Genomic DNA, 288,358 nt, shown 5'->3' with positions numbered 1-288,358 from the left:
GGGCTCCATTTCTTATAAGAGGAAGTAAAGTATATATGCTATCGTGAAGTGATAACCTTCGCAATGGCAAGCGAAATACTTTCATTCGAATTGAACCCATTTCATTCGTAGCCTGTAGTGGGTGAGGATTGGGATGCCTTACTAGTCCAATATAGATAACAGTGAGGAACAATTTAGGAACCTTTAGACACTATCAATCCAAACCCAACATATAATAAGCATAGGAAACTAACCTTATGTAGAGCCTTGTCCATCTTCTTATAGGAAATACCTAAGAATAAAAGTTGCGTATAATACAAACAAAAAATCTCAAAACAAAAAAAAATATTAAAAAATCAAAAAAATGTTTTTTTCTTAAACCACATCCTAACACTAACTCAATTTTGTTTATTTTTCTTTTTCTTTTTGCATTAATCATATCATACAGTTGTGCATCAATATATTTGCTCTAAGACATATTTTTTCCAAAAAGTTTTCATGGATATCATAGAACTACAGATTTACTCATCCTCAATCAGTGTGCTATGTGAGTCATATAATGAAGTACATGTTTGGTCGAAAGAAGCTCAATAAAAGAACGGTGATTGTTTACCTACCGATTATGTGTCTGAATTACCCGAAATCACACAGAATGATTTAAAAGAGTTAGCTACTGTTTAGGGTCAGTTAAGTGAAGAAAGAAAAGAAAGCTTTTGCAAAAAGTATGGGCAGATTGCATTCCTCATTTCAGTTGTGATTGATGAATAGCTGGTCAAAGCAGCTATACAGTTTTGAAATCCATCCTATAGATGCTTCACTTTTAATCAGAATGATTTGATGCCAACTATCGAGGAGTATTCGATTTTGCTCGGGATAGAACTATAATGTCTAGATAAAGTATTTACCTGAAAGTCAAAATCAGATTATTGCAAAAAGTTAGCCAAGCTTATGGGGGTTAAAGTAGAAACCATTGATTCTTTCGCGAAGTCTAGAGGTGAACATCTCGGCATTCGTTGGAACTTTCTCTGAAACTTCATTCAAGAGCATTTAAATGATGATCTAGGTATGGCTATGTTTGCTCTAGCATTGTATGGCATGGTAATCTTTTCAAAGATTTTGGGTTACATTGAGATAACTGTGGTAGACTTTTTCGAGCAAATTAAAACCCAAGCAATTAATCTTGCTCCAGCAGTCCTAGCCGAAACTATCAGGTCATTGAATTTCTGTTGACGAAATGGAAAATGATGATTCATAGGATATGTATCTCTATTATATGTATGGGTTAAAAGTCATTTCAAGTGTGAAAAGAGTGCATTTTTGAAACCATATCTTCGAAATAAGGCACCAATCGAAGAGTTTTGCAAAAGTCAATGGCAAACATTAAAGACTAAAGAAGAATGGGTCATTTTCTTGTGAAGGCTTACTGGGGATGAAATCGAACGGATGACGCCTTGGATACCTCATGTGCCCTTGTTTTATCATAGAAGAAATGAGCCATGGATACCGTTATTAGGGCTTGGGGTGTTATAAGTTATGCTCCATTAATGGTGCTTAGGTAATTTAGTGCAAAGTAGTTTATTCCTGCTACTCATGGCCTAGTCTAAGTAGAATTCATTTATGGGAAACCAAATCCATCAAAAACCTCAGAGCAGTTGATCCAAGCATGAAAAAGAATATGAAGAATAAGGTTAGGCCCTCTCATCGATAAAGTCATTTCTGATTATCAAATTTAGAAAGTAAGGTGACCTAGAGACATAATACTCTCTCCTGATGATAGCTCATATCAATTGGTAAATCTTTCGGAAGAGGTGTAATTATAAAAAATTGAGCTTGTTAAGAAAGAATTAGAAGTTGAAAAAGAAGAAATAAAAAGAGAAAATTTGAGACTTCGCGAGAAAGTAGGGTAATTGAAATATGAAGCAGAGATACAAGGGAGCAGATTAGAAAAAGTCATAAAAGAATGGGATTTGGTTAATAGTGATTTGAAATATCTACACCAAAAAAATAAGAGGTTACGAGTTCAATTCAAAATTGGAAAAGTCACCAAGTCTTACCTTAGTCGACAATGTGAAATGGATGGGCTCCGAGAAGGAATGAACCAATGGAAGAGCAAAGCTCAAGAAAAGCAAGAGGTGACCACTAGAATTTCTCAAGAATGTCAGAATTTGAAGGGATTATACTCTACAACCTCAGCAAGATTGGTGGAATGCCAAAAAGAAAAGGAAAGGTTGAAAGTCATGCTCACAAAAGAGAGAAGAAAGCACTTAAAAATACTGAATGAAAAAAAATCACTTCACCAGGTGATCCAAAGGTTAGAGATACAACTACAAGATCACAAGAGCCATATTTCAGCAATAATAGATGCGTGGCATAGAAGGAAAAAAGATTGGATCTTCACATGTGATTTAAAAAGGGATGGTCACATGAGATTAAGGCAGAAAGCTTAGGGAGGTAACAGTACATAGAGCACTTGACTAATCAAGTTTGCAAGGTAGTAAAAAAAGCATGGAGGATGATTGAAAAGGTAAAAGCATTAAGAAAAGAAGTGAATCCCATAAGAGAATATGGATAGCGCCTAGTGAACTTTCTAGATGAGGCGAAAGACCATTATGAGCAAGTCAAATGCTTCCATGGATATAACTCTAGGATGATAAATCCTATGTAATAAAAGTTATATAGAATCAATAAAAATTTTTTATTTGAAATTCATCCAAAAGCAAATATCTTCCACTTGCATTCATGGATCATATACATCATTTTTCATAAAATAAGTAAAAAATAAAATTTTCAACACATAGCATTCTAATTTTTTCTTTCTTTTTTCTTTTCAAAATAAAAACTTTGTGGTAATAAAGATTCAAGAATAGCTCTCTCATAAAAAATTTTGACCCAACCTACTCGTCATTCATACAATACCAAGACTTAGACAAGAATTATGGAGCAAGAATAGGTCAGTCGATTTGAGAGAATAGAAAAAGTTCAAAAAGAACTAAGAGGGGATCTTAGTACAATAATGGATATGCTCAAGAAACTTGACAAGGGAAAAGTAGTGAAAGAAAATCCTAGCTTTCAAGAGTAATCGCCAAGTATAGTAGATCCTGTTTACCCTCTAGGCTACGACCAACCCAACCTTTTAAAGGAACTAGAGTACCAATTCTTACTCCCGATGGATATCCCAATCCTTATCTAGGAATGACATCCACACTTGCTCCAGGATAATTTTAAAATTTTGTTAATCCCGTTATGATAGAAAAACCACCTGAGCCGATCTTAATTCCTGATTTGGATGATCCCAAAGAAAGAGAAAAGCTAGGGATACAGACACTTAAAAAAGTAAAAGATACCAATGTCCGAGAAAAGATGAAGTTATTGGAAGAAAGGCTTAGGGTTATAGGGGGAATAAATTTTTATGGCTCCACAGATGCGACTGACCTTTGTTTAGTTCCAAATGTGGTCATTTCACCTAAATTCAAGGTCTTTGAATTTGAAAAATATGATGGCACAAAATACCTGATGAACCATATCACCATGTATTATCGAAAGATGACAGCCCATACTCGTGATGAAAAGTTGTTAATGCATATATTTCAAAATAGTCTTATGGGTTCTATAGCTAGATAGTATATTCAATTAGATAGAACTCGTGTTCATTCTTAGCAAGAGCTTACAAAGGTATTCTTTACACAATATCGACATGTCACAGATCTAGTTTTAGACCGTTTATCTCTACAAAGAATAGCAAAGAAAGCAACTAAAAACTTTAAGAAGTATGTACAAAGATGGAGAGATGTGGCTGTATAAGTTTAACTTCCTCTCATTGAGAAAAAAATAACTGTTTTATTTGTGAACGCCTTAAAAATACTGTACTATGAGAGATTGATAGGCAATACAATTAAAAACTTTACAGATATGGTGATATCAAGTGAGATCATTGAAAATGCCATAAAGAATTGTAAGCTTGATGCAGGAGAGACAAATGGAGCAAGAAAATATGGAGCTCTTAAAAAGAAAGAGAATGAAGCTCAAGCAATGAACTATATGGGGTAAGAATTCAAAGGTTTCACACCTTATCCTACATCAGTCTACCAAACCCATTATCCTTTTGTAAACCATGTTACATCCATCCTTCATTCATATCAACCATACCAGTCATTACCACAACCAATTTATTCACCCCGTTTTCAGCCATCCTTTTAGACACCCACCTACAATCGTCCTGTTAAACTCAGTCCTAATAGTGGTTTGAGAGCCCCGAGACATACCCAAGAAAAAATCATTTTCGATCCCATTCTTATGACATACACAGATTTATATCTTCGACTTGTTGAGAAACATCTATTTGCTCCTGCTATCGTTGAACCCTTGAAACTTTTGTTTTCTAAATGGTATGACCCTAATGTACATTGTGATTATCATTATGGGAATCCAGGTCATTCTACTAAAAATTGTACTGCTTTGAAGCGTAAAGTGCAAGGGTTAATCAATGAAAGAGTATTAAATTTTGATACCAACCAATAAGGGACTAAATGTCAATGGGAACCCTCTACTAAATCATACCAGACCATCAATAAATGCCTTAATTGATGGGCAAAAAAGCCATATGAAGAAAAAAATAAATGAAGTTAGGACTCTGATGGCTAAGGTATTTGAAGTATTGGTCAAAGATGACATGTTGAAGCCAATAGAACCTCAAAATTGCTCTAAAATAATTAACTCAATTGAAACATGTAATTATCACAGAGGTGTTTTAGGGCATTCAATCGAGAATTATCACCAATTCCGTCAAGAGGTGTAAAAATTGATGGATGAAGGTCGAATAGAGTTTTACTAAGAGAGAAAAGAGTTGGTGAAAGCTGAAGTGTCTACTATTAATTCAAAGAATAAGTTTGTGCATAGATTGATAACTATCTATTATGATAAGAAGCCAACATCGAAGCTAAAAAAGCCCATCTCTTGACCAGTGGTGACAATTAAAGTTTCTAGCCCTTTTTCATGTCAGAATGATAAAGTAGTACCTTAAAAGTATGATTATGATGTCGTAGTCAACCCAGATACTGTCAACATAACGGGTGTAGGAGGTATAGCTTGAAGTGGTAGGTGTTATACCCCAGAGGCTCTGAAAAAAGCTAGAAAAGAGAAAGTCAAGGTAAGAGAAAAAAATGAAAGTCAGAGTGATCTTGACGTAGCCCTAAAAAAAATGTCAAAAGTCAGTATCTGAGAGTGAAGCATGTGAATTTCTAAAGTTAATAAAACATAGCGAGTATAGAGTGGTAGAACAGCTTAACAAGATGCCAACTAGAATTTTGCTATTATCATTATCGCTCAGTTCATAGTCACACCTAATGCTTTGTTGAAGGTGCTAAATCAAGCATATATGTCTCACAATGCTTTTGTTGAATATGTGGAATAGCTTGTTGGTAATTTGACGATTTCAAACTATATATCTTTCAGTGATGAAGAGATTTCTCATTAAGGTAAAAGAAGTACCAAGGCTCTTCACATTACTGTGAAATGTAAAGGTCATATAATGGCTAAGGTTTTGATTAATAATGGCTCATCTATCAATGTTATACCTGTGACTACTCTGGCAAAACTCCCTGTTAATGGATCTTATATGAAACCTAGTCATATGATAGTAAGAACCTTTGATAGAACTAGAGGAGAAGTACTGAAAGATATAAATGTGCCATTACAGATTGGCCCATGCACTTTCAACGTGAAATTTCAAGTTATGGACATCTCTCTTTCATATAGTTGTTTATTGGGTAGGTCGTGGATCCATATGGTAGGTGCTGTTCGATCCTCATTACATTAAAAAATCAAATTCATTATTAAAGAAAAGCTAACATGTGTGGCAGGAGAAAAAGATTTATTGATAACTTAACCAATAAATACTCCTTATATAGAATCAACAGATGAAGCTCTGAAATGCTTTTATAGATCCTTCGAGATTACCAATGCAACGTATATAGCTGAAGGATCTAAATTGTATTTGCCACACTTATCTACGACAACTAAAATGGTAATCAAACAACTTACTAAGATGGGATAGTGACCTGAAGCTAGACTTGGGAAGAACCTATAAGGAATCATGAAGCCATCGACCATATATGAAAAGAGAGACAGATTTGGCTTGGGATAAAAGCCAACAAGAGAGGACAAAATAAGAATGGTAAATGAGAAAAGAGATAAGAGGATAGCTAATCTCAGGAGATATGAGCCAGAGTCAGAGTCTATGGTCATTTCATACCTTTATGATTCTTTTCACTCGGGAGGATATATTTATCCAAATTTACCGGAAGCCTTAAGTGCAAGATTCATGGAAAAATTTTTAAAGCTGGCCATTCAAATGATGGAGGATAGAGAAAAGAAGAGTCGAAGTGAAGAGCTGTTCGTGTACCATTGTCTTCCAAATTTTAAGCTGGATAAATGAAAAGTTATAGAGTTGCCTGTTGTCTTTAAAACTTTAAAAAAGTAATGTACTGTTAAACTTTAATTCCCTAATTACTTTTTACTAGTATTAGGAGATCTTTTATGATGTGTTTATGTTTGTCATTTTAATAAAAGATTTAGAAGATGCATCCACATTTCTTTTATTGTTTTCATCTTCATTTTACTTTCCATTATTTTTTTTCCATTATTTTCTTGCCATTCCATTTTTGTGTGCCAATATTCTCTTTATTTATCCTTTGCAGGGTCCCAAACAATGAACACAAAGATAATCATGGAATAATCTTGAATTTGATTTTGAAAACTTAATTCATGTTGATGAACTTGATAATGAGAAAGATTCAGATAACTACATACTGCCTCTTGATTTGTTAAAATTAATAGAACATGAAGATAAGCCAATTAAACCATATCAAAAAATTATCGAATTAATGAATTTGAGAGATGGTGAAAACATAAAAGAGGTTAAAGTTAGTATATCTCTTTTTTACCAGTTAAAAGACAGAAGCTAAAAGAGCTACCCTGAAAATATGTAGATGTGCTTATGTGGACTTACCAAGATATGTCAGGACTCAGCACTAATATTGTAGAGCACAAGTTACTTGGAAAACGAGGATGTAAGTCGATGCAGCAAAAGCTAAGGCGCATGAAACCAGAGATGCTACTAAAAATTAAAGAGAAAGTGAAAAATAATTCGATGCTAGATTTGTGAAAGTAGCAAAATATACTGAATAGGTAACCAATATAGTGCCAATTCCTAAGAATGATGGAAAAGTGAGAATGTGTGTCGATTATCGAGATTTGAATAGGGCAAGCCCTAAGGATAACTTTCCTCTACCTTACATCGATACTCTAATGGATAATACTGCTAGGCATTCCATATTTTCCTTTATGGATAGTTTCTCAAGATATAATCAGATCAAGATGGCTCGAGATGATATGGAGAAAACTATATTTGTGACCATGTGAGAGACATTCTGTTACAAAGTCGTGCCTTTTAGGTTAAAAAATACTGGTGCCACTTATCAAAGAGCAATGGTGACTCTCGACCATGACATGATGCATAAAGAAATAGAGGTATATATGGATGATATGATTGTGAAATCTCATGAAGGAGAAGATCATATAGTCAATCTCAAAAAGCTATTTGACAGGTTGATAAGATTTCAGCTAAAGTTGAATCTCGCTAAATGTACATTTGATGCCAAGTCAGGAAAACTATTAGGCTTTGAAGTCAGTGAAAGAGGAATCAAAGTGGACTCGGATAAGTTACAAGCCATCAAAAACTTATCTCTTCTTCATAACCCAAAAAAAGTGTGAGGTTTTCTAGGGAGACTGAACTATATTGCTCGTTTCATCTCTCAACTCACTTATAAGTGCGATTCTATTTTTAAGCTTCTCGAAAAACATGATCCAGGAGAATGGAATGACGAATGCCAAGAAGCTTTTGATAAGATCAAAGAATACTTGTCAAATCCACCTGTGTTGGTACCGTCAATCCTGAAAAAACCTTTGATCTTGTACTTAACAGAGATGAAAATTTAATGGGATGTGTGCTGGGGTAAAAAGATGAATCTGACAAGAAAAAATGAGCAATATACTACTTGAGTAAAAAATTCACTGATTACGAGTCTAAGTATTCACCATTAGAAAAGATGTGTTGTGCATTGGCTTGGACAGCTCGAAGTTTTTGATAATAAATGCTTTATCATACCACTTGGCTCATAGCAAAGCTGGATCATATTAAGTATATCTTCGAAAAGCCCTCATTGATAAGAAAAATAACGCGGTGGCAAGTTATGCTTTCAGAATATGATATCATTTATGTGACTCAAAAAGCTATAAAAAGAAGTACCGTAGTTGAGTTCCTTGTTGATTATGCTATCAAAAATTATGAACCAATGAACCTGGAGTTCTCTGATGAAGATGTGATGGCCATTGAAGAAAATGAACCTGTTGAAGAGTCTTAGAAGATGTATTTTGATGGAGCTACTAATGCTTTGGGTCATGGTATTGGGGTAATTTTAATATCTCCTGATGGGCACTATTATCCCATTACAGCCAGGTTAAATTTTAATTACATAAATAATGTGGCTGAGTATGAGGCCTATGTTATGGGCCTGCAAGCAGCAATTGAAAAGAAAATCAAAGTAGTAGATGTGTTTAAAGATTTAGCTCTAGTCATCTATCAGTTATGAGGAGAATGGAAGACCAAAGATTCTAAGTTGATACGGTACCATAAGTACATTTCTCAGTTGGTTAAACAATTCGAAGAAGTTTAATTTGAGCATTTGCCTAGAGAGAAAAACTAAATTGTTGATGCACTAGCTATTCTAGCTGCAATGATTAAAATAGATACAAATACTGAAATCTAACCCATCAAGCTAGATGTGAAGGATGAACCAGCACATTGTTCAGGTGTTGAAGAAGAAGTTAATAGGAAGCCATAGTATCATGATATCATACAATACATTAAAAGCTAGTAATACCCAGAACATGTAACAAAAAATGATAAGAGAACTATTAGAAGGTTGGTTATCAATTTTTTTCTTGATAGATACGTCCTTTATAAAAGGAGTCGAGATCAAGTATTCTTAAGGTGTGTGAGTGCAGCTGAAGCGAAGAGGATTATTGAAGAAATGCATGATGAAGTTTGTAGGGCACATGCAAATGGTCATATGATGGCTAGATAAATTATGAGGGCTGGATACTATTAGTTGACAATGGAGAGTGACTATATTGATTATGCTAGAAAATGCCATAAATGTTAGATTTATGCTGACAAGATTCACATTTCTCCAATAACGTTGCATGATTTGGCTCTTCTATGACCATTCTCTATGTGGGGTATAGATGTCATCGGTCTCATCACTCCAAAAACTTCAAATGGACATGATTCATTTTTGTGATGATTGATTACTTTACAAAATAGGTAGAAGCCATATCATAAGCTAGTATGATCCGATCTGTGGTATGCAAATTCATAAAAAAAGAGATAATATGCAATATGGGCTTCTAGAGACAATTATTTTTTATTATACCAAAAATTTGAACAACAAGATGATGAATGAAGTTTACAATCAGTTCAAAATTCATCACCATAATTCGACACCATATCATCCAAAGATGAATGGGATAATAGAAGCTGTAAATAAGAATATCAAAAAAATCCTAGAAAAAATGACTAATACTTATAAAGATTAGTATAAGAAGTTACCCTTTGCTTTGCATGCTTATAAAACATTAGTCCGAACATCTACTGGGCCACTTTGTTCTCTTTGGTATATGGAATAGAAGCTGTGCTACCGATTGAAGTATAAATTCCCTTGCTGAGAGTCCTGATGGAGGTAGAATTAGAAGAAGAAGAATGGGTTCAAAATCGTTACAAGTAGTTGAACTCATTAAAGAGAAAAAACTTACAACACTTTATTATGGTCAATTATATCAAAAGAGAATGATTAGAGCACATGTCAAGAAAATCCATCCCCGTTTCTTTAGGGAAGGAGATTTAATGCTGAAAAAGATCTTTCTAAATCAACATGATAATCGAAAAAATGGACACTAAATTAGAAAAGCCCGTATGTGGTGAAAAAGGTATTTTCTGATGGGGCATTAATTTTGGTAGAGATGAACGAAAATGATTTACCTATTCCGATAAACTCAGATGCTGTGAAGAAATATTTTGCTTGAAAGAAAAAAAATAAAAAGTAAAAAATGAAAAAATAATGACTCATCTAAATATGAAAACTTGAAAAAAAGTGGCTTCGATGCGAAGAAGAAGCATCATTCCACAATACAAGGGCACGTGTAGTTTGATGAACTCTGAAGGATCAAAGAAGTCATCTAATTTAGTTTTAGAAAAAGAATCTGAGAATATTTTGATCATGATTATCTTATGATCATCATTTGGGCACCTTTGTTTCAACTTAAATACTTTGCCATGCACTTGTGACCAATATGCTATCTTTCTTTTGGAAATAACACCTATCCATTCTTTTATTCTCATTTTTTATCCTCCACATGAATATGAGAAATGTGTGATTGCATTTTATTGGTCTTAGATTTAAAATGATAAAAAGTAAAACAAACATGAAAGATCTTAGCATCACTTTTTAAAAAAAGTTGACAAAGGCAAATGAAAAAGGATGGGAAAAGTAAGACAAGACATTGATGTTGCAGACTTTTGAAGAAGAAAAATATTATGAACAAATTGGTCATATAAGAATTCTGATAAAAGAAGCAAAAAATGAGAGATTTTGAGAACCTTTTTAATATAATGAATAATTTTGATTGCATTACATGCATTGCATTTGAAGCACTTAGTACATGCATCCATGAGCAGTTTTAATAAAGACAGAGACTTTTCATTTCCTGATCAAACAAAAGATTTTGAAAAAGAAAATTTTACTTGTTAAAAGAAAAGAACTCAGTTTTAGAAAAAAATGAGATTTTAAAGTTGTTGAGCATCTACTGAGAGAAGCTTTTTCATGAGATTTTAAAGTTATTGAGCCTCTACTAAGAAGAGCTTTTCCAAATAAAATTTTTAAAGTTGTTGAGCCTTTGTTGAGATGAGCCCTTTTCAATATGAATTTTAAAGTTGTTAAGCCTCTGTTGAGATGAGCTTTTTCAGATGAGATTTTTAAAATTGTTGAGCCTCTGCTGAGAATAACCCTTTTCAAGATGAGATTTTAAAGTTATTGAGCCTCTGTTGAGATGAGTTTTTTTAAGATTTTAAAGTTGTTAAGCCACTGTTGAGATGAGCTTTTTTAAATGAGATTTTTAAGGTTGTTGAACTTCTGCTAAGAGGAGCTTTTCCAAAAGAGATTTTAAAGTCGTTGAGCCTCTGCTGAGAGGAGTTTTTTTCAAGATGAGATTTTTAAAGTTGTTGAGCTTCTACTGAGAAGAGATTTTTTCAAGATGAGAATTTTTTTTTAAGTTGTTGAGCCTTTGCTGAGAGGAGCTTTTTCAGATGAGATTTTAAAGTTGATGAGCCTCTACTAAGATGAGCCATTTTTCAAATGAGATTTTAAAGTCGTTGAGCCTCTGCTGAGAGGTGCCCTTTTCAAGATGAGATTTTTAAAGTTATTGAGCCTTTGCTGAGAGGAGCTTTTTCAAGATGAAGATTTTTAAAGTTGTTAAGTCTCTGCTAAGAGGAGCCTTTTTCAAGATGATTTTCAAAGTTGTTGAACCTCTGCTGAGAGAAGCATTTCCAAAAGAGATTTTAAAGTTATCGAGCCTCAAGTGAGATGAGCATTTTTTATTTGATCCATTTGGATTTCGGATAAAATTATTGTCTTTGTCTTTATCTTATTACTGATTATCAGTAATGTACAAAGAAGGGCAGCTGTGGACATCAAATTTGTCCTAAATAATAATAATAATAATATTATTATTATTATTAAATACAAAATACGAAATACAAAAAAAAACCAAATAATACAAAATACCAAAAAATACAAAAAAAAAAGAAAAAAATGAAGGATGGCAGTGGTGCTTTCTCCGGCACCACTGCCACCATACCCTACCACCCATCCCTCACCATGCCCTACCCCTCACCCTTTTGATCACCTAACCCTATCACTGCTAGATGTTGCCAAAAAAAAATAAAAGAGGCATAGGGCTCGTGCTTACACCCCATGTCGAGCCCCGTGCCCTTCTTTTAAGCACACGCACGATCGAAGCTCTATAAATAGAGCTCCTAGCTAAACCAAAAAAGACATAGAGGAGGAGACTATGCAAAAAGAATGAAAAAAAAAACACTACAAAAGAAAAACAAAAAAAATACACAGTCCTCCCCATAGGGAGGAACCTAGCGTCGAGCTTCCTGCACAAAGAAGAAAAAAAGTCATTTTAAAAAAAAAGAGTCAGTTACAAAAAAAATATAGTTCACAAAAACTTTGAAAGCAGATCTAGGGAAGTGATGACTTTTTTTGGTGAAAATGAGGTCGGATCTGTGTTAAGGAGGTCGAAAGGAGTTTGTGAGTGTTTTTTAAAATTTTTCGACACTGTTGATGGTGGTCGAAGTTCGCCGTCGGTTAGGCTGCGACAGCCATCGTAATGGAAGGCCACTGGCCCCAGGTCGATAAAAAAAAAAGGCATATTTTTTGGAGAGGAAAAGAAAAATGACTGAAAAAATTAAACATTTTATATAAACGGTGAAAACCAAAATGACGTCGTATCAATAAACGCCCAAAACGACATTGTTTTAAGCACCCAGGATCCGTGCGTCAACCCGTGATCTGACCCGGGGTCCGCACACCCGACCCGCGACCCCCTTCTCCATCAGCCTCTGATCTATCTGACTGGACTAAAGTCGAACAGCTGAACCCAAATCGAACCAGTACCGAACCGTTGAACCAACCAGACCGAGTCGAATTGTCATATCGAACCACGCGTTAACCGGACCATTGACCGGTCTGGTTCAGGTAAAAAAATTTTTTTTATATATTATTTTATTAATATTTATGCATATTAAAATATTTATATTTGTTAGATTAAATGATGAAATATGTGGTTAAATTTTTTTATAATTTTGTTAATTTTCAAAATAAACTTTAAAAACAAAATAATATAAAAATAAATTTAATAATAATACTAAACGAATAAAAAATGTAGGAAAAGAAAATTTTTATCTGACGATGAGATTCAAAGGTATTTTGAGTAGTGATACTTACGAAATCTCTAGGTGAGAAGATTTTTTTAAAATACTACTAGTGTATTAGAGTATTTATAAAAAAAATTTCAATACAGTAAAAATTTTTGTTTAAAAGTAATAAATAAAAATTGATTAATAAATTAAAAATATAAGTAATAAAAATAGGAAGAAAAGAAATTTTATCCAATGATGGGATTCTAAAAGTATTCTGAGTAGAGATGCTTTTAAGAAATCCCTAAGTGAGAAATTTTTTTTGTAAAATATTACCAGTGTATTGAAATATTTATAGAAAATCTTCAATATAATTAAATTCCTTTTTCTTCAAAATTTTACTTAAAAATAAATATTAATAAAATAATTAATAAAATTTTTAACAAAGGAGAATAAAATGTGTGTACCAACATGGTAACATTTTGGATTGCATGCATGATATTTTTTACGAAAAGTAAATTTGAGCCTCCAAGGATGAGATTCTAAGGTATTCCATAAAGTGATGCCTAAGAAATCTCTAGGTGAGAAAAAATTCTTCTAATTTTACCAACGTACTAGAACATTTTGAGAATTATTTCAATAAAAAAAGTTCTAATTTATTTTTCTTGAATAAAATTTGAATAATAAATTTTTTAAAATAAAACCAAACAAACAAATTTCCAAAAAAAATCAAGAAAATTATTTTTCCAAACACCGAGAATGAGACTATTTTTTTTAATCAAAATCAAAGGATAACATATAGTTAAGTGGTACCGTTTTTAATCGGGCGTCGTGGGGGTGCTAATCCTTCCCCACACGTAACCAACTCCTGAACTCAGACTGTTTCACAGATCGTAAAATTATCTTTTTAATAAATTTTAATCAATTTTAAAACTTTATTAAAAGGATATGTTTTAATAGGTGGCCAATCGCACCTAGCTAAAAAAGATTGGTGATAACTTCGTTATTTTTTTATTTTGTTTCTAAATTCGTCGGACGGACACAAAACCGTTACGACATTTAGTTCATTTTTGTAATATATGGCAAACATATCAATGTTCTCCATGCCATCACAAAATGGAATTAAGAACATGTATGTATTGGTGCCTTTGAAACATTGAATTTAAATGTTCTTTTCTAATTTATAAACATGCCTAATTAGACATTGATGAGCATCTTTCAAAATGCTAGTAATTGATAAGTGCTTTAATATTTTTTAATGGCATGCCTTTTCATTTAATAAATATCCCATATGCGAAAAACAATAATGCTTTTTAGTAACTATTGATTAACTCTTTGATGACTTTTTATGATTTTCACTTTGTGATTGTTCACAATAAAATTTTATTTTGTAAAATCATTTCTAGTGTAATACACCCAACAAGCAAATTACATGTTACACTGCCCATGTTTCTAATAATAATCATTATTTAGTTTATTATCCACCAATTAATCCATGAAACATCATATTTTAATAATATTTTTTCACATATATCAATTTAATTTTAATAGGTTTTCATGAAAATTAAACATTAGTTAAAATTTAAACCAATAATAAATTTTAAACATATATATCAACATTTGATTTATAAACGATTAACAAAGATAAAATCATAAAAATAGTTTGACTTAACTTATTATCTCAATTTTTGTGCTATGATTTAATAATAAAACTAATCTTGTAGCCAAATCTTATTTTCTGCATATATTCTCTACTTGCATCTAATTTCTCAAGGTAAATTCATTTACCCGTTTTTGATTGTTTTTATAGAAACTATGGGACAATTTGCTTGTTTTATATATAACCAAGACATGACAATTAACCAATTGTCCATTCCATTACAACCTAATTTAATTCATTACTTGATAACAAGTGATAATTTTTTTGGTCGTAAATCAATTCATGTCTTTTTCTTTTATGTTTTCAAGCTATTTTCCATCATAGTCTTTATAAGCGTCGATTTGTCAAATAAATATAATATAATTCATTAAACCTAATTATGAAGTCAATTTCAGTATATGTATAAACTTATGCAATGTAATCAATATTTTGCATATTGTGGTTTGACTTTACATACTAATGAAATAAATTATTAATGTGTTTATCTTATTCAGTCAATCTTTTTATCAGTAATTATGCAAAAAATAAAATACATACCTCTAATGAAGATCTTTATGAGAATTAACATTTTGGTCTATAAAAACATTAATCCTTTAACACCTTGAACCTTCTCTAGTATTGATCTCCAAACCATGCCAATTTTTTTTCCTTGAATCTTCCTCTTGCGAAATATAAATTTCTCATAATTGTCTTTAAATTGTTAGAAAAAATAAATAAGAGAAGAGAAATAATAGAAAAGAATTTTGGCTTTGAGGCATGAAGAATACTCTTTTAAAGGCAATTATACCTTTAGGATACCATAAAAGCCTCAAACTCTCTAACAAAAGTAGTGAAAATGATTATACTAAAATATTTATTTATAATGAATGAACAGACATAAATTTTTATTCAAATGGTTATGACTTTCTAGATAATCATGACCTTTATGAACAATAATCTATTTATATTCAAATAGTTATGAATATTTGTTATATGATAATTGTTTCTATTCAAACATAATTATTTAAAATATGAATAAAATTAATATAAAAATTAATTTTATTCATCAATAATTAAATATTTCTATCTAATGTGGAACGTACCACATTTTAAACTACCAACATATACTACCAGTAAAAAATGCTCTTAGAACTCAAGGGATTCTAGAGGATGATATGTGCTGCGTTTGTGGAGAAACAGTTGAAACCACTTACCACATTTTTTTTGAATGTGTTTTCAGTTGTAAATTATGGGGAGGATTATGTAATTGGTTATTTGCATTGGTGGAAACCTAACCTATGTCCTCAAACTTTTGGTTATGTTTTTGATCAAGTAGAAGTAAAAGGACATGTTGGAGTTATGTTTGTATGCTTTACGGCTACTGTGGTTGAATTGGAATCGATGCCTCTATGATGCCACTTGCGGTTATATAAGAGAGTTAATTACCAAGGCTGAACGAATGGTGCATGAGTTGAACGTAATGCAGAAATCGGGCAAAAAGGACCATAGCACTAATACTAATGCAATGTTATGTTAATACCGTCTATGGACATTTTATTTAAAATAAATGTTGATGCAACATTTGATCTTATAAACAGAAAGGCAAGACTGGCGATAGTGGTATGGGACGAAGGGGAATGTTTCTAATAAGAACGGTAATGAGCAGGGAATTAAATAGTGGTATAATGGCGGAATAGCAATCGTTATTTCGCGGTAATGCTTTTGGTTGCGGCCGTTATCTCAGAAAAACGATCATGAATTTAAAACACACACAAAATAGTACATTGTAGTGCAAAAAAATGTCGTAATGGGTAATAAAAAAAATAACGGTCTATTATTGTCACTATCCCTATTTTTCATTCGTATTTTTTATTTTTAAAACAAAAAAATCAATTAAATCAACTCAGTTCACCCAAATTTAACCTTAATCAAAATAAAGTATTGAAGAACAAACAATTTGAAGGTAAGAGTAAGTTAAATTACCTTCTTTTTTTTGAAAATTTGTTAGTTTGCTGAAAATTGCAGTTGAAAATTTTTTTTTTAAAGACTGATCTGTAACTGGGAGGTTGAAAGGCTGTGGGCTGTGAGTTGAGTGTGTGTTGAAATTGGTGGGGAAGGAAGGAAACAGAAATTGTAGAGCTCAATTAAGAGAGGCTGAGAGAAGAATTTTATTAATTTACTGATTTTAGGGTTTGGGTCTTTGTGAGAAAAACAAGAAGAAAAGGAACAAATAAGAAAATGTAGAGGCTGGACTCAAGAAGAATGGAGGCTGGAGTATGTAGGTACTTGGCACTGAATTGAAAGCTAAGGTAGGAGGGTTTAGGAAGGGGTGGGTGAGTAGGAGAAAGCCAAAAGGAAATAAAGACTTCCAAAAAAAAAAAAAATTGGAGGGATGTGGCAGGTGAGTGAGTTTGATAAATTTATGGGCATTAATGCTACTTAGAGGGATGCTAGGGGGTGTGAATAGGTGAAAGGAAATAGAAATTTTAATAATTTTGTTATAATATTGAAAATGATCTTGGTACAAGCAAAAATTTAGTATAAATAAAATATGAATATATTGTTACAATATTAAAAAAATTATGAATAATTAAAAAAATAAAAACATAAAGTATCATAAATTACTTTAAAAACTTTTATGATTATTATTATAATTATTACTTGAATTGTGTAAAATTAAAAAAAATTCATGATAGTGATTATCACAATGATCTTCATTATTTTTGTAACTACGATAAACACAGCGCGATCTAAGATATGATTGCAACCGTAATTTAAATCTTTGATGACGAGCAACTCGAATGTACAAAGTCCTCTTCATGTTGAGATGAAAGCAGTCTTATTTAGAGTAGGAATGGCAAAAGAAAGGGCTTTTGAAAAAGCAATGGTAGAAACTAAGATGAGAGATAAATAAGGCTAGAGAATCACGTTGGGAAGGAACGGGTATAACATTAGATGTTTTGAGTGCAACAACACAATCTAGGGTTTGTTGTTTCACCTATGCTAATAGGTAAGCTAACAACTTAGCCCACAATATTGCTAGAATAAAACATAATGATGGCCATATTCTTATTTAGGAGTGTCTCCCAAACACTGTTTGTAATATCAATGATATTTTATCTTAATGAAGGTTCTATTTCGTAAAAAAAGTTAAATATAAAAATAATCTTTATACTATACATTTTTTGTTAGTTTGATACCTAAAAAAATAAAATTGTCAATTTGATACTTAAACATTCGTTTCGTCATTCATTTTGATATCTTGGACTAACGCTGTTAGTTAACTTGTTGACATAGCCTAAACATTTAATAAGAAGCTAACACTAGTAAAAAAAGTCCAATCAACGTCATATTATCAATTATTACGTTAACATTAAAAGAAAATTTAAAATAATTTAAAATAAAAGTATTTTGAAAAAATATAAAAAATAAAAAATAAATATTTTTAGAAATTATAAAAATTAAAAAAATTATGACAACTTAAAAAATTCAAAAAATTCTCAAAATTTTAATAAAAAATCCAAAAAAATAAAAAAATTGAAAAATTAAAAAAAGGAAGTTTTAATAAAAATAAAAATTTCTAAACTTAAAAAAAATGATCCATAAAAACTTAAAAAAATTGAAAATAAAAAATTTAATTTTTTTTTAAATTTGAAACTTAAAAAATCTAGTTTTTTAAAAATTGAAAATTTATAAAAATTCTTTAAAACTATTAAAAAATTCTAAAAAATTAAAAAAAAATTTGAAAAATCTGAAATATTCTAAAAAATTATAAAAAGTTAAAATATTTTTGAAAAATAAAAAATACCTACAATTTTTAGAAAAATAAAAAAATTCAAAAAATCTAAAAGATTCATAAAATATATAAAAAATTAAAATTGTAAGATTAAAAAATGAAAAATTTTCAAAATTTTTTTAAAAGATTTTTAATTTTTAATTTTTTCAAAAAATTTTAGTTTTTTGTTTTCAATTTTTTAAGTTTTAGTGAATTTTTTTTAATTTTAAGGAAATTATACTTTTATTCAATTTTTTAAATTATTGGGAATATTTTTAATTTTTCAAAATTTTGAAGATTTTTGGATTTCTTATTTTTAGTTTTTTTTTTATTTTCATAAAATTTTTGTGAATTTTTTGGGATTTGTCAAAATATTTTATATTTTTTTGAATTTTTTTCAAATTTGTAGAATTTTTTGGAATATTTTAAAATTTTTAAAATTTTGAAAAATTTTCTTCTAAAGGTTATGTAATAATGATGATGTGGTGATAATTGGACTTTTTAACACATGTCATAATTTTATTAGGTATTAATGTTATATCATTAATTTGATTAATAGCGTTAATCTGATGTGCCAAATTATATGATAAAATAAAAATTCATATACTTAATTGTAAATTTTATTTTTTAAAATACTAAATTAACAAAAAATGTACAATACATAGATATGTTTATATTTAATTCTAAAATTAATAGTTTATTTCACTCACATTGCGGGTATGCATAAACGTATTCCTAGGCCATGTCAAAACTATCTTTCCCTTTTAAAAGTTAAATCTAAGCCATCTTATTTATGTATTATTTTATTATATAATAAAATATTATTTAGTAATAACATTTAAATATGATTTTTTTATTTTTTTTGGAATTTATTAGATTTTTTATTAAAATTTTTAGGTTTTTCTTTTTAATTTTTTAAGTTTTCATAATATTTTTAAATTTTTAAAAATATTTTGGTTCTTTAATTTATTTTATAATTTCTTAAGTATTTTAGATTTTTTTTAATTTTTATAATTTTAAAAAAATTTTCTTTTAATATTGATGTGGCAATTAATAATGTGGTACTAATTTGATTTGTTTTTACATATATCAACATCTTATTAAATGTTCATGTCACGTCAACAAATTGATAGACGTTATTTGCTTCAAGTAAGAAAGTGAATGATGGAATGAAAGTTAAAATACTAAATTAAAAATTTTATTTCTTCTAAGTACCAAAATGAAGAAAGTATATAATATATGGATCATTTTTATATTAAACTCAAAAAAATTTAGTAGACAATAGCTTGTGCATTCTGTTGTTAAGGTATTAAATTTTTAATTTTAGTAATCAAATCAATCATTAACAATTTCAATTAAAAAAATAATAAAGTCAGTAAATCATTATTTTTAATTTATAATAAGTCAACATTTTAGATATACATGATGTATCTAAAAGAATAGGGATCTATTTGCACTAGTATAACCTTTATACTTTTTTTATCCTTTGATCAAAATTAAATTTATAATTTATTTAAATTAAAATAATATTTTTAAATTTAATAATTTTGATCCAAAGATCTAAAAAAAATATAAGAATTATAGTAATATAAGTGAATACCTCTTCTATCTAAAATATATTTTTTATATAAAAATTAATATATTACACATGTACTTGTTATCAACCAAAAATTACTTATTTAGAAAATCACATACATCGGTAAAATTTAATCATCAATTTAGACACACCATCGATTAATTTTTCTATGGTTTTGATTTGCATTTTTCGAGAGTTTGAAGGATTTAAAATTTAATGCCTGAGCAGTTTGGTTGAAGCTGCCATAATATGAACTGGGTTCGATACTATGGCGATTTGGAGGCTAGGGAAAGAAAAGAAGTGGTAGAAGACACGAAAGTTCATGACTCAACATCCTCTTGTGCATACTAGGGGCATGGTGATATAGTGGTTTCGCACACAACATGAGACAAGAGCAACTAAGAAATGCTGCAGGAAAATGGAAGGAAGAGAGAGGAGAAGAGCAGAAGGGAGTGATCATCCTGAAAGGTCAATCGCTTCCAAAACCGAGGATAAAGACATAAATTAAGGGGTACCCCCTGTACAAACTGACAATACACCCTAATCTTTGTATGAATGCATCATATCTACCTAAAATATCTTTCTTCTTCTGCCAGGGAAAAAAAAGGACGAAAACTCTTTATGCAAGTATGTTGCTCATGAAATTTCAAACTGTACCGTGTTTGTATTGTTAGAATTTTGTAGTAATTGGGCTGCTATTATGTGATGATTTTAATGTTTAATAAAATCAATTGATAAATTTAATATTAATATAAGATAAATTTGAAAATTTAAATTAGTTTAAAGAGATAAGTTAATTGTGGATTTTACACATCTTATTAAGTTAATGTAATTTAACGGTTGCATAAACTTTTGATCCGATAAGCATTTGAGAGAGAGACTTCTAAAGTTTTAATAAAATTGACTAAGGTTCTCTCATTCAAATCTAAGTAATGGTATTTATTTATTTAGAACTCTAAAAAGAAGAGCGAAAAGGAAAACTTAATTTTTTTCAAAAACTTGTTGCTTTTGCTTATATCTATATCTATTTAAATAAATATGTAAATTAATTGATTGATGTTCTAATTATTACACAATAAATATTTGGTTATGCTTTTTTTGGTATCATAATCTTTTTATGTGAAATTATGATCCAAAAATTATAATTTGAATTTTATTCGTCAATATATTGCTTGTTTGGGGCAAAATTTTGTGGTTATTGGAATCTTACTTTCCAATATTCTTTTTTAAAAATTGACTTAAGACTTTTATTATGCTGTTAGAGGATTAAAATCATCCATGAAACACTTCTTAATTCATCTTATAGAGAAAGAGATTAGAATTTAAATATTCAGCTTCAAATTTTAGTACAAATTCAATATTTGATTAAAATATTGATATTTTATATATTTTAGTTCAAATAGATACTTGAATATTAATTATTCATTAGTTTTAAGGTAGTGTGATGTACGAGTATGCAATTATATATATAAATCGAATAATGTTTGATTCCAAACAGTTGAAATTTACTTTGCTTAAAATCAATCTATTATATAAACCTTTTTCATACTTTTTTATGTGCAATATTTCAACATTCTTTATTTTTAAAATTATTTTATTTTTGATTTTGTTAATGCACATTTCATATTTTTATCAAAACTTAAAAATTTAAAAGTAGAAAACTAATTATGAAATTATGGAAACCACAAAATTATTGCCTTATGAAAGAAAATGAGGGATCAACTTATATAATATAAAATTTTTTTTAGTTTTACACATTTTTTTAATCATTGATTTTGATAGATCTAATGGATGAAATTAAACAATTTTTTCTTATATTTTCTTTTCTTTCTCATTTCTTAGATCTATTAAAATTAAAGGTAAAAATAATGTGTAAAACTAAAAAAATTTTATATCATATAAGTTGATCCGTCATGAAAAAATAAATAATTAAAAATCTTGTGCATGCTATATGGGCAATGATCTTTCATAGTTATGACTTATGATCTTTCAAAATTATTTCTATATTTTATGTGGTCAATGAATATTACAATTGTCTAAAGTCATGCTATTAAGAAAATATAATGCCTATTTCCAAAGACTTGAATTATTAATTTAATGCAATAAAATCAATAACTAAATCAAAAATATATAATCATATATTTCTTATTCTAAATTATGGAGAAAAATTAAGGGGATTTTTTGTTTTATATATTTTTAATTTCATATGAGGTGAATATAATTATATTATTGCATCAATTATTACCTTTTGAAATTAATTTTTATTTGACTTTACTGTATTTAATAATCATTTCAAAAAAATAAATCAATAAATAGTGGTTTTTTTTTAACGAAACATATGGTTAAGCATGATTTCACAATAATAATATCTTATCTAGTATTTAGAAGGATATTATAAAGAAAAAATAGAAATTGTCAATTTTCATAACCTTTTTCTTTATTAATAATAAAAAAGCATTCATGTAAATAAATTTTTCATTAAATTTCATATTTGAGAGTGAACCTCAATCATCATAATCTCAACATTTGAGTTTTATTAGAAAATTTAAGGTAAGGTTAGGATAATTAAGAAAAGAGAAGAAAATTAAATTAGACTAAAAGTCCTCAAATAAATGAGGATGGATCTACTTACACCAGTACAAGTGTTACACATTTTTTTATATTTGGATTAAAATTTAATTTATAACACTTACACTTTGCCATTTTGATCTAAGAGTAAAAAAGAGAGTGTAAAATTTATATTGATGTTAGTGGATCCTATCATAACAGTTTTAGGGATGCTAAATGAAAATTTTAAGAATTTCCAAACAGGGGAGTCATCGCTAATCTTTTTTTTAGCTAAGGATGATTAGCACCTAAAAAAATTATCTTCTTAATAAAAATTTAAAATTAATTAAAATTTATTAGAAAGATTATTTTTTGTTTGGTTTGCAAAAAATAAAATAAGATTTATGAGTGTAGTTACATATGGGAAAGGATTAACACCCCCACAATACACGTTTTACAAATGGTACCAATTAATCATATGTGATTCTTTTGTTTCGACAAAAACTGACCTTAATTTTAATATTTAAAATAATTCCTTAGTTTTTTTTTTTTTTTGTATTTTTGCAAAATCTTTTTTAAAGCCTCTTCTTTATAAATAAGATGAAAATCTTCAATTTCAGAATATTTTCTAAATTTTCCAATATCTAGGTAGAATTTCAAAAAAATTATTTCTCCATTTGGGATTCTTATAATAATCCTTAAAATCTAGTGTAATATTCTTTTATAAAGAATAATTATTGAGAAGCCCTCCAATATTTAAGTAAGATCTCAATAATTATTTTTACTTAGGAATATTCATTTTTATATCTAAAAAAATAAATTTTCAAAATCATCATTTATTACTTTATATTTTTTGGCAATAATAAAATGCAAGCAATGCAATATAATTTAAATAAATGATGCAAACGTAAATTAAAAGATGTAAATAACTAATTTAATTACATCTTATGAATCTTTAATTTCATTTGCTATTTCATTACTACTTAAAAAAAGATTTATTTATATTTTTTTTATGTTGGAAATTTTATTTTAGTTCTTGAGTATTTAGACAGAATTTAAGAAAATCAATTTTCCACTTAAAAATTTTTTATATCTAGATAAAAATGATTTGAATTCCCTCCAATATCTAAGTAGGGTCTCCAAATTTTTTTTTTTAAATATTATTCCATTCTTTTAGATGAATTTTGAAATTGCTACTTTGTTATTTCACATTTATTATTAATGCATGAAATGCATATGTGAGAACATAAATTAAATAATGCATGTAATTATATTTTTATTTATGATGGCAATGACATTTTTGGTGTTAAAAAATATTTATTATTGTTTTATTTTTAATTCCTCAATATCTAGGTGAAATTAAAACATTGATTTTTCACCTAAGATTCACATAATAATTTTTTAACAAGGATAATATTTCTTTACAAGAAAAACAATAATTTGAATTCTTTCCAATATCTAGGTAAGGATGTAATGATCATATTTTCACAAGGAAATATTATTGTATTATTTTTTTCTAAAACATTCTTTTAAAAATCATTTTAAAGCTAGAAAATGCCAACACTTCATTTTTTATTCAAGTCTCATTTCATTTTACTAACAACCTTAATCATTCTCAAGCAAATTAATTTTCAAGATTATATGTATACATGACTTTTATTTGTCATTATAATTATTATTTGTTTGCAAATCCTAAAGCAATATTAACAACATAAAATATATTAAGGATATAAATAAATAAATGACAAGGTGGAAAGGAAATATACCCTTAAATGTAGCCTTTGGGCTAAAACGCAAAACTTCCCAAGTGAAGATGGCACAAACTTGTTGGCCTTAGACCATGAGCAGGGGTTGAGTCGAGTTGATAGGCCTAAACAGGTCAAGGATCCTTTTTTTTTTTTTTTTCAAAACCTTAAACTACCCATTTCAACCCCTTTCCCCATCATTTGTTTAAATGCCTTCAAGGTTTGACTTTTCAAACCTTTTTTCTTTTTTTTTTCCTTTATCTTTCTTCTTTTTTTTTCTTCCCTTTTCTCCTTCTTCCTTTCATTCTCATTGTCGACGTTGAGACTCTACCTTTGTTTTCTTCCTTTTTTTTTCTCTTTTTTTTTCTTTCTTTCTCGAATGTCAAATCTTTCGCTCTTTTTTTTCTTCTTCCTTTATCTTTCTTTCTCTCTTATCGATTTAACAGCCCTAAAATTACACTAAATCAAACCCAAAATCGAAACTTCTAGCCTTTTTTTAGTGTATTTGTATTTCCTTGGTTTGGTTGTGTTATTTCATCATTGAAAAGAATGAGTTTTTGTCGTGTTTTTTATTTTTTAGTTTGGGATGAAAGAGCTAAATGGTTTTTTTTTTTTGTAAGATTTTCAGGTGCAAAAGTTTTTTTATAAAAAAAGGTGATAGTTTGAGGTTGGTATTTTGGTTGGGTTGTGTAATGGTAAAAGATTTGGTGCAGTGGGATTTTGCTAGTAGTGATGAATAAGGAAGTCTTTTGATGGATAAATGCTATTGTTTTTTTTTTTTTTTTTTGGGTTTTTAGTTCTTTTGGCTTTGGTGAAGAATGATGGATGCTTGGATTCTAATGGTGAAAAAAATGAGTGCTAGTATTTTGTTAGGTGTTGAAAGCTCTTGCTTGAAGGATGGCGGAATGTCTCTCTTGGCTTTTTTTTTTTTTTTGTGTCTTAAAAAGTCCCTTATGTCATGAATTCTTAGGATTTTATCAAGAGAACCCAGAAGCCTCTTCCATACTTATCTATGAATTGAATTTGGTATGAAACAAGTGATTGAGATTTTTAGCTCGGTATTACAATAATGGTCACTACATTTTTGGTTCATGGGCTTATAGGCATTCTTGTACTATGCCAGAAGTGAAAATGGGAGTGAAATTGTTAAGCTGAAAATGGGGTTGGCAAATTGGAGAGAAGAGAAAGTGAAATCTTTAGAGAGTAGGGAAAGAAATGAAAAAACTATTGCAGTAGCTGACTTTCTGATATTTCTTATTTTTATTTTCATTTTTTGCTTTCAAAAAAATATATTTAGGTTTGGGTTTAGAATTTAAATGTGACCTTTTGTTGGATTTTGGGCTACAAGGCCCATATGATATAATTGTGAATTGAACCTAAAATTTAATATGATTCAAGGTTAAATTTAGGCTTACAATTGGCCTTTGGGCTTAAAAAATTGAATTGGATTGGTTTTAGCTATGCAAAATAATTCCAAATATTTAATGCGAAGTTAAAATGAGCCCACACAAATTAAGACGTTCGAATCATTCGAAATTGATAGGTTCAAACCAAGATCAAAATTGAATACGATCAAATTGTCCCGAATAAAATTAGGTGTTTATAGTAGATTCACTTTTGCACATTACTAAAAATTAAAAATAGGGCAAAGATTAAGACAACAATTTTTTCTAGAGCAAAGAGTTGAAGATTTTTTTTCTTGTTTTTTCTTGAATTTTTTTGAATTTGAAATTTTTTTCTTTTTATTGAAATTTTTTGTTTATATATATTTTTTAATTTAAAATTTTTGAAATTTTTTCTTCTTTTTTTTCTTTTTGATAATTTTAATAACCAATGCGATAAACTTAAAAATCGATTTGAAAGCTACTTTCACCAAAGACTCCACAGCTTGACAGTTTTTCTAGAAAAATAGTATCTTTAAACAAAGGCTCAACAATTGTAAAAATCTCATTTTGAAAAAAAAAAAAAACTCCTTTAGGCAAAAGGTTAACAACTTTAAAATTCTCATTTTAAAAAAGACTCTTGTAAACAAAGGCTAGACAACTTTAAAAATCTTGTTTTGAAAAGCACTCATTTAAACAATGTCTTGAAAGCTCCTTTAAACAAATGTTTGACAACTTTAAAAATCTTATCTTGAAAAAAATGCTTCTTTCAATAAAAACTTGACAACTTTTAAATTCTCATCTTGAAAAGGCTTTTTTAAGCAAAGGTTAAAAATCTCATATTAGAAAAAGCTCATTTAAATAAAGGATCAACAACTTTAAAAATCTCATCTTGAGAAAAACTCTTTTTAAATAAAGGTTGAACAACTTTAAAAATCTAAAAAAAAAGTCTTTTACATATTAAGTTTGAAAATTCAAAGGCCTTTCTTAACCATAGCTTGACCTATCATATCCAGAATCTATTAGAAAACATTTTCTCCTTATTTTAGTGTGCTCAGTCTTTCATGACAAAGTTTGGCCATCCATTTCTTGTATTGCTACAATATGCATGAAATGATGTGATGAATGAAAAGAATACCATGTATGTCATGTAATCGTTCAAATCATACCATATATTCAAAATTATAGTAACTGAGTTTTCATAATCAACTTTGTTTTTCAAATTCTAGACACGATTCTAATCATTCTCATTCATTTGAATTCTCTTTTCAAAAACTTTATGTTCTTTTTTCTTTTTCAATTTTTTTCTCTCATTTTTTTTTAATTTCAAATAATTTCAAAATTAACTTACAAATCATGATTTCTACATACATTCATTTCCTTAAGAGATACTCTCTATCTGTTCAAAAACTTTGGATATTGGTATTTCCCCTTGTTATTCCTTTTCAATTATTTTCTTATTTTTTTCCTTTTTTCATTTATCTCTGCTTCATTTTCATTATCCTTAAATCTTTCCAAAGCATCATAAGGGTTTATTATAAACATTATTGATCATTATCTTAATTCCATGAAAAATGCAGTGAATTCATGACAAAAGATAAGTAAGAAAAGTTCGATCAAAAAGAAAAAAAGATATCTATTATTGCCAGGAAAAGAGTAAATTAAAATTTCTTTTAAAAAGCATCCAAAGAGGCATAAGTTTTTGGAGTACAAAGAAGGAAGGTAATTAAAAGATAAAAATTATGGAATCAATTATCAGTTCCCTAGATAATGAACATTTGGACAATTCAAATCAAATCTATTTGGATCCTTCCTAAAAAACTCATCCCTCAGCGACATTGATATTTCTAAGTTCATTGAACTAATCCTTGCCCCCATAATCTTAGATTGATATAAACTACCTTTCGATTTAAACCACTTTTAACACTAATCATTTTTTACATTTATGCCATCTTTTCAGGTTTTTAACTCCACTGTACCCTTCTTGCTTTCTTCTTATACTTACGCTGCTTTTTCAGGTTTTCAGCTCGAATGTCCCTCTTCTAACTTTGATAGCCCTTTTCGGGTTTTTAATATAGATCTTCTCTCTTTTTTTAAAATTTTTTACCTTTTTCTTTTGTTTTTTTTTTTTTTTTTTTTTTAGTTTCAAACATAATATTTTTTTTATAACATTTGAGTTCACTAGATTCGGTAGTTTATCTTCATCCATTTCTACCATAATCAATGTTTCACTTGAAAAGAATTTTTTCACCACACATTCACATCATCATCCATTATAAACTAGTAAGGCATCATAATCCTCACCCATTATATGCTACAAACGAAAAAGGATTCAATGCAAAGAAGAATATTTCGCTAGTCATCGTGGAGGTATTCACCATATGAAAAATAGGTACTTCACTCTCTTCTAGAAAAATAAGAGCTTAGGTATAGAGCTGATTCATGCAATGCATATGTGATCGTGTATGTAAAGGAACAAACAAACCTTTGATAGTTCATCACCAAAATACCTTTATCCTAAATTCCCTACAATTTATTAGATAAAAAGAATGCCATAATTAATACAAGTAAGGAGTAACATAAATAAATATAATTGTAAATAATATATATATTTTGCAAAATTTTCCTTTCTTGAATTTTTTTAAATAAAAAATAAATTAATATTAAATATAAATTAAATCCACTAAATCAAAACTTAGGATAACACATGATTCTTTTGGTTTGAATATAGAAAGAATTGCATTCTCAATGGAGTCTCCAAGCCATTATAATGATTTTTGGGACCTTTTAGACAAAAAATTTTAAAATATGGGAAGTTACCACTAAATTTTTTTTTACTATGTGTGATTGAGCACCTAAAAAAATAACTTATCTTCGTAAGAAAATTTTAAAATAAATTAAAATTGATTAAAAAGATAATTTTTCGTTGGTATTTGAAAAACAATGCAGGGTTCGAGAGTATGATTAAGTGTGAAAAAGGATTAGTATCCCCACATTGCTCGTTTCAAAAAAAAAAGCCTATTGATCATATATTATTCTTTTGCTTTGATAAAAAAAATGGCCTTAATTTTAATATTTAAAAAATTCCTTTATATATATTTTTTATTTTTGCAAAATCTTTTTTAAAACCTCTTATTTAGGAATAAAATGAAAATTTTTAATTTCAGAACATTTTCTAAATTTCTCAATATCTAAGTGAAATTTTGAAGAATATTTATTCAGTTGGGATTCTCATAATAATCATTAAAATCCGACATAATATTCTTTTATAAAGAATAATTATTCAGAATCCTTCTAATATTTAGGTAGGGTCTTAAGAATTATTTTTACTTAAAAATATTCATTTTTATTTCTAAAAAATAAAATTTCAAAATCATCATTTATTACTTTATATTTTTCAGCAATAATAAAATGTAAGCAATTTAGCATGATGCAAATATAAATTCAAAGATGTGAATGACCATTTTAGTTCCATCTATAAATCTTTAATTTCATTTCCTTTTTCCTTACTACTTTAAAAAAAAATAGTTATTTATTTTTTTTCAATGTTGGGAAATTTCTTTAATTCTCTAATATCTAAATGGAATTTAAGAAATCGATCCTCTGCTTAAGAAATTTTCACAATTAATTTTTTGTACAAAAAAAGAATGATATTCCTTACGAAAAAAGGTTTTGAATTCTTTCCAATATCTAGGTAGGGCCTCCAAAATAAAATTTTTGAAATTTTATTCTATTTTTTAGAGGAATTCTTAAAATTGCTACTTTGTTATTTCATATTTATTATTAATGCATGAAATGCCTATGCGACAACATAAATTAAATAATGCATGTAATTATTTTTTATTTATAATGGCAATGACATTTTAAGTGTTAAAAATATTTATTATTATTTTAATTTTAATTCTCTAATATATAAGTGGAATTAAAACATTGATTTTTCACTTGAGATTCACGTGATAATTTTTTAACAAAGATAATATTCTTTTGTAAGAAAAACAATTATTTGAATTTCCTATAATATTTAGGTAGGAACTTAAAGATCATACTTTCACAAGGAAATATTATTGTATTTTATTTCTAAAGCTATCTTTTAAAAATCATTTTAAAGCCACAAAATGCCTACACTTTATTTTTTTATTCAAGCTCATTTCATTTTAAGAACAACCTTAGTCATTTTTAAGCAAATTAAGTTTCAAGAATATATGTATACACTCATTTTATTTGTCATTGTAATTATTATTTTTTGCAAGTCCCAAAGCGACATTAACAAGCGTTAAATATATTACAGACATATATAAATAAATGAACAAGGTGGAAAGGAAATATACCCCAAATGTAACCTTTGGGCTAAAACCTAAAACTTCCTAAGTGAAGATGGCCTAAGCTTGTTGGCTTTGGACTAGGAGCTGGTATGGGCCGGATTGCTTCACGGATTGGGTCTAGCTGATGGGTCCAAACTAGTCAAAGATCTTTTCTTCTTTTTGTTTTTTTTTCCTCAAAATCCTAAACTACTCGTTTTTGGCGTCTTCTCTATCTTATTTTTAAAGCCTCCAAGGTTTGTCTTTTCAAACCTTCTCTTTTTTTTTCCTTTTTCTTCTTTCTTAATTCTTCTTCCCCCTTCTCATTCTTTTTCTCTTTTTCCTTCTAATTGAGATTTTAAAAGTGCATAGATTGTACAAGTAATATAGAATAAAATAGAGTATTGCTCCCACGAAGATTAAAATATATGGAAAAAAACCAAGTATTGAAATTATTCACTCTTAATTATATCCATAAGTTCAAAAATTAGAATATAAATAACTAAATAACTATTTAAATTAACTAATTAGATCACAATCTAACTAAGCAAGCAAAATTAACTAGTTAACAACTTAAATTAAACAAAATAGAATGTAAATTTATTTAGCAAACTAAAAAACATGTAAATTAAACTTGAACTAATGTGCAAGATCTTAAAACATGCAAAAACTATTACACCTAAACCAAACAACCTTAAACATGAAAAAACTATACTAAGCAGAATATGAATGAAACTTAGTTGATGCAACCAACTTAAATTTAATGAATTAAATTTCAAACCTAAAATTAAATGAAGAACAAAGCTCAAAGAGCATGAATTGCATGAATTAAAAAAAGTGAATTGAATTGAAAACAAAGACAAAAATTTAAGAAAGTTTGAATTAAATTGAAAACAAAATAGAACTTAAATTTAAAAGAAAACTAAAATTAAACTTTACATAACTTAAAATGACTTAAAGAAAGCTTGAAAACATGAAAAATAAAGAACAAGAAAACTTAAAAAAGCTAACTATTTTAGTTTAGGTTGTAACCATTAACATTACTTTAATTTTTTCCTAAACAAAGGATAGCTATTTATATAACCAAAAATACAAGAAACCCTAAACAGATAAGTAAAAATGGTGGCTAAATTTGATCAGATCTTTTTCTAGTTTAGCAAAATCTTCAAGAAAGTGTTCTTTAAGTTGAAATAAATCTTATTCCTTCTTGAAGACTTTTTGGAGTTTGCCTTCAAATAAGACTCTTGTGAAAAGAAAAAAAAATCAATTATGAATTTAAATATCTAGTGATTGATAGCCACATCTTTAGAAGTTTTTATATATCCATGCAAATCCTACCTTAAGTAGCTTCTACCTATTCATAGCTTGTCGACTGGAGGTGACTAGGTTAGGCACCTTTGAGGCCTTGGGTGGTTATAGTCTGTAGCATTTGCTTAAGAGCTTGTTTTTGCTTGGTTAGAGCCTGCTCCATGGTTGGACCAACCTGTTGTGGGGCAAGTTGATCTAAGTGCTGACTATTGTGTGTTTCTATTCCAATCAAAACAGTCATCTCTTTTTCCTTTAAAGCTCTTTTCCTAGATGGCATTGTCTTATGCTCAACTGATGAATATAAATCCTTTACCTAGCATGTCAAATGTTGGCACCGAGCTTTGACATAAGTGTATTACTAGAAAGACAAAAGAAAGAAGAGAATGATTAAATGCAAAAGTAGAGAGTGTTTCTTGCGTTTCACTTCGATGTGTAAGTCAAAGATCAAAATGAAAAAGGTTAAAATGAGAGAAAAGTAAAGCGATGAGACAAGATAGAACTTGGAATGATAATGTCTGGATGTCTATATTTATAATTGAGAGGTAAGAGACCAATAGGGGACAATAGTAATGTGGTTAAGCTGATATGGCATTGAACATATCAGGTCGACCTAACATGTTAAGTCAGCTCAAATATATGAAATGCCCTTAGTTGTTAAACGGATATGGCATTGAACATATCAGGTCGACCTAACATGTTAAGTAAGCTCAAATATATGAAATGCCCTTAGTTGTCTGTTGAAAGCCTCTAATGGGGGAAAAAGATCATCATGCCCTTCGGACTATTAAATGCCCTTAACACCTACCTTTAACTTGTAGCTGATCGGTTCATGACTCGTTTTGCTTCAACTTTTGACTCACTGATCAACCCAATTTTTAGTTTTTTTTAATGTATTTTATTTTTCTAATTTTATTTTATTTATTTCATTTTGTTTTTATCATGTTTTATTTTAATAATTTTTATTACTTATATGCATATTTAAATTCATAATGATTTAATTATTTGAAAACAAACAAAAAAAAAGGTTAAAATAAATTTGTAGATTTCTTATTTAGTTATTTTATTTTGTTTACTTGTATATTCATTTTTTTCCTCTACATTTTTTAATTATTTATTAATAAAATTATATAAATTAAAATATGATTTAATAAAATAAATTTATAAAATTAAAATATTATTTATATCATATAATTAAATTAATTTTAGGAAATAAGTGAAAATTTTTCCAGTGAAAGAATTAAAAGAAAATTACAAATGGTGATTTTCTTAAAATTTTTATGTGAGAAATTTTTTTAAAATTTTATGACAAGTGTTAGGAAATTTTTGAGAATATTTTGATAAAAAAGAGTTTTTATTTACTTTTTAAAATATTTAATAAATAAAGTTTATCATGTAAATTTATAAAACTTTCGAAGTAAATAAAATTCTTCCAATGATGAAATGAAAAAGAAATCATAAATGTTGATTTTTTTGAAATTTTTATGTGAGAAATTTTTTTCAAAATTTTAATAAAAGTGTAGAGAGGATTTTGGAAATATTCCAACAAAAATAATTTTTATTTACTTTTATCTAAAATATTCAATAATTAATTTATAGATTTTGAAAGTAAATGAAAATTATTTCAATTATGAAACTCTAAGAAGTCATAAACGGGTGACTTTCAAAAAGATTATGGAATACATCATTGTATAATTATCAAGGAAAACATTTTAATATAACGTCTTTTTTTCTTTGAGAGAATGTCTTTCTGTTTTATTTAGGTTCTAATTTTTTTTTTTTTTTTGTGTTTGTTTGATAGAAAATTTGTTAATCAATGAAAAATGACTTCTTGATTAATGAAAAATGAGGTTATTTTTCATAATTTTTGAAAATGAGTTGTTTATGAATAGAGCTACTTACTAAGCTTTTGAGTATAATTTTTTTCAAGTCAAACCAGGAATATGATTTTTTTAAGCTTGATTTTAATTTGATTCGATTCAAAATATTATTATATTAATACAAATATTTTATTTAATTTTAATTAAAATATTTTAAAATATAATATTAAAATTCTTTTAATATTTTTATTTTAAATATTTCTATAATTTTACTCAAGCAAACTTTGGTCGACATAATTGTTTAAACTTAAAATTAATTTGATTTGATATGAAATATTATTATACAAATAAAAATACTTTTATTTAAAATATTAATATTAAAAGTCTTCAAATATTTTATTTTAAATATTTAATATTCAATAATAAATAGTATTATATTATAATTTTATTAATAAATAATAAATATTAAAATAGTAAATAATATTTTATTATTTTAGCAATTAATATCACTGAAAATAATAATATTATTCTAATAATCTATATATTTTAACAATTTTTTAAATATTTTTTAATTTAAAATTATATTTTTATATTTTATTGACAAATAAATTTGTATTACTATTTTAATAGTATAAAATATTCTAACAATAAATATTACTATTTTTAATATTATTGTATTAAAGAAATAATATTTTAAGAATAATAATAACATTTTAAATATTTTAAAATAAGTAATATTAAATAGTTTTGTTTTAAGTATATAAATATTTTAATATTAACTATTACTATTGAAATATAATTATTTTTTATATTAATAATTTTAATAATAAATAATTTTTAATATTTTAATAACTATGCCAATATTGTTTAAATAAAAAAAATAATTTTGCATAAAACAACTAAATAACCGAAAACATTTTTTACTGATTCGTTCAAATAATAAAATTTTCTACTTTTCCTAAGTATTTTTCCAAAAATATTTTCTGAAGTTAATTTTCACGAAGTAAACGAATCCGTCATGTCACTAACGGAGTGAAAAAAAAATCGATAACCAAATTGGATAAGGGCAAATTAAAAGGAACCAAATCCAACTATGTTGCTCGAAGGCACGTGGTAATTCTACAATTGGTGTTGCTTCATACACTAGTAACTTGGACTTGTAACTAACTGGTTCTAAACCTGTGTTTGACTGGGCCTTCGACCCATTAATCACCTAGCTTTTGGTATAGTTATGTGTTTTATTTTTCTGATTTTATTTTCTTTATTCTATTTTGTTTTTATCATGTGTTATTTTATTTATTTATTTATTTTATTTATATGTATATTTAAATTCACAATAATTTAATTATTTGATAACAAACAAAAATTAAAAATAGGTTAAAAATAGATTTGTAGATTTTTATTTTATTTACTTGTTTATTCATTTTTCTTTTACATGTTTTAATTATTTATTAATAAAAATATATATTAAAATACAATTTAATAAAATAAATATATAAAGTTAAAACATTATTTATATCATATGATTTAATTAATTTTAGAAAATAAGTGAAAATTCTTCCATTAATAGAATTAAAAGAAAATTACAAGTGGTCATTTTCTTGAAACTTTTAGGTGAAGAATTTTTTCAAAATTTTACAAAAAGTGTTGGGGAAAATTTTGAAAATATTTCAATAAAAAAATTTTATTTGCTTTTAATTAAAATATTCAACAAATAATTCATTCATGTAAATTTTACAAGAGTTTGGAAGTAAATAAAATTCTTTCAATGATTAAATTAAAAGAAAATCACAAGTAGTGATTTTCTTGAAATTTCGATTAAGAATTTTCTCAAAATTTTACCAAGTGTTAAGGAGATTAACATGCCAACTTGTTGTTGCGAAGCTAAAATTTGTTATTATCACAATAGAATAAGTCATGTCAATGAATTCTAATAACAACTTTTATATACGATGTTATAGATTTTTATACACAAACATGTTCATAAATGTAATAAAAGTAACTTACATTGCTAAAAGTTTGGTCTTAAACTATTTTGTATTTGCACCATGAATTGGAGGGATGATTTTTTAAGAACAGTTCATTTTATTTCATTCTTTAACCTTTTTAAGAATAGTTCAAACATACACTAAGATATATTATTCTAATTTCTTAACTCAAAATGAAAACACAAGGAATAAATATTGGAAATGCATATTTAACCTACTGTATGTCATGGTAAATATGGAATTCTCCCTAACAAAACTACAATTCTGAACCAAATTCTAAACCAAGAATCATCAATTCATCACCTATCAATTCTATAGTATGTTAATGGTTCACGTAAAGTGCTATCGCCTAATGCCTCAATTTAAGAACTTAAAAAAAAATCAATAACAATATATAAAACATGCCCCTAAATTTTAATTTATGGAATAAAAGTCATTCCTCCAATTAATAAGAGATCAAATTATACTTATCATTAGTTCAAAAATCCATGCAAAATCAGAAAAAGTTCAAATGAATTATCTTAGTGTATGTTTGAACTGTTCTATATCTAACTAAGTTACAAATCCAAACAATCAAATAAATTCAAATGCATTATCTAAATTGCAGCCTAGATTTAGGAAATTTTGATGGCCGATTTAGTAAGAGATTTACCATCATTTTGGCATAGGTAGATTCAATATGACCCAACTCCTATTACACCAATTGCCTATTCATTAAGCAAGTTTCCCACAAATTGTAAAAGAAAGTAAAAAATGAAATTGCACAATCATGATGTGCTTGACATTTGGAGTTTATCATCTATGCTTACCAAAAGTGAAAGAAGGTATATTTGGTGGACATATAGATGAGGGAGCCATCCATCATATAAGCCTCCCTTATGAACTCATCTACACTAATGATTCTTCTAGCAACTGCTAAAGATAAAAAGGCTGCTAGTTCTACTGTTGTTTTTATGAGTACCCTTTAAACCAAATTAGCACTACCATTAGCTCAACATTACTATCCTAAAATTATTAAACCAACTTTGTTAGTTGTTACCATTTTTCACACAATAAGGCTTGCCAGATAATGGAACCAAATCACTGCAATTCATTTATTGTTTTAACATTAAAATCCATTACTGTGATCATACAATTAAATGTATGGACATACAGAAGTCCACATATGATTAAACAAGTACAGAATATAAGATCAAAGAATAAAGTTATCTTCAACTATGTAAAAAAGTAAACTTACAGAAGTGCTACCAATTGTAATACCATACTTGCTGATGGTATTAACATCAACATTGTTGTAACCAATAGCCATGTTACTAAAATATGTGCCTCCTGCTTGCTTAAAGTAACAAACAAAGTCTCCCCCTAGTCTTTAGTTAACTATAATACAAATCCTAAACCTCAAAAATTAAGAAACAAAAAAAGAAAAAGAAAAAAAGGAACCCATGCTTTTAAGTTTTAAGTAAAAACAAAATCACATGAATAGCAAAAAATCATACTTAGAAACAAAACCAAATAGAATTTTGGAATTTTCACCAAGCAACCAAAAATCTATTATTATTGTGATTATTTTGAAATTTTGCTGGGAGTCTAAAAGCTTGCAAAATAGAATTTCACCGAAAACTAAAATTCCATGCAACCAAAAGATAAAAAAAAGACTTAATTTTTTAACCCATTTTCAAATATAGCTTGCTTTTCTAAAGTTTTGGCTAGAAATATTTCAAGTAATCAATAATCAAGAAGAATGATCGAGAGGAAGAATTGGACAACTACAAAACCCAACAAATCCAAACAGTCAAGTAACCAAATAGCAATCCTAGCAAATCTAGAGAAAACATGAGGAGTCACAAACACAAAATTATCCAGCTAAAAGTACAATCAGTAATTACCCAAAAGCAAACAACACAATAAGAATCAAAGCAAGATAATCACAATAATATAGAAACACAATCATACTTAAAAGCATTCAATGCAAAATAAAGCAAAAAATAAAAATAAAAATCTGTTAGTGAGTTTTTGTTGAGAGTTTGGAGCTTAGTTTTTTTTTTTTTTTTTTTTTTGGGTTTTACTTCTGGGTTTATGCGATAGAGGTGAAAGAGAAAATCTTCTATTATTTTTGGTTTGTTTTAGCAACTGCAAATGGTAGAGATAATGGCAATGCACAAACACAAAAACATCAAAACACCAATAATTAATCAAACGACATGAAATCTGAAATTTCACCAAACAACAAAAAATAGTCTAACAAAATATGAGAAGAGGACAGCATTATCCAAACATGTCAGCTTATTGCATGACAATTGATTCCATTAAAATCTAAACTACATCATTTTTAAAACTATCAAATTATAGTGGCAATTATATGTTAATAGCTATTGCATGCTTGGTAACATCAATTGAAACTTTAATAGATCCAATTATTAAATGATGGAAGTATAATTAGCTTTACCTTAAAACACTTTGGTTACTAACTTCAGCATTTAAGCATTTTACTAAATCATAGTCTAATTATAATGTGATATCATTTTTTTTCTTTTCCTTTTAGACTTAAGCTTGAGGCTTTTGATATGCGATAACTATATTTTATTTTCCTAAAAAAATGAAGAGAAAATGCTTTTGAAAAGAAACAAAGAATAGAAGAAATAAAAGGTCATGGAAAATTTTTCATAAATAGGTGTATAAAAAATTTTAGAAGATAAAAGTAAATATAATAGAAAAAATATACCACTTGTTGGAGTTTTTTCCTGTACATTGGTAAATACTCTCACTACAAGAGAAAAATATCAAATGAATTCAGTTTTTACCTTATCATTGGTATAGAACAACAATATTTCCATGACTCTATAAACATGTGATACTCCATAAACATGTGATACTCCAATAGCCCTATTAACAATATGGTCTTACCAAGGGAAGCCACCGGAATTCATTAAGCTTGTTAATAAGTTGAGCTCCCCATTGCTTTTGTTCTACTTAAAAAATAATTGTTCAGAACTAAAAAAACTTAAAACTTAGAATTTTCTTTGAATTTCTACCTTTTCCTTTTACTCATTTTTTTCTTTAAAAATTACAAACATTGGAAACTAAAATAAGAAAAATTCATAATCCAAACAAAAAAAGAAAAAGAAAGTGCTACAAAAAATACTTTATTATTAGTTAAAAAATCCTAGAGTTTAGAAATTTAAACATACTTCAGTTCATGAATCACTAAACTAAACCAATAATAGATAACATCATAATTTTGGAAATATTTCAAAATGATTGTAATTGAAAGAAATTTAATATTTTTTCCTAATTTTCAATAAATATAATAGATCAATGAGGTTTAGGGTTTTAGTGAGTTGTGGAAGAATCATAAACTTACCAACGATGCATCCGACAACAACCCTGGTAGTAACGTGAGCCAAGTAGAGAAATAACATCAAAACTCCAACAATTACTTGAACAATATGCATGCATAGAAACATCAACAAAAAAGTGAAAAAAAAAACTAAAAAACTAAACATAAGAAGAAAAAAAAAGCTTACTTGAACAAATAAAACAAACAAAATAACAAAAAAAATCTTAATACCGTAAAAAAAATCGAGAAGAAGTGAAAATAGTAAAACAAAAAAAAACCTAGAAAAAGAGAAGAAACAAAAATAAAAGTTTAAAAACAACTTACATTGTTGAACTAAGAAGAAAAGAAAAAACCCACCTTGAGGAATAAAACAAAGAAACCTCTTTCACGTTAGGGTTAAGGTCCTTGTTCTCTTATTCATTGATGCTAAAAAATTTGAGATTTTCCTCTACCCCCATTATTTTTGCTATCTATCTTTCTTTCACTTTTTCTTTGATTTGGGTTCTTTTTTACAGAAAACAAAAGTTTTCTTTCTTAGTTTGGGGAAAATAAATGCAAAAACTTTTAGAGAAGATAAAATTACCCTTAATCTTTTTATTTTACATTGCTGAGCTATCCTCTTAACTAAAAATAGGGGACATCTTTTATATATTAGTAAGAATTGGGAAATATTCCAACAACAATTATTTTATTTACTTTTGTATAAAATATTTAATAATTAAATTATAAATTTTGGGATTAATAAAAATTATTTTAATGATGAATTCTAAGAAGTCATAAATGGGTTACATTCGAAAAAATTTCTAGGTGAAATTTTTTTCTAGAATGATAGATAATTTAAACAATATTTCAATATAAATAACTGACATTTATTTTCAAACAATGATAAAAATAAAAATAAAATAACAGTGAAAAGTTAAGAAATAATAAAATTAAAACCTTAAAATTAAGTAATTAGCAATTATATTAACTTTAAAGTTTTTTTTCATAAAAAGACAAAATAAATTTGATAATGAAATTTTAAGATATTACAAAATGATGATTTTTCAAAAAATTTTAATTTAAAAATAAAAATTCAAAAAAATAAATTAAATAATTTTACAATTTTTCCCTAAAACATTTAATAAATCTGACGACAAAATTCTTTCAAGAGAATAAGTGATTTTCTTGAACATTCTCGTGATGAAAAATTTTTCAAGTTGTACTAAAAGTGCCAAAAAAGACTTAAAATACTTTTGGATATTTAAATAAAAATTAAAGAAAAATAAAATGATAAAAGATATAAGATCATATTAATTAGAAATTTTAAAATAATATAAAATTAATTGGTATCATCGTTTAGATTAACATTTTTGAGGAGCTAATATTTTTCTCACACGTAACCATACTTTTAAATCTCATTATGAGATTTGCAATATAATCTATTCTTTTTCAAAGAGCCGTAATCAAGTTTAGGATTTCCTTTATGATAATAGGTTTAATTTGGTAGCCAATCATTTCTAATAAAAAAATATTAATAACAACTCTTCTTTACAATTAAGTTCATGAATTTACGTGCCAGGACACCAAATGTGAAAAATTTTCCAATACTAAGTAATCGTGAATTTTATTTTTTTCAATCCACCAAACTAACATGTTCAAAAAGTAAATCACCCACCAAAATTTTCACTACATCAACTTCCATAATAATATCATTTGCATTATTTTCAAAGTATATTTCAAAAATAATTTATTAATATCAATATTCTTTGTGCTGAACTATCTATGAGGGGTAAAAACCTGAAAACACAAGAAAGAAAGATTGATTAATGATAAAGGCATGGAGTGTTTTGGGCGTTTATGCTTTGACATTCAAGTTAAAGCTCGGTCAAGGAGGGGGAAAGAAAAAAGGCAAATACAAGTAAGGAAGCTAGTGTTCCTGTTAGTTTAGAAGTACTTAGAGGGTGATATTTATAACTATATGATGAGAAGCCTTGGGCCTAAATGGATCAAGTTCAATGTAGAGGGTTAAGGCAAGTGTCGTAGGCTTGAGCTGAGCTAACAGTTAAAGGTCCAATCAAGGAATGACAAGTCATCATTCGCATGTGCTAGTAGGTGGCTAACTGAGGTGGTTAAGCTGACGTGTAGCCTATATTTTTTGGTTTGCTAGACAAGTTAGCTTGATTGAAATGATCAAAATGCCCTCGCTTGATAGCTGACTTATGCTTTAGAGGAAAAAGTCCATCTCTCCCTTTAGACACTAAAATGCTCCTCACATTCTATCTCTCATCAAGTAGTTTGAGGTATTAGACTAGTAAGAATAATGGTTGGCTGATTTATTATCATTAAAATTGAGCTGAGAGTTAAGCATGAATTTCATTCGAAGCTTTCATCGTTTTATTTTGATAAGGTGATTTTATGATTATCCCAAGCTCAATTCATCGAGCTAGTCAAGATGCTATGCTGACATAGATGAAGTGGTGCCATTTTTTAGGTTTGAGATGGTGCCGCCAACATGGTCCTCATATGGTATGAATGACATGAAGCTTGTAGCATGCACACATTATATCTAACATGATGTTACACGTGTGGCTAATGTGACACTTGTGGACTTTCTATAATGGATCATAATAAGTTCGATGTAACATTACGTGTATGGTCAATGTGATACTTATGGATTTTATGCAGTGGGTTTTATGTAGAAAAATCAACATAACCCTTGCATAGATTCATTTAAATCTACATTTATTGAAAAGAAAAGAATTTTTATGGTTTTTTCAATTTAGGCTAAAAATTTAAGTAGTTATCTTTGATAATTATTATTGTGATGTGACTTAATCTATAGTATTCATATGATCTAAGTCTTGGCTATATAAGGGTTTTCTAAGGCTTAGTTTTTCACTACCCAAATTTTTTAACTTTCTAGCTAACCAGTTTTTATTGATCTCAAAGATTTTTTATCCTTTTTTATTCGATCTCTTTTCATTTGACCTTCTTTTCAAATCTACTTTGGTATGTCTCTCTCTTTATTATGTCTTTTTATTTTAACTTGTCTAACTTTAGGTAAAGATAAAGGGAGGTCAGTTGGACAAGAGAATTTTTTGTTAGATGACAAGGTTTCTTTTGTTATTATAGGAAAAAACTATTATCGAGCTACCTATTAGTTAAATTTGATGCTTATAGAGGGCCAAAAACAAATTAAAAACAACCCCTACATTAAGGGGAAAGGGTTTATCATAAGATGGATGAGCTTCTGGTAGTAACAAATTTTGACCTCTAAAATCCTCAAATCCTAATAGCCGTGGTCAATTCGACTCCTCTATTTGATCATTCTTTTTCTTCCCCAACTCCTCCACTAAACAATCTAAACCTTCATTTTGCTTAGTGTTTATATGGTTAAGCTTAAAGTTTTACTCTTGCTCATTTTTTGAGTTTGAGTAGTCTTTTAAGTCTATTTTATCTTCTTCCTCCTTCAATGTTATAAAGGTCCCAACCCTTACTTTGGATCAAGGGCCTGCTTATTTTTCAAAAATTGAGTAAACTAATAATGGGGCTTTTGAGGCTAAGTAGGATCAAAGTTTTTAGTAGGCTGAATAGTTTGGCCAAGTCAAATAGAAGAGTAAAGGTAAGAAAGAGGTAGATGCTACTGACAATGATAATGATGATGACCTCACCCCTTTTTACACTTTTAACTCATTAGGCATAACTCATAAGGACATGATGAAAAGTTTAAAGGGTTGAGCCAACCCTGAAAACTACCTTAATCTATGCTCTATTCATCTAGTCTCCATAATGAAATTCAAATTTAATTTTCTCAAAGAAAGGTACAATGTAGTGATAATGACCTCTTAAGAATAAATAATAACCCTACTAGAGTTTAACAAGATATGGGTGTACTAGGACTCTATTATGGTCAACCTCAGTTTTTTTTTTACATTATTTATTGTTGAATTTTTTTTAGCTTACAATTTAACTATCACTTAGCTTGCTTCAAATTCTTTAAGGTATATAGTATGATTCATTATTTTTTGTAAAGAATTGATTTTCTCCCTTTTGTCCCCTCTTTACAGAATTTTTGTTCTTAAAAAGCATTCTCATTTAAGAGTTGATTTTATGTGATAGCTTAACCTTCCAAGAAGATTTTTGCTAACTGCCCAAGCTCAATAAATACTTGAAAGGTTCTTTTCATTTGTATAAAAAAGGTCAAAGGGGTTTGGGAAATTAATAATGGCTCAAGCATTTTTTAAAAAGCCAAGATCAACCCTTTGACTATGGATAAGCTTGATGCTCAAGAAATAATAAACAACCTCCTTAATAAAGGAAGTTAGTAGTCGATACTTACAAGTTAACCTCTTTTAGTGTCATTAAAAAGGTTAAGTAATAGGGTAGGCATCTGCTAACTTTGGATAACTAACTTCATTTTTTATTGATTTTGTTCTAACTTTTAGTTTGGTTTTGTTTGTTTTGTGGATATGGTTGGCCAAAGTGTTGAGGCTTTAACATTTCTCATTTTGTACACCTCTAAAGTAAAAGAAGGTGTAAGGCCCTTGCTCATCTTGATGCTCTTTTTCAAGGATCAGAATAATTGACCCACACCATCTTCAGTAGGGCCAAGTTAATGGCAAGAGTTCAATCATAATCTAAAAGCTAAAATAAAAGTTCATAGCTCAAAACATAAAAAAAAAAGACCAAAGGTAGAGTCCTCATCTTCTGAGCTAATTGTTGAGCTCTAACCTTTCTCGGAGAGTGTATCCATCACAATAGAGTTTAACTTATTAAAAAATGCCTATGAGGACCTTGACATAGTAAGGAATATTACGTGGGTCACCATGTCTAAAAAAGGTTTGTCCATCTCTACGCTCAATTAATTTACAAACTAATATCTTGTCTTACTTTGTTCATTTCTAGGCTCAGGTTTCTTGTATACAATTTCTAATCAGTTTCCATCTTTTGTCTCCTAAAATATGAGGCAAGGCCTGCTACACTGTTGCTGAACTCTTACTTATTTTTCTAAGTTCGAGCAAGACATCAAAAACTATACTTGAAATCTCAACTCCCTCAATAAGGTGATAAGGAACCTCAAAGTCTCTAACATGAAATATAAAAAGACTAATGATGAGTTTGGCAAGAAGGTTAAAGCTAAAGGCTTAAGGATGTATCTATCCAAAAAGCTACACTAGAATCTTTACAACAATAGTTCGACCAAAGCTTGAACACAGTGCTAGCTAAGGTGTAGCAATTGAAAAACAAGCTCCACTCTACCAAAAAAGTTAAGTAGTAGGCCATGGAGAACTTTCTTGCATCCAACAATGTTTACAACAAGCAAATCAACTTTGCTTGGGACTTGGTGTTCAATTCTTTTGACTTAGCTTTGAAAAAAGTGAAGTTTTTTTATGCTGATCTTGACTTGTTAATGACCAGAATAAACAACCTTAGGTCCCAGCAGGTTGCAGCACCAGTCGAAAAGGTCTAGGATAAGGAAGAAATGGAAATAAAAGTTGTTATGAATGCTACTTTTAAAGTCGAGCAAGAAAGAAATAGTGGAGAGCCCGAGGTAGAAACCTAAGTTGGTGAGCCTGAAACACCAGTTTTTGAGTAGCAACCTGAGAAAAGGGTTTATGATAGTTTTTTCTTTTGCTTTTTTTTTTTTTCAGTTTTTTCTTTTACTTTTTTTTCTTTTTTTTAATCTTTTTTTCTAATCTATATATACCACAAATTCATTAATGAAAAATTTTTTTATATCTTTTAGTTTAATTTTTTTTTGTACTTTTAGCTTGGCTCATTATAACTTGTAACAAATAACTTTCCCTTGTCGTAGCTCAATTATTGTAAAAAAATAATGAAAGACCTAAAAAAACTTCAAAAATTAACCAAGTTTAAGATCGATCATAAAGAACATTACTGAATATGATGAAATACTTTGGACTTTAGCTTTAAAGAATTTGAAATACCTTGGACTTTAACTTTAAAGAATTTACCAAGTTTCAGCTCAGTATTCTAAATCAACTACCTTTTAGTTAAGCTTTAATAACTAATAGATGAGATAATCATTTTTATGTAACCAGCTCAGACGTTATGCTCATCATAATTAAATTCATAATTCATGTAAGTCTGAGATCAATTTTTGGTTTCATAATTCATCCAATTTTGTGCTCAAACTTTGAACATTTTAAACATTACACTGTTACCTCAAACTCTTAACAAATGAATTGGAAAAATATGTTGGAACCTTAAGCTTTCATTTAACTTGGGATTAAGTAATATAGGTAGACCTCATAATTACAAACTTCCTTGGTTTTAAAAGCCTTGATTGATAATAAAATTTTAAATTATCCATATTTCACGTCCTCGGGATGGGATTTTCATTCAAGTCCTATAGTTTACAAGTCCCAGCTTATACTATTTTTTTTCACTATATAGAGGCCCTCCTAAGTTAGGGCCAACTTCCTTCTTCAATCATTGACTCTAAAGGCTTCCACTTTTCTAAATAACAGGTTGCTTTTGTTTATATTCTTTTGTTAAACCTTTTTGTTGTAATAGTTAGAAACCTTATGCTAATATGCTATTATTCTAGTTAAAGCAATGTTTCTTTGCTTATTGGTTAAGTCTAAGTTAGCTTTAAGGCCTTTTTATTTTGAGCTTGACTCAGAGGCTAGAGAGGTTGATTTCAATTGGGACCATAGCCTCGGTTTCAAAAACTAGGTTGAAAGAGATTTTTCTTGTAAGGATTTTAATGGTCATCTTTAAAACCTATAATATTCAAAAAGCTCTTCAGCCCATTTGCCCTTAACTTCATCTAACCTCTTCTTAAAGGCTTCAAGTATAGTTTTGTTTGTTGCCTAGGCCTGACCATTGAACTGAGGATGAGTGACTAAGTTGAACCTTAGATTGATGCTGAGGTTCGAACACCACTCTTTAAACTTTAAGTTTTTAAACTGACTTCCATTGTTAGTCATAATGCATCTAAATAGAGTAAATCAATATAAATTTCCTCCAAACAAACTTCTTGAAGTAAGATTCAATTGTGGTAGCTAGTTTCTCGACATCCAACCACTTGATGAAATAATCAGTGGCCACTAGCATAAATTTCTTCTATCTAGTGGTCTGGGTAAATGGACTGAGCAAACTTCTGACATTTGTTGCATTATGTGAAAGGCCATGGGCATATTATGGGAATCAACTTAGTTAAGGAAAAATGTTGCACATACATAAACTTCTAACATTTGTTGCACTTTTTCACCAAGTCGATCATATCTTTTCTAATGGTAGGTTAGTAGTATCCTTGTTTCAAAAACTTATAAGCTAGTTACCAAGGCTTGAGGTGATTCTCACATATTCCTTCATAGATTTCCCTTAGCACATAGTTTACCTTCTTATCGTCCACACACCTTAGGTAAGACAAATTGAATGACCTTTTATACAACTTTTCATTGATGATGGTGTATTGAGTAGCTTTTCTTATTGGGACTTTAGCTTGAATTTTGTCCTCAAATAATTCTCCTATCATTAATAGGTTATGATCAGGGACATCCATGATTCTTTTTTTTCAATTTGGTTGACTTGTTTCTCATTAATGCTCTTTTTTAATAGCTTTTCGACCAAATCATGGGTGTAGACACCGATTTTGTCCGGGTTTACTATTTTATTTTTTTTTATAATAATAATAATATCTAACAAAACAAAACAAAACAGAAAAAAAACAAAACAAGTAAACAAACAAAAAAAAAGAGAAAGAAGTCAAGGAGTTGGTGCGATGCCGAGCTACCTCGACCAACTCCTTGACCAACTCCTTATCAGCAACCCAACCAGCCCCCCCCGACCAGCTTCTTGCCAGCCACCCTACAGCTACCAACTAACCACCCTACAGCCAGTAAAATCCCACTTAATTGAAACTATATAAAATCAACACATAAACGCAAAAGAAAAGAGGGAAGAAAAGAAAAAAAATAAATTTTTTTCAGGTGAGAGTTCTGAAACAAAAAAATTTTTCCAGCTTGAGAGTTCAGGAACGAAAATTTTTGATCTACCCACCCAAACACCCAAAATACCCAAACACAAAAACCAACCGAAAACAACCACAAACAGAACCGCCACAAAAAAACCAAAACAGAAACAAAAATAAAAAAAAATACACAGTCCTCGCCTACGGCGAGGAACCTCAGCGCCAAGCTTCCTACACGAAGAAGAGAAAGAAAGCTCAGCTTCAAAAAAAAAAAAAAAAAAAACGCAGAAAAAAAAATTTTTTTTTTGCCGAAACTTTGAAGACAGATCTAGGAATTTTGAGACTCCTTTTGGTGAAAAGGAGGTCAGATCTACGCTCAAGGGGTCGAGAAGAGCTTGTGGGAGAATTTTAGAATTTTTCGACCACCGGAGACGGCGGTCGGAGACCGGCGGCGACGACGGACGGCGGAGGCACCAACGGTTGACCGGCGATCTGCTGAAGAAGAAAAAAAAGTTTTTTTTTTTTGAAAAAATGAAAAACTGACCAAAAAAAAATTGAGCCTTTTATATAAACTGCCAAAATCAAAACGACGTCGTTTCATTAAAGGCCCAAAACGACGTTGTTTTAAGCCCAAAGATCTGCGCGTCAACCCGCGACCCGACCCGGGGTCCACGTGCCAGACCTTCGACCCGTTTCCTTCATCCGTTCTGCCTGGTCTGACTGGACCGGACCGAACCGTCAGACAAAACCGAACCGGTACTGAACCGCCGAACCAACCAGACCGAATCGAACCCCCGATCCAACCGCCGAATCGGTCAGACCGCCCGGACCAGCGTTGACCGGACCGTTGACCCGTCCGGTTCAGGTAAAAAAAATTTTTTTTTTAATTTTCTAATTTTTTTTTATTATTATTATTATTTGTTATTTTAAATATATTTTTATATTTATGCATGATAAATTTATAAATTTGTTAGAATAAATGTTTAATCATTTTAATAATAATAAAATTAAAAACAAATAATAATTAAAATATATTAAAATGCTTTAAAATAATAATAATAATTTTCCCTGCCTAGATGTTGGAGGGAATAAAAATATTTTTCTAAAACAATAATTCTGCCTAGATGTTAGGGAATTATTGTTAATAATAAATAAACATAAGAAATTTTTAATTAATTTTCAAAAATTATTAAAATCGAACTTGCTTCAAAAATCCGCCTAGATGTTGGGGATTTTTAGAGATGTTCGTATTTTCTTAAAAACGAAACCTTAAGCGCTATTTCTTAATCCTAGGTTTCTAAAACCCTTAAAAATCCAAAGTCCATTAAATCCAAAACCGCTCGAAATCCAAAATCCTTGAAGTCCAAAGTTTGAAAAATCCTAAGGACATGTGTGAAAATTCTATTGGAAGCAATTTGTTCCCGAATGCCGCCTAGATGATGGGGTATTTAGGAAATTTTACTTCATTAAGTCTTTTCACACGAGTTCATAATTCATATTAATAATAAGATTAATAAATAAAAAGTATAATAAAATTGGGATTTTAAATATAAACAGTCGCACCTAAGCTCTGCCTAGATGTTGGAGAGTCGGGGTGGTCTCATTATAGTTAAGAATCCAACTCTTAAATTGTATTTTATTAATAATAAGATTAATAAATAAAAAAGTATAATAAAATTGGGATCTTAAATATAAATAGTCGCACCTAAGCTCTGCCTAGATGTTGGAGAGTCGGGGTGGTCTCATTATATTTAAGAATCCAACTCTTAAATTGCATTTCATTTTACATGACATTCATTAGCATACATGCGTTATCGTATTATCATCAATAATTGTCTGCATTATTCTCTCTTTAATTTACTCATGGTACTCTGCCTAGATGTTGAAGAGTCACCAACAATTTTTTGTAAAGAGTGTTATTTCATTTTAAGGATTGTTGTGTTAAATCTTAAGCGAAAAGGGTTACTTTAAATTCTGCCTAGATGTTGGAGAATTTTAAGATAATTCTTTATCTTAAAGATTTTTTCAATATTCCTAAATAAAAATTTTAGCAAAAAAAAAATTTTTTTTAAATAAAGGAAATTAATGTTAAATTTCAAATTAAAACCATTTTTATCCGACATTGAAAATAGTGCATAGTTGAATGGTACCAATTTATGGACGTTGTGGGGGTGCTAATCCTTCCCCACGCGTAACCGACTCCCGGACCCAACCTGATTTTTCGTAGACCGAAATATATCTTTTTGATAAACTTTAAACAACCCATTTTTATAGTTTTATTAAAAAGATAAACTTTTGGGTGGCCAATCACACCCTAATAAAGATTGGTGGCGACTCTCTCTTTTTTTTTTTTCTTAATTTTAAAACAACTCATTTTTACGTCTGGCGGTCTCAAAATCGTTACGACAGCTTGGCGACTCCGCTGAGGAATTATTTGAGAGTCAGGCCAAAATTTTAATTATGCGCTATTGACAATGGTTGGATTTAATTGATTTTATTTGATATTTAATTTAATTTCTTTTATTTTAATTTTTTTTTCTAAAAACAGTCATGTTAATAAATGAAATAAATTATGTGCTAGTTATTACTTCATTTTGATTTTGGTTTTTAATTTATTCATGATTAATACATTACCTTGCACACACTTTGCATATTCACTTGCATACATGAGCTCTATACCCGGGCTCCGTCCTTTTAGGAGGAAGTGAAGTAGCTACGCTCTCGTGAGGTGATAACCTCCGCATTTGCTAGCGAAACACTTTCACTCAGATTGAACCCGTTCCGTTAGTAGCCTGTAATGGGTGAGGATCGGGGAGCCTTACTAGTCTATAATGGACGATGATGTGAGGAATAGTCTGGGAACCTTTAGACATGCAAATCTTAACCCAGCATATAATGAGCCGTAAAGTCCAACTTTAGGATAGAGCCATACTGTCCCTTTTGTGAAAAGATTACCTAAATTAGGACACTATGTATATTCTGTTATGCTTGTTCATTCATTTACTCAGTTTTATTTATTTGTTTTATTTACATTATTGATTTGTTTTATTGTCTTCAATTTTGTTGCATGCATCATATAGGTACCATTTTTAAAAGGGTATTGTTTTGGACCAATCTAAAAAAAAAATTTCAAAAAACCTAAAGGATGTCATCTGTGTGTAAGAGCTACTTAGAGGTCAAGAACCATTCAGAAGGTATTCAGAGGAAAGAAGGAGATTGCTTAGTAGATGGCACATATCGATGCTACTACAGTCAGTGCATGTGGATCTCAGTCAGAATAATATATTAGAATTGGAAGCCATTTGGAAACAGTGGAGAATAGAGAAAAAAGAATCTTTTTCCAAGAAATACGGAGATGTGGCACTGCTTATGTCTGTGAAGGTTGATGAACAGCTAATGAGAGCCGCAATACAGTTCTGGGATCCATCTTATCGATGCTTTGTATTCAACGAAGAAGACTTGGCTCCCACGATCGAAGAATATTCTTCTTTACTCCGGATAGAGTCTACCAATCAAGACAAGATCTATTGGAAAGAGCATAAAACCACTGGATATAGAAAAAAATTAGCCAAGATCATGCAAGTGGAGGTTGAAAAGATAGACAAGCACAAGAAAGAAAAAAATAGGGTTGACATCATTCCATCAGCTTTTCTGCTCAAGTACATAAGAAAGTATATTGATACCGATCAGGGGTCGGATGTGTTTGCTTTGGCCATCTATGGATTGATGATATTCCCTAAGGTTTTAGGACATATAGAAGCATCAGTGGTTGATTTCTTTGAGCAATTAGATAAAGGTATAAACCCTTCACCAACTATTTTGATAGAAACTATTAGATCACTTAATTTTTGTCAAAGAAAGGGTGAAGGACGATTTATGGGGTGTGCTCAATTACTATTTATCTGGCTTAGAAGCCATTTTTGGGGAAAAGAGAAGACATCATTTCAACCATTCTTCATGCATTTCAGTCCTATCAAGGAGTTTATGACTAAAGAATGGACAAAAGATTGGACAAAAGGTCAGTGGTTGGCATTCTTTTTAAAGCTCACTAGCGAAGATGTAACATGGAGGGCACCATGGATGCTTCCGATGGCTATCTTATATAGTTGTGGAGACGAGTCATGGGTACCTCTATTAGAAATATGGGGGGCAGTGAGTTACGCGCCCCTTATGGTTCAAAGACAATATGATTCACGACAATTCATCCCTATGACTCATAGGCTTGGTTCACTCGAGTTTGATTATGGAACACCCAGTTATATGAAAAGGGTTCGTGAAATCATCAAAGCATGGAAGCAGGTCAACCGAATGAGCCCAGCTAGACTCGCTGATAATGTTGCTGAAGGTTACCTTGCGTGGAGGATGAAAAGAGTTAACGAAATTAGGCCTCTACCAGCTGATGTTTCAGAGAAGTTATCGGCTCTTGTTTCAGTATCAGTATTGTCGACTCTTGAGATCGCTCAACGAGAGTTTGAGATTAAAAAAAAAAGGTTAAAGAAAGAAAAGGTGGCTATAATGGATCAGGTTAACCAATTAAGATATAATTTGATGATGAAAAATGATGCAGTACAGAAGTTGACTAAAGAACGAAAAGTATTGAAAGAGGATCTGCAAGATTTGCATCAAGAAAATAAGAAATTAAGGTTGGATAGTAGACCTTTGAAGGGATCCAAGAAGGATGTGGAAGAACTACGAGACATGGTGAAATATTGGAAGAACAGAGCTCGAGAGAACAAAGAAATGATCTTCACACTCACCAAAGAGCAACATGAATGGAAAGAAAAACTTTCAGGGGCCTCTGAAAAGGTAACAAGGCACCAAAGAGAAAGTGAAAAGCTAAAAGCTGAACTAATGAGGGAACAAAGCAAGAACTTCGATTTGCAAAGCAAGAAAAAAGCCTTAGAGCATGAATTAATGAGTTTGAAGCTTCAATTGACAAGCAATCAGAGGCACATAAATGAGATTTTGACTGAGTGGCAAGATAGAGAAGATTATTGAGCTCGCACTTATAATATGGAGGCAGATGCTCGAGAGATGTGGTGAGCAAAAAGTTTAGGAAGGCAGCAATACATTGAACACCTAACTGCTCAAATCTACAAGGCTGTTCAAAAAGTAGGCAACATGGTTGAAAAGGCGAAAGCACTGGAACGAGAGATTGTACCAACCCAAGGCCACAGTCAAAGATTATTGCATTTTTTTCATGAAGCTAGGGAGCAATATGCTCAAATCAAATGTTTTTATGGCTTTAATGCAAGAATGATTGGATGATGTGTAAAGACTCCCATGGTTAATGAAAGTTTCTTTTTGTTTCGATCGATCCAAGATAATACCCTAATTTGCATTTCATTCATTTCATGCATGCATTTTCATACTAACAATAATATCAACGATATTATATCATGCGATCTAATTCGTGGTTGATAAACTAAGGTTCAAGGATAGCAAAGCCAAGGAACCACAACTCGTCAATTTTGCATAGATATAATACTCGTTCCCAGACTCGAGCCATGGCAGAAGAGAATACAGCTAGGTTTGAAAGGGTCGAAAGGGTACAAGAGGAGATACAAGAAAGAGTGATGAAAATACAATAAAGAATTGAAGCACAAATGGCTGAATTAAGACAACTGTTGATTGGATCAATGAAAGGAAAATGAGTCGTTGGTGTATCTAGGACAGGAGATGAGGTTAATGTGGAAGAGCCATTATACCCTACTGGATTCAATCCACCTCAAGTTCAGATTCAAGTTCCTCGGGGTATACACATACAACCACCAAGTGCGCAGCCATACCCCTATGTCAATCATTCTGCAAATCAGCAGCCGACCCACTTGAATGCCAATTCGGGACCCATCCCAGTCGATCCCATCATGGTACCAAATCTTGACGACCCTGTTGAGCAAGAGAAGTCTCACAAAATGTCAGAACCTGTTATAAATTCAAAAATTCAAGACAAATATGACCAGCTTGAAGAGAGGCTTAAAGCGGTTAAAGGTAATGACACTTATGGGGTTATTGACGCCAACGAGCTTAGCCTAGTGCCTGACTTGGTTATCTCACCAAAATTTAAGACCCCAGATTTTGAGAAATACGATGAGACAAAGTGTCCATCTGCTCATATCACCATGTTTTGTAGAAAGATGACGGGCTATACCCATAATGACAAACTATTGATACACTATTTTCAGGATAGTTTAACTGGTTCAGCAGCTAAATGGTACGTGCAATTAGATCGAAATAAGATCAGTTCATGGAAAAACTTGGCCAAAGTTTTTCTTGCTCAGTATAAGCACGTCTTGGATACAGCCCCTGATAGACTGTCATTACAAAATATGAAAAAAAAGTTGACGAAAAACTTCAAAGAATACGCACATCGGTGGAGAGATGCAGCAGCCCAAGTACAACCACCACTGACTGAAAAAGAGATAACCGTGCTATTCGTCAATACACTGAAGGCCCTGTATTATGACAGATTGGTGGGAAATGCCACGAAAAACTTCTCTGACATGGTAGAAAATGCTATCAAAAGTGGTAAAATTGAAGGGTCTGAAAAGAAGATAGCTACATTAAGGAAGAAAAAGCAGGAGACACATGTTGTCACTCACACAAATCCCCCACACCATCCTTTTGTTTCATATAAACCACACCCTCATTACTACTCTACCATAAACCAAATCTCTCAACAACCATACCATTACCGAGCCCCCCAACAATCCTTACCCAGATCAAGTTTTAGCCATCAACCATCCAATTACACCCCAGCACCTCCAGCTCAACCATTTACTCGACCAACCTACCCAAACAGCAATCAAAGAAACTCACAGAATAATAACAATCGAGAAAGACCTCATTTTGACCCAATTCTCATGACATACATAGATTTGTATCCTCGACTTGTTGAAAAATATCTGCTTGCTCCTATTATTATTGAACCTTTGAAACCTCTGTTTCCCAAATGGTATGACCCTAATGTACATTGTGATTATCATTATAGGAATCCAGGTCATTCCACTGAGCATTGTATTGCTTTGAAGCATAAAGTGCAGGGGTTAATCAATGAAAGAGTATTAAATTTTGATACCAGCCAACAAGGGACTCCAAATGTCAATGGAAACCCTCTACCAAATCATACCAGACCATCAATAAATGCTTTGATTGATGGGCAAACAAGTTACGTGAAAAGAAGAATAGAAGAGGTCAAAACTCATATGGCTAAAGTGTTTGAAACCTTAGTCAAAGCTGACATGCTGAAGTCGATAGAACCTCAAAATTACTCTGAAGCGGTTAACTCAACTGAAAGCTGCCATTATCACAGAGGTGCTCTGGGGCATTCTATCGAAAATTGTCACCAATTCCATCAAGAGGTGCAAAAATTGATGGATGAAGGTCGAATAGAGTTTTACCAAGAGAGAGAAGAGTTGGTGAAAGTGTCTACCATTGATTCAAAGAATAAGTTTGAGTGTAGACCAGTAACTATCTATTATGATGAGAAGCCAACATCGAAGCTAGAAAAACCCGTCTCTTGACCAGTGGTGATAATTAAAGTTTCTAGCCTTTTTCCATATCAGAATGATAAAGCAGTACCTTGGAAGTATGATTATGATGTCATAGTCAACCCAGATACTGCCAACATAACGGGTGTAGGAGGCATAACTTGAAGTGAGAGGTGTTATACCCCAGAAGCTCTAGAAAAAGCTAGAAAAGAGAAAGCCAAGGTAGGAGAAGAAAATGAAAGTCAGAGTGGTCTTGACACAACCCTAGAAAAAGAATGGCAGAAGCCAGTATCTGAGAGTGAAGCAGGTGAATTTTTAAAGTTAATAAAACATAGCGAGTATAGCGTGGTAGAACAGCTTAACAAGATGCCAGCTAGAATTTTGCTATTGTCATTATTGCTCAATTCAGAGTCACACCGTAATGCTTTATTGAAAGTGTTAAATCAAGCATATGTGTCTCACAATGCTTCTGTTGAATATGTGGAACAGTTTGTTGGCAATCTGACGATTTCAAACTATATCTCTTTCAGTGATGAAGAGATTCCTCTTGAAGGTAGAGGAAGTACCAGGGCTCTTCACATTACTGTGAAATGTAAAAGTCATATAATGGTTAAGGTTTTGATTGATAATGGCTCATCCATCAATGTTATACCTGCGACTACTCTGGCAAAACTCCCTGTTGATGGATCTTATATGAAACCTAGTCATATGATAGTGAGAGCTTTTGATGGAACCAGAAGAGAAGTGTTGGGAGATATAGAAGTGCCATTGCAGATTGGCCCATGTACTTTCAACGTGAAATTTCAAGTCATGGACATCTCTCCTTCATATAGTTATTTATTGGGTAGATCGTGGATCCATATGGCAGGTGCTGTCCCATCCTCATTACATCAAAAAGTTAAATTTATTGTTGAAGGAAAGCTAACATGTGTGGCAGGAGAAGAAGATTTATTGGTAACTCAACCGATAAATACTCCTTATGTGGAATCGGCAGATGAAGCTTTAGAATGCTCTTATAGATCTTTCAAGATTGCCAATGCAACATATATAGCTGGAGGATCTAAATTATATTCACCACACTTATCTGTGACTACTAAAATGATAGTCAAACAGCTTACCAAGATGGGATGGCGACCTGAAGTCGAACTTGGGAAGAACCTGCAAGGAATTACGAAGCCATCGGCCATATATGAAAAGAGAGACAGGTTTAGCTTGGGATATAAGCCAACAAGAGGGGACAGAGTAAGAATGATGAATGAGAAAAGAGATAAGAGGATAGCTAATCTTAAGGGATATGAGTTGGAGTCAGAGCCGATAGTCATTCTATACCTTTATGATTCTTTTCACTCGGGAGGATACATTTATTCAGATTTACCGAGAGCCCCAAGTGCAGGATTCATGGAAAAATTTTTAGAGCTGGCCATTCAAATGGTGGATGATGGAGAAAAGAAGAGTCGAAGTGAAGAGCTATTCGTGTACCATTATCCTTCAAATTTTGAGTTGGATAATTGGAAAGTTACAGAGCTGCCTGTTGCCTTTAAAACTTTGGAAAAGTAATGTGAAACTTAAAATCTCTAATTACTTTCTACGAGTATTAGGAGATCTTTTATGGTGTGTTTATGTTTGTCATTTTAATAAAAGACTTAGAAGATGCATCCGTATTTTTTTTGTCATTTTTATCTTCATTTTACCTTTCATCCTTTTCTTTCCTACATTTTCTTGTCATTCCATTTTTGTGTGCCAATATTCTCTCCATATTACCCTTTGCAGGGTTTCAAACAATGAACATGAGGATAATCATGGCATTAATCTCGGATTTGATTTTGAAAACTTAATTCATGTTGATGAACTTCATAATGAGGAAGATTCAGATAGCTATACACTGCCTCTTGATTTGTTAAAATTAATAGAACATGAAGATAAGCCAATTGAACCCCATCAAGAAATTACTGAATCAGTAAATTTGAGAGATGGTGAGAATAAAAAAGAGGTCAAAGTTGGTACATCTCTTTTACCAGCTGAAAGACAGAAGCTAGAAGAGCTGCTCCGAGAATATGTAGATGTGTTCGCATGGCCTTACCAGGATATGCCAGGACTCAGCACTGATATTGTAGAGCACAAGTTACCTTTAAAACCAGGATGTAAGCCGATGCAGCAAAAGCTAAGGCGCATGAAACCAGAGATGCTGCTGAAAATTAAAGAGAAAGTGAAGAAACAATTCGATGCTGAATTTTTGGAAGTGGCAAAATATCCTGAATGGGTAGCCAACATAATGCCAGTTCCTAAGAAGGATGGAAAAGTGAGAATGTGTGTTGATTATCGAGATTTGAATAGAGCAAGCCCTAAGGATAACTTTTTTTTACCTCACATCGATACTCTAGTGGATAATACTGCTAGGCACTCCAAATTTTCCTTTATGGATGGTTTCTCAGGCTATAATCAGATCAAGATGACTCGAGATGATATGGAAAAAACTACATTTGTGACCATGTGGGGAACATTCTGTTACAAAGTCATGCCTTTTGGGTTAAAAAATGCTGGTGCTACTTATCAAAGAGCAATGGTGACTCTTTTCATGACATGATGCATAAAGAGATAGAAATATATGTAGATGATATGATTACAAAATCTCATGAAGGATAGGATCATATAGTCAGTCTCAAAAAGCTGTTCGATAGGTTGAGAAGATTTCAGTTGAAGTTGAATCCTGCCAAATGTACATTTGAAGCCAAATTAGGAAAACTATTGGGCTTTGTAGTCAGTGAAAAAAGAATTGAAGTTGATCCAGATAAGATACAAGCCATCCAAAACTTATCTCTTCCTCATACTTCAAAAGAAGTGTGAGGCTTCTTAGGGAGATTAAATTATATTGCTCGTTTCATCTCTCAACTCACTTATAAGTGTGATCCTATTTTCAAGCTTTTCAAAAAACATGATCCTGGAGAATGGAATGATGAATGCCAAGAAGCTTTTGATAAGATCAAAGAATACTTGTCAAATTCACCTGTGTTAGTGCCACCAATGCCAAGAAAACCTTTGATTTTGTACTTGATAGTGCATGAAAATTCAATGAGATGTGTGCTGGGACAAAGAGATGAAACCAATAAGAAAGAACGAGCAATTTACTACTTGAGCAAGAAGTTCACTGATTATGAGTCAAAGTATTCACCATTAGAGAAGATGTGTTGTGCATTAACCTGGACAGCTTGAAGGCTTAGACAATACATGCTTTATCACACTACTTGGCTCATAGCAAAGCTGGATCTTATTAAGTATATCTTCGAAAAGCCCTCATTGACAGGAAAAATAGCACGGTGGCAAGTTATGCTTTCAGAATATGATATCATTTACGTGACTCAAAAAGCTATTAAAAGGAGTGCAATAGCTGAATTCCTTGTTGATCGTGCAGTCGAAGATTATGAGCCAATGAAATTAGATTTTCCTGATGAGGATGTGATAGCCATTAAAAAAAATGAACCTGTTAAAAAATCATGGAGGATGTATTTTGATGAAGCTGCTAATGCTTTGGGCCATGGTATTAGGGTAATTTTGATATCTCCTGATGGACATTATTACCCCATCACAGTCAGATTAAATTTTAATTGCACAAACAATGTGGCTGAATATGAGGCCTGTGTTATAGGTTTACAAGCAGCAATTGAAAAGAAGATCAAAGTGTTAGATGTGTTTGGAGATTCAGCTTTAGTCACCTATCAGTTACGAGGTGAATGGGAAACAAGAGACTTTAAGTTGATTCGATACCATAAATACATCTCTGAGTTGGTCAAGCAATTTAAAGAAGTTCAATTTGAACATCTACCTAGAGAGGAAAACCAAATTGCTGATGCACTGGCTACTCTAGCTGCAATGATCAAAATAGATGCAAATACTGAAATTCAACCCATCAAACTGGATGTGAAAGATGTACCAGCACATTGCTCAAGTATTGAAAAAGAAATTGATGAAAGGTCATGGTATCATGATATCATGCAATACATTAAAAGCCAGCAGTACCCAGAACATGTAATAGAAAATGATAAGAGGACTATTAGAAGATTGGCTATGAATTTCTTCATTGACGGAGATATCTTTTACAAAAGAGGTCGAGATCAAGTGCTCTTAAGATGTGTAAATGCAGCTGAAGCAAAGAAGATTATTGAAGAAGTGCATGATGGAGTTTGTGGGGCACATGTAAATGGTCATATGATGGCTAGATAAATTATGAGGGCTGGCTATTATTGGTTGACAATGGAGAGTGACTGTATTGATTATACTAGGAGATGTCATAAATGTCAGATTTATGCTGACAAGATTCATGCTCCACCATCAATATTACATGTTTTAGCTCCTCCCTGGCCATTCTCAATGTGGGGCATGGATGTCATTGGTCCCATCACTCCAAAAGCTTCGAATGGGCATAGATTCATTTTTGTGATGATTGATTACTTCACCAAATGGGTAGAAGCTGCATCATATGCTAGCGTGACCCGATCTGTGGTATGTAAGTTCATGAAAAGAGAGATAATATACAGATATGGGCTTCCGAAGATAATTATTTCTGATAATGCCAAAAACTTGAACAACAAAATGATGAATGAAGTATGCACTCAGTTCAAGATCCGCCATCGTAATTCGGCACCATATCGTCCAAAAATGAATGGGGCAGTGGAGGCTGCGAATAAGAATATCAAGAGAATCCTGGAAAAAATGACTGAAACTTACAAAGATTGGCATGAGAAGTTGTTTTTTGCCTTGCATGCCTATAGAACATCAGTCAGAACGTCTACTGGAGCCACACCTTTCTCTTTGGTATATGGTATGGAAGTTGTGCTACCAGTCGAAGTGGAAATTCCCTCACTGAGAGTCCTGATGGAGGTGCAGTTAGAGGAAGCAGAATGGGTCCGAAATCGCTATGAGCAGTTAAACCTCATTGAAGAGAAAAGACTGTCAGCACTTTGTCATGGTCAATTATATCAAAAGAGGATGATGAGAGCACATGACAAGAAAACTCGTCCCCGTTGCTTTAGGGAAGGAGACTTAGTGCTAAAAAGATTCCTTCCAAATCAACATGATAATCGGGGGAAATGGACACCAAATTGGGAAGGCCCGTATGTGGTGAAAAAGGCTTTTTCTGACGGGGCATTGATTTTGGCAGAAATGAACGAAGGTGATTTGCCTACCCTAATAAATTCAGATGTTGTGAAGAAATATTTTACTTAAAAAAATAAAAAAAATGATGACTTATCTAAGTTGAAAACCTGAAAAGGCGACTTAGATGTGAAGCAAAAGCATCATCAAGAAAAAATCTCACAATGCAGGGACAAGTGTAGTTTGATGAACTCTGAATAATCAAGGAAGTCATCTGATTTAGTTTTAGAGAAAGAATCTGAGAATATTTTGTTCATGATTATCTTGTGATCATTCTTTTGACACCTTTATTTCAATTCAAACACTTTGACATACACTTGTTATCAGCCATAAGAAATACATTATCCTTCATTTGAAATAATGCCTATCCTTTCCTTTATCCTTATTTGATATTTTTTGTCCATCAGAGAAATGTGTGATTGCATTTTATTTGTCTTGAACTTAAAATGATGAAAAGAAAAACAAACATGAAAGATCTCAGCATTACTTTTAAAGTTGACAAAGGCAAATGAAAAAGGATGAGAAAAGCATGACAAGACATTGATGTTGCAGACTTTTGAAGAAAAAATATTGTGGTCAGATGTTGAAGACAGATTGGTCATATAAGAATTTGGATAAAAAAAGTTGAAAGCGAGAGATTTTGAGAACCTTTTTACTACAATGAACGATTTTGATTGCATTACATGCATTGCATCATGAGCACTCAGTACATGCATCCATGAGAAGTTGTAACAAAGATAGAAATTTTCCTTTTCTTAATGAAAAAAACAAGATTTTGGTAAAGACAATAATCAAACAAAAGAATTCAAAAGAGAGAAATTTACTTGTTCAAAGATGAAAACTCAAATTTGAAAACAAATGAGATTTTTAAAGTTGTTGAGCCTCTGTTGAGAGGAGCTTTTTCAAGAAAAGATTTTAAAGTCGTTGAGCCTCTGTTGAGAGGAGCTTTTTCAAGAGAGAATTTTAAAGTTGTGGAGCCTTTGTTGAGAGGAGCTTTTCCAAGATAAGAATTTTAAAGTTGTGGAGCCTCTGTTGAGAGGAGCTTTTCCGAAGAAAGAATTTTAAAGTTGTTGAGCCTTTGTTGAGAGGAGCTTTTTCAAGAAAGAATTTTTAAAGTTGTGGAGCCTCTGTTGAGAGGAACTTTTTCAAGAAAGAATTTTAAAGTTGTAGAGCCTCTGTTGAGAGGAGCTTTTTCAAAATGAAATTTTAAAGTTATGAAGCCTCTGTTGAGAGAAGCTTTTTCAGATGAGATTTTTAAAGTTGTGGAGCCTCTGTTGAGAGGAGCTTTTTCAAGAAAGAATTTTAAAGTTGTTGAGCCTCTGCTGAGAGGAGCCTTTCCAAAATGAAATTTTAAAGTTGTGGAGCCTCTGCTGAGAGCAGGGGAGCTTTTCCAAGATGAAAATTTTAAAGTTGTGGAGCCTCTGTTGAGAGGAGCTTTTCCGAAATGAGAATTTTAAAGTTGTAGAGCCTCTGTTGAGAGGAGCTTTTTCAAGAAAGAATTTTAAAGTTGTGGAGCCTCTGTTGAGAGGAGCTTTTCCAAAATGAAAATTTTAAAGTTGTGAAGCCTCTGTTGAGAGTAGCTTTTTCAAGAAAGAAATTTTGAAGTTGTTGAGCCTCTGCTGAGAGGAGCTTTTTCGAAATAAAATTTTAAAGTTGTGGAGCCTCTGCTGAGAGTAGGGGAGCTTTTCCAAGATGAGAATTTTAAAGTTGTGGAGCCTCTATTGAGAGGAGCTTTTTCAAGAAGAAATTTTAAAGTTGTGGAGCCTCTGCTGAGAGCAGGGGAGCTTTTCCAAGATGATAATTTTAAAGTTGTGGAGCCTCTGCTGAGAGCAGGGGAGCTTTTCCGAAATGAGAATTTTAAAGTTGTAGAGCCTTTGTTGAGAGGAGCTTTTTCAAGAAAGAATTTTAAAGTTATGGAGCCTCTGTTGAGAGGAGCTTTTTCAAGAAAGAAATTTTGAAGTTGTTGAGCCTCTGCTGAGAGGAGCTTTTCCGAAATAAAATTTTAAAGTTGTGGAACCTCTGTTGAGAGAAGCTTTTTCAAGAAAAAATTTTAAAGTTGTTGAGCCTCTGCTAAGAGGAGCCCTTTTCTGTAAAACTAAAAAAATAACACGATTTATTTTCGGACAAAATCGTTGTCTTTGTCTTTGCCCTATTCCTGATTCTCAGAAACGTGCAAAGAGAGGCAACTGTAGAGACACCGATTTTGTCCGGGTCTACTATTTTATTTTTTTTTATAATAATAATAATATTTAACAAAACAAAACAAAACAAAACAGAAAAAAACAAAACAGAAAAAAACAAAACAAGTAAACAAACAAAAAAAAAAGAAAGAAGTCAAGGAGTTGGTGCGATGCCGAGCTACCTCGACCAACTCCTTATCAGCAACCCAACCAGCCCCCCCGACCAGCTTCCTGCCAGCCACCCTACAGCTACCAACTAACCACCCTACAGCCAGCAAAATCCCACTTAATTGAAACTATATAAAATCAACACATAAACGCAAAAGAAAAGAGGGAAGAAAAGAAAAAAAAAAATTTTCAGGTGAGAGTTCTGAAACAAAAAAATTTTTCTAGCTTGAGAGTTCAGGAACGAAAATTTTTGATCTACCCACCCAAACACCCAAAATACCCAAACACAAAAACCAACCGAAAATACACACAAACAGAACCGTCACAAAAAAACCAAAACAGAAACAAAAATAAAAAAAAATACACAGTCCTCGCCTACGGCGAGGAACCTCAGCGCCAAGCTTCCTGCACGAAGAAGAGAAAGAAAGGTCAGCTTCAAAAAAAAAAAAAAAAAGAAAAAACGCAAAAAAAAAATTTTTTTTTGGCCGAAACGCACAGGGGGTCGAGAAGAGCTTGTGAGAGAATTTTAGAATTTTTCGACCACCGGAGACGACGGCCGGAGACCGGTGGCGACGACGGACGGCGGCGGCACCAACGGTTGACCGGCGATCTACTGAAGAAGAAAAAAAAAGTTTTTTTTTTGTTTTTTTTCTTTCTGGAAAAATGAAAAACTGACCAAAAAAAAATTGAGCATTTTATATAAACTGCCAAAATCAAAACGACGTCGTTTCATTAAAGGCCCAAAACGACGTCGTTTTAAGCCCGAAGATCCGCGCGTCAACCCGCGACCCGACCCGGGGTCTGCGCGCCAAACCCGCGACCCGTTTCCTTCATTCGCTCTGCCCGGTCTGACTGGACCGGACCGAATCGCCAGACAAAATCGAACCGGTACTGAACCGCCGAACCAACCAGACTGAATCGAACCGCCGATCCAACTGCCGAACCGGTCAGACCGCCCGGACCAGCGTTGACCGGTCCGGTTCAGGTTAAAAAAAAAATTTTTTTTTTAATTTTCTAATTTTTTATTATTATTATTTTTTGTTATTTTAAATATATTTTTATATTTATGCATGATAAATTTATAAATTTGTTAGAATAAATGTTTAATCGTTTTAATAATAATAAAATTAAAAACAAATAATAATTAAAATATATTAAAATGCTTTAAAATAATAATAATAATTTTTCCTGCCTAGATATTGGAGGGAATAAAAATATTTTTCTAAAACAATAATTCTGCCTAGATGTTGGAGAATTATTGTTAATAATAAATAAACATAAGAAATTTTTAATTAATTTTCAAAAATTATTAAAATCGAACTTGCTTCAAAAATTCGCCTAGATTTGGGGATTTTTAGAGATGTTCGTATTTTCTTAAAAACGAAACTTTAAGCGCTATTTCTTAATCCTAGGTTTCTAAAACCCTTAAAAATCCAAAGTCCATTAAATTCAAAACCGCTCGAAATCCAAAATCCTTGAAGTCCAAAGTCCGAAAAATCCTAAGGACACGTGTGAAAATTCTATTGGAAGCAATTTGTTCCAGAATGCCGCCTAGATGATGGGGTATTTAGGAAATTTTACTTCATTAAGTCTTTTCACACGAGTTCATAATTCATATTAATAATAAGATTAATAAATAAAAAGTATAATAAAATTGGGATTTTAAATATAAACAGTCGCACCTAAGCTCTGCCTAAATGTTGGAGAGTCGGGGTGGTCTCATTATATTTAAGAATCCAACTCTTAAATTATATTTTATTAATAATAAGATTAATAAATAAAAAAGTATAATAAAATTGGGATCTTAAATATAAACAGTCACACCTAAGCTCTGCCTAGATGTTGGAGAGTCGGAGTGGTCTCATTATATTTAAGAATCCAACTCTTAAATTGCATTTCATTTTACATGACATTCATTAGCATACATACGTTATCGTATTATCATTAATAATTGTCTGCATTATTCTCTCTTTAATTTACTCATGGTACTCTGCCTAGATGTTGGAGAGTCACCAACAATTTTCTATAAAGAGTGTTATTTCATTTTAAGGATTGTTGTGTTAAATCTTAAGCGAAAATGGTTACTTTAAATTTTGCCTAGATGTTGGAGAATTTTAAGATAATTCTTTAACTTAAAGATTTTTTCAATATTCCTAAATAAAAATTTTAGCAAAAAAAAATATTTTTTAAATAAAGGAAATTAATGTTAAATTTCAAATTAAAACCATTTTTATCCGACATTGAAAATAGCGCATAGTTGAATGGTACCAATTTATGGACATTGTGGGGGTGCTAATCCTTCCCCACGCGTAACCGACTCCCGGACCCAACCTGATTTTTCATAGACCGAAATATATCTTTTTGATAAACTTTAAACAACCCGTTTTTATAGTTTTATTAAAAAGATAAACTTTTGGGTGGCCAATCACACCCTAATAAAGATTGGTGGCGACTCCTTCTTTTTTTTTTTATTTTTCTCAATTTTAAAACAACTCGTTTTTACGTCTAGCGGTCTCAAAACCGTTACGACAATGGGCCAAGCTATCTATTGTGATTTTAAACACTAGCTTGGATAGCAAATCTACTAAAATAATTTATGACCTCAATAAATTGCTAAATATGTTAGTGTCTTGTCTAGATACTTCTTTATCTTTTTTTTTCTAGCCTTAAATTCTCTGTTCACTTGTCTAACCACTAATTGCAAGTCATCATACACAAGAAAGCCTTTCACATTCCAGTCGATAGCTAATCTCAAGCCTATAATTAGTACTTTATACTTCGTTTCATTATTCAAAGCCTTGAAACTGAACTTCAAAGCATATTGAAACTGCATGTTTCATGGGCTGATTAGAATTAGGCTAGCCCTACTTCTTTTATTAGTGGTTGACCTATCTATAAAAAGTTTTTAAGTTTCTTATTTCTTTTATCAATCGTGCTAGGCTATTCTTCTGACTCAGTTGAGGTACACTCAATAACAAAATTTGCTAGTATCTGTAACTTTAGGGTTGACCTGAGTAGTATGTGCAAATTATTTCACTGAGCTCTACTTCCATTTGATCAATCAACTAAATAGTTTGAGCTTTTACAAAACTTACCTAAGTAATTGATAAGTCAGGACATTTACTATATGGGACTAAAAATATAATCTAAACTTCTTGGCTAAGGTAACAACAATGTAGGCCATCTTCTCTATTTTTTAATAGTTAAAACTCTGCCTCAATTAATACTCTACTCACAAAGTATATTGGCCTCTGATTTTCTCTTTCTTTTCATATAGGTACCAATTGATAACTTGATTTATGGTTGCAATGTAGAGGTATAACACCTTATCGGGCCTTGGTTTTAACATTATAAAGGGAAAAATAAGAATTCATTTAGCTCTTCCAATGTTTGTTGGCATTAAAGGGGTCCACTTAAAGTCAGAGATATTTATGAATATCTTAAAAAATGATAAGCACCAATCTATTAACCTCGACATAAATTTGCTCAACATAGTAACTCTTCTTGTCATGCTTTGCATTTTTTTTTACTGAAGTCAGCAGTTTCATATCTAATATAGCCTAAAACTTTTCAGGGTTAGCCTTTATCCCCATCTGGTTGATTATATACCCAAAGAACCTAATCGATGTAACTCCAAAAACATATTTGCTCAAGTTGAGCCTCATTTCATATTTTTTAAATGTGTTTAAGGTCTTTTCTAGATCTTTCAGATGCTTTGCTAGTCTTTTGCTCTTCACAATCATGTCATCAACAAATACATTAACATTTTGATTGATCTGGTCCTTGAACATTTTGTTGACTACTCTTTATTAGGTTGTCCTCATATTTTCCAAGTTGAACGACATTATCTTCTAACAATATAAGCCCTTTTTGGTCATAAAAACTATTTTTTCCTCATTTTATTTCAGCATTTTAATTTAATTGTAACTTGAGTATGCATATATAAAGTTGAGTAGGTCGTGCTTGACATTGTCATTTACTAGTCGATCTATACTTGGTAGAAAAAAACTATCTTTTGGGTAGGCTTTATGAAGGTCAGTGAAATCAACACATATTTTTTATTTTCTACTATGCTTTTTCACAATGACAACGTTAGCTATCCATTTAGGATAGTATGTTGCCTTGATGAAGTCAGCCCTTAAAAGCTTGAAAACTTGTTCCTCGATAGCCTTTTGCCTTTTAGAGGCAAAACTTCTTTTTTTTTGCAAAAATGGTTTTATGTTCGAATCAATATGCAACCTATGGACAATCACCACAAGAGTAATCCCTGGCATATCTAATGGGATCCATTCAAACAGGTCAACATTATCTTTTAAGAACTATACTAGTTGTTCTTTGTAGTCAAGCTTAGACTATATTTATATACATTTATCTATATTATTTTTAAAAAATGGCACAAGTATGAGGTCTTCTATTAGTTTTGGTTTATTGATATCAATTTTAAGCTTTTAATCGATGATCTCTTTTTGCTCACTTAAGTTGAGACTGTTTTCTATAATAAGGACAAATCTCAATGTGAGTGTTAATGTGTATAATTCATTAATTCAAGTAGATTCATGCATTATTATGAAAATAATGAGCTGAATAGTTTACTGACTGTAGTCATTTATATTTATGAAATCGACTTAAAAGCTTAATTTAAAATGAAATAACATCTATATAGGTTTAAAAGCATGGTATTAAAAAATCTTTTAAAGGTATTTACAAATGGTAAGCTTAAAAATTTGATATTCTCTTTTAAAATAGCATTTTTTTTGTTTCTTTTTAGTTTGATCAATCTTATATGGCTTACCTTGGTTGTTTTTTTTTATCCTTTCAACATATTTGATCTTGACCTTTGTTTTTTCTATGGCTTAGAGTTCCTCAACTTTAGCTAAACTGTAAGTTCACTACCTAGTCCTACCTTTCATGGTTTTAACACAACATTGCCTTGCTATAGACTGGTCTCATTTAACCTCTCCAACCTCATTAGGAGTAGAAAATTTAGTCTTGAAGTGAGGAGCTAAGCTAATGATTTCCATAATAAATTGACTTGGTTGGTCCAAAATCATGTTGTATGCTAAAGGGACATATACCATTATAAACTTAATGATCGATATGACACTTTTTAACTTTGTGCCCAATGTGATTGACATTTTAATTGTACCTTTCACTAGCACCTATTCATTCTCAAAATTGATCAAAGTGGTAGTAAATGAATTCAGCATCTCTTCGATGATCTTTATCCTTAATATAATTAAATAATATAAGATGTTGATCGAACTCTTTATTGTCGAATATAATCCTCTTTACCACGTGGTTGTAGACCACGACTTGAATGAGAATGGCATCATTATGTGAAAACTGGATCCTTTCCAAGTCTTTCAAGTTGAAGGAGATCGACTTATCTTTTTAACTTTTTTGTTTCTTTGCTGAGGACCCGATGGCCATTATTGTCCTTTGATCAAACTTTTTCTTAGCTAATGTCAAGGTCCTACCAATGATCACATTAGTGATTCCCATGATAGACTAATTGTCTACATCATGTCTCTCTTTTTCCTTTTGATCGAGCCTACGATCATCATCACCTTGATTACCTTATCTTTTTTTCCTCTTAGTTTCCCCTAGCTGTTCTTTTTGGTTTTTTCTTCTAAAATCCCCTTTCCCCTACCCTTTTTTTTTTTAGTGTACAAACCTATTCAGTTGACCTCTTCTGATCAATTTTTTTATTTCACTCTTAAGATTGATACAATTTTTGATGTTATGGCCATAATTTCTATAGAAGGCATATAAATTTGTTGGATTTTTTTATTATTTTATCTTAGTGGCTTAGGTCATTTAAGCTCGAGGTCTCTTCCTATTTACATGAAAATTCTCTCTCGAAAGATATTTAGTGTAGTGTAAGTCATGGTATCGTCTGCTTGGGTTTCTTGCCTTAAGGTACCTTTCAGATTTTTTTTCTTTCTGAAGATTGTTGATTTTTTTTCCTCTCTGTGAGTCGAGAAAATGATGAGCCTCTCTCACCTCAATTATTTTTTGTTATAGCTTTAGCATTGTATTTTTCAATGATAAGTAGCACATCGGCCAAAGCCTTCAATGACTCCAGGGAAAAGGTGAACATGAAGTGTTATTCTTAGTCATTCAATACATTGGTCAAGGTAGCCATTACAGTTGCTTATTCTAGGTCTTTTACTTGAAAAGCCTCAGTGTTAAAATACATGATATATTTTTTTAGGGATTCATTTCTTTCATGGTAGATAGACATAAGCTCAATGTCATTTTCTTTATTTGTCAGTTGTTGATGAAATGGGATAAGAAGATGTGGCTATGCTATTTAAATGTAGTAATGGACATTAGCTCAAGGTTATTGTACCAGGATCGGGCTATCCCTTTGAGTGTTGTGGTAAGTCCTGTGCATATAAAGGGTTCATTGGCTCTTTGTATCATCATGTTAGTAAGATAAAATTCAAGTGATCGAAAGGATTAGATGTACCATCATAAGTTCTAAGGTCAACATTTTAAATCTTTTGGTTAGCAGTGTTTAGTCTATATCCTCAATAAAAAGGGAGGTTTCTAAAAACCTCAATAAAAAGGGAGGTTTCTAAAAACCTCAATGAAAAAGGAGGTTTCTAACTCATTGTCATAAGTGGATGCTTTATTCCTTAACTCATCTTCATTGCCTCCATCGGTGTTTCTAAATCCTTATTAAATAGTGGTTTTAAGGTGGCTTGCTTGGACTTATGAGTGGTAACCTATGTTAGGGTATTTGTAAGGTAATGGGCCATTGGTGTTTCATCCTCGTCAAATATTGATGAGGCAGCAATGTCGTTGTAGGTCGATAATTTTTATGTTGCTAAGTTATTTGGAGTTGTTGGGTTTGGTTCTTTAGAAGGTTATGGTAAAGTCAGTTTTTGTGTCAATTCTTTTAAAGGTTGTAGTTGTTAGATAAGTGCTTCAAACTATTCGATGGTTGGGATTATAGGTGCAGGTCGATTAGGGTTTGGGTGGTTGAATTAGATATCGATCCCGACTACAGTAGTATCTTTTGCCTCAATTGCTCTCTCCTTTGGTGCCATATTAGCTCGACTGAATCATAAAGCCTTACCTGGCCTGCCAAAATATTTGTGTCGAGCTATCTATGAGGGATAAGAACCTAAAAGCACAAAAAAATAGATCAATTAATGATACAGGATGAGAGTTTTACTAGTATATATTTTTTAACGCTCAAGTCATTTTTCGATCAAGAAATGGGAAGGAGAAAAAGGAAAAATATAAGGAAGCTAGTGCTTTCGTTAATTTAAGAATACTTGGAAGGTGATACTTATACCTATGTGATGGGGAACTCTAGGCCTAAGTGGCCTGAGAGGTTAAGGCTAACGTTATAAGCCTGAGTTAAGCTAGTAGTTGGCGGTCTAACCAGGGGATAACAAGTTAGCATTCGCATGTGTTGGTAGGTGGCCAAACTGACATAAAACTCAGACTTTCAGGTCGACCTGACACGTCAATTCAACCGAAATGATCAAATTGCCTCCACTTGACAATTAACTTATACTATGAAAGGAAATTTTCATTTTACTTTTTAGACATTAAAATGCCCCTAATAAATATTTCATAATCTTAGGGCTTTTCCACAAAATTTGACAATAAAACTAAATCTCAATTCTTGAGAGACAAATATATTAGTTAACTTAATTCATGGAATTTAATTAACTTAATTCATGTAAAAAATTAGAAATGAAATATATAAAACTACAAAAATAATTTAAAAAATGACATTATTACAATTTTGACCAATTATTATAAGTATTTTCATAATTATGGTAAAAAAGATATTATAGTAATTTTAACTAATTATGGTAGGAAAAATATCTATATAATAATGGTATGAAGGATAATATAATAATTTTGACCAATTATGATTAGAAAAGTATTTTTGTAATTAAGGTAGAAATGTATTATAATAATTCTAACCGATTATGAGAAGAGAGATATTTTTGTAATTATAATATAAGAGTATTATAGTAAATTTAGACTTGTGTCAATTCTTTATTAAATAAATAAAAAAACGTTATAGTAATTTCATGGAGATTATTTTAATATATAATTATTGATTATTTATATGCAACAAAGACAATGTAAATGAGAAAGGATTGTGTAAAGTACTTATATCACGTAAGCATATATTTCTCTTATTAAAATCATATAATTGAAAAAAATCAATCATTCATTATATATCATATGTGATAATTAAATAATAAATATTTATACCAATAAATAATTAATTTTTAAAAATAATATAATTATATGACATAATTTAAATAAAATATATATATTAAAAGGTGACCTAATTCAGTAAAATATTTTCTCCACCGTAAATATCTGTCATGTAATTAAAATTTTCAACTGTAAATAACTCTGACCGCTAAAACTTTGCCCAAAATGGGCAAGATTCAAGGCGGCAAATTCCAGAATAGACAAAACTGAAGGAGTAAATTCCTGGGGATGTATGAAACAAATAAAATCTACCAATGATCTTTCAAATTCCTCTACTCATTTCACATTGATATCATTTGTACAGATTGGATACAAAATCAACATATGTTCCAAAAGAATCGCTATCTTTGTCACCCCTAGACAAAATTTCTTCATTTGTCTGTTTGTTTTCAGAAAGAAATATAAACCAACAAAATAAAGCAGAATAGCAAATCAAATCAAAACCTAGCTAGCATTGGGTGTTCTTTTGATTCTTCTCTCGTTGATTGAATATTCCATCTCCTGATAACTTCTAACAATATCTGATTCCAAGTATCTATAGGACCCGGCAAACACCAATGTACACAATCGTTCTGTACGCGCTCATGAACCCCATTAGCAAATGGAAATGGATACATGTAAGGTCCTGGGTGACCATCCGGCCTCATTAATGATAATTTGGTCACATCCAATATCTCTAGCTTCAACCCGTCAAACTGCTTAGCATTTACCTTCGCGGCTTCCATTTCTTCAACCTCAATTGCTCTCATATCTGCATCCATGCCTTCAAGTATCTTTTCTTCCTCCTTGTAAGGTTTCGTCTTGGGACAAGCACCAGCTTTATCCCATTCGCCTTCAAAATGTGAAGGTGAAAATGTGGTCAGAAACACATCAATTCCATAACCATTAGCCCCTTTCCTTTCAATTATTGTCTTAAGGGCAGTCTTTATGGCCTTCCTCATCGCATCATAAAATCCTATCTCAGTGTGATTTAGTCCAGGGCAGTAATGGCAACCTAATACCGAACCACCCTCATAATAAACTGCTGGATGAAGAAACCAATGCCCTATTGAGAGTACAATCGTATCTATATGGTCCACGTCGGCTCCCCACCTCTCATCAACAGTATCCACATACAATTCATTTTGATCTGGACCAGTTTTTGATTTCTCAACACCTCTAACCAGAAATGGTGACCAAAAAACCGATACAGTAATGTTATGGGAAGTAAAATGCCATCTACGAAACTTGTTATCCTCACCATCTCTATAAACCAGGTTAGGATTGGAGGCAGTGGCTAGGATGCAAAGAAGTGATTCCAATTGGTTCCTAGCCATGGAATCACCAACAAAAGCTATATGCTTGTTACTAAGGAGGTGGAAGAAAGTGTTGGGATCAAACCTTGGGAGCTTGCATTGGCTTGGTTGCCATCTCCAATAAAGGTAACCCAAGTCAGGTCTCCCATGTGAGATGCAATTTTGACTGTCCTTGATTGTACCACAGGTTGTGCCATTGTACAAAGGCCCCATCTTGTCATGTACCCATTTGCCATTGGTGTAGTCACATCGAGTTTCATTAGCTATTTCCTCTTCTGCAAATAAGCAGAAAAAGAAAAGAGAAAAAAAAGGAAAAGAAAACTTGTTTAGCAATAACATCCGTAATCCAACACAGTGAAAAGACCAAGCTCAGAAAAAGTTAAAAGTTCTGGCAACTTTTCTTTTTTTACTCAACGTACCTTTGGAAGAAGAAGAACTGGTGAGGATGTAGCTGTTGTTGTGAGGAAGCTGATCTGGGGTAGACTGGGGGAAAGAAAAAGGGTGAAAGTACATGCGAAAGAGCGCTATGGGGAGGAGAGCATAAAAAGCATACGGTAAGAAATTCTTGGTGAGAGAATGAGAGTGATATTGGCCTTTGAGTGGATTTGTCATATTTGATTGTCTCAACTGATTAGTCTCCTTCTTTTTTCCTCTGTTTTCTGGGATCGTTTTGGCTTTGGCTCAGAATTCTAGCCTCACAGCACTCCGGAAGTCACAAAACGTGTTCTTGAAGCAGCGCCTAAAGAAAGAGAGAGAAGAGGAAGCTTATGACTTTGCTTTGCCGGGCGCTTCTGTCGAAGTGACATCCATAGAATCTTATTTATCCAAGAGTTGGCCAAACTAATCCAGCGGGAAATTGTTGTTTATCACTGTTGTCTTAACGCTCCACTCTCTCAATCTCTTTGTTTCTTCCCCATGCTCTTTGTTTCTTCCATTTCCAATTTTTTAATTTTATTTATTTACTGCTACAAGTTTTGGATTTTTCGTCTCGTGCACACATTAATGTGTGCCCTTTGCTTTTGTTTGTGTTATTATATATTATTGTCTTGGCCAGTCATAATTTACGGTGTCAAAAGCCAAAAACACCCTTCCGTAAAGGCGAAATTATTTGCTTTAAAAGGGTAAACATGTCTTTGGAAACTAGTAGTTTCTTTGCATCATATCACCAACCCGAATTGGTTAGTATAATTGATTATAGATAATGATTTCAAGACAGTAAATCGATCGATCCACACTTCGTTAATGGCAGGCAGTAATCAGCGTTCACAATGAGTCGAATCGGATAAATTTTTATTCATTCTAAATTTGATTTGATTTATATTTATAAAATTTAAATTTGATTCGATTTAAATATTTTTTTTATTTTTTATATTTAAATTCGATTTAATTTAATATTTTATAAGTAATATTTAATTAAATTTAAAATTAATAAAATATTATTTTTAAATATAAAATATTATTTTTTAAATATAAATATATAATTAAAAAATAATTTTTATATAATACCAATCAAATCAAATTAAATTTACTTAAAATTTAAATTTAATTCGATTTTAATTTTTTTTTAATATTATCTAACTCGGCTCGTCTTAAAATTTAATTTTAAAAAAATTAATTTTATAAAATTTGATCGAAGTAAAACAATCAAGTACAGTTGAGCTGGCAACTCTTATCAGTAATAAATCATAGAAAAAAAAATAATTGTAAAACCAATGCTTCATTAAAATCTGACGCCGATATGATATCGGGTTTCCACGTGTATAACGGTTTGCTTCAAGTCACGTATAAGCGGTAATTAGCCTTTGGATGGTGACACTGACGCCTTGTTACCAACGTGACAACTGTAGAGGCATCTAGAGAAAAAGCACACAGTGATGCCTTTTTTTGTTGTTTTCTTTCCCCATTATTTCTCCCTATATGACATCCCAACTAAAAGCCATCAATCTGAAGGGACCTGTTCATTGCCTCGTGCCAAAAGTGACTTGCCTCGCACCAAAAGGTTGAATTTCATAACAGGAGTATTATTTTAAAATAATTCTAATTAACACCTTATATTATTATTAGGTTAATAATAGAAGACTTTCCTGAAATTCGATGTTTGTTTGGGAATTAGTCAGTGAAGTTGACTGTAAGTTGTGCAAGCAAGTAATTGAGGTTGACCTTAAGAGCTATAGTACTGATCCATATAAACCAATGGAATTGGTGTTCAAATAAATGGAAGAAGGTTGATTTTTTATATTTTGACAATTTTTTTTTCAGGCAGAGCTAATCGAAGATTTTAAGTGAATATAAGCTAAACTAATTAATGTTTTATTGAGAACTTTTAAAACTTTTTAATAAAGATGTCAATGATATGAGATAAATAAAATATTTTTTATCCTCATCTTTTAATTTTTATATTACATTTATTTTCGTACTTATATCAAATATATATTTTAAATCTATCTTCATATTTATAAAAATTTAGTAAGTATGGATAATATTTATACCTATTGCTTTTTAAAAAAATAAAAATAAAAATAAAAATAAAAATAAAAATAAAAATTTATTATTTTTATTTTTATTTTATATATTTTGATAATTTTTTATAAATATATATTAAAATATGTTTTTTCAATAAATATATATTAATTTAATTAATATAAAATAATAATTTATATTATTTAATAAAAAATCTGTTTACAAAATATATATACATATATAAATATATATAGGATACAAGATGAATCCTAAATTGCTCGTTTCATCCCCATACCAATAAAAAAAATTAAAATTATACTTATTTACATTCTCGTACTTATAATATAATACTTATTTTCATTCTATTCAGATAAAAAATTAAATTTTTCATTAAATATGTGTAAAATTAACATCACTACTTTTTAAATCATAAGTTTAAGTATAGATGGCTGGTTCAGTAAAGTTTGGAGTTTGTATGGTGGGGGATAACTTCCATTAACGGTTTATGGTCGAGAAAAAATTTTGAAATTCAAAAACCTATATATTATATTTTTCATAATATTCAACCAAATGATTTTATTTGATTTAATTTAGTTTTCAGCACATAAAGGAAAAAATTGAAATTATTCAAACTAAGTTTAAATATATTTTTCATTAATTTTTATATTATTTTATTTTTTAAAAATTAAATTAATTATCTTTATTGTTTTAAAATGTAAGAACCATATCAGTTATTTGATTTGAGTCAATTCAATATTGCAAAAGTTAACCAGTTGAAATTTTTTTTCCATATTTGGAAAATCAAAATACTAACTATTTTTACTTTCCCCAAAAATAGAGTCAATCGTAATCACGTTTTATGAGGCATTTGGTTCATGAAATCGTAAATTCTAGGGAAAAGTGTGATCCATAAGAAAATATGATATTCAGAGTTTTCTTTCATTTTTTGGACATCCCATTTTCAAATTCACTCGTTTGATTGGAGGGAATTTACATATATTAAATTTTAAATAATTACTATAATCTCCTTAGAATAATAACTATAATCTCTGATTTTTATGAGGAAATTATTGAAGGTGTTTTTGACAAAAAAATACTTTGAGTAATCTTTTTCAACTTTTTAAAATAGATTATTCAAGGTGATTTTGACTAAAAATGCTTTGAATAACCCCTCTCATTTTTATGAGGGATTATTCAATGCGTTTTTGACAAAAAAATGCTTTAAATAATCCTCTTTCATTTTTATGAATGAATTATTCAAAGCGATTTTGGTCAAAATTGCCTTGAATAATCCTCAAAAATTTTATAGAAGGGACTATTTAAAGTGTTTTTGGCCAAAAACACCTTCAATATTCCCTAACGCCTTGAATAATCCCCTTCCATTTTTATGAAGGGATTATTCAAGGCAATTTTGGCTAAAATCATCTTGAATAATCCTTAAAAAATTTATAGAGGAGATCATTCAATGTATTTTGGACTAAAAACACCTTCAATATTCCATTTTTATTTTTATAAGGGGATTATTAAATGTGTTTTTTGTCAAAATTATCTTGAATAATTCTCTCCAATTTTTTAGAAGGAATTATTGAAGGTGTTTTGGCTAGAAAACACCTTAATATTCTTTTACAAAAAATTGAATGGGTTATTCATTGTGTTTCTAGCAAAAAATATTTTGAATAATCTTAAAAAAAAAAGATTATTGAAGGCCAAAAAAGCCTTGAATAATCCCCTCTTATTTTTTTACTATAGGGGATTATTCAATCCTCCGTATATTTTTTTTTAGGATTATTCAAGGCGTTTTTGCTTAGAAAATGCCTTGAAGAATCCAAAAAAAAAAAAAAACCTGGAGATTATTCAAGATATTTTTCAACAAAAATGTCTTTAATAATCTAAAAAAAATTATACAACGGTGGGATTATTCAAGGTGTTTTGGGCAAAAACGCCTTGAATAATCATCCAAAAAAATTAGAGTGGATTATTCATGGTGTTTTGCATTTTTCGCCAAGAACGCCTTAAATAATCTCCTAGTAAAAAAATTGAAAAGATTATTGAAGGTATTTTTAGCCAAAAACGTCTTGAATAATCTCTTCTAAATTTTTTATGGGATTATTCAAGGCGTTTTTACCTAGCAAATACCTTGAATAATCCCTTATAATAAATTTAATAGGATTACTTCATGCAATTTTTTTTTTTTTTTTGTAAAACACCTTGAGTGATCATTTTAAAAAAATAGTTCTCTTTTCTTGAACTTTGGAAAGCCAAATAACTAATGCAATGAATGATAAACCCAAAGCTACATTACAACCAACCCCTAAACCATCAACCCATTTAGTTAGCATTTTGGTTTCTTCATTTCTCTCGTCATTGTCGACCATTAATAATTCAGCACCGTCGTACCTTTTTTTATTGGTATGTGTGTATTTCATCTGTGTTTTGTATTATTTATATTCTTCAATATAGGTATGTTTTTTATTCATTCCTTATTGTGTGTATATATATATAATTTTTTTTTGTTTTTTATTCATTCCACCATCAATTTAGTTGCACAACCTCCCTTCATTACATGTATAGTGTTTCTTTATAGTTTGGTTTCAATATTTTGGTTTACTGAATAGTATTGTGAAAAATTTATGTATATTTTTTACTCATCATTTGTTTTGCATGAAAATCTTATTTAAGATGGGATTTATAGTATGGCTTGTACCCGTAAAATATTATTGCTTTAAGGTTGTTTTACATATATTGGTTTAGTAACTATAGTATGATATTGGTTGTATTTTATTACTATATAAAATTTAGAGAGATAGATTGGTGAATTTCATATAATTATGACTAAAATTATAGATATTATGGAATCAGAATAACATATGTCTCTTGTTACTGAACATGAAGAAGGTATACCTGCTGTGAAAAAAATAAAGCAAGGGGATGAAATAAACAGATTCTAACAACTAACATAAAAATTCTTGTTGACTTTAATCAAAGTGGGCAGCCTGTGTCTGATGGAGCTACCAAGTTGGCTAGTCACATTGGGGTAATCATCTGTAGTAGCATTTCTTTTACGTACCATAATTGGTGATGAATTTCTGATGATCTAAAGGATCGTAGATGGGAGTCTGTTATGGTATGTTTATTCAACTATTTCATAAAATTTGTTAAATGATTATTTAATTAAAATTCAATGTGTTCATACTAATTGTTTTAAATTTATTAGAAACAATTTGATGTCTCAAATGAGTATAAAAAACTTATGTTGCAATTGACTAAAAAAGCATTCAGAGACTTTAAAAGCATATTGACAACCTAATATATTTTACCATTCACTAATAATAGTGATATCTTGGTTGATCCTCCTCCATCATATACAAATGTTATCAGTTATCAAGTTAGACCCATTTTGTTCGATATTAGCTATCCAAAGAATTCTCGATATGCATACCCATTATGTTAATTATTTATAAGATTTTATGTAATATGTTCAATATCTTAATATGTGATTTACCTTATTTCTTTCATTTTTAGAAAATCAAAGAATAACAAAAGAACATTCAAGCCAAACAAGTATATCACCATCAAACATCGAGAAAAGGTTATGTAAATGTTAAATATGATCTTATAAGTATTCACACACTTGTTTTATACTCATAAATGAAGATCTATGAACATTCATTTAATAGATTTCGATTCTTATATATCAACACTTTTATTAGGAATCATCTAGCTCTGGCACCAAAGTTTTTAGATGGAATGTGTGAAAACAATGACATATGCAAAAGGATGGATCATTTGCAGATGAAGTAACCGAAGAAATGGCTAAAAAATTATATGTATAACTGCTCATTTTATCACATATGATTAGTTTTAAGCTTCTATGCATGACTATATGCTCGTATAACTTGTTGTTATACCCTATCTTATTATTGTCTTTCAGGATGATTTTGCTATTAAATTTAAATCCGATGAACTCCTAACCAATTATGACGAAGATCCTTTATCTTTAGCATCATGAGTGAAAGAAAGACATGATCAAGTGCGTGAAGTTGGTAGATTTGTGTTGCCATTAAAGTTCTTCAATAATTAACCTAAAACCCCTCTAATGCTGAATGCACAATATAAAGCAATCATTTAGCAACAACAATAAAGACTTGATAACCAAAAGCAATGCCTGAATGATCAATAGCAACGTCTCACAGCGTTGAAGGTGATGCTGGCAGCAATGCAACCTAACATGCTTTGAAGGCAGTTAGATAGCAACATCCAGCAAAGATAAGCTCTGGTTTCAAGTCAGCTAGCAAATTTCTCCTCTGGTATCAACCATAGAGTATGATTTTATTTATTCACTTACTATTTATTTGTATTTTATATTTATTGATTTGATTTTAATACTTATATTTTATTATATCTTGTAGCAGGATGTTGGGACTCATAGGATGACCCTTACTAAGGCTGCCATTAATGCGTTATTTAATTATGCACTTGATCAGTTATCCGAAGAAAACCTTATTACCAATAAGTCTAAGGATGGGTTATTTAATTATCCATCCGTTTCTTAATTAGAGGGCCTGAGATTGAGGCATTTTGTACCTTGAATAAAATATCAGCTACTGATATTGTTGCCTATATAAGGTTAGCATACAAATTTAAATATGCAAAGTCAATATCTATTAATTGATATTATGGGGTATTGCTAATTAGTAATGTTGATTGTTATCGTGCAGCTTCTTATATAAAGATATCAATATGAGACAAATGACTTATAGATTTAGATTCGTTGACTCGAATTTGATTAGTGAGCAAAGTGGCACTGTCATTATTCATGGTCATCATATGGGTTAATGCATGCAAAAATGGGTCGATTATTTTTTGGTGTCATATAATGCTGCGTAAGTTATATTCATATAATTCAATATACCAACCTTACTAGAATCTGAGATGATGCCTAATTTAAGTATATCATTCTTATTATTTTATAATCATCATTAGTAACTTATTGTGATTGATACCAATTCCTTTACACCATACTTATTTAACTTTGGTTAACTAAAGGTAAAGCCTAACCCCGATACTCATAATTTTATAAAGAGGTATTACATATTATTATATTGTGTTTCTTCATAATTACTTTTATTTTTGTATTAACAATTTTTTTTCTATTCAATTTAAGGGAATGTCTGTAGTTAATAAGAAAGCAATGATAAAATGGGAATCATTATCGATACATGTGAAATTTATTTTTTTATGCTGAGTTTATTTAGATAAATGTTTCCTAAACCCACTTTATTTTTTAGGTACCTCGTTAACTAGGATATACTAAATGTGGATATTATGTCATTCATTTTATGATGGAGATAATTTTATATGATTTTATGATCACATCATTCAAGATTAGTATTAATTCCATACAATACTAATAACTTCCAATAAAAAAAAGTTAAATTATATTATCGTTTATTAACATTTACTTTTGATTTTTTTTTAAAGTGAAATATTAAAGGAAGCTTCATGAAAGGCGAACTTGATGAAGTTTGTAAAGAGTTGTTTGATTATGCATTATCATTCGCTACACCTTAAGGTTGGAGAATGTTGGTTAGGTGTAAATATATGCATTACATTATTTATAATGTTTTTAACATGTCATGTTGAATGGATAATTTTTAATTTTTCATTAGGGTATTGGTTTTAATATTATTGGTATTTATTTGTTTTATACCATTTGGCAGCTTATATGAATACACATATTTTGAGTATGATTATTTGAAAAAAGTATTTTTATATGGCAACATTATCGTTATAAATTCGGATGTGTGGCATAATATTAAAGTATTGCAATATTCATAATTTAAATTCTAAAATATAATTCACAGTTTCATAAATGTATTTGATTCACATAAGTACAAATCTGATATAAATAAACCCAACGAAGCAGTGATTTGCATATTTACTACCTTTCATTTCCTACCTTAATTAAATAAAAAAGGTTTCCAAAATTATACAACGAATCTATAAACAACATGTAGTGCGATCTATATGTGTCCAAGAAGAGGAAAGTCAAATGATGGGTGATATGCATTACATTCGTTTAATTGTTTCCTAATGTAATTACTTCTAAATACAACCGACTTCATTAAAAAAAAAAAACTTAACTTTGTGATTTTCTTTCATCATATACTCACTAGCGGCAAGTATTTCATCAGGCGTGAATTTGTTGAGTTACATTATTTCATTGAAAAGTGACTTTCTTCTATCTGTATGGTCCACTTCTATCTTAAACTAAAATGTCCTCTATAACATTCACAGCCTAATCATATGAAGTATCAATATTGCCAATCTGATGCACTAACCTAACAATTGCTCTATCATCACTCATAGCACGTTTTTTACCTAGTAATGTCATCTTAGCGTTACTCGAAGCAACAGATACAATGTTGTCTTCATCGTCTCCTCTCTCCTTATTTCTTTCGACATTGATATCAAAATTAAGAGAGAAATAAGCATCCTTATTAACATTTAATGATTCAACTGCATCAACTGATATTTTAGCTTGTTGATCAGTTGCTCTATTAAATCTGAATATCACTTTAAAATCATCAAAAAATGAAAAAAAGTTTGTTCTTTAACCCTCTAACATATGGGTGTGATTGGCAAAGTCCAAACAAAGACGAATCTAATAAAAGCCATTGAAAAAAAAACATAAAAAAGATAAGTAAGCCATAATATCATCTACAAAAACTTATTCAAACCCACTCATCAAATACTTCTTTCTTAGTTATGATATATTTTTCTTGATCATTCCACCCAAATCCACTAGAATTTTTCATATCACAAATTGCATGATATTATCTCTTAAGCAACTTAACTCTGGATTCAACGTAAGGGGTGGCTTTAAGCTATGAAATAAGAATGACTTGCTCTAGCATTTGTTTAATATAACCTAGATATCTGATACAAAATGTCCCATTATAGACTTTCCATCTAGGATCGTCAACCAAAGAATGTAGGCATTGAACCAAATGCGAATCCTTATCTCTAGTCCATGAATGGTTACCAAAGCCAAAACTATCCAATCGTCTTCTGGATGTGCATCGAATGGGTTGCAATGGATTGTCACGTAAGGAAGACATTTCAATTCCTAATCACATGGTTAGACATTTTGAAACAATATCAATATAGTGAATAAAAAATAATCAAGGGAATGAAATAAATGAATACACATGGAAATAAAGCAATGAGTTCTCCAAATTGTAATGCTCATTGGACAATATCAATCATATGGTACATAAAATAAAAACCATTTAGGTAGACAAATAGTAAAATACAAAACATATCTATAATGTTATTATCCCTCTGATTGCAACCAATAAGTGAACATATTATTAGTCAGATTATCTCTAAACAAAGTCTAATAATTAGATGGCTCAACATGTGTAATCAAATGTTGATGATCATATTCATCTGGTTAAGAAATACTTCTTTCGGTAACATCTCTTTCAATAGGATCAAAAACCATCTCAGACCTAATAAAATTATAGAGAAAGCAATAAGCAAAAATAATTCTACACTGTATCTTAATTGAATAAAATGATTTCTCCTTTAAAATTGCCTATCTAGCTTTCAATATACTAAAACATCTCTCGATACAATTTCTTACTCGAGAGTATTTTATGTTGAAGTATTCCTGTGAGATCGTCAGTTGGAGTCCTGCCCTTCAATCACTAAAATAAAATCGTTGACCTCCATAAAGTACCAAGAATCCTTTCTTATTTGTATATCTGGTGTCACATAAATAGTAATTACCTATTAGAATGATCAATAACATTACAAATATGAAAATAAGCAACGTCATTATTAACATTACACGAATATAATACAAATAATACCTTGTGAGATCTTCAACCCATTCCTACGTGTAATGGCATCCCTTAACACTCTGCCATCTATTGCAGAACTTTTTCATCCCGGTAAAACATATATGAATTACATATATGGGGTGCAAATACCAAAAACATTGGAAGCAATTTCATTTTTCTTTGTCCTATATCTAGGCCGGTTAACTGCATTAACATTGACTTTAATGTATATCCCATCCGAAGCTCCCCAACAACCTTTGAACTATTTTCATCTATTATTTATTGAATTTTCAACTGCATCATAAGCAATATAACCAATTGCATCTTTTTTAGTGAAAAACCAGCCATAACTGTTTAAAAGAAAAAACTTCATTAAACTTGAAAACATAATGGAAAGCAAATCTTGGCATATGGTGATGGAATCCGCCTACATCATCAAATAATATATAAATCACAAACAAAACATAAAAAAGATTGGAATGAGCTAAAATAATTTAACCACAAAACATATAATATATATCAAAAACGCCTTTAATCCAAAGCTAAACAATATCTAAATAAGGAAAAATAAGTTTATTGGAAGGCAACATGGATTACACACTATCAATTAGAGAGTATGGACACTATTTTGTGTAAAAATCAATGATGAACTGAATAGGAAAAATATTAAATGATTGATGAGAAGTTGAAATTTTTTCAAAGAGAAAAGTAAATGCTATGAGTTAAGGTCTATTGAAATATAAATTTCAATTATATTTGTAATTGAAACATGAAGAAAACATGTTCGATAGTTATATTCTCTTTTACTTCATGATTAGACATTAGAATGTTCATATTGTCAGAACACGGTCATTAAGAGGGAAAACAAAATTTTAATATGAGAATATTGAAGGCGGTTGTAGGAAGAAACACCTCAATTGATAACCAATGAAGGGATTTTTCCAGTACAAATGCCTTAATCATTTATTTATAGGCTTATATAAAGAAAGATCATGTCATAACACTCTAATCTATGAAACATTAAAAAGAGTAGTTTTTAAATAATGATCATTTAAGGCATTTTCTTGGCACAAATGCCTTGAATAATCTTCAATAAAAAATTAAAGGGGAGTATTAAAGGTATTTGGCCAAAAACACCTTCAATACTCCCCTAATAAAAATTGAAGGGGATTATTGAAGGTGTTTTTAGTTAGAAACGCTTTGAATAACCCAATTTAATTTTATGAGTAGATTATTCAAGGCATTTTCTAAGAAAAAATACCTTGAATAATTTTCAATACAAAATTAGAGGGGATTATTAAAAGCGTTTGTTGCAAAAAATGCATTGAATAACCACCTCAAAAAAATTGAAGAGGATTATTGGAGGCATTTTTTGCTAAAAATGTCTTTAATAACCCCATTAAATTTTATGAGGGGATTATTCAAGGCGTTTTATAGGCAAAATTACTTTGAATAATTTTTAAATTTCAAAAATTTTTTTTGGGATTATTTAAGGCGTTTTTGTCCAAAAACATTTTAAATAATCATCTCATATTTTTTGTAAAGGGATTATTGAAGGCATTTTTGGTCAGAAATGCCTTGAATAACCTCTATTAAATTTTTTGTTTTAAGGATTATTCAAGATATTTCTTGGCAAAAATGCCTCAAATAATCTTTAAAAAAATGGCAAGGGATTATTGAAGATGTTTTTAGCCCAAAATGCCTTAAATAATCCCCTACAAAAAATTTAATGAAGGTTATTCAAAGCATTTCTGGCTAAAAACGTTTTCAATAATCCCCTTACAAAAAATTTTTAGGCATTATTCAATGTATTTTTGGCCAAAAACACATTGAATAACCCCATTTAATTTTTTTGTAAAGGATTATTGAAAGTGTTTTTCATGCCAAATGTCATATATAAACTAAATTTTTTACTAGCATAAACTTACAACTGACTTACATTCATTTTTAGATATATTTTTCAAAATGGTAACGGTTATTTTATAATTTTTATGTTAGGTCAAATATGAAAATAACGTTATTTTCTCTCTCAAAATCCTAAAATATCATAAGGAGATAGGAGTTTTCGATTCCAAGACTTTGGGTAATATTGAGAATATATCAGATTTCTCCATAATCAGATTTTCCTGATCTAAATGTTGGAATTAAAAACCCAACAATAAGATTTCGAAAAAAAATGTATGGATTTCATTGAACCAAACACCAGTGTATCATTGGCACCTTAAAGAATCAATAACAGTCCTCATTGACTTAAGGCCTAACTCAAACATCAATTAAGCTTGGGATATTGTTTTTTTTTTTTTTTCATTTTTTGTGGTGTTAATTGTTTAAAATTTGTGGCTGATGATAAAAAGACGAGGAAGCAGAATGAATATTATGTAATCAAATCTTGCCTGGACTTTGAGAGGATAACTATTTAAGCAATTTTATTGCCGGTGATCGTTAAACGTATATGACAAAGAGATTGGCTTTGAAATCAATGTTCCTTTATTGGCTTCATATAAGGACAAATAATATTTCTGATTTTGTAATTCATGTATATCTAACAAACACGTTTTTCTTTTCTTTCGTCTACTTTTTCTATCGTTCAAGCTATTAATAGGCCAAAGACTAGGCATGCTTCAGCCACCGACACAAAATGAATACAAAGAAAGACAGGCATGAATTGGAGGGTGCATGAATGACGCATATGCATGGTCACGCCCCTGGAAGAGTGGTGGTGACTAGCTAAGCTCTCCGAATAGAAAATGATATATGAAGGGACCAATGGGTTCCCAATAGAAAAGTTGCCCCACTTCCATTGTTCTGAGCTCTCTCTTATCATAAAGTAAAAGGACCATTCTTTTATGTTATGCCACATCTCCCACCGTCAAAACTCACAAGAGACATCCTTGCTTCCAAGTTGAAAACTCCATTCAAAGCACCAAATCCCTAACGTTATACGTTTTTAAGATAGCTTTCTCCACAAGTACTAAACAAAGTTGAAATGAGAGGGACAGTCCCACAAGTTGAGAGACGGCATATCAGTAGTAAATGATCCCCTCAAGCATTTCTGGATCTGAATCTTTTTTCTTCCTTTTTAAAAAGGTGTTTCTTAACAATTATCTAGGAGTTTTTCCTTAATTATAGCTGAATTAGTCCAATGTTGTGGAACAAAATGAGTGCGGATTCACTAATTACAAAAGGTTAGAATAATATATAAAAAAAATATAGATCATCCCCATAATTGTAGAATTGCAAATTAAGTTTGTGTTAATCCCATTAGTTAGGAATCGAAATAGTGAAACATAGAACATGTGTGTGTGTGTATATATATATATATATATATATACACACACACACATATCTTTGTCCTAGATAGTAGTGTAGAAGCAAAAGAGCAAGAGTTGAACAAGAGTTGTTTAATTCTCAGAACATGACAAAATTGTTTGCGTCCGGAATGGATTTTATTAGGTACCTGAAAAAGAAAGAGAATACGTCAGGAGAGGTCGGAGCTTGATCCGATGCTTGCTCTTTGAAGCTTATTCTGTATCATTACTCACCCTTATTTTTATTTTTTGCTCTCACTTCCTCCGAACATAGATTTGAGTGTTGAAAAACAAACACCAAACCAACTTTGACATCTCCATACTTGTTCTCTTTCTCGTGCGGGTGTCTGCCCTCGGATCTATTCTCGACGGAAACAAAAAATAAGTAGTACAATGTATTATCCCTCTTGCTCTCCTAATCTTATGAATCTATTACTTTTACAAAGAAAAATTAGAGCATGATAGGGAAATTTTTTTGGATCCTTTACAACCACATATCCAATCATATGCATATACGTATTTGCAAGAATGCAAGGGAATCATTTTCGATCCTGATCCTATTTTGAAAGGTCAGTTGTGCCACCTTAATTTCCAATAAACCAAAAGGTAACAGCACAAAGAAGAGCTTATATATTTAGGAATTTATTACCAATAACCTTGATTTAAATATAAATTTGATTTACACGACATTTTATACCCTTGCATTAGACTAAATTTTTTTATGATATTGAAATAATAAAGATCTGTTTAAAGTTTATAATTTTACTAAATTCATAGGTTTAATTATAAAAATTTTAAAATTAGCACTCTCAAATCTCAAAAATTTAAGTAGTATACATATAAACTCTCAAAATTGAAATTTTTGAACTTTTATTTTGTAAATGTTTTATGCTCATAATTATCATATCAATGATGAAAGAGCATATTTTAAAGTCATGGTACTTATAATAGTTAATAATTATATGTATAAAACTATTAAAAATAAATAAATATAAAAATTATATATGATTATTTGTTGGATTTGAGGGTTAATATGGAAGAAGATAAATGAGAAGCAACAAAAGAGACAAAAAGATAGAGGCGTTGGGCTTTGATCCAAAATGGGTTGATAAATGTAAACAGCTCCAACTACAAGAATTCCGGCCCATCTGCCATTGTTGTCTTTCGACGGCCTCTCCAACATACTTGCTATAATTACTAAAGGAGACTTAGAAATCAGGACCCAGAAGGAACATTCGGCTGTTAAAGGTCAATCACGTTTAAAAATTGTTTTTATTGCGTCAACGATGAGGATCCACTTAATGTCAAGAAATGATTTATAGACCCTTCTAGTCTTCAAGCAAGGGACGATTCTGCTATTAGGTAATTGATTTTTATCCTTAAGTTCTTCAGAACCCCAATATACTAGGATTTTGTCTTATTGAATTTCAGTGAGGTGATTGTTTTTCTTCTTTGGTTTTTGCTGGCAAGCAGAGGCCGATTCTGAGAGGTTTGGAGTTGGAGTTACCAGTGAGGCACAGAGTTTTTTTATGCTTTGTCTAAAACGTATGTTCGTTTCTTCTTCTCCTTCTTCTTCTTATTCTTCTTCTCCTTCTTCTTCATTTATGTCTAGTTTTTGAGTTTAAGAGCAAATTTGCCTCCTTTGGGGAAAATTTTTAAGGGATTATGCAGATAGGAAATTGACTCTATATTTTTTGAGGAATTAATCTTACATTTTTATGAACCTCTTGGAGGCATAATTTTGGCTACTTGTTAGGCATAAAGGTTAGAATGGGTTGGGAGACTGAAAAATGGATGAACTTGCGGGACAGTAGTAGAAAGAGAATAATTCTCGAGTGAGATAAAAGCAAGGAGGAAGGCTTTTTAATGCAGGATGGTAGTAATGAGATGCTTTGTTGTGTCTAAATCCATTTTGCTTGCTATGTGATGATCTGTTATAGCTATTCGCTTTCAGAAATGGTAAATGTTATCCTTAGGAAAAGTATGGTGTTAAAGTACCTCGACGAAGTAAGATGAATGCTAATAGGTTATGATGTAGTGACTTCACAATTAATATGTTGTAACTAAGGGAAGGGAGTTTTTGCATTTGACGTCAAAATGAATGAAGGAAACAATAATAGCTAAATAATGCTTTGTATTTTTAGTAATTTGTCGAATGATATTAACATGCCCCTATTTGATGAATAACTAAGATGGTGCTAAAATCATTATAAATGTCTAGTGCATCTTAGCTAATTCAGAATGGTTGGAAGGAAGGGATAAGGGAGAAATAGAGGCGGAAGGACCCTTGCGCAGTTGAAGAATAAGGATGTTTCAGGATGCATGAATATTTTTTTGAGATATTTCCATAATCATAATGCATGAAATTGACTAACCCGAAGCGTTGATAGTTGTCAACCTTTGAAAATTACAAAACCATTGGAATTTGTATTCCAAATCAGCTAGGATTGTGTAAGTTTATGCTTTTGTTCATTTTTCCCAAAAATGGGTCCAATGGCCTGGGTTCATTGGTATTTTCTTTGTTTCCTTTTTCTCGTGACATATCAGGATGATCTGGGAAGTGTAGTTATCTGTTTTTTAGCCCCTTGTAGTGGGGTTATCTGCTTTTTTGCCCCAACGTGCCGATTACTAGATGCTATAAAGAAAATATATTACAATATAAAAAAGCGATAAGTGAAGAAGGAAAAGAAGATGTTCTGCTACCTTCAGATCTTCTATTTGTAAGGTAGGAAAAAAAAAGGTTAATTCCATCTCTAATTGAGTGTTCACAACTTCTTATTCATTTGTTAAAGATAAGAGAGAATCTTTGTGGACTTTTATCTTCATATCTTCTTACGAGCTGCTTTTTCAGAGGTGGCATTTTAGTTGTTTCATCACTACTTGTGTCATAGCTTGACAGATGTGAAAATTCTTTCTTATCCTTTTTGGATATTGTCCAAATTTATTGCTTTATCATTTTCCAGGTTGAAAGAAATGGGAGAGGTAGTAAGTGTCTTATTCCATTGTTTCCATACTTCTTGATAATGAATAAGGAGGTTTTCTAGATAATCAAGATCTTTCATTCTAGAGAGTTTCTCTAGAAGTTCAATAGCTTGAGGGTCTAATTATCTTGCTTGGACTGTATTATAAAAAATTTGTATAAATATTTTCTTCGTACAAATTATATTGGTGGGTGCTTCGGCTAAGACATTTTTTGGCTATTTCTAATAGATCAATTCCAGCAGTGAATTGGCATAAACAAAAATGCTGAAAATTTTCCAAAACAAAATTTAGTTTTTCAATATTTTCATTTGTGGGTTCTAGTCTTAGTCTTTCTAGAAGTTTGGTTATCTCCTAGATTTGATAAGGTTAATAAAATCTTTCTCATTCAAAAATTTCAATTAAATTGGTGATGGTTATATATACATGTAAAAATTCTCATTTTTTACTAAATCAAATATTTTGGAATTGATAAAAGTTGGAAATTCTTCTAATAAATTAAAAGGAAGATTTTGTACAACTATTGCGCTTACAAAACTCATTTCGATATTTATTCTATCAAAAAGCTCATGATTAAGTCTAAACTTTAATTTAGGTATTCATTTTGAAAGTCCTTCATTATGGAGATAGGCTTGTGAAGAGTATTCTTCTAATTTTTCTTTCAAGATCAATTCACTTTCCAAATGAATAATATTGAAAATGTTTGAAAAAATGTCTTGTGGTAAGACCTTTTTAGCCTTTTCGAATAAGAAAATTTTTTGTAATTTAATAAAAAGTGAATGAACTATTTGTTTATTAAAATATTCACAAATTTCAAAAAAGTTGTTTATCTCCTCAATGTCAAATTCATCTTGCTCATTAGAATAAGACTTTAAAACAAGATTTTGAAATTTCTTTTTATCATTGACTTGTTGAGCCATTGATTCAAAAAGTTGAGTCAAATTTTTTTAAAGCTGGGCTTTCACCAAGAAGATGGGATTTCCATACATCATTCATTGATCTGATTGTATAATCCTTCTAGTAATCCTAGATTATAAAAATCATTTACCAAATCTAATTGTTGTGACTGTTATAGTTTCAACAGTTATTTTGTTGTTTTAATGATTTTTGAATAAGAGATTATAGAAAAGTTATTTGGATCCTTAAAATCCTTCTTCGATATTGTCCAAATTTATTGCTTCCTTATCTTTCGGGCTGAAAAAGGAGACTTCCAAGCCATGAAGGATGTATAGAACATCTTCAAATAAAAATGGAAAAAGTAAACACTCCTAAAGAAAGGGTAGAATACTTAAATATGGTAGAAGAATTCTATCATACACATATAGATCTTTTTACAAAATTTAATTACCATTATATGTTAAATTATGAAACTAATGATAAAAGTAGTAGTGATAAAGCAAGTAGTATAGATGAAAATAGTGATGTCAAAAAAGATGACAAGATTTTAGCTACAAATCCTGTAAATAAAACATCTAAATCTTCTAAAGAAGAAGAAATAGATACAAAATTTATGAAAGCAGATCAAACAAATAAAGGAAAAAGAAAATTAGGAGAAGTTTCTAACGATCAACATAGATTTCCAAATATAGGACGAAATAATACAAACAGAAAAAGTAGAAACCTCTGTTTCTCTTAGCATAGAACCAGTGCCCCAAAGTACAGTTGTTGAAACTTTAAACAAAAGAAATGTAGCTCAAGAAGGTAATTGTTTAGATCTATCAAAAGTAATAATATTAAACTATAGGAAAACCATAGAGGATTGGGCATAGTTTATGATTATTGTAGTAAACAACTATAAAGATACTTGATCAAAAGAAAGATTTTTCAATTATGTTTGCGGTACATTTTAAGCAGGTATACTTCAATTCCTTGGAAAATGGGAAAACTCTTCTCAAGGAAAAGCCCAAAAAGAAATACTTTTAAAATCAAATTGCTATGATACTTGATTTATTAAAAAATCATACAAATCTTTTACAAAAATGAGTTTTGTAAAAGAATGGATCTAGCATATCACAACAGTAAAGCTAGTTATGTGTTAACAAAGTTAAAACTTTGTGATTTTAGACAATTAGAAGAATGTTCTAAAAAAATACATTCATGAATACCAGAAATTGGATGAAAATCATTCACAATTTTCAAATGAACGATTTTTTCATAAATTACTATCACTATGGGATGAACTCTGTGATCAATAGTGTCTTGCATATTTGGAAAAGCATAATGTGTCAGTAGAAAACAAATAGTATATTGTTTCTATAGGTAATAGAGTCTATTTTACCTCTAAGCAAATAACAGAACATTATTTAAAGATTAAAGTTGCTAAACAGGTTAAAAGTAAACTAAATAATAGGTAGTGTACGAAGATTTTAGAAAATGAGTGAGAATTTGGCTATAAATGACAAGGCACACAAACCAAGAAAAATTTTAGAAATAGAAAAACAAAATGTTATAAGCTTATCAAATGGAGGCCTAAAAAGCATACATTTGATAAGAAAAAGAAATTTATTAAAAGAAAAACTTCTAATAAACAAAAAACAAATGCAAATGTTTTATTTATGATGAAGTCAAATAGCACCTAATTGTTTCAATAAAGGGAAAAGTGTTAAAAGGATGATAAAACCCTTGAAGATATAGAATTAGAAGTTTGTTTTGAAGAAGATATTGCATAAGAAGAAGTTATCTATGAGTTAGTATCTGAAATAGATTCTGACTCTGATGAAAAATATATTTTCATGCTAAATAATAGTAGTGAAGATATTGAAATACATGAAGTATTTGCTCAATAACAGCAAATGACTAAGCTTAGTGATGTATTTGATGATTAGATGGAAAGATTACAAACCATAAAAAAAGATGAAACTTATAAAATTTTGAAATTTACACCTTAGGTTAAAAGATATATTGAAAGATTTAATGGTAGTACTATTGCAAAAAATACAAAGAAAGGATTAGTGGAATTCCACTATTCACTAAGAAAAAAATTACAAGAGTAAAGTAATAACATCCTGCGGTTAGATTTATTCATTTTGGTTACTATGATCACCATAAAAGCATTATTTAGAGCAAGTGATTATATCCCAATCATAATTGTTTTATCAAATAAATGTTTTAACAATCTTATTAAAGCACTAATAAGAGGAATTTAATCTAATTTAGTCACATGAGTTGTTTGGTTTAAAGTAAAATTAAATTATTTTATATAAATAAATCATCCATTAATAGAAGAATGTTTTTATTTAAAAATAATGACAAAAACTTAGACTTGAAAGATATTATAAATGATTTGGATATTAGTTAGGTAGCTATCAATGAATATACTAATCATTCACACACTTTTATAAAAGAAGTTTATAGCAAAATTATAGAAAATTTTGAACTAGGATTTTTTGCACTAGAAATTAAACATAGATTAATGAATTTAAGAGATTTATCTGTCCCAACATAATGGTTATTAGAAGGGGTAACAAAAAAAAAGTTGTAGATCTTTTAAACCGATAGAAATTATGCATATGATAATAATTTATACTTTAAAAATGTTGCATCAAGCAGTAGTATTAATAAAAATTTATTATTACCAGTTATTTCTTTGATCTCAAACTCTTTTGTAACAGAAGAAGATGAGACAAATAGTTTGTGTGAACAATCAATTCAACAATCATAGTTACAACCAATGGGTGTGAAAATATAGCAATGCCAATATTTCTTGCTTAGCCTTGTATGACTTTTATTTCATCCAGAAACACTAGAAGAGAAGATATAAGAATAGCAATAATAAGGCAAATAAAAATACTTTGTTTCCTTTTCATGCATTGAGACATTAGTTGGAAACAATTTTATCTATAAACATTTGCCTTTTATTTAGGATCTGAAAATATAGTTGTCACCTTAGATCATCAACATATAGAATTACCCTTGTTAAAAACATATAAACACATGTGATATTGGTTTTAGACCAAAAATAAATAATATGGTATGTAGACACCCTAATTTGTTCGGGCCTAGGCTCAAGCCCATTGGGCTTGATTCAACAAGGGCCTAAGCCCATTGGATTTAGTTCAGCCCTGGCCCAATTTTAGTTTTTAGTTTTTAATTTTTAATTTAATTTTTTAATTTTATTATTTTCGTCATTTTTTTTTATTTTTGTTTTATTTTTATTTTGGTGTTTTGATCTGAAAATTAAACTTTAACTCTTGTTTCTTTCTGGAATAGTTTTTGGTAGAGTTGGACTGAGATTCAAGGATTGAATTCCAGTAAAAAAAAAAGAGTAAGAATTGATCAGAAATTATTTTTGATTAATGCCTATAAATAGAAGCTCAAACAAAAACATAAATTGAACCAGAGAGGAATCAGAGAAAAACTTAGAGAGGGATCTGAGAGAAAATACACAGAGAGGAAACAGAAGCTAAAAAAAGTTTTAGTGCGTTAGAAATAGCTTTAGGAATTTGTGGAAATTTTTTTAGAATTTTTGAAATTTTTTTTCTGAAAAATTTTTGAAAATTTTTGAAAATTCGGTGAAATTTTTCGATGAGATTCAAGTTTTCCTGTAAGATTTTCGGTCAACTTTGAACTTTTCGACAAGTTGCCCAATTTTCATTTTAACTTTTCATAAATCGACCAACTTTTCGGTGAGAAACTCAGATTTCGACAAGAATTTTTAGAATCCGGTTAAAGCTTAATCAATGTTCTTAGGATCGAGTACAGAGAAGGAAGAGAAAAAAAAGAGAAGAGAGAGAATGAGAAAGGCGCATATGTTGAAAAACTAAGCTATTTGCCTTTTATACCTACGTAAAACGACGTTGTTTGGGCCTTAAACAGACACTAGAATCTGCGTGTTTTCATTCGGGCTACCCAACCCATTGCGCTAACCCGTTTCAACCCGCTCCAAGAACCTTGCTATTAAGCCGAGCCGAGCTGAGCCGATTTTCAGTCAAGCCACGTTTTAAGCCGTGGTTTCTGTCTTAAGTCGAGTCAATCTTAACCGTAAGTCGAGCCATTTCCATTTATTTATTTATTTATTTTAAATTATTTTTTTAATTTATGTGTTTATTTATTTTAGGAGTATTTTTTACATGATTTAATTTAATAAAATAATAAAAATAATTTTTGGGATAAATATTAATTATTCAATGATGAAATTTATAAAAATTTCAAATGGTAAATTTTTATAAAATTTTTAGGTGAAAAATTTTGTCTAAATTTGTCTCAAATGGTGGAATAATATAGATAAAATTTCAATAACAAATAATTAATATTTATTTTCAAACCAAAAAAATTAAAAACATAAAAATATAAAAATTTCGGAATTAAATATAAATTACCCAAGGATGAGATTTTTAGAAATTTCAAATGATAAATTCTTAAGAAATTTTTAGGTGAGAAATTTGCTCTAAATTTGACCTAAATGGTGAAATGATTTAGATAAAATTTCAATACAAGTAATTGTATTCTTTTTCAAATAAAAATTTGGATTGAAAATATTTGATAATTATCTAAGGATGAGATTCTTAGAAATTTCAAATGGTAAATTTTTAAAAAAATCTCTAGGTGAAAATTTTTCTTTAAATTTGACCCAAATTATAGAATAATTTAGATGAAATTTTAATAAAAATAATTGTCATATTATTTTCTTTCTAAGGAAAAATGAGAAAAAGGAAATTTCTAAATAAATCAAAATGATGAAAATTTAAAAAATTCAAAGGAGAAAATATTTTTAATTTGATCCAAATTGTGGAATAATTAGATTCGTTTTCAACAAATAAAAATGATAATAATAAAAATGATAAATAAAATTTTTTCTGATGATAGAGCCTTTTCAAGAAATCAAATGGGATTCTTGAATACTCTTGAGGCGAGAAAGTATTTTTTAAAGAGTTCTACCAGATTGATGGAGAATCTTATAAATTGTTTTCAATATTTAACATAAAATTTGAAACCATTACACTCTAAACCTTAGGATAAATGTGAAAAAATATGGTACCATCCTTTGGATGAACATGTAGGGGTGTTATAATCTTTTTCACATATAACTGAACTCTCGAACCCTGTTTTGGTTAGTAGACCTGAACTTATTTTTTTAGGGACCTTTAATCAAGCTCAGGAGTTCCTTAAAAAAGATAGATTCTTCAGGTGACCAATTACACATAGTAAAAAAGATTGGTGGAGACTCAATTCATTTGTTAAATCTAGCTATAGATTTTCGGATCTATATATTATGACAGTTTGAAGACTCCACTGAAAATTGCTAGAGAGTCAAGCTATAATTTTTGAAGTTATCTTATCTTTTGAACTAATGGTTTTAAGTTATTTGTTTACTAATGTTTTTTCTCTTGTTTTTGTCTGATTTATAGGGACGATAACTATATGTTCCTTCTCACACACTATCACATGCATTTGCATTACATGAGTTCTATATTCGGACCCTATCTTTTTTAGGAAGGAGTAAAGTACTTACATTCTCGTGAGATGATAATTTTCGTAATGGTTAGCGAAATACTTTCACTCAATTTGAATCTTTTTCGGTGGTAGCCTGTGATTGGTAATGATTGGATTGTTTTACTAGTTTGTGATGCACAATGATGTAAGGAACAATTTGAAAACTTTTAGTGGTTAAAACCACCTAACTTTGCATATAGTTTACCTTTAAAAAGTTAACCTTAAGATAGAGCATTTCCTACCTATCAATAAATATAACCTAAAATTAGGACACAAGAAGGAACAATTTGTTATCTAACCGTTTTTGTTTGTTTTTGTGCATCACAACACGCATCCTCATGTTTTAAGCATTATCATGTTGCATCATTCTATGCATCATTTCTATCCTCATGTTTTAAGCATTATTATATCATATCATTTTATGCATCATTTTCATAATAATGTCTAACATCATCATTTGCATATAGGAAATATTTGTCACATATCAGTTATTGATAAATCAGATCTTTCATTTACATCCATGAAAAGTCAAATGCAACCAAAATCTACATTAGTCCTTCATGAGTCTGTCCAGCAACTGAAATCAAGTTAGATAAAAGGTAAAAAAAAAACAAAAAAATTGCTTGTCTGAGGCTTTTATTTCATCATTACCCGAGAAAATTCATCTCGAGTTACAAAAAATGATCTAGCTGACTTAAGTAGTGTTTGGGGATGCATGAGTAGGATAAGGCAGGACGCATTTGAGAACAGATATGGAGATATAGTTTCACTGCTTCAGGTGAAAGTGGACAATAATTTGATTAGGGCTATCATCCAATTTTGGGATCTTTCTTATAGATGTTTTATCTTCAATGAAGCAGACATGGTGTCCACAATCGAAGAGTATATAGTCCTACTTCGCTTTGATCTAGCAAAACCAGATAAGATTGACTGGTCCAACAAGGTGGGCTATCGTAAAAAACTAGTGCAAATACTTAAACTTAGTTTGCCTCAAGTCGAGTCATGTGTCAAGATAAAGAGAGAAAGTAAGGCTATTACATGGAATTTTCTACTAGATTTCATCTAAGGGCACATAGATGATGAGCAGAGATTAGCGGTTATGACTATAGCTTTATATGGATTGGTGATCTTCTCGAAAGTCATTGGATATGTTGATGTTGCAGTGGTGGATTTTGTTGATCAGTTAGCATTCAGGTCAATGTAACACCAACTATTTTTGTAGAAACCATTCGTTTTCTAAACTTTTATCGTAGAAATGGTAAAGGTCAATTTAATAGATGCCTACATTTGTTTTATGTGTGGATGAAGAGTCATATGGAATGCAAAAAAAGTCAATTTCGTAAACCATACCTTTATTCTAGTATTCCTATCAAGGAGTTCTATTATAGCACATACCATCAAGCAAAGTCAAAAGAAAAGTGGGTTTCTTATTTTTGAGCCTTTGATAGTCCAAGGATAGTTTGGAAAGCACCTTGGATGCGTTATGATACAGTATTATACAGTTGTGAAAATTAACCATGGGTGTTCTTATTGGGTTTATGGGGTGTTTTATTTATGCCCTAACTTTAGTGAGAAGACAATCCAGATGTGAGCAATTTATTCTGAAAACTTATGGACTTAACCAGTGGGAGTTCTCATTCACTGATATAGGGGCATATAGAATGGTTGAAAAGATCAAGAAGGCATGGAAGCAAACCACTAGGGTTAACCAAGGGAGGTTTACTTATGACGTCACTCCAAAATATAGTGTGTGGCATGCAAGGAGGGGAAAGGACATTATGCTTCCTAGTGAACAAATAAGACATTTCCCAAAATCCATTATTTAGGATCCTTTGCTTAAAATGGAAACAGATAAGAGAAAACTCCAATCCAAGAAAGATGAGTTGGAATAAAAAAATAAGCCATTGAAATTAGAAATAGAAGAAAGTTTATGACTTTAAGAGTTGAAAATCCAGAGCTTGACAGAGTAAAAAGATCAGTAGAGAGCCTTATTTAATGATCTAGATATGACACATTCATCAGTCACACTTGAACTTGCTCGATTTTTGAAAAAAAATGAATTGCTAAAAGTAAGGGTGAAAGAAGAACAAAAGTCCACTGCTAGAGCACATAGACATAGCCAGATGTTACAAGAGATAGTGGATCGATACACAGCACAAGTAAAAGCCTTGTCTGATGAGTGTAGGAGATAAACTCAATAGAGTGGGCTATGGAAGGACATGTGCACAGAAAAATAAGTGCATCTAAAGTATTTGTTTGATCAGTTATGCGTTGTCGCAGATAAAGCATCAGAAATGAAAGAAAAAATGAAAGATTTGAAGGCTGTGGTGCAGCTAGTGGGAGTCCATGAACAACAACTGTTTGATTTCCTATATGAAGCACAAAATCATTATCAGCAAGCTATGAAGTTTATAAGGAGGCATTAGAAATAAAGGATGATGTTTAAGACTTTAGAATATTGCTTTGACTTTATTAGGATGTAATTTTAAAATTTTATAAAGTTTCAAACGGAGATTTCTTTTATCGATATTGGTGATGTGGTAAATATTAGTATAATTAATGCATACATTTGCATATCATGCATAGTTTCTAATAATCTTATAATTGTGGTACTCAATGTTCAAAAGATAGCTTCATCCAGCAGAAACTCTACCCATCGATATAACATCAAAGCTAAAGTCAAACAAATGGAGCAAAAAAACTCTCACCAATTTGAAAAATTAGAAAAAGCTCAAAAAAAGATTGAGAATGAGTTGGCTAAGATTCTGGATGCTCTTAACAAGTTGAATAAGGGAAAAAAGGTAAAAGAAAACACAAGCCAACAAGGCCCTTCATCATAAGAAGTTACTGATCCCTTATATCCATTTGGTTTTGATCCACCTCAAGTTCAGTCCACACAAGAGGTTCCACCATAACAATTCATATACCCTACATATCTTGGAATGCCATCAGCCTCTAATCCAAGGTATTTTCATAGCTATGTGAATCCTGTCTTTACTGAAAAGGCAGTAGAACCAATTTAAGTCCCTGATTTGAATGAACTGAAAGAAAAAGATAAGGAAAAGATAAAAGTGAAAGCTCAAGAAGACTCTAAAATCAGTATACTAGAATAAAGACTATAGGCTGTGGAAGAAATTGGTTTTTATGGCTCAATTGATGCTGCTGGGCTTTGCTTAGTACCTAATGTAGTCATTCCTCATAAGTTCAAAATACCAGAATTTAAAAAATATGATGGTATAAAGTGCCTAAAGACTCATATCGTCATATACTATCAGAAGAGGGCAACCCATGCTCATAATGAAAATTATTAATGCATATTTTTCAAGATAACCTTACAGGGTCAGCTGCTAGATGGTATGTCCAGCTGGATAGAACCCGCATCTATTTCTAGAGTGATGACTCATGACTTCATCAGTCAATATCATCATATTATGGATTTGACTCCTAATCGTTTATCTTTACAGAATCTGAAGAAAAAGGTAAACGAGTCATTTAAAGAATATGCTCAAAAGGAGGGATGTAGCTTTTCAAGTGCAACCTCCTCTAATTGAAAAGAAAACTACAGTGCTATTCATCAGCATTCTAAAATCTTTCTATTATGAAAAGATGATAGGGAAGGCGACCAAGAATTTTATCGACAGTGATTTCAAAAAAAATTATTAAGAGTGCCATCAAGCATGGCAAGCTAGAATGAGGGGAGGCATTAAGTAAAAGAGCTCTAAAGAAAAAAGAGACTAAAGCTCAGGCTGTGAGTTTTTATAGGAAACAATTCAGGAGTTATCAATCCTATCCATCTCAAGGTTATTTTTCATACTATTTTACTGTGAATAATGCATCATCTTACCCAAACCAGCTAGCTCCATAATCATCTTATTCATCCATATACCAGTCAATTTTTAGCCATCATGATATTACATATAGCCTTAACATTCAAACTCCTGCAAGACCCCAAATTCGTCTTACTAACCCAGTAAGTGGTTCACGAGAGCAACGGATTATCCGTGAAAAATTCGTATTTGATCTAATCCCCATGACTTATACGGAGTTATACCGAGAGCTTTATAATAGCCACTTGATTAACCTCAGCATGTGGAGCCATTTAAGCCACCTTATCTCAAGTGGTATGATTCTACAGCCTAATATCACTACCACTATGAAATTGTTACCATTTTACTAAAAATTACACTGCTTTAAAGCATAAAGTGCAATAGTTAATCAATGATAGAATGATAAGTTTTGATCAAGAAAAAGTAACAACACTTAATGTTAGTGGCAATCCACTGTCAAATCACAATGTCAATGCTCTGAGTGAAAATCAAAAATACATTAATCAGAAAAAGGCTTGAAAAGCTACAATAAATTGAGGGGCAAGATGTCAATAAAGATCCTTCACCTGATCGCATAAGGGCACAATTTTAAAGAATGAAGATAAGGCTGGTTGAAAGTTTTTTTATCATCTTAGGATTTCTTTTAGAGTAATGTTAGGTTTCTTTTAGGCAATAGGATTTCATTTGTTATCATTTCAATAAAAGGCAATTTAGTGAATTTCATTACATTTTTTTCACTCAACCATTGTTTCATGTTTTGTCACATTTCATAACTTTTCATTCTCGTTCTCAAATTTCAGATGATAAATATTTAGAGAATGATAACAATAATTTTGGGATTTAATTTTGAGAACTCATTCACACTAATATGAAAAGATGGTTTGAGAAAAAAAAAAGTAAAATGTTGCTAGAGATGAAATAGATATATTTTAAAGATGTACAATCTTTTATACAGATCCATGAGCTTGTTTTTATTCAATAAATGATGTTTGAAGAAAGTATTCATATTTGAGATGAAAAATGATCACATTTCTTTTATCATTTGAAAAATCATTTATTGCTACCCCTTTGAGCTTATTTAAAAAAAAAAATTTGACCAAGGATCATCCTCCACATTGGAGGTATTTTTGAAAAAAGAAAAAAAAAGACAAAAGATAATAAAAGGTCTCAAAAAGAGAAAGCAAAGCAAAATGAAGGAAAGAGAGAAGAAAAATATCACAAGCAAATTGGGGCAAAGTAATGAGAATCTTTTGTGTAGGGAATGGGATGGAAAAGAAAAGTAGTAAAATGATGTAAAGTGGGGTAAAATGTCAAGTTGCATCAAATGATGATCCTTTGGTTTTAAACCCTTTAAACATATATATTGAGTCTATTTTATCCATTTTTTTCATGATCCTATACTATGGCCTACATTACAACCTTAAAAAGTTCATTTGAACGAAGTGTGAATACTCGAATTGAATATTCATATGTTAGGCAAAAGTATGCTCGTGATGGAATCATATTATTGCCCTAAAGATTAATATGTGAGAGATATCAACAATGGATGAAAGATGAGAAAAAAAAGAAAAAAAAGGAAAATGGATGAAAAAAATGAAAAAAGTGAAAAAAAAAGAAAAAAAAGAAAAAAAATTAAAAAAAATATCAAAGGAGAAAAAAAAAGACTCAAATTGAAAATTCGAAAGGACAATTTGGATAGACCAAATCTCTGAGTTAAAAGTTGGATGAATAGTTCAAATATATAAAAGATCAAGGCATCTAAAGATCCTCTAAAGTTGGGGCAAAGTTTGATGAACTCAAAATGATTTTGACAATCAATGGAATGAGTTTTTGAAAAAGAATCTTGAATTAATGTTTAAAATTATCTGAATATTCATTTGTCCCAATGATATACAGTCAACTTGTTTCTTTTCCCATTTACTTTTACACTAAGACTCATTTTTCATTGATTGTTTTTCTCCCAATGCATTATCTGCTCTTTTGTTTTCACATCCTTAAAGTGAATCGAGAAAATGTTTGATTGCATCGGGTTTATCAAGAATTGAAATGATAATGAATGAATATGTGTTTAAAGGAGTCTTGCATTCTTTTGAAAAGAAATCCAAAATGATAAAGAAAAATGAAGAGATCGTAGAAACCTAAGAAGGATGATTTAAGATAACACGAGGTGTGATCAAATGATGAAAATAGTGTTAGGTTGGTCAACAAATGAAGAGAGTGCAAAAACTTAAAAAGGTGCTATGATCAAGTGATGAATACAAGAATGAATTTATCAACATGACTTGCGAGTTATGATTGAATGATGAAAATAATCAGTGGATAAAGTTTGATGTGGAATGGTTAATGCTGAGACACTTATGAGTAATGACTCAGTGATGGTGGAGAAAACTTGTTCTGAAATTTGTTAGTGCTGAGAAGTTCATGAATAGTGGTCAAGTGATGATCAATTGATGAAACTTGTTTCAAACTATTGAGAAACTGAACAAGAAAAAAATACGAAATGGGAAAGTTTTGAGAGCCATATTACCATAATTATTTAGGATTTCATGACATTATTGACATTCGCATTACATGTATCATATTGGCATGGTTGTTTGAATAATACATGCACATAATTTAATAAATTAAACTTTTTTTAGACATGCATGGCGCTATGAGAATATAGGTTGTTGCATTTGCATCATTAAGAAGGGATTTGTATCTTTGGTCATGACATTCATTCATGCAAATTTTAAGTCACTTGAAAAATAAATTATGAATATTTTGATGAGAATTTTTGAGAACTCAAATGAAAATCTTTGAGTTTCAAAATGAGAATCTTTGAGGAGTGAAACCCTAAAGTTCGTCGAATGTGAATTTTCGAACAAATGAAAAGTTTTGAACTTTTGGATGTGAATCTCTAAAATTCAAATGAAAAGCTTTAGATTTTTGAATATGAATCCCAAGTTTGCCCAAATGAGAACCTTTGAAAAGCTTTGAACTTTTGGATGTGAATCTCCAAAATTCAAATGAGGTTCTTTAAATGTTGGATGCGAGTCTTGCAAGTTGCAAATGTAAATTTTGAAATCTCGCAAATTTGAATGAAACTGAAATTTTGAGATCAAATTTCAATAAATTCTTATGAAGTTGAAAAGTTCATGCGAATCTAAACCTCTGAATGTTGAACTCAAATTGTGAATCTTTGAGTTTCTATTACAAAATTTCTTCAGTTACGATCTATAACTCTTTTGGACATGATTGTCAAGAAGCAATTTATTTTCTCAAAGTTTGTTGCCTTTATTTAGATGAGCCATTTTTTTTTTCAAAGTTCGTTACCTCTATTCAGATGAGCCATTTATTTTTTCAAAGATCGTGGCCTTTATTTAGAGGAGCCATTTATTTTTTCAAAGTTCGTTGTCTTTATTCAGAAGAGCCATTTATTTTCTCAAAGTTCGTTGCCTCTGTTCAAAGTAGTCATTTATTTTCTGAAAGTTTGTTGCCCCTATTCAGAGGAGCCATTTATTTTTGAAGTATGTTGCTTCTATTTGATGAGTTCTGTTAAAAAAAAAAAAGAAAAAAAAAGCATAAAGTTGTTTGGATGACCATGAGCAGGGTATCTACGTCTTTGCACAATTTTTGTTTCATAAAAAATATGCAAAGAGGGGTAGCTGTAGACACCTTAATTTGTTTGGGCCCATGGCGGGGCCCCATTAGGCCCATTGGGCCTGATTCAACAGGAGCCTAAGCCCATTGGTTTAGTTCAACTCTGGCCCAATTTTAGTTTTTAATTTTTAATTTAATTTTTTAATTTTATTATTTTCATCATTTTTATTTTTTATTTGTGTTTTATTTTTATTTTGGTGTCTTGATCTAAAAATTAAGCTTTAATTCTTGTTTCTTTCTGGAATAGTTTTTAGTAAAGTTGTCATTGAATCCTAGTAAAAATAAAGAGTAAGAATTGATCAGAAATTGTTTCTGATCAATACCTATAAATAGAGGATCAAACAGAAACATAAAGGAAAATCAGAGAGGAATCAAAGAAAAACTCAGAGAGGGATCAGAGAGAAAATACACAGAGAGGAAACAGAAGCTAAAAAAGGTTTTGATGCGTTAGAAACAGCTTTAGGAATTTGTGAAAAATTTTTTAGAATCCGACGAAATTTTTCGATGAGATTTAAGTTTTCTAGCGAGATTTTCGGTCAACTTCGAACTTTTCGACAAGTTACCCAGTTTTCGGTATAACTTTTCAGAAATCGATCAACTTTTCGGTGAGAAATCCAGATTCTGGTAAGAATTTTCAGAAAATAGTTAAAGCTCAACCGGTGTTCTTGGGATCGAGTAGAGAGAAGGAAGAGAAAAAAAAAAGAAGAGAAAAAAGGAAAAAGGTGCATCCGCTAAAAAGCTAAGCTATTTGCCTTTTATATGTGCACAAAACGATGTCGTTTTGGCCCTAAATAGAGCCCAGGATCCGCGTGTTTTCATTTGGGCTACCCGATTCGTTGCACTGACCTGCTTCAAGAATCCTGCTGTTAAGCCAAGCCGATTTCCAGTTGAGCCAATCTTAGCCTTGGTTACTATCTTAAGCCGAGCCAATCTTAGCCGTAACCCTAGCTATTTTCATTTATTTATTTATTTATTTTAAATTATATTTTTAATTTATGTGTTTTTTTTTTATTTTAGGAGTATTTTTTACATGATTTAATTTAATAAAATAATAAAAAAAATTTGGGGATAAATATTAATTATCCAATGATAAAATTTATAAAAATTTTAAATGGTAAATTTTAATAAAATTCATAGGTGAAAATTTGTCTAAATTTATCTCAATTTGTGAAATAATATAGATAAAATTTCAATAACAAATAATTAATATTTATTTTCAAGCCAAAAAAATTAAAAACATAAAAAGCATAAATATATAAAACTTTTCGAAATTAAATACAAATTACCCAATGATGGATTCTTAAAAATTTTAAATGGTAAATTTTTAAGAAATCTCTAGGTGAAAAATTTTCTCTAAATTTGACCTAAATGGTGGAATGATTTAGATGAAATTTAATACAAGTAATTGTATTCTTTTCCAAATAAACATTTGGATTGAAAATATTTGATAATTATCTAAGGATGAGATTCTTAGAAATTTCAAATGGTAAATTTTTAAAAAAATCTTTTGGTGAGAAATTTCTCTAAATGACCTAAATTGTGGAATAATTTAGATGAGATTTCAATAAAAATAATTGTCATATTTTTTCTTTCTAAGGAAAAAAAAGAAAAAAAGAATTTTTAAATAAACCCAAATGGTGAAAATTTTAGAAATTCAAAAGAGAAAATATTTCTAATTTGGCCTAAATGGTGGAATAATTAGATTCATTTTCAACAAATAAAAATGATAATAATAAAAATGATAAATAAATCTTTTTTCGACGACGGAGCCTCTTCAAGAAATCAAATGGGATTCTTGAATACTCTTAAGGGGAGGAAGTATTTTTTAAAGAGTTTTACCAGATTTATGGAGAATCTTAAAAGTTGTTTTCAATATTTAACATAAAATTTGAAACCATTAGACTCTAAACCTTAGGATAAATTTGAAATAATATGGTACCATCCTTTGGATGGGCATGTGGGGGTGCTATAACCTTTTTCACATGTAACCGAACTCTCAAACTCTGTTCTAGTTAGTAGACCTGAACCTATTCTTTTGGGGACCCTTAGTCAAGCTTAGGAGTTCCTTAAAATGATAGATTCTTCAGGTGGTCAATCATACCTAGTAAAAATGATTGGTGACGACTCCATTCATTTGTTAAATCTAGCTATAGATTTTCGGATCTATTTATTATGACATGGTATAAAAGTCATTAATGAAAAACACTGGTTATACCAAATATCAAATGAAAATTTTAGTGATGAAGCACTAAAATTATGGTCTAGAAAACCTAGATATCGTAGTTAACAAATTACAGATCTTACAAAAATTATTAAAGTAAAACACATGATCTATGCTAAACAAGATATAGATGAATTTGATGTGAAAATTAAAGAATTATTAGATAAATGATTAATAGAAGAAACTACTAGTCCTCATTCTAGTCCAACATTTTTGCTAAGAAACCATGTAGAACAAAAAAGAAAAGAAAAAAAGGAAAAGCTTGTATGGTAATAAACTATAAAAGATTAAATCAAAATTTAGTCTTTGATGGTTATTTTATACCAAGAAATGATGTACTTATTAATTTAGTAAAACGTATTAATATTATAGCAAATTCGATTGTAAATCAGGTTTTTGGCAAATCATACTTGTAGATGCATCAAAACCTTTGATTGCATTAGCTCCAAAAGGACACTATAAGTGGAATATTATGCCATTTGGATTATGTAATGTTTCACAAATATTTAAAAGATGGATGAACTCTATTTTTGAAAAATATAAAGATTTTTGTGTTGTGTATATTAATGATATTTTAATTTTTTCTTAATCATTAAATGAGCACAAGAAACACCTAAATTTAATCGCCCAAGAATTTATAAAAAATGGTATTATTTTAAGTCTTAAAAAGATAGAGCTTGAAAAAACGAAAATCAAATTCTTAAGATTAAACCTATCTTCTAAAGGAATCAAATTACAAGATGATATTATAGTAAAATAAAGGAATTCCTTAAAAAGCTAGAAGATAAAAGGCAACTTCAATGCTTTTTACGAATTCTTAGCTATGATTGGCAATTTATAAAGAATCTTTCTAAAAAAGAAAGGGTTTTATTAAAAAAAGCTTAAAAAAGATATTCCATTTGAATGGACAGAAAAAAGATTCTGCTATTATTAAAGAAACAGAAGAAAAAACTAAAAGAAGTTCCTAAGGTTTATCTTCCTAAACCAGGAAACCAATTAATACTAGAAATTGTTGCCTCTAAAGAGCATTGAGAGATGTGTTTTAAAAATCAAAGCACATAAAAATGAATTAATATGTGGATATAATTAAGGAAAATGTAAACAAAATGAAATAAATTATATTACGTTTGAAAATGAATTACTTGCTATAAAAAACGGGGTAAGTAGATTTCATATTTATTTAATGTCTGAACAATTTATTATTAGAACTAAGAATTAGATTGTAAAAAAAAATTTAAAAATAAAAGGCTTAAACTAATCCAAAAAGGATTAGAAAGTACAATTTTTTATGCCAATATAATTTCTCTATTGAATATATAAAATGTGCTAATAATGTTATTGTTGACATTCTTAGCAGACCACACGGGAGATCGAGGTAAAAACCTCTTGAACAAGTGGGACATTGGGTTACAAATAAGCAACCTAAACAAGGATTTTCATTTCTTTCCATACAAATCTTAGAAATCCTAATCAAGGAATAAGGGTTCAAACTCCAATACCAACAGTTCAATATCCTAATCCAGGATATTATTTTTATCCCTCTATTCCACCACAAGCAGTGATAGAACCATATTAATTTTCTCAATGGTCTTAGGATCCAAAGAAATTTTCTACAATCTCTTATTCAGAGATTATTAAAAGAACAGAATCATTGTTGAAACCATGATAATCACAACAATCAGATTTGGTAAAAGATTTTTATAATTCAAGATTATCAGAAGTATTACTCTTCGAAAGTGAGATGAGCAAGAGTAGTTCATTCACTTTTAATTAAATTATAAAAAAAAAAATTTATTTGAAAATGCTAAAAAGGTCTTACCACCAGAAAATTTTTTCAAATATTTTCAATACTATTCATTTGAAAAGTGAATTGATTTTCAAAGAAAATTTAGAATAATACTTTTCACAAATCTATCTCCATGATATAGGGTTTTCAAAAGGAGTAAAGTTTAGACTTAATTATGAACCTTTTGATATAATCAATATTGAAATGGGTTTTGTAGGAGATAAATTTAAAAATCTTTTTCTTAATTTATTAAAAAAAATTTTGGCTTTTATCAAATTCAAAATATTTGATTTAGTATAAAATGATAATTTTTACATGTATATTCATATAACCATTACCAGTTTAATTGGAATTTTTTAACGAAAAAGATTTTATCAAACCTTATCAGATCAGGATGTAACCAAATTTTTGGGAGGACCAAACCTGCTACTAGCAAATGAAAAAGTTAAAGAACTAAAAATTTGCTTAGAAAATTTTTCAGCATTTGAATTTAGACTGTTGGAATAGGTTTATTAGAAATAGCCAAAGATGTTTTAGCTGGAGCACCAACCAGTATAATTCATATCGACGAAAAAAGAATATCTGTATGAAATTTTTATAATATAGTCCAAGCATGCTTGACAATTAGACCCTCAAGCTATTGAACTTTTAGAGAAATTTAAGATCTTGATTATCCAAAAAGACCTCCTTATTCAATATCAAGAAGAATGGGAATAATGGAATAAGAAATCTACCACCTCTCCTGTTTCTTTCAACCTGAAGATAAAGAAGTAATAAATTTGGACAATATCCAAGAAATATAGGAAGTTTCATAGCTATCAAGCCATGACGTAAGCAATGATGAAACAACTAAAAGACCATCTCTAAAAATACAGCTCTTAAGAATATAAAAAAAAAGACCATAAAATTTCTCTCTTATTTTCAACAAATGGATCAGAAGTTGCAGACACCCAACTAGAGATAGAGTTAAACTTTCTTTTCTTGCCTTATAAATAGAAGATCAGAAGGTAGTGGAAATCATCTTCTTTTCCTTCTTCACTCATTACTCTGCAACTTTTACTTGGTATTAGAGCATCCAGTAGTTAAGATTCATTATCGATCTTTGCTTATGCACCAAATAAGGACTAATTTTTGTCTCTATGGGCTTCCTTGAAGTTTGTCTATTTATTGCTCTGGATAATTATGTTGAAACCTACAAACTTTACATTAAGACCACACATATAATCAGGCTTCCTGTGCACTGGGACTAGACTGTCATTGTTTTATTAAATGAGGTGCGTGTGAGCAGTCCATATCTCCCCGAGTCTGTGATGGAGGAACTCCTCCAGCCAATGAACGGGTGAAGAAAGTGGTAAGACACTCAAAGGGATCTGGCATATCTTTTTGTAGGTAAAATGATTAGCATATCATTTATTTATGTTAATTTTCTTTTTCAGTTGGATTTTGAAAGGAAGAATGCAAATTCGTGCTATAGTCCATGATGATCTCACATTTGTGTTGTCCAAAGGTTGGAAAAACCAAAAAGGTGCTATGATTGGTATATCGTGGTAGTTATCTGACCTCACATTTTCTTAGTTTATTGAAAGAATTTAAACAAATCGTGATACTGAATTGTTAATTCTAATATCATGCTACCTCTACCTTTTAGTTGGAATTACTAAATCTGAAGTCTATAACCTTAATTTGTGCCTCATTAGCATTTTCCAATAAGGCAGCCACATATTGAAATATGACAAAGGATAAGCTGTGGAAAATTTGCCACACGCTGCTATTGTTTTACTGTTAAGAATATTCGCCCTTGAAATGGTTAATTTCACATTGTTCAAGCTTTCCGCGTTGTTGCTAATTTCAACTCCATACTGATTGATCATTTTGTCTCTTTTTCTCCCCTTACACTTTGAGAATGTTTTGGGTGGAGGTCTCCAAAAATATAATTGATTACTGTGTATGAGATCAGGAGGAATAATATATGAATGAATGCTATAGGAAGGAATATGATGGAATTGGTATGGCGAAAGGAGATAAAAGTGAATGGTATAAGGAATGAGAATCAAATGTTGCTGATGGGGTATCGCTTATAATTAGTGGTAGTATTCTGCAAATTTCTTATGGCATGCAGAGTTCTCCATGTTATGCCCAAGAGTTCATGGTTTTTCGTCTTCTGGTTACAAATTCATTTGCTATGAATACTTAGTAATGAATAAGAAGCACCTCTTTCTTCTGGTAATCTTGACTGCTGCTAATACATATTTTGTATTGGAGGAGCATACACTGACGCATCTTGGTTACCTGCATACCAGCAAGGTCTAACCATTAAAAAAATAATGATAATATTTTCAGCAAGTTACATCCTCGAACCCAAAGGCCACGCCTTTCCCCAAGAATTTCTCTGCTTAAAGGAAAGCTAATCGTATGGGCATCTTTGGCCCAATGGACCATCTCTCAACCAACAGCTAGACCTTCCGGAACCCTACAGATTCTTGCGTTTTAACAACTCACAGTATTTTCCCCCAACAGCTGTGTTATTGGATTAGGCGTATTAATGGTCAATATTTGATGTTTTAGTATTCCACTTGCCTCATCTTCTCACCAACATTATTTGCATATATATATAGCCATATTCTGGTAAGAACAAAACGTATAGTAATTGCAATCAAAGCTTAAAAACTAGGAGTTCAAATTCTAAGATGCCTAGCACCCGTCTTTACCAGTAGGACGGGTCTTTTCTGACAGGCTATTAATAACACAAGTGGGAGATGAGTGACAGAAAATTGTACCCCGCAATTCCCGGAACTGCTCATCAGGCCATCGACTGTGGATGACCACATGTTTTGGCTTAAATTTAAGCGTGAAAAGTGTTTCTCTTATAATAAAAAAATTAACTAGCCAGACGATTGCTGGATGAGCAGCTCTAGGAATTTAATTTTTTTTTTTTTAATTTTTCATTATAAGAGCAATATTTTTTTTCGTTTTTTTAAAAATTATAATTGTTCACTTAGATCAGTCAATTGCTTCAAGAGAGTAGTCAGCCGCTACTTTATATTTTCTGTTTTAAGAAAATTACAAGAAAAAGGGTGGTCGATTCCACCTTTGACTTTTGGATCAGAGGAATAAAGCAGTCGACTTTCTATCATTCCAAAAAGTATTCATGGTCAGGGCAGTCAACTTCCCTCTATAGCAGGGGATTGCCTTGAACCTTTTAATTATTCAGAAGACTCTTTATGTAATAGCAATCGACTTCCCGACTAGTATTACTATTCAATTGTGGCAACCGATCCTCCAACTTAAGCAATTGACTGCTTCTTTGTACATTTGAGTATCAAGATTTTGCTTAGTTACTGTATAAATAAAGTAGTTGACTACTTCATGATGGACTGCCCTCCTTCGCAGCCTAAAGCAGTTTAACTTCTTATGATATGGTAATCACCTGTTTTCTTGGACAGTCTTCTAACCTAAATTTTTTTTGTGTCTTTTAGACAATGAAATTCTTTCCTTAAGCTATTACTAAACTTAATATAATTCCTCTTATAATTAAATTTTTGCTTAATGAAAATATTTATAAGACATTACGTGATCCAAGATCTAATGAATTGAGCCTACATTTCTAACAGAAAATTAGAAAATAAAAACAAATATAAATTGCGTTAAGTTGAAAAGAAAATAAGTTGAAAATCCATCTTTATCCATAGAACATAAGCCCCTAATTCACGGCTGTGATAATGAAACTCTAGTCAAAATTATTGTCTGGGAAAATTCCATCTTTTCTAATAAAAACAAAATCCTCATTCAATTTCGAAATCGTTCATTGCATGCCAATATTAAAATGGCTAAGCTGCAATCGTACTTGGTTCTCTTCTTGTTGGCTTTTTCTTTATTGTCTTTCTCCCTACTACTTTATATACCAATGCTGAAAATATACAAAGAAATTAATAGTTGTTCGGACCTTTTCCATTTCAGCAAACTGAAAGTTTTTGAAATAATGGGATTTTACTTTAATCTATAAACACAAATATTTTATATTGCCTGGAACCAAGACAAATTGCTCATAGTCATAGGCAAGAATATGATTATAAACAAGTCATTATTTGGTGGCAAAAATCATGCTAAAACAATCTCATATGAACTATTACATATTAATGAAAAAGTTTCGAGTTAAAATTTCCTTTTCCAAGTTGTTAAGAAAGCAAATGTCTTTGCGAGGTAGGACCAGATTTATCTAGTTCCGGCCAACCATTATCTAAATTTGATGATACCTGTAAATGGTAATGTTCCATATTTAAGGCATTAAAATTGTTCTAACACTCTTTTGATGAGCTGGGTGACATGTTGTAACAAGTTTGATCAACATAAGCACCTTGGCCTAAATACTTTTAAAAATGTTAGTAGAAACTTTTTACTGTATTATAATTAGTGTTGAACTCGAAATTTAACTTAATTGATTCATATAGTCATCCGTAAAATGTGGTATTCGAATTTAAATCTTAGTATCTGCAATTTCTATTAGAGATTTTCAAAATAAAATATGAGAAATAATCTCACATTAGAAAAAAATAAAGATAGATAATTAAATCTATTCAAAACAGACAAATAATTTATTCAAAATAAACAATTTAAACTATTTAAAAACAGAGAGTTTTTATCTATTCAAAATAAACAGTCATGTTTGTAGAAAAAGACACTTATTTGTCTTTCTTTTTCTTCGAACTCTAGATTTTTTTTATAAAAATTTTACTGCAGAAAACATTTATAGAAGTTTAAGAATCTTGTGATAAAAGCGATGATTGCTTAGTAGACTAATTTTATCAATGCAAAACGTAGCAGTCACTAGGTTTCGTTGTATCCTCAAGATTTATTGCCTACAACTCTTTTACACATCTACTAAGTAAATAATATGATGGGGGCAAATAAAACCTTAAGGAAAATGGCACCGTTACACATTTTAGAGCTTTTTTTCAAAATTTTAGATTTATTAGAAGCAATAATTCTAGTGTTTTAGCGCTTGCTTTAACAATCTTAAGATTTTATTTGGTTCAACAATGGCTACTAAATCAACACTCAGAGAATTTGCTTCTAATTTTGTCAAATTGGATCATTTTGATGGTAACAATTTTGAGATGGCAGAAGAAAATGCAATTTCTACTTTCAACCTTAAAGGTTGTATATGTTTTGACTACTATCAGACCAAAAGAAAATAAAACAAAAGAATCTATTGCTATAACAAGAGAAAGGCATAAATAGAATAATGCAGATTACATGTATAAATGCCATATTCTGAACGATCTGTCTGACAACCTATTTGATACATACCAAAACGAGGCTACTACAAAGGAGTTATGGGATAAATTGGAGACCAGGTATATAATCGATGATGCAACAAGTAAAAAATTTTTTGTTAGTCATTCAATAATTATCGTATGATTAATGGACATTCTATGATTGAATAACTGCATGAAATTAAAAGAATGCTTAATCAATTTAAACAGTATAATATGAGTATGGATGAAACAATTATTGTATTATTTATAATAGATAAACTTCCTCTATCATGAAAGGACTTTAAAAGAAGTTTAAAACATAAAAAAGAGGAAATCACTCTTGAGGCTTTGGCTAATCATTTTGAATTGAAGAGGACTACCAAAAGTAAGAACAGAATTTTGGTTTTGGAGATGCCAAAATTCATGTTTTGGAGAAAAGATAAACTACAAGCTTGACAAAAAGAAGTTCAAGTACAAACAAATTGCTAATAGGCCTAAATTCAAAAAAAATAAAAGAAAGACTCATGTTACCATTGTGGTAAGCTAAGACATTTTAAGAAAGAATGTTGGTTGCTACAAGAGAAAAATTATTCCATAAAAGTGGTATTTCTAAAAAATTTGTTGCCATGATTTATGAAATCAACATACTTGAAAATAATAAATCTTGGTGGGTTGACTCTAAGGCAACAAAACATGTGTGCAAGGATAAAAGCATGTTCACAACACTCAAACTAGGTGAATATGAAAATGTCCTTTACATGAGAAATTCTTCTATAGCAATAATCAAAGGCAAAAGGACTATTGACCTTGAATTTAGTTTTGGAAAAACTCTAATTTTAAATTATATTTATTATGTACTAGAAGTTAAGAAAAATATAGTGTCTGGAAGCTTGCTGAACAAGTTTGGTTTTAAATTTGTATTTGAGATAGATAAATTTATTTTGTTTAAGGAAAGAATTTTTGTTGAGAAAGGGTATATGTATAAAGGGATTTTCAAACTCAATATTATTAATAAAAATAAGAATATTGTTTCTACTTACATGGTTGAATCTTTATATTTATAACATTATAGATTAGGTCATTTAAATTATAAAAAATTACATGATATGAGTAAGTTTCTATTAATTCTTGATTTTAATCAAAATATTAATAAATGTAATACGTGCATGTTAACTAAGATAATCAAAAAAAAATTTCCTAAGGTTAAAAGAAATACAAAGTTACTTGAGTTAATTCACAATGATATTTATGATATGTATAGCACTCTTACATTATCTAAAAAAAAATATTTTGTTATATTTATAGAAGATTATACTAAATATTGTTATGTTATCTGTTATATTCTAAAAATAAAGTACTTGATAAGTTTAAAATATATAAATCTAAAGTTAAATTTCTGTGTGAATCTTTTATCAAGTGTTTGAGATTGGATAAAAATGAAGAATATTATAGTTCAAGTTACTTTGAATCCACCGAAATAATCTACCAAGTTACTACTTCTTATACATCATAATATAATAGTGTAGTTGAAAGGAAAAACAGGGTTTTAACGAAAATAATAAATGCAAAATTATCATATTCTGGTCTTAGATAAGGATTTTTAAGTGAAGCTTTATTAATAGCTTGTTATATACTAAATAGAACTCCTAACAAAGAAACAAAAATAACCTCATATGAGCAATGGAAGAAAAAAAATAAATCTTAATTATTTAAAGGTTTGAAGATGTAAAGCTCTAGTTAAAATTTTAGAACCCAAAAGGAAAAAGTTGGGTGAAAGAGGAATAGAATGCATATTTATAGGATATGCACAAAATAGTATAAGTTCATGGTTATTGAACCAAATAATTCAATTTTAGTTAACACTGTTATTGAATCAAGAGATGCAATTTTTTATGAAAATACATTTAAATCTATTTAGAGACAACTACAAGCAATTCATCCTACAAGTGGAAAAGAAATTTCAAATCCATTAAAACAAACTGAAATTAGTAATGAATCTTTTCAAGAAATAAGGACAAAGCAAAAAGATTAGAAAGGTAAAAGATTTTAGACCAAATTCTTTATGTTTCTTGTGGAATGGACTGATGAAAGCATAAACAATAAAATTTCTTATTGTTTTAATGCAAAGTATGATCCTGTTACATATGAAAAGGCAATAAAGTCTTAAGATTCTAGTTTTTGAAAAAAAAATAGTAAATGATGAAATGGACTCAATAATAAGAAATAACACTTGGATTTTAGTTGACCTTTTCACCATGTTCTAATCCAATAGGCTATAAATGGATTTTCAAAAAGAAAATAAAAGTGGATGGTCCCATAGATAAATTTAAAGCAAGGTAGGTAGCCAAGGGCTTTACACAAAAGCAAGGGAAGACTACTTTGATATTTAAGCTCCAATAGCTAGAATTGCTACAATTAGGCTTTTAATTTCACTTGCCTTAATTTATAATTTTATATATATCAAATAGATGTAAAGACAATATTTTTAAATGGTAAATTAAAAAAAGAAGTATACATAGAACAATCGGAAGGATTTATTTTTCCAAGTCAAAAGTATAAGGTTTGTAAGCTTGTATGGACTTAAGAAGCACCAAAACAATGGTACCAAAAGTTTGATAAAATCGTTCTTGCTAACAAATTTAAAATTAATGAGTCAAATAAGTACATATATAGCAAATTTGAAAATAGCAAAGGAGTCATAATTTACTTATATGTGGATGATATGCTCATATTTAGCACTGATTCAGAATAAGCTAAGGAAACAAAGAATTTTTATCGAATAACTTTTCAATGAAACATATGCATATAGCAAATGTTATTCTTGGAATTAGAATAATCTAAAATGATAGTGGCATAACTTTGTTACACTATATTGAAAAAGTACTTAAAAAGTTTGATCTTTTCGATTATATTTCAATATCTACACCCATGGATTCTTAACTGAAATTAGTATATAATACTGGTAAAACAATTGATCAATTGCAATAAGCAAGAGTAATTGGTTGTCTAACATATATAATGACTTGTACAAGGTCAGACATAACATTTGCTGTTAAAAAGTTGAGTAAGTACATAAGTAATCCAAGTAACTTGCATTGACAAGCAGTTAAAAAGGTGCTTCAATATTTAAAGAAAACAATCAATTATGGATTGTGTTATAGTGGATATCCTTTAGTTATAAAAAGATATTATGATGCTAGTTGGATTACTTATATGAAAGATCATGCTTTTACAAGCAAGTAGATCTTTGTTCTTTGAGGGGGTGCCATTTCTTGAGGTTCCAAGAAACAAACATGCATAACGAATTCTATTACGGCAGTCGAGTTTATTACATTAGCCGTAATAGCTAAAGAAACTGAATGATTAAGAAATTTATTACATAAAGTATATTTATAACCTAAACCAATTTCTTCAATTTTCATCCGATATGATAGTACAGCAACTCTAGCAAGGGCATATAGCCAAGTATATAATAAAAAGTCTAGATATATTGGATTAAGATATAGCTATGTTTGATAATTAATTTCAAATGAAGTGATCATTATAAATTATGTGAGGTCAAGTGAAAACTTGACAAATCCTTTAACAAAAAGCCTTGCTAGAGACTTGGTAAAAAAGACCTTAATAATGATGGGGCTCAAGCTCATGAAATAAAGTCACCAATGATGGAAACTTAACTCAACCTTGATATAATGTCAAGTCTTGAATTTAATGAGACAAAGTACATCATTTGTAAGAGACTGCTAGCACATAATAATATTTAAAGCTATCCCAAGTAAAGTGTTAGGTACCTGTAATGGTAAAGGAAGGATGAGTAATTTACTCTTAATAGACCCATAACATAATTATGTTAGAGTGTTATAGTTATGAAACACTCTTGATGGGAGCTACCTATGTGAATGTGAAATGTGGCCATTTTTAAAAGCTTAAAGCTTGGCTCTAATAGTACTTATGAAAAGAGGATGCAGACACATAGCCATAAATGTGTCACAAAATACCAAGCATTCATTAAGTGTTGAAATCATTGTGTGAGACAAGTTTGGTAACCAAATGGAATAGTAGGTTCAAAGCATATTCTAACATGTGATTTCGGTTAACTTTAATTTGTTTTCACTAAGTGAAGGTTCAAATTGGAAGATATCTTCATTTATGCAATTGATTTTCAAGATCATCATAAATCTAGAATATTTCGAAAATGGAAGGGGATTCTTAGAAATTTTCAAAATAAAATAATGAAAATAATCTCACATTGGAAAAGAAAAAAATAAAGATAAATAGTTAAGTTTATTTAAAATAGATAGATAAGTCTCTTAAAAATAAATAGTTTCAATTGTTCAAAAACAGATAGTTTTTGTCTATTCAAAATAGACAGTCATATTTGTAAGAAAGAATATTTATCTATTTATAAAAAGTTTCTTTGGTTTTTGAAAACACATAGAAACAATTCTTAGAACTCTCCCTCTTTATTCAAACTTCAGATTTCTTTTATAAAAGTTTTACTTCAGAAAACTTTATAAAAGTTCAATGATCTTGTAATACGTCGATAATTGCTAAGTGGATTGATTTTATCAATACAAAACGTAATCAGTTACTGAACTTTATTGTATCATCAAGATTTATTGCCTACAACATTTTACACACCAACTAAATAAATAATACAATAGGGGTAAATAAAACCTTAATAAAAGTGGCAACATTACATGTCTTAGAGCTTTTTCTCAAAATTTCAAATTTATCGAAAGTAGTAATTCTAATTTTTTAATGTTTGCTCTAACCACTTCTTCTTATATTCCTAGACTTAGTCTCTTTTGTATAAAAAAAATATAATTTAGTGTTGTATAAAAAAAATAAGTGCATGTATTTGTAACTAAAAAATAATAGTGAAATGTGAGAAGTGAAACAGATGGTCAAAGATGGATGTCCAAAGGGAGAAAAAAAGGTTGAGAAAGTCTATATTTACTAGAATTGACAGCAAATGAAACCATTCCCTTTAAGAAATAGATAGATTAGCTCATAATAATTTTTTTGTGTCTTGAAAGAATGGGGCAAACCTCATTGTTTGATTTGATACAATTCAGAACCACAAGGCGACAAGCAGACCACCATTTATAGTGGTGTCAATTTCTGATTTCTCTTCACTGTGGATATGTCGTTGCCTAACCAATCAATAATTCATATTAAAAGTGTCTATTACCTCTAATTTCACATGCGTGCAAAGGAACAATTGCAATCATCAGTCATGGAAAAGAGGGAAAATGTGGAGATCTCCTTTTCAATATCATGCATGAATTTTGACTGTAAACGTCAATCCTGTAAATCTTAAAAAGGTTAGGAGACACAAAATGACGTTGCTGGTGATGTTTAAAGTTATTATCAAGACAATAGCAGACATGGTACATTTAAGTGACTACCAAAAGCAAAAAATGGAATAAGAAACCTTAAAACTTTCATTGTATTGAACCACATATATAATATCAGAATTATTGAATTAGTGTCAATGTTGTTGTGTTCCACTTTCTGAAAGCAGTTATAATTCCTGCTTATGTCAAGACAGAACCAGCAGTGCTCCTAGTAGATTCTGGCTACAACCCTAGAGTACTGTGGTAAAAAAATAAAGGGTGAGGAATAAGCGAAGTACTCCGGCTAAGTTTTATTATTCAATTGTATGCTTGATAATTGGAGTAGTCGTCTCCCCTTATTGAATCTTTGTAGCCCTAGTTTAGCTTTCGTGTGTATATACATATACATATATATATATATATATATATATAGGTGCCAGGTTTGTCCGACTCAGGCCAGGGTTGAACGTTATTTTTTAGACTGGGGTCCAAGGCAAGTCAACCAAATAATATTATTATATTAATAAATAATGTATTTTAATTAATTTTAAAATTTTAAAATGTACTTTTATATAATAAAACTAACTTAAATGCCTGGATATTGGTTTTCTAATATTGGTCAAGCCAGCTAGTCTAATATCCGAGCATGCCCGTCGACACCTAGACATGGATGAATGGAAAATCACACTAGAAGTGTATATCAAAAGTATAAAACATTGGATTTGTCTCAAATCTATTGTAAAACTTGTACGTTATGGGTGCCATATATTGGATTTTTTTCATGCATTACTTTTTAGCTTTAGACTTTATCAATTGGGTATGTGTTGTTTTATTGTTCTATAATTTTTTGAATAACAAATAGTAATATATTTTAATTAGAAAATCATGACAAGATTAATTAATAATGTTATCAGTACTAAGTTTTAGTAATTAATTTTAAAGTCAATCACATTTTTCATGAAAATTTTTATTCAAAAGGATATAACACAAAAAGATATTTTAATATATTATTTCCTTTCCTTTTGATTAGTTAACTCAAAAAAGAAAATATAATAATCCCTTCATTTCTTTTAATTTATTTTTGCACTTTTACCTACTCAAACAATGAATGTCGATCTCAGAACTATAAGATAAAAGATTTAATTTATTAATTTTATAACTATTCAAACAATGAATGATGCATCTTCCCTTTTTCTTTTCTTTAAAATCCTTTTTCTGTTTCTTTAAAAATGTAATTCAAACATAACATTAGTTATGATGGTGCAGTGAAAAAAAGGCTAACTAAGGATGCAATGCAGTGCCCGCCCATCCAAACACAATTTTAATCAAAGTGATTTTGATATCATGCATATTAAATTGATTAAGTTCTTGAATTTGTGCTGTAATTATATGATTAATTTATTTCTGCGGACCATTCATATGGAAGACACCTCGTAGAATGGTTCTGGGTTTGACCGTACTCTTTATGGTAAATCTAGTTTCAGGACATGTTTTTCAAGAGGTTGAAATGAAATACTTTATACAGTAGGTGAACTCCCTCCATCTTTAATGAGTTAAATTCATATTCTTCTTTCATGTTGTTTTCTCCACTATTATTGTCGTTTAGATCTTGAACACTTGTACAATACAGACATTCTTGAAACAGGACTACTCTTTAAATTGATAGCTATTGCTTTGTAATTTAGGGCCAGAAGAAGAAAGCAACTTTAAAAAATAATGTCCTTCGTAACAGGAAAAAAAAAAAAAAGAACAATAACCCCACTAACCAGACCTCTTGGCCTGAATTGTTTGGTGGGAAAGCTTTTAATTAGAAATTAGAATGTTTACGGGCCAAGGTACAGAAATTTGCTGCCCCCACATTGTAGAGTCTGAACTCAATCCACACCACCATTTTTTCTAAAAAAATATAACGCTCTCCTCTAACAATAACAACACAGGAAATCCTGCCAGCATTTCTATATTGAAGGGTTAGCCTCTCCTCAAAGCCATATAACAAGTAAAGGAGGCTTTCAGTTTTTAAATTAGGGGGGGGGGGGGGGTGTGTGGGGCACTCCCCTGCAAGAATCCATTTCATCATTTAATATGTGAACCAGAGATCTCCAACACCTCACATGGCATAACATTATGTTTACACAAACATGTGAATATCTATATAATGGAAATGCAAAATTTTATATTTCAAACTTTGGGATTCAAATAGTTTAAGATGAACCAGATTTATAGTAGTCAAAGATCTCAGGCAGATTATTGCCTCTTTCCTATGTAAACACCAGTGCTTTGCTCTAAATCCAACAACAAAACAACTATTATAAACTACATGATAGGAAGAAAAGAAACACTTGGGCATTGGGTTCATTTTTATTTATGTTTAGCATTTGACAATTTAATGATCTCGGTCTTCGATTGCTCAGAATTTGCCTCCAAATTTCCAATGTTAAATGGGTTCATTTTTTTTTCTCCTTTGTTTAGTGTAAGTAAAATGATGGAGTGATAAAAGAAATATGTAAAGAAGTTCAACATTGTCCAAATGAGACATGTGAGCAGTGCCGGCAGCCCCCTTATATGATAAATTGTTAAATGTTAACAGTATATTAAATTTGTTTTGTTCTACCTGTTAGGATTAATATAATATTTTTAGAAGGAGATAATAAAACAAGTACAAAAAAATTAAATATGCGAAACTTATAATATTTCATTCTCAAACGAGATATGTTTATTTAAGAATCACTATAAATTTTTTTTATTATAAAAAAAATTACAAATGTGATAATAAACTTTTAAACAAAAAATCCTCTAGATATAAGCATAATGAGGAAGATCAAATTAAAACCCAAATATTTTTAATTAATATCATTACAAATAAAATTTTATTCATAGGATTTCTCTCTGCATCTGAAAGAGAGTTTATCACCCCTTCTAACGCCAACATTAATTGTACCATGAGAGATGATTCGTGTATTTACTCTCCATTAAAAATAATCAATATTAATATAATAATTAGATTCCACACAATTTGGCACTACCGTAGACGAGAAAAAGAAATATATATATATATATATTTTTTTTGGTAAGTATGGCCCCAGCATGTTCTTTACATATTTTATTGCAAATGATTTGTTTGTCCTTCACTTTCCACATCCTACATCCACCATGGAAAGAACCCCAAACCCTCTCTCGAGTTTGCTAGTGTTTTGCTCGTATTTTACACTAGCATCTCAAGAGAAATCTTGATGATATGTCACTTTGGGTTTACTTTAATCACATTGAACTTTGGACCTTAACAAAACGTTGTGCTTAATGTTTCAATATTCCTTACCAATAAAAGTGGGATGCTTTTTTTTTCCCAGTCGTTTCTCTGAGTGATAATAATATTTTGAAAACAGAGGATTGCTTAAACAGAGCACATAATGTCCATGACTCTTTGTGCAACATTAATCAGTGTGCCAATTTTTAATTTATTTTTAAATGCATTTACGGAAAAAAAAAAAAAAAAAAACCTTTGAAAAAGAATTGATGACGAAGATTTTAGAACTGGATAAGAATGAAAATTACTGCACGAAGACTCAAAGTTTTCCTTTTCTTTTGGTAGAAATTTATGGCAAAGAAAAAAAAAAGCATTGGAGTTGAGGGGATTTGGTTGAAAGCCTAAAGGACAAAGGGGGGCATGGCTTTTGTTATAATGCGGATAGGTTGGTGGGGTGTCATTGTCCAGACAAAGAATCTCACTTACACGAATGCATACCTTTGCTTGGGCTATTACATTTTTAGACACAAAGATTATAGAACCCTATCTGCCCCCGATCCAAGTTCAACCCTTGACGCCGTCGATACGGCCGAGCCATGCCAGTCCAAGTTCCCAACTCCTGACATTTCTCCACGTGGAGGTCGTGCCGCCTTCCGAGGCCTTGTGCCGGTGCCCATTGGGCATGCCTTTAAGCGGTCAAGGGATATTGTAACATATGCTATTATAATTGGCCTAATAACTATCCTTATTTATATTAACAATGTGCAATATTACATTTTTTTTTTAGCTTGCCGTTTTGAATTTCAATTTTATTTGAAATAACCTAATGTAGAATAAGTTAGTTGGGAAATGAGGGACGGCCCGCTTGAGTAAGACGTGGTGGGGAGGGAGCTGTATAGAAAGAGACTGCTGCTTACATATGTTTCAATCTTCTTGCTCTAAATCTTTCGGCAAAGAGAGAGAGAGAAGAGATGGGGAATTGTCAAGCAATAGATGCTGCAGCGTTGGTGATACAACATCCATGTGGGAGGATAGAGAGGTTATATTGGCCGATTCCGGCAAGTGAAGTGATGAGAATGAATCCAGGTCATTACGTTTCTCTTATCGTTCCACTGCCTGTGTCCGAGGAATTAGAGAATCAAGATGAAAAGACCATACGTTTCACCCGTGTTAAGCTTCTCCGGCCTAGCGATACTCTTGCCCTTGGCCATGCTTATCGGCTTATCACTTCTCAAGGTACCATATTAATTGTTCATCTACAGTTCTTCACTCTTAACTTTCTTTTCTTAGAAGGTTATGAGATATTTCACTGATCATTGCTTCATATTCTTTTTGATTATGTTCATTAAGAAACTAATAGTTATGCATTTCCTGGGGCTGCAGAGGTCATGAAGGTTTTGAGGGCAAAGAAATATGCAAAAATGAAAAGTCAGCAGCTGGAATCAAATGAAAAGCATGGACAAGAGAACCAAAGTTCAGGACGTGAGTCAGGGGGAAAGTCTGACATGGAGCAGACCTACCAAGTATGTCTCACTTCGCCCTTATGGCTTTATCAATATTAATAGTATTTTTATAAGATTTTATTTCACAAGAAAGTCCAAGTTCTCTGTATGGAGACCTGGTTGCTATGAGCAACTTGATGAACATGTTTTCTAAACCTTGTAGGAATAGCACGAAACTCAAGTAATTAGAGAGACAGAAGTACAATAACGACATATGTTGGAAGTTTTATTCCAAATAGCACCATTTTATATCCAAACAGTAAATGCAGAGAATAATTGGGTGGCTCATCTTTCATATATGTTCTTCCCAGCTAAGCAACATGTTAGTAGGGTCCTCAGACACTCATTCCCGTTTGCAGTTGAGTAGAAGTAGAACACTTGAACAAATATCAATAGAAATAATTTTCATGTTCTATTTAAATCTTTCATTCTTATTCATTTAAGTACTTAGCCGCTTATTTTCTAAAATTTCCAGCTGATAAGGCGTGAAAGACAACGCTCAAGAACAACACCTGTGAAGGCCGCTGCAATGAGGTCAAAAACATGGCGGCCCTCGTTACAGAGCATCTCTGAGGGTGGAAACTAATAGTGTTTGTTTTCAGATTTGATTTGTAAGGATCAGATTGGGTTTTCGGAATGGCAATCAACTGCCTCTTTTATTTAGCAATGTTCTTCATGATGTGAACCACCAAAACATTGAAAACAGAAATTCACCAAATGAATGACGATGGTAACCAAGACTTCTAATTGCAATCACAGCTCCCAACTTGAAATCTGTTTCAAGAAATAAAACATATGTATAGCTTCTGAGTTCAGAAGAGGACTGGATCCTACATTGTATATATTGCAAGAACTATTCTGATATGAAATTAGGTCTTTCACTCACTGTTTTATACAAATTATAAACTTGATCAGTTATTACAGTAGAACAATGATAATAATAAAAAAAAATGTTATGAATTATGTTGAGTAAATCACTTGGGTGAGTTTGAGCTCCAAGCCTCCCAATCATGATCAACATAGTTTTGGGCCCATAACAAGGATGCCCGTGCAGCGACAGGTGCTCCAACTAATTTCTTCTCCTTTAGAGCAACAAACATATCGGTGAAAGGCTCCACCAACAATGTCCCGGGTCCTCCATCCACACTCATCGTGCAAGAAATTGTTAAATACCTGTTTTCAACTTTGGAAAATAGTAAGCTTCACAAAATTTTAAATATTCATATCAAAACCTGAATCTTCTATAGGTACAGACTAATATTCATATCAAAATTTTAAATATTCATATCAAAACCTTAATCTTCTATAGTTACAGACTGATACAGGTAGAAATAGTAACCTTCAACACTAAGCATCATATAGGTAGAGCCTATTTAAGAGAAATCCTAACATTGGGCCGAACATTCACAGAAAGCAGAACGTGACAGTAGCTGTCACGAGAAGTGTGATTGCTAATTAGTTATTGTCCTGCCAGATATTTCTTTCCGGGTCAATTATTGAACAGCTTCCAAATCAAGCAAAAACCAGGCCTCCAAAAATGATGAATAAATGTTTGATTTAGGAGAAATTACTCTTGATAAAGGCCATAAACAATCAAAAGTAGGCAATCAAAGATTAAGGAAGTTGTCTGGATTGAAAGATTGATAAAGGGATCTGAACCAGCATTCTCAAACTGTTCTATGATCCTAAGATTATTGGGATTAACATCCAAGGGTTAATAGTGATCATGATCACCATGCTCCTTTTTCTCTTTAAATTCCAACATTCACATTTGAATGGAATAATCCCTTTGAACCCAAGGACAAGGAAGCCAAAAGAAATCAAGCTATTGTGAGAGATAATAGTGATATTTGCATTTTGGTTACAAAGCTTGTTGTATCTTTCCCAGTTTCCACAGTAAAGAACAACATGAACTAATAATGCCCAGATTACAAGAAAGGAAGTGTTTCAAACTTTCCCAGCAAGAAATCAATGATATGATTTTATCAAAACAGCGTGCTTCATATGCATTTCTACAACTTCCACATCGCAGAAAATCCTATCAATCTTCCAAACAACTCCCCCACCCCTAAGCGCCCCCAGCCCCAACCCTCTTCCTAACTAAAATAAGCCAGAAATGACCCAGTTCTGAAAATATGGTCAACTCTAGGACCACATGTTGCATCAACGCACTTATCAACAGAAGAATAACATCTCTCAAGCATGATGAAGCCACTTGCAATATCAAGCATGCTAAAGCCACTTGCACTTATGCTCTACTGGTATCCGTTGTGATAGAATTCAGGAGAAATTAACATTAAGGTGTCCTATTGGTTTAATATATTAATATAAAATGTTAGCCATGAATCTTGTCTGGAGATACTTTGTATTTTAAATATGCTAGTGAACAAGAGTATTGTCACCAACATAAAAGCATGTAGTCCTATTTCAGTCCAAGATTTTAAGATCAACTTGGGGTTTGTTGAAATGTGCTAAGAATGAATTCTGACATCTGAAACCATCTGCATTATGCATTACTATTAATCATCATAGTTGATATGTCCAAGATTTTTAGGTTTTCTTGAAATCAGAGATGTCCAGTTGTGATCATAATTCAACAAGACAGTAGTTATCAAATGAAAATGACCCAATTCTGGGTCATAATTGTCAGTAAAGCTGCATTATCCTCAAATAACCCTGTTCCGAGTCATAATCAGAAAAATAAAACTAAAAGTATGATAATATAATGCTTCTCCAAATGTTCAAGAACTTTCTTATGGCTAACCTTTTCTAGCATAAAAAAATAATAATAAAAGTTTTCAATTTACATCATTCTTGTCAAGCAGTTGCATGCCTTTCTTATTATTTGATATAAGGCACTTTTCGAACAACCTTTCTATGATTCTTTTCTGATAAGAGCCTTCGTGAGCATGTTAAAGTTTCGGGATACTTGTAAGAATTACAGTTCATAACACTGCACACTGATACTAATCAATGGTATTGGTACCTACACTCCATCTATAGTTTTGCAGTATAAGAATGTGAAAGAAACAGGATGAGACAAAGAATATTCAAGAAAATAATAAAGCTTCTAAGAAAAATTAAGTTGGAGTATACGTTTTTGACCTTGAGATGAAACCAGGTTGAAAACAAAAAAATCTGATTCCTTCTACTCTCAGAAACAAGGAATTTTTTCTAGTGATCCAAGTCCTTCACTACACCCATTGAAAGTTGAATAGCCAGTAAGTCATCCTTTGATGATACAAGAGCACAGATTAAAAAATTAACGAAGCCCATAGTGATTGATTGCAGATTCAGATTTTACATGTAAAGAAGTTCATCAAGAATTTTCAATTACTTTAAATAAGTTTCGTCTTTCAATTTGTGAAGCTAAATTACTTCAAGGAAATCATGTTGTCAGTGTCACATTCTTTCAAGTATGTTAAGCTCAATGTTAATGGATGTATACTGATCCATTAGCAATAAAAGAATAGAAGTTTGTCATTTAACAACAAATAACAGGTCCTCCAAACACCAAAGAATAAAAACTATAGAAACAAAAGCCATTCCTAATTTATACACAATTAATCAAAGGAAATCCAATAATACCCCATCAATCAACAGCAATAAATGAAATATGAAACTAGCCATTAAAAAAGCGGTAAAAAAATTAAAAGAAAAAGAGAAGAATCCTTCCCTCATCGAGATCATCAACAAACGAGTCTTTGTCTTTAGATAGCTTGTTGAAAAGTCACGTCTAAACTTCTGGGAACAGACACCCATAAAAAAAAATCAAAGAAAATAAGCCATTGGAATTTCAAATTCATAGCAAATATGTTCTTTTTATACGTATAAAAGTGCACTGTATGTACTTACGGCTTCTGCGAAGTCAGAGATAGGTTAAGGGTGAACGTATTTATGGGGCTCTGAGAGGGTTCAGGAAGGGTTTTACGGAGATGAGTTTTGGACAGACTACAAACTGCAAAGGATTGAAAAGAGAGAGAGCAAGGGATGGGTGAGGTGGAAAGCGTAAGGCAAGGCAGGATAAAAAGTGTGGGGAACGTTGGGGTTTTGGCGGGCCACTAACACTTAAAGAGTGCCTGATTTGAGACCCACGATGAAATTGAGGACGGATGATGGATTTAGTGAGTTGGACTTTAAAATTGTTTGGGGTTGGACTGAACAATTGTCAGTTTGGCCATTTGGGCCTTATAGTGCAATATTGATTAGAAACATGAAGAGGGACTCAAGTTCAAATAAAATTTTAATAGTGGGTTCTACTTTCTCTCAGATAATTAGCTAGTTTGATTTTTGTTTCTCCTTTCAATACGTTAAATATAAACTACAAAAGGAGTGTCCAGTGTGGGTGAATTGAACTTTTCGTAAATTTTAGGTTGATTTTGAAAATCAAGCATCATTTTCAAAAGGACTTATATATGGCCTTTAACAAATTTCAAACACAAAACTGGATAGCAATTTTAGGCCTATTTCTCTTTTCTTGATTAAAGCAAACGGAAAACTTTAGGCCTGCTTTGTTGTATAAAAAAAAATCAAGTTACAACCCTTTTGTACCCTGTCGTAGCCTCAGCCCATTAGGCAGTTGTTCTTGGTTCTTTTCAGTTTGGGTGCCAAAGTTTGAAGAGAAAAGTAGAAAGGTCGCTTGATGTGCTTGTATAGAATCCCAACAAGAGCCCATCTTGAAATTGACACCCAACCTAAATGTTGGCTGTCCTGTTTGAAGCTACACACTTTTTTTAGGTATTGAACAACCTCTTAAATACACCAAAGGAGGAAAATTAAATGATTGTTTATAAATCTCTCTCACATATATAATTCCTCGTCAAGGGGACAGCTGATTAACATAAGTCAATGTAAAACCCAATAGAAGAAAAGAACCTTTAAACAATTTTCAAAAGTTAGTTGAAAAGGGTGCCTAGTAAATGAAAATGTAACTTAATTTATACAAAGTAATGTGAAATGTTGTTGCTTTGATAATTTTTTTTTTTTTTTAAATCTTATAAATGAGGGAACTTTTTCTAATTGGTTTTGGCTTCCAAAGCCGCCATTTTTTTTCCTTACCCAAAAATCAGTTGAAAAAGTTTGGTTGCTATACCCAATCTACTATTTGTGCTCCACAAACAACACATTTCCATTCAAAGCCCATGTTATGATCAACTAAAAATACCTTACTTTTCTTGACAGTAATGGATCAAGAGGTATCCGAAGACGAATATTTACACCTGGTCTTCAATGCTCCACCTTAATTATCAGAAGCTCTATTGCATATGATCCCAAACTAGGAATTTCTTACTGCTCCATGCCCCTTCTTTTTCCCTTGTCGTGAAGTTGGAAAATATTTTCTGTGGGATTTTAAGTTGGAATGCACTAAATAATTGGGATATTTTACACCTTTTGCTTTCTCCTTTTACGATATTCTGATTTACACCTGCCATTACATAGATCAGATGAGACTAGTCAGACCAAAAGGATCCGCATAAACGTTAAATCATGAGTGTGTGTGTGTATATATATATATATATATATATGAAATATAACGTGAACTACGTGAAATATGTTCTCCAAGTCATCCATCCTTTAGTAGAAATTAAGATGAAATTAACCTAACCATCAGACTGCTAGCTAGCTAAGAAATAAGAAATATTGTATGATTAAAGAAAGATTTCGGTTTGAAATACTAAACCAATAATCCATGCATGCACCCCAACATCAGTCTAATCTAAATGTTTTATTTGTACTTTCAAAAACTCTTTTTAACTTTTCAATTACCATCATTTTATATAGCCATTCAGGTACAAGCTTTCGGCTAAACAGCTGTTGCTTTTTGCAATATTATCCCAGCTGTTTTTCTTTTCTTTTCTTTCCCTGCTGACCAAAACTGCGTCCTTTTTCTTTTCCTGATCTTCCATCTGGTTAATGCATTGAACTCTAAGGCTAAGCATAGATTGATCTGATGCCTGTCTCTTTCTGCTTTCACCTAATTTTTTTGTTTGTCTTGAGCTAAACCGCGTTTAATTATATATGAACAATATGTACATACATATATATATATATATATATATATATATAGCGTGATCTGATTAGGAGGGCAAGGACTGAGGAGATTCTTGAATGTTGATGATTAAATAGAAGACTCTTTTGTCTCCACTCTTCCAAATGGAGGTCCAGGCACTATGACAAAGGCAAAATAAAGAACAGCACGACTTCAGTACCTACGCTCCCTCGAGAGTAGCCACAACCATCCTTCCCCTTTCAGCTTTCTTTTATGGCATCCAAAGAGAGTAGATTGTGAGTTGGAAAGCCAAAAACGGGCCTCTCTATACTAAAAGAACAATCTTTTATTGCTTTACTCTATAGTCTACAATGACATGCCGCCCACGCCCCTCCCAAAAATATATATACACACAAATATTTATTTCAAATGATTCATATCCGACAGTATTAATCTATGGCGAACTAAATCATTGCAGAATTCATTATATAGATGAGTCATGGTATCAAGTACTGAAGCAAACTGCAAAATGGATAATATGCGGTGATCCATGTTATTAAAATTAAAGAGACAAAACATGGATTTCCTCAGTCTCAGGTGTATTGAGGGGGGTGTATGTATGAGCAGGATATCATACGTACACTTCCTTTTCTTTTCTTTAGCTCAGCAACTGTTAGCTTCGATGCTGACTTTTTTTTTAACTTCTGTCTTGTATTCAGCATTAAATCAAAAACCATATCTGAGAAATTCAGCATATCATTCTAGCTTTTGAACTCTTTAGCATATGGGCCAATATGAACTTTTACAGGGAACCCCACGAGCTTGTTTTTACAACGAAAAATCCATCTTTCAAAAGCTGAACTTTAGGGGTCCTCCAATTTTGTCATTGCCATGATCTAAAGTCGAAATTGCTCAAGCAAAATAAAAGGAGTTGGTAAAGAGCTAGATTCTGCACTCTACACACCCCCTAAACCTCCCCTCTCACTTTTCATTGCGAGGTGAAAAGAAATTTCGGCTTTTGGGCTTATACTTAGGATTCCTCACTTTAAAGATCATTTTTAGAGAAAAGGAGTGTGTGGCATGTGTATTTTTTTAGTGCAAAGATAAGGAACAAGTGCATGAGTTGGGGACCTTTGCCCCTTTTGGCCTCGGAATAAAACTTACATGAATTCAAGGTTTTTTTATGTGAAGTTTGTAAAATTTTTTTAAAATAAATTATTTAATAAGAATTTTAATAAAAAAATTTAAATCGATATATTAATAGAGTTCAATGTAAAAATTAATAATATGTAAAAAAAATTATTTAAAAAATTATTTAAAATTCAAATTTAATTAATAGTTATTCAATAATAAAAAATTCTATCAACATTTTACTAATAATATCTATCTAAAATATATATCAAGATTTATTAAATCTTTTTTAAATTTTACACACTTTAATTTATATAACAAAACCTTTTAATCTATCAATTTTAGTTTTTTATTTTAATTTTTATTTTATCATTTCTAACAAAAAACTTCACAAATTTCACTTAAAATATTTTAGCTAAATTTTTTCTCTTACAACTCAAAATAAAAAATCTCATGCAATTGATTGATATTAATAAAATAAAGACTAAAGGGGATAAAAAAAGTCTTGAATTATAATTAAAAAATCATTTTAAACTCTTTTTTTATTACAATTAATCAACCTCTCTAATACTTATTTGTATTCAATTAAACACTTACTTGGATGAAAAACTTAACATAATTAATTTTTTGTTAACTAACATAAAATTTTATGTGATATCAAAAAATTAGATGAAAGTATGTCACGTAACACAATTAATATATATAGATATATATATATATATATATATGAAAATTAAATAAAATAATATTTTTTTCTTTTATATTTTTCTTCACTTCTTTTTCTAAAACTTTTTTAATGATTTAATTGATTATAATTTGAAAATCAGTTGATTTAATTTTATCACATAATTATATTTCATTCAATTAAGAATTCGATTGAATCAAAATAAAAAATTTAAAATTTAATTGATGATAATAAAATATAAAAAATTTAAATAATTATTAAATTTATATTGAAAACTCTTTTTTTTTTTTTTACCCTCGTGCCTAAAATAAAGCAGACGTTGGCAGTTTGCTGACCTCCCCCGGGAGACGTTCCTGATTCCCATTGGTGAAGGGCCTTGTTAAACAGGTATCTTAGCCGTTATCTAGTATTACCGCTTTCTGCAACTGCTGATTTGGTACAAATGCTATTATAGATGAATTATGATGGAAAAAAAAACCCAAACTCTCATATGGCATCATTTGGTGTTGATGATGATGGGTTGCGGGAATGAGTAATGGTGGGAACCGGTTGCTGACAAAATCCAAATCCTCTCTCCTTCCGTTCGTTAAAGGCCGCCCCTTTGTATACGCAACACCAAAATGTCATGTCCTTATCAAAGCTCCAACTTGATGGTTACATTTATACGCTCCACCCATCATGATGTTGTTAGATAAAACAATAGTAAACTATTTATATATGTACGTACACAATTTTCCTTGATACTGAATAAAGGTATATTGTAATATGGCCATTGATATTTAAGCCCAAAGAAATCTTTTACAAACTTCTTCTTTAGGTCAGATGTTTAAATTTTATTTGAATTTAATTTTTTTCTTAAGCAATTATAAAACTGCATTCTTTTTTATTTTTAAAGTACATTTCATAAAAATCAAATATTGATTGACAAAAACATATTTTTTTATCAATTGGATTAATCATTGTTGGTTTTTTTTATAGAGCGTTTGATTCATGAAATCTTAGATTTCAAGAAAAAGTATAATTTTTGAAAAAGTATGATATTCAAGATTTTCTTTTATTTTAAGACATCTTGTATTCAGATTCACTCATTTGATTGAAAAAATTAACATATATTAATTTTTGAATAATTATTATAATTTTTTTAATATATATGATGGTAATTTTTTTATTAGTTTTTATTAATAATAAATACTCAATTGATAAATGATGCCTTTGATAGCAAAAGAAGACAAATATTTTATTTAATTGCTATTTTTATTTATAAAATATCATAAATAAAAAAATACTGAGGACTATTTAAGACATTTTTAGTTGAAAAATACCTTAAATAATTCATTTTATTTTTTTAAAGAGATTATTTAAAGAATTTTTTGTCTAAAAAAGTCTTAAATAAATGTCATTTAAAAAATATCAGGGAATTATTTGAAAATCTCTAATTTTTTTAAAAGAGATTATTTAAGGCATTTTAACCAAAAAAGCCATAAATAATACTCTTCAATTTTTTGAAAGATATTATTTAAGGCGTTCTTAGTCAAAAAAACCTTAAATAATCTCTAATATTTATTTAAAGAAAATTATTTAAGACATTTTTGTTAAAAAAAAAAAACTTAAATAATGCCCTTCACTTTTTAGACCGTATTATTTAAGGTATTTTTTTACTAAAAATGCCTTAAATAATTCATTTCATTATTTATAAGATTTAAGAGATAAAATATAAAAAAGTTGAAATAGCTTAATTGGTTAAAGTATATAGTTATTAATCATAAGGTTGTAAATTCGACTTTTTTTTTTAATGCTTTAATGTATTTTTAAGAGGATTATTTAATAAGTTTTTGATCAAAAATACCTTTCAATTTTTTGGACCATATTATTTAAGGCATTTTTCATACTAAATCTACAATTGATTTACAATCACTTTTAGACATATTTTTAAAAATAATAACGAATATTTTATAATTTTTTATTCATATCAAATTTGAAAAATAACGTAATTTTCTTCCCCAAAATCTTAGATATCACAAGGAGAGGTGAATTTTTTATTTCAAAACTTTGAGTATTATTAAGAATCTATCATTTTTTTTTTTCAGAATTAGATTACCTTGAATCAAACATTGAAATCAAATATCTAACAATAAAATTTCGAAAAAAAATGCATGAATTCTCTCAAGGCAAATGTCCCTTTAAAGACAATAATAATAAGAGATGTAATTTCGGTTTGTTATAAATTAAATTTTATAATCAAAATCCATATTATTTTTGAATACTTGGCATAAAACTATTAGAATGTAAAGTATTTCCCTTGAATTCAATTGGTATTTTGAATAAATATAGATGATTGAATCCTATATAAATACATTATTGCTACAAGCTATACACTAAATACGATGTAATTGTTCTTAAAACTTAATTTCTTTGCATAGCATCAGCTATCTTATAATGTGTATATAAGTTGTTAATTACATAACATCAGCTATCTTATAATGTGTATATAAGTTGTTAATTACATATCTAGGATGCATTATATTATCACTATTTACATTACATTGCACCAAGTTGCTTTAAATATCTCATGTGAGGACACGTGCTTTATGAGACTTTTTTTTTTCCCTTTAATTACTACTACTACTGTCTTTTGAAAAGTTGGAAACGTGGTTAACTTTTTAGCTAGTAATTACGTCATTGCATTCCAACACCTTGGGCTATTCTCTGCCCCTGTTAATTAAATTCTAAAGCTGTAGATTAATATCCAAACCTTATTATTTTTAATTTCTTTTTTTTATTTTTTTTGGTGACAGAACCTCCACGGGGTGGGCTGTTGTGGATTAATTATAGTTATCAGTTGTTGATCACTGAATCAGACCTGCAATTTAGTTCTAATGTGAAGATATGTGGGTGGGGTGGGTTGATATACTCCAAATCTTCATGGCTTCCTCCTAGCCGTACTAATAGGAAATTCCACATGTGATTAACTGATTGGAGAGTCCCTCCCCTACAGAGGGTTTTATAAAAGGATTCAAGATATAATTAAATATTACCCAAGTGGGTTCTGACACGTTTGATAATGGGATCCACGCACTGTTGGAACAAATAAAAAAACAACGTTTACTAAATGGCCTATGAGGGTAGCTAGTAATTAATTAGAACAATTAAACAAAGACTTGATTATCAATTGTCAAATTAATTAAAAATAACCCTGAATTTATATCAATAATAATCCTTGTGGTCCTGACATCCCTTGATGATCAATGGCGAAGAATGTAGAAGTTCCAAGTTATAAGAACAAACCCAATAGAGTTGGATAAAATTGTACTGATGAAGAATTGTCAACTTGCATCGGATTTCCTTTCACCCTGGTCCATGGAGGAAACTGGCATATGAAACATTTTGAGGTGGAGATGTGATGGAGCATGGTTAACAGCTGAGATACCACATGTTGCAGGTGGAGGTGATAAGATTTGCAATTTGCAGGACCATTGGTGGAGTTAACCTAAGATGCAAGGTACCTTTTACGCGCCATTTTTAAAAGGGCCATTCTGTAATATTACCACATGCAATGCAACGCAAATATAAACTCATAATATATATACCATATGTCGGGGATCTAGGGCAAAATGACAATTTCTTTGCTGGACCAACTTTTTCTATTTGTAATGTTACAATAAAACTTCTATATATGCAATTTTAGATGAAAAAGAGCTTGCTTTTTCATTCCTTGTCTTTTTCCCACAATGTACATCTCACTCAACCCCTACTTTCATGAATTGGTCTGTTAATTTTATCATCCGATGTAAAGAAGCTAATTCTAACCGTATATATATGTGGTTGGCATGGGATAATTTAGAGTTTAGATATCACTGTTGATATGAAGACTCAAGGAAATTAGATGAGAAAAACTTGAAAATCGGCTATTTAAATTGATTGACACTGGTCAGTTGAGAGTTGAGGGACATGAATCAGAGATCAGCTGTGTGATATTTAGATATGGAAGAGATGATTCAGATGAATCATAACCAACCAGCCATGCATGCGGAGGTCACGAGTGGCAATTGCTAAGCGGTCGTGTTCGTGAACGAAGCGTCTTTATTGCCTGCGGGACCCAGTCCTAGTCCCTTCACTGAGCGATGCCTCCGGTAATTCATTAAAATTTCTTCAGAATCAGTAGAGATTAATAAAACAAATGGCAAAGCTACAAATTATGTATTGTCAATCACGTGCAGTGCACAGAGAAAAAAAAAGAAAAAGAAAGAAGATCCGATATGAAATGAAAGAAAATAGCAATAGTTATATAACGAAATAATCCGATTATTTATTTATTCACGAATCAAACACAACACGCTTGAAAGGCCCCAAAGACCTTCGTATATGTTTAGGCCAAACTCTGGCCATGAGAGAGGTTTTCTTTCTCCTCTGAGGAAATAAAAAATGAAAAAATAAAGAGCCGAAAAAAAAGTATGCACACGTGTCACCATCACACGCATGAACACCATTGTATAGGTTAGGCCAAAGGCCAAGGCCAATAGAAGAGGAGGCATTTCCCGCCAAAAAAGCACACATACACACGTGCGTGCCACACATGCCGAATGCGTGCGCACACAAACGACTCAAAAAAAAATACTGAAGTTTAAAAAAATAATGGAGCCATATTTATTTTTCCTTTTTCATCTTTGTATTTGTGCGTAGCCAAATATTGAATAGAGAAAAGCAAGCAGATGTTGAAGCAATGACAGTGGCCTGGATAGATGCGAAGCTTGACTTTAATCCATCTTCTCAATGAACGCAGCTCAAACCTCACCGTTCCATCCTCAAATCCGCCAACCTATCTCAGGATTTTCTGTCCTTTCCCTCCTAAGGCTCTAAACTCTGTGCCTAGGAGACCCGCCACCTCCTTCCCCTCTCCATTCATTCAATAATCAATGCAGGCATTGAAATTCAACTCCCTCCCCCCCGCCACTTCTTCCACACCTCATCACTCCCACTATATTAGACATAAACATGGCCTTTTTCCCCTAACTTTCTCACACAAAAATATTTATAACAACTCCCCACTCCCTTGGGAATCTGCAAAGCCATTAATGAATGGCATTGCCCACCATCGAAAAAACTAATAAATCTCCAAACTCACCAAATTCTTTCATACATACATTTATATACTAGATAATCTACATCACTCAGGTCAATTTACTCTCAAAGCCCTCCCCCTCCCCAAAAAAAAAAAAAAAAAATTTGAGGTTTCTAGACAACTTGGGCCACCATTTTTCCTTTCTTTTTTTTTTCTTTATTATTTCCCTGCTTCCCTTACTCGGAGTTTCCTTTGTCATCATCTACCCACAAGCAGTTATTTAGTTTTCTTCTTTTATAAGAAGGTGATGAGGAAGATGAGGATGACGACTCACTGGACCTCATTCTAGCCCGGATTGTAACTCGAAGCTGTGGTAAGATCTTTGGTAGTTTCCTCCTGGCATTGTCAAGCAAAAGTTCTTGCATTAACCGGTAGCAACTAAGGATTTTCTCCTGCAAAAATGAATATTTTTCCAAGTTGGCATACTAGCTAGTTTCTTGTTAAACTGAGAATTACATTTACACATTAAATGAGCTTACTTTGCTTAGTCCATCACACCATGACTCAGCATGCTCAGGATTAACAAGAGACAAGTGTGGAATTTCATTGGCTGCACAAAGTATCGCTGAAGCAGCAATGCTTGAAGGCCAATACTCTAGGAAGCTGGCCTCTGTTCACATTAGCAAACAAGTTCTTATTTGAACTGATTATTATAAGCTTTTTTCTTAACATATGAATATGTATGTGTATGCTTACTTATACAAATGCTGTTTATATATGCATGTATTTGTATGATAAACCGACAGAAAGAGAATAAAATTCATTTGCATCTATAATAGTAATAATACCTTTGATATTGGATAAAATGATATCCGTTGCCCTTGAAATCAGAAAACCGAAAAATGTTCCCGTTGGATCGAGCTTGCATGCAAAGAAACCAATGAAACTGAATGGTGTTACTGATCGCAGCCTCCAATCTAAAACTGTGAGCACAAGCAGTTCCATTCTGCGAATTGTTTTTGGTTCAAAAATATATTTGGCACCCTCTACCTGCACATATATATATGTAACATTATGTCGAAATTAAACTATTGCTCTTTGAAAAAAATTACTGGTCCTTCTTCCATCCGTAAATAATATTTGATTGATTTGAATTCAAAATTTAATTCAATTAATTTATATAATTATTTTTAAAAAATAATATTTAATAGTAATAGATTTAAGATTTAAATTTTTTTATCACATGCTATGATCTCCTTCATAAAAATTAAAACTATTTGATTTGATTTTTTACTCAAACTTTTTTATCATTGAAAATTAATATTTAATTAAACTAATTTTTTTTTATAAAAGTATATTTAAATATTTAAAAGTATTTTTTAATATTTTAATTAATAAACGAAATCAAAATTAAAAGTTTGATCACAAAAATTTTACAGGACAGAGACGGTACTTGGTAATAATTAGAAGCCAGGAAATATACCTGAAGATCTAAAAGAGATGGAACAAGAGGTTCCTCCATCTTGGCTGCTAACGACAAGCAAGCAACGGATAAAAGTTGCAATGGCCACCCACTAGTTTGCTGAATAGTAAAAAAAAAAAAAAGACAAAAAAAATCGCGTTGTTAATCACCATCCATTAATAATAAAACAGCAATGAATGTCTCGCATAGCAACTTTTTGTGAGAAATTCTATGCACATTTACTTACCTCATTAAAGAAAAAGTACCACCTACCATTCAAAGGTAGAAGAATGATACAAGCAGTAAAACTTTAACCAAAAGTACATATATCATAGTAAAGAAGCGCTTAATAAATACACTTGAATTAAAGTCTCGTACTGTAATTAATGCAAAGGCAAGCCGAAGCCACTATTTTGGTTAAAAAAATAGCTTAACATTTTTTTATTTATTGCTACTGTTACTGATTTACTGTTGTCGAGTACTCAAGTCCTTTTCAAGGTTTCTTCGTGGTTGAAAAGTCAAACAAAATTACACCGAATAGTCAATTCTAATCACTCAAATTCCGCCAACATAATCTTAAATTATCATCCAGTTAATAATTCTTCACTAGTAAGTTTTACTAAACTTAACAGAGACGGAAGCTCACCGGCAACCGGCGGGAATACAAAAACCGATCCATGTAGTTAACGGAAAGATACGCCGTCAAAGGCTGGAAATTATAGTATGCTTGTACCTGCAAACAAACAAAAAGGGAATATTAGGAAAAAAAAAAAGTAAAATGGCAAAAGTTGAATTAACAGCCGCCAATCGATAATTCGTTTCCGTCCATCGAACGGCTGTTATTAGATCTCTTTACTTTTTGATTTTCAAAACGTAACTTACCAAGCGCGTTCCAGCAAAACCGTGAGATATCGTAATATCAAAGAACAGAGATTGTGAGGTACAGTATAGTCAGTTACAGTTTACCTTGAGAATCCATGCAACGGATTCTTCTCGAGCCGACGCGTCAAGAGACTGAGACTGAAACCGAGCCAGGTAATCGAATCCGGGGACGAAGTTCCTTTCATCTTCAATGAAGCCAGCGATGGAGGATTCCTCGATGCAAGACGCCGAAGAGTCCAGCTCTGACGAACACGCCGGCGATTCACCGGAGAATACTTCGTCGGAATCCTCACCGCAGAGTAAGTCAGTGAAGCGATCAGAGCACGATACCGACATATCGATAGTGGTTTTGATGATACTAACGATGACGATGACGGCTATCTAAGCCGTTGATTCTTCCTCATTCTATGCCCATATCCTCCGTTGATCTAGTAATCTCGATGAAACAAAGCAAGGGAAATGTTTTAAAAATGGGTGCGCGTGTGCGAGTGCGAGTGCGTGTGCGTGGGATAGGGAGGAGGAGGAGGAGGAGGAGGAGGAGAAGAAGGAGAAGGAGAGAAAGAGGAATGGTTCTTGGCACTGGAGTTTTGCTTGTGGTATTTGATAGTAGTTCTATTCTATCGGTAAGTTTGGGATATAAATATCTGAGGAGGTTTTTTTTTTGTTTTATGAATTTTGCGTTCCTTTTGGGGATGGCTGGGTTGGGTAAGGTGCAGTCGAACCAAGTGGAATAGATATAACTAGAGGTTTATTCAAAAATTTTTGTTTTAAATTTGATTAGAATTTCATTGTATTTTAATTTTTAAATTAAATTTAAATTTAAAATGAAATGAAATTATTTTATTTTATTTTGTTTATTCAATAAAAAATAAAATTGATTTTATCTTCGATTTCAATTTTGATTATAATTTGAATTTGAATTAATATATAAAAATAAAATAATATATTTTTAATTAAAATAATATAAATATACATTAAAAATATAAAAATTTAATTAAATTTGTAAATTATTTAGATCAAATATTAAAATACTTGAAATTTAACTGACTAGTGAATTGCATAAATTTAAATTTGATTTAATAATAATTAAATTAAATTAAATTTGAATAATTTTTTATATATCATTTATATCTTTAGATCGAAATAAGATTTTACCGGGAAACGAGGGCTTACATTTTGGATCGTACTGAAGAAATGTTATGTTAGAATTTTTACGGAACGGGGAGTAATTAGTACTACTAGGACTTAGCACCATGGAGTTTGGAGTATTAAAAGACTGAAAAGCCAAAGATTACTTCTACTACCATTTAAGTATTAAGCATTACGATAATAGGTTTCGAAGGATATTAGGTAGGAGGTCGAGAAACGGTCGGCTTGGGTGCGGGTGCTGCAGCTGCCGCTTGGGACAGCCTGGTTGGACTTTTGTAGGGGTAATTTAAATCTGCAGCCGAGATGCAGTTTTGCACTTTATTATGACCTATTTGGGCAACCCCGTTCCGTTTTAGGCACGTTTCCTTTTTTATTTTTATTTTTATTTTTTTTCTGTTTTGTCCTCCACGAATTCGAGTTATGGAACTATATAGCAAAACGGGATGGTAATGGCAGCACTCAATCTGAAAACTTGAAGATATGATTGTAAATTTACGAAAATGCGTGATCGTTTTCAGCATTTGTAATGACTCATATACAAATTTCATTATTATTCACTTATAACTTACAAAGCAAAATATGATACATTTGATTCAATTAATGAATTAGAGGTGCCCGTATTTTATTTAAAATTAAGTTTGAATTTTTTTTTATATAGAATAATATATATGTGTGCTGACACCCAAAATCTAATATATATATATATAGTAACATACATAAATAAGTTTGTCACGTAAACATTTACGTGAATAACTCTCTTAAATGATATATAAGATAGTTTTTTAAAATAATAAGATAATTTTTTTAATTATAAATTATATAATGTTAAATTTATTCAAATATCAAAATTATTTAAATTATAATTAAAAATCAAATCAATTTAGAGATATATATATTCTAAAATAAAAAATATGAAATATGAAATTTATTTTTTTAGTAAACAATTTTAATTGTTTACCAAATAATCTTATTTAAAAAATTATTTAATTATCAAAATCTTTCAAATATGTTTAAAAATTACAAAGATTAAGTTTATCAAAATCTTTCAATAATATTTTTTTATCTTGATTTAAAAAATTATCTTTTTAAAAAATTTATGTAAAATATTAAAAATTTAAGTAATTTTACGTAAAATTTTGAAAATTCAAAAAATTTTCATATTAAATCTTTAAATAATAAGATTATCAAAATAATTATATCTATTTGAACTCTAATTATTATATTTATATCTTAAATAAATGCAAAAAATTGAATATTATCTTTATCACTTATTATATTTATTTTAAATTTTAAAAATTATCTATTTAATCATAATTGACACTAAAGAATTCTTTTATAAATTTAAGACTACAAATGTAATGTGTTATACATTAATTTTTTTTTTATTTTTTCAGTAATTTTTTAAGGTATATTTTATTACTATTGCAATTTTTTTATTTATAAATTTTTTCTAAGATATATTTTATTGTTATTACAGTTTCATTCTTATGAAAAATAATTTTTTTTTTCAAGATTACTAAAGTGAAATGTGTTAATTTTTTATTATTTAATTTATCATTTAATAATATATTTTTTATTTTTTAAAAAAATACATAATTTATTTTTATTTGACATAATTTTACAAGTGTATAATTATTATTGTAAACAAAAATATCCAAAGAAAAGATATAATTTTTTTATGCTATTTTCAGAAAATTTATTTTTTTAATGATAAGTCAAAATATATAATTTTTTTTTTTATCTTATGAGTTTTAAAGATTTAAATATAATTTTAAATTATGAGTTTTAAAGATTTAAATATGGTTTTAAAAATAAATTAATTTGTATATATATATATTTATACTACATAAATAAAATTATTTCGTGTATTGCGCGGGTTATAATTTAGTAATTAATAAATTAAACCAAATGATTTAACCCATAGATAAATAATTAAGTACAATCCAAATATGGAGTTAATAATCAATTAATTAGTGATTTAATTATGAGCAGAAAGGCTTAGCATCTTTGAAATATCATTAGCCCAATGGAATTAACTAAATTAACTGGGTTAAATCGGGTTAATGGTCAAAATATTACAATACCTAATATTTTGATAGACAAATAATTTTGGGGTAGCTGATGAAAGGGGTCCATAGACTAAAACAAAACAAATTTAAAGAGCCTAAGTCCGATTAGATCTCAATGGCAAAGAACTATACTTGAGAAAATTAAGCATAACAAGAAATTACCAACAGTCACAAACCTTTTGCCAAGAGGATTTAGCAATGGATAAAGTAAGGATTAAATTAAGGGATTAAAGAGAATTCAACATAATTAAATACTTAATGATCTGAAATACTAATTGCTAAGTGAAACTAGTGATGGAGAAAATTCAGCACATAATAAAGATATTCTAGCATTCATTTGGACAGTTACTCGTTTTCAAGAAGGTAAATGATTCAAAAGCAATTAAAGTTAAAATTCAACTAATAGATACATGGAGTGAAGACCAGCGGATGGAGTAATTTTCACCCATAAAAATATAACATGAAGGCAAGTAAGAAACATGTTTTAGAAACCACAAACACACTGCAACTTCAATTATCTTACAGCTCTATTGCATTTTATCTTTATCTTTCAATCCAATTAATTTAATTCGAATTTAAATTGATCAAAACTTGATCTAATCTAAATTGATTTGAATTCAACTTCAATTCAATTCAATTTCTTGATTTATCACATTTGGTAAACTCTATAATTTACTGATTTGGATAATCTTCTAATTTCCACAATTTGTTTTGACAAGGAAAATACATAAGAACAGTGGCCATCTCTTTCCCCGAGAATTTGTTGGTTTCCCCTTTCCTAATGCCTTTTAGTTTTTATTAATCATATATGATATTATATTACAACATATATAAAAATTTTGATAAGATTTATTTACGTGAATGTTTAGATGGACAATTTATATTTTTAACACGTAAGATATTTTTAAATAATTTTATTAAATCAATTATTTAATTTTAAAAAATTTTAAAATTTTGAAATTTACATTTATCAAAATCTTTTCAAATATATAAAGTTTATCTTAATTTAAATATAATAAAATATATCTTCTCATATTTCACTCTTATCCAATTCAAATAGCTTTTAAAAGTTAAATTCCTAAATCTTATAAATCATAAAAAAAATTATACACCATCTAAATTAATATTTATATAAATTTAAATAAATAAAATTTGTGGTTGAAATATTTACCAATTTTTGTCCTTATTTTTTTATAATTTAAAATAAAAAAGAAAATATTTTATCTCAATTCAAAATTACACACATATTTAAATTTAAAATTATACTAACTTCTTTTATTTTAATTTAAAATTAAACTTGGATAAATTAAATTTTTAAAATTTTAGATTTTTTTAAATTAAATAATTATTAAATATATATTTATGATTTTTTCTCACAATCAATTTTTTTTTCTTTTCGTCATAAAAGTTTGACAAAATAAAGTTTCAAACTTAAATATGAAAAAGTTTTTCATGATATATCACTTGTGTAAATATTAGTTTTTATACTAAAATAATATATATTTTTAAAAAATTTATGTAATTGTGAATAAAAGATTAATTTTCTCATTGATGTTTGTATATAATTTTACTTTCATAATCTAAAACTTTTATAATACTTATTTAGATTCTTTAATAATAATTTATATATCGACAAATTTTTTTAATTTTAAACTATAAATTATAAATGATTATGATTATTTTTATTTATCTATATATAATATAAAAATTAATATAAATTAAAAATTTAAATTATAAAAAAATATAATAAAAAAACTCCGTGCATGGCACGGGTAAAAAAAAAACTAGTAGATATATAAATCATTTTAATCTTGTTAGGTCTTTATATCAGTCCCTCCAAGCGTTAAAGTGATTAAATTAAAGTCTTGGATCAAACATAGGTGTCCACTCACTGCTAGCTTTTGTCCGGCCCGTGGGTAGCCCACTCCCACCCCCATAATTGACAGTAAAAGTTTACAGTTTACTATAATTTTGGGCATTTGATTAATAGGGCGATAGGCATTCACGGAATGATGGGAATGTGAAAATATGCTACAATTTGCAATGCCAATGAAAATTATGTTGAAATCTTTTTGTATGCTATCATTATTACTGAATCCTGTTAAAAGGTGTTTTGGTGGCCCCATGTGCAATGTGCAAAATGAAAACCACCTACTCACCCCAACCCCCTTCCCCCCCCCACCAATGAAGATTTGCTTGAAACAAAAATTCATTCATATATCATCACTGCCATATGATGTTTCGAAAGAGGCGAATGGATAAATTAGTGACATCTGCATTGGGAAAACAATTAAAAAAAAAAATGGTCCTAAGGCATCGCTTTCTTTTCTTCCCTTTCCTTCCATAAAATGTCCAAAACGCATTTATTTACTTTGAAAATGCTTGCCGCCCACCTGGACACCCCATGCCCTTCGGTTTCAATGGGAGACTTAAATCTCCCACCCACGCATTTCAATAACTATTGCTGTTCATAAAAGTTTAGAGAATTAAAGTAACCCTAAAAAAGAAGGGCAGATAAATGACATCATTTATTACATTTTGATGATATCATGATTCTTCCAATTATTTCATTTCCAAACAACCTTGTATGCCATTTGACTACTTTGTTTATCATATTTGAGCACACCGGGCAAGTGTTCATGGGTTGGATGCAGATAGTTTAGAAGGTAATGTATCTTACATTAAACAAAAATATTATTAAACAAAAATATTATTTGTGTATGATTTAAAAGAGATTATTTATATTATTTAAATAATGAAATTAAGTATTAAAGTGAGCTAAATTATTTAGACTTGTTAAGAATTTTTTTAATGAGTTAAACAATTTTTAAAGGAAAAAAATTAGGTGTTTGGATTTGTTTAGTAAATATATTTATTTTTTAATTTTTTACTTATTAAAATTTTAAAATAAAATAATTTAATATTATTTTTATTATAAATAATCTTGTTTGAACAGATAAATGTAACTATATAGATTTTCATAATTTTTTGAATAAAAATTTATGGCTCTTCATATATAAATTGTCATAACTTTTGAAAAGAATGTGACTATTCGTTTATTATAAATAAATTTTCTTATATAACTAATTTTTCTGATTTTGATTTGGAGAGTTTTAAGGTTTTATTATATACTGTATGCATAATTACCTTTAAGATAATGTTTTTCACGTCTTCAAGCCATATATATTTTTATTATTATTTTTATTTTCTCAAAATTTTCTAACACTAGATCCGTTTAACATTTCTAAAAATTTGTTGAAGATTATATTGTTTATTTGATAAAATTTTATAAATTTGTATAATTTAAATTTATTATTAAAATGTCTTAAATATTATTATATGAATATTTAAAATCAAAATAAAACTTAAAAATTATTTAAGAATAAAATATTAGCTAAAGCCTAAAAGGTCAATATCTCTAAACTTAATTCAAAAATCATTTAAGTTCTTAATATTTTATCATAATCAATTGAACTCTTAATCTTCTTTTTCAACTCAATTAAACCCTTAATTAGATGAATTTAAATTATGCGATAAAATTAAATCAATTAATTTTTGAACTATAGTCAATTGAACCTTTAGAAGGATTTTAGATAGAGAGAAAGGGAAAGAAAAAGAAAAAAAGAGAAAAAAAGTTTTTTTATTTAATTTTTACTTATATTAATTGCATCATGTGACAAAAATTTATCTATTTTATTGATATTACATAGTATTTTATCTTAGTTAGTAAAAAAATTAACAAGTTTAATTTTTTTATTCGAATAAAAACTTACTTGGATATAAATAAGTATTTAAAAAATTAATTAATTATAATAAAAAATAAGAATTTAGATAATTTTTTAGTTATAGTTTAAAAATTTTTTATGCCCTTTAACTTAAAATAATTTCACGAAGAGCTCGAAAATTTTTACCTAAAGCGTAGTAAACGAACCGTTTGGCTCGTTAAGATTAGACTTGTTCACGGTGATGAGCTCAGCTAGAGGACAAGGTTTTTAAAGTCCAAATAACATTTAATTAATAAAAAAATATTTTCTTTAATCTAAAAATATTTTAAAATTTTAAAAAATTTAACATATATTTTAAAAATTTTATAACCTATTAAATCCCACAGTCAAGTTCAACCTTGAGTAAGAATTTTAAAAAATCAGTTGATTCTTATTTAATTTGATCCATAAGCAAATCTAGTTGGGTTATTTCATTGGCTATTTTGTTTATCATGGAAAGACGATTGAAACTTGGTTTTCACGTGAGGTTTTTAATTCTAACTTTATTGGTTAATTTGAACATTTTATTCACATTAATTTCGACTACATTTGTCATTCAAGATTCAGAGATGATTTTGAATTTGATAAGTGTATGTTCCCTCCAACAAAAGAAAAAGTTTATTTACCAATCAAGTTATTTATAATCGGCAAAATTGATAACAACCACTTCAAATAAAGTTTAACGTATTAAATAAAAGTTTAAAAGTAATATCTATTTACTATCTTTATGCGCAAATTAATAAAATAAAAGTGTAAATAAAAAACAAATGTAGGTACTCTATCTTTTATTTTGTCACAATTACTATTTTCACTCTATTCATGGGCTAATTTTCAGTCCTGAGAAAAAATGTCAAATTAATTTGTTACCATAGTATGAGTTAATATTGATCAATTTTATCATTATATTTTAATTTTATTAAATATTATCAATATACTCTTAATTTTATTGATTTTTAGATAAAAGGATATTGATAACATGTGGTTGAAAATTATTCATCTAAAAAGCTAAAAATGCTTAAGCAAGGATGTAAATATAATTCCGGTATTTGAATTAGGGCATCTTTTTTTCCGAACAAGAAAGAAAATTCAACAGCATAAATGATAGGGAACCAATTGTCCTGAAGCTGCTTTTTAAAATTAGTGCAATCAAACTTTAGGTGTGAAAACAAACGAGTCACATCGCGATGTTTGAAAACGTATCATCGGATTCTACCTAATCTATATAGATGCAGGTCCAGCCATCTCCAACCCCGAGACTAAGCAGTATTAATTAAAAAAAATAATAATATATTTAGTATAATCTCTGCTCTTTACCACGAGATTTAAATAGAAAATTGTAATAAAATAAGATGATAATTGATATAAAATCCTAAAAACGTAAGATTATAGTTACATATAAAGTATAAAGTTTGAATACTAGGGTAAATAATGTAAACTGAAAGACAAATGCTTAATTAAGAAATAATGACAGACATTGAGCAAGAAATATACCCCAAGAATGAAAATCATTCCTCACATTTAAAGCAGAAAAGTGTGATAAAAAAAATCACTACCAAAATAATTATTATTATCAACAAAATTTTTCGTTAATAGTAAGTAAGTCGGTAATATTATTTCGTCAATAAAATTGAATTTTTATCAGTAATTATTGATAAAATTTTTTATTGGTAATAATTTCATCAATAATTTTATCAAAAATCCATCAATAATTAATTAATAATCGATCACTAAATGAAACTTTTTATCAGTAAATCTATCGATACTAATAAAAATTCATTGGTAAAATTATAATTTCATTATCATTTAATTTCATCTATAATTATTTAAGAAATCTATAAATTAAAATTAAAACATGTGTAATTATTTTAAAAGCTTATTATTTTTATTATTATTAATTAAAATATCAAATCCATATAGTAACTTATAAAACAATCCAAATTATAACATTAACATTCTTAAATCCCTAACATCTACAAAATATAGTACTAAAAAAATCCATAACATCTAAAAATCCATCATACAAAGTCTTTAAAAACATGTCACTATTCTACTACCTCTCATGATCCATAATTTGTGTTATCGTCATTAGTTTTAGAAAATTGTATTGGCCAAAATTATTTAAACCCCATCAACTGCATTATCTGATCCATAAGAGACCTAAGCTCAGCCTTTAACTTAGTTTTCAACTTATCAATTTGTTCTTGTATCTAAGGCTAAGGAAGCTGAAGAGGCACATATGATGGACCATAAATGGAATGAGATTACTGTTGCAGTAGTGGATTGACATGATTAAAATAGGTCCTTAGATCTATTTGCAGATCCAAAGCCACATACATGAGTATACGTAGCTTCAATCTCTCCAATAGCTTTAGTTTATAGTTACGGATTGAAATATAGACAATTGGAAAAGTCTTCACCATAGTTCTATGATATGTAGCAACATAATTTTCATTCAAAAATTTTAAAACAATTATCATTCCATTTTACTTGTATAGTTCAATAAAATAAGATAATTTCAAACAATTCACAAGTGAATATTTGATTATTAAATAAGCAAGAGTTTCACATTTGACAAAGTCATTGCATTTTAATACACATAAAACATTATGTAGTTCAATTTTGAATTTCTTGCAATGTTTAAGTTTTCAATTATTATAAAGATAGTTTATTAATAATTACAAAACAAGACTAGAATCATAAAGCAAAATACACAATGGTTTTTACCTTTCATAGTGCGTACAAACACCATTTAGTTTAATACTAAATTTTCTACAATTAGCCATGGATTACAATTACTATCCTATCTACTTTGTCAACAATCATAATATACAACCAAAATCACAAAGCAATATATACAATAATTTTCACCTTCAACAATATTAATCTCATCTCAATACGTACAATATACTATCTAGTTCAATATTGAATTTCCTATAATGTTTAGGTTTTAATTTCTACACTATCTACTTCATCAACAATCATAATGTGCAACTAGAATCACAAAGCAAAATATGTAATAGTTTTCACCTTTCACAAAGTGATTGCATCTCAATAAGTACAAAAGACTATACAGTTCAATACTAAATTTCCTATAATGTTTAGACATTTAATTACTACAATATCTACTTCATCAACAATTATAAGACACAACCAAAATCACAAAGCAAGATTGACAACAGTTTTCACCTTTCACAAAATCATTACATCTCAATAAGCACAAAATACTATTTAGTTCAATACTGAATTTCCTACAATGTTTAGGCTTGCGATTACTTCACCATCTACTTCATCAACATCACAATACACAGTCAGAATCTTAAAATAAAATACGTAATAATTTTAACATTTCACAACATTGATCTTATCTTAATACACACAAAACATTATCCAATTCAATATTGAATTTCTTACAATGACTATGCTTTAATTACTACACTATTTATTTCATCAAGAATCATAATACACAACTAGAATCACAATACAAAATACACAATAGTTTTCTTACAACAACGACACTTTCAATTACTATACTATCTACTTCATCAAGAATCACAATACTCAATCAAAATCATAATGCAAAATCCGTAATAGTTTTCATCTTTCACAAATGTAATCTCATTTCAATATAAACTAAAAAGATAGTTCATCAACAATCACAATACATAATAAGAATTACAAAGCAAGTTACGTAATAGTTTTCACTTTTCATAGCTTTTGCATGTCAAACACATAAAATATTATCTATTTCAATAAAGTAAGATAGCAATTTGAAAGTATTCACAAAGTTATTGGAAAGTCACATATACTGACAATTTTGGACTTATCAATGAAATCATCACGTCCTCTTGAACATTTGTGAGTATGATTAAAAAATTATGTAAAGGTGGGTTCTCGTTGCAACTCAAATGACTGCATTCTTTAGAGACATTCAATCAAATATGTAACAATGCAATTATATAAAATTGATATTTGATACTAAAAATAACTCGTGAAAAAACATCATACTATTATTGTTCTATGAACAGGAGATACAATTGAGCCATTAGTTTACTTTTAATACTTCTTTCTTTTTGTGTTTGATGATTTTATTTTGCTTTGACAAAGATATTTTACCATTTCAGAGTGCTTCATACATTTTCAATAAGAGCATCCTAAATAAGAGCTATGATCCATCTTCGCTCTATCCTTCTGTGGTGTATGTATGATATTATCAATTTCACGCTTTTTCATTGTCAATTTCCTCTTGTCGGACAACAAGTCTTTCAATAGATTTTTGAAAATATTGTTTCATACCTATTCAATAAAACTATCATTTGACTTAGCACACTGATATTTTTTCTAACATAATAAATATGAATACAATAAGTCGTTGACAAGAATTTAAAATTTTCATTCAAATAAAATAAAAATATATATAAAAAATAAATATCTAATTACTATATTAAATTTATCAAACATCATAGACTTCACTGGCGCAGAACTTTACCTTATGTCAGCCAAGAACCAGAATAATTTGCTTGAATTATTTTTGAAATTGTTAAGCTAACTGATAATTGCTTAAAATGACTATCAACATCCATTTGTTAGTAAGATTAGTTAAACTGCACGAATTCTTTAAAAAGCAAATAACAATAAGAAAAAAAAAGTAATAGTAAAAAGTTTGTCATACCACCTTTCTCAAAGTGGAGTAATCCACAATCACTTGTCTGGATTTGTAAGAGTCAATAAGCCTTTGTTTGCCCCTTAGTCTTTTGCCTTATTATTGTACCTTCATCTTTTCTAAGTGGTGGTTCATTAGCGAATGATGGATTTATGTCATACTTCATGGGTGGATCATCGATCATTGGTGTGAAAGATAACTTGTATCATAGATCATGCTGTATCATCTTAAAGATGATCCATATGATGGATTATGTTATATTGATGCTTTTGATGACTTGATAAGTGAATTAACTCTCATCGATCTTATTGTAGAACTACCTTGATTAATAGAGTTCTATGCATGACATCCCATCATATCTATTATATAAAACAAAAAATTTCATAAATATTTTAAAAGCAGATAAAAAACAAACATATAATATTACTTTAGTATTACAAGATTAGTTTAAATGAGCAAAATATAATAAAAATAAGCATATAAAAAATTATAATTAAAATAGGCCAAATTAAGTATTATATTTAATGTTACATATATTGACCACATTAAATAAACATTATATATAGCATCAAAAGTCATACTTAATATATCAATCATTACTAGAATAAGTAAACAATGTGTTTCGTCATCATAATCATAATTATCATCATCATCTTTTTCTTTTTTTTTATCATCATCATCATCATCATCATTGTCGTCGTCTTGTTCTTTTACTTGAATCACTTGTTCATAATCTATCTCTTCATAATCACTAACAACAAAAATTGTAAGATTATCAAGTTCTTTTGAGATAGTAACATTTCATGAAATAGAAATTTCAACTTCTTGGTACACATTTTCATTTAAATAAGTTGTTTGTTCATCTCTATCAATATTACTTAGCTGATATATACTCCTAACCTTTGTTTAGAAAACTACCCACCAATCATTTCAGTCTCTTTTTCTAGAAAGATAGCTTATATAGGAAACTTGATATATTTATGAAGTTAAGACAAATGGTTCACTGCTAGTAAGTATTGAATTGTGTTTAATTTCAATAAAGTTATGATGGGATTTACCTTTACCCCTTTTTTCGCATCAAACTAATGACATTTAAAAAGTACAACATTATTTTTTACTCCAAAATATTATAACTTAATGATATCTTCAAAAATACCATAAAGGTCATGCTTATAATCATTGTAACAACTTTCTTTCACACATACCCCATATTCACCGTCTTTCAAGTTTAGCCATAGTTAGCCATATGAAACTTAAAACCGTTTACAAAGTAACCTTTGAAATACCTAACCATGCATTCGAGGCCATAAGCTATCTTAACTAGACAACAATCAATTTTGCCATTTTGCTCTTTAACCTATCTAATCGTAAAACATTATAATTGGTCATTGTTTTTAATTATATGAAAATATGATTTCTATTCATATATGCTATTATGCTTTAAACTTACAAATTATCTTTACTATTACAAAAATCTTGCATCACATGCTTTTGTCAAATTCTGCTTCACTTATATTCACAATTGTTCTTCTTATTGAGTTATCAAATATCCTATAATTGTAAATTACGAATTAAAAAAAATTATTGACTAACTAGAAACAATACATTAAAGAGTTAACATAGTACTTACTTAATGTATGGATTTATCTTTTCATAATTTAATAAAACATATAAGTGTGCCTTCGTATGCTTGTTCGCTGATAGTCATCGAGACTTATCTTATGACCTCAATGCTCGGCTAGGATAAGTGAAAACTAAAAAACATCCTTTATATTTCACGACTCTCCCATCATTATTATATGAAACTTGATTCAATTTTGTTGACACATTTGGATCAAAATATAATGACCAAAAAGTGGATATCTCTTCGATAACATATGCCTTATATATAAATACTTCAACAAATGCTCGATTGGTGTATTTTTTTCTTAAGATGATGAAGAAACCTAATCATCATCATAGCATAACATAAATGTTATTGAAGAAAAATTAAATTAATCTATGTTAATGTCTAACAACTGAAATATTTTACCCCTCAAATAGATATATCCATCAATATTGAATAAGTCCACCAATTTTTGCCTTGTTAAGTAATTAAATTGACAAATGCTCCATAGAATCACATAAACCTAGAGGAAAAACCTTTTCTAATTTGCATATTGTTTCTGTGATATTTTTTTCCACCACTTTCATATGATCTACATGTACTTCAATAGAACACATATCATTAAAAAAATAAGATAGTATAGTAATTGCATCCCAAAATTGAGTTAGGAATCAAATCACGAAAGGTAATTGGGAGTAGTCGTTCTATGAAAATATGACAATCATGACTTTTCATTCTATAAAACTTGCAATTAGCTATGTTTACGCATAGAGCTATGTTAGATGCAAAACCATCAGGAAGTTTTAATTGTTTAACCCATGCACAAACATATCTTCTCTGCTCTTCACTTAAAGCATAAAAAACATTAGGCATGGAAACTTTTCCATTCCTTTTAATCAATTCTAACTTACGTCACTTGCAATATACCTTAAGATTTAGTCTAGCTTTTATGCTGTCTTTGGTTTTACCCTTAACATCCATCATTGTATTAAAGACATTGTCAAAGACATGTTTAATATGCATTACATCAAGATTGTACCAAATAAGATTGATATACCAATAGAGCAACTCTCAAAATATACTTTTCTTTGTCAATTATGACTTTCCCCAAAATCAACTACCTTCTAATTATTATATTTTATGCCAAATGTGATATCAAGAGCTATCTAATCAAGGTAAAATTTTTTTACTTGATAATGAAACAATAAGAGAGTCATGCTCAACTCTTTTTTGAAATTTATCTCTTAGCCTTCTAAAAAGATGATCAAGAGGTAAAAATTATCGATGATAATAAAAAAAGCAAGGCTTTTTACCATGAGCTAATCGAAAAGACTTTCCTTATCCCATGCAATAAGAACATAATAAGATTTCATGACTGCTTTGTAGGCACCAATTTTTTTTTTTTATTATTTTGTTTATTATTATTATTATTCTTTAAAACAAAAGAAAAAAAGTAAAAAACAAAAGAAGTCTTTGATTTCAACTTTAACAGCCAAAATCAAGCTGTCAGAGTGGTCCAAATTTCTTCCTAACACTACCTGACATGACAGCATGATATCCGATGACCAAAAGTCACTGGATAGACACCTAAATTTTTCACAAAAATATCTAAGGAGATCTGGGATTTGAAATCCTAGAAGTTTTATAAATAGAGCTAAGTTATGCAAGAGAGAAAAAAAAGAGAAAAATCTTGGGGTTTTACAAAAAGAAGCAATCACAGTCCTCTTTGAGAAATCAGCAATAAACAAAAAATTTTTTTTCAAAAGTAAATTTTAAATCTATAAGGTTTGAGATTTTTTTTGAAAAATTTGAGGTTTGGAAAAGTATTCAAAAAATAAAAAGGAACAATTTAGGATTTTTTTGGAAATTTTTCAAAATTTTTTTAGGTCACCGAAAACTGAAAAAGTTTGATTTTTCAATGACCGTTGAATTTTTTGACACCGAAATTTGGAAAAGTTTAAATATTTTAGTGATCATTGAATTTTTTTACCACCAAAATCTAGGATCTTTGAATTTTTTGGCATTGTTGAAGATTTCGACCACCGGTGCACGACGACAACCGATCGAAAACTGGGTTTTACGACAGCTGGCGAGAGGGGTTGAATTTTTAAAGAGAGAGGGGAAAGAAAAGATAAGAAAAAAAAATAGAAACAGGCCTTTTATAGGCCCTTCAAAACGACGTCATTTTGGATGTCCAGATCGAACCTGACCCGCGCAGGATCCGCGTGCCAACCCGCGCATCAACCTGACCCGTTTCGTAGGTTTTTCTTTTTCTTTTTATTTTTCGTTTTGATTTTTGATTTTTATTTTTTTATGTTGATTGTTATGTTATTTTTTTATGATGTTATTATTATTATTGTTATTTTATATTATTATTGGTAATAATTTTTTTTAATAAAATAAATAAGTAGAATAAAAAATGAAACTAAAATAAAACAAAGATATAAAAATATAATATGCAAAAAAATTTAAGAATAATGACTATTTAACGAAAATAAAATTTTATTACAAGCAAAAATATTATTTAAATTTCACCAAAGTGTTGGGATAATTTTAAAAAATAATTTTTGCTAAGAAATAATAAATTATAAAAAATAATAAATAAAAATAAAAACAAATTGTTTAAATGAATCTTTTAAATGTAATTTTAAAAGATAGTTAAAAGAGTTTAGTTTTCTTTAATTATTACAAGTAAAAATAATTTTTTTTGGATTTCACTATAGAGTTGGGATAATCCAAAATTATTTTTACTAAAATAAAGATTGATTTAGACAATGTAAAATAATAATAAAAATGAAAAATGAAAAATAATGATAATTGATATTTTGAATATTTAAAAAATATATATATATAAAAAATTGAAAGAGTTCGATTTTCTTTAATACAAGCAAAATATAAATATTTAGATTTTTTCGGTGAGTCGGGATATTCTAAATTTTTTTATAACAAAAATAATTAATTAAAAATAAAAAGTCTTTTTAAATAATCATAATAAAAATTAATTAAAAATTCCTTTAATTATAAAAAAATGATTTTATTTAGGGTCTTGTCAAAAAATTGAGATAATCCTAAAACTTGCTCAAAATTTTTAGGATTTCACCGAATAGTCGGGATAATGGTAAAATTTGTTTAATAAATTTTGAGAACTCATCAAAAAGTCAGGATATTCCTAATTTTTTTAAAACAAATAAATAAAATATCTTATGACGAGATTTCGAGAATTTTATGAATGGTCAATTTTCTCGAAATATTTTCTAAATAATGATTCTCTATAAATTTCGCCAAAGTGTTGGAGAATTTATAGAATATAAAAAAATAATAATAATACTAATTTTACAAAAAATATATTTTTAAATAAATTTCAGGAAATTAAATTTAAATAAAAAAGATCGTATTATCAAAATTAAAAGATTACACATGTTTAATTGGTACCGTTCTTCGAATGGGCAACGTGAGGGTACTAATACCTTCCTCACTCATAACCATACTCCTGGACCTAACCTAATTTCGCAGACCTAAACTTCTTTTAGTAATTCTTAATTAATTTTAAGATTTTTACTAAAAGATGATATTTTGGATAGCCAATCACACCCTATAAAAGATTGGTAGCGACTTTGAAAAATTTTCACCAAGTCTAGCAATTGAGTACCCCAGACGAAAAATCGTTATAACAGCTTGGTGACTCCACTGGGGACATGTGAGAATCAAGCAAAAAATTAAACGTGCGTATCCAAATTTTGATTTTATAGTCTTTTTGATATTTAATTTTAATTTTTTATCTCCGAATATTAAAATTGTTTTTTTTTTTTTTGGTTTCATTTGGTTATTATTTTATATTATTGCTAATTATATTGTTAATTTTATTTGTTACATTCCCTCACACACGTACGCATTTGCATTCATACATGAGCTTTATTTTCGAGCTCTCAAATATATCCCTTTTTAAGAGGGAGTAGAGTACCTACGCTTTCATGAGGTTATAACACCTCCGCTTGGGCTAGCGACATACTTTCACTCAAGTTGAACCCTTTCTGTCGGTAGCCCATTATAGGTAAGGATTGGGGGCCTTACTAGTCCAGAGTGGACGACAGTGAAGATCAATTTGGAAACCTTTTTAGCCTATGTTAATTACCAAACCACACATATAGTGAAACTTAGGAAACCAACCTTAGATAGGCCTATACCATTTTTGTAGATTATACCCTGAATTAAGACACATGAGGGAATATTTATTTTAATATGATCACTAACCCTATTTTGTTTTGTTTTCCTTTTGTTTCATGATTATGCATCATCATAAACACTTGCATATGATATGTGCTTATCAATATGCCAATATCAGTAAAAAGATTTTTAGTCTTACTTTGAAAGCACCATCATGATGTTCTTAGCTTCAAAACCCACCGTGTGTGAAGAGACCAATGTAGTGATAACTTTATCATTAGAAGCCCAAAGTAGAATAAGAGATTGTTTGAAATAATCTGAACAAGAAATTTTGCTCGAAAAAGTCAAATTGAGACTTCAACAAAATGACATCTCTGAGTTGGTTGAGATCTGGCGCTGTGTAATAACTTCTAGGAAGATGGCTTTCGAGAAAAAATATGGTCATATTACTTCACTGCTTGAGGTGCTTACGAAAAATCAGTTGATAAAAGCTTTAATTTAGTTTTGGGATCCTGTATACGATGTTTCGTATTCAACGAAATAAATATGACCCCGATGATCGAAGAGTATACTACATTATTATGGTTGCATCTTCCCAATCCAAATAAAATCTAGTGGCGAGGTAAAAAACTTGGATCTTGAAAAAAACTTACTTGTATGATGGAGGTCTCTACTCAGAATGTGAACTTATATATCCAAACAAAAAGCAAAAGTGACTGCATCCCATGGGAAATCTTACGTGATTACATCATTAAACACTTAGAGGATGAACGAGACATGAGAATGATATCTTTGGCAATTTATGGCTTGATCATCTTTTTGAAGGTCCTAGGGCACATTGAAGTATTAATGATTGACTTTCTCAAGCAGGTGGACAATAAAATCAATCATGTTCTTTCTATTCTGGCAAAGACTTTTAGATCATTGAATCATTACCGAAAAAGATGAGGATGCTTCATAAGGTGTGTACAGTTACTCTACATTTGGGCAAAAAGTCATCTTCAACATTCTATGGGTAAATTTTATCCTACTTATACTAATAAAAGTAGGCCAATTGAAGAATGTTGCAATGTTGAGTGGCCAGAATCAAAGACCAAAGAAGAATGGGTATTGATTTTACAAGATCTCACTAGTGCTTAGGTTATATGAAGAGCTCCATGGATACCGCGATAAGCCATGTTATATAGGTGTGGTGACAAGCCGTGGGTTCCACTCTTAGGACCATGTGGAGGTATAAGCCATGCTCTAGCATTGGTTCATCGACAATTAAGATCAGAACAATTTATCCCAATGACTCATGGTCTTCAAGAATTAGAATTCTCTTTTGAAGAATCAAGATTTTTAGGAAAGATAAAAAAGATTATCAGAGAGTGAAAGTAAACTCGGAGAGTAGATCATGATTGATCTACAGACAAAGCCACATTTGAATATCTTATATGGAGAAGTCAACGAGTCATAAGCAAAGTTGGTCCTAAAAAAAAAAGACCATGCCACCAAAAAGACACCCATTGTGAAAAGATTCCTGAGGATATGAAGATTATGAAGCATAAATTTGAAGAAAAAAATATGGGAGCTTGAAAAGAAAAGGCTTTAGTATGAGATTAATAAGTGGAAAGACAAGACTGATAAGAGTGAAGTAAAATCTTAAAGGCTTGAAAGAGAACAAGAAAATATTTTTAAAAGCTGGCATAAGTCCATCACTACAATAACTACAGAGCTTGAAAAATTCAGAAAAAATACAGAACAACTTTGATCCAATTTATTATCTAAGAAAAAAGAGCTTAGTCAATCTGTGGAAGAAAAAAAGGGCCTACAAGGTCTCGTAGATGACTTGAAACAACAAATGCATTATCGATGTGAAGCCATTCAAGTTTTGAAAGATGAACGAGATCGATTTGAACATAGAGCATAGTATTGGAAGCAAGAATATCAGTTGAAAGAATTTTAAGCCACTTACCTAGTAGAACAGATAAGAGAAGTCAGCTTTAAAGCAAGAGACGTGGCCCAAAAGGCTAAACAAGTAAAAGAAGAGGTTTACCTAGGATAGCATAGCCAACGCTTAACCAATCTTCTAGAGAATGCTTATGAGTAGTACAAGCATGTAAGGCATTTCTTTTGAAAATTTTAGTATTGTAATGAAAAAGTATTTAGTAAGGATATGTGAAGTTATGATATGGTGGTTCAAGTTTAAACTTAAAATCTTTTACAAATATTGGATATATAATAAGCACATCCTTTGCATTCATGCATTCATGCATCATATGTGTGTTTCATTTTAAAATAAAAAAAAATACATCATGACTAAAAGAAAAAACCTCAAAATAACAAATCTCAAAAAGTTTCTTTTAACTCAATCAGGTGCAAAGATAGTTAGGCCATCAAGAAAACATAGATCAGACCACTCGTCATCGTTACAACACTCACTCACAAGTTAGAATCATGACAAGCGAGCAAGCATCTAGAATAGAAAGGATAGAAAAAGCTCAATTTGATATGTAAGAGTAAATGATTAAGTCTCAACAAGAGTTGATAAAACAAATGACTAGGACTCAAGAAGAGACTAAAAAAAAATGGTTATAATTATGGACATGATGAGAAAAATGACCAAAAGAGAAGGGGTAGCTGAAGAAGTAACTACTGAAAAAGAGACTTAAGCCCAAGAAAATACCAGTGATAGGGAAGATCTATTGTATCCATCGAGGTTTACTCCACCCTATGCTCAAGCCTCTCATCAAATGAATCCATAAATGACATAGCCTGAAAGGTAGCCATATGTTCAGTTTAATTTACCTCCCTTCATGATTCAACCACGTAGTCAAGGACATGTTAGTTTAAATATTAGATATAAATATTTTTGATACAATTAATGCCAGTGAACTCAGTCTGGTTCCAGATTTGGTAATCCCACCAAAGTTCAAAGTATCAAAATTTTAAAAATATGATGGAACCAAATGCCCTCAGGCACATATCACTATGTTTTGTCAGAAAATGATTAGGCATACAAATAATGACAAGTTACTTATCCATTATTTTCAAAATAGTCTTACTGTATTAGTTTTTAGATGGTATATTCACTTAGACAGGAGTCGTATTCAGTCATGAAAAGATCTGGCCAAAGAATTTATTACTTGATATAAGTATGTCACAAACATGGCTCCTCCAGATAGACTGTCATTGCAAAATATGGAAAAAAAAGCAATGAAAATTTTAAAAAATATACCCAAAAATGGCGAGATGTGGCCACTTAGGTTCAACCTTCTTTTATTGAGAAAGAAACAACCATTTTGTTCATCAATACCCTTCGAGCATCGTACTATGATAGGCTCATCGGTCATGCCATGAAAAATTTTACTGATATGATGATTATGAGAGAGATAATAGAAAATACCATTAAAAATAAAAAGATTGATGGAGGTGATGTTTTTGGATCAAAGAAAGGAGGACCATCCAAGAAAAAAGAAGTGGAAGTGCAAGCTGTCACCACTAAAAAACCAAAATCAAGACCTTTTATCCCATACCACTCATATCCTGTATACCAACCTTCTTACCCAACCATTTCTAACCTTTCCCAAAACTCATACCATTACTAACCAGTGCAAACCTAGACACCTATTTTTCAAGCCAATGTTTATCCCCAAGCACCTTCACCATGAGCTTCCCCTCAATCAAATACCATAAACTTTAATCGAAATGAACCTTAAAATAATCAAAACCAACAACGATTTGATCCAATTCCTATGACATACACAAAATTATTCTCTTAGTTATTCTAAAAACACTTGGTGGCTCTATAACCCAAAAAGCCTTTGAAACTTCCATATCCAAAGTGGTATGATCCCGAAGCTTCCTGTGACTATCATTATGGAATTTAGGGCCATTCTCTGAAAAATTGTATAGCTTTCAAATGTAGGGTCCAAAGCTTGATTGATAACAAAATTTTAAATTTCACAACTAAGGCCAGACCAAGTGTGGAGGCCAATCCGTTACGTAATCATGGTAGAGGATCAATAAATGCTTTAAATAGTAAGATAACTCAAAGTATTAAAAGAGATTAGAACCCCTATGAATGAAATATTTGTTGCCCTTGTGAAAGCAAATATGATTCATCCAATAACTGAAAATTTAGATAATAAAAATTTCACATATAATTCATATCACACTTGCGAATTCTATATGGGGATAGTTGGTTATTCACTTCAAGATTGTAAAGCATTTTGACAAGAGTTACAGAGAATGATGGATTCTTTCTTGATTGAATTTTATAAAAAATGTGAAGAAAGTTTAGTGAATGTTACAACGGGAGACTCGTCCAAAAGAAGGCCTTACCGAATGAATTTTGAGCCTGTTACCATATTCTATGAAGATAAATCGAGTGTTGAGGTTAATAAGCCAGTTCATATGAATTTTGAGCCTATCATGATATTTTATGATGAAAAATTGAGTGCTAAAATTGGTGAACCAATTTGTATAACTCTGCCAAAGGTGACAATTGAGGTCCCTAGCCTATTTTCGTACAAATTGAATAAGGCAGTCCCTTGGAAATATGATTGTAATATTATATCATAAGGTTTGGATGATGGATCTCTTCAATATAGCTCATGTGATGTAAGCATAGCAAACATAACTGGTGTAGCAAGCATAACTCAAAGTGGGCAGTGTTATACTCTAGAAGCACTTGAGAGAGCACGAAAAAAAAAGTAAAGAAAAGGGAAACGAGCTTAGAAAAAGAAAATAAATCACCCAACGATTAAGAGACTCACCTAGCCCCAGTCTTAGATAAAAAATGTAAAAATTTGGTTACAAAAAATAGGCTTGTGAGTTTTTTAAGCTTATTAGGCACAGTGAATATAGTGTGGTGGAGCACTTAAATCACTTATCAGCTCAGATTTCTATACTCTCATTATTGTTAAATTCTGAGCCTCATAGAAATGCTTTACTCAAAATACTTAACGAGGCTTATGTAACTCACAATATATCTGTGGAGAAACTTAATCGCATAGTGGGAAATGTCATAGTAGAAAATTATATATCATTTAGTGATAATGAAATTTTACCTAGTGGTAGAGGTGATGCTAAAGCCTTACATATCTATACAAGATATAAAGATCATACAATGACAAAGGTGCTCATTGATAATGGATATTCTTTGAATGTCATGCCTATGACTATACTATCTGGATTACCAGTTGACATGTTTTAAATGAAAATGAGTCATACGATAGTAAAGGCTTTTGATGAGACTCATCGTGAAGTGATAGGCGATATCGAGCTACGAATCCAAATTGGACCATGTACTTTTGATATAGTCTTTCAAGTCATAGATATCGCTATTTCGTATAGCTGTTTTTTGGAAAGACCATGGATTTACATGGCAGGAGCTGTTTCTTCCACTTTACATCAGAAGGTAAAATTCATAATTGATAAAAATGTGGTCATTGTTGCTGGTGAAAAAGACTTGTTGGTGACTAAACCCTTTATCGTGTTATATGTTGAAGCAACTAAGAAAGCTCTAGAATGTTTTTTCAGATCTTTTGAATTTGTTAATGCAACGTATATGAGTGAAGGATAAAAAATGCTTATTCCATGTCTATCCAAAGCTTCCAAGATGGCACTTAACGAAATGATAAGGAAAGGACAACAAGTGTGGGCTAACTTACAAGGATGCAACAACCATGGATGGTATTTAAAAAAGATTATCAATTTGGGTTGGGGTACAAGCCAACTCAAAAAAGAAGAATGAAGTTCATAGAGGAAAAAAGAAAAAAAAAAGGTTAGCTCATTTTTTAGGCAAGAAATAGAGACTGAAAGTTTATCTTTTCCTTCCCTTTATGAAACTTTCATCTCAACTAGCTATATCTATCCAGATATAGCAAGCAACATAAAAAAAAAGTTCACACCATCATTGGAAGATATCTTCACTGAATTTTTGGTACAAATGGTGGGTGAAGAAAAGAAGAACGAAGATCTAGGCTATCCATGGGTTTATCTTACTCCTCCTACTGCAGAATTAAAAAATTGGCATGTTGAGGAGTTACCTATTGTTTTTAAATTTTCTCCAAAGTAATGTGTTGAACCTAATCTAAATGCTTTTGTTAAAAGCATTAAATGTATTATGTGTGTTTGTTTTTTCATTTTTAATTGAATAAATGACAAGTGTAGCACATTTGTCCATTTCTTTTGCCTATTTCATTTCAATTCCTTGCATTACTATACATCATTCTACATTTCATCCATTTCACTTATTTTCAGGTATCTGAATAATGAATATGAAGATCATCATGATAATATTTCAAGATTTGATTTTAAAAATTCTATTTATATTGGTGAACTCGATGATGAAGAGAATGTGAAAAACCATGCTATATCCTCAGAATTATTGAGATTAGTGGAATGAGAAGAGAAGCAAATCATGCTTCATCAAAAAATCACTGAAGTTGTTAATTTGGGGGATGAAAAAACTAAAAAAGAGGTTAAGATTGGTACTTCAATGTCGTCACCGATAAAGCAGGAGTTGATAAAGTTATTACATGAATATATAGATGTATTTGCTTGGTCATATCAAGATATGTCGGGGTTGGACACTAAACTTGTAATGCATAAGCTACCGTTGAAGGTTGAGTGCAAACCAATTAAACAGAAGCTGAGAAGGATGAAACTTGAAATGTTGTTGAAAATAAAAGAAAAAGTGAAAAAGCAATTTGATGTGGGATTCTTAGAAGTGGTCAAATATCCTGAATGGGTGGTGAATATAGTCTCAGTACCCAAGAAAGATGGCAAAGTGAGAATGTGTGTCGATTATCGAGATCTGAATAGAGCAAGTCCAAAAGATAATTTTTCATTGCCTCACATTGACACTTTAGTAGACAATACCACTAGACACTCTCTATTTTCATTCATGGATGGATTTTCAGGCTATAATCAAATTAAGATGGCATAAAAAGATATGGAAAAGACTATTTTTATGACAGTATGAGGAATATTTTGCTATAAAATCATGCCATTCGGTTTAAAAAATGCTGGAGCAATATATCAAAGAGCCATGGTAACTCTATTTCATGATATGATGCACAAAGAAATAAAAGTGTATGTGGATGGCATGATTGCCAAATCTCATGAAAAATAAAATTATGTAACTAATCTCAGAAAGCTATTTGAAAGATTAAGAAAGTTTCAGCTCAAGCTCAATCCAACTAAATGCACTTTTGGTGTAACTTCAAGAAAATTACTAGGATTTATTATCAGTAAAAGAGGAATAGAGGTGGATTCAAATAAGATATGTGACATCCAAGAGCTATCACTTCCGCGCACATAAAAAGAAGTAAGGGGATTTTTAGGGAGATTAAATTATATTACTCGTTTCATTTCCTAACTTACAGCCAAATGTGATCCTATATTTAAGATTCTTCAAAAATATGGGTAAGGAGAATGGGTTGAAGATTGTCAAATGGTGTTTGAAAAAGTTAAAGAATACTTATCAAACTCATCAGTATTAATGCTGCATGTCCCTGGAAGACCTTTTATCCTATATTTAACGGTACATAAAAATCAATGAAATGTGTTTTGGGACAACATGATGAAATATGAGAGAATGAACAAGCCATTATTACCTGAGCAAAAAGTTTATTGATTATGAGTCAAAGTATTCACTGTTGGAAAAGATGTGTTGTGCATTAGCTTGGACAGCTTGTCGGCTCAAACAATACATGTTGTATTATACTACTTGGCTCATTACAAAATTAGACCTAATTAAGTACATCTTTGAAATGCCTTTATTGTCGGGAAGAATAGCAAGATGACGAGTGTCATTTTTTGAATATGACATTGTATATGTTTCCCAAAAGGCAATCAAAGGAAGTGCTATTGCTGAATTTCTTACAAAACGCGTTCATGAAGATTATATGCCTGTGACATTTGATTTTTCAAATGAAGACTTAATGTCTGTACTGCACATAGATAAAGAAAAGTATAATGAAGATATATGGAAGATGTATTTTGATGGTGCATCAAATGCTTTGGGGCATGTTTGGGGCACGGTATTGGAATAGTTTTGATATCTCTAGAAGGGGATTATTACCTAATCACTGCGAAACTAAATTTTGATTACACCAATAATGTGGCAGAATATGAAGCATGTGTTATGGGTCTTCAAGCTACTCTTGAAAAAAAAACCCATGCTTTAAAAGTTTATGGAGACTTTGCCTTAGTCATATACCAATTGTGAGGAGAATGGGAAACCAAAGACTCAAAATTGATTTTATACCAAAAGTACATATCAAAATTGATCAAAGAATTTGAGAATATTTGGTTTCATCATTTACCTCAAGAAGAGAATCAGATGGCTGATGCATTGGCTACATTGGTAACAATGTTCAAATTAAATGAAAATGCTAAAATCCAACCCATCAAATTGAACTTGCGAGAGAAACTAGCTCATTGTTCAAATGTTGAGGAAGAAGTTGATAGAAAATCATGGTATTTTGACATATTACAATATGTTAAATATCAACAGTACCCATAGCATATATCAAAAAATGATAAGAGAACGTTGAAAAAGTTGGCAATGGGTTTCTTTCTAGATGGAGAAATTTTATATAAGAGAAGTTGAGACTAAACACTATTAAGATGTGTGAATGCTGCTGAAGCCAAAAAGTTACGAGAAGAAAAAATATTAAGTTTTCATTTGTAGAACTCATGCAAATGGTCACATAATGACTAAGCAAATAATGAGAATAGGATACTATTGGTTGACAATGAAAAAAGATTACATTGACTATGCTAGAAAATGCCATAAATGTCAAATTTATACAGACAAAAGTCAAGTTCCTCCAACGTTCTTGCATGTTATGTCAACACCTTGGCCTTTCTCTATATGAGGAATAGATGTGATAAGGCCCATTACAGCAAAAGCCTCAAATGGACATCGATTCATTTTAGTGGTAATTGACTACTTCACAAAGTGGGTAGAGGCAATTTCATACGCCAATGTGACAAGAATGGCAGTTTGCAAGTTCATCAAGAAAGAGATCATATGTCAATATGGCTTTCCAAAAAGGATCATTTTGGATAATGCTCTTAATTTGAATAATAAAATGATGATTAAAGTTTATGTTGAATTTAAAATCAAATATAAAAAATCAATGTTTTATCATCCAAAGATGAATGGAGCAGTTAAAGCGGTCAATAAGAACATAAAGAGAATTATTGAAAAGATGACAGATGTGTATAAAGATTGGCATGAAAAGTTACTATTTGTATTACATGCTTATCGAACTTTAATTCGCACATCTACATGAGCTACACCATTTTCATTGATATATGGGATGGAGGTAGTGTTACGTATTGAAGTTAAAATTCATTTCTTGTGCGTTCTCATAGAAGTTGGGTTAGAAGAAGCTGAGTGGGTTCGCTCTCGATATGACCAATCGAATCTCATTAAAAAAGAGAGATTAGCTGTACTTTGCCATGACCAACTGTATAAAAAAAATGATACAAGCTTATGACAAGAAAATTCACCCATAATAATTTCGAGAGAGAGAAATAGTATTGAAGAAGATTTTTTCTAACCAACATGATCTTCGAGAAAAATGGACTCCTAATTAGGAAGGCCCATATGTGGTGAAAAAAGCTTTTTCTGGTGGGGCACTGATCTTGGCAAGAATAGATGGAGATGATCTATCAAATCCAATCAATATCGATGTAGTAAAAAAGTATTATGCTTTAAAAAACAAAAAAAAGCAAAATGAGTTGAAAATCTGAAATGATAGCTTAGATAAAAAAAAAAGGATAATGAATGGAGTGGCTCAATTCTCAATATATACTAGAGATCTCATTGGTTTTGGGCTAGTTTGGTTTGCTGTATTTTTGAAAAAGTCAAGGGCACCAATCATGAGTCTTCAGAAAAGAATCCATGATGAATTAGTTCATCATGATCTAAATATTTGTTATATGATTACTTGTTGTCCTTGTTTTATCCTTTTTTATAATGTATGAAATATTTCTCCCTTTTACCAAAATAAAATACCATTTTGTTTATCCTTCTTTTTGTCCCTCTCATTAAAAAAAGAAAAATGTGCAATGTGTTATAATTGTTTGAAATTCAAAAGATGATGAAGGAATAACAATGACCATAAAACACATATACATTATTTTGAAAGAGATTTAAAATGATGAGCAAAATAGCAGGGAACAAAGGTTAATGAGAAAAGTGGCCTATAGGTCATAAAGTGATTGACATGGAATATGAGATATGAAGAGAAATCTTTTTCATCAGAACTTAATCAACTGCGAGAATGCATAGGATTCAAGAGAAGAAGAAAGGAAACAAACCTTGAGAAATTTTGAGGATTAAAGGAAAGTAACAAAAAAAAAAAGATGATCTTTTTATTTGCATAATAAATGCATTTGCATCATGATCATCATTTATTGCATGGCATTGCAAAATCATGAAAATGTCATTCACACATTCACATAACACCACAGATGCATGGGTCTAGGACAATCCAAGACCAACAAAAGAAAAAATCAAAAGCAAGAAAAATATGAACCCTCTATTTAGAAAAATCTTTCAAATACCATTGCCTCTTAGATTTTTGAATTTAAAGTTAATTGCCTTTTATCAGAGGAGCTTTTTTAACATTTAAAGTTTGTTGCCTCTGATAAAAGGAGCCTTTTAAATTTAAAGTTTATTACCTGTGATCAGATGAGCTTTTTAATTTCAAAAGCCTCTGGTCAGAGGACTCTATCAAAATTAGGCATGATTTGTAAGACCAAATGGCATAATCTATAAGTCCTCTTAGATCTTTAATTTAAAGTTTATTGCCTTTGGTTAAAGGAGCTATTTAAATTTTATAGCCTCAGGTCAAAGGAGCTTTTCAACATTTAAAGTTTGTTGCCTTTGGTTAAAGGAGCTTTTTGGATTTAAAGTTCGTTGCCTCTGGTTAGAGGAGCCTTTTGAATTTAAAGTTTATTGCCTTTGGTTAAAAGAGCTATTTGGATTTAAAGTTTGTTGCCTCTAGTGAAAGGAACTTTTTAAATTTAAAGTTTTATAGCCTCTGTTTAGAGGAGCCTTTCAAATTTTCTCTAAAAAAAAAACTTTATGTTCAATGTTTCATTTTTTGTATGTGTTTACCTAAACAACATTGGTGTCTTTTTGTCTTTGCTTTATTTTTTATTCTCAGAAATAAGCAAAGAAGGGCAGCTGTAGGCACCGATTTTCTTTTCTTTTTATTATTATTTTGTTTATTATTATTATTATTATTATTATTATTATTATTATTATTATTATTATTATTCTTTAAAACAAAAGAAAAAGTAAAAAAAAAAAAGTCTTTGATTTCAACTCTGGCATCCAAAATCAAGCTGCTATGGTGGTCCAAATTTCTTCCTGACACTACCTAACATGGCAACATGATATCTAGTGACCAAAAGTCATTGGATAGACACCCAAATTTTTCACAAGAAAATCTAAAGAGATCTAGGATTTGAAATCTCAGAAGTTTTATAAATAGAGCTAAGTTATGTGAAAGAGAAAAAAAAAGGGGAAAAATCTTGGGATTCTACAAAAAGAAGAAATCACAGTCTTCTTTGAAGAACCAGCAGTAAACAAAAAATTTTTTTTCGAAAGTAAAATTTTAGATCTATGAGGTTTGAGATTTTTTTTGAAAAATCTGGGTTTGGGGAAGTACTCAGAAAACAAAAAGGAACAATTTAGGATTGTTTTGGAAATTTTTCAAATTTTTTTTGGGTCATCGGAAACTGAAAAAGTTTGAATTTTTTGGCGATTTCGGCACCAAAATCTGAAAAAAGTTTAAATTTTTCGGTGACTGTTGAATTTTTCGATCATCGAAATCTGGGATCTTTGAATTTTTTGGCACTGTTGAAGATTCCAACTACCGTACAAGGCGACAATCGATCAGAAATTGGGTTTTATGGCGACCGACGAGAGGGGTTAAATTTCTAAAACGAAGTTTTGGGTTAGAGAGATAGAAGGAAAAGAAAAAATAAGAAAAAAAAAAAGAAACAGGCCTTTTATAGGCCCTTCAAAACGACATTGTTTTGGATGTCCGGACTGAACCTGACCCGCATAGGATTCACGCGTCGACCCGCGCGCCAACTTGACTCGTTTCGCAGGTTTTTTTCTTTTTATTTTTCTTTTTGATTTTTAATTTTTATGTTGATTTTTATGTTATTTTTTTATTTTTTTATGATGTTATTATTATTATTATTATTGTTATTTTATATTTTTACTAGTAATAATTTTTTTAAAATAAATAAGTAGAATAAAAGATGAAACTAAAATAAAATAAAGATCTAAAAATATAATATGCAAAAAAATTTAATAATAATGACTATTTAATGAAAATAAAATTTTATTACAAGCAAAAATATTATTTAAATTTCACCAAAGTATTGGGATAATTTAAAAAATAATTTTTGCTAAGAAATAATAAATTATAAAAAATAATAAATAAAATAAATATAAATTGTTTAAATGAATCTTTTAAATGTAATTTTTAAAGATAGCTAAAAGAGTTTAGTTTTCTTCAATTATTACAAGTAAAAATATTTTTTTTTGAATTTCACTATAAAGTTGGGATAATCCAAAATTATTTTTACTAAAATAAAGATTAATTTAGACAATGTAAAACAATAATAAAAATGAAAAATGAAAAAATAATAATAATTGATATTTTGAATATTTAAAAAAAATATAAAAAATTGAAAGAGTTCGATTTTCTTTAATACAAGTAAAATATAAATATTTAGATTTCTCTGGTGAGTCAGGATAATCTAAATTTTTTTATAATAAAAATAATTAATAAATAATAAAATTTTTTTTAAATAATCATAATAAAAATTAATTAATAAATTCCTTTAATTATAAAAAAATGATTTTATTTAGGATCTTGTCCAAAAATTGAGATAACCCTAAAACTTGCTCAAAATTTTTAGGATTTCATCGAAGAGTTGAGATAATCATAAAATTTGTTTAATAAATTTTGGGAACTCACCAAAGAGTTGGGATATTCTTAATTTTTTTAAAACAAATAAATAAAATATCTTATGACGAGATTTCGAGAATTTTGTGAATGGTTAATTTTCTCAAAATATTTTTTAAATAGCGATTCTCTAAAAATTTCGTCAAAGCGTTGGAGAATTTATAGAATATAAAAAAAATAATAATACTAATTTTACAAAAAATATATTTTTAAATAAATTTTAGGAAATTAAATTTAAATAAAAAAAAGATCGTATTATCAAAATTAAAGGATTACACATGTTTAATTGGTATCATTCTTTGAATGGGTGATTTGAGGGTGCTAATACCTTCCTTACTCGTAACTGTACTCCCGGACCTAACCTGATTTTGCAGACCTAAATTTCTTTTAACAATTCTTAATTAATTTTAAGATTTTTACTAAAATATGATATTTTTGGTGGCGAATCACACCTTATAAAAGATTGGTGGCGACTCTGAAAAATTTTCACCAAGTCTAGAAATCGAGTCTCCCGGACAAAAAATCGTTATGACATGCTCCATTCAAACAACATATCATATGCTATAAAATTATTAACTATCTATAAAAGAGTCGTCATCAAATGAAAATTTCGTTTTTTTATAAGTATCATAAGTCACAACATCATTCAACCATAATAGTTTTAATTTATCTATTAAAAGTCTTAAAAATAACATTAATATTTTGACCAAGACTATTCTTTCTTAGAATGACCATATTGGGTACAAGGACACCTAATCTTCCCATTACTTACAAAGTATTATTGAGAATAAGTATATCAAATAAATTCCTTTACACCATTATAAAAGTTTTGCCTAATGTATTAATTTACCTCTAAATGAAAATACATCTAAGAGTGACTTTGTTCATCTTTTCAACCCTAATTGCATCATCTTAAAGGTTTAAAAAATATAACTCTTAGTGTATTAAACTAAAAAATAAGCAATTAAAGTCCTAAAAAGTAATTATTGGTTTTAACATACGTATGCACTCTTGAATGTTTAAAGGTGTGTACATGAGCAAAGGCTCAAAAGTCATAGAGTTTGAATTGATAGTTTTTTATATAGCACTCAAAACCTTATCAATTTAAGATTTTTCTCAATAATTTCTCCAACACAAGTTTTTTTTTTTTATATATAGCCATGAAAATGAAATTTCAACATAGATTCAGTCCAACAATACAAAATTTCAACACAAAATTTTTAACATAAATACATATGCAATAATATATTATTTACAATTAAATATTAAGATTTTATTTTTCAACACAAATACATAATTTTCCAATACAATCACATAAATGTCTATTTCTAGTTCAAATAAATAAATAAAAAATCTATTTCTAACCAAACAACAACATTTCAATATAGATTTAGTCTAATAATATAAAATTTCAATGCATATTCACATTTTCTAAGTTTGTACTTGTGCAAGGAAGTAAGAATAGCACGACCCACAAAGAGAATAAGGTAAAACGCGAGAGAAATAGGGGCGGAATGGGAGGCTAGCGATGATTTCATGGATCGGTGAGGATATCAAGGACAACACGAATGATGACGAGGAGAATGAGGCTGAGAGGAAAGTGGAAATGAGAGAAAAAAACTAGGGATTTGCAGAATTGGGGAAAAAAAGAAAAGGGGAAGGGGATTTTTACTTTTAAAGCTTTTAGCAATAGATTACCCACTAAAATTCTATCGGTAATTCAAAAATTTTTTAGTTTCAACGACTAATTATCGACGAAATCTGTCAATAATTCATAATTTTTTAACTTTTAGTGACGAATTACTGACGAAATCTGTTGATAATTCAAAATTTTTATTTTCACTGAATAATTAGTGATGAAATTCATTGGTAATACAAAATTTTTTTCCATTCAATTTAATTTTAATCCCAATTATTTTTATTTTTTTGATAAAAATTTTTTTACTAACGAAAAAATCCGTCAGTATTTTTGTCGATAAACGTTTTATCAACGAAAATTTTCTGTCGGTAAATTCCATGCCAATTTCTCAATTTTTTGTGCCAAAATTACTTACAGAATACCAACAAAAAAAAACTTGTTGGTAAAATCTATCGATATTCTATCAATAAAAAAGTTTTAATTTCTTTTTTATAATCCATTGATAATTATTGATAAAATTTTTCTATCAATAAAAATCGTTCAACATTAAAATGATTTGTAGTGGTGCGTATTATTAGCTACATACAATCTTCTTAAAAATTCAATCTCTTAGTTAACATGAATAACTCTTGAGCGAATCTATAATAACGCCTTACATGTTAAAATTTTAGAGTGAAGTTTTTATAGCAAGACATACTTATCTTACCAAAATTTACCATATATTCCCTTAAAATATATATTATACTTAAAATATTCTTTGTCATTATAATTATAATCAAGAATTTCTATGTTTAACCTTGACTTTAAAACTTTAATTGCAATTGATGCATCACTATTTCCAAACTTTCGCTTACATTTTGTAATATTTTATCCTAAACTTTACCAATGTCATTTCCAATTTCATGCCTTCTCAAGTCAACATTAACAAAACATTTAAAATTGTTATAATAATTAATTAAAAACAATTAGCTAAAGTATAATAATTTCTAATATAAGTAATGAGCATATTTAATTCTTTATTAATGGGCATATTTATTATTAAAAATCCGACTATATATATAAGTTGTTTTTGTTACTGCATGAAATAAAATGAACAATTAATTAAAAGCTTAATATTTTATACATAATTAATGAGCATATTTATTATTCAAAATCTAGTTATATATATGTATATATATATATATATATTGATTGATTTAACTATAGAAAAAAATTACAAATACAATATCCCTAATTAGGGGTATAATTGATTGAGTTCGAGTTGATATAGTATTAAGTTCGAGTTCGACTCTAAATTCGAGATTCAAAGCTCGTTTCGAGCTCGATTGTGTTTTATTTTTTTAGTTTGAACTTGAGTCAAGACAGAAATTAAACTAGTTGAACTCACTCAATTGGCTCGATTAATATGAAAAAATAAGTTTGTTTTTTATATTTAATAAAAGTTCGATTATTTATATTCAAACTCAAGTTTAAGATATTTTATTAATTAAAATATATTAAAATATAAAAATTTGATTAGATTTGAGAGTTACTCGAGCTGGATATAAAAATACTTAAAATTTGATTCGATTGATAAATCGAGCTATTCGAGTTCGAGCTCGACTTGATAATAATTGAGTCGAATTCAAGTTTTATTTGATTCGAATTCAAATAATTTGTGAGTATTAATGTATTATTTATACCCTTATTTCAATGTATGTAAAATTATGTATGCTTTATAAATGGATTAAAGTTGGGTGGAACTTGCCAACTTTTAATGAACATGATATAACTAATTGATGAACGCCTAAAAAAGTTATGTATAATTTATGATATGATATAAAGTGGGCCGCCCTTCCCCTCATCACTCGTTTAGGAATGATTTAACATCTTCAACTGCCAAAAAAAAGTTGCACACACTGTTATCTTGCATTTTCTGGTGATCACCAAGTGGTTAAAATCAACATTTTCGTTTTAATAATTTAATTATAACTATTTGAATATTTAAACGAAATTCAAAATCTTATTGAAATATTATTAATTTTCTGATAATTAATTTGTTGTGATTATTAGTACTATTTAACCTTATCTGCTGACCCAGCTCTTTATTTTTTTTCGAAAAAATATTCATATCAAACAAATATATGACAGATATAAATAAAGAGATTTAAACTTTCAATTATTTGAAATTTTTTAAAAAAAATTGAAGAGATATATATCCATGTAAAACATGTACCAGAAATTTGAGAGAGTGACGTGATCACCTTCAAATTCGAGTATCATGTATATGCGTTTTAACTTTTACCCTTTGTTTATCTTTGGCTCTTTTGCCAAAAGCTGGATACCAGTCTCTGAAGAAGTGATTAGGTTTCCTAGATCCTCCAAAACTGGCCACACAAAAACTAGCAATAATTGGGAATAGCTTTGTCCCTTTGCGCATACCTTAATTATTTGAACATCGAAAAATGCAACACGGTTGCACCTCCCCGACCAACAGAAATTAACCAATTAATTCAAACTTATAGTTATCTTATCACAAATGTCAATATGGAAAATTAATGTCCCCTCGCCGCTCAGCTAGGCAGACACTTTGCATAAATCACGACCTTCTTTTCATAATTATTTTCATTATATGTTTCTGCATATGGTTCAATAAAAGTATATATGCAACTATATATACAGTTTTCTCATATATATTTCAATTTTATGTCGTTTTATGTGTTCCATATATAATATGCTCATTGCTCAGGTTACTCCGATTGATCTGGTGAATATGTATGGCGCGTGTACGTTCATTTTTTTAGTTTTTTGTATATATTTGAAGGAACAAACCTTCAAATGATATGCATGTTTTACAAAAATATGCTAAATGAAGATATTTCCTGGTAAATGAAATTTCGGAACAGCATAGATATATGCTATATTAATTATGATCATGAAGCACTCAGAATAAAAAATGTCAACTCCGCTCCTGATTGTTGTCTGCAAAAGAGATTGAATGTTATTTATTAATACACTCTCTTGAGAAGCAATTCTTTTTTGCTTATGCAATAGTATTACCGTTTTTTTTCCTTCATGAATATTGCAAAAGTTATCTGCAGCAATAGCATATGGGGAGAGAGTGGTGACTATCACAAACACACAGAACCATTGAATAGGTAGTTGCTATTTGCTAAATGTTTTCCTTTAATTCCTCCTACCTACTTTGAACCATATATGCATCATACGCTGTTGACTCCTTCACACCCAACATATAGTGGAAGCATGGTGTGTTATTGCTCTTTTTTTCCACGTTATAGAGACAATGGCTCCTAGTCCTAGACCAGAGCTGGCATAATTTATGTCTGTCAATAGCCAGTTATATGAAAATAAAAAAAAATGAAAAGAAGGCTCAAGAAAATCCAAAACCCACATAAAGATGAAAGAAACGTTATTAATCTACTTTTTGTTTTGAAAAAAGTTTTTATAGAAATCCAAATCCTCCTCATAATAATGCTGTTGAATATTTATTTCATAAAAACAATTAATTATTAAGACGGAATAAGGCCTGTGAAATCAGCAGATTGATTTTAAGGACTGATTAACGAATAGCAAACAAAGATCAGAATCCAACGAAGGAAATGGCCTTGGATGCTCATAGTTGTTGCTAATTAATAAAGAGAATTTTATATCTGTCACAAAGATTGTTGTCTGTGTAATGTGTGAGATGGTCAATCTCAAACTATTTGTCTGATTAAAGAGACTCTTTCCATCAGCATGTGGTGAAGTGCCCCACAACTAATCCTTCCTTCTGCTAATTGCAATCAAGCAACATTTTCACATTATATGTGTATATGTATACTTTTATTTATAAAATGGCACTAATTAAAGTAATTAAATTATATATTATTCCTTATTTTGAAATATAGCTCACCAGATTACTTCCCAAAAAAAAAAAAAAAATACCAGATTAGCAATTAATTATTATCCCTATGGCTGCTCCGATGATATCTGCATTAATCTAGCTTTTTTTGATAAGACAATATGAAGGGTCCTTTTTTCCATTTGGTAACTATATCTTTTTCTTATTTTCACATCATACGTATATGTCTAGCTGCAATATCTTTCATTAATTTTTTCCATGCCTCGTTCATAATTAATCTTTTAATATATATATATATATATATGTATGTGTATGTGTTTTATGCACGTTCATACGGTTATAAAGGTATTCATAATTACAGATACGATCTGAATTTGAAAATGAAAAATATGTTGACTTGGGAAACATGGATATGTATGATATGATCGGAATATTACGTGCTTAGCATGCAAAATTAGCATGCTGCCCATCCTGGGGATGAAAAATGGGGATGTGTTTGGGGCAGTTGATTAGTGTTCTTTCTTTATTCTCCTGTTTCTGGACAGGATCACAGGAACCATACTTAAATTTGTCTCATTGCATATATAGTATATATAATCATCGAAATTAATTAAAAACTACAAAGTGGGAAACATCACTTTCAGTCCTGTCGTGTATTATTTTCCCTTGTCTATTTCAATTTCAGCCTTGCAGATTTCCCTCTTGCAACAAAATAAAGACTAGAGAGGTGGCTTTACGTTTTCTTCCTTTCCCCTTTAGCTTGACAGAAGAGAAACTAATGAACCCCTGATGGTGATATAAGATCATAGATAAGTGTAGTTTTGTGCCTTTGGATTCTGGTATCAGTTCCTATCTAAGACTATTTTTTGCACTCTCAATCATAAGCAGATATCTATATGTATGTATGTATATATATATACATACATACATATATATATATATATATATTTGTGACCCATAAACTACCTTTTGCACTTTGGTCGGTCCAATTGGATAATTTCAAGTCTAACCCTATTGAACAACGGTTTTGAATTTCTGGTAGGTATATGCTTTCTGTGTTATTTACCAAACAAATTTCAAAGTGCCAATAATGATGAATTTTATGAAATATGTATCTATCAGCATATGATGTTGCTATACACTGACTGGGTAAAGGTTATTTTTAGTACCAAAAATCTAATATCAAATCCTCCTTAGGTTCTTCTCCTAACTTGCTATAAAGTTTGGTAGCTTTCATTGCTTTAATTAAACTAATGTGATTTCTAAAACTCAATAATAATGGATCTATCTCCCTTTTAAAGTGGCTAATTAACAAATTGTTGGTTTAATCGGTTAAAGTTGTTCTTCTCGACGAAGAGATTTTGAGTTCGAATCCTATCGGTGATCATTTGTTGAAGTTATCTTGAATGCACGACCTGCATTTATCTATTTTAAGCTGTCAGAGGTACGATACATCTTGTCTTGACTTGAAGGACAGAACAGTCTATCTATTTTAAATTTTTTTAATGTAACCAAAAAAAGAAAAAAAAGTGGCTAGCTATGACTTATAGAATAATTATATTGATCTTCAATATAATCTCCTTCGAATTTATCACACTTTTCCAATTAGGTCAGTTGGCAAGATGTGCATATTTTAAAGTATGGGCACAAAACGAATAATCATTGTCGTCTAATTCAGTTGTTTTTTTTAATATAAATGGTTGACATAATATACAAATTATTCACCTTAGCTATTCACCGTACCCAATTATTGGGGAGTATGTGACCATGTGAGTACGTACATACTTTGATTTTTGTACTAAGTTATTTGAAAAGCATTTTTTATTTTTTTGGCTTCAACCTTCAAAGTACAGATTCATTACTCGTTTTTTTTTGTCCTCTTCAATCTGTCACCATTGCCTTTTTCCCCCAGGAGCCTTGTTTTGTCAACATTATTGACATATATATAAATGTATATATATATATATATCTATATAAATATATAAATACATACATAAGAGTGTGAGTGTGGATGGGATGACCTTCTACCTAAACAGAAATTTTAGCAAAAAGTGGGACGACTACTAAGTTTGTGCTTATGTTCACGCAACTGACAAATCGGCTTGTCCATGACTACAACTTTTTCTTTGCATTTAATAGTATTTAATCTTGTGTTGAAGAACATTTGATTCATAATTAAATGGCATGCTTAGCCAATTTATCTGATATTGTAACCCAACTTCATAAACTGAAATCCCAACCACCTCGTAGGATAAGGGAATTAAATTTTGATGAGTTGTAGAATTCCAGTTGTTGTAATTTATGTTAAAATTGACTAACCATATATCGGCGTTTTCGTTTGAATGCAAATATATAAAACCTGTCAACAACCAGATGGAGGCCAACTAGCCTCACAGTCGCAGAATACTGCAGAAGTTTCAAACCTCTGTTATTGACTATTGAAAGAGCTGTGTGTCAATCAAACTGAAAGAAAAAAAAAAAAGATTCTAGGTCCTGATGGAAACCTCTACTTACCAAATGCCAACATCCATGGAACTATGCCTCCTTAATCCTCATCCTATCTCATCCCACACAAATTCTAGATCAAGAATGGTGTGGACAAACTAGAACTGGTTAACTGCTGGGGTCTACGCACAGCCTAGCATTTCTGGTTCTGTCTACTCAAAAACAATTATTTTTTCTATAACTTTATTTTTTTCCTTTCACCAATTGTCCATACTCCAATTCATTTGCATCTGCCACTTCATTTCTGACATGGATTTTTTACATCAAATCAACAAGAAGGGCAAGATATGGGGCATATCAAGTAGGAATGGACTACAGGATGTGTCCCCTAGTAGCAGAAATAAGATCTCTATCCAGCAGCTTCAACTCTCAACAATTAAGTAAGAGTATGGTTATTTTTCGGCAAAATTAGAAAGATCAAAGATACAATAGATTAGCATGACATTAAGGTTCTCCATTAAATGAACTGTACTGTAGAAAATGGGCCATGGGCAGAGACATAAGTCGGCTAGCCTGCCCTGAACTTGGGTTTTGGAAAGAGGATGTGGACACGCTCCCCCATGTGCTCCTCGTATCCATTCCAATGGCGTCGGTTTCTACAACATTTCATCATTTATTTTCTCCTACTACTACGACTACTCTTCTGACATAATTTTTTTTTTGGGTTGGGACCAGCGTAGTTAGTGCCTAGTTGAAGTGCCGTCTCATAAAAAATTTCAATCATCCACTTTTCTTGACAAGTTATGAATTATGACAGGGTTGCGAAAAAAACCTATCGAAATTAGAGACGGTGAAAAGTTTAAATAAGATATTAAATTTGAAAAAACAGACCATTAAATTTCAAAGTTAGAATTTCTCGTTGAATCTTCGTCCACTCCAAACACTTTGAGTCATTTCTGAGCTGTCAAAATCAAGCATTAATAACCAGGTTGAAACTTCAAAGTGGGTATTTGGAGAAGCCCAATGTAATTTTCATTGACTAGTGAAGGGAATATACCTCATTACCACCTACTTAGGTCGATGAGTAAATGGGCTTCACCATCAAGGCCCGACACAGATTGGTCGAATAATGAACTTGCATTGTAGATTGGTCAATGCTACCCGGGGGGCTGTTGAGTGAAGCAAATGTGTTTGGTTGCTTTTGTTCACAAAAAGTATATTAATGAATAAATATAAATTATATACAAACAAAATATAAATAAATAAAGATATATAAATAACAAAATGTATTCATATACATGAGCATTAATTAATAAATAAATTATTAGGACAAAAAAATGAATTGAGGTTATTAAAAATGATTGAATAAAAGGAACCAACAAAATACAATGCAGGATTAGTTATCAACCAAATTTATTTATTTATCTATTAATTATTAACCTATAAAAGTGTGAACTCTAAAAATAATAATAGTAATCGACTTAAATACTCCTAAAATTTAAAAATAAAATTTATAAGAAATTAAATTATTTAAAATTTTAAAATATTAATTTTAAGAGGATTAAAAGTGATTGACTAAAATATTTTTAATAAATATTTTAATAAATTTTTATTTAAATAAATTTTTTTATTAGTAGATTTTTTTTATATAATTAGATTAAAAGTGCTAAAAGTGATTGACTAATTCCTTAATAAAATTTTAATTTCAAAAATAATAAAAGTAATTGAATAAAATACCATTAATAATTTTTTATAAATTTTAATTTAAATGACTTTATTTTTATTATTAAACTTTTTTTATATGTAAAATAATGTTTCACATACAATGAAAACACAAATAAAATGATATCAAAACTTAATGTGTATAGGAATAAAACAATTATAGAAAATTTGTTTATTTAATTGTTGAAAAAAAAATTGCATATGCAGTTATGTTGATAAATAAATTCATTAAAAATAATCATAATTAAGTCATTTAAGTATTTTTTTTTATTTTTTGTCTTTCAATTTTTTGTTTTAATATATTAATTATATATGTATGATAATGATTTTATTATTTATATGTTTTATGAGTTCATTATTTGATAATTGATAACATAATTAATCTTTTTATTCTCTTGAACTACTTTTTTAATGTGTTATTCTTATATTTTAGTATGACCTTTATAATTAATTTTTCTTTTGTATTTTTTTTCTTTGAAATTTTATAATTATTATTCCTATGAATAAAAATTAATATCAAATCAAATGCAAATCAGTTGCACCATTTTTACCAACAGATAGTACTGTGTGATTCATTAAATACTTGAATTAGACTTTTCATCTGTAAAATTAGATAATTTAAAAGATGGTAGGGCTACCAATAGCTCAGGGTTGGATCGTCAAATTGTCATAAGAATTGTTTACCTTGATTGAAACAATATTTAATTTAATTTTTTTCTCAACTTTTATCATAATATACTTATATATGATTAATTTATATCTCAAAATTATTTAATCTTTCTCAATAATATTAAATTGCTCGCTTTTTTTGTCATTCAAGTGGTTGAACAACTTAATGTGAATTATTTTAAATAAAAAAATCAAGTGAAGTAAAATTAATTATTTTTGGTGAATTTTTAAGATGTGACAAAATTCATTGGGACTATCTTTTAAATGTGTTTATGTTAAAATTATATTCATTCAAGAAAATTTATGTTGTTAATACTAAAAATCATTATAAATTATATAAGTATTACATAACAAGTTCGTTATTCTTAAAATTGAAAATTTCTTAATAAAACATGATAAGTACCAAGATTAGGAATTTATTTTATTTTATTTTATTTTTTAAAATTATGTATTTTAGTATTTTTATATAACAAAAATTTGTATAATAAAATTTTTAAATAAAAATTTTTAATGTTGCTATATTAGGTAATATTTGTTCAAAAGAATTGAAATTCATCAAATTAATTATCACTGTTACATTTAATATAAATTATAATTTAACTAAACTTAAAAGTGATTTAAAGGCATTTATTAGCACAATTCATTTGATAAATTTTTATTTAATTATGGATTTAATATTTCAATCATTTTGAATTTTGACTTTTTATAATTTTGAGTTCAATTTTAGACTTAAGATCAGTTACCAATTAGGTTGAGTCAAGTTTTATCATCTATTTTTATTTATAGTGTACTCAATTATTTACTTATACAACTGAGTAAATTTTACTCAATAATGTTATGCATATTTCTCTTCATTTAAAAAACTGAATTCAAGCCATCCTAATTCCAAATAAAAAAAGTAAACTTAACTACTTCAACTATAAAGACAATAAAATTAATTAAATTGTTCTATAATTTCATTTTAGAGATACTTTTAAAATTAATTAACTAATTCAACTATAAAGACAATAAAAATAAGACATTGAAGATGAGGAAAAAAAGCTTAAAAAAAGTTTTAAATTGTTATGAAAGATGAATAAGAAATATTAGATTTTGATTGAGTTACTATTTCAATTAAGATTTTGGTTAGGATTAATGATTTTGGGATTTAAATAACTACTAAGTTGTCTTTTAAAATCAATTGAAATTGAGTCAAGTTAGTTCATATGTATAATTATGTGTATTATGTTATTTTAATTAAATTAAAATTTAAAATGAGTAAAAATTTTATTTGAGTAAAAATTTTATTTATACTCAATTTAAGTTTTGAATTGTTTCAAGTTTGAGTTGATTAATCTATGTTATTTTAGTTATATTTTTTTGACACTAGTAATAAATTTCAAAATAAAATGAGAACACAATACAATAAAAATTTAAGTGCAAAAATGATGGAGATACTAATAATAATTATAGAAGAAAATCTTTATGTCCAAGTCTTAGATAGATTAAAGGATAAATCTTCTTTTGAAAATTTTAAAATTCGTATTGTAGAAATGTTAATTTAGATCAACGAATTTATAATCATTTATTTATTAATCAAGTTATTGTTATATGGGTTGAAGGAAACAATTCAAATATTTTATTTGAAAAAGATATCATTGTTCATATTCATTAAAGAAGATAGCATAGAGCTAAACATTATTTAAGTTGTTATGACTTCTTATAATATTTTATGTTTTTTCCAAATAGAGAAGTTGGTTGGTATCAAAATATAAAAGAAAAAAGTAATTTTGAATGATGATAATAACAATAAAACAATAATTAAAAATATACCATCCTTTTGTTTAGTAGAAGAAAATTTTTAAGGAGAATACTGAAGGTAATTATTATGAATTTAATATTTTTTTAAATTGTGGTTTGTTTAATTTTTATAAATTTTATGTAATAAATTTGTTTTCATTACCTTTATCACATATATAACAAAATTTTTATCCAAAATTATATACTTAAAGATAGAATCATAAGACATAGAATCATAAGACAAAGTTACTACTTATTTTGGTGACAAAACACTTCAAAATTGTCAATTTTTTTATGCAATTATACTTTTCAAACAAATATGAAAATATATACACTAATAATTCAATCAAATCATTAATAAAACTTATTTTAATACGTCCTATTTTACTATGAACTAAAAAATTTGAAAAATATCTTTAAAATGTTAACTTAATATATTTTCTATATTTATTTAATTTAGTTTGAATACTTGCATTACTATAAAAAGTTATTATTTTAACTTATTATTACCTGTTAAACTACTAATAGTAAATTAAGAGCATTTACTCATATTTTTCAAGTCATTTACACTTGAACTCTTTCTTCTTTCTTTTTTTACCTTACGAATTATATCATTTAGTATATATTGTGATTACTTTTTTTTTAGATATAAATAGATAAATGATAATATAGTAGTGTATAATTAATAATTTAGTAATTAATCATTAAAAACTTAAATGTAATTATTATAACTTAGTAGTAATCATCGATAACCTAGTAGTAAATTAGTAATAACGAATGATAATTTGGGAGTAAAAGTTGATAACTTTTTAGTAAATTAGTAATAATACAGTAATAAATGCATAATACTCTAATGATAAATAAATTATAATATAATTATAAATACATAATAGTATAGTATTAAATCAAAGATAACTTAACAAAAAAATAAATGATAATTTAGTAGTTGACTATTAATAACTTAGTAATAAATTAATGATAGTTTAATAATAAATTAGTAATAATTTATTAGTAAATTAGTTTCAATTTAGTAGTAATTAATTGATAGTAGCAAATAATAAATAATTTAGTAGTAAATTAATTATAAATTAATAGTAAATAATTGATAATTTAATAGTTATTTATTGAAAACTTAAAAATAAATCTATAAACTTAATAATAATTTATCGATAACATAATAGTTAATCAATGATAACTTAATAGTAAATCATGCATAATTTAATATAAATCAGTAATAACTTAGTAGTGAATCATAAATAATTTAGTGATAGATAAGTAAAAATTAAATAGTAAATTAATGATCTCATAATGATAAATATATAAAAATAGAATAGTAAATCATTGATAATTTAATAGTAAATTGCTAGTAATAATAAAAGTGATAGACAAAAAGAACTTGTTTTGATGTTTTGAGAAATATTTTTACTTTTTTGACAATAATAAAAAACCCTGTCAAAAACCAATTAGTTTAGCCTATGCTAAAAAAGATTTAAAAACAATCAAATTAATTAGGCAAACTTAAAATTTATGTTTTTGTACGGGCAAAACAGGAGACGAAAATTCATGGTAATTAAAGCAAAATGCTGATAACATGTAAAAGAGTAATTAAATATGTGCATTTATTCTTAAATTGTATATCAAAGCACACAATATCTATCATTGAATTGATTTGGAAAAAATCAATGGAGCGAAAGAGATATAAAAAAATATATCATGACTTTCTTTTAAGAAAAAAAAAAAAACAAAGAAATACAAAAAAAAGAGGACATTTATACATTAATCATCAAATAAATACATCATGAAAAAGCTAAAGATGTACTATGATTCTAAAAGTTTGTACCTTGTTGCATAGTATTTTTTATTAAAGAGCTAAACAAGTAAATTCTAATTCACTTCTCAATTGAGATTGTATTTTATCAAAGCCAATCACTGAGTTGATTCCCAATAAGATAGGAATTTTGACTAGTATATATAGATGAGCACTCATATCATCATGCACCTGAAACAAAAGAAATGAATAAGACATAAAACAAGAATAGCACAAAGTAATAAAATTTGCTTTTGCAATCAAACTAGAATTTAAGCAAATTGTGAATAAAGGACATCATAACTCAAACACGAATAATGTTTCAAAATTTTTTCCTTCACTAATCTAAACATCAATAGAATAGCATATGAGTGAACAAGAAAAGCAAAATAGTTCAAAAGTAAAGATTCATTGAAATAGTTTCAAAGCTTGTAATAAATGGCATAGTTTAGCTAAAAGTTAGAGACTAAACCTTTGGAAAGAAAATTAATTAATTAAAACATCAATCAAAAATTGAGAAATTAACAATGATCGTAATCTAACCTATGTGATTAACGATCCCATGAATTAGGTTAAACTGGGTAATAACAAATCTAATCATTTGTTGATTTAAAGATGCACTATTAAAAATCATTGTTCCTCTAATGGTGTGAATATTGCAATAAAATAGAGGTTGAGTTAAGCTCTTAATGATTTCTATATCTTTTGTTATTGGTGTATGAAGGATAATTTTATAATATAATGAACAATATCATATATCAAAATAATGCATAAGACGTACTGGATTTACGAAAACATTTTTGTGAAAGTGTCACAAAAGCGATGTTGACTTGATTCACAGGTCAACAACAAGATCAAGCATTTAGAAATAGTCCACTATTCATAGTGTAAGTCCTTAAACATCGAGGCATGAGATTTCTTAAAGAGTTTTCTTCTTTATGCTTATTTCTCTATTTTTTTCTTTTGTTTTCTATATAGCTCATCACATAGTCTTACATGAATAAGACGTATGTCATTCTTGATTTGGATGAACATATTCATGCTTTTTGTTTCTCATTATGGTTGAACAACATGTCTCATTGAAAGAAGAAAAGACCATGACATATTTATGTCTTAAGAACATTTTTTTCATGTTCTTCTCATATGGTCAGTTGCCATTTTTTATGAAGGAGAAAAGGGCTTGCGATTAATACATGGTTTGAATTCAAAACATTTGTTAACTATCATGGCGGTTTCTTAGTTTAAACTAAGTAAAAGAATAACTACCTTGTTGGCAGTTTATGTTGGTTAGGTTCCACCGCTTATGGGCGAACCTTTCCAACATCTCCCACTTGCACATAATGGATGGCAAACTCTCATGATCAAGAGAACATTTTTTCAACTCTTTGCAATGGGTTCATATAAAGAAATAAGCTATGTGACTAGTATACTTTGAAAGCTTAGTTGCTATACAATTGTTAGGTGTAAATAGCAACTCATAAATTACATCTAGTCACTTATATAACTATTAGGTATGTATGGTAACTCTCAAGTACAAGTAAGGATAAAGTACCCTAGATTCATTCAATCACATTTCAAGTTCTTCGTGATCTTTCTTTTATCATATTGAATGATAAACTTATGTAGTCATAATTATGTTTAGCATCTTAAATACAATTCTTCGACCTGTGAATACAACCAAATGTGACACTAGATTAATCTTTCCTTTTTCTAGAATCTTTTTATTTCAATTTAATTGCTATCTAGACAATCCAAGATAACTAACATTGAATTAGAATTTTAAAAAACTGTTAAAAATCTTTAAAAGTACCAAATATAAGATCTTTTAATCTCAAAGGTCTTATACAATAAGAAGCAAAGATTTATTCTTCCGTTATCTTTATTGGTCAAACAATGAACGTGTGATATGCAATACATGCTATAGTATTATTCTCATTTTTTTGAGAGCATTTGTCTTTCAGCATTTATATATCAATACCGTATAGGTAATAGTTTAGATGTTTTTAGTATCTAACTTAAGCCTATAACTTTACTTGATTTTACATATTTAGTAAGACTTCCACATGGCATTTAAGATAGATAAAATGAATTATGAGATTATTCACTTTCAGTTATAAAACTCAATATCAACTGACGTCATTTTGATCCCTTATCAAGGTGATTTTATTTTAAACTTGGGCTTTCGATCTATAGCTTAAAACTAATTTCATCTCTATAATGCCAAACCATTAAGGTGATTGCTTATGTGAAAAGGCTAATAATTTGTTCGACATAGCTTTCAAATCATATTGTTTATGTACAGATACATATACATATACATGTGTGCATGCTTCATAAAATAAAGTACTAGACTTTAATGGCATGGATTGCATTTAATATAAGTAAACTCAAATGAAAAAAATCATAGATTGTTCACATGAAACATCTTAATCAATACATCCTTATCTATGCAACTCTAGAGGTTTTATGTAGTTATAAAACATATTTCTAGGCATAGGCTTAGTTAATGGATCTGCAATTATCTTATGCATAGAAACATACTTGTTGACTTTCTTTTATGCAACCATGTCTCTCACAAAATTATATTTGGTATCTTCGTGTTTGGTCTATAGGATCTGTTTATGAATGCGATTGCTACTTAACCATTACAATTTACTAACATTGAATTAGACTCATCTTTCTCAATTCTTAAACAATTAAAAAATCTCATCAGCTAAACAATATTTTGCACTACTGTTGAAAATACGACAAGTTTAGCTTTTATTATGGATAGTGCTATTCAAGTTTTTTTCTTACTGATCCAAAAATAGTCCAATATTCAATAAGAAAACATAGCCAAAGGTAGATTTTTCTTTCATATAAATCTTCTCTTCAATTGGCATCCATATGCCTAATTAAATGTAGACCACTTTTTTAATTACATAATAAATAATCCATAATGCCTTATGACATCTTAATATCCTTTTCATGGCTTTCTAATGGGATTGATTTGGATTTGATTGATATCTACTTACCATACTTATGGCATAGTAGATGTTCGACCTTGAGTATATCATAACATACATAAGATTTCCAATAACACTAGAGTAAAGAACTTTTTTCATTTATTCATTTACCTTGTGGAGTCCTAAGACACATTATTTGACTTAAACCTTCACCTTTTGCCATAGGAGTATCAATTGGCTTGCAATCTTGCATACTAAATCATTCAAAAATTTTTTTAATAAATTACTCTTGTGAAAAAGAACTATTGGCAGATCAGAGATTGGTCGTGTCCATCAACTTCATGTACTCAAATGTCATGGGTGCTTGTGTGTGCTAAATGCACTATAAGGCTAGGATATGCATATTCTTAATATTAATTACTTTTGAGAGAGATGGTAATGCCTAAGGTCCTAAAAGTGGCATCAAAGCCAAGGTCATAGGTTCGAGTCCTAGTGATGTTGCTGGGGAGAGATTGTTGGTTGATCGAAGGTTGGCTGCGACCATTTACTCAATGTGCTTAAATGTCATGGGCATTTGTGTATGCTGAATGCACTATAAGGTTAGAGCATACATCTTTCTAATAACAATTGCTTTTAGGAGAGTTAGTAGTGCCTAAAGTCTTAAAAGAATTGTTAGTCTTGAATTGATAAAAGTTTTTGAATTGACAAAACAAAAATTTACCTAATTGAATTAAATTTATTTATCTCAATTTGAACATTTTTCTAGCCTTTTTATTTCGCCAAAAATTATTTTTGAACCAAAACAAAACATGTTCTGGAAACAAAATGAACTTTAAATATTTTAGGATAGATGGGATTGATCCCTTTAGGGGGGGATCGATCCCTTCAGATGACCCGATCGATCCCTTGGCTAAAGGGATCAATCCATTTTTCTTCCAATAGCCTATGTTATGCAAATTTTTTAAGAATCAATCGATCCCTTCCTTGTAAGGATCGAGTGGCTAGGTTTTCTAAGTGAACCGATCTATCCCCCTTTTAAAAGGATTGATCCATTTTTATCCAAAAGTAAAATAAGTTTCAAAGTTTACAGAAGAGATTAATCCCTCTACAAAAGGGATCAATCACCTAGGATAAGAGATCAATCAGGTCCCTTACTTGATCGATCGGGTAGTCTAATAATGCATAAAATTGGCCTTGATTTTAATTAACCCAAGTGATCCCCTGGTCACAAAAAGCCCCAACGACTATTATTTTGTCTAAAATTTTGTAGGTTCCAAGCATTAAATGCAAGCAAAGGCTATCTTCCACTCTTAACATATAAATGAAGGTTTCCCATTGCATTTGAAATGTAATAAAATGCTAAGAAAACTTATTACTTCTATCTACCATATTCTCCAAGCATTAAAGAACATTTTAGTAAGAGAAAAGTAAAAAAAATTCATATTGTATTTGTTTTCCTCTTAACATTCTTGCTAATCTTAATTTGTACTTAAAATTAGTAAACACCTACCTTTAGAGAGGTTCTTTGAGTCTGTAAAACCCTTACAAGCTTGTGTTATGAGATTATGCACTTAAGGGAGAGGATAACCCTTAAGAGATTATGTTGTTGATTGTATAGAGCTTTGAAGGGCTAGGTTGTAACATTCAACACATAGTAGATTGAGTTTTTTGGCAAGTGAGGCTAAGAGAAAAGATGTAAGTGCCTAAAAGAAAGGCTGAACATCTATAAATTTCGGTGTTTGATTTTTCATCTCTATCTCTTGCTTTTAAGATTATTAGTATACTTATATTTATTATGTTTATTTGCTTAGAAAAAATTATTTATGAAATTTATGTTTATTGGATATTAAATTTTAAAAAATTTATTATCAACCAATTTAACCCCTTCTTAGTTTATTTCAAGTCTTTAAGTAAACAATTGGTATTAGAGCTATTACTCTTTTTTTATAGGTCTAATAACTTAAAAGTGATCCTGAAGATGGCTAAAAAAAGTGTTATGATTAATGTAGAGCAACCATCCTTAAGCTACAACAAATATGATGGGCAACAAAAAATGTATCTTTTGGTAAATGAAACGATTACTACATCTCTTGGAGGTGAAGGCCATTTCATTGTAAGACCTCCTAAATTTGTTGGTGACAATTACTTATATTGAAAAACTAGGATGAGATTGTTTATTCAAGCCTATGACTATGAAGTTTGGAGAGCTATTGTAAATGATCCTCAAATTTTAATAAAAATGGTGGATGAAAAAGAGGTGGTCAAGTAAAAAAGTGAATGGGATGCTAATGATATTAAGATGGCTCAACTTAATGCCAAAGGGCCTAATGAGTACAATAGAGTTTCTTTGTCTGAATATGCAAAAAAAAATTGAGACAAGTTGGCCATCACTCATGAAGGTACTAATTAAGTGAAAGAGACTAAAATTGGCATGCTTGCTAATGATTATAAGCTATTCAAGATGAAATGAAAAAAAACCATTAGTGAAATATTAAACTGTTTCACTGACATCATTAATGGTTTGAAAGCTCTTAGGAAGACTTACTCAAATGTGAAGATGGTGAAGAAAATCCTAAATAGTCTACCAAAGAGTTGGAAAGCTAAAATAATAGCCATTAAAGAATCCAAATATCTTTACACACTTTCTTTGCATGAACTCATGGGTTCTCTCCGTACGTATGAGATAAAGCTAAAAAAAGGACAAAAACCAATCAAAAAAGGTGGAATTGCTTTCAAATCAACCTTTCAAAAAGATGAAGAAAAGTTTGAACAAGATAAGGTTGATAAAGATAAGAAATGGCCATGTTTACAAAAAAGTTCAAGAAATTCATGAAGATGAATAATTTCTTAAATAGAAAAAGACCATAAAGAAAAATGATCAAAGAAGAATTAAGTAGAAAGAAAATGATCAAATTATTTTCTATGAATGCAACAAACTGGGTCATATTAAATTTGATTATCCTTTGTAAAAGAAGCAAAATACAATAAAGCCAAAGAAAAAGGTAATGGTTGAACATAGAGTGATAGTGACTTCTTCGATAATGAATCAAATGGTGAAAAAATAGCTAACTTATGTCTCATTAATCTTGATGAGCCCAAGGTAACTCTAATCCAAATGATTTAAGTTCATACACATTTGATGAGTTGCAAGATACTTTTAACGAATTAACTATAAAATTTAAAAGCATGAACATAAAGTATAGCAAAATGATTTCTAAGTTGAAAGTAGAAAATGAGCTCTTGATTAAAGCAAAAAATGACTTAAAAAAGGAAATTGAGCTTTTAAAATTAAATATTGATGATTTGACTAAAAAAAGTCAGAATTTGCATAACTCATTTTCTAAATTTTATATGGAACCTCAAAAATTCAATGACATGCTTGAAATACAAAAAGCATTTTGATAAATATGGATTAGGCTATAATGGTGGTGACAAAGAGACTCATTTAAAAAATTTTCTTGTTAAGCCAAATAATTCATCTAGCACATATACATATTGTCATAAATTGGGTTATTTTATACAATATTATTCCTTAAAAAAAGTCACTTATAGTGGTAAACTCATTAGGAGTGTGTGGATTCCAAAAGGAGTTAGCACATCTCAAGATGAGATTACTAAGATATAGATTCTAAAAGGTACAAAAATTGTGAATACTAACACTCAAGGACCCAAGAAAGTTTGGGTACCCAAAAAAAATGTTGATTATGTTCTTGTAGGTGGATGGGCATTGCTACCAGATAAATTTAAGCAAGAACAATCCATGGTACCTTGATAGTGGATGCTCAAAGCACATGACCTGAGATAAGGCTCAATTGATGGACTTAAAGGCTAAAAGTGGAGGAGATGTTACATTTGAAGACAATTTTATGGGCTAAATTGAAGGGATTGGCTTCATTAGTAACAATTCATCTACTACTATTGAAAATATTTTACTTGTTAAAAAACTTAAGCATAATCTACTTAGCATTAGTCAATTGTGTGATAAAGGACTTAAGGTTGTATTTGAATCCTTGTGTTGTTAAGTGATTAATATCAAGGCTAACAAATTAGTTTTTATTGCACATCATCAAGGAAATGTTTATATAGTGCATTTGGATGATCTATCTTCTAAAAATGTTTATTTTATGGCTCAAAAGAAAAATAAAAGATGGATTTGGCATAGAAGACTTAGACATGTAAGTATGCATGTAATTTTAAAACTTTCTAAAAATGATTTGGTTGTTGGTTTACCAAAATTGAAATATAAAAATGATAAGGTTTGTGTTGCATGAGTTTAAGAAAAATATAAAAAAATCTCTTTCAAATCTGAGAATTGTATTTCAACTACTAGACCTCTTCAACTACTTTATATTGATCTTTTTGGTCCTACTAGAACAATGAGCATTGGTGGAAAATAATATGGGTTTGTTATTGTTGATGATTTTACTAGATATACATGAGTCCTCTTTTTGCATTCAAAGAATGAAGCTTTGGAAAAATTCATCACTTTTAGCAAACAAATACAAAATGAAAAAGGTTATTCAATTTCTAGTATTAGAAGTGATCATGGAAAAGAATTTGAAAACCTTGGCTTTAATGTGTTTTGTAGTGAAAATGGTATTAGTTATAATTTTTTTACTCTTAGAACTCCTAAACAAAATAGGGTAATAGAAAGGAGAAATAGAACTTTAGAAGAAATGGCTAGAACTATACTTTTGTGAAAATAATTTACCTAGATATTTTTGGGTGAAAGCCATAATTACCTCTTGTTATATTATAAATAGAGCTATGATTAGGCCAATCTTGAAGAAAACTCTCTATGATCTTTTTAAAGGAAAAAGGCCTAACATAAATTATTTTTATCTTTTTGGCTGCAAATTTTTTGTTTTGAACAATGGAAAAGATAATCTTAGAAAATTTGATGCAAAAAGTGATGAAGGCAATTTTCTAGGATACTTCTTGAATTCAAAAGCTTATAGAGTTTTTAATAAAAGAACATTAGTTGTTGAAGAGTCTATACATGTTATATTTGATGAATCTAATCCACCTTCGAGAAAGGTGTCTCTTGATGATGATGATGTAGGTATACTTCAAAAGAATATCAATGATGCATCACATGACATTGAGAAGAACATTCAAAAGGAGGATGATGAGTGTAGACACCCATTTGTGTCAGGGCCTAATTGGATCGATTTCTTTTGTATTTTTTATTATAGTATATATTATAATATAGTATTATGATATACTATTATTAATATCACTATTATTATTATATTATTATCATCATCATCATCATCATCATCATCATTATTATTATTATTTATATTTATATTTATATTTTCATCTTTTTTTTCTTTTTCATTTTCTTTATTTTTTTCTTTGCTTTTTTGTTCCAATTTGCACATGAACAGGAAAAAGGGAATCAGGATCAGAATCCCTTAGTCAAAGTTAATATAGAATCGTATCAATGTGATTGACTGAAATTTTGGACCAAAAATCACGTTGGACATAATGCAATCTCAGGATTCAAGCATGGGATTGATTTTTTCTATTTCCTAAAACTGGTCCTAGGACTGCCTATAAATTGAATTGGCTCTACAGAGGATGGACACATAGAAAAAAATTCTTAAAAAAAGATTTGGAAAATTTTTGGGTAGTAGGGATATTTTGGAAATTTGATTTTGGGTTCAATCTAGAGTTCCTAGGTTTGATTTTAGGTTTTTGGGATTGGAATTAGGGTTCTAGGTAGTTCTAGGAGCAATTTAGGCAAATTTGGGAGAAATTTGGAAAAATTTGAAGAAATTTGGGTTTTTCTAGGTTTTTGGAATGAACATGAATTTTTCGATGAATTTTTTAGTGATCGGTTGAATTTTTTAGCCAGTTTTTCAAAAATCGATGGGTTTTCTAGTTTTCGATTGAATTTTTTGATGACTTTTCTAAAAATCGATATTATTCCCAGTACTCGATTAAAGTTTTCGATGGATTTCTTAGAGCGTTTTCAGAGAGAAGAGAGAGAGTTTTTAGCTTAGAGAGAAAAGAGACAGAAGGCTTTTACGGCTTGAAACGTGAAATGTGGCTTATATAGTAGCCCAAAACGACAGCATTTTGGAACCCCTGACTAACGGGTGACCCGATGAGGATCCACATGTTTATCTTGGTACCGACTCGACCCAATCATAGGTTTTTATTTTATTTTATTTTTACTCATTTTATTTTTTTTGGTTTTATTTTTTTAAGAATTTTATTTCTAACATTTTATTTTTGAAAGTAAATGAATTTTTCCTTTTTTTAAAAAAAAATATTTTCAAATAAAATTTCAAAAAAATATAAAAAATCCTTTCAATAAAAATAAAAAATTTTTTTTTCAAATCTTTACAAAATAAATTCCTGAATTTTACCAAACTATTGAATAATTTTCATGGGTTTAATTTTTAAAATGGAATCACCAACCTATTAGGAAGTTTTATAAATCAGTTGTTCAAAAATATAATAATAAAAAATAAAAATAATTTTTATCCTTTAAACTATTGGAGGAATTTTTTTAGTCTTACTAAACTATTGGGAGACTTTATTAATTTTTTTGAATAAAGTATGTTAATAAATCCGATGACGAAGCCTCTTCAGAATGGAACACTAGTCTCTATGAATACCCTTGAGGTGAGTAAATTACTTTAAATTGTTACCAAACTATTGGGATAATTTTAAGAGTAATTTTTAATATTAAATTAATTCAGTAAATTATAAATATGATTGAGGCTTGGATGATCTGAATCAAATTGGTACCATTATTTGGAAAGGCGTTGTGGAAGTGCTATAACCTTCCCTAAGTGTAACTGACTCTCAAACTTAACATTTGGTTTTGTGGATCAGAATATGTATTAGGTGGCCAATCACACTTAAACAAAAAAGATTGGTGGTGACTTCTCTAATCTATGTCTAGTGGTAGGTCCACGGATCTATATATTATGACAGTTTGGAGACTCCGCTAGGGAGAATGAGAGTCAAGCCAATAAATGATTTCTTATTATCCAAGTCTCGTTTAATAAATTAGAAATTATTTTATTCCCTTTCATTGCTTATATTTACTTTATTATTTATTATTCATTATGTATGCTTGCTTAATTGTTCATTTTTCTGTCTTTTTATTCATTACTTATATTTGTTTAATTATCTATTTATTGTATATATACCTGTCACTCGTTTGCATATACATAACATAAGCCCTCCACCTAAGTCTACCTTTAGGAGGGAGTGAAGTATCTACGCCCTCGTAAGATTTCATGTCTCTGTATGGGCTTGCAAAACACTCTCACTCAAATTGACCCTTTTCATTTGTAGCCTATGATGGACTAGGATTGGGGTGTCTTACTAGTCTATGATGGACTATGATATAATGAACAATTTGGGAACTTTATAGAATTAACCCAAACCTCATATAGTCAACCTTAAGAGCCCAACCATAGATAGAGCCTTATCCTCCCACCCTTTGTAGTTAATCCAAAATTCAAAGTTATATTGTTATCTTACTTACTATATGGTGTTTATTCTATGTTTTATTAAAGTGACTAACTAATTTCTTTGTCTTCTTTTATTTCTTTTCCCTTTTGTGCATATTCCTAAACATGCTTACAAATTGTATAGTGCTTTTACCCCAAAAGTTATTTCAACAAAAGTTCTCATAGACTCTACGGAATGTCAAGTTTTCACCTTATCTACACTATTTAAATGTGACTTTCCCATAGATGTGAAGATAGAATTAGAGAAGAAGCAGCTAAAAGAAAAAGATTGTTTGCCACCTAGTTATATCTCTACACTACTAAAGCAAGTTCGCTTGCTCTTTAAATAGAATGACTTGAAAAACCTAGCAGATATATGGAATAGCATGACTCCTTTAAGGTAAGAAGCTTTTTGTCAGAAGTTTAGGCATATTACATATCTCTTGTCAATAGATGTTGATAACTTACTTATTAAGGTATTGATATAGTTCTAGGATCCTGCTTATCGCTGCTTCATCTTTAATAAGGTTGATTTGGTGCCAACTATAGAGGAGTACTTGACTTTAGTAGGCATGCATCTATTATATCTAGACAGAATATATGTGAAGAAGCACAAATTAAGGAATCGCAAGAAATTGGGCCAAATTCTAAGAGTGGGAAGAGAGATCATAGTTCATATATTCAAGAAAAATGAGTGCATAAAGATATTCCATGAGAGATTCTTTGAGATTTCATTGTCAAGCATCCAGATGATGATCAGGGGATGAATGTATTTGCTCTAACTGTATATGGGTTGGTCATTTTTCCTAAGGTTTTAGGCTACATTGAGATAGAAATGGTTGATCTTTTTGAACAAATTGTAAAATGGTGTAATCCTTCTCCGTTATCTTGGTAGAAACTATTAGATCTCTAAGCTTTTGTATACAAAGTAACAAGGCAAGATTCATGGTTTGCATACCATTACTATATCTATGGATGAAAAGTGATTTTGAATGCAAAAAAAGTGCCTTCTCCAAGCTTTATTTCTATAACGAAACCCAATTAGGGAGTTCTGTCATAGCATTTGGCTAAAAGTAAAGACTTAAAAGGAGTGAAAAAATTTATTGTAAGAACTCACGACCAATCAAGTAAAATGATTAGCTCTGTGGATGAACAAGGAACCAATGTTATATCCATGTGGAGATAAGATAGGGGTTCCACTTTTAGGATTATGAGGGTCAATAAGTTATGCACCATTGATGGTAAAGAAACAGCATGATGTTGAACAGTTTACTCTAGGACATATAAGCTCAGCCAATTTGATTGTTTATATAAGGAGCCTGGAGCTTTACAAAAATTGATAGTATGATCAAGGCCAGCAAAAAACCCAAGAAGGTAAGTCTTGGACCATTTACTAATAAGGCCACTTAGAAGTATCTGATTTGGAGAACCAAAAGGGGTCAAGAGGTGGCACTTATACCTAAAGACCATTGCCAATCAGTGGACCATGGGATAAATGATGTGCTTCTAGAATGAGAATCCTTAAGGAAAGAAATGAAGTAGAAAAAGAGTAACTAAAACAAGAAATTCTGAAGCTCTAGGGAGAAAAGGACCCGTGGCAGAATAAAGTAGAAAAACTAGAAATCTAAGTTCACAGGATTTATAAGGAATATAGTATGGCCTAAAAAGTTGTCAGAGAACGGGATGATGCCCTTAAAGAATTGAAGGAGCTACGATAAGAGCACAAAAGGTTATGTATACAAGTGCAGGCCAAAGAAATAAACAACATGAATTTGGGTCGTGAGAATGAAGAGTTGAAAAAAGAATGCTTACAAATAGAAAATGATTTTGAAAAAGTTTAGCAAGAAATTGAAATGCTTTCATACTCATTTTAACCCTGACACTAAAGTTGAATGAATAAAAAGATCGTGTCAGATCCTTCAAAGAGAAGCACAGGGAATTATCCTATCAGGTGTGGTGAAGCAAAAGAGAAGGGTTGGGAAAACAAAGATACATAGAGCATTTCACAGCTCAGCTAGGCAAAGTAATGATCAAGGCAGGCGAGATGGTAAAAAAGGCTAAGGTATTGAGAGCTTCGATTACACCAACAAAGGAGCATGGGCAGAGATTGTTAAATTTCATTAAGGAGGCTAAAAACCAATATGAGCAAGTTAAGCATTTTTATAGAAGGCTAGTATTAGATTTGATGTAAAACAGACTCCTGCGAAATAAATGAAAGTTCACTTTTATTGAATTTTTAAGGGGTAAATATTTTATTTTATTTTCATTTCTTTTCTATGCATTTCATCACATTTATTCATTCATTATCATAGCATTATCATTGATTCTTAATTTTGGTACTAAGGTGTAAAGATAGCTACACACTCATATAATACCTAGGCTAAAGCCAAAAAGATGGAGCAAGACAATACAAATCGTCTTGAAAAGATTAAAAAGGCTTAGGAGGTACTTGAAGGAAAGTTAAGCAAAATTTTGAAAGCCTTGAAAAAGGTAAACGAGGAAAGGTAATAGAAGAAGACACCTCTCTCGAAACTACTAAATCAACATATCCTCCAGGTTTCGATTCATAACAAACTCAAACTGCCCTAATCTTCCAACCTTAACAGACAACTTTTCTAAAATACAATTACCTAATAATGACTTATACACTCGGTCATGAGAACGTCCAAAGTTATGACAATTCTATTTACACTGAAAAAGTAGCTAAACCTATTCAACTCCCAACTATGGATGAGGCAAATGAGAAAGAAAAGCTATAGGTAGTTGTGTCCTTAGAAAATTCTAAAACTAATCAGGCCATGAATAGGCTCGAAGAAAGATTGAGGGCTATAGAAAGAATTTATTTTTATAGATCCATGGATGCAGTGGGGTTTTACCTGGTACCCGATGTGGTGATGTCGCCTAAATTCAAAGTACCAAAATTTAAAAAGTATGACGGCACTAAGTGCCGTATCATACATATCACAATGTATTATCGTAAGATGGCAACACATGCTAGTAATAAAATGCTGTTCATGCATGTCTTTCAATATAGTTTAACTAGATCCACAACAAGGTGGTATGTTCAGTTAGATGGGATCTATATAAAGATATGGAAAGATTTGACCTGATCTTTTATCAATCAGTACTGCCACATCATTAACATGGCCCCTAACCATCTTTTTTTACAAGGAATGAAAAAGAAAGCATTTGAATCCTTCAAGCAATATGCCCAGAGATTGCGAGATGTAGCTACTTAGGTATAACCTTCTTTGACATAAAAAGAAACTACAATGCTATTTGTAAGCACTTTAAAGTTACTATACTATAAAAGAATGATAGGAAATGTGACCAAGAGCTTTGTTGATATGGTGATTTTAGGAGAGATCATCGAAAATACCATAAAAAATGATAAGCTTAAAAGAGGAGAGCCTTCTTAAAAAGTAAATAAAAAGAAAGAAAATGAAGTTCAAGTTGGGAATCTTGAAGGGCAATAATTTAAAAACTACTCTCGACCAACCTATCCTATATACCATCACACAGTAAGTCATGCCTTTACCTATCAGCCGGTTACATGACCTTCTTATCCATCTTTACCACGATCAAGCAAATGGTGCTTAAGAACCACGAACCAATGAGAGACCTACATTCGACCCTATCTCATAAGTTACACCAAATTGTACCAAAAATTTTACAAGAACCATTTAATTGCTCTCGTCCCTACTAAGTAGCTTAAACCTTCTTACCTTAAGTGGTATGATTCCAATGCCCATTGTGATTACCATTTTGGAATAGTGGGACACTACTGAGAATTGCATGCCTTTCAAGTATAGGGTGCAAAATCCAATCAAAGAGAGGTTGATAAGCTTCGATACTAGCAAAAATTCAATACCTAATGTCAGCAAGAATCCCTTATCCAGCCATACAGTTAATGCTTTAGACAAAAGCAAGAAGCATGTGAAAAGAAAGGTAAAAGAGCTTAAGATATCATTAACCAGCTACATGAAGCCCTATATAAAGTTGAGATGATACAACTAGTAACTTTATGCACCTATGTGGGAAGATACATCCCAAATCAAGGATGTAAGTATCACAATAGAGCTTCAAGATACTTAATTGACATTTGCAAGCAATTCCATGATAAAGTGTAAAAGCTAATGGACTCTTACCAGATAGAGTTATATGAGGAGCTAAGAGCCTTAGAAGATATCGATGTGGCTATGATAGATAGGTGAGTGCCAAAACCTATCACCATACGTTGTAAGAAGAAGCCACAATCAGTTGAAAATAAGTTTATTCCTAAACCAGTAGCTTTTAAAGTCCCACGCTTATTTTTCTACAAAGATGAAAAATGGTGCCTTGGAGATATGAGTGTGAAGTAATCATTCAGGGGCAATAAAAGGGTATGCCAAAAGCTGAAACTACTAATATAACGGGTGTAAGAGGCATAACTAGAAGTGGAAGATGTTATACTTTAAAAGCTTTAGAGAAAACAAGAAAAGAAAAAGACAAATAGATTGAACCAAAGATTCTAGAGAAAGATGCCTTGAAGTTTATGCTTGAAAATAAGGCTTGTGAGTTTTTAAAGCTAGTTAAGCATAACGAATATTCTATGGTGGAGCAACTATATAAGATGCTAGCTAGAATTTTTCGACCATCACTTCTCTTGAACTTTAAACCATATCACAATGCCTTACTAAAGGTATTAAATCAAGCTTATGTAGCCCATAACGTATTTGTGAAGTATGTGAATCACTTGACGGGGAAGCTAGTGGTGCCACATCACATTTCTTTTAGCGATGATGAGATTCTACTTAAAAGTAGAAGGAGCATCAAGGCATTGCACATCACCGTTAAATGTAAAGGCTATAGACACCTAATTTGATCTAGGCTCAGATCAATTGGGCCTAGTCTAAATGGGACAAATTAGCCCAATTTTATTTTTATTTTCATTTTTATTTTCTATTTTTTGGGTTATTTATTTTGAATTTTATTTTAATTATTATTTTTAATATAATTTTTGTTCTAAAAGATAATAAAAAAAATAAAGAAAAGGAAAATTTGTTGTGAATTGTGGTTGGTAGGATTGGACTAAGACTCAAGGATTGATAATCCTGAATCCCAGTCAAAGAAAAAATCAACATTGATCAAAAACTATTTTGACCAATGCCTATAAATATGGGCTAGGACATAGAATGGGAACACAACACGAAACAGAGAAAAAATAAAAGCAAAAGGTGTTTAAAGAGCATAGGCAAATTTTAAAACTTTCAGGATTTTTTCAAAATTTTTTAGCAAATTGTTTTTTGGGAAATTTCTAGAATTTCCTGATTTTGGCGAACTTTTTCGGTGTAACTTGAATTTTATGCCATGTTTTTCCAAATTTCGACGTGTTTTTTTAGTTTTTGATGAAAATTCAACCGAATTCTGAGATTGTTAGAGAGAAATGGAGGGAAATAGAGAATGAGAGAGAAAAAAAAGGAAATCTGAAGGGAAAAGATCTAATTTCAGCCTTAAATACCAACATAAAATGATGTCATTTTGGAAGTTAATAAATTCCTAGGATCCGCACATTTCTACTTGGACCAACTCGACCCTAACACCAACCCGCTTAACTGACCTATGCTCTATCTAACCCTTTAGTCGAGCCGAGTCGAGTTGTGTCCCCTGAGTAGCACCTACAAGCCGTTTTTGTGTCTCAAGCTGAGTCGATTCCAACCAAAAGTCGAGCCGTTCTTTATTTTTTTTATTTATTTATTTTATGTGTTTATTATTTTTTAAATATTTTTACATGATTTAATTTAATAAAAAATAAATTTTGGGAATAAATATTAATTATCAAATGATGAAATTTATAGAAATTTCAAATTGTAAATTTCTATAAAATTTATAGGTGAGAGATTTTGTTTAAATTTGGTCCAAATTGTGGAATAATTTAGATGAAATTTCAATAATAATAATTAATATTTATTTTCCAACAAAAAAATAAATATAAAATAATAAAAATAATAAAAAATATAAAACATAAAAATATAAAAATTTTTGGAATTAAATACAAATTACCCAAGGATGAGATTCTTAGAAATTTCAAATGATAAATTTTTTATGAAATCTCTAGGTGAGAAATTTTCTCTAAATTTAGCCCAAATGGTGGAATAATTTAGATAAAATTTCAATAAAAGTAATTGTATCCTTTTCCAAATAAGATTTTGGTTAAAAATATGTGATAATTATCCAAAGATGAGATTCTTAAAAATTTCAAATGGTAAATTCCTAAGAAATCTCTAGGTAAGAATTTTTTTCTAAATTTGGCCCAAATTGTGGAATAATTTAGATGAAATTTTAATAAAAATAATTATCATATTATTTTCTTTCCAAGAAAAAAAAGGAATTCTAAATAGGCCCAATGGTGAAAAATTTTAAAATTCTAAAAGAGAAAATATTTCTAATTTGGCCCAAACGGTGGAATAGTTAAATATATTTTTGACAAAAAAAAATTAATTAATATTTTTCTGACGATGGAGCCTTTTCAAGATATCAAATGGGATTCTTGAATACTCTTGAAGTGATGAAATATTTTTTTAAGAGTTCTACCAGATTGATAGAGAATCTTAAAGATTATTTTCAATATTTAATAGAAAAATTTGAAACCATTAGAACTAAGACTCTAGGATGAATTTAAAGTAAATTGGTACCATCTATCGGATGGGCATGTAGGGGTGTTGTATCCTTCTCCACATGTAACTGAACTCCTGAACCTTATTCTGGTTAGTAGACCTGAACCTATTATGTTAGGAACCCTTAGTCAAGCTTAGGAATCCCTTAAGAGGATAGATTCTTTAGGTGGCCAATCACACATAGTAAAAAAGATTAGTGGCGACTCAATTTGTTAAATCTAGCTATAGATTTTCTGATCTATATGTTATGACAGTTTAGCAACTCCCCTAGGGATAGCCATAGAGAGTCAAGCCATAATTTTTTAATTTATTTTATCCTTTGGTCTAATGGTTTTAATGATTTGTGTTATCTGTTTACTAACATTTTTTTGTTTTATCTTGTCTTTTATTTTTGGGGTAAGAAACCTATATGTTCCTTCACACATTATCACATGCATTTGCATTCAATGAGCTCCATACCTAGGCTCTATCCCTCTTATGAGGGAGTAAATTTCCTACGCTCTCGTGATATGATAATCTCCGTAATGGCTAGCGAAATACTCCTACTCAAATTGAATCCTTTCTGTTGGTAGCCTATAATGGGTGAGAATTGGACTGCCTTACTAGTCTATGATGGACGATAATGTAAAGAACAATTTAGGAACCTTTTAGTGGTCAAAATCTCCTAATCCTGCATATAGTTCACCTTTAAGAGGCCAACATAAGATAGAACCCTTCCTACCTATCAATAGATATCATCCAATATTGGGACATAAGAAGGAACAACTTGTATATTATTTATCTAACTATTTTGTGTATCACAACATTATCATATCATTTTATGCATCATTTTCATCCTCATGTTTTAACATTTCCATATCATTTCATTCAATGCATCATTTTCATGATCATGTTTTAACATTATCATTTGCATCATTCTCATATAAGAAATATTTTACCATATATCAGTTATTGATAAATCAGATCTCCTACTTATATCCATGGAAAGCCAAATGCAATCAAAGTCTACATCAGTCCATTATGAGTCTATTCATCAACTAAAAATCAAGTCGGAGGAAGATCAAAGAAAATAAAGAAATTGCTTGCTTGAAGATTTTGTCTGATCATTACCTGAGAGAGTTCATCTTAAGCTATAGTAAAATGATATAGCTGACTTAAGCAGTGTCTAGGGATGCATGAGTCGAACAAGGTAGGAGGCATTTGAGAATAAATATGGAGACATAGCTTCACTGCTTTAAGTGAATGTGGATAATAATCTGATTAGAGCCATCATTTAGTTTTGGGATCCTTCTTATATATGTTTCATCTTCAATGAAGCAGATATGATGCCCACAATTAAAGAGTATATAGTCCTACTTCATTTTGATTTGTCAAACTTAGATAAGATCTATTGGTCAAATAAGATGGGTTATTGTAAAGAGCTAGTGCAAATGCTTGGACTTAGCTTACCTCAAGTTAATGCATGTATCAAGACAAAAGGTGAAAGTAAGACTCTCCCTTGGAGTTTTTTATGAGATTTCATCTAGGGGTATATGGATGATGATCAGGGGTTAATGGTTATGGCTATAGCTCTATATGGGTTGGTGATCTTCCCAAAAGTCATCAGGTATGTTGATGTCGTAATGATAGATTTCATAGATCAGTTAGCATACCAATTCAATGCAGCACCGACCATTTTAACAGAAACAATTCATTCTTTAAATTTTTGTCATCGAAATGGTCAAGGTTGATTTAGTAGATACTTGCAATTGCTTTTATGTATGGATGAAGAGTCACATTGAATGCAAAAAAAGTCAGTTTCGTAAACCATACCTTCGTTTCAGCATCCCAATCAAGGAGTTTTGTTGCAGCAAATGGCTTTAAGCAAAGTCAAAAGAAGAATGGGTTTCCTACTTTTGAGCCCTCGATAATCAAGGGATAGTTTAGAGAGCACCTTGGATACATCATGATATAGTGTTATACAGTTGTAAAAATCAGCTATAGGTGTTCTTATTAGGCCTATGGGGTACTGTTACTTATGCCTCAACTTTGGTGAGAAAACAATCCGGATGTGAACAATTCATTCTAAAAAGTTATGGACTTAACTAGTGGGAATTCTCTTTCACTGATAAAGGGGTGTATGAAATGGTTGAAAAGATAAAAAAGGCATGGAAACAAACCATCGAGGTTAACCAAGGAAGGTTTACTTATAACATCAACCCGAAATATAGTGTGTGGCATGCTAGGTGGGGTAAGGACATTGTGCTTCCAAGTGAACAAATAGGTCACTCCCCAATGCCCATTCTTCAAGATCCTTTGCTTAAAATGAAAATGGCTAAGAGAAAGCTCAAAACTGAGAAAGACGAGTTAGAACAAGAAAATAAGTGATTAAAGTTAAAAATGAAAGAGAGTTCAAGGTTTCAAGAGCTATATTTAATGATCTAGACATTACACATTCATTAGTCACACTTGAGCTTAAATGACTTCTAAAAAAAAATGAATTGTTAAAAGCAAGGGTGGAAGAAGAACAAAAGGCCATTGCTAGGGTATATAAACATAGCTAGATGCTACAAGAGATAGTGGATCGACACACAACATAAATGAAGCCTTGTCTGATGAATACAGGAGATAAGCTCAACAGAGTGAGCTATGGAAAGACATGTGCACAGAAAAACAAAGGCGTTTAAGGCATTTGTTCGATTAGCTATGCATTGCTATAGATAAAGTATCAAAAATGAAAGAAAAAGTAAAAGATTGAAAGGCTGTGGTGCAACTAGTAGGAGCTCGTGGGCAACAATTGCTTGATTTCCTAGACAAGGCACAAAATCATTACCAGCAAGCTAGGAAATTTATAAGGAGGCATTAGAAGAAAATGATGATGTTTAGGACTTTAGAATATTGCTTTGACTTTATTAGGATGTAATTTTGAAATTTTATTAAATAAAGTTTCAAATAAAGATTTTTTGTATCAATAATGGTGATGTGGCAAATATTAGTACATTTCATGCATGCATTAGTATATCCAAACATAGAGCACATAATTTCTAATAATAATATAATTATAGTACTCAAGGTTCAAGGATAGCTTCATCCAGCAGAAACCCTACTCATCGATACAACACAAGAGCCAAAGCTAGACAAATGGAACAAGAAAACTCTCATCGACTTGAAAAGATAGAGAAGGCATAGGAAAAGCTTGAAAATGAGTTGAGTAAGATTCTAAATGCTCTCAACAAGTTAAACAAGGGAAATGGGATAAAAGAGAACATAAGCCAATAGGGCCCTTCATCATAAGAAGTGACTGACCCCCTATATCCATCTGATTTTGGTCCACCTCAAGCCCAGTCTACACAAAAGGTTCCACCACAACAATTCACATATCCTATGTATCTTAGAATGCCATCAGCTTTAAACCCAAGACATTACTATAGCTATGTGAATTTTATCTTTATTGAAAAAAATAAAAAAAGCAGTAGTTCTTGATCTAGATGAACTTAAAGAAAAAGAGAAAGAAAAGGCAAAAGTGGTTGAATCTCAGAAGACTCAAAGATTAGTATGCTAGAACAAAGGTTATGGGCTGTGAAAGGAATTGGTTTTTATGATTCTGTCGATGTTGCTGGGCTTTGCTTAGTCCCGGATGTGGTTATTCCTCAAGAGTTCAAAGTATCAGAATTTGAAAAGTATGATGATACAAAATGCCTAAAAACCCATATTACCATGTATTGTCAAAAAATGGCTTCCCATGCTAATAATGAAAAGCAATTTGATGCATGTATTTCAAGATAACCTTATTGGCTCTATTGTTAGGTGGTATATCCAGTTAGACAGAACCCACATCCATTCTTAGAGTGATATGGCCCATGACTTCATTAGTCAATACTGGCATATCATAGATTTGGCTCTTGATCATTTATCTTTTCAAAACATGTAAAAAATGGCTAATGAGTCCTTTAAAGAATACACTCAGAGGTGGAGAGATGTAGTTTTTCAAGTGCAACCTCTTTTAACAGAAAAAGAAACTATGGTATTATTTGTTAGCACTCTAAAATCTCTTTATTATGAAAAGATGATAGGGAATACAACAAAAAATTTCATCGATATGGTGATATTTGATGAAATAATTGAGAGTGCCATTAAGAATGACAAGTTAGAGGGAGAGGAAGCATCCACTAAAAGAGCCTCAAAGAAGAAGAAGACTGAAGTTCAAGCTGTGAGCTTTGATAGATAATAGTTCAGGGGTTATCAACCTTACACATCACAAGGTTACTTTTCATATCATTCCATTATGAATAATGCCTTTCCTTACTAGTACTAGTCAAACCTGTAGCCACCCTACCTCCAAACCTATCAATCCTCTTTCAAACCTTAGACTGCCATATATAGTCTTAATGCTCCACTTTTTTTGAGACCTCAAACTCTTCCTGTTAGCCCAACAAGTGGTTTACGAGAGTAACAAACTACTTATGAAAAACTCGTATTCGATCTAATCCCTATGATTTATACAAAGTTATCGAGAGCTCTACAATAATCACTTAATTGCTCCAAATTGGGAAGAGCCATATAAGCCACCTTACCCTAAATGGTATATCCTACAGCCCATTGTGACTATCACTATAGGATTGCTGGCTATTTCACTAAAAATTGCACTACTTTGAAACATAAGGTGCAACGATTAATCAAAGATGAAATAATCAATTTTGATATAGGAGGGGTAACTGCTTTAAACATTAGTGGCAATCCATTACCTAACCATAGTGTAAATGCTCTTAATGAGGAAGGAGATTGTCAATTGAAGAAGAAACAAAAATTAAGACACCTCTTAGCCAACTATTTGATGCTTTATGAAAGGCTGATATGATATAGCCAGTGAGTTCATATACTTACCATGAGGCATATATAGTAGGTGAAATCTATAAGTATCATAGTAAGGTATCTAGCCACTCTATCAAAACCTATGACTAATTTCACCAAAAGGTACAAAAGCTCATGGATTCTTTTTAGATTGAATTTTATGAAAAAATGGATGATTCAAAAAATATTGAAGTGTCTATGACCGACCAGCCACCCAAACTATTTTCAAGGCCATTAACGATTTACTGTGGGGATAATCCAAGGTCGACCATAGACAAGCATATTTCCAGGCCTGTAACCTTTAAAGTCTTTACTCCATTCCCTTATAAGAGCAATAGGGCTATATCTTAGAAATATGGTTATGATACAATAGTCCAAGGGCAAGATGTCTCTAAGTCTGATACTGTTAATATAATTGGTGTGAGAGGCATCACTCGAAGCGAAAGATGCTACATTCTTAAAATGCTAGCAAGGGTTAAAAAAGAAAAAGCCAAAGAAGGTGAAGAAAGAAATAACTTAGAAGTGGTACCTGAAAAGGATTGCCCAAAGCCAATGTTAGAAAAAGAGGCTTGTGAATTCTTAAAACTGATAAAACACAGTGAATACTTAGTGGTGGAACAGTTAAATTAGATGCCAACATGAATCTTATTATTATCACTACTATTGAATTCAGAATCATACCAGAATGCCTTACTAAAAGTGTTGAACCAAGCATATGTGACACATAATGTGTGTGTTGAGTATGTGAACCATTTAGCTGGAAACTTAGTCATGCCAAATTACATTTCATTTAGTGATATTGAGATTCCTCTATAAGAAAGAGAAAACACTAAGGCTTTACATATCACTGTTAAGTGCAAGAGTCATATTATAGCTAAGGTCTTCATCGATAATGGTTCTGTTATTAATGTCATGCCTATGTCAACTTTGGCAAGGCTACCTATTGATTACTCATATATGTAGGATAACCAAATGGTTGTCTGAACATTCGATGGGACCAAGCAATAAGTTTTGAGAGATATAAAGATGCCTTTGCAAATTAGGTCATACACTTTCAATATAAAATTTGAAGTAATAGATATCTCCTCATCTTATAGCTATTTGTTGGAAAGGTCATAGATTCACATGGCTGGGGCTATCCTTTCTACCATGTACCAAAAGATCAAGTTCAATGTAGAGGGTCAGTTGGTAGTAGTGTTTGAGGAAGAAGACATGCTAATAACCCAACCGTTGAATGCTTCATATATGGAAGCTGTTGAAAAAGTAATGGAATATTCTTATCGATTTTTTAAATTGGTTAACTCTGTGGGCGAGAGACTTAAAACCCCACAGTGTTTAAAAATAGTGATATGTCAGGTCACCAATAAAGGCTGGTATCTTGGAATAGGATTGGGTAAAAACTTACAAAGGATAAGGAAGCCTTCGATGATGATGGATAATAGAGAGAGACTGGGTCTTGGTTATGAAACATAAGATTGGAAAATTAGGGGAAGACAAACCAACAAGACAACAATGATTATCCCACACTTATATGAGATCTGCAAACTTAGAGGATTCATGTACTCAGATACGGAGAAAGATTTAGAACAAAGCATGGAAAAGATATTTGCCGAGTTGTCCATCCATGCGATCGAAAATGAAAATGGGTATGAGAATGAAACATAGGTTCGTCCTTGATGACCAAATTATGAGCTAAATAATTGGAGCATTATCGAAATGCCTACTATCTTTGATATCGATTCTATGTAATTGAACATCCTAATAGCTTATGCCCAAGAACTTGGGGTGGTTTTTCTTGTTTAGGCTATTTATCTATTATTATTTTAATAAAAATTAGGAAAGATGCATTTTTATTCATTTCTTTTAGTATTTTTTTTAATTTTTTTCATACATTTCGCCAACATATCCCATTTCATTTAATTTCAAGTCCTTAAATGAACAAAAAAATAATCGTGATAACGATCAAGGGATTAATTTTGAAAAATCAATTAACACTGATGCACTTGATAATGAAGATGATTTCAAAAAATATGTTATTCCTCCTGACCTAATGAGATTGATTGAACAAAAAAGTAAACCAATTGAGCCTCATTAAGAGACAACTGAATTGGTGAATTTAGGAGATAAGAAAAATAAATAAGGTTAAAATTGTCAAGTCTCGCTTGTCAACGATAGGCAATGACTGAAAAATCCACTTCGAGAATTTGTAGGTATGTTTACTTGGTCTTATCAGGATATGTCAGGGCTCAGTACAGAAATAGTAGAGTATGGACTGCCTTTGAAGCTAAACTGTAAACCAGTCTAACAGAAATTGAGGTGAATGAAACCTGAAATATTACTAAAGATCAAAGAATAGGTGAAAAAATAGTTTGATGTAGGTTTCTAACATGTGGCCACGTATCCAAAATGGGTAGCCAACATTGTACCTGTTCTTAAGAAGGATGGAAATGTGAGAATGTGTGTAGATTATCACGAATTGAATAAGGCTAGCCCAAAGGATAATTTTTCTTTGCCTCATATTAACATGATGGTGGATAATATGGCCAAACATTCGATGTTTTCCTTTATGGATGGGTTCTCAGGATATAACCAAATAAAAATGGTCAAAGATGACATGGAAAAGACTATTTTTGTGACTATGTAGAGAACATTTTGCCATAATGTCATGCCTTTGGTCTAAAGAATGTTGAGGTAACATACCAAAGAGTCGTGGTAATGCTCTTTCATGACATGATACACAAAGAGATTGAGGTGTATATAGATGATATGATTACAAAATTTTAAGAAGATGAAGATCATGTCACCAACCTTAGAAGGCTATTTGAAATGTTGAAAAAATTTCAACTCAAAGTAAACCCAACTAAGTGCACTTTTAGGGCAAGGTCAGGGCAATTGCTAGGCTTTTTGGTCTATGAAAAAGGGATTAAAATTGATCTAGATAAAATACGGATAATTTAAAATTTATCACCTCCTAGCACACCAAAAGAAGTTTGAAGTTTTTTTAGAAGATTGAACTATATTTTTCAGTTCATATCTTAACTTACCTACAATTGTGGTCCCATATTTAAGCTTCTTCGCAAGAACAACCCTGGAGAATGGAATGAGGAATGCCAAATGGCTTTTGATAAAATTAAGCAATACTTGTCCAATCCTTCAGTGTTAGTGTCACTTATTCCAAGAAGACCTTTAATTTTATACCTGATAGTGTGCGAGAACTTAATGGGATGTGTGCTTGAGCAACAATATGAGTCTAGCTAAAAAGAAAAAGTTATTTACTATCTGAGTAAAAAATTCATAGAACACGAATCCAAGTATTCCTTTTTGGAAAAAATGTGTTGTGTATTAGCTTGGACTGCCAAAAGAGTTAGACAATATATGTTCTATCATACCACTTGGCTTATAGCAAAACTAGATCCAATTAAATACATCTTTGAGAAGCCCTCTCTGTTTGAAAGAATTGCTAGGTAGTAAGTAATGCTCTTGAAATATCATATCATATATGTGAGCGAGAAGGTAATAAAAGAAAGTGTTATAGTCGAGTTTTTCGTAGATTATGCTACTAAAAATTATGAGTCGATGAGGTTAAAATTTTTTTATGAAGATTTGGAGACTATTTCCAACTAAAAAAAGAAAGACATGAAGAAAACCATTGGAAAATGTATTTTAATGAAGCTACCAATGCCTTGGGACATGGAATTGGGGCAATCTTGTTTTCTTCAGAAGAATAATATTACCTTATAATAGTGAGATTGAATTTTAGTTGCACAAATAACATCGCTAAATATGAGGCATGTGTCATGGGTTTGCAAGCTGCTATAGATAAAAATGTTAAAGTGTTAAAAGTGTTTGGAGACTCAGTTCTAGTCATATATCAGTTGAAAGGAGAGTGAGAGACGAGAGATTCAAAACTCATTCTATATCATAAGTATATCCTAGAGTTAATCAAGCAGTTTGAAGATATTCACTTTGGTCATTTACTTCGAGATGAGAATCTGATTGCTGATGGCTTGGCTACTTTAATAGCAATGTTCAAATTAATTATAGCGCTGACATTTAACCCATCAAGCTAGATGTTAAGGATGTGCCGGCTCATTGTTCTAATGTAAAAAAGGAAAAAGATGAGAAACCTTGATATTATGATATCTTATAGTACATTAAGAATCAACAATACCCTATCTAGGTAACTGAGAATGATAAAAGGGTCATCCGTAGACTAGCTATGAGTTTCTTCTTAGATGGAGATGTTCTCTACAAAAAAATCATGATCAAGTATTGTTGAGATGTGTAAATAAGGCCAAGGCTAAGAAAATTATTGAAGAGGTGCATGATGGAATATGTGAGGCACATGCTAATAGACATATAATGACAAGACAAATCATGAGAGCATGGAACTATTGGTTGATAATGGAAAGTGATTGCATTTACTATGCTAAAAAATGTCACAAGTGCCAGATCTATGCTATAAGATTTATGCTCCACCATTTGCTTTACATGTTTTGGCACCACCTTAGCCAATCTCTATGTGGGGCATGGATGTCGTTGGTTCTATTACCCTAAAAGTTTCTAATGGGCATAGGTTTATTTTTGTGATGATAGATTACTTCACGAAATGGGTGGAAGCAGCATCATTGGAAAGTGTGACATGATCTATAGTCTGTAAGTTCATAAAAAGAGAGATCATTTGTAAATATGGTCTTCTAGAGAGAATTATTTTAGACAATGCCAAGAATATGAATAGTAAGATGATACAAGAAATATATGCTTAATATAAGATTAAGCATTATAATTCAACACCATATCGTCCAAAAATGAATGGGCCAGTTGAGGCAGTAAACAAAAATATAAAAAAATTCTTGAGAAGATGACTAAGACCTATAAAGATTGGCATGAGAAGTTACCTTTTGCACTGATGCATATCAAACGTCGGTGCGTACCTCTACTGGGGTAACCTCATTTTCTTTGGTTTATAGGATGAAAGTTGTACTGCTAATGGAAGTGAAGATCCCATCCTTGAGGGTTCTAAAAGAAGTTGAACTAGAAGAGGCTGAATGGATTTGAAAGCATTATGAATAGTTAAATCTCATCGAAGAAAAAAGATTGACAGCATTGTGCCATGGTCAGCTATATCAAAGAAGAATGACGAGGGCTAATGATAAAAAAGTTTGACCTTATTCTTTTCGAAAAGAAAAGTTGGTCTTAAAAAAAATTCTCTCAAGTCAGCATGATAATAGAGAAAAATGGACTCTGAATTAGGAAGGGCCATATGTCGTGAAACAAGCCTTTTTAGGTGAAGCATTAATATTAATTAAGATGGATGGAGATGATTTACCTCATTTTATAAATTTTAATGCTGTGAAGAAGTACTATGCTTGAAAAAAGAGAAAAAAATGAAAAAAAGAAAAAAAATGAAAAAAAATGAAAAATGAAAAAAAAAAAAAGACTCAAGGCGAAAACCCCAAAAAGGTAGTTTAAGTCAATAGGAAGTTTATCAAAATTAAAAACCTGAAAAGGTAGCTTAGATAAGGAAAATATAACATCAAATCTGGAAATTCATTGGCAAAAAGGCTAGTATGTTATGAAGAGCTCTAAGTTGTTAAGTGCATCAGGTGGTTGAGTTTTTCGAAAGGACTTTAAGATATGTTATCATTATTGTTTGATTGTTTATTTTTGGGCATTGTCCCTCCATAGCTATTTTTGTAATTCTTTCTTTTTCCACTGGCCAAGTTTGCTATCATTTTTGCTAATAAAAGATATTCCACTTCATTATTTGTGTTTTTCTTTTGTTGATTAGTTTGGAGCCATTCCTACTCTTTTCTCTTTAATACCTTATAATGAAAGAAATGTGTGAATGCATTTTTACTTTTTGAGATTGAAATAATGATTGATAAATGAATAATAGTATGAAAGATTTTTACATTCATTAGAAAGGTTAAGAGTGATAAAGGCAAATTTGAAATGTTTAGCTCTTGATAAGGACACTGAATTTGGAAAGAGATTTTTTGAAAAAGAGAAAAAGAGAATTAAATGAGAGAAATGATTGAAAGTTACATTGATTTGGCCCTAGCATTTCAAAATTGAAGGTTTGAGGCCTAAGGAAAGAGCTTGAGAAATTTGAGTACCACAATTAATTAAAATTTCATGACATAGACATCTGCATTACATGCATTACATCTGCATTGTTGAGAATATGACATTGTGAGGATCTAGGTTGTTGCATTTGCATCATTAAGATAGCATTTACATCATTGATCAAGACATTCATTACATGCTAAATTTTAAGTTTTAAAGTCATCTGAGAAAGAAATTCTAAATCTGTGGATGAAGGCTTTAAAGGTAAAATTGTGAATCCTTATAGGAGGATTTTTGAGTTCTTAAATGAGAATCTTTAAGAAATCCTTCAATAAGTATCTTGGAGTTTTTAGATGAAAATCTTTAAGTTTCAAATGGAAATATTTGAGATGAGCAACCATGAAATTTATTGGATGTGAATATTTGAATTCGAATGAGAAGATTCAAACTTTTGGATGTGAATCTCCAAAATTCGAATAGAAAAAGGCTTAAACTATTTGGATGTGAACCCCGAATTTGTCAAGGGTGAATCTTTAAACTCAAATGAGAAGTTTTAAATTTTTGGATGCAAATCTCCAAAATTTGAATGATAGTCTTGCAAATGCAAATCTTGAGATCTAGCAAAACTGAAATTTTGAGAATTAAATTTCAGTGAATTTTGGCGAAGCTGAAAGGTTTTTACGAATCTAAACCTTTAAATTTCAAACTCAAATTGTGAATGTTTGAGTTTTCATCAAACACGATCTATGACTCCTTTGGACATGATTGTTAAGAAGCTTTTTATTTTTTAAAGTCATGATGCCTCTGTTTAGAGGAGTAATTTATTTTCCAAAATTGTGTTGCCTTTGTTTAGAGGAGCAATTTTTTTTCTAAAGTCATGTTGCCTCTGTTTAGAAGAGCAATTTATTTTTTCAAAGTTGTGGTGTCTTTGTTTAGAGGAGCAATATATTTATCCAAAGTTGTGTTGCCTCTGTTTAGAGGAGCAATTTATTTTTCCAAAGTTATGGTGCCTCAGTTTAGAGGAGCAATTTATTTTTCCAAAGTTCTAGTGCCTCTATATAGATGAGCAATTTATTTTTCAAAGTCATGGTGCCTCTGTTTAGAGAAGCAATTTATTTTTCAAAGTTGTGTTGCCTCTATTTAGAGGAGCAATTTACTTTTTCAAAGTTGTGGTGCCTCTATTTAGAAGAGTAATTTTTTTTTAAAAGTTGTGATACCTCTGTTTGGAAGAGCAATTTTTTTTTCCAAGTTGTGGTGCCTCTGTTTAGAGGAGCATATGTTTTTCTCAAAGTCATTGAGCCTCTATTTAGAGGGGCTTAATTTACTCTTTTTAACAAAACAAAAAAAAAGCTCGAATATGTTGGGATGGTCACGTGCAAGGTGTCTACGTCTTTGTATAATTCCTATTGCGTAAAAAATGTGCAAAAAGGGACAGTTGTAGACACTCAATTTGGTTTATGTCCGGATCAATTAGACCTAGTCCAAATAGGGCAAATTGGCCCAGTTTTATTTTAATTTCTATTTTTTTGGGTTATTTGTTCTGAATTTTATTTTAATTATTATTTTTAATATAATTTTTGTTCTAAAAGATAATGAAAAAAAACAAAAAAAGAAGAGGAAAATTTGCTATGAATTATGGTTGGTAGGATTGAACTGGGACTCAAGGATTGATAATTTTGAGTCTTAATCAAAGAAAGAATCAACATTGATAAAAAACTGTTCTGATCAATGCTTATAATATATGGGCCAGGACATAGAATGGGAACGCAACACAAAAGAAAAAGAAAATAGAAGCAAAAGGTGTTTAGAAGAGCATAGGCAAATTTTAGAAATTTTAGGATTTTTTTTCAGAATTTGAGGCAAAATTTTTTCTGGAAAATTTCTAGAATTTCTAGATTCCGACGAATTTTTTCTACGAAACTTGAATTTTTCAACTTTTTTTTCTAGATTCTGACGTATTTTTCCAGTTTTTAATGAAAATTCAACTGGATTCTAGGATTGTTAGAAAGAGAGGGAGAGAAAATAAGGAAGAGAGAGAAAGGGGAAGGGAAATATGAAGGGAAAAGATCGGATTTCAACCTTATATACTAGCATAAAAGAATGTTGCTTTGCGCGTTAATAAATCCCCAGGATCCACGTGTTTCTGCTTGGGCCAACTCAACCTGAGCACCAACCCACTGGATCGACCCGCGCTGGATCCAACATTTCTGTCGAGTTGAGCCAAGCCGCGTCCCCGAGTCATGCCTGTAGCCGTTTTTGTGTCTCATGCCGAGCTGATTCCAGCTGCAAACAAAATTGTTCTTTGGTTTTTTTTTTTTTTTATTTTATGTGTTTATTATTTTTTTAGTATTTTTACATGATTTAATTTAATAAAAAATAAATTTTGGGAATAAATATTAATTGTCCAATGATAACATTTATAGAAATTTCAAATGGTAAATTTCTATAAAATTTTAGATGAGATTTTATCTAAATTTGGCTCAAATGGTAGAATAATTTAGATGAAATTTTAATAATAATAATTAATATTTAATTTTCAACAAAAAAATAAATATAAAAAAATAAAAATAATAAAAAATATAAAACATAAAAATATAAAAAATTTTGGAATTAAATACAAATTACCCAAGAATCAGATTCTTTGAAATTTTAAATGGTAAATTTTTTAAGAAATCTCTAGGTGAAAATTTTTCTTTAAATTTGGCCCAAATTGTGGAATAATTTAGATAAAATTTTAATAAAAGTAATTTGTATCCTTTTTCAAATACAATTTTGGTTGAAAATATGTAATAATTATCCAAAGATGAGATTTTTAGAAATTTCAAATGGTAAATTCCTAAAAAATCTCTAGGTGAGAAATTTTCTCTAAATTTGACGCAAATGGTGGAATAATTTAGATGAAATTTGAATAAAAATAATTGTCAAATTATTTTTTTTCTAAGAAAAAAAAAGAATTTCTAAATAGGCCCAAATGGTGGAAAATTTAAAAATTCAAAAAGAGAAAATATTTCTAATTTGGTCTAAATGATGGAATAATTGGATATATTTTTAACAAAAAAGAAGAAAAATTAATTAACCTTTTTTTTTACGATAGAGCCTCTTCAAGATATCAAATGAGATTCTTGAATACTCTTAAAGTGAGAAAATATTTTTTTAAGAGTTCTACCAGATTGATGAAGAATCTTAAAAATTATTTTCGATATTTAACATAAATATTTAAAACCATTATAACCAAGACCCTAGGATAAATTTAAATAAAATGGTACAATCCATCGGAGGCACATGTGGGGGTGCTATAACTTTCCTTACATGTAACTAAACTCCTGAATCCTGTTTTGATTAGTATACCTGAACCTATTCTTTTAGGGACGCTTAGTCAAGCTTAGGAGTTCCTTAAGAGGATAGATTCCTTTGGTGGCCAATCCCTCTTAGTAAAAAAGATTGGTGATGACTCTATTTGTTAAATCTAACTATAGATTTTTGGATCTATATGTTATGATGAAGGTCATATAGTAGCTAAAGTTCTTGTTGATAATAGGTCAGCTATTAATGTTATGCCTGTGTCCACTTTGGCCAAGTTGCCTTTTAATATATCCCATATTCAAGACAGTCAGATGGTGGTCTGTGCGTTTAATGAGACTAGACGAGAAGTCTTAGGGGATGTTGAGCTGCACATAGAAATTGGGTTGTGTGTCTTTAACATAAAATTTTAGGTTATGGATGTCTCACCATCATATAGTTGCTTATTGGGAAGGCTATGGATCCATAAGGCGGGTGCCGTCCCCTCCTCACTACATCAAAAGATCAAATTCAATGTAGAAGGCCAGTTGGTGATTATGGCTGTAGAAAAAGATCTATTGGTGACCCAACCCATAATGCCCTATATGTAGAAGTAACAGAGGAATCATTAGAATGTTCTTATCGATTTTTTGAACCTGTTAATGCAATAGGTGAAGGATTCAAGTTCAATTAGATTATAATCAATCAGATAATTAACAAGGGTTGAAGTATTGGTTTTGACCTGGGTAAAGCCTTCAAGGGATAAGAGAGCTTTCTAAGTTTGAAAATTACAGTTGCAGATCAGGATTGGGTTATGGGACTGAAAAAATGTAAAATAATCGTAGAAAGGTAAAAAATAGACTGATGATCTTGTCCCATTTAAATGAAACTTTCATTCCTAGAGGATACATCACCTGAGAGTTAGAGAAGACACAAAGAAGAACTAAAATGGGAGGAAGCTTTTGCCAAGTTATCCATTCATATGGTGGATAATAAAAGTCAAAATAAGGAAGTTTTGGTTTAACCCTGCCCACTTAAATATGAATTATAGAATTTGAGGGTCATCTAGATGCCTGTTGTTTCTAATTTTTCTTCAAAGTAATCATGTCTCCTAATTGCTTATGCCTAAAAGCATTGGGATGAACTCTTATGTTTGGGCTTTTTATTTTTCATTATTTTTATAAAAGTAGAAGCATGCATTTTGTTCATTTCTTCCATTCCATTTATTATCCAATCAAAGTTTCTTGCCAATATTTCCTATTCTATTAACTTTCAAGTCCCCAAATGAATATGGAGGTAATCATGACAATGGTATGGGGTTTAATTTTTAAAATTCAATTAATATCAGTGAACTTGATATTGAATAGGACTCTGAGGAATACAATTTGTCTCTAGACTTAATGAGGCTAATTGAGTAGGAAGATAAGTCCATTGAGTTTTATCAAAAAGTTGTTGAATTGATCAATTTGGGTGATGTTGAAAACAAAAAGAAAGTCAAGATCGATACTTCATTCTTAGCAGTTGACCGATAGGAGTTAACAGATTTGCTCCAGGAGTTTATGATGTGTTTGCTTGATCCTACCAAGATATGCCTAGGATGAGCACTGAAATAGTAGAGCATAGGTTACCTTTGAAGCTGAAATGCAAGCTAGTGTAACAAAAGTTGAAAAGAATGAAACCAGAGATGTTGTTGAAAATCAAAGAGGAAGTAAAAAAATAATTTGATACAAGCTTTCTACAAGTGGCCAAATATCCTAAATGGGTAGCTAATATAGTACTTGTCTCTAAGAAGGATGGAAATGTACAAATGTATATAGATTATCGATATTTGAATAGAGCTAGTTTGAAGGATAACTTTTCTTTACCTTACATAGATACACTAGTGGACAATACGGCCCGACATGTAGTGTTCTCTTTTATGGATGGATTCTCTAGTTATAATCAGATAAAGATGGCCTAAGATGATATGAAAAGACCATATTTATCATTATATGGGAAACTTCTTGCTACAAGGTCATGCGCTTTGGGCTGAAGAATGTCAGGGCAACATATCAAAAAGCTATGGTAAAATTCTTCCATAATATGATGCATAAAGAGATTACAGTATATGTGGATGACATGATTACCAAATCCTGAAAAAGAAATGATTGTACAGTTAATCTCAAAAACTTATTTGAAGGCTTGAAGAAGTTTCAGCTTAAATTGAATCTGACTAAATGTACATTCAGAGCCAGCTCAGAGAAGCTACTGGGATTTATAGTTAGTAAAAAAGAAATAGAAGTTGATTTAAACAAAAGTCAAGCTATTTAGAATTTATCTCCTCCAAACACATAAAATAAGGTTTAAGGTTTCTTAAGCATATTGAATTATATTTCCTAGTTCATTTTTCAACTCATTTTTAAATGTAACCCCATTTTCAAACTCCTTTAAAAGAATAATCTCAGTAAATGGAATGAAGATTGTCAAAAAGCTTTTGATAAAGTTAAATAGTATTTATCAAATCCTTTAATATTAGCACCACTTGTTCTAAGAAAACCATTGATTTTATACATAGTGGTACATGAGATATCATTGAGATGTGTATTGGGTCAAAAAGATGAATTCGATAAAAAAGATGAATTCGATAAGATAGAGTTATTTATTACCTAAGTAAGAAATTCACAGAGTACGAGTTTAAGTATTCATCACTACAGAAAATGTATTATGTTTTGACTTGGATAGCTAAGAGACTTAAGCAGTACATGCTTTACCATATAACTTGGCTCATAGCTAAACTGGATCCCATCAAATACATTTATGAAAAGCCATAACTATCAGGAAGAATCGCAAGATGACAATTGATACTTTCGGAATATGACGTAGTATATGTGAGCCAAAAAGCAATCAAAGAAAGTGTCAATGTTGAATTCTTGATAGATAGGGCCACTGGTGATTATGAACCTATGAAACTGGATTTTTCAGATGAAGAATTAATGGCTATCTCGAGGATAGAAGAAGATAATGGAAAGAAAGAGGTATGGAGAATGTATCTCGATGGGATTGCCAATGCCATGAGGCATAGGATTAGGGCATTTTTAATATCTCAATGGAACGTTATTATCCTGTTATAGTAAGATTAAACTTCAATTGCACTAATAATATAGCTGAATATAAGGTTTGTGTTATGGGACTGCATGCTGCTTTGGACAAGAAAATTAAAGCGTTAAAAGTGTTTAGAGATTCAACTTTAGTCACTTATCAATTGAAAAGTGAATAGGAAATAAGGGATTCAAAACTCATCCCTTATCAAAAATACATCTTAGAGCTATACAAACAATTCAAGAAAATTCAGTTTGAACACTTACCTCGTGAAAAAAATTAGATTGCAGATGTTTTGGCTATATTGCCTGCAATGATACAGATCAGTGATACTGCTAAAATTTAGCTTATCAAACTAGATATTGAGGACATGCTGGTACATTAAGCCAACTTAAAAAAAAAAGAGGATGGCCACCCCTGGTATCATGATATTATGTGATATCTAAAAAATCAGTAGTACTCAGATAAACAATAAAAGGTGATAAGAGAGTCTTAAGAAGATTGGCTATAGGATTCTTTTTAGATGGAGAAATTTTGTACAAAAGAGGCAAAAATCAAGTATTATTATGTTATGTAGGTGCTTTTGAGGCCAAAAAGATTATTGAAAAGTTCATAATGACGTATGTGGAACACATGCAATTGGGCATATGACGACAAGACAAGTTATGCGAGCTAGATATTACTGGTTGACAATGGAAAAAGATTGCATCGATTATTTTAAAAAAGGTCATAAATACTAGATTTATGTTGATAAGATCCATGCTTCACCTAGTGCTTTACATGTTATAGCACCATCTTAGCCATTTTTTATGTGGGGAATGGATGTCATTAGTTCTATTACCCCAAAGGCCTCAAATGGGAATAGATTCATTTTTATGATGATTGATTACTTCACTAAATGGGTCGAAGCCACCTTTTTCACAATTGTGACTAGATTAATGGTCTGTAAATTCATCAAAAGAGAAATAATATATAGATATGGACTCCCAAAAAGAATCATCTCAGAGAATGCAAAAAATTTGAATAGTAAGATGATGCAAGAAGTATGTATTCAGTTCAAGATCAAACACCACAATTCAGCTCCATATCACCTAAAACTCAATGGGGTAGTGGAAGCTATAAATAAAAACATCAAAAGAATTCTAGAAAAGATGACTAAAATATACAAAGGCTAGCATGAGAAATTACCTTTTGCCCTACATGCGTATCCAACCTCCATACGCACTTTTACTAGGGCAACTTTTTTTTTCTTAGTTTATGGGATGGAAGCTATATTGCCAATAGAAGTAGAGATCCCATCCCTAAAAGTCCTAAAGGAGATGGGATTAGAAAAAGTTGAATGGGTCTAAGAGCGTTATGAACAATTAAACTTCATTAAAGAAAAAAGATTACGACACTCTGTCATGACCAATTATACCAAAAGAGAATGATGATAGCTCATGACAAAAAGGTTAGGCCTCGTCAATTCCAAGAAATAGAGTTAGTATTGAAAAAAATTCTTCCAAGTCAACATGATGATAGGAGAAAATGGACTCTAAATTGGGAAGGACCATATTTGGTAAAAAGAGCTTTTTCGAGAGAAGCCTTAATTTTATCAAAAATGGATGGAGATGAACTTCCTAATCCTATAAATTCTGATGCCATGAAAAAGTACTTTGCTTGATCCAAAAAAAAAGTTCAAGTTGAAAACTCGAAAGGGTGAGACTATATGTGGTAAAAAAAGTTTTTTTGAGAGGAGCTTTAATCTTATCAGAAATGGATGAAGATGAACTTCTTAATCCTTTTAATTCTGATGCCATGAAGAAGTGCTTTGCTTGATCCAAAAAAAAAGTTCAAGTTGAAAACCCGAAAGGTCGGCTTGAACCCCAAAAAATAATAATAATAATAAAAAAGTTCAAGTTAAAAACTCGAAAGAGCGACTTAAACCCAAAAAGAAAAGTTCAAGTTGAAAACCCGAAAAGGTGGCTTGGGCCCCAAAGGAAAAGTTCATGTTCAAAAAGGCATTTTGAATTAAATGAAAACAAATTTAGATGAATAGAATAAGGCATCAACTGAAAGGCATACCAAAGATAGTAAATTTCAAATAGCTCTGAAGTGTCGGTGCATCATATTTTAGTTGAGTTTTTAAAGAAACTCAAGATTTATTGTCATAATTATCTGATCATTTATCTTAGGACATTGCTACCCAAAATAATCGTCCCTGTATACTCTCTTTTTGTCTCTGTACCATCATTTGTAATTTATTGCTTATCCAAATAAATACATTGCCAATATATTTGTCTCTTTTCTTTATACCTTGCCATGAATAGAAGAAGTGCATAACTTCCATCTCACATTTTGAAATTAGGATAATGATTAATAATTGAACAAAGTCATAAGAAGTTATGTGTTACTTTGAAGGATTAAAATAGACAAGGATAAAAGATGAATTTTTTCAAATAAGAGAAAAGTAGCTTCCATAGTTTTTTTAGGGATAGAGATAAATATTCAGGGTAATGAAAGATGGTTTCATCCCAGTCATTTATCTTCGACTTTGATTCAGTCCTAGTCATTTCATTTCTTGACTCATGGTTTTGTTTCGATCACTCGATCTTAGCTTAGTCTAAATCATTTTTTAGATAACACATTATTTTTTATTTGACTTGAACAGAGGGGGTGTTTAGGTCTTTGCAACATTCTTATCTAATAGATATGTACAAAGAGGGACAGCTATAGACACCTATTTATGTCCGAGAATAATTGGATCGATTTTTTTAAATTTTTTATTATAGTATATATTATAATATAGTATTATGATATACTATTATTAATATCACTATTATTATTATATTATTATCATCATTATTTTTTATTATTTTTATTATTTTTATTATTTTTTTCCTTTTCTTTTTCTTTCTTTTCTTCTTTCTTTTTTTGTTCCAATCCGTAGGTGAACAGGAAAAAGGGAATCAGGATCAAAATCCCTTGGTCAAAGTTAATATAGAATCGTATCAATGTGATTGACTGAAATTTTAGACCAAAAGTCACGCTGGACAGAATGCAATCCCAAGATTTAAGCCTAAGATTAATTATGTCCATTTCCTAAAACTGGTCCTACAATCGCCTATAAATTGAATCGATTCTACAAAGGATAAACACACAGAAAAAAATTCTTAGAGAAAGATCTAGAAAATTTTAGGTAATAAAAATATTTTAAAATTTTAATTTTGGGATTTGGGTTCAATCTAGAGTTCCTAGGTTTGATTTTAGGTTTTTGGGATTGGAATTAGGGTTCTAGGTAGTTCTGGAGCAATTCGGGCAAATTTGAGAGAAATCTAGAAAAATTTGAAGAAATTTGGGTTTTTTTTTTGGTTTTTGGAATAAACGTGAGTTTTTTTATGAATTTTTTGGTGATTGGTTGAATTTTTTGACCATTTTTTGATCAATTTTTGAATGAATTTTTAGGTGACTTTTCCAGAAACCGTTGGAATTCTCGATTCTTAGTTAAAGTTTTTGATGGGTTTCTTGGAGCATTTCTAGAGAGAAAAGAGAGAGTTTCTAGCTTAGGAAAAGAAGAGACAAAAGGCTTTTGAGGCTTGAAATGTGGAAGGTGGCTTATATAGCAGCCTAGAACAATAGCATTTTGGAAGCCCTGACCCACGAGTGACCTAACGAGGATCCGCGTGTTGATCTTGGTATTGACCTGACCCGATCGTAGGTTTGTCTTTTTTCATTTTATTTTTATTTTTTGATTTGATTTGATTTTTACTCATTTTATTTTTTTTCTAGTTTTGTTTTTTTAGGAATTTTATTTCTACCATTTTATTTTTGAAAGTAAATGAATTTTTTTTTTAAAAAAAATCTTTTCAATAAAAATAAAAAAAATCTTTTTCAAATCCTTACAAAATAAATTCATGAATTTTACCAAACTATTAGAAAATTTTTATGGGTTTAATTTTTAAAATGGAATCCACCAAACTATTAGGAAGTTTCGTAAATCTGTTGTTCAAAAAAATAATAATAATAAATAAAAAATAATTTTTTTTGCTAAGGCACTCCACATCTCTTTTAGCAATATTATGCAGCCTTAACTCATGTATGATATTATTCTCCATACTATTTAGCAACATAATGTGTAGTCGAGTTGTATCTATCTAGGCCTCATAAGCCTTTGGTTTCTTCTATGTTCGAACGTATTCTTATACTTAAATTCAATTAAGACAATGTTTAGAATTTTAAGAACCTGTTACTTTTCTAACACACACTAGATTTTCATACTCCAGATTTTATAATTATCCTTATTTAATAACCATATACTTAAATACAAAAACCATATTTAAAGGATAATATTGAAAGACTCATGTATTAATTAATGCCAAGCATCTTACATCTATTTTGCCGCAATGTTGCAAATAAAACAATAATAATAGTTCATATAAAAATGAAACCAAAAGGTCACTATGTTCGTAATCAAATTCCATTTTTAATGTGTTTGATTATCACTAATTTATTTCATTCTATAAAATCAACCATTCTAAGATAGAACAAATCAATTATCTTAGAACTCCCACTAACCATAAAGTTACCTTCAATCAATGGCATACATTGATTGAAATTCACATAGACAAGTCTAATATGACATGTACATATTGAACACATTAACAAATTTCATCATTAAACATACATAATGTTTATTAAACTATGTTTTCAATTAGGACGTATCACATGTCTAGTGACTAGGATGGAATCCATAAATTCCTATGACAGTTTCACATTCTTATTAGCCATCCATGGAGATTCAAGAATTTTGTGTGTGCCATTATTGAGACTTGGGTCAATAAAGAAGGTTGCATTCTTCATTGTCCTTTTTTGATAAAATCACAAAATTCTTTGTCAAAGTTGCAACATTAGGAGATTTCCTCTCATTAGACATCTAAATAACTTTGAAAAAATTCTTTTGTCTAAGTGTAAAAAGCATATCTATTCAACATCATGTATATGTTTAGATCTTTCTTACATGCATGTTGCCTAACAAGATCAACTCTTTAATCTTGTCATTAACCTTTGATGATATGACATACAATATCATCATCATTTGGATCCATTCAGTGTTATGCTAAATTAGTTAGTAGCCTTATGACTCTAAGCAATTGCGCCTAAGTTTTTATAATAATAAGAGTTTTCACAATCATTGTCATGATTTTCTGTAACATAGATATAAGAAATTTACGAAAGCATTTTTATGGAAATGTTGCGAAAGCGATACTGACTTGATTCACTGGTTAAGAACAAAATCACAAATTTAAAAATTGTCCAATATCCATAGTGTAAGTACTTAAACACTGAAGCATGAGATTCCTTAAAGAGTTTCTTTCTCTATGTCGATCTCTCTATTTTTTTCTCTTATTCTTTATGTAACTCATCACATAATCCCATATGAATGAAAATTATCTCATTCTTGAATTGGATGAACATATTCATCATTTCTATTTCTCATCATGGCCAAACAACATGTCTTATTGAAAAAAAAAAAGACCATGACATATTCATGTCTCAAGTACATCTTTTTTTTATGGTTTTCTCATATGGCCAATTGTCATTTTTTTTATGATGGAGAGAAGTGCTTGCGATTGATACATGGTTTGAATTGAAACCATTTGTTAACTATCATGGCAATTTTTGGTTCAAACTAAGTAAAAGGGATAACTGCCTTCTTAGTAGTTTACATTGGTTGGGTTCCACCACTTATAGCCGAGCTTTTCCAACAATGTATAAAATTTCAACATACATGTAATCAACTATATATGAATTTGGAATGGGGCTACTTCTATGAGATTTGTGGCAAAATTTCTAGAGCACTCATGAATAACTAGGTATATACATACATGGCCTATTACTGCAAAATCGTGTTGAACAACAGAAATTGAGGGATTATATTGTGATTGGTGAAAAATTTTGGTTCATAGATGTTTTATACTTCACCAATAATTCCTTGAAAGAATTTTTTTCTTTCTTTCTTTCTAGGTATGGTTTAATCATAGTCCAAAAGGCACCAGTTTTGATGTATTACACTCTCAAAGATAACCAACGCAAATTATTTTTGAAACTTGATAAGGGCATTTTAGTGTGTAGACACCTATTTTGTTTAAAAAATCAAGTATTGTGTCAAAATAAATCCAAAACGATTCTTAGTTCCACTCAGATCCAGTGAATATTTTAATTGAATTTATTTGGTTATTTTGTTCTGGATCATTTTAAATAGTTATTATTATTATTATTATTATTGTTGTTGTTGTTGTTGTTGTTGTTGTTGTTGTTATTATTATTATTATTTTGTCTTTTCTTCATATTCTTTGTTCTTCTACCATTTCGTTGTTTTTTTTCCTTCTTTCTCCTAAAGTCCTCAGTGCATTAAATGCACTAAATTCTAGCCCCTTTTGCCTGACTTTGGAGCAAAAATTTCAAAACCCCAGCCTTGTTGTCTAACTTTGCACCAGTGATAACCCTCAAAAGTCCACTATAATCTTAAAAAATTTAGGATTCTGATATCAAAATTAGCTCTATAAATAGAACCAATTCATAAAGACAAAAGACATAAATGGTATTTTTTGGGATTAGGGGAAACTTTGTAAAGATAAAACAATTGCACACATAAGCAACATAAAAACTGAAAAATTTTCCTAGTATCCGTAACCCCATTCAGGGAACCAATAGTTCCCAAAAAAAAAAATTCAAACTGAAACTTAAAACCTTGATCTAAGAGATTTGGGATTTTTTTTTTAGGAAAACTATTTGAAGAATTGTGTTTTGGGGCTTGAGAGGAGTATTCTAGGATTTTTTGAAAATTTTTGGAAATTTTGTTAAGATGGTCGAAAGATGGAATTTTTGAATTTCTTGACAATCATTTGATTTTTCTGGCCATCAGAATCTAAGAAACCCACCAAATTTTGCAAAAATTTTGAATGTATTGACATGGATTAAAGATTCCAGCCATGGCATGGTAGTGACCAGCTGAAATCTAGGTTGTCATGACTGCCAGTGAAAGGGGATTTAGCTCTGAATGAAGAAAGAGACAAAAAAGAAAAAAAAAAGGAAAAGGGCCTTAAATAAGCCAGCTAGAATGATGTCATTTTAGATGTTTAACCTATGCATGGACTGTAGGTGACTTGACCTATTTGGTGAGTTTTCCCTTTTTTTTTTTCTTTTTATCTTATGTTTTGATTTTAATTTTATTTATTTTTTGTTGATTTTTTATGATATTATTGTTATTGTTATTTTTATTATTATTCACCCTTTTAGAAACGAGTAAAAAAGAAAAATATAATTAAAATAAAATATCGATTTAGTAAAATTAAAAATGTGAATAAAGCTTTAAAATATAATTATTAAGGAACATTGAAACTTTGTTACAAGCAAAATATAGCTAAACTTTCACCAAAGTGTTGGGATAGTTTAAGAAATAATTTTTGTTAAAAATAAAAAATGCTACAAATAATAAAAAATAAAAAATGATGAATTGTTTAAGTAAATTTTTTAAATGTAATCTTTAAAGAAAACTGAAAAAGTTTGATTTTCTTTAAGTATTGCAAGTAAAGATATTTTTTGAATTTCACCAAAAAGTTAGGATAATTTAGAAAATGCTTTTTACCAAATAAAGATTTATTTGAATAATAAGAAAAAATAATAGAAAGTAATAATAAAAAAATAAAAATAACTAACAATAAAAATTAATTAAGTATTTAGTTAAATCTCTTGAGTAAGAAATTTAAGAAAAATTACAGGAGTCTTATTTTTCTTAATTATTACTAAAAGAAATGATTTTTTAAAATTTCCCCAAAAAGTCTGGATAATCCTAAAATCAATTTGAGAAATGATTTTTGGATTTTGCCATAGAGTCGGGATAATCTTAAAATCAACTTTAATAGATAAATAAAATATCCTATGATGAAATTTTGAAAATTTTGTGAATGGTCAATTTTTTTGAATAATGTTTTTTTTATAAATTCCACCAAAGCGTTGGAGAATATATAGAAGGTGAAAATAATAATAATAATAATAATAATAGTAATAATAATAATAATAATAATAATTTCGTAATAGAAAATATTTTTCATAAATAAATTTTAAGAAAATAATTTTAAATATAAAGAAGATCATATCATCAAAATTAAAAAATAACACATGCTTAGTTGTTACCATTGTTTGAATGGTCAATGTGGGGATGCTAATACCTTTTTCGCTCATAACTATACTCTCAAATCTGATCCTGATTTTTATAGACCAAAATGTCTTTTAGTAAATCTTAATTAATTTTAAGATTTTTATTAAAAGATGATCTTTTGAATGGCTAAGCGCACCCGTATAAACAAGATTGGTCGTGACTTCAAAAATTTTCATTAACTCTAATGATCGAGTCCCCTGAATGAAAAATCGTTATGATATAATGCTGAAAAGGTAAAATAGATTTTTTCCTCATTAGCATAAATTAGTTGACAAGTAGAGGTATTCTAGACATTTTGGCTAAGCTGACATGTCAAGCTGACCAAAATTCTCAGGGTTTATATCAACTCACCATCTCAGTAACCTACAAGCCAGTGTCCTAGGATACTGACTTGTCGTGCCTTGAATAGATAGTCAATTGCTAGCTCAAGTTGGGTCTACGAGGTTAGCCTTAATCTTCTTAGGTAATCTCGAATAGTCTAGCCCTTAGACTCTTCATCACACAAGTATAAATAACCTTATCTAGGTATCTCTAATCCATCTTGAATTCTAAAAGTCTTAAGCCTTTATTTCATTCCTTTTCTCCTTCCCACTCTTAGACTAATCTCTGACTTAAGTGTTAGAGTATAAATGCTAGAAATGCCTTCAGCCTTTGTCATTAATGCTCACTTTCTTTCTCTTTTACTTTTTTAGGGTTTTATCCTCATTGTACAGCTCACCACAAACATTTGGCACATAGGGTAAGGTCTTTATTTAGTCAAGCTAAAAATGCTTAGAAGAAAATGAGTCATAGAGGAAAGAGAAACTGCTATTAGGATAAAAACCCATGTTAGCCAACCTAACCCATATCGACTAGCCATAGCAATCCCCAACATGGAGCAATTTGAAGCCTTTACCAACCAACTTTAATCCATTAAGAAAATGATACAAAATTTGATCCCACCACAAATCTCAAAGGCACTTGACCCTATAACTCCCAAAAACTCACCTACCTAAAAGCTATCGACCTATAATGACATAGCAATCTCATTGGCATCAAACAAGGATGAAACACTAGTAATTCAATATCCCACACACACTTTACATAAGCCATTACCTAAAAGTCCAAACAAGCTACCTCAAAACCATAATCGAACAAAACTTTAGAAGCTCTGATAGAGGCTATAGAGAAAGAACTGAATAACAAACCCTCCATCTTTGATGATAAGTTGAGGTTTTTAGAAACCTCCTCTTTCATTGAGGAAATTGATCGAGCAATACTTTTTAAGGGGTTTAAGATGCCAGCCTTAGAGATTTATGATGGTTCATTTGACCTTTTTGATCATTTTGAGCTTTATCGAACTAATATGATGATGTAGAAAGCTAATGAGCCCTTTCTATGCAAAGGGTTCACCACAACATTAAAGGGGGTAGCTCAATCTTGGTATAATAGTTTAGAGCCAAGGTCGATCACCACATTTAAACAACTTAGCCTTTTTTTCTTGTCCAAAATCATCAGCAACTGAAGAATAAAGAAAATGATACTTAGCTTGATGTAGATCTATCAAGGTAGAAGTGAATCCTTGAAAGAGTACGTCACACGTTTTAATGATAAACTCTTCAGGTCCAAGCTTTGGAATAGGATGCTACAGTGGCCACCCTGACAAGTGGGCTAAATAACTGAGAATATCATTTAAAGTGCACCCTTTCCCTATAGTCATTGAAGATTTTAGTCAATGTCTTATTCATTATTAAGAAATACATCAAGCTAAAGTTACAATGAAAAACAACTAAGATAAGAGAGGCTAATCCCCTTCTCTTTGCTCACAAAAAAAAGGAAAAAAATCTACAATCCCCTAAAAAAGATGGGTACTTTAGTGCTCCAATAAAAATATATGCTTTTCATAGAGATTACAACAACAATACTAAAGCTTGTGTTGACCTAATGAATGAGATAGACAATTTGATTAGAAAATGTCAGCTAGGTAGATTTGTGGATCGAGAAAGGCATGGATAAGGGAAAAGATTTCAAAAAAAAATAGTAGGGAAAAAAGCCAAGAAAGAATCAAAAAAAAAGAGAAAGAGAAGGGAGTCAAAGTGGTGGTAACTAGAGGGTCGAATAGGAAAAAAAAGGAAATAATGTGGACAATAGGCCTATTGTAGTGATAATTAATGTAATCATTAGGGGGACTTCAAAGTTGGTTAAGAAGAAGTTTGATCAATGGACAGTTATGGCCATTAGGTCTTTAACAAAAAAAGAGAAAGATAAGCTGATCTCATTTACCTTTGAGGATCTAAAAAGGATCTAGTTCTTACATGATGATGTCAGTGTCATTCAGGTTGTGGTCTACAACCATATGGTGAGGAGGATCTTTTCTGAAAATAAGAACTCAACCAATGCCCTATATTATCAATCAAAGACCCAAAATTTATGTTAGCCAATCAAAAACAATAGAAAACATTATACTTGTGCTATTTTTTGAAAATAATATCGATAAATCATGCAAATAAGATTTAAGTTGAGCCATAAAAAATAATTTGGGCAGCTACTAAAGAATAACGCTAACCTATTTCTATGAAACCCATTAGATGCTAAGGATTGGTCCTACGGTAATGGTCTACATGTTACACACTGATTTGAATATTAAACCAGTTTTGCAAAAAAAAAAAAAGTTTTACCTTTGAAAGGCAAAAAGCTATTGAAGAAATGGTAGGTAAGTAATTGAAAGCTAGTTTCATCAGGGAAGCATACTACCTTGAATAGATTGCTAACGTCATCATGGTGAAAAAGCATAATGGAAAATAGAGAATGTGCACTGGCTTCACCTAGCTCAACAATGCTTGCCCAAAAAATAGTTTTCCTTTACCCATCATAGATTGATTTGTAGATGATAGTGTCAAGCATGATTGGCTTTGTTTTATGGATACATATTCAGGCTATAATCAGATCAAAATATTGAATGAGGATGAGAAACAATTGATATTTGTGATCAAAAAGAGCTTTGTTACTTGGATGAGAAACGGTTAATAAGCACAGCGAATTCACCTGTACATGTTACTTGGATCGACCTTAAAGTGACAAGTGCTAACTGACTTAGTTGCTGAATGCACTTCGGTTGAGATAGAAGAACAGCCTAGCATGGCTGACAATTTGAAAAAAAAAAGACTAGGAAACTTTTTATAGATGAATCTACCACAAATCAAAGAAATAAAGCTAACCTAATTCTAATCAACCTAGAAAACATGCAATTCTAATATGCTTTAGAGTTTGGGTTTTAGGCTTCAAATAACAAAGCATAATATGAAACATTAATTGATGGCTTAAGAGTAGAGCTAACTTGAATGCAAAAAGTATTTTAGTATACAATGACTTGTGGCTTGTGGTCAGGCAAGTTAATAGAGAATTTGGGGCCTGTGAAAAAGGGATAAAGTATCTAGATAAAGTACTAACATATCTGGCAATGTTTTTAAAAGTCGAGATGAGAAAGATACCAAGGTCAGAGAATACTTTGGCTTATTTATTATCTAAGCTAGCATATGAAATTATGATAGACAGCTTAACATATGTCTTGATAGAGGAGTTAATGAAGAAAAACATCAATAAGAAACAAGTCAGCTAGATTGAGGAAAAAGAGTTTTGAATGTCTTCAATAAGAGCTTATTTGATGACTAGAGAATACTTTGGCTTATTTATTATCTAAGCTAGCATATGAAATTATGATAGAGAGCTTAACATATGTCTTGATAGAGGAGTTAATGAAGAAAAACATCAATAAGAAACAAGTCAGCTAGATTGAGGAAAAAGAGTTTTGAATGTCTTCAATAAGAGCTTATTTGATGACTAGAAAACTGTCCAAAGATGAAATTCAAGCCAAGGTCCTAATGAGAAAAGCTCCTCAGTATACCATAATTAATGGGAAATTATACAAAAAATCCTTTAATTTACCTTATCTAAGATGTGGGGATGAAAAATAGGCAAACTATGTTACTCAAAGAAATTCATGAGAGAATATATCGAAACCACCTCAAACCTTAGCCACTAGGGTCTTAAGATAAGGATACTATTAGGAAATATGATAAATGCTAGAGTTTGCTCATGTGTAGTATCTCCCCTTGATCTAACAGACTTTTATAAAAGTCCATGGCTTGTCATGCAAGAGGAGTGGATTTGCTTAGTCCAGTCACCCTAACCACTAGGTAGAGGAGATTTATGCTAATAGCTATTGACAACTTTACCAAATGGCTTAAGGTCGAAGATTAGCTACCACAACCAAGACTCAGGTCAAGAAATTTGTTTTGGAAGAATATCATTTATCTATTTAGCTTACCTTGGTCCATAATGACAGATAATGGAAGGTAGTTTGAAAACCTAAAGTTCAAATAATGGTGTTCCAACCTCAGCATCGACCTAAGGTTTATCTCAATCACCTATCCATAGTCTAATGGTCAGGTTGAGGCAATGAATAAGGTCATACTTGAAACTTTACGAATATGCTAAATGAACCAAAAGAAAATAGGCTAGAGAGCTTTCTAAAGTGTTATAGCTTCTAAGAATGACCACTAAAGTCCCTATAAGGGAGACCCTTTTGAATTTGGCTTTTGGTACAGAAGCTATGATCTCAAATAAGATTAACCTCCTTAGGCTTCGAGTTAAGCTTGACTCTGAGGAGGGGAATGAGGAGGCCTTAAAGGCTAATTTGAATCTGACTGAAGAGCAAATAGACATTATTCTGACTAGGATAGCAATATATCAACAAAAGGTTTCTAATTATTATAACAAAAGGGTTCAATGAAAAGGCATAAAAATGGACAATTTGGTACTCAGAAAAGTGAAAGTTTCTGAAGTCGATAATCGAGGAAGAAAGTTGGCCCCAAATTGGGATGGCCTTTATATTGTAAAAGAAGTAATTAGAGTTAAAACTTGTAAGTTACAGGACTTGAATGGAAATCCCATCAGAGGACATGGAATATGGATAATCTAAGAATTTATTACCAATAAAGCCTTTCAAGTTGAGCAAGTTTTATATCGATAAGGTCAACTTGGATTACTTAGTTTTGAGCTAAATAAAATTGATGTTTGGATATACTTTATCCATTTATTCATTTATATTAATTTGAAGAAATGGTTAATTAATATTTAAATGTATGACGTCCAAGCTCAAATAACAATAAAACCAAACAATTATCTAAAACTTGGTACAAATCATACATGAAGATTTTCATGTTCAAGGCATTTGAGTTGATGCTTAATGAATCTTTATGCTTGACCAACAATTATTAATAGTACTGAGCTAATACTTAGAAAATTCTTTAAAGAATTAAAGTTTGAAGTGTCTCATTACAAATAGTAAAGCTCTCAATAATCGATCTTAGACTTTGAATAGTTTTGGAAGAATTATTTAGAATTCAAGTTTGAGCTAAGATTCATCATTGAGCTAACACTTTGATTTATTTGAAATTATTTGAAGTTACTTTTTGTCCTTTATAACTTTCATAATTCCAACTACTAAGCTAAAACTTGAGAAAATTATTTGTTGTAAAATATGTATTACTAAGCGAACTTAAGTTACAAATGCATAAAAAAGAACCAAGCTGAAAGATTGTAAAAAAAATTCCTATTCATTAATGAATGTATAGTATTTCTAGATTAGAACAAAAAATTACAAAAAAAAGATAAATAAAAGGAAAAATAAAAAAACTATCCTAAGCCTCATCCTCAAGCTGTTCCTTAGGAGTTAGCGTTTGTGGCTCACCAACTTGGGTTTCCACATTGGGCTCCCACCCTATTTGGCCTTAGCTTCAAAAACAGTGTTCACTGCAGCCTCGATCTCCAAGTCCTCATTGTCTTGGACTTCTTCTATTGGTGCCGTTATGTGCTGGGACCTTAAATTATTTATGCTAATTGATGACAAGTTAAGATTAGCATAAAAAAACTTCACCTTCTTCAAAGCTAAGTCAAATGAGTCAAAGTCATAGTCTCAAGCAAAGTTAATCTGCATGTTATAAAACTTGTCGAACTCAAGAAAGTTCTTAACGGCCCACTGTTCAACTTGTATTTCGATAGTAAGCTAATTCTTTAGCCTCTCCACTTCAGCCAATGCTTTGTTGCTATAAGCTTTTTAGACTGATATGTCTTCAAACCTTTGGCCTAAATCCTCAACCTTCTTGCCAAGCTTTTCATTGATTTTCTTGAACTTGGTGTTGGAGACCTTGAGCTTCTACATCACCTCGGTGAGGGAGTTAAAGTCAGGAGCATAGGTTTTGATGTCCTGTTCAATCTTGTAGAAATAAGCGAGAGCTCGATAACAGTGCATCAAGCCTTATCTCATGTTTTGAAAGACAAAGGTTGGAAGCCATTCAAAAATTACAAACAAATACCCAAGCTAAATGATAACAAATAAAACAATATTGGTTTATGAATTATACCGAGCTCATAGATAGATAAGCCTATTTTGGAATGGTGACCCGCATGATCTTTCTCACCATTTTAGGATCCTCATAGGCATTCTTCGAGGAGTCAAACTCCACATTGATTAAGACCTTTTTTGAGAAGGGTTGAAGCTCAACTATAGGCTCGAAAAAGGAAGACTTTACCTTTGGGCATTTATAGGGCTTCTAAGTTATGCTATTCTATTTCAACTTTTAAAATATGGCTGGGCTTTTGCCATCGACCTAGCCTTGTTAAAGAGGTGCTAGCTCAATTATTTTTATTCCCCTAGAAGGAGAACCGAGCTGAAGAGAGGCTTTGCCCTTCCCTCTTCTGAGAGGTTATCAAAATCGCTTGCACTTCGACCACACATGTTGTAAAGTAAAGTTAAAATGAGAGTTAGAACAAAATTAACAAAAGCAAACTCATTATGAAAAGTTTATTAGTAAACATTTACCCTAGTACTTGACCTCTATAATGCTATAGGAGGTTAGATCATAAGCATTAATTAGTAACTTTTCCCATTTAAGGAAGTCATTTATTAGATCTCGAACACTGAGCTCGCCTGTGCTTATGGGGTCAATTTTGGCTTTTTAAAAAATGTTCAGGCCATTATTAAGTTTCAAGTTTTTTTAACTTTCACTATACAAAGGAAAAGACCTTCAAAGTCTTTATTGAGCTCAGGTAGTTGCTAAAAATGCTTTTCAATGGTCATGTTGTCACATAGAATTAGCTCTTATTATAGGGTTGTTTCTTTACCACAAACAATTTCTTGAATAGGGAGATAGAAGGAAAAAGACTTAATTTTTTACCAAGAATAACGAATCCTACTATGTACCTAAAATATTTTGGGACGACTGAGTAATAATTGAATTATAAGATAAAATAAGCTCTATAACAAAAAAAATAAAGAAAATCTGAGGCTGGCCACTATATAGTCCCAATATACCTAAATCGAATTTGAGTTTGATCGTAAAAACATGATGAACTGAGCATAAGTTAGGGCAATCCTTGGGATTGGCCCTACCCTTTAAACTTCTCATTATCTCCTTAGGGGTTATATTTAGGGGACAAGGGTATAAAAGGAGGTAAGGTCTTTATCATCAACATTTTTAGTACCCTATGCCTCTTCTTCAATTTCACCTTTCTCGTTAGCTTGGCTAGGCCCTTTTGGCTATTTAGAGCTCTGAGCTTGCTCAATTTAAAAGTCTCATCACTAGGCTACTCAGCTTTTAAAGAATGAGCAAGCCCTGGGCCTAAACAGGGCTTAAGACCTTCATTACATCAAAAGAATAAAAAGTTGAAGAATAGTTATAAGACTTTTTAGACTCAGAGGTGGAGCTAAAACTAGACTTTGAGTTTAGATTATTAGCATGTTAGGAAAAAGAAAAAAGGTAAAAAAGGTAAAAAAAGGTGTGGATTATTTAGAGAAAGAGTAAAAGAAGTAGAAAAAAGGTTAGAGAAAAGAGCCAAACTATCCACGCTAGTGAAATTGAAGGATTTTGGTGGTCAAAATCAATTACGACAAAAACTTATCCATCATATGATAAACATTTTCCCTCTCATTAAGGCATTATCCTTGATTTATTTTTTACCTTCAGTAAACATCAAATTTAACAAGTACGTAGCTTGGCAATAATCCCTTCCTACAATGACACAAGAAATTTCATCATCTAAAAGAAATGCCTATTGGTTGAGCTAGCCTCCCCTGATTTTTATCCTAAAGTTGTTAGACATGCTAGAATCAAAATACATAATGAAAAGGAAAAAAAGTACCAAAGTGTTTGAGAAGAAAAAGGTCAAATGAGAGAAAGCTAGAAGATTTTGAGGTCGGATAAAGCTAATTGGCTTGAGAGTATAAAAGTTTAGGTAGAGAGAAAATAGAACCTTAGAGGGCTTAGAAGTCCCAAATCAAATAAACATTTTAGATTAAGCCATGTCACCATAATGGCTACCGAAGATGACACTTCACATTCTTAGTCTTAATTCAAAGAATTACCAAATTTTCTCTCTTCTCAATAAATGCAAATTTGAATCAATCTATCTAAGAGGCATGTTGCTTCACCCATTACAGAGATCTCACCATGCAATACCTACTAGTATCACGTCAACCATAAACGTTGTATTATATCAAACTTTACATGATCCACCATAAAAAAATTCAAAGTACGATGTCAATTATTAACATAATAAGACATCAGGTATGTTATAGGTACTACAAGTGTGACATCGATCATTTCATATCAACACATGTCGACCACGTCATCTTGAACCTAAATAATATTACCACCCTATTCATGTCAATATTTTTTGTTCATCACCTCAACAAACTAAGTTCGAAGCAATCATCAAACTAAAATTTTAAAAGAAATCTACACTTAATCAACAGTTTAGTCTAAAAAATGATAGCTCAGTTTGAAAAATGATAGATCGATCAATCCTATTCTCATTAGTCTAACACCTCAGATTGTTTGGTGAGGAATAAAATGTTAGAGGCATTTTAGATTTCAAAAGGCAAAATGGACTTTTTCCTCTTTAGTATAAATTAGCTAACAAACGAATGAATTCTGGATATTTTGGCTGAATTGACATGTTATGCTGACCTAAATTTCCAAGGTTTGTTTTAGTTCAACCACCTTAACAACCTATAACTAGTGTCCTAGGATGTTGACTTGTCATACCCTGAATGGACAGTAAATTGCTAGCTTAACTTAGACCTATGAGGTTAACCCTAGTCCCCTAGGTTGACCTTGGGTTTACTAGGCTCTGAACTCTCTATCACACAGTTATAAATAGCCTTATCTAGGTATCTTTAATCCATCTTGAATTTTAAAAGCCTTAAGCCTTTATTTGATTCCTTTGTCAATCCTACTCTTAAACCGATCTTTGATTTGAGTGTCAAAGCATAAACACTAAAACCACCCCAACCTTTGTTGTTGATCATATTTATTTTCCTTTTTTTTTGTTTTTTTAGGTTTTGTCTTCTTCGAATAGCTCAACATAAATAAAACCTTATGAAATATGCAGGGATTGTTGGATATTTCAATGACTTTAAAATTGAATTGATTTTAACCAAATATTTTGGTTAACAAATTATACTGATTCTAGTGACTTTTTATGGTCATTATAATAAGATTTTATGACTGCTATATTATGATTTTATAAGCATTATATCTAGATTATATGATTGTTCAAGTTATAATTTTACTTGATTTCCAAATATTTCTCACATAAATATCTCTACCTTTCATCCACCATCGGCATATAAATAGAGACACATATTTACATTCAAAATCAACCATTATAATTCATTTTATTTCTCATTTCTTATTTTTTCTCTACTTTTTCCTTCATAGGTTTTATTGTTTCTAATGTTCTTGTAACTCTTACGACTCTTTTGATTTAATGAAACTGGTTTTTTATTTCATCTATTTTCTATAAAGGACCAACTCTTCCAAGGTTTGGTTTATTTTTAAGGTTAAAAAAATGATTCTATGAAACAGAGATTCCTGATGAACATGAAATTTTAAATCTTTTAAAAGAGTAGGTATTTGTAATTCTTTATTTTGTGGAATTGCTTTAAGTTATTTTTTCCATTGTTCCCTTGTCTTTTCCAAAAATCTTCATTTGTTATCTTTCTTCATTGCTGCTCTTCTTAAAAATCTTCATCTATCATTTATCTTTCCTCTCGATTGTTACTCATATCTTTTTTTCAAACTGTTAGGATCTCTTATCTCTCTTCAATTTTCATTAGATCTTTCTTTTTTAACTAGGAATAGTAATTACAGTGAGATTTCTTTTTTTACTTCATCTCTTTCAATTTAAAGTTTAAGCTATTTGGGTTTATATGGACAATATTTTTTCCTTTTTCATTTGTTTATATTAGGATCATGTAAGCTACAGAGCTTTACTGTTTGTAGTTGCTTTAGGGCTTCATTATTGATTGTTATGAGTTTTAAATAAACATATCTCTACTTTTTCATAGAGTCTAAGAAATAAGAATATTTTGTGGTTAGCTTATTTGGCCAATTGGTGTTGTTAGTTACATTTCAATTATGGCTCTTTTTTTTTTCAACTGTGTTGATTCCTTTACCAACAAAATAACATGCTTGATTGATGTTGCAAAATGGAATAGAATTAAGATTTGGGTGCCAACTAGTATTTCCTCTAGCCTTTTTTTGTAGGTGTCAATTGCTACCTACCTTTATAAAAACCATTTGAGGTAAGGTAATAAACAGTGGCAAATAAGATAATAGTACCAGTAATTTTTTTTCTCATCATGATAATTTGTTCTAAAGTTTCAAATTTGATAGCTAGATATAAAGACCATAAGGTATAAAAGTTAGGGAAAATATGAAATGATCTTATTTACATTTATTGTTGTAATTATCTTTTTCATCCTCTATTGTTATAGGTTACTATTTTAAGGGTCTTGGAATATGTCATCTTCTTTGGATGTATACAAGGGAAAAAAAGTTTCCAAATCTTCTCTTCCATTCTTCTAGTTGATTATGGGGGTTAAGTAAAGTACCCATTTATGATAATTTTGAAATATTTGGTTCGTTTAGAGGATATTGCAATAAACTCAAATTTATCTAGTTGCAAACAATATAAAAACATCATAAACTAAATAATTTAATGTAAAAAAATAAACATTTTCTCTTGTATTGATTGTAAGAAGAGCCATTTTATTTTTGCTTAAGCCTCTCTCTCTTTAAGGCATTGACTTTTACATTCAAATATTGAATCTTTTTCTCTTTTTTTTTTTCCTTTTGCTATAGCAAAGTCATGGTAGATTGGCATGTATCACGAACATGACCACTAGGAGTTGTAGCAGGGATCAATAAGAGATAAAGATTTTGATGGAGAAGAAATGTAATCTTATGAGAAAAAGAAAGAATATTCTAGTCCCACACCAAGAAAACCTATGAAGTTCGCAAGATTTTCCTTTACATGGCGCCTTCCAAGTGTTTCAATAATGATCCATAGAGTTAACAATTTAGCAAGCCATAAAACCAATTTAGCTCAATAATCATTAACTCTAGTAAACATCTTTAATTGTTCAAAGATGTATGGCAAACATGCAAATATAGAGTCAGTTAGAAATGAGTTAGGTGAACCAATTTATGATGAACTAACTTTGAAGATTGTGAGAAGGTTCAGCATGATTAACCATTGAACATTGTGTTTGTACAAACTAGCACATATGATTTTGTTAGCATGCTAAGATATGCTGAAAATTTCATTTTGATATACAACTTAAGTTGGTCATGCCAAAACTTATATAATATTTGTATGATATATGAATGACAAGACAATTACGCATATAATATATTTATGATGCTTGAATAGAAATACAATTACTCATAAATGTGAAAGTTTATATCTTTATGATGTATGAAATCCTCGTAGGAGACAGGGAATTCCATAGGTCATTTTTCATCCCTAGTTTAGGCACTTAATATAGGCATTCAAATCGTATGTATAGGGCATTCGATTGCCATGCTTACTTGTAGTTTTTATTTGATTTTCTTTAATGGGCATACGAATGCCCTATATGGGGCATTTGAATGCCATTTAACCTTGTAGCTTCTGTTGGATTTTTTTTCATGGGTATTTGAGTGCCATGTCTAAGGCATTCGAATTCATTGCAATCTTGTATTCTCTATTTGATTTTTCTTCATAGGCATTAAAATTCCTTGTAGCCTTGTAACATTTATTTGATTTTTGTTCATGTGCATTCCACTTCCATGTTTAGAGTATTAGAATGCCCTACATGCATGCATACATAGATTTTGCAAAAAATTTGCTAGCAATATACTTGTACAACAAATTTAATTATTAAATTATTATTTTTCTAAAATATCATTCAAGTTTTTAATCTATATCATCAAATAGAAGAAATACATCTAACATATCATTCAAGTTTTTAATCTATATCATCAAATCGCAAATTAAAAACTCATATCCAATAGTTGCTTATGTCATCGTCAATTGCTTTATTTGTTACTTCAAGCATGTTTTGTTTTTCGATATAGTTAAAATTTTGACATACTTTTGCGTAATAAGGAAATTTTTTATTCTTGACCCACTTGTAACTTGGATTAAGCTGTATTCAAATGTATAACAAACATGCATATAATCAATTTATTTGATAACTTTAAATATCCAGTTCCCTAAAAATACAAAGTAACAATATATACCTACAATCATCCTCCCATTATTTAACAAAACCCACTACTTGATGATTAATTTCATCCCAAACAAATGTAGGATTATGGGCAAACAATGTGGAAATGTAATAATAATCCCCTTTCAATGATTTTATTTTGATTTTAACATCAATCTTTTTAAAAACCTGATTAGGCAACCTACTTATTAGCAAAAGCTTGAATCTTCTATACTAATTTGTTCCCATATGGAAATCCTCATGAACACACTCATCAAAATAATCAAACAGTATTTGCATTTCATCAAAGTCCAAACAATCTTAAGCACTTTACTTGAAGTAGTCATGACTAAAATAAACATAGATATCAATGAGTAAAAAATACAAACTTTAGTACCTAAGTTATGATATATACTTGTTAATTTCTATAAAAGACAAACTAGTGAGATATGCAACAACTCTACATCGCCATTTTTTTTTCATAAGAATTACATGACTCCAATTTTATTAGCTTAAACCTAAAGCCAAGCCTATATTGTTAGTTTATCTAAACTTGATCAACTAATCTAATTATATTGTAATCTTTCTTTTATATATAATACAACCCTAAACTTTTTAAATAAAGTTAACTCAGGATCAAGCCTAGTTAAAAGTCACTCCAGCAAAGCACCAATATTTGTTTAACTTTACAACAACTATATAGATTATATCACATAATAAACAAAAATTATGACCATTTAAAAATGCAAACATTGGAGAACAATCAAAAAATTTTCTATTCATATACCAAAACCTATACATAAATGAAACCTTTAAATTATGGATTAATTGGAAGTTATATTAAGACTTATGAAAACTTGCAAAATGAATTTAAACAAAATTTACCAAGAAATGAAACTTCTCAAAAGAACACATGCATCTAAATACCTTCTCAATAAATTAACCACTTAAGAAAATACCAATTCAAGAAAATAAGTAATAACTTGAATAACCAAATAGATAATGAAAGATTTCCCAACCAATTGAGTTTTTGTAAGGGATTTCACAATATGTTAATGGCTTAATAGAAAGGGAATGTTTTGCTCACTAAATTAAGGTTAATTGGGTGGGCTTAGTTGATTTAGGGATTTGGGTTTGAAAATAAAGGGTTGGACAATGGGATGAAAGAAATCAAAACTCCAAATTTAGGTAAAAAGAATAGGAAAAGAAGAAAGAGGGGAAAAAATTATTTTTCCTCGATAGAAGGAAATGAGAAAAAAGGGAAGTTTCAAAATTTTTTTCAATATTCAAATTTAAGCTTTTTTTTTTTTTTTAATTTGTGAAGGGATAAAAAAATAAGTATCTATTCCTATCTAATTCTATAATCTATTATTGTTAACCAAACATGAAAATAAAATCAAATTAATTTTTACATTGTACCAACCAAACAATAGAATATATATATATATATATATTCCATTCGATTCCCTATATTTTCTATTCTCACAAAATAGTAATTCCATTCTCCCTCTATTCAATTTCACAAACCAAATCTGCTGTTAATAAATGATGTAAGTTATTAAGAAAGATCTGTTATACTTTGAAGGATAGTTCTTTAAACCTTTCTACAATAAATTTCATATTCCAAAAGGCATGAATTTATCCTTAAGGATAATGTTACCACACCTCAAACAATTCTTGCTTTTATGTTTTTTCAACAAAAATAGCAACATTAATTGAAAATTAGCATTTATCATTTTTAGAATGAAACAAAGTTAGACCTAAACTATCAACAATCGTGTAATCTATTAATGGAGTACTAAACTCTTAATTTCAGTATAGAGGGTTTAAATCTTAATGGCCTTAAGTATAAAAAATGTCATATCTAAACCTTAGTTATACAAATTTATTAATTTTTAAAAATTTACATCAAATTTAACATGAAAAGGAAACTAAAATATATAAAAGATGTAAAACCCTCAGCCACAAAAACTAATATTATCAAATTGTACCAACAAAACTTTTGGTCTTACAATGAAATACATAAAAGAATAACAATTAATTTTCAATTCATATCTTAAAATTTAAATAATGAAAAGTAATTGAAAATATAAAACAAGGTAACCTTAGTAAACTTAAATAAAATAAAAAAATGATCAAAGCTTTTTGTTTTTCCATATTAGAGAAAACAGATAAAAACAAACAATAAAATAAAAGTAAAAGAAAAAAAAAAAGCAAACCCAAAAATTTATTGTTATTTACAAAGCTGAAGATTAAAATTGTTGCCAAGAATGAAAACAAAATGCTTATTTTTTTTCCTGCTAGGTTTGTTGATGACATTAATTGTTGCGCAAAACCATTCGATTTGGCCACCAACCCCCATAATGGTCCCAAGACTACTTTCACTTTTTTTCTTGTTTCTTTTTTTATATATCTCTCATTCATCGTTGCTCCTCCTTTTTCCCAATGGGAAAGGCCAAATCAGGCATTTCATCCATTCCTCTACATTTCACATTTGTTTTCCTTATTTTGTTTTTCATTTTTGTTTTCCCAATCCTCCTTTGAGAAGTTTTAGCTTTTGTCCTTTTTTTTTCTTAGATAATTAAGCAAATTGGTGTTATTATTTAAGAAAAAAAGAAAAAAAATGAAAATGTTTTGTTAAGTGACAAATGTTGCTCAATTAACCCCTTAATGGTGGTAGACAAATGTCTAGCTAGACTTTAAATCCTAAAGCTTGATTTACATTATTATTATAAATACTAGAGTTTAGTCCATGCTTCACCACGGTGCTAAAAACTACTTAATAGGGGAAAAGAAAGAAAATCAATAAAAAATACTCATAACATAAGAAACTTATAAACATCATAAAAAAAAAATAACAAACAAATAAATGAGCTTTAAATGTAATAAAAAAACTTAAAACAAATGTATAATAAATCCTATCCAAAATGAAATAGGATTATAAAGAATGATATAAATTATATCAAATGGAATGAACAACTTTATTATAACAGAATTTCTTAGAATAGAGAGTTTAGAATATAGGGTTTAAATTCTTGCTAGTGGACTTTTAGGACTTGCATCTATAAGTACCATCAATCTAAAGTGAGAGTTATCAAGTGTAAGATAACTATGATTGATAAGAATATGCATTATCTTGAAAAAGGCAAGCATGAAAAAAGAAAAAAATAAAAACAAAAAAAAATGGCAAAAAGTCCTTAATATGGAGGCCAAATCAAATGTGCAATAAAAAATATGCTAGCAATAGAGAATGCTCTAAATAAGCAACAAAATCAATTCCAAAAACTTTTCACCTAATTGTCATTAGTTGTACACTTAATTTGGTGACTATTGTGCATGTTCAAATTGTAACACAATGCTTACTTCAATGTTTCCTAGATATATTATAATTTAATAGTACCATAGATTGCAAATAGCTTGACAGTGTTAAATAAGATTAAAAACATTGACCTCTTACATACGAAGAGCCTCATTGAATGATAACATCCTATGAAATAGAACCAACAACATTGAAAATGCAAAATGAAGGCTTTTAGCATCTATATTTGATAAATGTGCAAAAATTTCCCAGTTTGTGAGTTCCACAATATGCCACAATGCTTGCAATTGCTTCATTACTCCAATTGGTCCCTCTATGTAAAAACTTTCAATAAAGCCATGTGAAAAAGCATATATAAGTGGAAAAGATATAAATGATCAAAGATTAAAACACCACTCTTAATAAACATCACAAAGCACCAAAATGCATCTACATTATCTTCAAAGAGAATAACAAAAGGAGATAGCAAGTCACTTATACCTACGATCAAAATCCCACCAAAATAGTTAGAATTAAACATTTAAAACTCTAAACTTAAAGTTGCATCTTTTATAGTTTTACACCAAATAATAGCAAATCAATAAAAGAAAGGTTCAGCAAACCATGTTATGAGTAGAAGGATAAAACATTGATAAGAACCTTGTGACAATGTAATCCATGTTAGCCTTACTTAAAGACATAAGTATTAAAAGGCCAATCATGGACTAACCTCTATTGCCATTGTCACTACACATCATAGTAATCAATTATCCTAAATTTGCTTTCATGTTGTGAATTAAACCAAAACAAACAAATAGTCAAAATGAAATTAAGAATAAAATATCAATGGGAAAAACACAAACCTAATTATTTACAAAAATAAGCCTTTTATTGCTTCAATCTTACCATTATATTGGTGTTTTGGAGCCTCAAACATACATACCATCTCTTTTGAATCCAAATAACTTTTTATCTAAACAACAAAAGATAATAATAATAAAAAAAAACTCATATTATACTTTTGATTAATTAAGGGCAATGAAAACAACAAAAAATCCTAAATTCGAAATTCTTACTTGAGAAATATGATCTTCATAAAAGCAAACATCACAGACCCAATTTTCGTATTGCATATTGATTTTATCTTCAAAATTCTTTTTTTTTCTTTAGCTAGAGTTTCAAGCTATTGTTGCTATGTTTAAAGCATCATAACTAAACACTCAAATATTTCATCCCACTTTTAACGCTCTAATGAGACTTAATAACATGTTTCATGTCCATTATGCAATAAAGATAATAAAAATAATAATTTTTTTTTTCAATTTTCAAGTTTCCATTGACATTTTTTTTACAAAAAAGGAATTTATAGAAATAAACTTTAACAAATCTTAACAGTGCTTAAATATTCAACAAAAAAAAAAGGGTTATCTATCAATATAAAACTTAAAGTTCTTGCAAGTCATTTTAACATATAGACAAAAACCTATAGTTTCTATCATATAAATAAACAAACAAAACCAATATTGAAGCTGATAAGATCATATCCATTGAATCATGTATAAAAAAATAAGAAAAAAAACCCAAATTTCTCCTATTCTTTAAAAAGAAAAATTAATGAAAGAAATAGATAGCTTATAAGGAATCAAAGAAAGTTTAATGTTAATTTTTTTATGAAGATCTATCGTCAATGATCAGCGATCGATGGTAGAGGAGAAACTTCTGATTTTCTTTTTGGAGAAAGTGATGAAAGAGTAATTAAAAGGGCTACTATTTTTTTTCTAGAAATTTCTCAATGAACAATTTTTTGCTTTGTTTTTTTTTCTTTCAATTCTAACCATTTTTTTCATTTATCTCTATTCTTAATTATTAAAAAAATTTATTAAAGACCAATGAATGGGTGACAAATGTAATCAAATTAGATGCCTAATGAACAGTGGATATGAACAATTGACATTGAGAGACTAATATCTATATATAGTTATAGATTTAAAACAATCTATGAGGGTGCACTAATTGACACTTGTCCAATATTATATAATTGTTGTTCGCTTTCATTTGATTGGTTTTGAGTTAATTTTTTTATTACAAAGAAAAAGAAAAAATTGAATGAAAAAAAAAGAAAAAAGAATCTATAATGAAAAGAGAAAAAAATTCTAAAATGTAGACAGAGAAAGAAATAAATAAACCTACACAAAGAAGAGATAGAAAAAAAAAATAGAGAGAAAGAATAGCGAGATGAGAAAAAATCTTATTAGAATGGATCAGATTTAGTAGTACTTACCAAAATTTCCTATTACTAATGAAAAAAAGTAAAAAAGAAAAAAGGTAAAAGGAAAAACGAATAATAAAAAAGAAAAACTAACAAAACAAGTAAGACTAGTAAAAGAGAAATAAGGATAATAGTGGGGAGAAACCTAGAAGGCAATGTTCCTTTTGTTATATATACACCATTTCATGAGTTTATCATATTTAACAAGTATGATTAGAATAAAAATATAAGATTATATTATTTAGTTATATTTAAAAATTAATAAATTACATAATAATTAAATAATATATGATAATGTTCCAATATGTCTTATTCAATATAAAAGATTTATCATCAATTTATTGAATAATAATATAATTAGACGTTTAGAATTGTGATATAATATTTTCTTTTTGTTCATTTTCTTTTTGCATTGTTGAACAGGTTGCTTCAGCGCAAAATGCCATTTCAAAAGTTTGTGACATTTTTGTTAGGTATGCAAATATAGATAATTAAGTGGATATATGTTGTCCTATTATTTATTTATTTATCAATTCCTTGGAGCAAATATTTTAATACATTTGGGATTTATTTATATAATTATGGGTTTTGTTTATAAATATGTTATTTTATATAAAAACTTTTTTTTAATTTTTTAATTAAAAAGAAAAACCATTTACTAGTTCCATCGAAAACAAAAAGTCAAGTCAAGTCGTTTCGGGCTCTAAATTTTCCAGTTTGCAACCAGCCCAGATAAGGGAAAACCAGCCCAGTTCCTCCGTCAACTCTTATTTGGAGAAAAGTGAAAAAAAAAAAAAAAAATATATATATATATATATATATATACTGGCGTCGCCCGGACTCGAACCGGAGACCTTCAGTGTGTTAGACTGACGTGATAACCAACTACACCACGACACCCGTCGGCGTATCTTCTTCCAACTTTTAGATATTTTAGATGAAATAAGAGATATTTTAGATGAAATAAGAGAGAAAGTTCTGCTCCATGATACGGGATAGAGAGATTGCATTGTAGAGAGTAGATAGGTAAGTGGAACTGCGGAAGATACAGAAGATGGGAATGTGTTCTACTTCTATGTCAACGTTTCTCTTCACTATGGCATTGGCAGCAGCAGCTACCACAGTCATAACCAGAAGAACAACACCACTTTATTTCTCTCCTTCCCTTCAACAAAACCCTTCTCTCTTCTTCTTTGCCCGCACTTTCCCGACCAACCCATTTCTCTTCTCTTTCTGTTTTCCCAAATGTAGATTCTACTAAGTTGCAGGTTTCTGCTTTTAAGAAAGAAAGGATACTACCCTCTTCGAAATGGACGCTTCTGATGACGACGACAATGAATTATTTGATTTTTATGATGAATTTGACGGTGGTGATGAAGACGACGTTGAGGAGATGTTTCTTCCGGTTGGGAATATGAATAAGTGGCATGAGAACAAGCCACGTTGGTTCAGTGAAGGGAAAGTATATGATACTTCTATTGAAGGCAAGCTGCTTGAAGAAATTGAGTAAAGCAGACAAGCACAATTTGTTAAAGTCAATAATCTCAAAAACAATCCTCTCAAATCTGGTTCCAAGAAAGATGATCAGCAAAACAAGAACGGTTGGGCCCTTCCAACTTTATATCAGTTTCAAATTTATTTAAAGGGTTTGCCTCTTTTCAGTCCGATTTCTATGGCTTCTGTCACGTGCCTTTTTCCTTTTTATTTTTATTTTTTTCAGTAGCTGAAGCTGTTCCAAGTGGAATTCGTGTGAGGGTGGTTAACCTTCCCAAGAAAAAGAACATTCACCGGGATTTGAAAGCTGCTTTCGATGGGTTTTCTGGAATAGCTAATATATCTTCAGCTGTTTCTGGGGACAAGAAGACTAAAGACCCTGTTTGCAGAGGTTTTGCCTTTGTTCATTTCAAGCGTGAGGTGGATGCAACAAGGTGTGATGTGATAAATGATTGTATTGCAAATTGAAAAATTTTTTTTAAGAGAAACTGATGACAAAGGTAAGGGATGGTAATTTTATTCGAATCTGATGGGAACTTGGTTTTTTATTCAAAATAAAGTGTGATGGGTATTATATAGTAGAAATAAAAATAAAGATGAATATAATTTTAAATTTTTATGAGGAATGAAATGAATTATATAAAATTTATCTTGTACTTGCAACTTGTATATTTAACAAATAAATTTTTTATTAAATAATATAAATTATTATTTTAGATTAATTAAAATTAATATATTTTATTTAAAAAATATTACCATATATTTATAAAAAAGTTACATAAATATACATAAAAATAAAAAAAAACTAAAAAAATAAATTTTGGTTTTATTTTTTAAAAAAAGTTATAGATATGGGCTCATTAAATATTAGTAGGGATGCAAATGATGATAGATTTAAAATATTTATTGGATATGAATATGAAATGAATATAATATAAAAATTTGAGAATGAAAATAATGAATGCTTTATCTGTCTTTCACCCTACTCATTGACATTCTTAACAAAGGTGATAAGAAAAAAAGGTTGGTTTTATGAATGACCTTTAATTGTAGTGAAATTTTAATGTACTACCTAAATTTAAAAAATTTTTAATATAATATCTAAATTATAAATTTATTAATTAATATAATATTTAAGAGTTGTTTTATCTACTATGTGTCATCATTTGAGGTAAGTTATGTTAGAAGTGAGTATGAAGTTAGTTAATAGATTTATAGTTCAAATATTACATTAAAAAATTTTAAAATTTAAGTATTGTATCAAATATTTTATTATAGTTTAGAAATATTAATAAAAAAATAAAAAATAAAAAAAGCTAGCTGCACGAGTAGGAAACTATATGAAATTCATGCAATAAGATTAAGAACCGGCAAAACTACTGCTAGTATAGGCGACTATTTGGTTAAGATGGTGTTTTGTAGGAGATTTTGAAGTTTTTATTTTATATGCAATATTGTATAAGTCTAATTGATCTTAGATGGCATATCATTCTTGTTTGTAGAGAGTTAGCATTGTACTATGATCCTTCAACTGAAATAATGTTTTCTTAAGGCAGGTTTGTACAAAATTTCTCTGGACATAATCTAACATTTAGTAGGATTCAGAAGCAAATAAAATGTGATATGATGAATTGGCCTTACCACAATCCCACTCATGAATAATTGAGTGATAATGATTCCATGACACCTGAAATGGCAGTTTCTGGCTTGATAGACTGTCCTAATGCTCATTTTGATATGAATAACTCTTCAGATTTATGATTGGAAAGTGTATATGATGAATTCAATTACTAGGATGATGAGTTTGGTAGAGTGGAACTAGGAGACGGTAGAGACAATCTTAATGTTATTAGTGAATCGGAGCAAAGTAGTGGTAATGACATGGAACCGAAGTTTAAGCATGTAGCAGATTCAATTTCCTCAAACCGGCTAGAAAGAACTAGGGCTCTTGAGAAAAAGCTACTTGCTAGAGAAGAACAGCTAAGAGTTCCAAAAGAGCAAAAGGGTCAAAAGCTAGAAAGAATTAGGTTTATCGAGAGAAAGGTACGTGCTAAAGGAAACCAGCAAAAAGTTCCAAAAGAGCAAAAGGTTCAAAAGCTTGACATTCCAGGATCTGCAAAGAGTTAGCTTTCTGCATTATTGCAATACTTTGGTGAATGATTTTTTTTACTTTAACATGGTTTAAAATTCAAAGTTGGTTTATTTATTTGCGCAGGTTAAAGACTAAGGATAAAGCTCCCCTAACGGGGGTCTTCTCCAAATATGGATTGAAACAAATGGTGTAGATTATTTGATATTGCTAGATGCAAACATGAACCATAGCTGCAGTTTAGCCAGGGTAGCATTTAGGTTTAAACTGCCTGCCTATGCAGGAAAAAGAATGGTCATCATAATAGCCATTTTTGACAAACCTTTAATTCATGAATTCTATTTTCCTGTATTCCAAATGAATACATGTGAACCCGATTATGAAGTTTGTGGTATTTTTCAAGGTGAATCATTCAATCTTCACAAGCGTTTTTTCTCTTTTTTTCAAAATTGTCAAGAGTCGTCCTTTTGGGCTTTGCTGTAACAATGGAATTCCTTGCTGGTCTTTCTATGACGATTTTTCTTGCAAGCCACATTGATCTGTTAGCCCTTTTAGATCATTGAATGAACAATTGCGTTGAGGGGTTAGCTTTCTTTTGTTCTTATTTTTATTGTGGGTTCTATGTTTCCTCAAAGTTAACGAAGATAGGGAAAATGGCATCATAACATTATTTGAGTCTTCGAATTTTATTAAAAATGAAAATAAGTCATATATTTTATTGCATGATATCAAGACAATGAATTTTATTTTATTGATATCAAGGCAATGAATTTTTATTTTATTAAAAAAATGTTATGAGTTTCATTAGTTTAGACTGAAGGATAACAGAAGGTTGAAATTATAATGCAATCACAGCATGCATAAATTATGTCTAAGATGAGTCATATATCCAAATTGGAATAAGTAACAGACTACCTAGATTTAATTTAGTCATACAATAATAGATATTGGAAGATTTTATAAGTTTATAAAAGAAAATCAAAACTGTTACATGTTAAACCTCACCAAGGGTGAGTTACAATATGTTTCATAAAAAGAAACTATATTGCAAAAAATGAAGCACCAAAATTTTATCTACATTTATGACCTAATTTACAAGCTACAACGGTCTTTCAAAATGCATCTGTTGGTATAGATAAATAAATCACTCATCTCCTCTCATATGAAAGATATAAAGAAACTAAAATAACTTTAATCTTTCACATGTGATAAACTATAATAAATCACCCAGGTCTTAAGGCTATTATAATGGTACATAGTAAGAAAAATAGAGAATAATATTGAGTAAGAAAAAAGTGAAAGAATAGATTTCAATGCAATCAATTGTAGCATTACTATTTTTCTTTTGATACCACACATGTTTGAACAAACATCTATAAGCATAAAAATGAAAAGAAATTCAGGTAAGTGAGGAAGACTTTAAATTGGATGTCATACCGTTTAGGTCCGAAACCTACCAATTAGACACAAAAGACACAAAAATTATGGAATTGTCATCGATTTTTTTTTACCTCAATGTGAATGGCCACCCACTACAAGAAAATGAAAAATTAGTAGTAGTTTTGTAGCGGTGTTTCACTTAAAAACACCGCTAGCTTCCGTGTTTTTATAAAACTTGAGGTATTTTTTATCAAAATGTCACTAAATATTTAAATAGCGACATTTATACTTATAAACACCACTAAAGACAAAAATTAGCGGCGTTTATCAACTAAAATACCTTGAATAATCATCTCTAAAAAATTTGAATGATTATTGAAGATGTTTTTTTGCATAAAACACCTTGAATAATCCCTTCATAAAAAATTGATAGGAGATTACTGAAGATATTTTTTGCAGACAACGCCTTCAATAATCTCCTTATAAAAAATATAAGTGATTGTTGAAGGTATTTTCTGCTATAAACACCTTTAATAATTCCCCTAAAAAATTGGAGAGGATTGTTGAAAGCGTTTTTGATTAAAAACGCCTTCAATAAATCTCCTTTTAAATAAATTTGCCAAAAATAGAGTAGCATTATAGGTTAAAACATACAGTTATTAACCATAAGGTCGTAGATTCGATCTCTCTTTTCAACATTTTTTGGTTTTTTGAGGGATTATTCAATGTGTTTTTTGCTAGAAAATGCCTTGAATAATCTGTTAAAAAAACCCAAAAAATGCTAAAAGAATAATCGAACCTACAACCTTATGGTTAACAATTGTATGCTATAACCAACGACGCTACTCCATTTTTAACAATTTTATTAACAATAAGATTTATTGAAGGCATTTTTTATCAAAAACGCCTTCAATAATCCTCTCCAATTTTTTAGAGGAATTATTGAAAGTATTTCTGGTAGAAAACACCTTTAATAATCGCTTCCATTTTTTATGACAAGACTATTTAAGGCACTTTCTGCAAAAAAAAATACCTTCAATAATAAAAAAAAAATGAAAGGGAATTATTTAAAGCATTTTTGACTAGAAACATCTTAAATAATCTCCAAAAAAAAATGAAAGGGAATTATTCAAGGCATTTTTGGCTAGAAACGTCTTGAATAACCCCATTCAATTTTTTGTAAGAGATTATTCAAGTCAGTTTTTGGCCAAAAATGCCTTGAATAATCCCCAAAAAAATGGAATGGCATTATTCAATGTTTTTTTGGCCCAAAACACCTTGAATAATCTCTAAAAAAAATTGAAAGAGATTATTGAAGGCGTTTTTGGCTAAAAATGCCTCACACTTTCTTGTTGTTAAATTTTTCTTAAATTTCAAACTCGCTGAACCTCTTTTTTACTTTTCTTTTCCCTATTCATTTCATCCATTTCTGCTCATTTTGGGTCACTTTCTTCTCATTTTCTACCTACGTTTTAGTCATTTTATAGTCAATTTTCATCTTCTTTCCTTTTGTCTTTGCAAATTTCAAGTTAGCTTTCTTGCATTTTAAGTCAAATCTCTAAACTTTTTGTTTGATTTATTGGGTCAAATCCCTAAACTTCTTGTTTGATTTGTTACGTTTCTGTCATCATTCAAGCTTTATTGGTAAGCTTCATTTCAACATTGGCAACTTTTAATGTTAGACTCTTCTTTTTTTTTTTTTACCAATTTATTTTGTTATTATAGTTCTAAGTTTGGTTTTGTTTGATTTGTGAGAAAAATTCAAGATAGAATAGAAATTGATTATTGAATTTAGTTACAAACACGAATGAAACGCCTGGTTTAATTTTTTTTTCAATAGAATTTGTTAAAATTATTAAAAAATTGCTATTTTTTAACATGAATTTGTCAATTCATTCAAGATATCCTTAGGAAACCATTATGAAATAGTCTATTATGTTTTTTTTTCATTTTATTTTGGCATTTGTTTTGTTTATTTTTTCAGATCATGATGTTTGATTAAACAAATTAATCTTGCTTGAAAGGATTCGTTGCATGTGAAAACCATTAATAATAGAAGGTGGTAGTGACCAAAATGGAAAAAATCTTTTATCAAATGGTAGTGTTCCAAATCTATGCAGTCATTAATTTCATACATTTTAAATTTTTTGTTAATGTACTAAAATAATTTAAATGTTATTGCATGTATTAAACTTTGTGTTTCATCCATATTGAAAAAAATTATGTATTTATAATATTCAGTTTATGAATTTAAGTTTGTTTTTATTTCTTTTAATATTTTTTATTTAATGAAAATAATCGATATTAAAAAATAAATTTTAAAAATAAATTTTTTAATTTAACAGCATTTATACCTAAAAATTTCTCTGAATGCCAAAATGTAGCAGCACTTTCTATTATAAATGCTGCTAAATTTATTGGCATTTTTTACTATAAACACCTCTAAATTTAGTGGTGTTTTATGATGAAAATGCAGCCAAGTTAGCGACGTTTTTCTAAAAATGTTGCTATTTTCTCAAATGCAGGAATAGGTGACACTTTTAGTGGCGTTTTTGGTAAATGCCGCTAATCCTTTAATGGCATTTATAAATATCGTTAAATATGAAAAAAAAACCACTAAAAGCCTAATCTCTTGTAGTAACCTAAGTGAATCTATTCTTTTTAAAGTTACCCTAAACTTAAACTATAGATCCTTAAAAAGAATAAGTTTTGGTCTACATCAATATAATTAAGTTTGGGAGTTGATTATGTGCAAGGAAGGTTTTAGTATTCCATTATGCCCAAAATTGGCATCATATTAATTATGTGTTATTTTGCTTAATCCTTAATCAATGATGGTATTTTATCATGCAAATTATCAATTCCAATCCTTTTATTTATTTACAAAACATTGTCATACAAAAATTCTATAAAAAATCATACAATCATGCAAATCATACTAAACATCATATCGATATATCATGCAATAAATAAAAAAAATGCAAAAACTATAATGCAATAATATAAAATATCATGCAATAATATAAATATCATGCAAAAATTATCATGCAATAATGTATTATAATGATTCATGCAATAATAAATAATCATGCAAAATATATAATGTAATACTATATTAAATCATTCAAATATGTTAACAGTCATACAAATCAAACAATAAATATAAAATCATGCAACAAACATACAACAATATCATAATAAATAAAAAATAAACATGCAAAAATATCATGCAAATAAATAATAATTCAAATATATTAATAATCATGCAGTTAATAAATAATATAATATATATTAATAATCATGCAATTAATATTATAATCATACAATTAATAAATAATGCAAATAAAATTATTCATGCAAAAATAACATCATGCAAAAATATAAAATATCTTGTAAAAAATGTCATGCAATAAATCCTAAAAACATGTAAATCATAAAAATTCCAGTCAAAGTTTATGCCATTTTCTTTTTCTCATCATTCACAATTAATAAAAACAAAAAAAAAAAAAACCTAAATAAATCAAATATAGAAATTAAAATAAAAAAGTCAAACTTGCACTAAAGAAATGGGTCAAGTCATAGCCAAAATCTTTCTTCCAAACAACGTCGTTTAATGGGGATTTAAAAGGCCAAAATCAGCTTTCTTTCTTTCACAATCGATGATGGTCTTTATCCTTTCTTTTCTACTCTAAGAACTTAAACTGAAAACTTCTAGAAACCCAAATCCAATCGATGTCCACTGCCTCTATCATGTTTCCACTAGACATCATCACCAGTCTACCATATATCATCACCATTTCGGTTTTTTTCAATTTTTTAACCTAGATAACACCAAGAACAAAAACACAGTTTTCAATGAAGCTCACCGTAGCCTACCAATCATCGTCCATTAATTATGCTGCGAACAGTGCCTCTTTCCTCCCTTTTATGCCTTTATTTTAAAACCTAAAAATCCCACTACAAATTTTGATTATAATTCTTATTTTTGCTTGTGGTGATTATCTCTATTCTTGTTTGCTATGGCTTTGCTTTAATTGTGGCCTGGTTTGGATTTGTGGATGGGTTCATGATGAACTACTAGGTTTTCAATTTTCTTCTTGTTTAATTTTGATTGATGCAATTGTGGGTGTGCTCGGGTGTGGATCCTCTTGTGGTTTATAGGGTTACTCTTTGGGATTTATAGTTGCTAACTGCATGTTCTTATTACTTCCCTATTCTCTTTTTTCTTGGCAATTGCTTGTAGAGGCTACTTGTTGATTGCTTGATGCTTGTTTATTTTTGTCAATTACTTTTTACTTCTATCTATTCTTGCTTGATAGTCTTATTGCTAGATTGCTCTGTAAATTATGCTGGGTTTGCTTGATGCTTGATGATGCTTTTGCTTTCTTGTGCTTAATTGCTTAATGTATTGTTCGTGAATTCTTATTGTCTCTTGTTTGCTTCTTTGGTTGAGAACTCCTTAGCTTTGCTAATTGTATATGGGTTCTAAATTACTTTGCTTCTTTTCATTGCTTGTTTTTATTTTTTCCCCTCTTGTGATCATAGATTGAGAGCTTTTTATAGGGACAAAATCCCAATTCAATTTGGACAAATTTTAATGCTTACTGAATATACAAAGATTTTCAGGATTCTTTTATGTGATCTTTCCTTTTTCCTTGAATTGGAGATCAAGTATTTTCTTAAGCAAAAACCAATCATTAAATTCTAAAACAAATCCAAATCGGTATCTACCCATTTTCTTTTTGCAAAATTCCTACGTTTTTTTTTTCTTGCTAATTTTCTAACCCTTTTTTTTTTTTTTTTACTCTTTGACCAATTAACTCAAAATAATAATATAAAAACTAAAACCTAAAACCAAAAAAATAAAAAATAAAATAAATTTGAATAAAAACACAAATTTGGGCTTCTTGATATTTTGGGCTTAAAAACTTAATTTCCTAATTAAGGCCCAATAAAGATTGAAAGCCCATTTTAATTCTGAAAGATTCTACCGGACAAAATGAAGTGTCTATAGCTGCCCCTATATATGCATTTTTTTGAAATAGAAATTGTACAAAGATAAAAGACATTCCTTTTATTCAGGTCAAGAAAAATCAAAAAAGAAAATCATAAATGCTCATCCTCAACAAAGGCTTGAAAATTTAAACAAAATGTTCCCCCATAATTGAGGCTTAAAGCTTTTGAAAAATAAAATACTCATCCTTCAAGGCTTCAACTTTTGAAAAATAAAATACTGCTCCATTGAGGTTTCAACTCTTGAAAAATAAAGTACTTATCTACTGAGACTTCAACTTTTAAAAAATAAAGTATAAAATACTCCGCCACCAAAGAAAAATAAAGTACTTTTCCACCAAGGCTTTGACTTTTGAAAAATAAATTACTTTTCCACTGAGGTTTCAACTTATAAAAAATAAAGTACTCTTCCACCAAAGCTCCAACTTTTGAAAAATAAAGTACTTGTTTAAGATTTTCAAGATCATGCCTTAAGGTCTTATAGATCATTCTTACATTCAAAAAAGCTCATCTTTAACAAAAACATTGAAGTTTTAAAAATTCTTATCTTAAAGTGATTTTTTTTCATTTCAACTAAATCATCATTGATGTCTTATCTCAAAATCATCTCAACATTTGCTATTTCCAAACATATGTAATGAAAGCATGTAATGTATGAAAAGATTTTTGAAATTCTAATTTTAATTTCAAAATTCAAAACTCTGATTGTTCGTGTTCTTCAATCATGCACAATGAATATAATGAATAATGATGAATGCAATGTTTTTAATGTATGAAATGAATGCAATGCATGAAATGCAAAAGTCAATATTATGTGTCTTTAATTATGGTAAATGATTCTCAAGACTCTTCTTCATGTTTTCTCCTATTTTTAGCTTCCCATCATGTTTTTATTCTGCTTTTTTAGAATTGGTTCGCAAATGTATCCATCGATTTGTGACCTAAAATTTCCTTTCACCTATTTCATCATTTGAACTCAACATTTGGAATATTTTTTTTTCATTTATAAGTCATAAGGATCAACATCCTTTTAAACTTCATTTTCAATCTGTCCAGTCACTTTTAACTTTTTCAAAATAATACAATGATCTTTTATATCAGTCATTTATTCATTCATCATCATTCTAATTCGATGCAAATGTAATCCATCACATTTTCTTAATTCATCATGGGAAGGAAAAGTAAATGGTGAAGAATAAGGAAAATCCTAAGAAACCATTTTAAAATAAATTATCAAGATAAATGTTGGGAAAGGTTCACCACATCTAAAATAATAAATATTTAGACAATTGTAAATAAATTAATTCTGAATTCATTTTTAAAAATTCATTCCATTGATATCCTTGAACATTAACCTCATCAATTTTAGGCATTATCCATATCTTATTGGATCCTTATTAAAGCTATTTTTTCAAGTTTCAATTCTTACTTAAACTATCTTTTCGGGTTTTTAGTTTAAGTTTTCCTTTTTCATTTTTTTTCATTTTTTTATTTTTATTTTTTATTTTTCCTTTTTTTTTTGCACATCTTTTGCACATATTTTTCTTTTCATTCCCTTTCCCCTTAATCCACCAATGACATTTCGGTCAAAATCCCAAACAATCCCATTACAAGTTTGTTTTAGAACAATTCATAATTCTCCAATTCTAGTATTCTCATTCAATCAAAATATACTTTTAATGATCTAACAAAGGCTAAGGTGAAGGATTATGAAAAAATCGATAAAATAAGCTTAAAATGCATTTGAAAGGTTATAAACCAAAGAATCATTTCTCATCATGTGGAGCACTTTAGCATTTTGTCCCATTTTTCATCAATGCTCTCTTTTTCTTTTCTTTTTTCTTTCTTTTCTTCACATTTTTTCTTTCATTTTTCAATTTGTATTTTTCATCATTTTTCAAGAAAAATTCAAGCACAAAAGAGTTTTGCACCTAATTTGATTTAAGGTTTTCATTTTTTTTTTTTTTTGTGAATCAAGTTTTTTTTCAAACTTTTATCTTTCAATGTGGAGGGTGATCCTTGGTGGATTTCTTTTCAAAAAGAATTTAATAGGCTCGAAAAAGGTAACAAATAGATCATTTTTCTCCTTGTGTGAAAGGTAAAAGAAAGATGGTCATTTCTCATTTCTAACATTAATACTCTACATGAAGAATATTTATTGACTAAGAGCAAACTTGTGAATGAATCATCCCAAAGCCACATATTGCATTACTTTCAAGAGTGAAACTCCTTGCCAGATTTGACTCATTTCATAAAATCTATCTTCTTTTACTTCAATAATCTTAACAGATTAAGCGTCTTAATTTATCAATTTTATTAATATGAATGATGTTTTCAAAATAGAATCCTGAATGATTATCATGATTATTTGAACATTTATTATTTAGAACATGAGAGATGGTGAAATATGAATCGTATATATAAAGGCAATGGAATAAAGAAGAAATTGTAATGAAAATACATTTATTATTTTATTGAAATGATGAAAGATAAATAAAAGACTAACATAAAAGACTCTCGAATGTTCTAGACTTGCATTATTTTTTAAATTTCCTAAGATGAGAGACATTAATGAAAACTTCTTTAAAATTATGCCTCTGTGTAGTTAGATACAAAGTTTTTACCAATGTTCAATCCATTTAGCTTGTCAAAACTCACCATACCTGCATTAATCAAACTTTGCACTTTGTGTTTGAAAGTAGGACAACTTTCTATAAAATGACTTACATTCCCATTATGATAATCATATGTGACATTAGCATCATAGCATCTAGGATATGGCAGCTTTAGAGACTCTAACTGAATAGGTGTTACCAGGTGATTTTTAACAAGTTTTGAAAATATTTTAGTGTATGACATAGGGATAGGATCCATATAAGCTCTTGTAGATTTTTGTTGTTTCATAAGTTTCATGGTCAAGGTGTCATTATTGATGAGATCTTTGATCTTCTTCTTCAATTGCTTACATCTTTGAATAGAATGTCCAATTGCCCCATATGATAATTGCATCTACCATTTGGATCATAGCTCAATGTTGATAGATTTTGAATTATTTTCAAAGGTTCAAGGGTGAGGAATTGGTGCTTTATTAGCAAAGGCAAAAGGTCAGGAATTGGGATTGGAATTCTCTTTTGATTATTTCTTAACTTTTTTTAATTGCTCAATGGTTAGATAGCAAGTTGAATGGTAGCTATTTAGGGATAGAATTTTACATGAAAGCCTAACTGTTGCATGGGTCAATAAACTTAAGGATTTTGAAAAAGGTTACTTGTAAAAGGCTAATAAAGTGGGTACATCAGATAAGGCTGATATAAGATAAAGCCTCCAGTAAGTGGTGTTTGATGTTGGGCCTTTTAAAATGCTTATGTTATATGTGAGCCAAAACCAAAAAGACATAGTGGATCATTTGTATTTTGGATCACCATCTCTTCCACCACTATCTTTTCCTCGTTCATGTTTTTCAACAACTCAGCAATAGTCCCTAATTGTCCCTTTAGTTCGTCTTATGCCTTTTCTACCATTTGAATACGAAAAGCCAATTCATCTTTCATGATCTAGTATTGTAGCGCTTTAGATTGTTTTAAGTTTGAGCTATCCTTAAACCTTGATTTACCATAATTATGGTGCATATTTAGAGAGATGTTCATGAAACCCTCTTATTTTTTGCATGAATGATTGCATGTATGCATGAATGCCATAAAAAGGATTTAATGATGTAAATGCATGCATATACAGTAAAAGAAAAGGGTTAGTAAACATAATATATATAAGGAACAATATATTTACAAGCAGAATAGTAATAAATGTCCCATCATGTGTCCTATTTGAGGTTTTCTAGCCAAAGGAAGGGCAGGGCTCTAATTTAGGTTCGGATCTTTAAGGTTTATTTACTTGCTGAGTTCAAAGGTTTTGACAATCTAAATTACTTGCTGAGTTCAAAGGTTTTGACAATCTAAAGGCTCCCAAATTATTCCTTACATCATCATCCCTTATAAACTATTAAGGCACCCCAATTTTCATCCACCATTATAGGCTCAAATGGAAAAGGTTTAATCTAAGTGAGAGTTTTTGCTAACCCACACAGTGGTTATCACCTCATGAGAGTGTAAGTACTTGCTCTTTTTTAATAAAGGACGAAGACCAAGTCTAAAGTTTATGCATGAATGCAAAAATGGTGTGTGTAAATGGACGTGCCATATAATCAAATAAATTAATGCACCTAAAAAATTAAAATTTGTAAAACAAACAAATAAGAAATCATAAACAATCACAATAAAACCATTAAAGCAAGGCTTAAGATAACATATAACTAACTAATGGCTTGACTCTCTAATATCCCTAATGGAGTTGCCAATTGTCATAACATTTAGGTTCGAGAACCTACCCATTGACACAAAAGACACAAAAATCATGGAGTCACCACTAATATTTTTTTACCTAGATGTGTGAATCTATCTTTTTTAAGGTTATCTTAAGCCTAAACTAAAGGTCCGTAAAAAGAATAGGTTCTGATCTATATCAATAGAACTAAGTTCATGAGTCAATTACATCCAAGAAAGGTTTTAGCACCCCATTATGACCAAAATTGGTACCACATTAATTATATGTTATCTTGCTTAAGTCTTAATCGAAGATGGTATTTTATCATGCAAATCATCAATTCCATTCCTTTTTCTTATTTACAAAACATTATTATAAAAAAATTCTATAAAAAAAAATCATACAATCATGCAAGTTATATTAAATATCATGCCAATATATCATGCAATAAATAAAAAACTTGCAAGAACTATAATGCAATAATATAAAATATCATGAAAAAATTATCATGCAATAATATGTTATATCATGTAAAAATTATCATGGAATAGTGTATTATAATAATTCGTACAAAAGTTATCATGCAATAATAAATAATCATGCAAAAATATATAATGCAATAATATATATTAAATCATTCAAATATGTTAATAATCATACAAATCACACAATAAATATAAAATCATGCAACAAGCATACAACAATATCATAATAAATAAAAAATAAACATGCAAAAACGTTATACAAATAAATAGTAATTCAAATATATTAACAATCATGCAAATAATAAATAATCATGCAATTAATAAATAATACAAACATATTAATAATCATGCAATTAATATTATAATCATACAATTAATAAATAATGCAAATAAAATTATTCATGCAAAAATATAAAATATCATGTAAAAAATATCATGTAAGAAATCCTAAAAACATGCAAATCATGAAAAAATCCAATCAAAGCTTTTTCCTTTTTCGTTTTCTCATCATTCACAAGTAATAAAAATAAAAAATAAAATAACCAAAAAATAAATAAAAAAAAGTCAATCTTGCATTTAAAAAAGGGGCCAGTTCAGGATTAATGGCTACATATGGCTTAAGTCCAAGGTCACTAGTCACAGCTAAAATATTTTTTTCCAAATGGCATCGTTTAATGGGGATTTAAAAGGCCAAAACCAACTTTTTTTCTTTCACAATCAAAGATGGTCTCTTTTTTTTATTTGCTCATTGCTTTTCTACTCTAAAAACTCAAATTGGAAACTTTTAGAAACCTAAATCCAATCGATGTTCACTATCTTTATCATGTTTTTGCTAGCCATTATTCACCAGTCTACCATGTACCTTCACTATTTTGACTTTTTTTTTCAATTTTTCAACCTAGCTAACTCTAAGAACAAAAACCCAATTTCCAATGAAACCCACTTAGCCTACCAATCATCATCCGTCGACTATGTTGCCAATAGCGCCTCTTTCTTCCCCTTTTTTCCTAAGTTTTAAAACCCAAAAATCCCATCGTAAATTCTTCTTCTAATTCTTATTTTTTCTTGTGATGATTATTTTTATATTTTTGTTTACTACGACTTTATTTTAATTGTGGGTTGGTTTAGGTTTATGGATGGGTTCATGATAAACTACTGGGCTTTAGATTTTCTTCTTGTTGAATTTTGATTGATAAAATTATGGGTGTGCTCAGGTGTATTGGTGTGGATTCATTTGTAGTTTACTAGGTTACTCTTTGGGACTTAGAGATGTTAATTGCTTGTTTTTATTACTTCCCTATTCTTTTTTTTTTTCAAGCAATTACTTGTGGAAGCTGCTTGTTGATTGCTTAATGCTTGTTTGTTTTTGCCATTAGTTTTTGCTTCTATCTGTTCTTACTTCATTGGCTTACAGTTGGATTGCTCTGTCAATTATGCCAAGATTGTTTGATGCTTAATGATGTTGTTGCTTCCTTGTATTTGATTGTTAGATGTATTGTTCATGAATTCCTGTTGTTTCTTTTTTGCTTCTTTGGTCGAGAACTTTTTGGCCTTCCTGATTGTATATGGATTATGAATTGCTTTGCTTCTTCTCACTGCTTGTTCTTGTTTTCCCCTTTGTGATCATAGATTGAGAGCTTTTTATAGGGATAAAATCCCAATTCAATTTGGACAAATTTTAATGCTTACCGAATCTATAAAGATTTCCAAGATTCTTTTATGTGATATTTCCTTTTCCTTGAATTGGAAATCAAGTATTTATTTAAGCAAAAACCAATTATTAAATTCCAAAAACGAATCCAAACTTGTATCTACCAATTTTCTTTTTACAAAATTCCCATTTTTTTTTGCTTATTTTTTAACTTTTTTTTTTTTTTTACTTTGTGACCAATTAACTCAAAATAATAGTAAAAAAACTAAAACTTAAAACCCAAAAAATAAAAAATAAAAAAAATGAATAAAACCTTAATTTTGGGCTTCTTGATATTTTGAACCTAAAAACTTAATTTCCTAATTAAAGTCCAATTACGATTGAAAGCCCATTTTAATTTTGAAAATTTTTTTTGGACAAAATGAGGTGTCTACGATGAAATTAATCATGTTTATGACTAAATTTTGCTAAAATATACATGATATTCAAAAGTGGCATCAACAACTCAAGCTTGACCTAATTGTTGTTATCTCTCTTTAGGAAGGTTAACTTTTAATGTCCAAGTCTCCCCTCTCCTTTTCCCCTCTTAGATTTATTCATATTTACCAAAAATAAAAATGACATACAACTAAATAGTTTTCTTAAATTACACTTCAATTTCATCATGCACATATCAGGCATAAAATGCTACTAACTAGCCACCATTGCCACATAGTCACCATATCACAAACTTCATCTCAGTCATCTTCAACATAAATTTCATGACTCCATTAGTTTTTGAACCTCATAAATGTCACACATGAATTTATTATTATTATTATTATTGTTGTTGTTGTTGTTGTTTTTAAAACATGATTAGCGTTGTGTCCACACTATGTTGTGGGTGTATTTTTTTTAAAACAATCAAACCAAGTATAATAGAAGAGCCAAGAAAAGCTAATATCTCTTTTGTAATTTTTCTTAAAATTTTTTCTTTTCCACCTATGGAAATGAATTTTTGGAAAGTTTTATAATTGGAAAATTTACCAAATATGATAGATATGCAAAAACTTGTAAAAAAAGTAAATAATTTCACTTACAAAAAATTTTTAGAAAATAAAGTATGAAAAGTAAAAAATTTGGTGTATTTAAAAACTTTATGAAATAATGATAAGGGCAACGATCATTAGGTGGAGAAAACATTTGAAACATTTTTATATTGAAATGAATTCAAAGACATAATTCAATTTATGATGTATCTATAGATGGTATAAGAGAAATGTTGTACTAAAGAGAAATCTATCATTATTGATAACACTTCTATGAGGTGTTTGGTATGGGAGAACTTGAGATTCCCCTCCTAAAATCTGTATTTGTGGGAATGTAATCCTTATATTTGGTTCATGAGTATCTAATTCTTGAGTAATTTTAGATTCCTAATAGTACCCAAAAGTTTCAAAATCAGAAAATCCATTTCTCCTTATGATTTTTTTTTAAGATTCAGGAAGTTACTTTTGTCCCACGTTTGACTTGAATAAAAACTATTTTCTTTCTATTTTACCCCTATGAAAATTGATGAATGAAAATCAAGTAATTATGGATTGCTTTTGTTCTAGAATTTTCTTATATTGAGTAATTTTTTTTTATATTTTCTCACTCGAATACTGCGTTTGTTGGCTTTGAAATGCATTCTTTGTGATATTTACAAATTTTTTAAAAATAAATGTAGTATTAAACAACTTGTAAATTTTATTTATATTTTCTCAATTGAATACTATGCTTAGAGGTCATTATATGTAGTACTTGTTCTTATTTACTGCATTAGTGTTTAGAAAAATGCAGTGTTTGACAACTCGTAGATTTTTTTAATTTTTTCCAATCGAATATTGGCATTCGAATAATTTGAAATAAAATAATTGGTATTATTTACTGCATTTCTTTGAACAAAAATGTAATAGTAGACAACTCCTTAATTTTTTGTATATTTCTCATTCCATTATTGCATTTTAAGGCTTTAAAATGCAATAATTGTGATTATTTACTATGTTTATATGCAACATTTGAATACTCATAATTTTTTTTAACATTTGAATGCCAAGTTTCTGACATAACAAAAGTTGATATGTCTAATTGAATAAAAGGCCATTTTTTAGTAACGAATATGATGTTTTTTACATAAGAAACATTGTATTGGTTAAATAACTTTTTTGAATAACAAAGACCACTTTCTCTTTTCAAAACATCGTAGAGCTCTAATCAAAGTCTTTTTTGTTTCAACAACATCAACTTCAACCTTTATAATTTCATCTTTGTGCATTTCATTTTATCTTATATTTATCAATAAGTGAGTCTACTATCTGTTAAATCATGATTTGTTTGATTCAAATGTCTTCTTGTTTTATTTGTATAGATCTCATTTAGATCTTAATTGATATATAATATCTTCTTGTGTTATTTGTTTAAATCTCATTTAAATCTCATTTAGATCCATTATATGTGTTCTTCAGTTTGGTTTTATGGTTATTGATCCATAAATTTTGTTGTTGGTTTTATTTTTTTTATTCAATGTCTTTTATTTTTCATATACCAAATACACATATTTTCTTTTGAGACATGTTTTCAACATTAACAAATATCTTTCTTCTAAATAGTTATGGCTAATTTATCAATAAGAAAGAAGATGTAATTAGTAACAGTACTTAATTTTGCATTTACACTAGATGGAATCTATATTTTAGTTGTTATTATTATTGCTTTGACATTAATTGCAATGAAACCGTATACTATCTTATGATGTTTACACTTATAATAGGTTTCAAATTAGGAAGTTGAACTTAAACAAAATGGTTTTTGAGAGTGATAGACGAAGTATAGATAATTGTAGAATAGATAGAAGAGTTTTTGTAAAATTATGTCAATTGCTTTAAACGCAATGGGGATCAAAGTTATCTAGACATATGTCAATAGAGCGAATAGTTATTGGCTTCCTCCATATCATTGCCCATCATACAAAAAATAAGGTTATGAAACATCAAATATCCAACTCTAGAAAGATAATTAGTAGGTAATTTCTTGCTGCGTTGAATTCTATTTTGAAGCTGCATACCTATTGTTTACAAAACTTAAACTAGTACTGTAGAATTTATCAAATACTAGATGGAAATGGTTCAAAGGTTGATAGAACATACATAAAAGTAAATGTAGACTCAGTTGGCAAGCCTAGATACAAGATTAGGAAAAATGAATTACTATCAATGTTCTTAGTGTTTGCACACCAAACATACAATTCATATATGTTCTACCGGGATGGGAAGGTTTTACGATCGATGGAAGAGTGTTCATGGATGCCATTACACATAGAAATGGGTTAAGGATTCCATAAGGTATTAACTTAAATATTTTGGTTTTAGTTTTGCTTGAAACAAAATTTTTTATGTGCATTAATGTTGTGATATTGGAATAGGTTGTTACTATTTGTGTGATATTGGATAGACAAATGGGAAAGGTTTTTTTATACCTTATGGAGGCCAAAAATACCACTTGAATGATTTAAGGCTTGTACATAAACTAGTAACTCCCCAGGAGTACTTCAATATGAAACACTCTTAAGTAAGAATGGTATTAAGAGATGTTTTGGTATATTGAGAGCTAAATGAGCAATTTTAAGGAAAAGTCATTTTATTCAATAAAAACACAATCTTGAGTCATCTCTTCTAACTGCCTTCTCCATAATTTAATTAGGTCTTAGATGGTAATTAACCCTATTGAAGGTAATGTTGGTAAAGTGAGTAATAGCCAACCAGATGGATCTGAGTATCAAAATTTGCTTAGATATGTTGAGTCAAGTGATGCTCGAACTCAATTTAGAGATAACTTGGCATAGAAAATGTTCACCAATTGGATGCAATCCCATGGTTAAGGAACATTTCTTTTTTAATTTTCTTATTTTATTTGTTACATTGATGTTTGTACTATATGGTTAGGTCTACTATTTATTTTCCACATTCGTTTTATATATATATATATTTCATTTTTTATGAGTGTATGATGTATTTAACTATTGTTTATATTAATATTTGTTTTGTTTCCATTCTATTGGTTTATTTCCTGCACTACTTATATTTTTATTTTCAATATTTTTTGATTGGATATGTATTTTGTTGCATGATGTCTAATTGTATAATTAGGATATCAATATGTCTCATTTATGCCACTCATAGACATCCTGTAAGAAATACATCTAGAAGAAGAACACAAAGCTCATCAGTAAGTAATCATTCATGGACAAAAGAGGAGGATGCAATACTTATATAATGTCTATATGTATTGGCAGATGATCTTAGATGGAAAGACAATTATAGAACATTTAGAGTTAGATATCTAGGACATCTTGAAAGGATGTTGGATTTATTAACTCTCCAACCGTAACTTAAAGCCAACTCACACATCGAGTGAAGGGTAAAGTTACTTAAAAGATAATATCATGACATTTGTGATATGAAACTAGCAAGTGGAATTGGCTAGAACAATCAAGACAAATGTGTCATTGTTGATAAGGTTGTTTTTTATGACAAGGTTCAGGTAAGTTGTTTAACATTAACTTATAAGTTACTTTAAATGTTAATTTCTTTTCAAAATATTTGATATACATTTAATTTAACTTTTGTGCAGACTCATCCCCTTGCTAGAGGGATAAGGAACAAACATTTCTCTCACTTTGATGATTTTATCACAATATTTGGATCCGATCAAGCAACTAGTCAAAAAGCTAAAATAACAGCTAATGTAGTTGAATTATTCAATGTTGGTAAGGATGCTAACTTTGGCTCTCTTGAGATTGAGCTTGACAACTTACCACATAAGGGGGAGAGAGTAGAGGATGATGAAGAAATAGGATTAGCTTATGTAGTAACTCTGACCACCATTAAAACATTATTAGGTAATAAGCGTTCTAAGAACGATGATAGATTAGCTGAATTGGCCAAGGCAATTGGCAATTTTGGTGCTACATATTGTGAGTCTGCAAATGAAATCAAGGGCATTTCATTTTTCATAAAAAAGAAGCTGAGAGCAATGATAGACGAATGTCGCTTTTCAATGAAATAATACAACTAGATGGTTTCTCTCAAGATGAAATCCTTTCTATTGGTAAGTATATCTTAAGAGATACTCATAAAGTTAATTTCTTCTTTACACTGTCACATGAATTTAGAAAGGATTACATAAGAAAACAATTGCATAAATGTAATGCGTATCAAACATTGTTTGACTTTGCTCCTTTTGGACGCATGTCGCTTATTTGTATTCTTGAAAACATTCAAATGTTTTATATTGTTGAGTTACATCTTTTAAACTTATCGATATGTTTGATAGGTTTTTAATTTATAGATATATATATATATATTATAATTGCATTATTGAATTTAGATATGACAAACATAGTTTGAATTTGCATATGCAGGGTTTATGAATGACAATAGTTTATCTTGTATAAATGACCAATTTTTTTTCTACAAATAAAACTAATTTAGACTTGTGTAATTGTATAGAATTTAGACTTGCATATATGAACAAATTGTCAATTGTATAAATGAAACAATTATAATTTGTATTAATAAAAATATATAAAATCATATGAAGTACAAAGAATTTGGAGTTCTATACATAAATTTATAAGTCATACACTTGTCCTTAAGATTCACTGTGTAAATTTGGATATGTAGTCATTCCATTAACAACAGATTTCATTAATCTCTAGTATTAGAATGTAATACTTGTAACAATTATAAAATCTCTATATCAAATATAGTCAAGTAATTAATAAAGTAAACACCAAACACACATAATCAAGTAATTAATAAAGTAAACACTAAACATAGATGTAGGATTATAAGGCATCATAAAATATTGGGACTCCTTTTGCAATGCGGATGCCAAAACACCAGCATGAACATGTATAGAGCTTGCACTATGAGTGATACGATTTGGGTCAATGAATTTGTACCTATTAGTCATTTGTCTCTCCTTCAAACATTTGTAATAGAGACTACATGATGAAAAAAAGATTCAAGTATCACATTGTTATGCACAATATGTGAAAATATATTCATTATATAATTTAAATGAATATATATAAGCTAACCTTGTGTACGCCACTATTTTAGTAACTAATATCTCTTTCATCTCATAAAATTTAAGAATCTCCTCTTACCTAATCCATGATGTCAAGGGATAATCAAATAGTCCATCATAGAGGTCAATGTTAATGACCAATCCTTTTAATAAATGCTGACGCACATAATTGGATAACGCATGCATATTAGCCATTATTTCAGTAACTAATATCCTTTTCATCTCACAAAATTTAAGAATCTCCTTCTGCCTAATCCATGACATCAAGGGATAATTAAATAGTCCATCATAAAGGTTAATGTTAATGAACAATCCTTTCAATAAATGCTGACGCATATAATTGGATAACGCATGTATATTAAGATTTAGCAGGCAAGATGATTGGAGGTTAAAAAACTTGAAACATACAAAATTCAATTGTTTTCATATAAAAGCAAAATTCATAACAAAATAATTAATCGAATGACAAAAGTACATAACATGTATTACCAGATAAGGGGTTTGCTCAAACATTTGATCTACAAATTCATTTCCATCAATGTCGATTAAAGACTGACCCATCATCTTAGTTTGCATTACTGCCAGCTGTTCCTTCAATTTAGCAATTCGTTGCTATTGCTACTCCATTATTGCTATATAACTCAATAGTCTTGGAGATGCAGTGTTTAGGTTGAGTTTTGAAATAATTACTTGGACAAACAAAGATCCCAACCCTTTAATATGGTCATGTTTGTTTTTTGAATTGAAAGCTAAGGTTATTACATCTTCACCATCACTAGAGGGAATTTCACAGAATGTGAATCTCATAGCAATGTTGTCTTAAAACACAACATGCAAACGTAAATAAATACAAAATATTAACATGCATAAATGGCGAACTAGCAAACAAGATATAAATATGAAATGAACTTACAATTTTTTTAGCTATTTGTTCAGTTGCTTCATTTCCATAGTTTTCAAATTTTGGCATATCTTCTTTTTTTCACACATCCCAATTTGATATTTTGTTACTTGAACTGGATGTTTCCTGAAACCATATGAAAATATAAGTTAACAACTTAATTGCAAATGAATTTCAATAAGCTAAACTATATGTATAATAACTAGTCAAAATTATTTACAAGTTCATGCTTTACATTTTTGTATACCCCTTACTTGATACTCAATGCTGATACATTTTTTAGGCTCGTATTTTCTTTTAAGCTTTTTTTTATTTTTTGCAAAAAAAAAACCAATAACAAATGGTTTAGCTTGTAGTTCACTATCAATTGAATAACCGTATATGAGATTAATGAATATCAATTCAATAAAAATAAGTTTGCTATGTGTACATTGAATTCATCTGATAGACGAGCTAAAACAAATTTCATCCATTCTTCATCATTGATAATATATGAATATATGGATAAGGGATAAAACAATAGTTCAACATTATCAGCAAATGATAAAATATATTTTATTGTCAATCTACTTTTAAAGTCTCTGAATTTCAACCTAATAGATTGCAACATAACTTTCTTATATTTAACTAGGACGTTAATGCATTCTTATAAAATATCATATTAAAAGATGTCAACAAGGGCGTAATTGTATTCTATAAACAATAGACACAAACTATCAATAAGTTTCTTCTATTTGATTATTATAATGTCTTATAATCAAATCTTATATACGATCCTTTGAATCTATTGGAATCTTCCTCCAACTATCATAGTTAAGAGATATTGTATGTTGGATGACACATCCAATATGGCTAGCCATCTCCACTACACCAATTAACACAAGCTGCCCATTCATATTGAAGTCAACATGTATTTATTTTTTGATTGCTTCAAGTGACTTACCACATCCCCTAGCTTTTTTTTTTTTTTGAAGAGTATGTGTTAATACCATGTTCTTCATGTTCAAAAAAGGTAGACATGTGTTCTTCAGAAGCCATAAGATCAATTAATTTACATGAATTTCAATATGGAATGACATTAGCATAAAGAATTCAAGCATCAAATTGTAAACACAAAGAGTAACAGCTAATAACAAGAAAAGTAAATAACCTTTGGAATTTAAATAGAACTTTAAATGCTGGCAAGTAAAATGCACACTATGCAAATGACATGAAAATTTAAGGAATGAAATTAAAATAATAGCAAACTGAACTCTAAAAATAGACAATGAAATTTGCAAACAATCAAGCTTAATGACATGAAATAAATTCCAAAGCTAACATAAAATAAACAAGCAAGCCACATAGGTGATTTCTTAACCTAATAACATTCAAGAATTATCTTCATCTTGCCTCAAACAGCCATGCATCATAAAGGAAAGGAAGAAAAACTAAAACTAGGTAGTGACAAACAAAATCGAACAAGCAGAAGGGATTTCCTTAGCAGTGACAAACATGTTGTCATCTCTGATAAGGTAGCCTTCCTTTAATCTTACCACTAAGATGGAGGAAACATGAACAATTTCTACTAACATGCAAATAATTTCCTTATTAATTGACTTTTCTTTCATTAACTCAATAAAACACTAGCTAATAGAAATTGCATTTCATAAAACCAAAATTACAAACACACAAGTTTTGAAGTTAAAAAATCACATTTTTACCTAAATCAATGGCAAGGGATAGACTATTATATTTTTTTAATTAAAACTTAATTATTGTGTTTCTTTAAACCTAAATGCAATAATTGTTCATTTTATTTTTTTTTAAATGTATGTTTAATCAATTACCGTGTTTCATTGAAGCTAAACATTGTAATTGTTCATTGTAAACAATGTGTATAATCAACTACTGCATTTTTTTTTAAAATAAACACAGTAATTGTCATTTATATGCTATGATTTAAAATGCAGTATGATACTAAAAATTTTTTTATAAACCATTTGGATATTTTGTTTCTAGGCTTTGAAATGCAATAATTATGCATTATTTCCTACATTTCTTGGATGAACTTAACACAATAATTGATTACTTTTCTTTTTAATAAATTGGCAATCGAATACTAAGTTTTTAGGATAAGAAACACATTAATTTTCAATTATTTTTATTGACAAGTTGTTGTGTTGTTATATACTAAAAGACATTATATTAAAAATACATGATTAAATAATCTAACTTTTCCCTCAACCAAATGAAAGAATCTAACAATCCCATGCCATGAAAAATTATCACTTTTTTAGGGATCACTTTCCTTCTTAGAATCTAACATTTTGCAAACCAAATGCCCCCTTTGGAGTATTCTAATCCTAAACTTGGTAGATTGCAACACCAAAAAAATAACAGTGTTAGCCTGACATTTTACATTCTTTTAACAGCATTAGTATGTATGAAATATAAAGAGTAATGAAAAAGTACTAAGGGGACAATTAATGGAATAAGGTATATTTATTACTCACAAATTACATGGAGAAAAGGTTTGCTCTATGAATTTCAAGAACATTTTTGGCTTTGGCTCCTAAGACCAAAAAATGCCTTTATACTAATGGGATTAGCTAAATTATGCAAGTCTCTTTGGCCAACTAAAGTAGTTCCTTAGAATCTATGAGATGAAGCATAGTAAGGAGAACTTGGTCCACTCCATTTTAAGGTTTCAATCTCCAAAGCTTAGCTTCATTTTTCAACATTGTTAACTATTTTAACAAAAGTTAGCGGATCTCAAAAACATATAGTTGTAGACACCCAATTTGGTCCAGGCTCGGATCAATTGGGCCTGGTCCAAATGGGTAAGTCTATATTTTTTTTTCTTTCTTTTTCTTCATTTTATTTTTATTTTATTTTATTTTATTTTATTTTTTTTGTATTTTACATTTTTATTTTATTTTTATTATTGTTTTATATATGAATATTTTTTTCTTTTCTTTTATTGTTATTATTATTTTTTTTATCTTAGGTATTTATATATTTATTAATATGTATATATCTTTATTATTTTTTTTCCTGTTAATATTTATGTATTATCTGATTTTAATTTATCTGTTAATTTTTCTAATTTATCTGATTTATTTTCGTTTGGTTTTTTTCTTTTATTTTTTTGATTTACTTGGTTGGAGATTGGATTGGGATTCAATCAGAAGAGTCCAGATTGGATTCAAAGATTGAATCCCCATCCAAAGAGGAATTGGGATTGATCAGAAACTCCTGATCAATCCCTATAAAAGGGACCCTCTGGAACAGAACAAAACACAGAAAATCAGTGAGCAAAAAGCTCCTGATTTGAGAGAAAAGAGGCGTATAGAAGAGTATAGAAGGCTAAGAAAAGGTTTAGAAGTGTTCTGAGAGGTAGAAGAAATTTTTCGAAGATTTTTGGCGATTTTTTTCTGAGAATTTCTGGAAAATTCCAGATTTCGGTTGAATTTTTCGACCAAAGTTATATTTTTCGACGAAGTTGAATTGGTCAATTCTGTAGGAGAAAGATTTCAAAATCAGCATTTTTCAAAGATAGTGGTGAGCCAAGTCATCAATAAGGGCTGGTATCCAGGACTTAGGCTAAGCAAAAATTTGTAGGGAATTAAAGAATCTCCGACAATAATAGACAATAGTGACAGGGTAGGCCTAGGCTATGAGATGGTAGAGTGGGAAGTCAAAAGAAAGCCATCAAGAAAGACAGCAAGACTGATGTTTATCCCACACTTGTATGAAACTTTCAGACCTGGAAGATTCATGTACCCAGATATAAGAAAAAGTGTGGAAGATGATTTTACCCAGTTAACCATTAATGTTGTTGAAGATGAAGTGGGGATTAATCAAGAGGAATGGGTTCGCCTTTGTCCACCAGATTTTGAGCTCAATAATTGGAGTGCCATCGAGATGCCTTCGACTTTTGATTTTTATGCAATGTAATTGTAACATCTCAATAGCTATTGCCCAAAGCATTGGGGTGATCTTTTTGTTTGGGCCATTCATCATTTATTATTTTTAATAAAAATTAGGAAGGATGTATTTTCATTCATTTCTTCTTGTGTCTTCATTATTTCCATCTTTCCAGGCACATTTTGCCAACATATCCCATTTCATTAAATTGCAGGTCTTTAAATGAACATGAAGATAATCATGATAACAATCAAGAGGTTAGCTTTGAGAATTCAATTAACACTGATGAACTTGACAATGAAGAAAATTTTGAAGAATATGTTATGCCTCCGGACCTAATGAGGATGATTGAACAAGAAAATAAGCCAATTGAGCCTCATCAAGAGGTGGTGGACTTAGTGAATCTGGGAGATGAAGAGAATAAGAAAGAGGTCAAAATGGGCACTTCACTTTCATTAAGAGATAGGCAACGATTGGCAGACCTTCTTTGAGAATTTGTAGATATATTTACTTGGTCTTACCATGATATGCCAGGGTTAAACACAGAGATAGTGGAGCACAGATTACCCCTAAAGCCAGAATGTAGGCCAGTTCAACAAAAACTAAGACGGATGAAGCCCGAAATGCTACTAAAAATTAAAGAAGAGGTGAATAAACAATTTGATGTAGGTTTTTTGCAAGTGGCTAAGTATCCAGAATGGGTAGCCAATATAGTCTCAGTTCCTAAGAAAGATAGAAAAGTACGAATGTGTGTAGACTATCGAGACTTGAATAATGCTAGCCCAAAGGATAACTTTTCTTTACCTCATATTGACATACTGGTAGATAACACAGCTAAGCATTTGATTTTCTCTTTTATGGATGGTTTCTCGGGGTATAACCAAATAAAAATGGCTGCAGATGATATGGAAAAGACTATTTTTGTGACCATGTGGGGAACCTTCTGCTATAAAGTCATGCCTTTTGGGTTAAAGAATGCTGGGGTAACATATCAAAGGGCCTTGGTAACACTCTTCAATGACATGATGCATAAAGAGATCGAGGTATATGTAGATGATATGATTGCAAAGTCTTGTGAGGATGAAGATCATGTCACTAGCCTCAGAAAGTTATTTGAGAGGTTGAGAAAATTTTAGCTCAAATTAAACCCAGCCAAGTGCACATTTGGGGTAAAGTCAGGAAAGTTGTTATGCTTTGTGGTCAGTGAAAGAGGAATTGAAGTCGATCCCGATAAGATACGGGCTATTCAAAATCTGTCACCTCTCAGCACACCAAAAGAAGTTTGAGGTTTTTTGGAGAGATTGAACTACATTTCTCGGTTTATCTCTCAGCTTACTTATAAATGTGATCCCATATTTAAGCTTCTCCGTAAAGATAATCCTGGAAAATGGAATGACGAATGTCAAGAGGCGTTTGATAAAATTATGCAATATTTATCGAACCCTCCAGTATTGGTGCCACTTGTTTTAGGGAAACTTTTAATCTTATACTTAACTATATATGAAAATTCAATGGGATGTGTGCTGGGGTAGCAAGACGAGGTCAACCGAAAGGAGAGAGCTATTTACTATCTGAGTAAAAAGTTCACAGAATATGAATCCAAGTATTCTTCATTGGAGAAAATGTATTGTGCATTAGCGTGGACTGCCAAAAGACTCAAACAGTATATGCTCTATCATACTACATGGCTCATAGTGAAACTGGATCCAATTGAGTATATCTTCTAGAAACCTTCTTTATTTGAGAGAATCGCTAGATGAAAAGTAATGCTCTCAGAATATGATATTATATACGTGAGCCAAAAAGTAATAAAAGGGGGTGCTATAGCAGAATTTGTTGCAGATCGTGCTACTGAAGAGTATGAGTCGATGAAACTGGAATTCCCTGACAAAGACTTAATGACTATTTCTCAACTGAAGGAAAGGGAGCATGTAGGAAAATGTTGGAGAATGTACTTTGATGGAGCTGTTAATGCCTTGAGGAATAAAATTGGGGCAATTCTGATTTCTTTAGAAGAACAATACTGTCTTGTAACAGTGAGGTTAAATTTTAATTACACAAATAACATCACTGAATACGAGGTATGTGTCATGGCTTGCAAGCTACTATAGATAGAAGAGTGAAAGTACTAAAAGTGTTTGGAGACTCAGCTCTAGTCATATATCAATTGAAAGGAGAATAGGCGACAAGAGATTCAAAACTCGTTTCGTATCATAAGTATATTCTATAGTTGACGAAACAATTTGAAGATATCCAGTTTGATCACTTACCTCGAGAAGAGAATTTGATTACTGACACATTGGCTACTCTGACTGCGATGATTCGAATTAATGATAATACCGATATTCAACCCATCAAGTTAGATGTTAAAGATAACCAGCTTATTGTTCTAATGTAGAGGGAGAAGAAGATGGAAAGCCCTGGTATTATGACATCTTACAGTATGTCAAGGATCAGCAGTATCTAGTACAAGCAACAGAAAATGATAAAAGGGTCATCCGAAGATTGGCTATGAGCTTTTTCCTAGATGAGGATGTCCTGTACAAAAGAAACAAGGATCAAGTATTATTGAGGTGCGTAAATGAGACTGAAGCGAAGAAAATCATTAAAGAGGTGCATGATGGAATATGTGGGGCACATACTAGTGGACATATGATGGCAAGACAGATCATGAGAGCGGGATATTACTGGTTGACGATGGAAAATGATTGCATTGATTATGCTCGTAAATGCCATAAATGCCAGATATATGCTGATAAGATTCATGCTCCATCGTTTGCTTTACATGTTATGACACCACCATGGCCATTTTCAATGTGAGGCATGGATGTCATTGGTCCAATCACCCCAAAAGCTTCTAACGGGTATAGATTCATTTTTGTGATGATAGATTACTTCACAAAATGGGTAGAGGCAGCATTATATGCAAGTGTGACACGCTCTGTGATTTGTAAGTTCATAAAAAAGGAGATCATCTATAGATATAAACTTTCAAAAAAAATTATTTCAGATAATGCCAAGAATCTAAATAGTAAGATGATGCAAGAAGTATGTGCTCAATACAAGATCAGGCATCATAACTCGACACCATACCGTCCGAAGATGAATGGGGCAGTTGAGGCAGCCAATAAGAACATAAAAAAGATTTTGGAAAAAATGACTGAGACTTACAAAGATTGGCATGAGAAGTTACCATTTGCATTACATGCATATCAAATGTCAGTTCGTACCTCTACTGGGGCAACCCTATTTTTTTTGGTTTATGGGATGGAAGCTGTACTACCAGTGAAAGTAAAAATCCCCTCTTTGAGAGTTTTAAAAGAAGTTGAGTTAGAAGAAGCCGAATGGATTCAAGAACGTTATGAGCAATTAAATTTCATAGAAGAAAAGAGATTGACTGCACTGTGCCATGGTCAGCTGTATTAAAGAAGAATGATGAGGGCTCATGATAAGAAAATTTGGCCCTGTTGCTTTCGAGAAGGAGAGTTGGTCTTGAAAAGAATTCTCTCAATCCAATACGATAGTAGAAGAAAATAGACTCCGAATTGAGAAGGACCGTATGTGGTGAGACGGATTTTTTTGGGTGGAGCACTGATACTGACTGAGATAGATGGAAATGATTTATCCCATCCTATAAATTCTGATGCTGTGAAGAAATACTATGATTAAAAAAATGAAAAAATAGAAAAAATGAAAAAAAAAAGTGAAAAAAAGAAGACTCAAGGCGAAAAACCTAAAAGGGCGGTTTGAGTCATAGGGAGTTTGTCTAAGTCAAAAATCTGAAAAGGCAACTTAGATAAGAAGAATACAGCATTGAATTTAAAAGTCCGCTGATATGGAGGCTAGCAAATTCAGAAGAGTTCCAAGTTGTTAAATACATCAGAGGGTTGAATTTTTAGAAAAAACTTTGAGATATGCTATCATGATTATCTGATTGTTCATTTTGAGCTTTGTCCCCACACCTATCCTTGTAATTCTTTCTTGGCCAAAGTTTACCAACATTTTGCTAATAAGAGACATTCTATTTCATTCTTTATGTCTTTTTTTTATGATTGTTTCTCAACATTCAGATTCTTTTCTTCTTAATACCCCACCATTGAAGAAATGTGCAAATGCATTCTTACTTTTTGAGTTTAAAATAATGATAGATGAATGAATAACAACATGAAAGATTTTTACATTACATTGAATAAGTCAAAAGTAAAAAAGGCAGAATCAAGATGTTCAGCTCCTGATTAGGACATTGAATCTGGGAAGAGATTTTTTACAGGAAGAATGTGAGTGGAAAAGACAATTAAGAGCTACACTGGTTCGATCTTAGAAGAGCAGTGTAATTGGATCTCCGAAGAATCAAAAGGCTTGATGCCCCAAAAAAAAAAGCTTGAGAAACTTGAGTACCATACATTGAATAGGAATTAATTGGCCAACATTTGCATAGCATGCATTGAAATTCATATGCATTGCATAGCATACACTACTTTCAGGAAAGTATAGTGTATAAATTCAAGAAGCAGGGTGTTCTAACATCCCACATATAGAAGACAGATATGAAGATATTTTACAAATTTGAGAAGAAACTTGTCAGGTAAGTTCCTAATCCTTGAAATAGGATGTTTTTTTGGTATCAGGGTTGATTTATAAGACTTTTGGGCATAATCTCCTGAAATTCTTTCAAACACAACTTTCAATTCCTTTGGACATGATTGTCAAGGAGTAATTTACTTTTCAAAGTCGTGGTGCCTCTGTTTAGAGGAGCAATTTAATTTTCAAAGTCGTGGTGCCTCTGTTTAAAGGAGCAATTTACTTTTCAAAGTCGTGGTGCCTCTATTTAGAGGAGCAATTTATTTTTTCAAAGTCGTTGAGCCTCTGATTAGAGGAGCCATTTATGTTTCTCAAAGTCGTTGAGCCTCTGTTTAGAGGAGCTTTGATTCAAAACAAAAAATAAAAAATAAAAAAATAAAAAAACAAAAAAAGTAAAAAGGTCGAGTTGAGATTTGATTGGGTGTCTACGTCTTTGTGCAATTTTTGTTTCACAGAAAATGTGCAAAGAGGGGCAGTTGTAGACACCCAATTTGGTCCAAGCTTGGATCAATTGGGCCTGGTCCAAATGGGTAAGTCTATATTTTTTTTCTTTCTTTTTCTTCATTTTATTTTTATTTTTTTTTGTATTTTACATTTTTATTTTATTTTTATTATTGTTTTATATATGTATATTTTTTTCTTTTATTGTTATTATTATTATTTTTTATCTTAGGTATTTATATATTTATTAATATGTATATATCTTTATTTTTTTTTTCCTGTTAATATTTATGTATTATCTGATTTTAATTTATCTGTTAATTTTTCTAATTTATCTTATTTATTTTCGTTTGGTTTTTTTCTTTTATTTTTTTGATTTACCTGGCTGGAGATTAGATTGGGATTCAATCAAAAGAGTCCAGATTAGATTTAAAGATTGAATCCCCGTCCAAAGAGGAATTGAGATTGATTAGAAACTCCTAATCAATCCCTATAAAAGGGACCCTCTGAAACAGAACAAAACACAGAAAACCAGCCAGCAAAAAGCTACTGATTTGAGAGAAAAGAGGCGTATAGAAGAGTATAGAAGGCTAAGAAAAGGTTTAGAAGTGTTCTGGGAGGTAGAAAAATTTTTTCGAAGATTTTTGGTGATTTTTTTTTTAGAATTTCTGGAAAATTCCATATTTCGATTGAATTTTCCGGTCAAAGTTGCATTTTTTGACGAAAATTCTGGCCAACTTTGAAGTTTCTGGTGAGCTGCCCAGTTTTCGGTGAAAGATTCCAAAAATCGACCAACTTTTCGGTGAACTTCCAATGAAAAACCCAGATTCTGATGAATTTTTCCTGAATCCGGTGAACATTCAACCGGAGTTCTTCGATCGTTTAGAGAGAAGCGAGAGGAAAAAAGAAGAAGAGAGAGAGAAGGGAGGAGCTTTCTACCAAAAAATAGAGGGAAGAGCCTTATATACCCTCTCAAAATGACGTTGTTTTGCCTTAAGTGACCTAGAGGATCCGCGCGTTTTAATGAGACCCGACCCGAGCGTCGACCCGCTTCCTAACCCGCGCATGTCTCTCCCCTTCAAGCCGATAGCCAAACCGAGCCGAGATCCTAAGCTGCTTCTCCGAGCCGTTTTCTTGTCCTTGAGCCGAGCCGAGCCGTACTCCGAGCCGCTCCAAATTTTTTTTTATTTATTTGTTTATTTGTTTATTTATTTATTTATTTTTATTTATTAGATTAGGTTTATTTAATATTCTTTTTATCTTTATTTTATTTTTATTTTTGTTTTATTTTTCTTTATTTTATTTTATTTTTTATTTTTATTTATTTTCACTTTTATTTTGTTTTATTATTCTATTTTCTTTAAATAAAAATCAAAAAAAATATTTTTGGGGAAAAGTTGAAAGTATCAATTTTCCTTGAAAATCAAAGTTTCCAAAGATTTTTTTTTGGGAAAAGTTGAAAGTATTAATTTTTCTTAAAAATAAATTTTCAAAAAAGGGTTTTTGAGGAAAAGTTGAAAGTATCAATTTTCCTTGAAAATCAAGGTTTCCAAAAAATATTTTTGAGAAAAAGTTGAAAATATCAATTTTTCTTAAAAATAAATTTTCCAAAAAATATTTTTGAGGAAAAGTTGAAAGTATCAATTTTCCTTAAAAATAAATTTTGAAAAAAATCAACTTTTGAGGAAAAGTTGAAAGTATCAATTTTCTTTGAAAATCAAGGTTTCCAAAAAATATTTTTGAGGAAAAGTTGAAACCAAAAAATATTTTTGAGGAAAAGTTGAAAGTATCAATTTTCCTTAAAAATAAATTTTCAAAAAAATCAACTTTTGAGGAAAAGTTAAAAGTATCAATTTTTCTTAATAAATTTTCAAAAAAATAAATTTTTGATGAAAAGTTGAAAGTATCAATTTTCCCTGCACAAAAAAAAAAAACAATCATTCTTTTATTCCTTTTTATTTTTTTATGTTAAATAATCCAACGACGGAGCCTCTGCAAGTGAAACAATAGTTTTTCTTGCATACTCTTGAGGTGAGGGAATTTTTTCAATTTTTTTCTAAAAGTATTAGAGTCAATTGAGAATAATTTCCAATAATTAATTACTCAGTAAAATTTTAAGGCTCATTGGATAACACAAATTTAAACTGGTACCATCTTTTGATAGACGTTGTGAGGGTGCTATAACTTTTCTCACACGTAATCGAACTCCCGAACCTTGTTCTGGTTAGAAGACCTAAACTTATTCTTTTAGGGACCTTTGAACTTAGCTGTTCTCTGAAAGGACAGATTCTTTAGGTGGCCAATCGCACCTAGATAAAAAAGATTGGTGACGACTCCCTAAAAGTCAATGTCTAGCGATAGATCCCCGGATCTAGACGTTATGACAATAGTAAAGCAAAAAGAATTTGACAATATCATAAACCAACAAAGATAAATAAAGCATAAATTGTTTTTGTATCCAAAACCAATAAAATAGAAAGATCATATGCCACTAAGCATGCCTTATGCAAAAAAATGGAAAGTAATACTCCTATCTACACTATAAATTAGAACAATAAGTAGTCTTGACAAAATTGATAAGTTGGCAACTCTAACTATGGGAATATTCACATATGTGAGTCATTGGCAACTCTAACTATGGGAACATTCACAATCATGTGATAAGTAGGCCACTCTAAAAGAAAATGTAAGTTGTATCCAAACTATGTTACAATTAAGAAGACTTGTTATATCAAACAACTGAGTTTCAATCTATACCTAAATTTTAGTCTTCTTTAGTCAATCATGAAGTGCATTGATGATAAGACTTAAACTGTAAATTATTAAGAAAGAACATAAGTATAAACATAAAAGTAACCACTAATAATTGAAAAAGGTTTGTAATTGTGTCTAACTAATATTCAATTAACTTGTACATAGAAGCTAGATATGTAGATGTGTAATGAATGAATGAAAGTGGATGCACATTCCCATCTTTAAGTCTAATGAAGCAAGTTAGAATTGGTGATAAATGATAAGTTATAAAAAGAAAATAAAAATACTAATGAATGGTAAAAACATTTATATTAAATAAAACCTTATTTTTGTAAGATGGCTTGGTTATATGATGCCCGTTCCTTTTTATATAGTACATTTTGCAAAGCTATAATAACATTAATGGTGAATCAAGATTAAAAAGAGATGATGCTGGCAAAACATGAAGAGGAATCTCTTTCCAATACTCTACACCGCTGTTAAAAAAAAAAAAACAATATGAGGACTCAAGTTGACAGTTCCTTCATGTAATGAATAAAGACATAATTTTAAAGCTAGCTCTTAATGATACCTTAGTTTACTGTTAAGAAAACTACAATGCATATTTCTTTGCAGATTACATATGTGGTCTTTATGATAAAATAAAAAGGGTAAATAGAGGGGAATAGAAAAATTAACGTCATAAAGTTCTAATGGAGAGAACAATAAGAAAAAAAGGATATAAAAATTGAATTAAAAATCTAATAAGGAAGAACCAAAAAACATGAAACAATTTATAAACATTAATTACCTTATGTAAGAGCATCCTATGTTCTCTTGAAAAGTAAGTGTTAATTCTTTAAAATATTCTAAGTCTCTCCACAATATGATTTTATCTAAAGACAAATGCTTATATCATTCATTCAAACTAAAGTTCTACAAATGACAAACATCTAGTTAAAAACATCACATTTGCTATTAGCAAAGGAAGCAGAATACCTTCTTGCTTTCTATAAATGTCATCAGGGCTAATGCAGTGTAAAAGCAATGTCTCATTGTCTTCTTCACAAAAAACAAACAAAGCCAACTTTTTTTATCTCTAAATTATAACATATACATTCATTTAAAAGGATGAACTTATTTTCATTTTTAAAAAATTATTTTCAAAAACTGAATCCAATATACCAGATTGAAAACAAACAACTCAAAAGCATCTTAAATATTTAAATAGTCCTCAAAATAATCAATAGTTACATGCCCAGTTCCTCGATAATCTATAAAATAATTGTTATTTAATCACATTCAAATAATAATTTTTAATTAAAAATAATAATTTTTAATTAAAAATAAAAAACCAATAAACAATTGACAATTTAATCTCTAAAAAAGGAATTTGAATGTTTGAGGAGAAAAAAGAAGAAACTAAATAAGTGGGAATTGGGGAAATAGATGGAGATAAGGGAAAAGACTTAGTTTATGTGCCTAAAAGCTTCACACTAGTAAGCCCAAAAGTGAAGGATAACCAGTGCGCCACTATGGCAGGCAATCGAACTCACCCTTCAACTTCACTTCTTTTACTAAACCACTTCCTTTTGGATTCTTCATCTTTGCATAAAAAAAAACTAGTTAAATTTTAAACCCTCAAAGTTATGAATGACAAATTACAACAATCTTTGCAAAAAAAAAATTCACATTTCATTTAAGATTTGCAAAATCAAAGTCAAACATAAGGATAAAAGAAAAATATAGATGCTTTGAAGTAAAACAACTTATTTTGTACAAACCCATGCTGTCTCCTAATCTCTTGTTTAGTAAAAAAAAGTCTGAAAATACAAATATGAAACAAAATGAAAAATTGTACCGATTGGTGCAAACATTCAAACAATAGAGCCATGCATGCTATCTCTTAATCTTTTGCAAAGGGAAAAAAGTAAAAATATATAAAATCTTGAAAACATGAAAAATTCAAAGAATTCAAACTATGGGTAATGAAAGCACAACCTTAAAATCTTAATGTGCAAAATCAAAGTCAAAGATAAGCAATAATTTAAGGCATTCAAATTGTAGAAGAAATGAGCTAGAATAGGAAATAAACTCTTTTTTCTTTTGCTTTCCTAATCTCTTTCTTTCAATTTTCTTCTCTTTCATTTTCGTCCCTTACTCTTCCACCAACCCCACCAAAGAACTAACTACCCTCATACTAACCGCCTTTTCTTTATTCAGCCTAGCTGAACACAGCTTATAAAGGGTTGTCAGTGCAATTGGATAGAAGTGCAAGAATATCCTTCAAAAGGTAAAAATTAAAAGTTTAATTTCTTTAAACAAATGAAAAACATGATTTTATTTTCACATAGATTAATTATGTTATAATTGACATGACATTTTTCTCTTTTGTTAAAATTTTAATTTTTATCATCTACTTTTACACTATAACAAGTAGAAAAAGTAACAACCAACTTGAGTTTAAATAAAAATAGTGGCAAAAAATTTTTTTAAAAAAAATAAGAATAAACAAAAGGTAAATTGACATTTGATGCTTAAACAAAATGGGAAAAACTTACACCAAATTGAGTTAGAAGTTGTTCAAAATCTAAAAGAAACTGCTTGTTTCGAGGAAGAAGCTCTCTATTAAGAATAAACCCACACTTTTGGGTTTTGTTCTTGAAAATGTAAAGTTTAATTATTGAAAAAATGCAATTGTTTAAACCTCCATCAAAATTATAAAAAAAAAAAAAAGACTTATGGTGCTTCTTGTATAAAATCATCAACTTTTTGGCAATTACTTCTCAACAAGCAAAACAAACAAAGAGTAAAAAAAAATCATTACATTTTAGTTGGAAAATTTAAAAAAAAAAAGGAAAAAGAATAAAGAATAAAAAAAATTATTACTAATAAGTAAAAATTGAAAAGATCAATAATGGTAGATTAAGTAGGGTGGAACTGATAGGTTTGAGAATTTATAGCTACTACAAGTGATCTGTTCATCAGAAGAGATATCGTTGGTGGGATTGCCCCACATGCTCTAATGGAAGTCTTGTTTTCTTCAATCAAAGCCAAGCTTAGAAGTGTTCTCATCTCTATATTCTATTCTTTTTTTTTCTTTGTTTTTCCCTAACTCTCCATAAGGTTTTAGAAAAGCTTCTAGATTCAAGAGTTTGAAGCAGCTTCCAGAGAAGTTTTTTTTTTCCAAAATTAACCCTTTTTTTTTTTTTACATTATTTAGCTACCCTCTCAATATATATTGGGGACAATTTTTATAGCAAGTATAAATAACTAGAATCTTGAAATTATAAAATATTCAATTTTGTTAAAATCTTTTTAATTGGATGATATAATTTATAAAAATATTTATTTAAATTTATTTGGATAAAAATATTTTTTTTAAAAATGTTATTTTAAAGGTTTTGATGGATTTTATTCATATATTTTCAAGACAATGTAAGATTTTAACATTTTTTTACAATCTTTTTAAGCGGATAATATAATTTATAAATATATTTATTTAAATTTATTTGGATAATAAATAATTTTAAAAAACGTTATTGTAAAAGTTTTGATAGATTTTATTCATGTATTTTCAAGATGTAATGGATATGGTTTCAATCGAGGTGAAGTTAGAAATTTTACTTGTGGGTTTTACTTTTGGGGGACAACCAATATATACAAAATTAATATAAAAGTTAAAATAGCATATGAGATTTAATTTTTATTTATGAATGTAGCCCCCATAAAAAAATTCAAAGAATTAGTAAATAAAAAAAAATAAAAAAAAATAATCTTAGAATTAATTTTGTATAATGATTATAATAGTTTAACTTCTTTTAATTGTTTTTCTATTATTAGCGTAGAAAGAAAATACTAATTTAATATAACGCAATTGATTATATGATGTTGATATTTATTTGATTGATTGAGAAAATAATCCTTAATTTAAGGAAGCAAATAATTATGTATAACAGTGTTTAATTTTTTTGTATAATAGTGTTTAATTAAATAAATAATTAAAGATAATTAAATTAATAATGAGGTCTAAAATTGATAAGGTTAACAAATTTATGGTATTAATGTATAAAGTTTACAAGGGAAAGGCCAAAATAAAAAATTTTGAGTGGGCCAAAGAAAATAAAATAAAAATTACAGTAAAGTCTAAAATGTAGTAATGAACATCAATTAAAGTTTAGTTTTCTAAATAGTATGAAATTAAGAAAAGAAAATTAAAAAATAGATTTGATATTGAAAAGAAAGCAATCCGATTCCTTCTACCCATCTCTCCCCTTCTCTCCGGCGTGAGAGGAAGGAAGGCTCCCTTCGTTTCCTATTCCAGCTGCCTCACTGGTATGTTGTCCTTCTCAATTTCCTACCTAGGGTCTCCACCATTGCGAAACGTGAAGATAACAAAATTGGATTTTAGTTTTTTTCATTGGTTTTATTTTGGCATAGACTATTAAAACCAGATGCTACAAACAATTTGTTATGGCTGTTATTATACAATAAGAAACTTATTATTAGTTATTTCCTCTAGAAACTTAAGCAATCTGGAGAAATTTACCCTGTGATGAGCTGCTTGTCACACGTGCGTGCTCATGGTTAGGCTTTAGAAAGGCTGTTAATTTCATTGCAAGTACTACTTCGAACCAATGCCATGTTCCCCTATGGAAAATAAGTTTTGAAGGTGTTAGGACTGTGGATGACAAGATTGCGTCCTCAGTGCTACTCTTCTAGCAACACAAGTAATAGAACAAAGCATCTAGGACCGAAAAAAGTCGATCCTGAATCGGTGATGGAAAGCAAGAAAAGATGCATTCTTTGTAGTGAGAAAGGGACATCTTGTTGGTGTTTACAAGAATTTTGCTGTGTCAGGCCCAAGTTGGATCCTCGCTGATTCTTCTTATGTTTTTTCTTCTCCTAAGTTGATTTCCTTTTTGGCTTGTTGTTGTGCCTTACTATGGTACGGATATTTATGTTCTTTTTTAATTTTAAAATGACATAATAATCGTAATGCAATAACGTAATAATATTTCAAATTTAGATGCCTCCTCTCCGCTTTTCAACTCTTCTGTTAACTTTGAATTGTTATTGTTATTTATTTATTTATTTTTTTTTTGGAGCGGATATGTGATCCTCCTGTCAGTGTATACAAAGGCTACTCTTTGACAAAGGACACTGAGGAATATCTCGCCTCCTTCCTAAGCATGCTCTTTACACTATTAAAGCTGCGGATATGAAAGAGGATCTTTTCGGAGCACTTGTGCTCTGCCCTTTTCAAGTGACACCTTAAGCATGAACCTTATGCAGATTGAAACTTTTTGTTTCTTTAAAGAAGACGGTCATAAAAGCATTTTGACTTTTTCTCCCTCTTCTGCACATTCACCAATTTCTCTGTTTACTTGAATGTGTTCTCGTGACATTAGTTTCACCAAAAGTTGCATCTCCCCGGTAATTTGTTCTACTTGCAATTTTATGTTTTGAATAAGCCATCAATCTATTGGGATTTTGAGTTCTTTGTTTCTTTCACATGCTTATTGTCATGGTCGTACTGAGGAGCCATGAATTTCACATTGGTTTAATATTAAAGTTGATCTTGAGATATAAAGATTCACACATTTTTCTCCTTATGAGGTATCTTTTGTATGATAAAACCGTGAGGTTAGAGAGGTCAAAATAGATAATATTTCATAAAAATATGAACCATGACAAATAGATTAATTTAAGATATCGGATGAGTGCATGCCCGAATCTTGGAGCCTCGTGGGCTTAAAGGTTGAGTCTCGACCCGTGATAAATTGTTTTAGAGTCAGCTCTAAGAGTATTAGTAATGTGTCACCAAAGACGGTGGGCGTTCATTGGAATAGGAGAGGATATTATGGTCCTAGAGATGAGCCATGAATCCCACATCGGTTGAGTACTAGAGTGATATTGAGATATAAAGGTTCACACATTTTTTCTCGTGAAATACCTTTTGTAGGATAAAATCATGAGGTAATAGGATTCAGAGCGAATAACACTTTATAAGGGTGTGAATCAATTAACAAATACAAACCTCAATCAAGCTCAAAAAATATATTATTGAAGTCAATCAATAACTATCTCAGACCTTAAGAATTGAAAAAAAACAAAATATTTTTTAACTATTAAGATGAGAAGATGAAAAGCTTGGGTTCAATAATAGTATCCTCAATGTCTTGGGTTGAGGAAGAAGACAAAAATAACATGGATGAAACTTAGGAGAGGTTAGAAGATAGATGAAGAATGGGATATGCTTGTCAGTTTTTAGAAAAAAAGTTCGGGGAAATTTTGGACGTGGGTTGGACATGAGAGTCTACCTCACCTTTTTGGTTATCAAAGTTTGTGGGAAATTTTGAAGGAGAGGGGTGCTTAACTGAGGGGACGCGTGGGTTGAGTGGAGTATGGTGGGGTAGGGGTAGGGTGGGTAGGTGGATGGATTTTTATTTATTTAATTTTATAATTAATTTTATTAAAACATAAGTTTAAAAATTTGTAATTTTTTAAATTATATATATATATATATGAATTTTAGATGAAAATTTTTAATAAATTTTTTTGTATAAATTAGATAAAAAATAATTAAAATTAAATATTATAATTTGATTTTATTATTTATTAATTTATGATTTTGTATTTGAAATTTACTAATTTTTTTATTATTTTGATTTTATATTGTTATAAATTCTTTTGTTATTAGATTAATTCTTATTAATTTATAACTATAATTGATGAAATTTGAAATTATTATATTTTTAAGTTTATAATTTTATTAAATATGGATGTTTGCTATTTACGTATTATGTTTAGTTAATATTTTGATTTATCTAGAATTAATTTTGAATATAAATTTAGCTCAAGTAAAAATTTTATTGCTAAATCAAATATAAATGTTGTATTGTAATCTAAATAAAATTATGAATAATTTTTTTAGAACATAAAAAACATAAATGTTATAAACTGTTTTAAAAAAAAAAAACATTAAACAAAAAATTTTATAATTATAATTATAATTATTATATTTTATAATAATTATACAAAATTAAAAAAATTCATAACTACAATGACCGTGATAATAGTAAGAATCTCTGTTATATCTAAAAATACGATAAACGTGATGCGATCGAAAACGTGATAATAATCGTTATTTAAATCTCTGGTTTGAGCATAACAACCTATAATGCTGCTGAATACGATGCCGTAGTTTTAGTGTTGAAACATGCTCTTAGTAAAGGTTATACAAGCATTCGTGTTCGAGGTGACTCAAAGCTTGTTTGTATGCAGGTATTCTAATTTTTTATCTATTTATTGTTGATTTGTTGAAGTTAGTTTTTCTCACAAAGAAAATTTCTGGATGACAATGCTGGAGCTGGGTTAATACGTTAGAGCAAGTGCAGTATGCCAATCCCATTCAATCTGTTCTCGGATTTCAATTTCAGAGTACATACCTATTGCAATAGATTTTTCTAAGCTAGTAGACTCCTCAGTTTAGGACCCCTATTAGTTTCTACTAGATGTTTTGAGTTGTAGCCTTTAGACAGTTGTTTCCTTAGCAACTTTCTTCTGCAAGGACGACTATCCCTTCCTCCCTTTCCCCCAAATAACTTTTTAAAAAAGAATTGAGTCATAATTTTCCTTAACTTGGTTCTACAAGATGAGTATTTAATCTCATTCGTAGTCTTTCCTGTTAGAACACCCACCTTCTCTACCTCTATCTCTCTTCCAACACACAATCTGCCCCAAAATAAGGAAATCTTTCTTTTTTGGCTGGGCCATTATCTGAGGAAAAACCAAATTCTCTATAAAAATTTATAGCTCAAGTGTTGCTATTCCTGGGCCTTCAGTAAGGGCCTAAATCTTAGAGCCATTTAGTTTATGTTTCTGTTTTTTTTTTTTTTGCAAAATATATATTATTAAGGTATATTTGATATATAAAATTATAGATAGAATATGATAAAATAAGAATTTAAATAGAATTAGATTAAATAAAATTATTTTATCTTGTAGTTGATTTGATATATGCAAAAATTATGATAAGATTTTTATTATGTTTACCATGCTTCATATGTGTAAGATAACGTGTAGGAGAATGATTTTTTTAATGGTCCAAATTAACTTTTTTCAAAATAAATGTAATTTATATTTATATTTTCTTGTTATAAATATAATTAAAAAATTTTTAACTAAGAAATATATAATTTCTATAATTAAGATTTTTTTCTTTAAAAACTTAATTTTTTAAAAAATATAATTGATTTTAAAAAAGTAAATGATTTTGTTTTTATTTGGCCAGTAAGTAATTGATTTTGTTCTAAAAAATAAATTATTTTTCAATGCATATAATTTTTTCCTCTATTTTTCCTTTTCTTTCTTTTTTTCCTTTCTTTTTCCTTCTCCCACCAGCAAGGGACTAGCTGCCGGCAAGAGAGTGCCGGAAACTGGCCCTTGTCGGTCTTCTCGTGTCGATTAAAGGGCCGGCTTGGGAGGGCCCAAGGAACTCACTGTGCATGATCTGGTATGGGGTCTATATCTAGCCACTCCTGGCACCGCTCCGGTATCGGGGGCTGCAATCCGAACTCTCCTTGGCCAGAGAGGCTCCCCTAGCACCGCCGAGAGGTTGGTCGACAGTGGTGGAAAAAAAGATAGAAGAAAAAAGAAAATAAGAAAAATATTTTGAACTCATCAATCTTTTTATGGCACTTATAATCTTGCCAATGGCTTAAAATAATTTATTGGTTAAACTTCTAAGGGTATAACAAAAAATATAAATTCAAATCTCATGAATTAATAATAATTTTTTATTTTTTTTAAAGAATTAAGCCATCTTATAGTAAAATGATAACTCATCCTCAATAATCTTTTCATTTAAGTGCATAACAAAATAATCTATGCGTCAAATGTGTTTTTGACATATAAACGGATACAAAAGTAAATTTTTTTCTTCAAGAAAGTATGAACGCTAGTTGGGTTGGATACCATTGCACAGGAACCCTAGTTGGGTTGGACACCATTTCACAAAAAGTTTAAGAACTAGAGTCCTTGCTAAGTCTTGTAGAAAGACAAGAGTAGTAGCAGCTCTCCTCAAAAGCAGATCAATAACTCTATTTGCTACCCTAAAACAGAGATTAACTTTTATTCCTACAAAATAAGTGGAAAAGTGCATACAGGCAGGAAGCATTGGTTGCAGTTGAGGTTGATGCACTATCCGGGCTGAAAGAGGAAGAAAAAACAAGTTAAGAATTAGTTTCAATTTCAAGGAAATCAATGTTAAGACCTCTAGCCATTATAAGTCCTTTAACTTCCTGGAATTCTGCCATATTGTTAGTAAATATTCCGAAATTAAAAGAAAGCAGACATAAAATAAACATGCTGTTCTTGAAAAATACCAGCCCAACCAGGATTGCCCAAAGAGGCATCATCTGTTTCTAGCTTAATCCAAGGGGCACATGGAGCCAACCATTTGATATGAAGTAAATGGGAAAAAGAAATTTTAGGCGATTTAGTAGACCTAATAAAATCTAAGGATGCGGCCTGAACTTGCAGCAGAATAGCATTGAGATCAACAGGTTTATGTTTCTATTCTATTGAAGTATTATCATTTCAAATTAAGCACCTTAGCTTCTCTTTTGTTCTAGTGGTCTTATAACTAACATTTCCTTGAGCAGTTGCAGGGCTTATCGAGAGTCAAACATGAGCCCATGTCTGAGTTGTATGAGCAGGCAAAGGAACTGAAAAATAAGTTTCTTTCATTTCAGATCAATCATGTTTTAAGGTATACTTGATAGCAATGTAATGAGTAGAATTTCTTTTTCTTGTGACCACTGTCACCTCTTTGTTATACCATCATTATTGGGTGTTTATAATGTTGTTTTTAAAGTTTGGATCCTTTCTTGCATCTAAAATTTTATTACTAAATACAAACACGTTGTAAACTATTTAAGCTTTTTTAAGCTTTTTTGTTGGTAGTTCTCAAGTCTCAACTCTAAACTACCTCAGACCAGCATTTGCAATGATATTATTTCCTGTTGTTTCTTCGCCTTCAGTGCCTTCAAGTTAAACCAATCTACTGTTCTGCAGAAGTGCATTTTCATCAATGATGGTAATAAGACTATCTTGATTTGCATTAAATGAATTATATACCTTTGCTCTCCATTTTGTCTTTTTTATTGCATCGCATGGTTTTAACCTTCTCTTGCTCACCTCTAAAAGGAACTGAATGCCGAGGCTGATGCTCAAGCCAACTTGGCTTTCAAACTTGCTGGTGAGGCTTGAAGATATGGTTTTAACCTTTTTGCAATTTTATTTTAACCAATTAATTCCTGAATGTTTATGAGATCTTTCTACCGATACAGAAGGTCAAATTCAGGTGGAGTTAGCATAAGTAATTGATTGCAGGCAGAAGTTTTTCTGGTTTGTTCTAGAATACATGTATAAAGTACAAATGAGTCAAGCGTTGTTAAAGTTTGTTCCTGATTTGGTGCAAAATCTTTTAGAAGTTTAAACCCCTGAAGATCATATGATTGTCGGCCTTCAGGCTCTTCTCTACAAGGAACACTGTGAATGCCATCTTTTTTTTTTCTGTTTATTGTTTATTATTTATTGTTTTGTTTTGTTTTTAATTTATTATTATTTATTTATTTATTTATTTTGTGTGTATCTGTGTGTGGCATACATAAGCAATTAACGGCGGCTCAGTTGACTCTAAAATTTGCCAGATTGGTATCAAATGTCATACATATATTTCGGTTTTATTTTAAAGCCGTTTTTATCAGATTACTGTGAGAACCTAAGATCATCCGCTGGGAAGGCAGTAAAAATGCTCAAATGTGCCAAAAGCAACACTTCATCTTTAATCAAGTTATTTGAGCATGATGCAATGCACCCTATATAATTTTTTTTTTTGGAAAGAAAGAGAAGATTTTATTAACTTGAAGAGCAACTGTCCTGTATGACATTATCATAGATTTCAGTTGAAAAACCGTCCAATCAAACTAAATTTTCTTTCCTAGCCAATGTCAATTTTGCTAACTTGTGAGCGGGGCCTCATTTGCTTCACTGATAAGTGTGAGAGATATTTCATTCAGTTGGCTTAGTAAGTTCCATTCTCACATCGTCCATTAGATTCCCTATCCTTGAGAGATTGGTTCCCTTGTCTTGGTTAAGCTGTGAGATAACAACAAGTGCATCTCCTTCCATTATCACTCTCTGCATGCTCATATTCCCTGCAAATTTTGCAGCTCTTACCATTGCCATACCTTCTATAATTTCTGGATCCCTGATGCTGTTTACAGTCATACAGAAGGCACCTTGCACATCTCCCAAGTGGTTTCTTGCAATCAGAGATTCAAATAACGGTTTGATAGTAGAATAGCGACCGCAAAATTGCGGTAGCGCTGCCTTCCGCCACCGTTAATAGATGAAAAACGATTGAGAAATTCATTCACAGCAAAAACGGAGAGTAACAACCTCAAAATAACGGCGTAATGGGCAATAGCGGCAATAACGGACCGTTATTGTCGCTATTCCGTTTTTCTACTCAACTCACGGATCTAATAGTTCTAACAAAAAAATAAAATTTTAAGCCTGCAAAATAAAACAACGAACCTGCAAAAGTAAAAGTAAAAGCCAAATCAAAAAATAAAGCTCACAATCTCAGATCTTTATCATCAAAAGAAATTTTAAAACGAGCTAGAAAACAGATCAATTATTTCAAGTTTCAACTTTCAACCATTCAAACGGCATTTTCAGCATTCAAATTCAAATCAACCTCAAGTTTTCAATCAACATTCAAGATCAAACAAGGTAAGAAAAGAAAGTTAAATTACCTTTTTTTTTGTAAAATTTTTGTAAAATGATCTGTTGTGTCTTGTGAGAGTTTGAAAGACGAACGAGATATCTGTAGATACTAGGCAAGTCAGCAAGTGATAGTGATAAAGGGATGTGAGAGAAAATGAGAGATGAAAAAAAAAAAAGAAAAAATTTTTAGAAAACCAGAGAAGGTAAGATGCAAGACGAAGAAGAACATGAACAGAAAAATGGAGCGTTTCTAGAAGGGTCTCCGTTTGCTAGAAAGAATTAAATAAATTTGATATATTAGGCACGTGGAGAGATTGGATGGGGTGGCGAGGATTGGGTGTGGTGGGGCGTTGAGGGGAAGGTGAGGAGGGATTGGGTGTGGTGGGATGTTGGGGGGAAGGTGGAGAAGGATTGATGGGGGTGGGGAGGGATTGGGTGTAGTAGGGTGTTTGGAGGGTGGGATTGAATTTTTTTATTTAATTTTATAATTAATTTTTAAAAATTTTTTAGATAAAATTTAATTAGTGGTTTTGA

General features: G+C 30.1%; 3 protein-coding genes, 2 long non-coding RNA genes, 1 other non-coding gene and 1 pseudogene across 6 annotated transcripts; 3 read left to right on the top strand and 4 right to left on the bottom strand.

The window, feature by feature from the left end:
• Positions 1-69,695: 69,695 nt before the first annotated feature.
• Positions 69,696-71,574, bottom strand: LOC111317411 (xyloglucan O-acetyltransferase 1-like). The gene is made up of 2 exons (XM_022919835.2): positions 71,302-71,574; positions 69,696-71,157 (listed from the first exon to the last, which is right to left on the bottom strand). The coding sequence occupies exons 1-2, from the start codon at positions 71,492-71,494 to the stop codon at positions 70,025-70,027; spliced, it is 1,326 nt and encodes a 441-aa protein (XP_022775570.1). The 5' UTR covers positions 71,495-71,574; the 3' UTR covers positions 69,696-70,024.
• Positions 71,575-85,707: 14,133 nt separating this feature from the next.
• Positions 85,708-107,210, top strand: LOC111317846 (uncharacterized). Its single transcript, XR_002693538.2, has 4 exons — positions 85,708-85,859; positions 85,971-86,042; positions 106,613-106,735; positions 106,821-107,210. It is a non-coding gene; the product is annotated as an uncharacterized LOC111317846 (long non-coding RNA).
• Positions 107,211-119,733: 12,523 nt separating this feature from the next.
• Positions 119,734-121,387, top strand: LOC111317843 (uncharacterized). Its single transcript, XM_022920315.2, has 3 exons — positions 119,734-120,458; positions 120,606-120,745; positions 121,200-121,387. Exons 1-3 carry the CDS (start codon positions 120,194-120,196, stop codon positions 121,308-121,310), a joined length of 516 nt encoding a protein of 171 aa, XP_022776050.2. The 5' UTR covers positions 119,734-120,193; the 3' UTR covers positions 121,311-121,387.
• A 193-nt stretch (positions 121,388-121,580) lies between these two features.
• Positions 121,581-124,988, bottom strand: LOC111317844 (uncharacterized). Its single transcript, XR_016331919.1, has 2 exons — positions 124,580-124,988; positions 121,581-124,468 (listed from the first exon to the last, which is right to left on the bottom strand). It is a non-coding gene; the product is annotated as an uncharacterized LOC111317844 (long non-coding RNA).
• Positions 124,989-132,810: 7,822 nt separating this feature from the next.
• Positions 132,811-136,540, bottom strand: LOC111317842 (cyclin-D1-1-like). Its single transcript, XM_022920314.2, has 6 exons — positions 136,017-136,540; positions 135,697-135,783; positions 135,072-135,170; positions 134,437-134,638; positions 134,128-134,258; positions 132,811-134,040 (listed from the first exon to the last, which is right to left on the bottom strand). The coding sequence occupies exons 1-6, from the start codon at positions 136,266-136,268 to the stop codon at positions 133,825-133,827; spliced, it is 987 nt and encodes a 328-aa protein (XP_022776049.1). The 5' UTR covers positions 136,269-136,540; the 3' UTR covers positions 132,811-133,824.
• Positions 136,403-244,696, top strand: LOC111317664 (uncharacterized; annotated as a pseudogene).
• On the bottom strand, positions 241,744-241,817 carry TRNAV-AAC (transfer RNA valine (anticodon AAC)). Its single transcript has one exon. It is a non-coding gene; the product is annotated as a tRNA-Val (tRNA).
• Positions 244,697-288,358: the final 43,662 nt, after the last annotated feature.

The sequence above is a fragment of the Durio zibethinus genome, chromosome 2 (assembly GCF_047325235.1).
Source record: "Durio zibethinus cultivar Kanyao isolate XHJ-2024 chromosome 2, ASM4732523v1, whole genome shotgun sequence".
NCBI lineage: Eukaryota > Viridiplantae > Streptophyta > Magnoliopsida > Malvales > Malvaceae > Durio > Durio zibethinus.
The sequence above is the reverse complement of the archived record's forward strand: the minus strand, read 5'-3'. Positions and strand labels throughout refer to the sequence as shown.

Coding starts and splice junctions, on each gene's coding strand:
- LOC111317842 (XM_022920314.2), bottom strand. CDS start 136,268: ATGTCGGTATCGTGCTCTGATCGCTTCACTGACTTACTCTGCGGTGAG. Junction 134,639..135,071: donor CATCTCTTTTAGATCTTCAG/GTATATTTCCTG, acceptor ATATATGTGCAG/GTAGAGGGTGCCAAATATAT. Junction 134,259..134,436: donor CATTTTATCCAATATCAAAG/GTATTATTACTA, acceptor TAATGTGAACAG/AGGCCAGCTTCCTAGAGTAT.
- LOC111317411 (XM_022919835.2), bottom strand. CDS start 71,494: ATGACAAATCCACTCAAAGGCCAATATCACTCTCATTCTCTCACCAAG. Junction 71,158..71,301: donor CAGTTCTTCTTCTTCCAAAG/GTACGTTGAGTA, acceptor GCTTATTTGCAG/AAGAGGAAATAGCTAATGAA.
- LOC111317843 (XM_022920315.2), top strand. CDS start 120,194: ATGGGGAATTGTCAAGCAATAGATGCTGCAGCGTTGGTGATACAACAT. Junction 120,459..120,605: donor TCGGCTTATCACTTCTCAAG/GTACCATATTAA, acceptor CTGGGGCTGCAG/AGGTCATGAAGGTTTTGAGG. Junction 120,746..121,199: donor ACATGGAGCAGACCTACCAA/GTATGTCTCACT, acceptor TAAAATTTCCAG/CTGATAAGGCGTGAAAGACA.